At 47.5% G+C, this 274,419-nt stretch overlaps 4 protein-coding genes across 20 annotated transcripts; 2 read left to right on the top strand and 2 right to left on the bottom strand.

Annotated features, from left to right (window-relative positions):
- Window positions 1-32,584: 32,584 nt before the first annotated feature.
- Window positions 32,585-90,115, bottom strand: SYT12 (synaptotagmin 12). Of its 2 annotated transcripts, XM_043549396.1 has the most exons (9): window positions 89,865-90,057; window positions 86,258-86,343; window positions 75,856-75,923; window positions 73,395-73,588; window positions 69,826-70,218; window positions 43,289-43,504; window positions 41,686-41,806; window positions 40,034-40,167; window positions 32,585-36,543 (listed from the first exon to the last, which is right to left on the bottom strand). In XM_043549396.1, exons 3-9 carry the CDS (start codon window positions 75,887-75,889, stop codon window positions 36,370-36,372), a joined length of 1,266 nt encoding a protein of 421 aa, XP_043405331.1. In that variant the 5' UTR covers window positions 75,890-75,923; window positions 86,258-86,343; window positions 89,865-90,057; the 3' UTR covers window positions 32,585-36,369. The 2 variants fall into 2 exon arrangements, with proteins under 2 accessions (XP_043405331.1, XP_037755439.1); XM_037899511.2 differs by lacking the exon at window positions 86,258-86,343 and having other exon boundaries at window positions 89,865-90,115.
- An 18,301-nt stretch (window positions 90,116-108,416) lies between these two features.
- PTDSS2 (phosphatidylserine synthase 2) lies at window positions 108,417-176,395 on the bottom strand. 5 transcript variants are annotated; one of them, XM_037899507.2, is made up of 12 exons: window positions 176,025-176,388; window positions 159,667-159,768; window positions 145,047-145,129; window positions 136,435-136,502; window positions 131,367-131,501; window positions 130,199-130,249; window positions 127,218-127,331; window positions 125,249-125,367; window positions 123,200-123,314; window positions 120,318-120,463; window positions 113,755-113,940; window positions 108,417-110,965 (listed from the first exon to the last, which is right to left on the bottom strand). In XM_037899507.2, exons 1-12 carry the CDS (start codon window positions 176,222-176,224, stop codon window positions 110,821-110,823), a joined length of 1,464 nt encoding a protein of 487 aa, XP_037755435.1. In that variant the 5' UTR covers window positions 176,225-176,388; the 3' UTR covers window positions 108,417-110,820. The 5 variants fall into 5 exon arrangements, 4 of the variants coding, with proteins under 4 accessions (XP_037755435.1, XP_037755438.1, XP_037755436.2 ...); XM_037899510.2 differs by lacking the exon at window positions 176,025-176,388 and adding an exon at window positions 173,414-173,466; XM_037899508.2 differs by lacking the exon at window positions 176,025-176,388 and adding an exon at window positions 161,435-161,454.
- Window positions 176,396-188,472: 12,077 nt separating this feature from the next.
- Window positions 188,473-243,192, top strand: ANO9 (anoctamin 9). Of its 10 annotated transcripts, none has more exons than XM_043549022.1 (26): window positions 188,473-188,525; window positions 198,939-198,989; window positions 199,412-199,528; window positions 203,038-203,174; window positions 203,629-203,678; window positions 204,243-204,287; window positions 205,406-205,464; window positions 205,753-205,835; window positions 207,431-207,565; window positions 208,191-208,287; window positions 208,744-208,804; window positions 209,866-209,948; window positions 212,854-212,958; window positions 214,046-214,210; window positions 214,310-214,346; window positions 215,543-215,654; window positions 216,286-216,343; window positions 216,557-216,654; window positions 217,661-217,824; window positions 218,879-219,031; window positions 219,638-219,785; window positions 221,744-221,863; window positions 222,489-222,582; window positions 224,739-224,848; window positions 225,851-225,910; window positions 243,060-243,192. In XM_043549022.1, coding segments are annotated over exons 1-26 (2,349 nt in total). In that variant the 5' UTR covers window positions 188,473-188,519; the 3' UTR covers window positions 243,061-243,192. The 10 variants fall into 10 exon arrangements, with proteins under 10 accessions (XP_043404957.1, XP_043404954.1, XP_043404956.1 ...); XM_043549019.1 differs by lacking the exon at window positions 243,060-243,192 and adding an exon at window positions 226,294-229,887; XM_043549020.1 differs by lacking the exon at window positions 243,060-243,192 and adding an exon at window positions 226,294-229,887 and having other exon boundaries at window positions 188,505-188,525; window positions 199,418-199,528.
- An 8,461-nt stretch (window positions 243,193-251,653) lies between these two features.
- Window positions 251,654-273,729, top strand: SIGIRR (single Ig and TIR domain containing). 3 transcript variants are annotated; one of them, XM_037899502.2, is made up of 9 exons: window positions 251,654-251,781; window positions 253,260-253,458; window positions 255,605-255,735; window positions 257,835-257,975; window positions 264,915-265,058; window positions 265,712-265,814; window positions 266,777-266,927; window positions 270,654-270,828; window positions 272,423-273,729. In XM_037899502.2, exons 1-9 carry the CDS (start codon window positions 251,775-251,777, stop codon window positions 272,623-272,625), a joined length of 1,254 nt encoding a protein of 417 aa, XP_037755430.1. In that variant the 5' UTR covers window positions 251,654-251,774; the 3' UTR covers window positions 272,626-273,729. The 3 variants fall into 3 exon arrangements, with proteins under 3 accessions (XP_037755430.1, XP_037755429.1, XP_043404962.1); XM_037899501.2 differs by having other exon boundaries at window positions 272,420-273,729; XM_043549027.1 differs by lacking the exon at window positions 253,260-253,458 and having other exon boundaries at window positions 251,660-251,781; window positions 272,420-273,729.
- The last annotated feature ends 690 nt before the right edge of the window (window positions 273,730-274,419 follow it).

Raw genomic sequence — 274,419 nt, 5'->3', positions numbered from 1 at the left:
CAGATGCAACCAGAGAGTAGAAACTAATATCCTCTTTGTCCTAATACGGAGTCATCCCTTCTCCCCCAGAAATATTGAACTTCTTGCTGCCCCCGTGATGTGCCTGCATAAGCTCTGGGTGAAGCAGCATGAAATTGTAGCCCGTTATCAGGAACAACATTCAGAAGCAAACCCAGCCGAAGGGTGGCTCTCTCTGAGTCACGGGGGAGGGCAGCACGAACAGAGTCTTGCATCAGAGAGCACTCATGAATCTGCTAGAAGTTCAGTGAGAATTTGGAGGTGGGCTAAGGATTGGAGACCTGGGCCAAGTCTGTATCTCTAGAAATGACCTGGGTGTCTAGATTCCATAAAGTGTCCAAACAAGCCTAGCCATTGCCGCCTTTGGGGCCTGGGAAGGCCCGCTCCATTTCAGGCATCTGGAAACAGCAAGGCTAATCTCACTTTTCTTTTGAAGTTTCTAGCCAGTGTCCTTGTGGCTGGCCTTTGGAAGCCCTGAGACCAGCTGCCATGACCAATTTGCTGCTGTGTGCTGGCTTGGCTACTGTAATGAGCATTAGGGACACTCCCAGTCATCAACAGTTGCTAGTGTGGCTTCTGGCTATAAGGCGAGATAAGTCAACAGTGCAAGAGGCAGTGTGGTCTAGTGGATGAGGCATGGAGCTGAGAACAAGGGACTCCTGCGTTCTGATCTCGGCTCTGACACTGACGCTCTCTGTGGCTTTAATCAACCTTTCTGCCTCAGTGTCCTCATCTGTGAAATGGGGACAATAACACCCACCTGCCTCACGAGGCCATTGTGATTGCTAATTAGGTAGTGTTGCTAAAGCACTGCTGTATTAAGTGCTAGAGTTCACCAGAATGTGCACCAGGCCCACCAGCAGGTGAGCCCGCTTTCCAGTGAGCCAAACTTTGAGCAAAATTTGCTGCACCACCAGATCTTTCAGGTGAGTTTTCTGCAACCTGACTAGTGATCCTTCTGCACTGAAGCCCCCCTTCCTCGTCCCGCCCGGGAGAAACATTTGTATTGAAAGATGCCAAAATAGAGCTTAAAAGCTGACAACAAGGAGTCAGAGGGGAAATAAAACATCTGGAACTGGATATTATTCGGAGAGAAAGGCACTGAAACACAAATGATTTCCCATGTGGCAATGGTGTCACATGCACTTGGTGCATGTGATGGACAGCAGAATTGCTCCCGACACTTCCACTGAGCCTAGGGAAGGAGCCCTGGCAGGTGGACAGGAACCCTTGGAAAGGAATTTCCCCTTTCAAAAAACATCTGCCTGAAAGATAAGCTCTAACTCAGTCACAAACTACTAGGCTCAAGGCAGCAACTGCTGGGTGAAAATCTATGGCTGGTGCGAGGCAGTGGGGCCGACTACGTGATGGTAATGGTCTATTTGGGCCTTGAAATGTATGAATCTCTGCAAATATATACTGACAGGTTTCAGAGTAGCCGCCCTGTTAGTCTGTATCCGCAAAAAGAAAAGGAGGACTTGTGGCACCTTAGAGACTAACCAATTTATTTTAATAAATTTAATAACAAATAAATTTTAATAAATAAATAAGGCTTATGCTCAAATAAATTGGTTAGTCTCTAAGGTGCCACAAGTCCTCCTTTTCTTTTTGCAGATATATAGAGACTCGGAAAAATAGCTGATGATGCAAATTCTATTTGCCTGGGGTGAGATTTGGTGAAATGTTTTACCTGGAGGGTGGCAGCTCTAGAGTGGGCAGCAGATGGGATCCTCAACCCACTCTTCTGTGTTCAGGTCACAGGCTGCTGCCCTTGTTGGCAAGGACAGAGTTTAAAATGTGACCGCGCCGATTGCACTCAGCACCCTGCTCCCTTCTGTGCCGTCCCACTTTCGGGAGGCGAGGGGAACAGCGCAGCTGAGCGCTGGGATTTGGAGCAGCAGCACGGGCCTTAACAGCCCTCGAATTAGTCCTCTCTAGACCAGTTTGTTCCTGACGGCCTTCGGGCTGGCGCATTGATTTTCCAAATGGTTTGAATTGACCCTGTTTTAGTCTTGGCTGTTTCAAATCATTTGGGGCCAGCCTCTGTAAATCTGGAGTAACCGTGGAGCTGGCCCTCAATCTGGATTTGGTGTTATTGTGTAATAATCCAGCAAGCAGGTGCTACAGCAATAAAATCGTTCTTGTTCCTGTGTCCCAGGGAGGGAAATGTCTTCTCACAATTACGCAGGGCTGAGCGAACAGCCAGACTTGCTACGTGTCGCCTGCACTGCCTGTGGGACCTGTTTATACAGACTCCCATAAAAAATATATAAGGTGTTTGTTGGCGCTGTCGTTCGTATGCAAGGAGTGCTCATTGGAGCCGGAGGCTGCCTTCCAGTCCACGGCCTCAAGTTTGTGGCTTGCGCTAACCTCAGAAAATTACTGGAGAGCGAGCTGCCGGAAGGGTGCAGTGGTGCGTGGCCACCCAGCTGCCTATTAAGCCAGTGCGTCCAGAACTGGGGGGGAGAACTCAAAGCCTTTGGCTGCAGGAACAGAGGCCTCCTCCCAATGAGTTAATTCAATGAGTGGCTCCACCGGTTGGGATCTGATGTGCGCAGCCGCAGGGCTGGCACTTCCATCTTGCAGAGAGGGGAGAGGCACGTGCTGCGGGTGCATGTCGGGGTGAGAATGCTCCTCCACTCTTGCTCTCGCCAGGGTTCTTTGATTTGTCCTGGCCGTGCGAGTTGACGTCTCATCTTAGAATGACCCTTTCAGAGCACAACGCAATTGCGTGCAATAGGTTTCTCACAATAGCCGCGCTAAAGAGAACGGCTCAGCATCATTGCACTGCTGAGAGTAACTCATACAATGATAATTTGTTGTTGTTGTTGTTATTTGTATTATGGCAGCACCTAGAAGCCCAACAGATCAGGGCCCTATTGAGCTAGGCATCATACAAACACACAGCAGGAGACAAATCCTGCCCTGAAGGGCTTACAGTCTCAAATCCATGCTGTATACATGGAGAATAGCCTTTCAGACCACGTGCTCAATGTAAATTCATCGGCGCTCTGCTAGAACAGAGATGGGGCATTCCCATTTCCTAGATTGGAGGGGTTTGTTTCTTTGGCTGGCAAAAAGTTTTGATGTGGTGGATAAATTGTTAAGCAAAGGGACCACCGCATTACACACGTGTGGTTGTTAAAGCTAGGGGAGGCCACTGACCCCAGACCTCAGTTGCAGATTGTGTAAGTGGCCATATTTAATAAAGAAAAACAAGCTTTTGGGGGGCTAAAAGGAAGCCCACCAAGTACCATCACTGGCTGTTGCTTGGCCTTGCATGTCCCGGATATTAACGTCATTTAAGTGAGCAGTTTCCCTGTACTGCCATGCAAGCGACCCACAGTCATTTCCTGCTCCACAGCTCTCCCTCCTAGGGCTAGAGAGGGTGCATGGTTTGGCCCAGCGGCCTCACGGTTAGGGCTTTGTTCTGCCCTGGGGGACTGATGGTCTGATTCCTTGTTTCCCAGTTGGGAGTGCTGCATGAATTGTGGATAATAGATGAACTGTGCGTTCTGTCAGTGGCCTGCAAAACAGGGAACTCCGATCATGACAGAGGGGTGACTGGGTCAAATTTGAGTGAGTGAGGTTGCGACCTGGAGTGTGGGCCCGCCACCCCTTTGTCAAGCCAGCAAGGTAGGGGCTCTGCCATTACACCAGCCAACTCCAGTCCTAAGCCAATGGGGGAGGTGGCTGGGCTTCCTTCATTGTGCCCCTGATGAGTTCATGGCCCCTCTGTTTAAGAAGTGCAGGAGCACAATCCCCTATTTAAAAAGTTGGGGGGAGGGTCAATGGCCCTTTGCTCCCCACCCCCACCTCCAGTGCCCGCGTGTTCTGGCTTGTTCGACCTCTGCGTTCTATTTCTTGACCATCCGCAGTTCAAGCAAAGCCATTCACTTCCTATCATTCAAGAGATCACTTTTTGTCCTGTCTATATGTTATGCCTGGTGGTATTAAGTGATTAGGCTGTGGGGAAGGGTGGGTCACATAGAAGAGTCCAGATCCCTCACCCCGTTACTGGTTTAGAGGCAAACGTCTTTCCAATCACACGCCATTAGCAACAAAAACGTAAAGATTTTTGTGCCCTTGCACATTCCCTGTGTGGCCTTGGCACAATTGAGTGGTACCCACAAATGAAGAAAAGGAGAAGTGGGCGCATGTATAGCTCAGGGAATTAGTAATGGGCTACAGAGCTAGAAGGTGGGGTTAAGGCACTAGCTTCTGGAGTCACGTGCTGAGATCAGAATCTCTTCTTTCCTTGAAAATGTATTCTTAGTCCTCATGGATGCAAAGAACAGCTTGAAACCATTAACCAGGTGTAACTGCTGCCTGCCGGAGTCTACAGCCAGCCTGGAACACTAGCTCCAAGAGATGTGATCTATCCCATTCATCTCAACAATGAAACCTGCTACCACACCGAAGAGGGGCACGGCCATGGCAGGGAAGGGCCATGTTGGCTGTGGCTAGGGCACCAGATGGCTTTAATTCAGCCTTGCAGAGCCAGACTAGATAAGAAGTGAGCAGTAGTGCCAGCCCCGAATGTTTAAAAACCATGCAACAGGCCCCCCAGAATCATGAGATGGAAACAGTACTAAATAATGTCAGGCTCTTTATCTTTAGCTAATATGGTGAACAAGGATGGCTCTGGTTATCTGTGCCAGCCGCTTCTTCATCCTGAGGCCTCATCTGCCAGCCAACCAGGGATGGGGCTGCTCATATAGAGTCCGGTTGGGAGCTGGCAAGTGAAGATGACGAATCTCTTACCTCTACCCGCTGAAAGACTCGCATACAGCACCTGTGCTGCCCATTCCCTTGGGATAGCCCCAGCCATCCCTGTCTCTCTCAAAGGATCTGCAGGGCCTTCTGGTTTACTACCCAAACTCACAGGATGACAGCAGGGCTTGTTGCTGTTCCTAGGACTGGCTGAGAAACGGGAGTTGCCAATGTGCTGCTAAGTAAATTGCACCATTCTTCCTCGCCCCTCACTGCCTCTGATCTGCAATACAGAGAACACGCTGCTCTGGAGGAGATCATTTGATCCAAACTATAGTCCATGCAACCTGGATCTGTTCTGTGCTTCAGAGACACACACTCTCTCCCATCCATGAAGGAGACTTTTCTCTCTTTATATTCTCTATTGTAATCCTTTTGCAACCATTCTCCTCGACTGTCGGCCAGAACTAACCTGTGACAGGCCCATGCAGAGATGTGGCCTCCTTGGTCTCAGTGACGCATTTCAGTCTGAGCGGGCTTCTCCCGCAAACCGGCTGGAGGCTGTGTCTTGGATTGTGCCAACGCTTTGGGGCATCAGAACGGGCTAACGGTCTGTTTTACCAAGGAGCAGCGGGACCCCTGGTTCTCTGACCTCTGTTCCTTTCATCAGTGATGGAAAAGGCTGTTGCCTCTCCCCGTGCTGCTGAATTGCATCATAATTAATGCTGCTATGAGAGATGGGTGAATAGAGATGGGACCGAAGAGCATCCTGACTGTGTTCTGGTTTTACCCTGGCATCCAGGGTGTCTTTATAACCTGCAGAGTTAACACAGGTGAGGATGCAGCACATGGGTTTTGGCCCAACCGGTAAGGTGTTGACAGATGACCCGGTGGACCATGGATGCCAAGTAAACTTGTCCTCAATGCTAGAGTCTGCTGCCCTGGGATTGGGAAGATGTTTCAGCACGTGACCAATGTATGGGTAGAGTTTGGCTTGGATGAGCTCACTCTTGCACCTGTGTCTTGGGCACCATGGGTCGCCATTTACCCCGGGCCACATGGGTGTAAAATGCTACCATTCTGGCTTGGTAACGTTTCCCACCCATCTTGCACAGGTACGCACGACGACAGACAGCCGCGAATCAAGCCCCTTGTCTCTAGGCCTGAAAATCATGGGCCAGGTTCTCAACTGGTATGAAGTGGCTCAGCGCCATTGAAGTCAATGACGCTACAGCAATTTACGCCGGCAGAGGTTCTGGCCCATGAAGGTTCAGCCAAACCCCGGGCATGGGGCTTAGATAGCAAACGCTGACATTGCAGTGCCATGCTAGGGAAGATGGTGCCAGGAGAGGAGGAATAACTGGGCTTGTGACATAGAGGAGGTCACACTAGGTGATCTGATAGTCACTTCTGGCCTTAAACTCTCTGAATCCTCAGGTGAGACCTTTCCAATGCCCTGCTGGTTGTCCAGGTGGGGGTTAAAGATCCCATAACACTTTAGGGGATAGCCCCAATGTTCAGACCAACATTCCTCCTCTCTTTATATCAGGCCTTATATCCCAGGCTCTGCCTGAGGTCATGCTGAGCACATGCTGGCTTCTCTTTCCCTCCTGCACTGCTGTCTATTAGTTAGTAAAGCACTCTGGAATGCTTCAAGAGTGAAGGATGCGATATCACCAGCCCTGCTCCGTTCTCTGAGTACAAAAGAACAGAAGCGAGCCGTGTGACTACAATGCCACACAATAAATCCAAGGAGAACATTAATTCCTTCCACACTGTTACTCTGTAAAGATAAAATATGCCAGCACCAGGAAATGGACAGACTTGCAGCGAAGTGGCTAAGGTTTCCTCTGGGCCTCCTGCCCAGCAGCCAGTTGATCTTAATTCTGTCATTTACATTTCCCTAACAAATAGACAGAGAAGGCGGATCTGAAAAAGTCACCAGCTGCCCCACTAAAACATGTCAACTCTCTGCAGTCACTGCCTAGGCAGAAGGAGTCCTTTCAGATTCCTACTTCTGAGCCAAGGGCCTCTCTCCTTCCAAATCTGCAGCCAGTTCTTATCTCTCATGCATAGTGGCACCTATTGTGCCATGCTGTCCTCTCCATTAAAGGAATTGTGGGGTCAGCAACAACTTGAAGCCACCATAGAGATGGAGGATCCAGTACAGCAAACAGTGGAAGCTGTTTTCTCAGCCTGGAACAGTTCCTGGTTTTCACTATATTGGCAGTAAGCAAATACTTGCCTTTTAGTTTCTCTGGGGTGTTTACCCATCTTTCCCTAAAAGCGTTGGGTGCAATTTTCAAAAGCACCTAAGTCCCTTTTTCAGAAGTGGCAGGCACTTAGGAACCTAAATCCCATGGAATTTAGGCTCCTAAATGCTGAAGTCATTTTTGAAATGGGACTGGGGCACCCAAGTCACATAGGTGCTTTTGAAAACCTTACCACTGGTGTCTCCTCCTTGGTCTACACTGCTCAAAAAGGCATAGAATCCATTTCCCTCCCTCTTAGTTTTGGCTCTGCAGGGCTAGCGGGAGTAAAAAGTAATGAGGGCTTTTTTTGTCACGAAAGCCAGCTGATCTGATTCTGAACACAAACTGGGAGAACGTCGGCTGCATGAGAAAGGGCTATTGGTGCCCAGTCACCTTTCAGAGCGGAACCAACTTTTTAAAATGTGAGAAGTCTGCTGAAGAATTCTAACTCGTAACTTAAGGTCCTGGAGGACTATCCATGTATGGACTAATAACAACTCCAAAAAAGACAAGACTTTCTGCATTTCCCAGCCATATCTGACCTCTACTAGTTCATCCTGACTAATCTAATTGCCTTCTATGACGAGATAACTGCCTCTGTGGATGAGGGGAAAGCAGTGGACATGTTGTTCCTTGACTTTAGCAAAGCTTTTGACAAGGTCTCCCACAGTATTCTTGCCAGCAAGTTAAAGAAGTATGGGCTGGATGAATGGACTATAAGGTGGATAGAAAGCTGGCTAGATTGTTGGGCTCAATGGGTAGTGATCAATGGCTCCATTCTAGTTGGCAGCCGGTATCAAGTGGTGTGCCCCAAGGGTCGGTCCTCGGGCCGGTTTTGTTCAATATCTGCATTAATGATCTGGAGAATGGGGTGGATTGCACCCTCAGCAAGTTTGCAGATGACACTAAACTGGGAAGAGAGATGGATACGCTGGAGGGTAGGGATAGGATACAGAGGGACCTAGATAAATTAGAGGATTGGGCCAAAAGAAATCTAATGAGGTTCAACAAGGACAAGTGCAGAGTCCTGCACTTAAGACAGAAGAATCCCATTCACTGCTACAGACTAGGGACTGAATGGCTCTGCAGCAGTTCCGCAGAAAAGGACCTAGGGGTTACAGTGGATGAGCGGCTGGATATGAGTCAACCAGTGTGCCGTGGTTGCCAAGGCCAATGGCATTTTGGGATGTATAAGTAGGGGCATTGCCAGCAGATCAAGGGACGTGATCGTTCCCCTCTATTCGACATTGGTGAGGCCTTATTTGGAGTTCTGTGTCCAGTTTTGGGCCCCATACTACAAGAAGGATGTGGAAAAATTGGAAAACGTCCAGCGGAGGGCAACAAAAATAATTAGGGGACTGGAACACATGACTTATGAGGAGAGGCTGAGGGAACTGCGATTGTTTAGTCTGCAGAAGAGAAGAATGAGGGGGGGATTTGATAGCTGCTTTCAACTACCTGAAAGGGGGTTCCAAAGAGGATGAATCTAGACTGTTCTCAGTGGTAGCAGATGACAGAATGAGGAGTAATGGTCTCAGGTTGCAGTGTGGGAGGTTTAGGTTGGATATTAGGAAAAACTTTTTCATTATGAGGGTGGTGAAGCACTTGAATGCGTTACCTAGGGAGGTGGTGGAATCTCCTTCCATAGAAGTTTTTAAGGTCAGGCTTGACAAAGCCCTGGCTGGGATGATTTAGTTGGGGATTGGTCCTGCTTTGAGCAGGGGGTTGGACTAGATGACCTCCTGAGGTCCCTTCCAACCCTGAGATTCCTTGATTCTATGATCCTGTTTTCAATGGAGCTGTAAGCCAGACCGAGCATTCCTTTGAGATGGTCAGTCCTACACAACTCAGTTGAGCAGGGTTCCTCTGACTCTCTGGCAGAAACACCCACTTCTTCCGTACACCAGAGATTCATAATGGAAGGTACACACCCAATTGCAGGAGATTGGGCAGTCCATGTTTCAACCAACCAATCACAGCACACAACTAATGGATGGCTCATCATGGCAATAGGAGACTGGCAGGTGACTATCTCAGATTTGTGTACTTTCTGGAGGGGGAGGATCAATTCTCAAAAGGGCTGGATTTGTGTGCAAATGGAGTGTAGTTCAGGTGTCCCATCACGTTACTGCTAACACGTTCATGTCTCCTTTTGAGTTCACCTCTACCATTCCCCACAATGCAGAGCCCCTCAATCATTCCTCTTGGCACAGAATGTTCACCTCCCTAATTCCAAGAGGATCTCTTGTTAACCCATCCAATCAGATTCCTACTACTCCAAGGATTCCATGAGTCCAACTTCCCTGGAACTTTCTGATTGGCAGGTTCCAGCCCTCCTGCTGTTAAAGGGGTGTTACGAGGTGTCAAGATCTTCTCTTCAGGTGATATGATCCATGTGCTAATGACTGGGTGACTCATTCATCTGGGGACAAATTTTCCTCTCAGATCTGCATGGGGAAATCTCACCTCCTATATTCTGCTCTCCCTAGATTTTCAGAACTCTGAGAGACAGTCACCTCAGGAGAGGGGTGTGTGTGCGCGCTGATTTCCTCTGGGATATCACTTAGCAGCAATGAACTCCTCAAAATGGCAGAAGTCAATGAGTTAAAACAGGAGTTACAGTTGATCTTAGTTATGGTATAATCTTGTCTTCTCCTTACCGCATCCTCTTAAAGTATCTTTTTCTTTTTTAACTGACAGACACAAGTTTATTCCTGTTCATGCTGTAATTGCAGTCCAGCCAGAGGAGAACAAGGTGGGTGCTCTTCTGCCTCGTGCATTGTCAGCAATTTTGTCAGTGAGACTCCAGCTGCAGAACCCCAATTAATGACAGAAGCTGGATTTTCAGATCTAGGATGAGTTTGCAGGGCGGGCAATCTGGAGACTCCTGTTTTAACTGGTAATTACCAATAGACCAAATGTACCACGGAGGTAACTAAAAGAGAGTTAAAAATGGAATCTCACAACCTTGGTCTCGGATTGTAATGGCACATTAGCCTCTGCTGTCACGCACAGCATTTATTAGTGAGACAGCACAAACCATGCCAATGTCCAAGTCTCTGCCCAGTGACAGGGAACAAAATACCAGGATTGGAGCTGGGTAAATAATTCACAACAGCTAGTTTACAGGACTAATTTCAGCTTGCTTTCTTTTGTCTCTCTGAGCAGATAGCACAGGGGTGGCCAACCTGGGGCTCCAGAGCCACGTGCGGCTCTTCAGAAGTTAATATGTGGCTCCTTGTCTAGGCACCGACTCCGGGGCTGGAGCTACAGGTGCCAACTTTCCAGTGTGACGGGGGGTGCTCACTGCTCAACCCCTGGCTCTGCCATGGGCCCTGCCCCCACTCCACCCCTTCCCACCCCCTCCCCTGAGCCTGCCATGCCCTCACTCCTCCCCCTCCCTCTGCCCCCCCCCCCCAAGCCTCCTGCATGCCACAAAACAGCTGATCTGGAGGTGCGGGGAGGGAGGGGGAGGTGCTGATCGGCGGGGCTGCTGGTGGGCTGGAGGCACTGGGAGCTGGGGGCAGGGAGCTGATGGGGGGCTGCTGACTTATTACTGTGGCTCTCTGGCAATGTACACTGGTAAATTCTGGCTCCTTCTCAGGCTCAGGCTGGCCACCCCCGAGATAGCAATTTTCTCAAAATGTACTTGAAATTCAAAATTATTCCCACTAAGAATTCTTGATCTGGAACTTTTTGGTGAGCTGCATATATGTTGGTTGGGTGTGGGCCATGTGATGTGTTTCTGTTCTCTGATTGGATGAGCATAACTCTCCGAGTCAGATTTCACTCACCATTGTGCATTTGAAACATGTATTCCATGAATATACTGCAATGGCCACTGCTTCTGCCAGGAGGCGGGTTGGTTAGAACATTCACACCCCCACACAGAGCCAGGGTGCGAAACCCATGGACGTGAACTGGTTTAAACTTGTGACTATTCCTGGTAAACGATTTGTGGCATTTTCCTGGGTCCAGTCAGACCCTCTCTCTTTTTTGTGGGTATTTCGGTCCTGAGGATCCTTTAACCACTCTTTGTATTGCAAAGGAAGGCCTGGATGGATTTGAAAGATCACTGGATAAATGTATGACCATAATTGAACACCAGTAGAGACTATGGACATGTCTACACTGCAATCTACAGCCACCGCCTCTCCACACTGCCCTCCTCCTGTTGTTGGTGCGTGTCCTCACCAGGAGCGCATCCCACTGACTGAAGAGGGGCAGCATAGGGGGCTGAGAGCCAGGGCTCTCAGCTCCATGCAGCTCCCCACCAGAAGCCCAGCTGCTCTCCAGGGCTTCTATCCTCCCCATTCCCAGTCAGGAGTGGTAGGGCAGTTGCCTGGGGCTTCTTGCCTCTGGCAGGGAGATCCATTCCCAGAGTCCTCTGGGCTGCCGTGGCAGGGAGTGGGGAGCCAGGACCCCAGGGGGCAACAGGGCTTCCAGCAGGGAATCTGGGAGGCAGCCCAAGTTGGGAACCTGAGTGGCAGACTGGCTTGGAGCGGAGATGTGGCAGCAGCCTGGCTGGGGAGCCAGGAGCTGGCTTTCTTAAGACAGCCAACAGCTGATTCATAGATATTAAGGTCAGAAGGGACCATTATGATCATCTAGTCTGACCTCCTGCACAATGCAGGCCACAGAATCTCACCCACCCACTCCTGCAATAAACCTCTCACCTATGTCTGAGCTATTGAAGTCCTCAGATCATGCTTTAAAGACTTCAAGGTGCAGAGAATCCTCCAGCAAGTGACCCGTGCCCCATGCTACAGAGGAAGACGAAAAACCTCCAGGGCCTCTTCCAATCTGCCCTGGAGGAAAATTCCTTCCTGACCCCAAATATGGCGATCAGATGAACCCTGAGCACGTGGGCAAGATTCACCAGCCAGATACCCAGGAAAGAATTCTCTGTAGTAACTCAGATCCCACCCCATCTAACATCCCATCACAGGCATTGGGCCTATTTACCATGAATATTAAAGATCAATTAATTGCCAAAATCATGTTATCCCATCATATCTTCTCCTCCATAAACTTATCAGTTTAATCTTGAAGCCAGATAGGTCTTTTGCCCCACTGCTTCCCTTGGAACGCTATTCCAGAACTTCACTCCTCTGATGGTTAGAAACCTTCGTCTAATTTCAAGTCTAAACTTCCCAATGGCCAGTTTATACCCATTTGTTCTTGTGTCCAAATTGGTACTGAGCTTAAATAATTCCTCTCCCTCTCTGGTATTTATGCCTCTGATATATTTATAGAGAGCTATCATATCTCCCCTCAACCTTCTTTTGGTTAGGCTAAACAAGCCAAGCTCCTTGAGTCTTCTTTCATGAGACAGGTTTTCCATTCCTCGGATCATCCTAGTAGCCCTTCTCTGTGCCTGTTCCGGTTTGAATTCATCCTTCTTAAACATGGGAGACCAAAACTGCACACAGTATTCCAGGTGAGGTCTCACCAGTGCCTTTTATAACGGTACTAACGCCTCCTTATCTCTACTGGAAATACCTCTCCTGATGCATCCCAAGACCGCATTAGCTTTTTTCAAGGCCATATCACATTGGTGGCTCATAGTCATCCCGTGGTCAACCAATACTCCAAGATCCTTCTCCTCCTCCGTTACTTCTAATTGATGCATCCCCAGCTTACAACTAAAATTCTTGTTATTAATCCCTAAATGCATGACCTTACACTTCTCACTATTAAATTTCATCCTATTACTATTACTCCAGTTTACAAGGTCATCCAGATCCTCCTGTATGATATCCCGGTCCTTCTCTAAATTGGCAATACCTCCCAGCTTTGTATCATCTGCAAACTTTATTAGCACACTCCCATTTTTTGTGCCGAGGTCAGTAATAAAAAGATTAAATAAGATTGGACACAAAACCGATCCTTGAGGAACTCCACTGGTAACCTCCCTCCAGCCTGACAGTTCACCTTTCAGTAGGACCCGCTGTAGTCTCCCCTTTAACCAATTCCTTATCCACCTTTCAATTTTCATATTTAACTAATAATTCTCCATGTGGCACCATATCAAATGCCTTACTGAAATCTAGGTAAATTAGATCCACTGCATTTCCTTTGTCTAAAAAATCTGTTACTTTCTCAAAGAAGGAGATCAGGTTGGTTTGGCATGATCTACCTTTTGTAAAACCATGCTGTATTTTGTCCCATTTACCATTGACCTCAATGTCCTTAACTACTTTCTCCTTCAAAATTTTTTCCAAGACCTTGCATACTACAGATGTCAAACTAACAGGCCTGTAGGTACCCGGATCACTTTTTTTTCCTTTCTTAAAAATAGGAACTATGTTAGCAATTCTCCAGTCATACGGTACAACCCCTGAGTTTACAGATTCATTAAAAATTCTTGCTAATGGGCTTGCAATTTCATGTGCCAATTCCTTTAATATTCTTGGATGAAGATTATCTGGGCCCCCCGATTTAGTCCCATTAAGCTGTTCGAGTTTTGCTTCTACCTCAGATATGGTAATATCTACCTCCATATCCTCATTCCCATTTGTCATGCTACCATTATCCCTAAGATCCTCTTTAGCCTTATTAAAGACTGAGGCAAAGTATTTGTTTAGATATTGGGCCATGCCTAGATTATCCTTAACCTCCACTCCATCTTTAGTGTTTAGCGGTCCCACTTCTTCTTTCTTTGTTTTCTTCTTATTTATATGGCTATAGAACCTTTTACTATTGATTTTAATTCCCTTTGCAAGGTCCAACCCTACTTGACTTTTAGACTGTCTCACTTTATCCCTACATGTTCTGACCTCAATAAGGCAGCTTTCCTTGCTGATCCCTCCCATCTTCCACTCCCTGTATGCTTTCTGCTTTTTCTTCATCACCTCTCTGAGATGCTTGCTCATCCAGCTTGGTCTACAACTCCTGCCGATGAATTTTTTCCCCTTTCCTGGGATGCAGGCTTCCGATAGCTTCTGCAGCTTTGACTTGAAGTAGTAATCCCAGGCCTCCTCCGCCTTTAGATCCATAAGTTCTTCAGTCCAATCTACTTCCCTAACTAATTTCCTTAATTTTTGAAAGTCAGCCCTTTTGAAATCAAATACCGTAGTCGCAGATTTATTTTTCTTTATACTTCCGTTCAGTTTGAACTGAATTAGCTCATGATCACTTGAACCAAGATTGTCCCCTACAACCATTTCTTCTATGAGGTCCTCACTATTCACCAAAACCAAATCTAAAATGGCATCCCCTCTACTCGGTTCAGCAACTACTTGATGAAGGAATCCGTCAGCTATCACATCTAGGAAAATCTGAGCCCTTTTATCATTACTAGCACTTGTCCTCCAGTCTATATCTGGGAAGTTAAAGTCTCCCATGATCACACAGTTTCCATTAGTATTTACTTCATTAAAAACTTTAAAGAGGGCTCTATCCATATCCAAATTAGACCCCGGAGGTCTATAGCACACCACAAGCACTATCCCAGGTGAGGCTCTAATAGTTTTCTTCCCCATTGTGATTTTTGCCCAGATGGACTCTGTCTTATCCATTCCATCGCTTCTTATTTCTTTACATTCTACCTCATCATTGATATACAATGCTACTCCACCACCTTTACCTTTATTTCGGTCTTTCCTAAACAGCACATACCCTTCAATAGCTGTAGTCCAGTCATGACTACTATTCCACCATGTTTCTGTTATCCCTATAATATCTGGTTTCACTTCCTGCACAAGTAGCTCTAATTCCTCCATTTTTTTACCTAGGCTCCTCGCATTGAATCATAGAATCATAGAATCATAGAATATCAGGGTTGGAAGGGACCCCAGAAGGTCATCTAGTCCAACCCCCTGCTCGAAGCAGGACCAATTCCCAGTTAAATCATCCCAGCCAGGTACAAACATTGGTGTACAAACATCTGAATTTTTGCTGTTTGGCCTCGCTCACATTCTTTACCCAATTAGGTATGGACATTCTACAGCCAGTATGACCTATTAGGCTGGTATCCACGCTGCCCTTCCTCCTTATGTCCATTCTCCTACCCATGGCTGTATCCTTTCTTATTTTGTTTTCTTCCCTCTCAATGCTAAAATCCGGTGTGGAGATTACCTGGACATCTCCCAGCCATCTCCCCCAAATTCCTAGTTTAAAGCTCTCTTAATCAGTTGTGCCAGCCTCCATCCTAGAAGTCTATTTCCTTCCCTACTCAGATGAAGTCCATCCCGAGAGAACTGTCCTCTGTCCATGAATGCCTCCCAGTGGCCATACATCCCAAAGCCCTCCTTATAGCACCACTGCTTGAGCCATCTGTTGATAGTCATAATCTTGTCACACCTTTGTTGCCCTTCTCTAGGAACAGGCAGAATCCCACTGAAGATCACCTGAGCCTCGATTTCCTTAAGCATCTTCCCCAGCCTGTCATAGTCTCCCTTGATACGTTCCAGCGAGAATCTACTGGTATCATTTGTTCCCACATAAAGGATAACCAGTGGATTCTTTCTCGCTCCCTTTAGGATCCTTTTCAACCTCAGGTCTACATCCCGTATCTTAGCACCTGGAAGACAGCACACCCTTCTATTCTCTGGATCAGCTCTGGTTACAGGCCTGTCTATCCTTCTCAGTAAGGAGTCCCTGATCACGTAGACCTGGCTTTTCCTGGTGATGGTGCGATTCTCCGGTCTATCCCCTGTTCCCTCTGGCTGCAAGTTCTTTCCATTCCTTTTCTCCCTTGTAATCTTCTTCAACCCATCCTGTATCCTCCTGGGGCTCATATTTGGTGTAGTCTCCATTGACGCTTCCCCTTTTCCTATAGGACTAGCTGCTCTTCTCTTCTTCCTTGCCCTTCCACCTTCAGTGACCACCTGCTGAGCCCCTTCTTCATTTTCCAACTCTGCAAACCTGTTTTTGACCTCTATTTCTCCTTCACTAGCCCGTCTTTTCCTCTGCCTGGTTCTCTTAGTCACATGCTTCCACTGTAAGGAACACCGCATCTACACAGACCAGTGGTTCTCAACCTGCGATCTGTGGGCTGCTTGTGGCACAATCAGCCCATGTGACATCCTAAGGGCCATACGGGTAGTATTGGATGCAGCCCACAATGGTAAATAGATTGAGAACCACTGACACAGACTCTGTGACGCCCTAACTACATCAACATAAACCCTACACCTCTCATGGAGGTGGAGTTATTCTGTCGGTGTAGTAGGGCACTTACTACAAGGCTGTAGTGTAGACACTGACTTAGTGACATAGACACTGACGTTAGGCAACTTATGTCGACCTAACTCTGGAGTGCAGACAAGCCTGAGATAATGGTAATCAAACCACATGCAGGAAGGCTGAAGCTGACCACTGATGGGACAGCAAGGAATCCACCTGCCTCATGGACAGAAATATGCAGTTGGCTTGCTCTGTGGAAGAGGTTGACTTCTTCTGGGTCATCAGAGATTGAGCACTGCTGGAGGCAGGATATCACACTACTGAGCGAGATGACAGATGGTTGGATCTGGTCTATCAAATGGACAATCGTGAGAGATGCTTGGGTGCCTCTCGCGCCCTCTGAAGTCAATGGGAGTCACAGCCATTCTCAAGAGGTTCCTTTTCCTGCCCCCCTCATATCCTCCTCCAGAAGAAGGCTGGAGCTAATGGTGCTGTGGAGCCAAAAGCCCATGGCGACAACACTGTACTGCGGGTTTCGTTGCTGATTAACCATTTTACTCTAGCCAAAAAAGCAGGGCCTAAGCGAAAAGGAAAGCCACTTCTCACACTGTCATTCCTTAGATTTCTCCTCCTGTTCTCCTATCCTTTCCACCTCACAAGGCAAAGTACTGACTGACATTTCGACAGCGATGTTCTGTGTGAACAAACAGCTCATTCCCCACAACTGTGCAAGGATGTTACAGCACTATGGAACTGGTGCATCCATCACATCAACCAGATGGCATTTCACCTAGTTGGGAGACAGCCTGGTGGATCATCGCAGCAGAGACAAAGGAGGAGCTACACGAATGGTCTCCTAAACACATCAGTTGGATCCAATCATCAGTAACAGGCAGTTTATTGCTGCCTCCTCTTGCCAGTGGTTGACAGTGATACACCAAACGTGGCTGTGATTGACTTCATTTCTCTCTCACTGAGAAACCCGTATTGATTAGGCTCCACTGCTCCAGGGCAGCACCCTTCATTAAACCAGTACCGTTTGGAGCAAATGGAATGAAATCACCAATTCTGCCAGGAAATGAAGAGCTGGCTTTGCATAAAATACAAAGCCAATGTTACCTTTCAAATCCAGGAAGTAATCAGACTCTGAGATAATGGGCTTCAGAAATAGGTTCATATGAGCCAGCTTACTTCAGATGCGGAGTCCAAAATCCTGCAGAGCAGATGATAGAGACATTATGAACACCAACTCCAAAACAAAACAACAGCAGCCATTTCTGTTGCCCAATTTCCTGCCCATGGCATTTTCAGTGGCTGTGAAACCATCCTACTTCAAGCACTGATCTTGCCCAATCACATAACCTACAGATGTAGTCAGTACCTCGCTATGAGAGCTCCACAGATATGAGGCTGGTGACTCAGTAGCTGGTGCTCCTCTCTTTGATTCCTCATTAGTCCCAGCGTGACACCAGTGAACAGAGCGAGCTACCGTAGCACATTCTCATGATACATAAAACCCAGGCACTGCCCCTTTGTAGTTCATTGAAGATCTGATGTCACTTTTTGCAAGAGTAAGCATAGGAACTCCCAGGTGTCCTGGCCAAATTCCACTTCAGGTCATTACATTGCATCTGATGAAGTTCCCTGGGCATTTGACTTGGACTTACTCTTATTCACTTTCTGTCCTGAACACATGTGCAATGTTGCCATGTGCTGTTTAAAGGCTACTGCCTTCCATCTGAAAAGTGGTTGTCAAATGCTTTGGGGTCTAAGATGCTGTGCAAATGTCAGATGCTATTGTGGAATCAGTGTAACCATTTGATTGCACAATGTGTGCTGGTTTAAAGGGTATTGAAATTGTTCCTGTTGCCTATGGAGCACACTGCCCTGGGCTTTTTCACACTGCTTATTCATGGAGTGTAGAGCCCATCCATACGCCAGCCTGTGAGAATGCCTGCTGGATTATGTCCATCATTTTAATCAGCACATAGCCTCTAGCCTTCAACATCACCCCATGGCGATTTTTCCTTCCTTTCCCTTTTGGCTCCATTGATAAAGATCTCTGCTCCTAGATCTCTAACTTATTTATCTCCAGTATTGTCATAAAGTAGCACCTCAGAGTTACGAACACCAGTGTTACGAACTGACCCGTCAACCCCACACCTCATTTAGAACTGAAAGTATGCAATCAGGCAGCAGAGACCAAAAAAAGCAAATACAGTACAGCACAGTACTGTGGTAAACGTAAACTACTAAAAAAAATAAAGGGAGTTTTTTAAAAAAAGATTTGACAAGGGAAGGAAACTCTTTCTGTGCTTGTTTCATTGAAGTTAAGCTGGTTAAAAGCAGCATTTTTCTTCTGCATAGTGAAGTTTCAAAGCTGTTTTATATTAAGTCAATGTTCACATGAAAACTTTTGGAAGAACTGTCGTCATGTTTTGTTCAGGGTTATGAACATATCAATGTTACAAACAACCTCCATCCCCGAGGCGTTCATAACTCTGAGCTTCTACTGTATGTCTTGTTTTCCTTGCACACTGACACTGAAAACATCGCTCTTATCCCTTCTCTGCATTAACATAGTGGGGTCCTTTCCTCCTGCCCCAAAAATGCTGCCTTCCAGCCAGGGATTCAGTTTCTCTTCAGTTCTAAGCCGCCTCGGGTGTCCTTCCATTCCTGCCACCAGTTGGGCGCAGGAGTGTCAATGCGATCCAGTCAGTCCAGAGAGGATTGGTACAATACTGGAGAGGCCACATGTAAAATGCCATGAATGCTTCGGGGCATGTCTGGATCCAAAAGCTGCTAATGACTGGAAGAAATTCAAAGGAGAGCAGCAAAACTTAAGGAATTGGAGTGATTAATTTTGGGGGAGAAAAACTGACCCATGTTAATCACTGAGGGCAATGGAGTTACACCAGGAATGAATTCGGTCTAATGGGCTCAATTCTCATTTACGCTCAGGCTGCTTTACACTCCTCTTTCAGGCTGAAGGAGCCTTAACCTGGGTACAAATTCTCTGTGGCCATTTTGCACCATCTGTGTGAGATGACAAGGCCTTAGTGTAGAGGAGAATCAGGCGCGGTTTGTCTAAACTATGGTAAAAGGTTGTACCTGTCCGAAAGTGTCTGAATGGTGTAAACACCATGTCTACACTACAGCTTACATTGGCAAAATTTATGTTGCTGAGGGGGTTAAATATTCCACCCCCCCGGAGTGACCTAAGTTACACTGACCTAGGTGCAGGTGTGTGCAGTGCTATGTTGGCGGGAGAGTTGCTCCCACCAACATGGCTTGTTCCGCTCACGGAGGTGATATTTTTATGTCGACGGGAGAGCCCGTCAGCACAGAGCTTCTCCACCAGACCACTGCAGTGCTGTTCGTACAGCCATGGCCTGAGGAGAGAAAAGATTTGTACAGACTAGTCCAAGGGGAAATAACTGGAAGGGATGGGATGGAAAATTGCGCAAAGGACCATTTCCTGCTGGAGAGCTCTGCCTAACTATGAAATTAGGCTCCCAAGGGGAGAGGTGGAAATTTTGTTGCTTGAGCCATTTTAAATGTGCGTGGACAAAGCATTAGAATACATACTAAGGGCCCGATCTTGCCCTTATCAGAGCACTGAACTGGCATTTAGGTGTCGGTGATAGTTGGGCATAGAAATGTTTTATGATGAGCTCAGTCTTCCTGTGCAGAAGTTAGCACCAGGTACTCCCGTTAGTAAGTTATGAAATAAAACAGCCTTTTTACTGTATGTTGTTACAAATGGTGTTGCCATAAAGGTATCAGCTGAATCTTCCTAAGATTGTAGGGCAGGGGTTCCCAAACTCTTTGCCAGCCTGTCCCCATTGTAATAAGGTATCTCCTGCCAGGACCCCAGACACCATAGAGGAAGCCATTTTGTAGAGCAAAATGGCATCCTCCACACAGCATGACCTCCCATGCACCATGCTTGCGAGGTCGTGCCACACGGAAGACACCATTTTGCTCCACGAAATGCCATCCTCCACAGGGTGATCTCATACACTGGGTGCATGTCAGGTCTCGCTGAGTGGAGGATGCCATTTTGTAAAGCAAAACCCTGTCCTCTATGCATTGTGACCTCACATGTACCGTACATGCGAGGTTGCACTGGGCTGAGCAAAACGACATTCTCTGCACACTAGGGATTGCCATGGCCCCATCTGCTGAGGGCTCAACCCCATTTGGGTTTGCAACGCACAGTTTAGGGCAAAGATTGCTCTGTGGGTCATGGATCCCATACAGTCCTTAAGGTTGTGTTCAGAATTACCGAGGACCTCAGTATGTGGCCTGCACCCCGGCAGAGAGATTGGAATCTGTATATTGTCAGAGTCTCTCTAAGGGGAAGCATTGGGCTCAACTGACCCAAATCAAATTATGCATTGCATGGAACAGAATGTTTTTGGCAGCAGTTTTAATACTCAGAGTGCTTCACAAAGCAATGTTAGGTCCTGGCAGGGCAAGGACTGTGCAAGCAAAAGAAGCAGATGCAGCAGCTCGTGCACACCCTTGAGCACCAGAGCCAGGTTAGTTGGCAAGGCTCCCATTGACTTCAGTGGGCTTTGGAGCCGGCCCTTATTGAGAGAGAGATTGGATCAGACCTTGAGACCTTTGTTTTTCAGAATGTGCCAAGGCAGCTTCAATGTCCATCTGGACAAGCACCAGGGACCCGAGCTTAGTTTAATGGCTCATCCAAAGGCCAGCACAATACTGCAATCACAGCAGGGGGGAGAAACCCAAGACCGAAATGGGGCTTGAATCCAAGACCACGTGGCCCAGAAGCAAGACTAATGATCAAGTGTCTTGGAAGCCCATACACTAAGATCAGAGCTAGGTAAATAACTCAGAACAAATCATTTCAATCTGTTTATTTCACCTCTTTTTCTATTTGGGAACTGTCCACCAGCACACTACAAAAGCCGCAGTGCGTAACTCTTGGCCTGCAGTCATTGATGAGCCATTCAGCATTCACTCTGTGTCAATTAGTCACATAAAGCATGTAGCTAAGTTTCTTTTCTCTGACTGGACAACTCATGGAACCAACCGCCATCAACATCAACTGGGAATGGCATGTTTGAGTGTAAAACTGACATCCACATGGTGGTCGGGAGGTCATGGCACTTCAGCTTTGCTTTCCAGAATAGTTCAGTGGCTGAGATCCGAAAGAGCTTTTTACAAGTGCCCTGGTGAGTAAGTCTTGTTCCCTAGCATAGCTTCAGAAATTCGGTCTGCCACACTCAGTTCTAGCTAACGTCAATCACATAGATGATCAAGGGTGGCGTTTCAACCAGCACTTTGACAAAGGACTGGGGGGACAGGTCAAGAAGTATTTTCACAGGCGCTGGGGGCACTGTTCATATTGAACAGTTTATTTTGCAGGTAAAAAGAAAGGTGATCATAGAATCATAGAATATCAGGGTTGGAAGGGACCTCAGGAGATCATCTAGTCCAACCCCGGCTCAAAGCAGGGCCAATCCCCAATTTTTGCCCCAGATCCCTAAGTGGTCCCCTCAAGGATTGAACTCACAACCCTGGGTTTAGCAGGCCAAGGCTCAAACCACTGAGCTATCCGTCCCTCCTCCCCCATGTAAGGTGGCTACTACATTTTTTCAATCCGTGCAAGGTATCCCCTGGCGACAGAACCCAAGCTAACCCAGCATGGCTCTCTGTCCCCCTCTAGTGGCTATGTGTGTAGCAACTGATTGTTCAGCGCCAGCTAAGACATCTTCTCCTTTAGTTTATGGAGATTTGTACACGCTTTGGGGCAGAGACTTTTTGTTCTTTGTACAGTACCGAGCAGAATAGGGTTCTGGTCCGTGACTGGGACTCATAGGTGCTACCTCTACACAAATTATTAACAACAGAGGCTCATACTTTCGGGTCCTGAGTTCAGTGCCCATTGCTGACAAGCCATCCACTGTACATTAACATTTTCTTTGGCTTTCTTGTTTAGAGGCAGCCTCTAGGGTGTGCGAGTCTCCTAATTGCTTTCAGTGGGGACACTGGCCCCCAATAGCGTCCCACTCTGGGAGAACCCCTAGGCCAGACTTGACTCTTCAGACGATTGGGTTAATTCAGAATAACTACTGACTCCATTGAAGTGAAAGAAGTTTCTAGCCCTCGTGGTTGTGTCTATCAAGGTACGGCTATGGCCCCCATACCTGTAGTAACTGAGTGCCTCACAGTCTGTCCTGTATTTATCTTCGCAACACCCCTGCGAAGTAGGGGAGTTCATTTATTCCCATTTTACTGATGGGGAAACTGAGGCACAGAGCAACTATGTGGCCACCCAGACAGCCTCTGGCACAGCAAGGAAATTAAGCCTGTCTCCTGAATCCCAGGGTAGTGCCCTAAACCACTGGGCAATCCTTCCTCTTGCTGAGGCACGCAGCAGAATCTGATCCCCCGTGCCTCAGCCTTTCCATTCACTGTACTTGAGAGCCGTGTGTGTGGTAGTGTGTTGTGGGGGAGGGGGGGGGGGAGGAGAGCATACTGTGGTGTTTTCTCTCTCTGGCCGCTCCTGCTTTGCATTTGGTCTCACTTTTGGTCTTAGTGCTGCCCTCAGCTCATTCCACCGAGGGAGGCCCTGGCAGCGGTGCTCTTTGGATGTAGTTCATCTCTCTTTTCCTGGGAGCTGATGCAGCCTTTTTAGTCACTTGCATGGCAGGTAACAGAGGGGCAACCGGCCCTCCTGAGTGTGAAAGACTGGAGTGGAGGAAGGATTTGGGGGTGTGATTTTTGGGGGGGGGGGGGAGATAGAGAGAGAGAGGGTGTGTGTGGAAGAAATGAGAGAAGAAACCATGAAAAATGAAGATTTAATCCTTAAATGAGACTCATATTTAAAACAAACGGACCCAAGCAGAAAGGAAAACGCCATCCATTAAGTATCCATGTCCATAATTATTTTGGCATTATCTGTAATCAAGGATAAATTGATCATTCACACTCTTTGCTCAATTCATTCAAACGATTCAATACCGCAGCCATTAAATTAATCATCTAGCTTCCCAAGTGTCACTTGCTTTCTAGTAAATACACCAAATCCACCCCCACGCTGTCCTGTCAGGCTTCCCAGAATATTTTGCAGACAAAAACAAATCAAAAAAACCCCGCAGCCTGCTCGCTGTCTGAGATAAATGTTCAAAAGAGCTTCATTAAGAGAGAGACACTTCATCACTGACCATCTCCTTCAAATGTAAAACTGACCCTGATCATTTATATAGCAGAAAAGATTTCTTCCCCTCTGGGCAGCCCCACCGTCCTCCATGTTTAAAGGCCATGGCATTCACTTGGCACTGGGGCGAACGAATGCATGGCGTGCAGGGGTGTGGTGAACTGAGCCCAAGGGACCTGATTCTGCTCTCACATCGGTTTCACACCTGTGTAATTCCATTAACTTCAGCAGAGTTGCTCCAGATTTTTTTATTATTAATTGTTTGTATTATTGTACCACTTGGGAGCCCTAGTCATAGCCCAAGGCCCCATTGTGCGAGGCACTGGACAAACACCGAACAAAAAGACAGTCCCTGCCTGTCACAGGGTGCTCTACTCAGCTCAGGAGCACTTCTTTGTGGGCCTGGTTGGGGATTAGCTCTGCCAGTCTGATGCCTTTTCCTGTAGGTGCTCGCTTGGTCTCCCTCTCTCTTGAAACTCAATGGCTCCCACTTCGTGGCTTGGCCCTCCAGCCAGGTTGATGTAGTTTTGCCCTTCCAGGGGTTTGTGTAGCAAAGTCTCTCTCTGCTGATTGTGTCTTCCAATTCACTGCCCCTCCCCGGTGCCACTTCCCCAGTGGTTGGTAGGGGAACCCAGACTTGCCTTCTACCCTGGGTTCCAGCCCAGGGACCCTACAACCACCAGCTAAAGGCTGCACTGCCCTCCCACTTGCTGCTGTTTCCCTGGATTGCTTCCTACATTGCCTTTATCAGGCTTCCCCACTGTCCTCTAGGCCTCAGAGAGAGAGACTGTAGACTTCCTCCCTTGCAGCCCTTTTCTGCCCTCAGCTACCTGGCTTTATACAACCACCCTCCCCTCCGTTCTTGTCCAGGTAAGCATCAACCTTTAATTGGTCCCCATTGCTCCTGGCTCCTCCTCCAGGTGCAGCCTAGGTGGTTAACGGGCCCACCTAACACCTTAACTCCTTCAGAGGCTGGTATGGGGTGAACACTCCCCCCCCCCCCCCCCCAGCTCCAAGGCACTTACAATCAAAGCGTAAAACAAGAGCCAGGCAATGGATACAGACAGATGAGGGAATACAAGGAACCAGTGAGACATGATAGGCAGTGGCCTCTGCCTACCAACAGCCTAGCTGTTAATCGTTACCAAGCTGTCTGTGAGCCTCCTGGCAAAGGATGGTTTGGGAGGAGGGTGATGAGCTAGCTGTGCAGATGTTTATGGGGAGCACTTCCCAAGCGTGCTCCAAAATAGCCCCCCAACCTATAAGTATGACCTACATTCTTGTTTCCTCAACATATGACCTTACGTATGTCTGCATTAAAATGTTGTTCGAGTGAGCCCAGTTGACCATGAGAGCCAAATGACCTTGCAGAATTGATTTGTCCTTATATCATTTACCACACAACTAATTTTTGTGTCATCTGCCAACTCTACAAGTAATTATTTTATGTTTTCTCCTCGCTCATTGATACAGCATGGGAGAAAGAACAAAGGTGCTTCTTTGAAAATGTAGTAAGTGGGAAATGGAGGCTGCCACCATGGCTGAGTGGAGGTGAGCCTCAGCAGGGAACAGCGAAGGAGAGATGATAGGTAGGGTGGGATATGACCATGAAGGGCCTTGAAAGTATGTACAAGCAGCTTATGTTTAATGCAATAGAGAATGGAGAGCCAGTGGAGGAAGTCAAAGAGCGAGGTAACATAGTAAAGCAGCAGGCTAGGAGAATGATCTTTGCATGAGTAAGAACAGAATCAGGTCCCACTGGGCCTGCCATGAAGAGTTTACACTCCACGGGCGTGACTCTGAGCAACAGTAAAAGCTGAGCATGCAAATCGCTATGCGGGAAGTTTGCTAGACCTGTCACATGGAGAGATGGCAGGGAGCCCGGCACAGTGTGAGTTACTCCTTTTGCACAGTAGACCCAATACTACAGATACGAGGGGCAGAAAGAACCCACTTTGAGCCTCTGAACCCAGGCTGTTTGCAGCAATGCCAGTTAGGAAAGCAGGCCAAATGCCCAGGGCTGGTGGAACTGAAGTCAATGCAGGGCTGGTGATATGCTTCTGTGGAGGATCTGGCCCATCAGTGAGCAAATTTGTCACTAAGGGAGAATTGCTATGAAATCCTCATAGTGACATTTTACAGTCACTTTTTCAACTCCCGAGATCCGATTTTGGAGCCGGGGCCAGTGATAGCGCAGCTGCATGCCGGCTGGCAGCCCCGGGTGGTATTCTACAAGCTTGGCTGGCAGCTGCTGTGCTGGGGAGGATACAGTCAGCAGCTTCTGACAACCAGAGGGAAGAGGTGTGGGGGTGGGGGGGGGGGGGCTGACTTGGATGGCGTTCCCTGCGCTGAGTAGGAACGTTTCACTGAACACGGGCCTGGGCTTGTGGAGGCTCCACACATGGCTCAAAATAGCGCAAGGCAAGGTCCCTGATTATTCATGGCCATCTGTGCAGAGGCTGCCAATGGGAAGGGAGGAAATGTCACTTCAGACTAATAGAGGGAGTGGGATGGACCCTAAAATATCACCAACCTATCGCTGGGACTTAGATGCTGCTGCACGGTCAGCAATGGAAGCTGGTGACACCAAAATAGGTGGGCAAAAGTGGCTGGTAAAACACTCAGCTGAGAAGCAGGTAATGCTCAGCCTGTGTTATGCTGGATCATATTAAAGACGTTCTGTATTAAAATCACAAATGAGTTTGACTCCCCATAGTTTAAATTCCAGGGTATTACTACTTAAGAGGTCTCTTGGTTTTTGGTCTCTTATTTTTACTGTTTCTCTCCCTCTCTGTGTGAAACTTGCAAGCTGCTAATTGTGTTAGTACATCCTAAGACAGAGTCTGTTCTCAAAGCAATACTTTGTAACAACAACTACTCACACACAGAGAGACTCAAAGCGATACTTTGTAACAACAGAAACCGCACACAGAGACTCCCCACCCTTCTGTTGTATTCATCTCGCTTTGCTAACAATGGTGATTAAAATAGAGATAGAGGATGTATGTGGATGGATGCTTGGTGTGGATAATAACTGAATGATCAGGGGAGGTGCCAGCCTAAGAATCCAGTGTCCATTGGCTGAAGAAGGAGTCAAGTGGAAACAACCAGAGGACCCCCGGAGGGCAGACTGGAATCCACCCAACAGCCTCAAGGACGGGAGAACCGAAGAACAAGATAACATCTGGCAGCACGGAGGCGTCAGGAATGTGCCATCTGCTGATTGATTCAGCAACAGCATGATGAAGCAATTCCCACAGACTGGCATAGGAAGAAATTCCTATAAAAATGGACGCTAGAAACTGAGAACTTTGGGGTCTGATTCTGCAAACCAACTTCCAGGAGCATCAGATGAGCATCTGACAAGGCCCTGGTCCCTCCTCATGTCCAGACCACCTGGCCAGTGGCTTGGCACGAGCAACTCTAAGGCTGGTAACTATGATAACAACCTTGCAGAACCTGTGTGTGTGTGTGTGTGTATGAATGAACATGTGAATAAATATGAAATTGAATGGAATGTTATAACTAAAACTAACTGCTTACTATGATTCTTTCTGTATTCACAATAAATGTGGCATTTTGCTTTATTCCCTTTAATAAGACCTTGCTGGTTTTTATTTTATTGGTATAACACCTGCATTGACTCAGCACAGGACAGGTTCTGCTGGCTGTGGCCAGGCTGAGAAGTCCTCAGTGGTGCTTGGCCATCTCCGTGCAGTGAACGCTTTCCCTCCCGCCAAACCCCGCTGCTTTCCTTCGTCCTCTCTGCTACCATCACAGCCTATGCTGGCTGGGGGGCGGGACGCCTAGCATGGCGGCACCCTGGCTTCATTCCGATGCCGTAGTGGGCCAGAGCCTCAGCTGGTGTCGACGGACACAGTGCCACTGACTTCTGTGGAGTTGTTCCCATTTACTCCAGCTGAGGATCTGGCCCTGTGAGCCCATTGGCAGCAGAGTGAACCTGCTCTGCCCCCAAGGGGGCGGGTGCAAGTGTTAAAACCTCCTTACATGTTGAGGGGGGCAGCTCCTTCTCCAGAGTACCATATGGGCATCTCGCTGGTTACAAACCTACAGCTGAAGTTGTGGTTGTCGCTGACCTGGGCAATTATACAAGCAAGGAAGCAGGAGACCCTCGATTCTCAGAGCAGGGCGCCTCTCCCTGACAGAGAGGACAGGCAGCTCTTGCAGTCAGAGTGACAAAGGGAGTTGCCTGCACTCCCTACGGGGACACTAGGCCCTACGGGTATGTCCATACAGCAATTAAACACCCGGGGCTGGCCCCAGTCAGCTTCCCGGGGCTCAGGCTGGGGGGCTGTAAAACTGCTGTGTAGCTGTTCAGACTGGGGCTGGAGCCTGAGATCCCACCTCACCCTAGAGGGGAACGACAAGCAGATGACAACTTTACCTGTGCGTGTTGTGCCTCTCCACCTCTCCTCGTAAATCAAGGAAAAGTCACTCCCTGTGGGCCTGCCAACTTAGAATCCTAGAATCTCAGGGTTGGAAGGGACCTCAGGAGGTCATCTAGTGCAACCCCCAGCTCAAAGCAGGGCCAATCCCCAATTTTTGCCCCAGATCCCTAAATGGCCCCCTCAAGGATTGAACTCAGAACCCTGGGTTTAGCAGGCCAGTGCTCAAACCACTGAGCTATGGCTGGGGCAGGCACCATCTGCTCATTCAAACCTGGCGAGGGAGAATGCATGTGCACACTTACCTGACGTTCCATCTCCTGGCTCAGGCTCGTCCTGGTGGGATGGGCTAGACAGCGGTGGCATCTCAGAGAGATTCCTGGCTCGTGGCTCAGCTGGACACGTGACCCTCCTCCTCCACGCTGTTCATGGCGGGGATCTGTGTCTGTGTCGCAGGCTCCTCAGAGGTATCCACCTGTCCTGCTACGTGGCGGTTAGGCATCCACCAAATATGGCATGCAACTTATTGCAAAAGCATCAGGTCTGCGGCTTGGCACCAGAGCAACTGTTGGCTTCCTGGCATTGTGGTGTGCCTGCCGCACTGCTGCTGATCCCTGTCCTACTCTTTGCCTGCATCCTCGGTGCAATCTTGTCGCAGGTGCTGAGGTTTCTAAGACATCGCCGTAGCTGTGCCTGGCCTCCTGGATTTCCTGGCCACGCCTGGCAGCAGTGCGTTGCACACAACAAAGGAGAGCTGCTTGGTGTGCTGACTAAGCTGGGCAACCAGGAAAAGGCATTTCAAAACTACCCAGGGCTTTTAAAGTGCGGGGGTGGGGGGAGAGGAAGGGTGCGGCTTCCGGTCTCCATGACCCTGGGCAGTGGAGTTCACCATTGTGACCAGAGCGGTCTCTGTCCAGCATTGTGGGACAAATGCTGGAGGACTATTAGGCTTGACATAGGTCATGTGGTGGCTACACTCACATTGCGTCGAACACATGACGTTGACCGGGGCTCAGTGCCAGTTGGGAAGGGGGAGTTACTGCAGACCGTAATGGAGCACTTACGTCAAGCAGGCGACAAATAGGAATATTGACACATGCCCAAATAAGCGGACACAAGGCGGCTTATGTCAACCTAACTTTGTAGTGTGGACCAGGCCTAAGCCTACTCTCCTGACAGAATACCACAGTTGTGAAATGTAACAGCCACGACACACTTACAATCTACCGTCTAAACTATACTTGCCCTTACCCACCAGTAACCCCACAGGTGGCTTCGGTCTCCCCCTCATTACTGCCCCGGGTGCCTGACGGCTGAGCCAACCCGCACAATTTTGCACTAAAATGCTGCGGACGAGCTTCTCAGGTACACACGTGCCCCTTTCCTTTCCTCACCTGCAGGGTAGGCACAAACCCTCATCGCCTGATGGCACAGCTCTGTGACACCCCTCAAACTAACCCCCACCTCAGGTCGCAAACACCTCGCACCCTGCCTGCCCCTCCTCCCTAAAACCGTTCAATACAGTTACAATCACGCTGAATGCTGCTGCGGTGCCTGTGAATAATTCCCAGTGGCTATTGCCAGCGTGGGGGGCCAGGAAGGGGGGGGCGGAGTTAAAGTTACATGGGTGTGTAAATTAAACTCTGTGATTCCTGTTTGTTTTTTCCCCCTGTCATTTTAGTTTGGCTGAACTTGACAATCTGGAAAGACACAGGCTGCTGCTGGGAAACCGTAACTTTGCATTAACCATGCTTTTTAATTAAGATGGACTTTATGATGTCTGTTTTCAGTGATCCAGGAAGGCCTCTTACAGCCACTTTCCAGAGCAGTTGCTGCAATGTCTTTGAAAGAGCCCTCTGGACTCCTGAGCGGGGCATTGGCCCAACTGAAGTAATTATTAGTATTTGTGTAACAACTGAGCTTCGGGCCCCATTGTGCTAGGTGCTGTACAAACACACTGTCAAACTTTGAGAGCAGGGCCTGTTACTCACAGTCTAAATAGAGGAGCCTGACAATGGCTGAGAGGAAACAGCTGGCATGGTGTGGCAGTGACCTTCCCAGGGTCAGGCAGCGCACACGGGAGGAGAGGTGGGTCAGTGGTTAGGGCCTGCTCTGCCACAGACTTTGTGTGTGGCCTTGGGTAAGTCACTTAGGGCTAGATTCACACAGGCCCTGAGGCATTGCAATGCCTAACGCCTCCAGCCCGGTAGCAGCCTCGCTCTGCATTAGGTGCTCGGGCTCCCTATATAATGTATTAGTGGGAGGCACCTAAGGAAGGGAGTCTCAGACGCCAGCCAGCTGCCTAAGCTAGCCAGGTGTGCAGAGGAAATGTGGGTGGGGTATCCTCAAAGTTATTACGGTGCCTAACACCTGTTGATCTGGCCTTTAGGTGCCTGCCAGGCCAGAGGGAGATGCCTACCACTAGTTGGGATGCTCAGCTGTGAACCTGGAGTTAGCTGCTTGAGCTAGGCCAACTGTTTTTCATGAAAAACCTGAGGACAAGTATTCAGAATGCACGCTAAGCACATCTGCAAAAGCCAGCCCCATTGGCGAGGTAGGCAGGCGAACACATGGTTCGAGACCCCTGCTTTGTATCTGCTGGGGCTTTGGCTTGTGCTAGGGCTCTGAGCAGCTATTCCCTGTCAGGTGGTGTCCGTGCTTCGGTGGCAGTGTGCATTCCCACCCCGAAACATAGGCACTATGGAGACTTAGGCTCCTATGGGGTTAGGTGGCAGCTAAGCAGTCGTTTTGCTGGTGCTTGAAGAGGCAGTTGGGAACCTAAATACCTTTCTGTACCGCCGCTCTCCAGCTGTTCAACGGGGATGCTGGCCCTACCTCACAGGGGTGCTGTGCACTGCATTAAAGAGTGTGAGGTGATTTGGGGGGTTGGGGGAACAACAGCTAAATTACATTGGTGGCCAGGCATGTAAGTACCTAAGCGGCAGAGCCAGGGTTAGAAACTAGGTCTCCTAAGGCCCAGTTTGGTGCTCTAACCACTAGACCACGCTACTTCCCTACAGACCAGGTTTTACACAAGATGGTGTCTGTGCTGAGACAGGCCAGTTCAGGAGTAATGGGGACAGAAATACAGAGAGGCAGAAGACGTGCCTGCTTAATGGGTTGTCAAAATCTGATCTGTGTGTGTACATTTGCATGGCTGTGTTCGGAGCTCCTGCTGAATCTTTCATTGGCCTCTCACGGGCTCGAGCCATCTGTTCTCAGCATCCAGTCAGAAAGCAGGACTAAATCTCACTGGTGCCCTATTTGCCCATGTCCCTTCTGTGGCCTCTTCCTCAGCTGTTGTGCTTGTATGTCAGGGCAATGCCAGTTTGGGAAGGCTGGTACCATCGCTGCCTGTCACAGCACGTCATTGTAACCCTTTGGACTCACACTAGCCAAAGCCTAAGGGCAGAGAGCGGGAGGCAATGGGACGCAATTCCCAGCAGCAGAGGAACCAGCAAAGCTGGAAGAATTATTTGCTGATTATATGGAAGGGGTTTATAGCCCTCCCTCAGAACGCTGCCATGGCTCAGCTGACTGCAGTGTCTGGAGGCTCCAGGGCTGCTGAACTCTCCCAAGGATATTGGTACAGGGCCCAGTCCACCTGGCAATGCGATGTCTCCTCAGGGCCACAGAGAGCAAATGAGGGAAGGGCCTAGGGTGTTTGCATTAGCGGTGAGAGGTGCTGCTGCTGGCCAGTTAATTAGACCGGGCTGCGTAGCTGAGTGGGAGAGAGCAGGGAAGGAGGAGGGGGTCAGAAGAAAAAGAGGGGATATGTGACAGATAAAAAGAAAGAAGGGAAGGGGAAATGGAGAACAGAGAGAATGAAGAAAAGGGGCTGATGGAAAGAGAGAAGGAGGGGGTAGGGAAGGAGAGAAGAGAGGCAGATAAAGAAGGGCTTCGGAAACAGAGGTCCCACCAGATGGGCAGAGGAAAGGCCAAGGGAGGACCTGAGAGGCCAAGGGAGGACTAGAGTAGCTATACTTACTGGGACAGATTCTGCTGTCACTAACTCCGGTGCAAATCCAGAGACACCCCACTGTCTCTAGCTGCATCGCTCTGGGTTTAGAGAGGCTGTGCAGAGATCAGACTGTGGCCCATCTTCTGTGGCTGCAGGGCATGGTCCTTGGGCCTCCAGACAGCCCCCACGGCCTCACCTGTCTCCGCACCCAGTAACAGACACGCAGCGGCCTTTCTATTTGCTCCTAACTCACGTCTAGCTGGTTTTTAATCAACAGGGATTGCTAATTTTGTATTCTCACCTGGAAGTCACCCCACCCGCGCACCCGAATTCCACATGTTGCCAGCCACGGGTTTGGAACCTTGCCTTCCAATTCCCATTAAATAGCACCGGTGGCTCAGGGAGTGGCTGGGGAGAGATATGGAGCCTTCGCGTCTTCGGCATTGCTCTGTAACTGCCTTGGAGGTGAAATCCTTGAACAACTTGCGGCTCTCTGGTGGCCCATGTAAAGAGTTTTTTTTGGGGGGAGGGAGGGGAAGAGGGGTCTCAAACAAGTGTGTGTCATTGAAACACTGCTCAGTGCGTTGTCTCTGTGTCCCTCCCGTCAGGTGGTCGTTTCACAGGTTCTTCCCATGCTGATGAATCCTACCTTCAGAATGGTTTTAAGGGGGGACATTCAAACCAAGACGAAAACAACAATTAAGACTCTGCTCATCTGCAATGCCTTTTATCCACAGTGTGTTACAGACACTAATGAAGTTGGCCTCACAACCCCTCGTGGGAAGGATTGTCCCCCTTTTAAGGATGGAGAAACTGAGGTCCCCTGCCTATGGTCATCCTCTCACACAACCCCGCACACTTAACAATCATGGTCAGTTTTTCGCTCCAGAGCGCCAAAGAAAACAACTCTGCATGAAGTCATTTGCCAAGTCTCCTTGCTGTTTATTTATCTTTCAGCTGGAATGAAGGGCAGGTGCGATACACCAAGGCTGACAGGTCTTTAATGTGATAACATAACCATTTAAATACATAGCACAGCTATGGCATGATGCTAGATACACTTTTCATAGAACGCCCCCCTCACCGCTGGCATATTGCTCTACTCTGCTATGATGGAATGCTGACAAAACAATGGCGGGGAGAGAGCGGAATATTGAGCATTCCCAGTACCAATTTTAACTACCGCCATTGTTGCTTTTTTATTTTTTGGTCGGTCCCATAAATACCATTAACGTTTTCATTCTTCTTTGGCCGAGCATTATCACAGCCTGCAGCCAAAAGCGTTTCGGCCCTGGCCTTGTGCTCCCAAAGGGATCTGATGCTACGGGAAGGACATTTGCAACAGACACACTTTAAGGCCAGAAGGGAGCATTGTGATCATCTTTTCTGGCCTCCTGTATCACACAGCCCAGGGAATCTCACCCAGCGAGTTCTGCATTAATAACTTGGTGGTTGGACTCCAGCATAGCTCTTAAAAAGACATCCAGTAATGGTGCAGTCTGAGTGATAGCCCAATACCGTGTATACGTCTGTATCAGAGCCAGGGATAAAGCCCCTTCTCCTGTGTCTTGGGCCAGAACCTTAATCATAAGACCATCCTTGCTCTGCTTCCATCATAAAGGGAGCTACAACTGGGACACTAGGTCGTGTAAATAAAAAGGCTTCTAACCTTTGTCTGAATCAAGACAGGGGGAATATTACACCTGAGCCAAAGCCCACTGAAGTTGGCCTTCAATCAGGCCCAGATAGCCAACAAAGTTAAAAGCCAACGTCAATTTTATCCTAACCATTTGTGAAGAACATTTGCAAGCAGGAGGGAGGAGTTTGACACAGGGCCAAGCCCAGAACCCAGTGCTAAGGAACAGGCCTCCCCTCCCCACATGCCCTTTGACTAGCGATGTGGGAAGCCGCTGGAGCTGAAAAGTTAGTTAGTCTCATGTTCCCAAAGCTGCAATTGTTGGATTGACAGACTGCCTCACCGTTTGATTGAGGCATTTGACAAGGGTGATTCACACTGAAAACAAGCACGTTTCTCTAGCAAAGGGGAAGCCCCCCTGCTGGGGAAGTGGCACTGGGTATGCAGCATGCTCTCACCCAGTGCCTGCTGCCCAATGGCACTGTGTGCCCAGGAAGCTTGGGCTTGCCCTCAAGCAAGTAGATGCTGCTGCTGGAATAGAACCCGGGAACCCTGCAGGGCATTTCAGTTGCCTTGCTCCTACACAGGTAAGATGAGGGGAAATAGGGGTTCCCCAGAGCCCACCGATATTTGGGTCTCCCCTCCCAGAAGCAATGAGCATGCTCCAGCCCCAGAGGCTAACCAGGGGGAGCAGGGGGAGCCCTGCTAATAGCTTCATACCTACCAAGACACGGCAGCACCCAGCAGAGCTGCAGTCTGAGAGCCCCCCCACCGTCTTGTCTGAATCCTCACTGACTACAAGTCTTCAAGGCAGCAAAGAAACTACATGCCATTTCTTTGCTCACCTCTCCTTCTACTAGCTTGGGTGTCCCTCCCCAGCAGAGTACAGGGTGCAGCCTGACCACAACTGCTTTAAAGAAACCATCCCTGGCTGCATTCAGCTGTGCCTGCTTTTGATGGTTCTGCCCAGATGCTGAAGCCAACACCCCCCACCCATGCCATTTGGTTGGACAGAGGTAGAATTAAACAGCTGACTGGTTTTATTTCCCCTCTATTAAGTAATCTCTCCCTTCGTTTCCTGGAAAGCCCATCACAACAGAGCACTGATTTCAGATCCCCTTAGGCTTCAATGAGCAACACAGTTTGGTTCTTGACGGCTTTTCCAAGTTCAAAGATGGCAGAAAACGTCTCCTGCAATGGGTTTGCATTCCTCCTTCACAGCTTTCAGCGGCAGCTGGTTCTTCTGAAGAGTCTCCCTCAGTTTTCACACTGCCCTGAAACAAACACCCATTGTCCCCAAAGAGACCGAACTTTCGCCAGTCCCTATATTCAACACTGAGAATCAAGCGCCCACCCCAAAAGTCACGAGATTGGCTGAAATACCATGACATTTTATACAAATAAAAAAAATTGGGGCTCTTTACATTTGCTTGTGGCGTTTGAGCCCTGAGTGCTCGTGTTTTCAAGCTTTTCTCCAATATCACGAGGGCTAGACACTTCATTGTTTGTTGTTTTTGTTTTAAGTGAGGTTAGCAAGTAACTACATGATTCCAAGAGCTGGGGCTTTACAGAAAACACCAACAATCACGAGATTTGCGAGACAACGGTGAGAGCGGGAAACACTGGGTTTATTTTGACTAGGAAGAGTGGCTGAGTTGAGGCTGGGATTAGCTGGCACGTGCTAAACTTGATCGCAACTTGATCTTTAAGTGGCAACTGAGTAAACACTGAGGCCTACCCTGTTGGGTGCCCAGTACGAGACCCTGTGGGCCTGGCTTCCAGAGGTGCTGAGCACCCACAATCCCAGCTGAAGGTCTGCAGAACCTCAGGAGCTCTGGAAATTGGCACCAATGTGTCTCAAGCTGGGCTCTAGAATTGGCTGGAAAACAGGACAGGGAGAAAAGAACTCAGCAGTTTTGTGAGTAGACACTTTCCCCCCTTTTCTGGTTGGCATTTGAAATTCAAAACATTTCACCCTGTTCCATAGTTGGTCAAAAAAACAGGAGCCACCAATGTTATCAAATTCCACCACCATCCCCATTTTTCCCCCGTCAGATTTTGATGACATTTTAATTGAAATTTGAAGAATTTCAGCCAACCTCAAACATGGAGGCCCCCAAAATCCAAGCGTCCAAGGTGCTGAGGGCCCTCAACTTCTACTGACTGCAGAATCGAGCCTTTGAGAGAATGGACTGTGGAAAAGGCTGGTTTCATTGAAATGGTAAAGTGCAGTATGAGTTCTTCCTAAAGGAACTCTCCTTTACGTTCATATTATGCACTGGGAAATAGCTCTCTTTTTTAAAAAAGGCTTCTCCTTTATTAAAAATGTCAGCATTTGTATTCCCTCTGCTCACAGTTTAGCTCAGAATGTCCAGTAATCGGACGGGGAAGATAAGCACCCACTATTTATGAAGCTGCTCACTCTGCCTGAACTCAAGTTTTTAACGGGGAGCCATCCAGAGGAGGAACCAAAGGACCCCCTTTGGAGAGGGCACTATTGTCAGGGCAGCACTGTATTAAAACCATAAATTTCTCTTTGGACCCTGCACTGAAAACACCCAGTGGTTAAATGCCAGCCTGGCCATCACGTAGATGAAAATCCATGTGGCTAAACTCCCCCCAGGCACTGTGTTGACAATAAGTGGGGCTAAGCCCACCTGTGGGTACGAGATCACAAATTTACCCCTAACCCCCTTAAGCCAGTGAACAGACCATGCTCTACTGTGTAACATTCACTGGAAAATAAAATCACAATTAGGGACAATGGGACTCCCAAGCCGGTGTCACTGGAAAGGAAGTGCTAGGAAGGAAGTGTTTGCCCGGAAACTACTTCTGCACATAATCACACGAGTTGCTTCTTCTCTCAGGTTTTAGTCCACTGAAGCTTCCTCAAGGATCTGATTCAGTGACTTCCCCTGCTGCTCCTTCTTACTAAATGGAACTTGTGAAGAACATTTGGAAAAATAGTTTATGTCTCACATACCACTGTCCATTTGCCAAGAATATTTGCTTATGGGAAGTCTAGGCACCATGCAAGATACCCGCAGAGTGTAACTTTGCCCTTACTTTCGTAGAACTGGGTGCCACATGGACACCGGCTTCCTTAAGGTTGCCAACATCTGGTTCCAGTGCGTGATGCCCATGCCGCTGGCCGATGGGCCAATGATGACATGGCCAATGTTTTCAGCTCTCCCATCTTCGCAACACTCTGCCACCGTCACCCGCAGAGACAGATCCTGGAGGGGCACAGGAAACATTACCAATGTCCCATTGCATTTATTTATTTATTTGTACTGAGGTAGTGCCTCGGAGCCCCCGTCACAGGACCTATTGTTCGAGGCACTGTACAAACACAGAACAAAAATAGAGTCCCTGCCCCAAAAAGCCTACTGTAATCTAAGCACAATTTGGTGTCCAATGGCAGCGAAAGGCAAGGGTCAAGTATCATGAGTGAGGTGGTCCTTGAGGTATCCCTGAAAGCACAGAGTCTCCAAAATCTCCTGAGAGTAGGTTCTTATGAGACTTAAGGGGCCAAACTGGTAGAAAAGTCTATTGGATTCTAGGGGAGTACAAGCTGGGGTGTCTGTGCCATCAATTAGACTCACACTTACTTCCCACTTCAGCCCAGACCTGAAGAAGGGCTCTGTGTAAGCTCGAAAGCTTGTCTCTCTCACCAATAGAAGTTGGTCCAATAAAGGATATTACCTCCCCCACCTTGTCTCTGGAATACAGTAAATAATCCTGCCAACAACACACAAGGTGGAATAGTCTCCCATGGGAGTGCTGGCTCTGTGTAAAAAGCCATAAGCCATATTGTTGCCACTCAAGTCAGCAGATCAGAGTCTGGACACACAGAGGAAGCTGATCTGCTGCGGGACTGGGAACCATGTATACACAGAGCCGTTGCAGAGTGAAAGCCCACTTTAATACTAATGGCTAGGATAGCTTTGGTTAATGCCTAAGGGGTCAGCATTATGAATAATTAGCACTGGAGAGTGTAACTCAGACCTCAGCCCAAGGAATATTTGCCTTGTGTACCAAGTACACAGCAGCCCCTTTCTCGCATGAGCTGAGCAACGCAACCGGCTTCGTGTGAGCCTGCATGCAAAGTGGAGATTACTCTGGTTAGTTTAGCGACCCAGCCCTGCTTTTCATTACGTCTCACGCTACTTCCAAAACAGTCACTGATTACAAATGAATTGCAGAGACAAGTGCACGGCACATTCTCTCACACCCCAGCCAGCTGCCGAGAACATACAGGGGACCTGAAGTCAACAGGATTCTTCCCACAGAGTCCCTTGCTGAGTGGGGCTTGGAGAGAAATGACCCTCCCCTTAAACTCAAGATGGAAACAGCAAGCCCAGCTCTTCTTCTTCCTACTTAGGGAGCTCCAGCACAAAGCCAGTGCAGTTCTTTTCATGTAGGGGGCTGGATGGAAGAGAGTTCCAGCTGAATGATATCTGTCAGTGCTGGCTGTCTATTAAATTCCCCTTTGTAGAAATCCTCCTCTAGAGCTACGACTGCTTTTCAACCCGGCCAAACCCTGAGAGCAGCCAAGGACCAGTTCATAGTGCATCACGCTGGCTGATGTCACACAGGGTAGCAGGCACTCAGCACCCTTCAGGATACAGCCGAGAGACTTTCACCCACAAGGAGCCTGATCCTGCTGGGAGGTGCTGAGCATCCTCAGCGCCCGTTGACTTTAATGGGGGCCCTAGAAATGGCCCCAGCAGTTCCTCTCTTTGAAAGCTTTGTCGTTAGAGATGTGTGTGAATGAAATGGCCTGGATATTGAGTTCTGGAGCAGCTTAGATCTGGAACTATGGTGTATGGCTTGGGCCTATCTCTACTTACCATGCAAAGTTAGGCTCTGTCCAACAGCACTAGACAGAGCAAGTCAGAAAACAATGGTGTGTATTATACGAACATTTCAAAAGAAGAAGCATATTTCAGTTTGCTTGAAACTTTCTGTTAATTGGGTTTTATTTTCCCCTGGTTGTGAAGTTTTTGACAACACGTCATTTTGGTAGGAAAAATATAACTTGCTTTCACTTTTTTAAAAGTCTTTTACCCCTTGGGGAAAAAAAGGGGAGGAAAAAGTGGGAGCAAGTGGGTTCCTCCCCCACTGGAAATGTTGGGGGGGGGGGGGGGAAGGTCAATAAACAAAACCTTTAGATCAAAATGTAAGTTTTTCATGAGAACTTCCACTTCGGTTGAAAAAAGCATTTTCCAATGAAAAAAAGTTTTGGTGGGAGATTTCCATCCGGTTCTAATCAGCACATTTCTGATTCATGCCTTGGTATTTAGCCAGGTCCCTGATGTTTCACGGGCACGACACTCAGAGAGGCGGCATTCCCTTTGCTTGCCGAGGCTTCCGCCTGCTGCCTTTGCTCCAGAGCCGTGGCCCGCTGAAGACAATTGCCCCCTCAGTCAGTGAGCTATAGACCCAGCTATTCTGTTTGTTTGGCATGGCCTACGTTCATTCAAAAAGCCCATCTCTCCTAAATGTTCAGCCACAAATTCCCTTGTTACAGGCTGGAATCGTTTACATGGATGGACGTCAGACTAAGCAGAGGGCAATTTCCCTGCATTCCCTTCCCTACACAGAGCTCCAGTCCCAGGTTTGCTTCTTCCCAGTCATCAGGGACTGCATCTCTACCCATCCATCTTAGGTACCTGTATAGCCCCATCACTGCAGTACCTCCCAATCCTTCATGTACTTAACCTTACAGCACCACTGGGTGGTGGGAAGTGCTATTATTGCCATTTTACAGATGGGGCACTGAGATTGCACAGCGAGACTAAGCGACTTGCCCAAGGTCACATAGAAAGTCTGTGGCGGAGCAAGGAACTGCACCTGGATTTCCTGAGTGGCAGCCTAGCCCCCTAACCGCTAATCCACCCTTCCTGTCTCCTGAGTCCTTGGACTTATTGAAGGTGATTTTCTGAGATTTCCTCTCCTGGCTGCTTTGAAAAGGCTCAAGTGTGTTTTATCCGCACCTGTGATTGATACTCTACAGATCTAGCTTTCACTCACTGCCACTCTAGCTGTTATCACTGACACATTCATTTCCCTTCTCTTTGTCCAGTTCTCCCTGATCTCAGTGCTATCACCCTCACGGTGGGAGGAACAGGAGGAGACCCCTGGACACGTTGTTATGGCAACCAACCCTTAATAGGCTCTTTCTTGTTTCCATGCCACTGAAGAAACCTTCCACCTTATTATCTGCCCTTTGAAGGTGTCTCCTTCAGACACATTTATTAGCCGCTAACTCCAGAGCCTCTGACTTGCTAAATGAAATTACTCTCTGCTTCCATGCCGTGCAGTGATCCTGGTTAGATCTCAGCCATCGGCCCTCCTGTTTCAGCTGCAGGATTTAATTTTAATGTCTCTGATTTGCACCAGGGAACTCACTGCCCGAATCTCTTCCCTGATATAAGCAGCAGTCAAACTCCGGGAGATTTCAGAAAAGCTGTAATTGTCAGGCTAAGGAGGAGTGAAGATTTACAGCTCAGTTTCCAGTTCTAGTTACATACCCAGGCCCTGGTGTACTGTCATTTCCTTGATGTGGGGGAGGAGGGAAGGTGCAGTCTTGAATGCACCCTGTTGGGTAGACCCAAGAGGCAGGTTGGGGTGGATCTCATGAACGGTATAAAGTTTTCTGGCTTAAAAAAAAAAAAAAAAAGTCATAACTCTTCAGTCTGCTCTTGACTGAGAAGTTCTCACCTGTAGGACAATTGCGGGCACTGAGAAAATCATGGCCTCGTTAAACACCGGATTTGTCTCGTCTCTCTTCACAGCTGTCTTCTTCTTGCTGATCTTCCTCCCGTCCTGAAGCAAGTACACTTTGACGAAAGGATCTGTTTGGACAATGGGAAGCAAAGTACCATCATTCGCCAACTGTCCTCCACCCATAAGCAGAGACAATGATGAGTGAGCGCAGGGAGCACTGGACCTCAGGGAAAAGGGGTATACGCACAGTAGCTCAGAAATGACGTGTAACTGGTGATGGGGGGGGCCAACAATTTAAAGGTTATGGGGGGACCCATGACTTCTCCATGCATTGCCTCTGCAGGGTGGGGGGAGGGAGTGACTGAGGGGCATGGGAGGGAACAGGGAGGAACGACATGTTCCTGCCCATTTGCCCTGCCCCTCTCTCTGGTACCCTTGGCAAGCCCCTCTCTCTCCCCCCCACCTTTGTGCCCCGTGGCCCCACTGCTCCCAGCCAGCCCCGCAGCGGCTAGCGCGCTGCATCCTGAACCCCACCCCAGCGCCGACCACACGCTGCCTCAAGCGGAGAAACCGCGACCGAGCTTAGGAAAGCGTTGACTTTGCAAAAGCCTGCCCCGGGCCAGTGGGTGGCATTTCAGTGCAGGCGCTGCTGGCCCCTGCCTGGAGGTGCCGCCCCTGTCCCGGTGAGGTGAGGTGAGGTGGGCAGGGGCTGGAGCGAGGGGCACGGGGCGCCACAGAGCAGGTGACAGCGTTGGCCACTACTAACAAGGATGGAGCCCAGCTCTCGAAGCGTGGGGGTTGCTGGACTTGGGATAAGCTGACAAGCGGGGCTTCTGGCTGAGGTGAGTCAGGGGGGGTGGAGCCCCCTATCATGCAGGGCTGGCATCGCTGCTCGCCTCCCTGAACGTTCATCCCTAGGGGGGACACCCCACATTTTGAAAATCTCTGATTAGAAGCTGTTGCTAAATGAAAGGCAGATATCAGGGGGGTGGGGGGAGGGGAAGAACGTGACCCCCCCACACACAAGTTAGCTCTGCATTAGCTCTTTGGGACAGGGACCATCTGTTTGCTCTGTGGTTGGGGGGTCCTGGTCTGTGACTGGGGCTACCAGGCACTACCGCAATAATACATAATGTAACCTGTTAATATGCCTAGGGGTGACTTGAATAAACTCCCCATTCACCAGTGGCAGAACAGGCCCTTCCCATTTAACTACGGGACCCTCGGTGACTATAATGAGGCAACAGAAAAACAGTGCCTGTGAGCAATGCTGCCTCCTAGTGGCTGAGCAGTACAGAGATTAAGTGCAGTGCCTAGTGCAATGGGGCCCTGTCTCTATTCGGGACTATCATACTACAAACAGTAAATAACAACTGCCATCGCTAGCAGCTCTACATGATCTCCTTGGCTCAAGGGCAAGAGGCCTGAGGTTTTGGAGCTCAAGTTCTGGGCTTCTCGTCTGAGCTCCCCAGAGCTACACCTGATTTAACAGGCGCGAAGTGCCTGGACTCACGGCAGCGCTTCCAGCACTAATGCAGCGGAGATGCACCCTGGGCAGCAGTTCGAGCAGGGGAAGCCGCAGGCAGGGCGGAGCTGCATGGAGCTGGCCTCTGGCGGGAGCTGCTCTTTCATGGCCTCGCACTCACCTGCTGTCATTTTGCTGTTGGTCCACACGAGGTTTTTGGCTTTAACCACAACGACCGTCAGCCGCTCCGCTGTGGGTAGGTAACTAAGAGACAGCAGGATCTCTCCCACCGAGTCAACTGCCTGCAGGGCACGTAAGGCACCGTCACCCAACAGCAAACGTCGGCAGAAATGACTCATTCACAGACAAGAGGGGAAGGAGAAATAACTCTCTGGCAGGGAAAGTTTTTCCCTCAATTAGGGCAGAAACTAGGGAGAGTAGTTATAGCCTACAGAGGCTGGCCTAGTGGTTAGAGGCCAGCATTGGGACTCAGGAGACCTGGGTTCAATTCTCTGCTCTGCTCCAAACTGCCTGTGTGACCATGGGAAACTCACAGAGGGTTTGTCCATGCTATGGGGTGGCTGGGTCATTGTAGCCCGCAGTGTAGATGTGCGTGACAATGGGGAAAAGCTGTAGTAACTTTACCTCCCAAGTGACAGTAGCTAGGTTGACAGAAGCAGTCTTCTATCGACCTACACTGGGGACTTAGGGTGGCAGAGCTACAGTGCTCAAGGGGGTGGACTTTTCACCTCCCTGAGAGCCTTAGGTATGTTGACCTAAGCTGTGAGTGTAGACAAGGTCTTAGTCTCTGTGTCGCAATTCTTACAGATGGGGAAAATATCACTTCTCTACCTCACAGGGGTGTGGCATGGATAACTACATGGAAGGTTATGAGGGGCTCAGATAATACAGTGCGGAGGTCCACATAAGTACCTCAGAAAGATAGGTGTCATCTTCATGTGTGACATCCAACTGTCATCAATGGTAGCAGAAGCAGAGGGAAACCCTGATCACTTCCCCCTATTCTCCTTGCTACCTTGCCCCGTACTGGGAGAAACAGGGGTCACACTGATTAAACCAAAAGGCAGAGGGCTGGATTCTCACTGGTGTAAATGCTGACCCACACCAGCTGAGGGTCTGCCAGTGAATCTAGACGCAGAAGGGGAAACACTATTTCAGCCTGTGGAGGTCAATGAGACAAATATTTTCACTGCTTTTAAGAAGTCAAGGACTCTTAATGAATTGAGCTGGGCCTGAGCCAACAGCAGAATCAAACACCTGAACACTTGGAAAATTTGGTTCTGGACCTCAGCTTTGGTGCTCTGGCTCCAAATAGCCAGAACAGCCATCTGAGCTCTGTAAGCTGAGAGAAGGATGCGCATGCTTCGGGGTGTCAGCTGATGGCCTGCAGGGAGGAGGAGGGAATTGCTCCTCCTCGGTGGATCATTACACAATTGGTGAGGTGCATAATGGGGGCAAGGGGCTGGGTTCACCTCACTCCACAGTAGGAAATGTTGGCCAATGCCATGCCACTGCACAGGATGACCAGATCTGGGGTGACATCGTATCCCATTTCCCCCACTGTGCTTCAGCATCAGCTCTGGTTCCAAACCCAGCAGTAAAGATGAAATTCCTTCACACTTCATGCATTGGACGGCTCCCGCTGGGGAGGTAATCAGACCCAGCACTGCCTGTGGCCGACCCAGCGCTTATCTTTCATGCCCCACTAACTCATTTTCAGGGAGCCCAGCTGGCACCCCAGCATGCAGATGACAAGAGCTCACCTTGTTCATGTCCTGCAGATAGAGCCAAGCACTGAATGGGCGGCTGGCCAGATCCAAGTCCAACAGCTTCAGCTCTGCAACCCCGGTGCTGATGTTCCTCTCGTCCTCATCAATGCCAAAGACAGAAAATCTTAAGCTGTTTTCCTCCAGCGCAGACGGGTCCAAGGGGATGGAAAACTTCTCATCAAAGAAGACAGAAAAGGCACTCCTTTGAATCTGCAAAGAGAAAGGAAGGTTCGACGCTATGGCTGCAAGAAACGAATGTGCTACTATGGGGAGTTACTTAGGGGAGGGTGTTTTCCTTTAAAGAGCCGCAGAGACCACCTGGAAAGCTCTGAAAAAAATTCCCTTCAAAGGCAGTAAGTTAGCAGTTTAGTAGATCTCTAAGTGGCCGGAACCACAGGTTCAAATCCTACCGGGATTGACCCAACCCTTTTTGCTTCCAGGGTAGAGACAGATAGAGCTTCATGCAGTTTACCAAGTGGGAGGATCTGCCCACACAAGATCTTAAGAACCAAGGTTCTCCTAGCTGTTGGCAGAAGGTCAGGGCAAAATTTACAAAAGGGTTGTCCACTGATGCTTGTTCTGCCAGCCCCACAGCTATCCCCCCACAACATGCTAGCTATGTGATTACACTGCCATACCAGACATATCTGTGCCCTACTTCACAGGGAGCCATGGAGTTCAGGAAGTTCCTGTGTGTAAAGTGCTTCGATAAAAGGGGCTACAAAAGGTAGGAAAGTCCTTGTGGGAGGTGCAGAATCAAAGCAAGTTACTGCACCTAAAGAATGGCTCCTTGCTCCAGATGGAGGACGGATGAAGGGCAAACATAGTACCTGTCTTTAAAAAGGGGAACAAAAAGGATTCAGGGAATTATCGACCAGCCAGTCGAACCTTGTTACTTGGGAAGATTCTGGAACTAATTATTGAAGAGTCAATTTGTACACACCTAGAGGACAATAGGGTGATAAGTAATAACCAACATGGATTTGTCAGGAATAAATCATGCCAACCCAACCTAGTTTCCTTCTTTGATGGGTTACTGGCCTAGTGGATAGGGGGAAAGCCACAGACATGATTTATCTGGAGAAATGTGGTCTAGATGAAATTACTATAAATTTGCACGACTGGTTGGAAAACCATATTCAAAGAGTAGTTCTCAATGGATTGCAGTCAAACTGGGAGGATGTATCTCGTGGGGTCACACATGGGCCTATTCTGGAGCCAGTACTATTCAATGTTTTCATTAATGACTTGGACAATGGAGTGAAGAGCATGCTTATAAAATGTGCAGATGACACCACGCTGAAGGAGGGGTTGCTAGCACTTCAGAGGGCAGGATTAGAATTCAAAATAATCTTGATAAATTGGAGAATTGGTCTGAAATCGACAAGATGAAAGTCAATAAAGACAAGTGCAAAGTACTACACTTAGGAAGGAAAAATCAAACGCACAGCTACAAAATGGGGAATAACTGGCCAGATGACAGACCTGCAGAAAAGGATGTCGGAGTTATGGTGACTCACAAATTGATTATGAGTCAACAGCGTGATGCAGTTGCAAAAAAGACTAATATCATTCTGGGGTGTATTAACAGGAGTGTTGTATGTAAGACACAGGAGGTAATTGTCCTGCTCTACTCGGCACTGGTAGGACCTCAGCTGGAGTACTGTGTCCAGTTTTGGGCACTACACTTTGAGAGAGATGTGAACAAATTGGAAAGGATCCAGAGGAGAGCAACAAAAATGATAAAAGATTTAGAAAATGTGATCTATGAGGAAAGGTTAAAAAACCTGAGCATGTAGCCCTGAGAAGAGAAGGCTGAGGGGAGAACCCGGTAATAGTCTTCAAATACATTAAGGCCTGTTATAAAGAGACTGGTGATCAATTGTTGTCCATGTCTGCTGAAGGTAGGACAAGAAGGAATGGGCTTAATGTGCAGCAAGGGAGATTTAGGTTAGATATTAGAAAAAGCTTTCTAACTATAAGGATAGTTATCTACTGCAACAGGTTAGTGAGGGAGCTTGTGGAATCCCTGTCATTGAAAATTTTTAAGAACAGGTTAGACAAACACCTGTCAGGGATGGTCTAGGTTTACTTGGTCCCTCCTCAGCACAGGGGGCTGGACTAGATGACCTCTTGAGATCCCTTCCAGCCCTACATTTCTATGAAAAAATTGAGCTGGACTTGTAAGGCAGCTTGTCAGGGTTCCTTCCCCACTCTGAACTCTGGGGTACACATGTGGGGACCCGCATGAAAGCCCCCTAAGCTTATTCTTACCAGCTTAGGTTAAAACTTCCGCAAGGCACAGATTTCTTTCTTGCCTTGAGATCACTGCAACCACCAAGTGATTTAACAAACAATCAGGGAAAGGACCACTTGGAGTCCTATTCCCCCCCCAAATATTCCCCTAAGCCTACACCCCCTTTCCTCAGGAAGGCTTGAGCATATATCCTCACCAACTGGTTACAAAGGGAGTACAGACCCAAATCCCTGGGTCTTAGAACAATGGAAAAGTCAGTCAGGTTCTTAAAAAGAAGGATTTTATTTAAAGAGAAAAAGGTAAAAGAATCACCTCTGTAAACTTAGGCCGGTACTTAACCTTACAGAGTATCAGAAAATTCAAAGAGCACAGAGGAACCCCCTCTAGCTTTAGTTTCAAAGTTACAACAAAACAGGGATAAACCTCCCTCTAGCAAAGGGAAAATTCACAAGTTGAGAAAACAAAGATAAACTAATATGCCTTGCCTGACTGTTACTTACAATTTCTATAATATGAAAGACTGATTCAGAATGGTTTGGAGGACATGGATTGATGTCCGGTCGCTCTTAGTACCAAGAGCGAATGGCCACAGAAACAAAGAACCCAAAACAAAACCTCTCTCTCCTCTTCTGCCCCCCCACCCCATTTGAAAGTATCTTTTGTCCCCATTGGTTCCTTTGGTCAGGTGCCAACCAGGTTACTTGAGCTTCTTAACCCCTTGCAGGTAAGGAAGAATTTTAGGCTACCCTTATGGTTATGACACAGCTAAATAAGCAAATCAAGGTACATTAGGGCAGTGGCTCTCAACCTTTCCAGACCACTCTACCCCTTTCAGATTTGTCTTGTGAACCCCCAAGTTTCACCTCACTTAAAAACGACTTACTTACAAAATCAGACATAAAAATTAAAAAGCGTCACAGCACACTAGAACTGAACAATTGCTTCCTTTCTCATTTTTACCATAGAATTATAAAATAAGTCAACTGGAATATAAACACTGTACTTACATTGTAGCATATAGTATATAGAGCAGTACAACCGAGTCATTATATGAAGTCTTAGTTTGTACAGACTTTGCTAGTGCTTTTTATGTAGCCTGTTGTAAAAGTAGACAAATATCTAGATGAGTTGATGCGCCCCCGGAAGACCTCTGCATACCCCCAAGGGTATGTGTACCCCTGGTTGAGAACCACTGCCTTAGGGGAAAGAGGAGATGGCTGAGACTCTTGGGACATAGCTTTTTTCTTCTGTGACATGCGGCTGCAGTGAGTTTGTTACATTAATGAGCACTAGGTCGTCCCTAAATTCCTCATGTATAAGCATACTATGATTCCACAGGGAAAGAGCAAAATCACCAGCCTGTTCCATAGCAATAGCTGTCCCCACATCAGTGCAGAAATTCCAAAATAGGGCTGAAGGAAGCACTCCAGGGGAGAGCTGCTGACACAGGGAAGGTTCGGGATTGCTGAGCTATCACTATTACACAACTCCTGAAATGAGGCAGGGGGGAATGCGGTGTGAGGAGCACAGGCAGGCTCTGCACCAGCCTTCTCCCTCCCTGCGTGCGTGTGTGTGTGTTATGTGGAAGCTCTAGAGACACTGAGGCTTAAAGGAACCCTGGGAAGGGCAGTCAGAGAACGCCACCAGCTGTGGTATTAACAAGTGACCCCCCCCCCAAGCAGTGGGGCCTCTGGGGTGTTGGATCCCTCCCCTCGTTGCTGGTTCCCTCTCCATGTGACACCGGGGCATGCACCGTGCTAGCTGCCCCCGAGCAGCCAGAGAACAGAGTGGAAGAGAGTTTGCTGACTTACAAGGATATCATCTTGTGAGGTGCTGAGCATCTTCCGCTGAAATCTGGGCGGGTTGTGGGTGCTCAGAAGCGGGCAGGATGCGTGTGTGTGCAAGGAAATGTGGGGCTGTAGGGGCAGGAGGGAGGATAAACGGAGGGGGAATGGGAGGGGAGAAATGGGCCCCTCCCCACGAAAGTGCCATAATAGGATAACCTGTCGTACCAGCTGCAGAGGGTCGGACGTGGCTCCTCAGAGACTCTCAGTGCTATTGGGGAGCAGAAGAATGGGTCCTGTGGCGAGAGCTCCCTCTGCCTCCCCAGTGCTCCCAGGGACACTTAGGGCTGAGCGATGGCTGTGCCTGTGGGAGCATGTGGTGTTCGCCCGAGGCTGCTGCACTGGGCTGGCACCAGTGAAACCTGCCTGACAAAACAAAACCTTGGCCGGTGTTTCCTGCGTCCACTTCCATTCCTTGGGCTGCAGGAGACGTGATCCTGTCTCATGGGGTTCCCCCCACTCCTCTAATTACCCGGATAAGCCATTCCAGGGGGGATTCAGTGGTCAAAAATTTGACCTTTTAATTTTTTCCCTTTTCTCTGCTTCCTGTCCTAAAGCAAGGCCTGATCCGACACACCCTTATCCCCACCCATAATCCTTCACTCATGAGAGTTGGCTTGAGAGACCACCCGTGTGAGTTTGCAGGTTCAGGCCCCTGTTGTGTGGCAGTGCTGTGCACTATTTAGCACCAGCCACCCTCCAGCCCAGAGGTGGCTGCATTTCAGTGGAAGGGAGAGAAATTCCTGGATTAGGGTTGCCAAATTTCTAATTGCACAAAACCAAACACCATAGCCCCACCTCTTCCCCGAAGCCCCTCCTCCTGCTCACTACATTCCCTCTCCCTCTGTGGCTCGCTTTCCCCCATGCTCACTCACTTTCACTGGGATGGGGCAGGGGGTTGCGGTGCGCAAGGGGGTGAGGGTTCTAACTGGGGGTGCAGGCTCTGGGGTGGGGCCAGAAATGAGGGGTTCAGGTTACGGGACGGGGCTCCAGACTGGGGCAGGAGGTTGGGAGGGGATGAGGGCTCCCGCTGGGGGTTTCAGGCTCTGGGTGGGGCCAGGGATGAGGGGTTTGGGGTGCAGGAGGGGGGCTCAGGGCTAGGACAGGGGATTGGGGCACAGGCTTACCTCTGGCGGCTCCCTGTCAGTGGCGCAGCAGGGGTCCTAAGGCAGGCTTCCTGCCAGTCCAGACTCCGTGCTGCGCCCTGGAAGCGGCCAGCAGGTCCAGCTCCTAGGTGGAGGTGCGGCAGGTGGCGGTGCGCGCTGCTCTCGCCTGCAGGTGCCGCCCCCGCAGCTCCCATTGGCCACGGTTCCCAGCCAATGGGATGCAGAGCCAGTGCTCGGGATGGGGGCAGGGCGCAGAGCTGCCGGCTGCGCCTGCCAGCAACCTGCTGGCTGCTCACGGAGCACAGCGCGGAGCCAGGACAGGTAGGGACTAGCCTGCCTTAGCTCCGTAGCACCGCCGACCAGACTTCTAATGGCCGGGTCGGCGGTGCTGACTGGAGCTGCCAGGGTCCCTGTTCGACTGGGTATTCCAGTCAAAAACCAGACATCTGGTCACCCGATCCTGGATGCCTGGGGTTGGCTGTCTGGGATCCTTCTGGAAGAAATCTGCTATAGAACAGAAGATCTATGATGATGTATAAAATTATTTATTACATGAGAAGTTGAGTTGTGCCCAGTGCTGTATTCTCTCGCTTCAGTATCTGCTTGGCTAATGGATTTTAATATCACACGTTAAACTGAAAAGAAAAAGTCATTAGAAGAGGAAGCAAACTCGCAGCCTCTCTCTCTCTGGTGAAGACAAGGGAGTTATTTCCACCAGCTGAGGATCTGGCCCCTGAAAGCCTGTGTCCCTGTGAGCCTCTCCCATGACTTTCTCTGGCGATGCCTCTGGGTTTCCTGTCTCTCCTTGTACTGTTTATTTTCTGACTGCCTGGATATTGCTCCTCAGATCTGCAGTGCCACAGGGTGGCTCCCCAGCTGCAGCCTGCATGCCCCTGAGAGCACTCTGATTCCCTGCCACATGCTCCAGAGAGAATTCCTCCCCGTCCCCACAGGGCAGGTTTACAGGGACCTTACACCTGCCCTCTGGGTAAAATCCATACAATTGGCTACTCCCTTCAGAATAAAGCACTGGGCTCCGTGTGCTGCCTGGAGTGCTCTCTGCACATTTACTCCCCAGAGCTCTGCGCTGACTCCCTTACAAGCCAGCTACTGAAGGAGTAACAGCCTCCAAATTGGTAATGGCCCGGAGGAGTTGATGGCCAGAGGCAGAGTGGTATTACCTCCAGCAGACGCCTGACTCAGAGGTCACTACAGCTCTTATAAACTAGAGCTGGCCCTGACCGAGTTCATGGGGTCTAACCTCCCTGCCCCCAGCTTTGTGGATGTTCGGACCCGGATCAGTGCCCGCTCAGAACTTTGTGACTTATCTCTCGCTCTCTGTTAAGTGGGCCAATCTGCAGTGCTTAAGGCCTGGTTCTGCTCTCACATTAGGTTTACATTCCATTGAGTCCAATGAAACCATCTCTGATTTTACACTAGCGTAAATAAGAAGAGAGGCAGATCTTAACCCTGGCCGCCCCCAGACTGTGGAAGGTTGGGCTCGGATTGGATTCGGCACCCAAACTTAGCTGAAAGGAGGTCGTCCAGCAACCGAACAGAAAAGTTCTTCCCTGCTCCCTGCTGTTGAGTCTGGAGGGCTCTGGGCTGCCATTGACGCAGGCATCACAGCAATGAATGACCGACCTGCTACCCAGCAGGAAAACAGCGCTTCATTCCCAACAGGACAGGCTGTTTCTAACTGATCGCTGCAGCAGCTGCACTGAGAAAGCGTCTCGTTTGAATCAGGACAGTTAGAGCTTTCTGTGAGAACACGAAGCCATAAAGCAAGCCCTTCCTCCTCCATCCCTGCCTGCTTTCGCTCAGTTCCAGGGTGCGTGGGAGGTTTGCGGCATAGAGGAGAAAGCCTGCAGTGCTAAGTCAAGGACGGGTGCACTGTCCCTGAAAGGCAACTGTTGTCCACTCCAGGAAACCCCCTCCCCCACTGGTGGGGAGGAACTCAGCTGAGCTGGATTTGTGTTTCATTGGCTTCTACTTAACAGAGGCAAAAGATGCAGTTCTGGACCCAGCAGCAAGGTCGTTGGTGCAACAGCATCGTTTGTTAGCAGCAGAGCTCTCGCACGCATGGGATTTTGCCAGGTGATCTGCCTTTCAGCTCAATCTGGCTGCCTGTTCCATGCTTCACAGGTGAGACAGACTCCTCTGTTAATAGCCTGTCAGCTAGGGGAAAGTGTACTAAGCCGGGAGCCTGGAAACCGAGGCCATGTCTCCCCTACAGCGGCATGGCTATGGCCGTCGGGCTGTGCTGATGGAGCGCTGTAGCGTGGACACTTCCCACATAGACAGAAGGGGGTTTCCCATCAATGTAGTTAATCCACCTCTCCGAGAAACAGTAGCTAGGTCGACAGAAGAATTCTTCTCTCAATCTAGCCGTGTCTATGCTGGGGGTTAGGTTGACCTAACTGGTGCTTGGGGCACAAAATTTTTCACAGACCTGAGCGATGTAGCTAGGTCAGTCTAATTTTAAAGTGTAGACCAGGCCTGTGAGTTTTGGTCTCACCTCTACCTGCTGTTTACACTTCATGCAGTATAGAGCAAGGCCTCGTTACCTTCCAGAAGGCAGCCAAATAGCATCCCTGCATTTTACAAATCAGTTACATAAGGCTGCATAAGATCTCACCAGACAACGCTTGGAATAGAAACCAGGTCTGTAATACAGCAGATGCTGAGGCTTTTAGCGCCAAAGATCCCAGGTACCAGCCCCATCCCACGGAGCTGTGTTACAACAATTTCTGGAAATGAGGTCACTTTCCTCCTGAGGTGTCAGTTAGATTTGTCAACAGTCACAGGGTCTGGTTTTCCCAAACCTGGCAGCTTAGATGCTTTGCTGTATTCATTCTGAGACAGGAACTAGAACCGAATGGCTGGTTGAAACACAGCTTATAAAAGGAGGACTCATTGCCTGACTGGGTCCCAGTTCTGCAGAGAGTTGATATAGCACAGGGCGGTGGGGGAGCTTCTTAGCCATCTCCCTCCCTGTCCCATATTCTCCCACTGACCCCATTCCAAAGGAGGGCGAGGAAGTCCTGAGGGAAGAGAGGGATGAAAGCAGCTGTCTTAATAAACACTGACAAGTTTCAAGCCATCTGACCCTTGTTGCTGATTCAAGGTGCATGTTTCCCTGACAGCGGCGGGGGCCAGAATGCTGGTTTCATAGGCTCTGCACAGACAGACACACAGCTAGGAAAGTTGGGGTGCTCCTACCAGCGGCTGAGGGCGTTAGGTTCCAGCAGCCCGTGGGGTCTCCAGTGTAGTAATGCACAGAAACTCCATTGAACAGATGGGTGAACCTGAAGGTTCAGGTGAGATCTGGCTAAGCTCCCACAAGCGGAGCTGGGCAAACACCTTGGAACTGAAAAATGGATCTGGAAATCCAGGGGGAAAGGACTTATCCAATCATAGGCTTTTTGTATCTGCTCAGGGCCAGAGGCTCGGCTGCTCCCGCTTCCTGTCCTGGAAGCACCAACAGGCACAAAACCCATAAATTAATTTTTTTTTTTTAAAGTGAAACAAGATTTTTTGAACCCTCAAGATGGTTCAGTTCAAGGTTCAGCCAAAGCTTGAGGGGCTCCTGCTCCTGTCTGATCCAGTCCCCCATCCGTAATGGAAAGGGTTGACACCAGTGACCCTCCAGGTAGTTCAGTGCACCGCTGTGTGAGACCCTGAGTGCTTTTCTATAATTAGCAGCAAAGCAAGGTCCTAGGGAAGGGAGCACTCTGTATTGTTCTCTAGCGACCTCTCTGGCAGACCCTAAACACAGCAATTCCACCGTGGCACACCCCAGACGTGCTGCATCTGCCAGCTAGTTATCATAATGGGCTGTCATCTCTTGCCACGGGACATTTGAAAGGCTATTCCTCCCTCTTCACTCTCCCATCACATCTGGAGCTCAGGGGTCTGCAAGAGTTAGGGCTTGGCTACACTTGTGAGTTACAGCACAATAAAGGAGCCCCAGGTGCCCTAGCTCACTACCCGGCCACACTGGCAAGGCACATAGAGCGCTCTGACTCCACGGCTACAGCACTGCTGGTACTCCACTTCGGTGAGTGGAATAACGTTTGCTGTGCCCTCGCTGGAGCGTTGTGGCGCCAGTGTGAACGAGGTGTTGCTTTACTGCACTCTGATCGGCCTCCGGAAACGTCCCATAATCCCCTTAAGTCAAGTGGCCACTCTTGTCATTGTTTGGAATCGGCTGTAGGAATGCAGAAATGCCCTTGAAAGCTCCGTTTCTGACAGCCCGCTGCTTATCTGCTCCGAGACAAAGCATCCCTTAGTGTGGAATGCTGTTTGAGAGAGAGAGAGAGGTGGGGGGGTCTGCTGCTGTCCGAACTTACAAGACAGCATGCTGTCATGCTCTCAGCCCCCCCAAAACCCACTCTCTCTCCCCCCACATATACACAACACACTCCCTGTCACACTCCACCCCTCCCCCCCATTTGAAAAGCACGTTGCAACCACTTGCATGCTGGGATAGCTGCCCATAATGCACCACTCCCAATGCCGCTGCAAGTGCCGCAAATGTGGCCACGCCAGGGCGCTTGAGCTGTCAGTGTGGACAGACTGCAGCGCTTTCCCTACTGTGATCTACGAGGGCTGGTTTAACTCAAAGCGCTCTACATCTGCAAGTGTAGCCATGCCCTTAGTAACAACGCATGCAACTGGAGCCGTGCGGGGAAATGCTCCCTGCTCTGTCTTTGGGCTTCGCAATGTCATCACCAACAGTTACATTAACTTTCCCCAGCTGACTCCTACATTTGCTCAGCCCCAGTTAGAAAAGCAGTAGGAGCCAGGCCCATTGGGCTGCCCTTGTGTCATGGTGTGAGGGCCTGCATGCAATAGAAATGTAATGTCCAGATCACTCATGATTGTTAAAGAAACCCTGCCTTTTTCACAACCAATGCATAAACCCTGGTGTCCTGGCTAAATTCCAAAGTGTGTAAGTGCTTTGAGATGAACCCCGTAAGCATTCGACGTGCCCTACTGCAGTGAACGGGCCTTGCCTGCTCACCCAGTTCTCAGTACTCACATGCCCCACTGCTGTTAATCTACTGACTCGGGAGAAAAATAGCAGCACAGATGTTTGGGCTCCCCACTCCCCGGGTTTCAGACCCTGGGCTCCCGCCCACGTGGGACACCTGCACTGCTATTTTTATCTGTCTAGCACAAGCCCCCACGAGCCCATGACCTGGGCCTGATGCTCGCGGCCATGGGTTTTTTACCGCAACAATGATGTACCCTATGGGACTTATCCAGGGTCACACATGGAGTCTGTGGCAGGAACTGAACCAGCTCTTTTGTGTCCCATTGCCAAGCCTTGACCACAAAGCTATCCTTGCAGGGATTCAGGGCGAGCATGCAGCGGACTGGCCAATGGGACAGCGAAGCCCAGTGGCTTTTAAATGAACTGGTGCTTCGAAAGGAATCAGTCTCCTCCCCACGCTCCAGCAGACCAGCTATTCCCCAGGGATTGCACGCAATCCCCCTGCTCACTGCAGGGCTCACACTCAGCATCCTCGCTCTGACGTTCTCGAGACAGAGACGCCTCCTTCCCCCTGCTTTCCTGCCCTCTCTCCTCCAAGGAGAGCCTCTAATGAGGGCTCTAGGGTTCAAGCTGTCACTGAAATACTATCACATCTCTCCCTATTCCAGTTCTTTTGATGGTGTGACACAACCCCCCTGGGCACGCCGAAAAGACAGAATTAGGCTGAGAACATGGCAACAGTCTGAACTGAAGTGGGCATTAAAAATTCATCTCAGCAGCAGGCTGCATTTGGAGGGACACCAAGAGGAATTGCGTAGTGCCGGTCCCAGCAGTACCGTGGTGGTGGAGTAGGGACAGCGCGTTCAGTGAGGAGCATAATGGATGCAAATCTTCACCTCACCTTCCAGCTGATTTTGAACCTGTCTGGAGGGGCAGAAAGTATTGACATTAACTTCCTCCTTCCCTCCTGCTGTTCTGTATTTCTTCATTTGGGACACATTAAGAGCACAGTAATACCAAGAAAGCTGCTTTCATACCAAGAAAGCTCACCCAGAGAGAGGCAGGATCAGAACAGGGGTATGGGAATTGGGGAGAACTGGAGAATGCATGAGACCCATAGCTGCGTTGAGTAAAAAGTCAGAGGTGAATGGAGGAAACTTTCCTCTCAACCCCAAGATACCCAGCCCAATTCTACAAAGCCACCAGTTTCCTAGCATCAGCTGGAAGTGCACAAAGAGGCTGAGTTATAGTAGCAGTGTCTACATGCAGAGTTAATGACGCTCTCCCTCATTATAATTGTTTTTAATGGAGATGTTGGGTCCCAACTGTACTGGGGCTGGCACTGTCAGGAAAGACACTTTCTAACACACTGATGGACTATGAGTGAAATGGTATGTTTACTTCAAGTGCACTTCAAGTTCAGCCACTAGAAGTCTCTGTTCACTTTATAGAGTTCCAAACAAGGAACGGCCCCTGGTAAACAAGAGAGACAGAGCTGTAACTCGAGTTGAGTGGAAGCCTGTTTGAGTCTCAGTACTGCCAACCTCAAACATTCAAAAATCATGGTCAGGCCCACCCAAAATAAATAATGAGACGGGCTGAAAACTAATAGTTTTTCTTTGCCTTCTGGTTTCTAAGCTTTAAGATGCAACTCTAGCCACGTTTTCAGTTTTTTTCTCTGCAACTATGAGTGGAAGAAATTTACTTAAAAAAAAAAAAAAAGCAGCGATTCTAAGGTAGTTACAAGACTCCGGAAGCTGGGGCTTTAAGAAAAATATCAAACATCATCAGATTCGTGATAAAATCACAACAGTGGGCAACACTTATATTTGCAGTTGTTTTCTAACTAAACACATCAAAGACTGTGATTCCATGTAGCACAGCAGCGTGGTTATTGACCATAACCAAACACATCCCCCTTCTACTGCAAGCACCCATAGCTCTTGTTGACTTCAGTGGAAGCAGAGAGCTTATCATTTTTTGGGCTTACCATTCATACCTACGTGACAAAACAGGCCTCATCACATCTGCTTTCCTTCCACCTTCCTAGCTGTGCTTGAAAGGAACACAGCCTGAAAGTGAGACTGAGAAATATGTTCAGGGGGATTTCTCTGCTTTGGTTCAGGTTTAGCCGTCTTAGAAACTTGAACCCACAGACAAAACTTTGGGGTTCTTAAAAGCTGATTTTCAGGCTTTTCCTCCTCCCTGTGGGCTTGTTAAGATTTTATTGTTAAGAGAATGTGCAGCTGCCTATTCTCTATGGAGAGGGCTTTAAAATTGCCCAGCTGGGCCAACTGAATGTCCTATCCCCGCTAACTTAGCCGTGATGGAGGGCACAGAACAAACTGAACAGTATCTACCAAATCTGCTGGCATCTAGCCCTGCCCCTTTTATGCACATGGAACTCTCCCATGGCCTGCTTAATAACAACACTATTTGTCACAGTGTGCAGTCCAAGGGTGTTAATTACTTGAATAATGTAACACTACTTCTGTGTCAAGAACACTTAAGCAGTAAACGCAGCAACTGGAATCCAGCCCCACCAGCCATCCAGCAAGGCAAAACCAGCCTCGGCTCTTTCTTCAGATTGTACTTTTCATTGCCATCTTCAGTTTGGGTTTAAAAAGAGTTAAAGTCAAAGTTCCCCCAAGCCAGTGGCTCATCTCATGGATGCAGATCAGGCACGTCAGTTTCATAGCCAATGGTACAAAAGGGAGCGACATGGCCAGCATCACATCTGACTGCCCTAACCTGATGGATCAGGTACGCATTTTGCAGCTGGGTGAATTGGAGGTGGCCTTTCAACGTGAGATCAAGTGAGACTCGAAGCCATGACTATCAGGATTGTAGCGGAGCGTCTTACCCACTCAGCCACCAGACTTTTTAAAAAGAGAGGCCTAGCGTTTTGTGGGCACACAGACTTCTCCCCTGTGCAGGAGGGCTGGGGATTTCATGTAGCGAATGTAAGAACGGCCATACTGGGTCAGACCAAAGGTCCATCTAGCTCAGTATCCTGTCTTCCCACAGTGGCCAATGCCTGGTGCCCCAGAGGGAATGAACAGAGCAGGTAGTCATCGAGTGTTCCATCCCCTGTCGCCCATTCCCAGTTTCTCGCAAAACCGAGGCTAGGGACACCATCTCTGGGAGCACTGGCTTGCTGGCTTATGCCAAGCACACATACCCTTGAAATTCTGGGCCTGATTATTACATGTGAAATCTTTTCATTTCATAATTGGATTTATAATTGTGAAAACCATAATTACATCTCTTGGTGGTAGGACTTAGTCTATAGCTTCAAGCTTTACCAACACTAAGGCATCATCATTATTAGACTATTACACTCACACCATTGTGTTTTATTGCATAATGGAATTGTTCCTGTCACACAGTGCCAGCCAGCATGGAGAGAGGCTTTATTATTATTTACCATTATCTTGCCATATAGTGTCTAGAGACCTCAGCTGCATCAGGAGAAAAAAAAAAACAAAAACAATGTAATGTGTCCTTAAAAATCAGTTTTATCTAGTCTGAGACCACAAACACTAAAATGCCTTAATTGTACAGTTATTGCAGGATATCACTTCAGGGCAGAGTTAAGGTGGTTCGAGCGCCTGAACTGTGCCTGTAATGTTTGATTTTGGGAAAATTATAACTACCTTATGATATTTTTTTTTAACCCAGAGGTTACTGATCCATATTCTCAACCTTAACGCCATCTGAATGCAGTTTTTTTGGTCTGCAAATAGGAAATGACAGTCGCTGCTCCAAAGAGCTTACAATGTAAAAGCCAAGATATCGGAGGTGGAGGAAACCAGTAAGGTTAGGGAACGACCCAGGGTAACAAAAATAGGCAGTTTTAGCACAGACTGATTCATAGCCTCTCAGTAGCTCTAATCTCAGCTCATCACCTGCCTAGCCTCTGCCCTACTGACATTATTGGGCTTGAGATGGGGAAACATGGTGACATACTGATAACTTTTAAAGTCAGAAGGGACCATTACGATCATCGAGTTTGACTTCATATATAACCTGGGCCATAGAATCTCATCCAGTGATTCCTGCATCAGTCCCATTAACTTGGGTAGAACTAGAGCAGAGGATAGTTTTTAGAAAGCCAACCAGTCTTGATGTAAAGACTTCGGATTTAAAGACTCTCCTCCTAACATGGTTTCCCCAGAGGAGCAGAAAGAGTTTTGATGTGTGTGGTGCTTTATAACCCAGAAAGACTAAGGGTTTGTCTATGCTGTCGGGTAATGTGCTCTGCGGGGGTGTGATTTCTAAACCATATTAACATGCTGCACGTTAACTGGGCCATGGAGACCCTGCTGATTTGCACTAAAGGTTCCCTCATGTGCAGAAGTCACACCCCTCTAAAGCACATTACCCTACTATGTAGATAAGCCCCAAGTCAAACTCATTTCATATGGCGGGCCTGACCTGATACCTGCCACTTAGCAGGGGCCACATTCAGCAAAAGCTATTCAAATAGAAATAGCTAAAGATAAACCATGGTGGTGATTACTTACATTCGCCCTCTGACAGATTTTAAATGTCCTATTCTTCGACTTGCCAGGTTGGGGTATCTATTCTCCAGTTGGCAGGTAAGCGCTTTTCCATGCCATTTTCCCCTCACTCAGCCTTGTACCACCTTCTGCCCGACTTATTCCTCTCCAGAGCCTCTTCAATGTGACCATGTGGTTCTACACGTGTATGCAAGCTTTCGCTGCTCCAAAGTCTGGACAACAGGGGTGTGATTTGTAGGACGCACCATGTGGATCTACTGGCGTGAACTAAATGTCCTTAGTGCGCATTGATGTAGTCCTGTTTTTAGTCCAGGACCACAACAATGCACACTAGCAGGGTCTACATGGTGGAGTTAGAACACAACACATTGGTGCACCCTACAAATCACACCCCCTGTAGTGCAGACTCTGGGGTCATGAAACAATCCCAAAGATTCATGAGAAGTCCGTGGGCCAGATGAAACTGTTCTGTGGGCCACACGTTTGATGCTCCTGCCCTAAGCATTACAGGTGTTACATATAAACGAGATATAGCTGACTATATGTGAGTATAGGTAGACCGTTAATATAAAGAGTACTTGTGGCACCTTAGAGACTAACCAATTTATTTGAGCATAAGCTTTCGTGAGCTACAGCTCACTTCATCGGATGCATACTGTGGAAAGTATAGAAGATCTTTTTATACACACAAAGCATGAAAAAATGGGTGTTTACCACTACAAAAGGTTTTCTCTCCCCCCACCCCACTCTCCTGCTGGTAATAGCTTATCTAAAGTGATCACTTTCCTTACAATGTGTATGATAATCAAGGTGGGCATTTCCAGCACAAATCCAGGGTTTAACAAGAACGTCTGAGGGGGAGGGCGGGGTAGGAAAAAACAAGGGGAAATAGGCTTGAATAGAGACTGGGAGTGGCTAAGTCATTATGCAAGGTAACCTATTTCCCCTTGTTTTTTCCTACCCCGCCCCCGACCCCCCCCCCCCCCCCAGGAGTTCTTGTTAAACCCTGGATTTGTGCTGGAAGTGCCCACCTTGATTATCATACACATTGTAAGGAGAGTGATCACTTTAGATAAGCTATTACCAGCAGGAGAGTGGGGTGGGGGGAGAGAAAACCTTTTGTAGTGGTAAACACCCATTTTTTCATGCTTTGTGTGTATAAAAAGATCTTCTATACTTTCCACAGTATGCATCCGATGAAGTGAGCTGTAGCTCACGAAAGCTTATGCTCAAATAAATTGGTTAGTCTCTAAGGTGCCACAAGTACTCCTTTTCTTTTTGCGAATACAGACTAACATGGCTGTTACTCTGAAACCTGTCAATATAAAGAGTGCCATCTACAGGCGCACAAGAATACATGAAGTCGTTCATAAGTTTGTAAAACCCATAAAGTTGTTATTGTGCAGTGCAAATGACTTCCAGATTATACAACTGGTCACTACAGACCCTCTGGAGCTTCCAGTGAGAAATGGCAAGTGACCTTTAAGAGGAGAGACACTGATCTAGTGCCACTGTGGAGTGTAATCTACTCACTACAAATAGCTAAACTGAATGCAGTCCTCATGGCTGAAATTTTGCACACACACACACTGTGAAAACGCTGGTTCCCACAATAACCATAATACTCTGCTTTTGCCATAGATAAACACAACGCTAAAGGAGCATCGGCCTCTTACTGATTATTACTCAACACAATGGGGTGACTGTCACTCTGCAAATAAATGATGCTGTTTCCGGACTGTGGAAAGAAACAAACACGTTGCAGGCTGCGCTATTTTCGCCACCCTTGAGCTTCTGGATAGATTTCTCAGGCATTCAGTATGCCCAGGGCTGCCAGAGAGACAGGCGGCGCGGCGTCACAGCTGGTGACCAGGGATATCCATCAGGGCTGCGTCAGCTGACAACGCTGATGCGACATGGCACTGGATGCCAAAAAAGTGCCATGGCAGACCCTGCCATTGGGGTGAGGGGAGATCACCTCACACACAGTGCAGTCCAGTGGATAAGGCTTCCGCGCCGATTATTGTCACAGAAAGGGACAAGTGGCCAAAGGCTCGTTAATGACCCTGCCTTCCCCTCCCACAAGGACAAAGGGAAAGGTGACCAATGACATGTTGATGGCACACTGATTGTGTGGAACAGAGGATGAATGGGGCCAGAGGCAGGCTCTGGGTGACAAACCACCACACTGCCTGCTGTAATCAGGGGAAGGGCGGAACCACAGAGGCTACATGTCTCCAGTATCATATGAGAGGAGTGTTAGGATACGTTTACACAGTAAAAAAAAAAACAAATCCCACAGCAGTGAGTCTCAGAGCCTGGATCAACTGACTCAGGCTCACGGGGCTTGTACACTGGGGCTAAAAGTAGCAGTGCAGACATTCCTGCTCGGGCTGGAGCCTAGGATCTGAGACCTGGCAAGAGGGGTGGGTCCTCAGGGTATGTCTATACTGTGATAAAAGCAGCATGGCATGGCCGCAGCTAGCCCAGGTCGGCTGACGGGGCTCGGGCTCAGAGAGCTATAAAGCTGCAGTGTAAATGTTCAGCCTCAGCCTGGAGCCCAGCGTCTGAGACTCCGTGTGTTTTTAATCTCAGTGTAGACGTATGCTCAGAGCCCCGGCTCCAGCCTAAGCAGGAACGTCTACACTGCTACGTTAGCCCCGTAGCGCAAGCCCAAGTCAGTTGACCTGGCCAGTGAGACTCACGGCCACAGGGCTGGTTTTGCAGTGTAGATCTACCCTTAAGGCCTGAACATTCCTGTCTGAGTTCTACCATTTGGAGCTCTGTGATCAGATGGTAATAAATCACCTTTGTTTGCATGTCTCCCCGCTCTGCACCCTTCCAGTTCCCACAGTCAGTCCGGGAAGCTGAGATCCTGCACACCATGATACCTACCACCGGACATCTGCCTCTTGTAAAATCCTCCCTGTTGCTTCATTTAGCTGACGTACAGCATGCTCCACTGATCGTCCTGTAGCATCACAGGGCACTGCTGGGCTCTGATCCCCTAAGCATGGGTAGACTCTGGGGGTATATCTACACTGCAACTACAAGCCCATGGCTGGCCTGTGCCAGCTGACTTGGGCTACGCCGTATAGATGTTCCAGCTCAGGCTGCAGCCTGGGCTCTGGGAACTCCCATCTCCAGCCTGAGCTCAAACGCCTACACTGCAATTAAACAGCCCTTGAGCCGGAGCCCTCCGAGCCTGAGTCAGTGGCACGGACACACCCTTGCACACAGACAGAGAACACATGGATTTTGATGGGGCTCTGTGGTATTGCCAACCCCAAGCATTCAAAACTCATGAGATCATTACAAATAAGTAATCTGAGGTTCATTTTCTTTGTCCAGATTCTGAGCCTTTAGGATGCTCTAGACTCACATTTTCCAGCTTTTCTCTGCAATTGTGAGGGCTAGAAACTTCCTGTTTCCTTTAAACGAAAGCTCAGGTTCTCCTCTAACCACATGAATCCGGGAACTGGAGCTCAAAGAAAAACACCAGATATTGAGAGACTTATCTTGAGTTGAGAACACTGGGTCTGCTTCTGCAAAGCCTATTGCAACATTTGGGTCTTAGACAGCTGCTGCCTGCCACCAAATGGCCCTATGCTTCCCCATGGGTTATGAGCAACTCCCACTGAGGTCAATGGGAGATCTGGGCATTCTCTGGGGAAAAGATGGGCTCTCAAAATGGCTCCACTACATCAGTGGTGGAGTGATCCCTGTATAAATTTCTCCAGTTGCTACAGTTTTGGGGGATCTATGAATTGAAAGATGCTATATAAATATTAGTTAATTTTTTTCAAGTGACTACAGAACACTACAGGAAAGAGACTAATGTGTCTTCATTACTTGTCTCAGGCCAGTATGCGTCTATAAATAGTGTTAGTGAATTGTAAATAGAGTCAATAAATAATAACTACAGAGCATAAATTCAGAGAGTCTGGTCTTTGTGCTGAAAATTATTCTTAAAAGGGCACTGCCAAAATATTTTAAAGATAATATTTTATACTTGCTGCAATATTTTACATAGATATCTTTGGAAGCCAAAATTTACTACCTACTAAGATGATTTTTCCCTTCTTCTTTTGTTCATTGAATTTCCAGATAAACAATTTGGTGAGGCCAGAGCTAGAGTCGTAAATAGGCGGCAGTTAGTTCCAAACAACATTATATTTATGCCACTGTAGTTAAAAAAACCTCCCAAACCACCAAATGTTTGAGCGCTTGAAAACTTGGAGATAAGGTTCCACAAAGACAACCTTAACTCTGACTCTGTAATTTAGGGTTGCCAACCCTTCAGGATTGTTCTGGAGTCTCCAGGAATTAAAAATTAATCTTTAATTAAAGATTATGTGATGTGATGAAACTTCCAGGAATATGCCCAATCAAAATTGGCAACCCTACTGTAATCCTGCCCCTGCCCCCCCAATGTGGATACTGGTACATTGTAAATGAAGCTGGTGAGTAAGTGTTGGTGAAAACAAAATGTCAGCAAAAACAATAATTTGTGACAATGTTTGCATTCCTCCCTTCCCTCCCCACTGGTTCTGAGCCTCTCCAATCATAAGTAGCTGGGCCTACAAACTGAAAATGTAACATTCTGCATGTGGACCTTGTGGCGGAATAAGTGGAACTTGAGAAAGAGGATCCCGTTTCTAGAGGGATGAGGGTGGTGAAGGACCAGGGGCTCTGGAAGGCCAGGGGGAGACAAGGCCAGGGGGCCAGGGGGAGGCAGCGGGACAAATGAAGAGATTCAGCATGGGACACTGGTCTCTCACGTTCAGTAAAGTTTGGTTTCCTGCATCTCTGCCTGCTACAAACCAGGCTTCAGTGTGTCCTGGTGTGGTGCTCGGGCATCTGCCGCCAGTTTGTAAAGAGAAGACAGGAAAATGGTGTCCGACGGGAAGGAGGGCTGAGGTGCAGGAGATACATGGGGGTTCTAGTCTGTGTAGACGTAGATTGAGTTCTCCAGCTCAGGCTGTGAGGGGGGTTTGTTTTATAGGCCTGATCCAAAGCTCATTGACAGGAGCGGACAGGTTCCCGGTGACCTTTTATCTGGCTTAAAGGAGACAGGTTGGGGTGTTTTGCCATGAGCTGGACAAATTTTCACCTCTTGGAATCAGTTCATATCTTTAAGCTAGTTTCAATGATAAGAAGACTTCCTTTTTAAGCCAAAGCTTAGCGGGGCATGACCGTCTACAGGGTCAGTCATCAACATATGGCAGGACTGGACAGGACATTCAGGGCGTCCAACTTGGATGGCGAATAACTCCAGAATTAACCATGCAACTTGCCTTAAGTGCTCAAACTCTCCTCACTGAGGACAACTGAATAAGGCAAAGCTGGGGTGTCTAGGCCAGAGACAAAAGCATCACATGCCTTTTCCAAAAATGAACAAACTCTCTCCAACTTCACTGCCTCCAAGATGCCCGGCCCAACTAACCTCAAACTTTGCAACAGAAAGCAGCAAAACACAACCCCCAACCAAAGAAACCGAGCTAGCTAGAGAAGAATCATGAGACATGTTGGGTATTACGGACTTTTTACTGAGGAACTTCGAGGATATGGTCAAAAATCAGGTTTATAATGGAAAGCTCTTTGCCACCTTAACAAGTGGCTTTGCAATGTGGGGCTGAAATTCTCAGAGCAATGGGGTAGGAAGCTGTTCAGTTGTCGGGCCCTAATCCTGCAATAGCTGGAAACCTGCAAATGACTCCATGTGGGTGGTGTCCTGCACTCGTATGGAGCCCCACTGACTTCATCGGCAGGGCCACAGGGGTTCACTTGCATGGAAACCTTTGGGGGATCAGGGCCTTGGTGACTGGTTCAAATCCAGCCCAGAATGACAGTGATCAGTCATTAACTTCTGACCATTGTCCTATGTAGCCTTTGCTGTATGAATTAGTGATTTCAGTTTGGTCTCTGCTGGGCAGGACTCCATGGCACAAAAGCCACTATCTCAACTGGTATTAAATGGCACCCTTGTAGGCCACCTCAGCAGAGAGGCCAGGAATTGAATGATCCTGGGGACTGCAAGGTGTGTCTCCAGGTAAAAGCCAAGGCATGTTGGGATGGGACTGGGGGAGAAGCAAGCAAGCAAGCACGGCTTTCCCTGCTCCATGGCAGAACAAGACTGGAGTGGCTCAAGCTGGCCACCTAGCATCATTTACCAGAAATGGATTTATTTAAAAATTGCCCCCTCAAAAAATTAAAAGGAACAAGAGACTTTATGGGCAAGATTATCAGGAACCCACCACCATAGTGAAAGGATAGTAGTGTGGTTTGGGCCCTGGCCTAAGACTTGGAAGACCTGGGTTCAATTCCCTGCTCTGACACAGATTTTTCTGTGACCTTGGGCAAGTCACTTAGTCTCTCTGTGCCTCAGTTTCCCACCTGTACAACAGCCCCTTGTTAGCTCACAGGGGTGATTTAAAAGATTGTGAAGTGCTTTGAGATGTACTGATGAAAAGTGCTATATAAGAGCTAGGTATCTCTATTAATTGGAGCCAGATTTTGCAAAGAGCTCAGCAGGGAGGGTCTGGTCCCAGTTGTGGGTGCTGAGCGCTTGCAAATCTAGCATTGTGTTTTCCTTATCTCATGCCTAATTAAAAGGAAACTGTGCAGCAGCAAGGAGATTTAGGAAGGGGAAGATTTGAAAAACCATACAGTAGGATCCAAGCTGTCCCTGTCGGACATCATTTTATTTCGTCATTTGTTGAAACAGTCTGAATCTTTTGGCCCTGGCTCCTGCGCATGGAGTTAAATTGGGATGTCGACATATATAAATTGATACATGTCAAGGCAGAGGGATCTGAGCAGAAGGGCATGATTTCCCTGGAGCAAGTGCAAATGTGAAACACGCCTGCATGTTCCTTTGAGCTGCTCAGAGAGACTTGCCTCCTACATGACACACACACACATCACCGGCTGGAGGAACGTCCCATTTACAGAAACTACACGCAACTTCCAGCCCAGTTTCCTCAAACTTTTAATTGTCTTCATGTTTTCCATATCTAGCCTCCCAGGGGCTTCCCCCTCCCTGGCCACACTCAAATTAGCTTGTCCAGAAACCAAGCACAAACACCACACAATGCTGCTGGAAGTGGACAGCCATTTCCAAGAGGACGGAGGTGGACAGGACAGGCAAGAGCAAGCCACATGCAACAGGAGGAGGAATAGAATGGATGGTGGTTGGCACCAATGTTTAGCCTTTACTCTCTGAGCTACCAGGCAGCTGCCCCATCATCACCTATCACTGATGATCCACAGAGTGCCCCAGGCCAGTGGATTTAGGCGGGAGGGTGGCCCTCTGAGTACAAAACTGGGAAACGTGTTAGATTTGCTAGAAATAAATAAGCCACTAGTAATAAAACACAAACCAACCCCTCCATACCTTGACAACAGTTAGGTAGTTGGTGTGCTGAGACAATTGTCTAACATGCTTATCTGTATTATCTCATTGTCTCCTCGTGCTTCCCCACCTGTCGTCTCTTGTCTTACACTTCTGTTGTAAGCTCCTTGGGGCATGGACCCTTTTTTTTTGTTCTGTTTGTATAGCGCCCAGCACAATGAGGTCCTGGTTAAGGACTGGGACTCTGGGGGTAACACACACAAATATAGCAACAACAAATCGCACATACAAAAATCTTATAGAAACTAAAACTTTATATATGATCAAATAATGACTCTCTCTTCTCTCCCTATTCTCCATCTTCAATGCCTCTTTTTTTCAAGTCTTTTCCACATTCTGGATTTTCCCCACCCACGTTTCTCTATCCTTTGGCATCATTTGTTCATGTTTCAGTTTGGCTTTTCCCCTCTGAAATGCCTGGACATAGAAAAACACTTAGGTAGGTGGTTAACTTTAAGCATGTGAGCAATGTGACTTTCAACAGGAAGACTCATATGCTTCAGGCTACATGCTGGGTCCCAACCTAATTACCCCTCTTAGTTTTCTTTTCTGATCTGACCTGTCTCCCACTGTCTCCCTTTCCCTTTAATATTCTTCCTTTCACTCGCCTTCCTCCCCACCATTAGCCATCTCCCCCTCCATTCTGGGCATAGAAATACAACCAGCAGTGAGCAGAGGGATGACCAAAATCAGACCAGCCAACGCTATGGGTTTGCCCCACAGACTATACGCTTATAGACCTCCTTTGGGGAAGTCTGCACCCGATTCACTGCCCTGCCCTATTCCCTTGCCTGCCTCCTGGAAAGGGCAGCAAATCAAAGCAGCTGCATGTGCTGAGGAGCAGGTCAGTCTCCCAATATTTGGAGGTGGGCGTGCTCCTGTCGCAGTCAGTTTTCCCTGGGTACTCCGAGCCAGCTGGAGAGCACCGGCAGGCTCCTGGGGTGGGATACAAGGTCTTGTTCAGTAATAAGGGCTATGAAGTACATGAAACAGAGACAAGATCTGAGGCCATGGTCTCCTCCTCAAAGCATTTTCCCACAGGCTACAGCACATTTGGTGGAAGTCTGTCCCTCCTCCCCTTGCCTGCCTTTGTGATGCAGCCTGATTCAGCCAGAGTGGAATGTCCTGCAAAATCCAGGATGCTTGAGGTGCCCAGACAAGGCTCTCTCCTGCTTTACAGGCATGAGTTAGTACAGTGCCCCTGGGAGGTTGGTCTGTATCACTACCCCTGCTGTAGTGAGTTACAGGGAGGATATGTGCCTTGCCTAAGGCTAGAGAGTAAGTCATTAGCAGAGCTGGGAATGGCACTCAGGAGTCCGGACTCCCCCCTCTATTGCCTTCGCCAGGAGACAGCACCTCCCAGGTCCTCTGCATACTGCTCACAGATCCGCTTCCCAAGAGCTAGAAGGGCATGCCTGCAGCTCATTGACTAGGGAAGCGATTGAAACAAAACTCTCTTTACAGTCCTTTCCATCTCATAGAACAGACTTAATTGCTCCCATTACAGTTAGTAAATTGACAGATGGTATCACAAGCAACTTCCAAGGAAGAAGCTTCTGAATTATAACTGGGTCTGCCCGGAGCTTCCCATGCCCCAGTGGAGGTTTCTTTCGGGATTAACCCATTACTCACCACTGATGCAGCTGGGGAGAAACGGAAGGGCTAGTGCTACGGATTGGGGAGGATAATATTCCACTGGGTCCCAGCCAGCAGCTCACAGCAGACATACCCAGTGCGTTGCATGGTGCTGCATCTACCTCCCAGCTCACTGTGGTATATCGGGGGCCTTATCCAAGCGAAATCAATGGGAGTCTTTCCATTGACTTCAGTGGGCACAGGCTCAGGTGCTGAGTCAGCTACGAAGCAGGGAATGGAGCAGAACAAGCCACTTGGACTGAGGAGTAGTGCCCGGCCATCCACTCCCCTCACACAATTCTGCTGACACTGCCTTTGCAGCCACAGGGCCAAATTCTTTGCTGGCAGAAGCCGGTGTGATGCCACTGACTCGAATGGTGTTTTGCCCGCTAATGCCAGGGCTGAATATGGCCCATGGATGTAGCTGGGCTGCATCCCTACAGCCTGAATCCGCACTCACACTGCATGAGCGCCCCAAGGTGTGAGTGGCCTGGCAAGAACACACACCCAGGAAAATGCTCATCAGGGGGCACCCGGAATAGCCGCTCATCTTCCTGCAGCTGCTCAGCATTCCAGAACTGGACCTGAAATCCGCAGGCACAGACACCTTCAAACGCACGCTGGGAATGGCAAGCGCTGGACTGGTCAGCTCAGCCCAGGAGCATCCGCAGCACGTGACCCTGTCTGCATGGGAAGAGTTCTTGCCTTCAGCAGGCTTTTGAATTAAGGCCCTCGAAAGGTTTCCTCCCTCTGCTGTCAGTTAACAGCCATTTTACCACATTGAGCTGACAGGGAATCACAGGTAATGCCCATCCCTCATTCCTATTAGGGGATCTTGGCCCTCTCAGCCGACAATGCAGGGTTGTTTCCTAAAGATGACGGCTATTGTTTAGATTATGGTAACATTTAGAGGCCCAGCTGAGATCAGAGCCCCACTGTGCTGGGCACTGCGAACACACATAGTAAGAGAGAGTCCCTGCCCTGATGAGTGTATAGTCTAAACAGACAGGACAGACAAAGGAAGCACTATTAACCCCATGCTACATATAGGGAACTAGGCACAGGAATTAAGCCACTTACCCAGCATCACACCAGAAGTCTATGGAAGAATCAGGAACCGAACACAGATTTTCTTTGTTCCAGGTCAGCGCCTCAAGCCACAGGACCATCCTTCATCTCCCAACAGTGATAACACACTTTTCTTATGAACACAGTCTCATGCCTCAAACAAGTGTGACACGAATCATCAATTGTCTACAACAGCCCATGATAGCCCTGAAGTAAACAGACGCACCTCACGCTTGGAAGGACAGACTCCACATCTGAGGAAGGGGCTGGAAAACACTAGTACAAGTGCCCCGGGAACTGACCAATGCCTAGTGCTTGCCTATATCTAAATACGAAGGAAGGAAGCCCATGCTAGAGGAATCATGCAATGTGCGCCCAGCATTTGCTAGATAAAAGCGATCCCCAGAACAAACCGATCATACTCTAAGTTCACAGAGAAGTGCAATCTAGCTTCGCCGTTCAGGGGCACTCACCCAGCTCTAGAAGCAGCCAAGCTACAGCAGAAATGATGTTGATTTGTCGCAAGCAAGCAGGAGTCCTGGAAGCTGTGGCTGTCAATTTCAGCATCAGAGTCTGGATTTGCAAGCGCCGTGATATTTCTGCCTCTGCTTGTTTGGGTGGTGGAACTTCACGTGGTGGAGAGATGGCTGGGACAGCATCAGAGGCTGTGTAATTTATTATAGGAACAGGAGCCTTGGGGATTGTTCCCTTGAGTCAAGCACACTCAGCCCACAGATTGCACGCCCCCCCCCCGCCGCATCCCTAGTTTCAGCACCTATGGTTTTTGATGTCATGGAGACATGACCTCCAGGGTTGTTCATGTTCGGAGGGACATGGAAACATACATGTGATGAGTTAGTTGTGCCCAAGGATACACTGAAAAATGTGGGGTGACCCTTGAACAGCAGGTATTTGGGGTCTCCTATATTGTATAACTTGCTACTAAGCGTACACCCATTTCTGCTCTAGCAGAGGAGATGCAGAATGTCCCACATGGTGCAAACTTGCCCCACTGGCAAATTTTGAAATAAAGAGTCTTTCTACAGTGCACAACCAATGAAGGTCACCAGTGCAGACCTGCAACCTCCTTCCCAGCTGGATAAAGCTGCTCCTTCTCCAACTCAAAATGTACATTTCTTCATTCAAACTAGATTCATTCAGGTTCCATCATGGGCAATTAGGACTGGGACAAGAGTGTGATTCTGCATTTGTGAACTCCTTTGCCTATCGGTTTTATGGCAGGAGTGACCATGCGTTGAGAACCTACCCCAGTTCTTCGAAAAATGAGATTACATTGCATTATATACCGTGAGCTTGGCAGTAATGTTGTAGTCATTCCAAGCACTAGGAGGCCCTAAGTTGCAGTAATCACTCCGCCAACTGCTTCCAGCTATCATACTCCTCCCAAGGCTCCAAGATGTGCTGCTTCTGTGGCCCACTCCTCATCCATCCACCCGGACCCTACTGACTCAGGCTGCCCTATCATCCTCCTGTCAGAAAAGAAGAGCAGCAGGAGATGCATCCTCAGATTTGACCCCTGACTGCTCAGTCAATTTCCTGCAAGGAGGTTGAGATCTAGCTTTTCAGAGGTCGGTATACCATGAACAACGACTAGTCCCATAAACATTTCACTTAACACACACACACCCCCCTCCAAAAATGCTGCAAGAGAAGGTGACACTTACCCTGGAAATGCCAATGATTTGTTCATCTGGGAGCAAGCTGATGCGCACAAAGCAAGACTCAAAGTTGACGTCCTCCTTCTCCAGGAGGTCCTTCCCTTGCAGCAGCGTGACGTGCAGGGTGTTGGAGAACACATCGTACTCCATGTTGACTTCCACCTGGCCCACAGTGAAGTCTTGGCCAAAGTTATTCCCAATGGAGGAGATGGAGCTGAGGGAGTCAGTGGATACAGATCTCTTCAGTAGCCCGAATGGACCCAGATCTAGGTCTTTGCTCATCAACTCTAAGGTACCCAGCTCATTGATGTTCTCAAAGGTGTCATCCATCTTCAGGCGGGGCTTGCGGACAGGGGACGTCCTTTCCGCTGCCTTTCGGAAGTTTGAGGCTCCCCCCCTCTGCAGACATAGAAAAGAATAGAAGAGGCACTCAGGTTGCATTAACCCCTTCTCCTCTGAACTACTTCTTACTATATGTGAAACAAAGCATATGGGGCTCTTAAGTGCTAAGGGGTCTAAATACGCAATTGCCATGGGATATGAAGGTGATTCCTTAACAAGAAGATCTACAGCATTAGGCTGTGGTACAGTCTCCCAGGACAAGTGCTTAGGTCATTTAAGAGAGACTAGATAACGCACTAGAACATATACGGTATATGATATGAAAGCCCTTCCCATCCCTTATTTCTCCCTTTCTCGTTTTGCTGCAGGGTAACTTTTCATTAGTCAACTAGGTGACACCTTAGTTATTTGTAAATATAAATATTCAAAACAAATCATTTTTGAAAACTTTCCATTTTGGAACAAAAAAAAAAAAAAAGATGATGAAAAAGGTACAAAAAATGAAAAATAATTTTAAAAAACCAACCAAAAATTTGAAATTTTTCCACAAATCCGTCCCCCTTCTGTTTTTTTGGCCACCTCGAATACATAACATGTACCACTGCCCCCTACTGGGTGAACTATATTTGCTCAAGTGTCTGATTATGTTACCCAATAGCATTTAGCCCACAAATAAGGAAATTTTACACCATCTCTTAAGTGCCTAAGCAGCTTTGGAGCCTAAGTTCCATTTTCAAAGTGATTTAGGCACTTAGAAGCCTAAATCCCATTGACTTTCAATTAGACTTTGGCTCCTAAGTCACTTAGGTACTACTGAAAAGGTAGTCAGTAGTATTAGGACCTATAGGTAACGAAGAGAGAGTCTCATCTGAAATAGTGTGTGCAGTTCTGATCACCCAGGTTCAAGAAAGATGAATTCACACTGGAACAGGTGCAGAGAAAAGCGACCAGGATGATCCGAGAAGACTAAAAAGAGTGGGACTGAGAAGAGATATGAGTGCTCGCTATGAATCCATCCGGGGGGGTAAACAGCAGGGAGAGAGACAACCTATTTAAACTAAAGGCTGATATTGGCACAAGAACAAATGGGTATAAAACTGGCCATGAATAAACGCAGACTGGAAAGTAGAAGGTTTCTAACCATCAAAGGAGTGAGGTTCTGGGGCAGCCTCCCCATAGGAGTAGTAGGGGCACACAACCTAAGTGGTTCTGTGATGAAGCTTGGTAAGTTCCTTAACAGGATTAGATGACAGAATTGCCTGCAATCTCAGGGGACTGGAAGGGACCTACTGGGTCATATTTTCCTTTAGCTCAGGTCTAGGACAAGTACCTTCCCAACCTTGTCTGTATGAAAGGTGATGCAAAGCAATCATTTTGTGGCTCTGCCACGTAACTGTTCATTGTACCCCACACATGATCCAGCCACCCCACCAATTCTCTTGCAGGTTTCCTGATTCTAATAGATGTAAACAACATTATGTGATTTGTTTTTTTATCTTTGGCTATTAGCTCTTCAAATTTCTTCATCGCCTTCCTAATTTTCTTCTTGCATTTTTCTGCTGTGGTTTATGCTGCTTTCTAGTGACTTCACTGGGGTTGGAGTTTCTGAAGTCTTTGTCTGTTTGAGACCTTGCTGAGGAAATCAAAGGATTGAGCTGATTATGTTCTCCATATTGATCTGTCTTTATAAAAGCTTGATGGCTGGTGGGAATGTTTAGCGACCTATTTCAGAGTAGCAGCTGTGTTAGTCTGTATCCACAAAAAGAACAGGAGTACTTGTGGCACCTTAGAGACTAAAATTTATTTGAGCATAAGCTTTCGTGGGCTACAGCCCACTTCATTGGATGCATAGAATGGAACATATAGTAAGAAGATTATATATATATACATACATATATACACACACATACAGAGAACATGAAAAGGTGGAGTAAGAGGCTAATTAATTAAGAAGAGCTATTATCAGCAGGAGAAAAAAAACTTTTGTAGTGATCATCAAGATGGCCCATTTCAGACAGTTGACAAGAAGGTGTGAGGATACTTAACATGGGGAAATAGATACAATACGTGTAATGACCCAGCCACTCCCAGTCTCTATTCAAACCCAAGTTAATGGTATGTAGTTTGCATATTAATTCAAGCTCAGCAGTTTCTCATTAGAGTCTGTTTTTGAAGCTTTTCTGTTACAAAATGGCCACCTTTAAGTCTGTTACTGAATGACCAGAGTGGTTGAAGTGTTCTCCTACTGGTTTTTGAATGTTATGATTCCTGATGTCAGATTTGTGTCCATTTATTCTTTTGCATAGAGACTGTCCGGTTTGGCCAACGTACACGGCAGAGGGGCATTGCTGGCACATGATGGCAAATATCACATTGGTAGATGTGCAGGTGAACGAGCCCCTGATGGCGTGGCTAATGTGATTAGGTCCTATGATGGTGTCACTTGAATAAATAGGTGGACAGAGTTGGCATCGGGCTTTGTTGCAAGGATAGGTTCCTGGGTTAGGGTTTTTGTTGTGTCGTTGCTGGAGAGTATTTGCTTCAGGTTGTGGTGCTGTCTGTAAGCGAGGAAGATCTGTGAGAGTAAGGGATCATTTTTCAGGATAGGTTGTAGATCTTTGATGATGTGCTGGAGAGGTTTCAGTTGGGGGCTGAAGGTGACGGCTAGTGGCATTCTGTTATTTTCTTTGTTGGGCCTGTCCTGTAGTAGGTGACTTCTGGGTACTCTTCTGGCTCTGTCAATCTGTTTTTTCACTTCAGCAGGGGTATTGTAGTTGTAAGAACGCTTGATAGAGATCTTGTAGGTGTGTCTCTGTCTGAGGGATTGGAGCAAATGCAGTTGCATCTTAGAGCTTGGCTGTAGATAATGGATCATGTGGTGTGTCCTGGATGAAAGCTGGAGGCATGTAGGTAAATATAGAGGTCAGTAGGTTTCCGATATAGGGTGGTGTTTATGTGATCATCGGTTATTAGCACAGTAGTGTCCAGGAAATGGACCGCTAGCGTGGATTGGTCTTTAATTAATTAATTAATTAGCCTCTTACTCCACCTTTTCATGTTCTCTGTACGTGTATATATCTTATCTTCTTACTATATGTTCCATTCTATGCATCCGATGAAGTGGGCTGTAGCCCACAAAAGCTTATGATCAGATAAATTTGTTAGTCTCTAAGGCGCCACAAGTACTCCTGTTCTTTTAGCAACCAAGTCACACTGAACAGAAGGGCTTTTACCTTGTGTTTGATGTCCGAATACGTAGTCCCGTACTTTTGTTCCAGGTATCGGTAGTTGTAATTGGGAAATGGAGACGGTGCTGGATAATTCCCAGACTTCCATAATTTCCACAGGTTTAGTGCAGCGATTCCCAGCAGAACAAGTGCGCCAGTCACATAGATGCCTATTTCCCACCCGTGCGGACTCCTTATAACTAGAAGAGAGGAGAGTTATTGTCAGGAGTGGGGTCCAGGGGCAGAGATATTAAACCTCATGTTTCAGAGCTTAAACCAATCTCTCAGTGATGAGGATGAGAACTAATGTGTGGCAGATTATCCCGCATCTGCCTGCCGCAGGGTTTCTTACACCTTCCTCTGCAGCATCTGGTGCTGGCCACAGTCAGAGCCAGGATACTGGACCAGAAGGACCTTGGGTCTGATCCAGTCTGGCAATTCCTGGACAATCTATCTAGTGATAGCATTTAACTTCAGAGCAATAGTGCCAGGCTTTTACTGGGAAATGCTGCTAAGTAAACTCATAAAGAGGATTAGGTATCATCATTAAGTGAATCACAAGGGTATCTGCAGTTACATTAACCAAGGGCTCTCAATCCTCATGCTTCACAGCATAGACCGATCACCAGCCAGGGCCAGGAAGGAATGCCCATCCCCGAATTATGGGGAAAAAGGGGGACGGAGTTCAGTCTTCTTCTGAAGCATGTGGCATTGGCCTATGTCAGAAACAGGACACCAGACAAGATGGATCACTCATCTGCTCCTGTAAAATGGCAGCTCCTGTGTAATTGTTTCCCACCGAAGAGCTGTGATGGAAATCGCAATCATAATTTCACTCACTATGAACTAATTTGTGCGTGGTTGCTTTCATATATTTCAGCCCCCACACATATACACAAAGTAAGCCAGATCCTCAGCTAGTATAAAGTGTCAGAGCTCCATCAAAGTCAATGGAACTGTGACAATTTACCTCAATAGATGATTTTATACCTATATAAAGTGTACAGAACATACTCTCTGGGTGTATGAAATACATTGTCCTTTCCAGAAGGCCAGTTCCCAATGGGTTGGTGACGCCAAATGAATTTGGGAGAAAGCTTCCTATGCCTATCTGGCTATACAGAGAAAAATCTGCATTCTTCACTGTCAACTTAAGAGAATGCAGGCGCTCCAGCATGGCACATTTCACAATTGTTGCTGCATTGTGCCAGCATCCATCACATAAAATAGTTAAATCTACAGCCATCATTCAGCATGCAACAAGACATGAAATCCTTGTCACGCAAGGCCACCATGAGATCTGTGCCTCCAGCAGTGAAAATAGAAGGCTGGCCTTCTCTCGAATAGCAGACCCTGTTCTTATGACAACATTCTGGTCCATTGGCGTCATTTCTTAAAAACTATACAACCGAGACTTCATCTTAGACTGTGAATATCATATTTGAGCAGAACAACGGTCTACCTACATCCACGCCCTGTCTCTGACAACTGTCAGTGACGGATGTGTCAGAGGAAGCCATAATACCTATAAAATTGATCTAATTGTGATAGAGTGGGGAGAGAAGGAGAGTTTTTCCTGATCATGGCTGGTGATCTACTTGGGCTATGAAGCATGAGGTATGCTGTGGTCACTCCTCTTCACGCTGACCCGTACTCTCTCATCATTACCTTGTACTTCCCTTTGTCTCTTCATTTGTACTTAGACTGTCAACTCTTTGGGACACCCAGGGACCATCTTTTTGTTCTGCTTGTACAGTGCCAAGCTCAATGAGACCCTGATCCCGGTTTGGGGTGCCTAGATTCTACTGCAGTACAAAAATAGATGGATTGATAGATGGATTAGATGAAGATGGAGTGCCCTTTTGATTTTTATCCTAGTGGTGTATTATGTATTATTATTTCTTGTGTAGCACTTGGGAACCCTAATCCTGGACCAAGATGCCATTGTGACAGGTACTATACAAACACAGAACAAAGACAATCCATGCCCCAATTACAATCTAAGTATTGCAAGTTCTATTCTGTATATGGCCCCCATACTTAGAGCATCTCAAAGTATCAATGAATTATTCTCAACACCCCTTAATTCTCTGTTGTGAGGACATGACAGGTGTAAACCCTTAATTCTCCAATTCCTGGCTTACTTCACATTGGAGGGAACACATTCCAAACCACTGGTACGCACCTACAGTCTTAACTTCACATTACTGTTTTTCTGGGGGGGGGAAATAATCCCATTTTGCAAAAGTTTCCAATTTAGTAGCCTCAGGAATGCCCTGCAAAAGTGAGTTCTACAGGTGTATACACTGTGTTAAGAGTACTTCTACGCGGACCTCTCAGAACTGGTCACTGTACCTGTCCCATCTGACACCCAGAAAGGCAGCTGTTCTCTGTTCTCCAGATCGGAGAATTACAGCTCAAATCAATCCCAAACAACATCCCTTAGTGCTTGTTTAGAGGTACTCACCACTGATGCGGTATTCAGCTATATTACTGTCCATGTCCAGCTCTATTACTCTCAGCTAGAGAGACTGCCTGAAACGTACAAACAAAAGTAGTCAGGAGAGGAGAAGCACACAGAGAAGAGAGGTATTTGATCTCTCACTCAAGAGCATTTCCAATCAGTCACTGGATTTAAATTCTGCCCTGTGACAGATGACCACAGTGGAAAACCAGGGCTTCTGCCACAGGGTGTGCACAGGGAAGGGCCTTGGAGAGCATCAGAGAGATGTGCTTGGAAGGGTTACTGAGAAAAGGTTGGCCATTTCTCCCTCTCCTCAGCCACGCAGACTCTCCCTGGCCTGCTGCCCTGCATGTGAGGTGCTGGTTCAGAGACTGGGTGGAGGACAGGGGAAGGAGGGAGACACTGGAATCCTGCCTAAGAGGAAAGGCAGAGGGTCAGCCCATGACAGACCTGGTGATGGAGATATCTGCCCCAGACTACTGTCAGTTTCACAGCTCAGCTGGCTGGCACTTTCTTCAAATGTCCAGCACGCCAGGGGCTTTACCAAAAACAGGGCCAATCCCTGCACACAGGGACTGGCCCTGCCAACAAGGACACTACCTGATTTCAGGGGCATGGCACTCTATATGTGACCAACATAGGGATGGGCTCAAATCAAACCCTGGAGTCAGACATCCCCTTCTCCCCGCAACTTTCTGGGTGGTAGGAATCCAAACCCAGACCTCAGTCTGAACACTGGACTAAACCCAGAATCTGTATATGAAACCTACATGTTCTGGAGCTCCAGCCCTAGACCTCGATTTCTCTTTAATGCAGGAAGGGGGCGAGAGAGCACTAGCATTAGCAGAGAGAGAGTCTGGGCACTGTGGCTCCTTACTCAGAGCCTGCTCAATTGCAGCTGTGGCTGCTGCTGGACTACAAGGCCTGGGTTTGACTTTCGGTCACGCAGCCCAGAGAGGGACTGGAGAGAGCTGCTTTTCACTTGACATTATAAGTGATGCACAATAGATACGTGGGAATATGCCTGTGACTATTTATAGGCCTCACCCACTTCCACGCCCCTCCCCATCCCCGCCAAAAAAAAAAAGGTTTTTTTTCGATGAAAAATTTTTTTTCAACCATAACGAAATGTAATTTTGGTCAACATTTTTTTCTTTTCAATTAAAATAGTTGTCGCTTCTGTTTTGGTGGGGAGAAAAAAAATCCCACTTTGACTCCTCTCCTTCCCTTCCCACAACAATAATTTCCCCTTTTTCACCACTGAGGGGGAAAAAAATATGGGGAGGAGAGGAAAAGAAAGGAATAAACGGAGAAGCTGGGTCCCCCCCCCACCACCAAAATATTAAACAATTTAAATTAAATTTAAAAAATGGTTTCTTTCAATATTTTCCTATGAAATATACTCACCTTTTTTCAATCACCTCTGATTATTTATATAGGGCTAGTACCATCCAGCGCCCCTCTCAGCTCATATATTACCCCTATTACTTCTCCATTCACATGCACACAACTCCAGACAGCCCCACACATCTTGGGAATAACAGGCCGCCTTAGTCAGACCACGAGGCTACATTCCCCCCCTCCTGCTGACCCTGACTGGGGTCTGCACACAGTGCTATATAGTGATATTTGCCACAGCCCATTGTAAGGGCCAAGGGGTAGACACCACCCCAGGGGCATCTGGCCATAGAGAGACACTCTTCCTCCTGAGGGTCCCCTGTTTCACTAGGGAGTGTCATTTGGGTCACTCCTTTATGGGGTGCAGCATAACCCCTCCCCCCATGCCCAGCCAACTCCATTGGCTAATGCATAGCAGGGGCACAGTCTCTGCCCAATCTCTCCCCACCCACGTGGCACGCAGTCCCTGCATTGCTCCAAGCACCTGGAGCTAGTGTTGCGAGGATAAATACCTTAAAGGTACGACGTTTCTCGGGTACTACCATAACAGGAGCCATCTAAATACCCAAGACAGCTAGGATTGGGCTGGAAACGACAGGAGCACAGGGCATCCAACCCTTAGCATGGGTTTTAGCCTGGTGGGAAATTCCATGAGACTAGCGTCCCAGGGGGCATTCCAGACCTTCCCCTCCTGTAGCGCTGCACAATGTGCAGGTGGTCTCCTGGGGAAAGTCTTGATGAAAACCTGCCTCGTGTCTTGGTCAAAGTCCAGCAATAGAGTTCATTGATTGCTCAGTTCAACCTTGCTAAACTACTGCGCTATAAACTGCCAACCGGACTCTGATTTATCAGTCATTGCTGAGGTCTCCTTTCTGTGTGGAAGAAGAATTACAGCTCCCTTCCAGATGATGGATGTTTTGGCAGGATTTGGCCCATTTCTCTAGGATTTGGCCTCCAAATGTCTTTGAGAGGGCAATGGCTCTGCTGCCTTTCACGGGGGATCTCCACACTCCATCATCTTCCCCGCTTTCCCCACCTCTCTGGCTGATGGAAAGGTGACGGGTACATTCACTCTGCTGGCGCTAGGTGTGCTTGTCACGGTTCTCTTCCTGTTGGGAGGCCTAAAATTTAGATCACTCTTCCACAGACAGTCAGGAAGGAGGGACTTGTGCTTAAGTCACTGGACTGGGACCCAAGAGCCCAGCCCTCCTGCAGACTCCCTGGGTGACCTCAGACAAGTGACAATCTCTGGGTCTCAGTGCCTCATCTGTAATGTGGGGATAATAATACTTCCTTTGCCTGTGTCTGTTCAGATTGTAAGCTCTTCGGAGCAGGGGCTGTCTCTGCCTAACTACATATACAGCACCTAACACGGTGAGGCTTTGCTCTGTGGGGCCTCTAAGCACCACCGTAATTCTACTAACAGCCAGCCATTGGGCTGTTTTCACCATGTGAAGAAAGAGCAATTGTTTGGACTTGTTGAACCCAGCTGGTGAAGTGAGCCCTACCCCCTAGTCCTTTTAAATCTCTCTTTGGACGGACTCCTCCAGGTCAGAGCCCACAGGAGGCTTATTTTCCCCAGACTTTTCACCCCACCCCCACCCCTTTTCCACTCTGTTTTTAAGCATACATGCCTGTTGCACTGTTCAGCTTCCTCTCTCACTGCATTTCATATTTCACCATTGTTTGGCTCCTTGCTAAGTCTAGGTGGCTCTGTTTTGGAGAATAGACAGATTGCCAATTCAATAGAGGATCAGTGTTTTTCCTAAATCACTCCAATGTATCGATTCTGCCATACCCAGTCAATCGATTCTTGCAGCAGGGGCTGTTTATTACCTCTGTGGCCTGAAGGTGCCACATGGTGCCTGGCTAATTTGCTGGGCGCATTCTAAATTCATGGCCTCTGCAACATTTAGGTAGAATCTTTGCAAGGCCATATGTTTTTAAGGTGCTTTATCCAACACAGCTATGCAAAAAGACCCTTGCCAATACACTCACAGTACAAGGCCTATTGCAGATCATTAGAAGATGCCAATAGACAAAACCCCAAACTTTTTAGTTTATATGCAGGGAGAACATTCCCTTAAAACCTCTGCATAAGAATGCCGAGTCCATGACCCTCCTCAGGGCAGACTGTGGGCTCCTGAGATAGCTAGCAGGGGTGGATTTGGCCTGGTGTGTTCCCTCTGCCATTGCACAATGCCATTCTACTTGGCAGAGTAAAGTCCCTCTTGCATTGGGGTTGCTAATTAATTGTTAATTTTACATGGGTGCTTGGTTGCTCAGGTAGATTCTTTCCATTGCCAGTGTTCAGCTACAGTGCTCGGGAAAGGCTTGCGGCTTCCAGCACTGGTGTTCTGTTGTGTTATTCGTCTCACTGCATCAGAAAAGATTAAACTAGACAATGAGGAAAATTCACAGAATGATTAGCCTGTCAGACACTATCCACATCCCAGGATGCTTTGCATAGTCATCCTTCTACAGCTGGGCCGGGGGGCTTTCACAGAGTCACATACGCACATTAAACTCTTCCAAGCACAGAGATGTCAGTGCTAGGAAGCACTGCTAGAATATCAAGTGGATAGAATTAAACCTCCAGTTGCACCAGGGTTAAAGTAAAAACTTGTCTGGCATCCCCAGAGGACCATGTCTACAGGTGGGCTGTAAATTCAAAGCTACTCTGAAGAATAAGCAGCCTCTCAAAGGGAAAACATACATGAAGAGCTGGAAAAAAACTGCTGTCACTTGAACACTTGACAAATCTCCCTGCCACCAGTGCCAAGTCATAACGCTATGCACCTTGGATCCATGGGATAAGCAGGAGTCACACTTAGCACGACTCACAGTACAATGCGCCCGTGCAGTAACTAAGACTGACGCAGACTCCTTCTGGGGCCCTGGGCAAACTACTCTGCCTCCGTTTTTTCATCTGTAAAATGGGGATTTAGTTAAGTATTGTAATCCCCATTTTATGAACGGTAAATCTGCAGCAGGGAGAGGGGTAACTGATTGGCCCCAAGTCAGAGAGAGTCAGTGTCAAAGGGGGAGCAGAATTCAGGAGTTTGTGGCTTCCAGTGCTGTGCTCAGACCAAGAGGGATCATGTCTGTCTCAAAATCAATGTTTTGGGTCTGGACTGTCCTCACGTTATGGTAACAGCAGTCACGCTGGAGTGAGTACAACCATTGCGGCTGCAACCTGGAAGCCTCTCCCTAGGCTGCCTGCTGGATATACCTGTGTAACGCCAACAGACCCTGGTTGCCGGCGAGCAGGATTGAACCGGGGACCTCTGGAGCTTAATGCATGAGCCTCTACTGCATAAGCTAAAAGCCACCTGGCTGTTAGCTAAGACCACAGAGCAAACTCATTCATCTCTATCTCTTCTAAGTGGTCTCGGTGCCTCTAGATGGGACAGTACACCACACCCAGGTATGTGGGTTACACCTGCACATCCAATCAGAAAGACAGAAATTCAACAAAACCCCATGGAATGAGTCTCTGACAAAGAAAACATGCTAGCAGGATAAACACCTGGCTCCTCTTTCCAATTAAGATTTCAGCTTGGCAATCAGCTTCCAGCTCAGCAAGTGGCTCCTACAACGGCAAGCTGCCAAGGTGACAGATTCCCGTTGGTAAAAGTCAAGATGAGGCAGAGTCTTTTCCACCCCTACCCTAAAACCTTGGCTGGTTGTTAAAGGGTTTACATTGCAACAGAATCATAAGTGCTAAACAGCAGTGGGAGTGAGGCAAGTCTGGCGGGCGTACACCTGAAGGCGAAATACTGGTAGCACTGTTCCGACGCCCCACCCCGGAGCTCGTCCGGTAGAACTTGGCCCTATGCTGTCCTGGGCAAAGCAGGCTGATCTGTGCGCAGTGGACAGACATGGGCTAGAGACTTCGGTCAGACTGTGCTAAACTCATTTCACTTGTGACCTGATTTGAAACTCAGTCTACTGAGAACGGAGCATAGCATAAGGCTAGGATGCTGGCATACTGTTCTGCTTAGTACAGCCCTTAGCTACAATTCAGAGGGAACATTTTAATGCCACACGTAGCAGGGGTGGAACATTTTCCATTACACTTTTTTTTTTTTTTTAAGCCTTTTTTCCTAAACTAGATTTTTGTGTTCCTCAAAATTTTTCCATGTTTTTAAAGGAAAAATCAGAGTTCTCAGTGAAAATTTCCATCCAAAAACTTGGAAATTCCTGCAACATTTTTTGAAAAACCCCCAAAGTCTTTCCTCTCTTTTGAACTTTTTCACTGAAATTCTCACCCAACCAGCTGTAAGCCTAAGGCTAGAAGTTTAGCAGGTTTCAAATACATCTCCAGATTCACTTTGGAGTTTCATGTAGGAACTGGATTATTTTTGTGTGGTCCTGGCTGCATAAATGTTGGACTTCAATGCATGGGCAAAAGATGCTAAGGGGGAGGGGGGGAGAATTTGTGGGGAACTTGAGCATTTTGTATTAATTACACCCCTTTCCCTTGAGCACTTCACTGAGTCACTTTGTGGCTTTCCAGCTGTCCCCTTCAAATCCCATCCTTTGAGCCCAGGGATTATGGAGGAGAGGAGCCTACAGGGCCAGCTACTTTTCCATGCCCCGCAGTGAATACAGGATTGTCCTTACTGAACAGACAGCCTGGAGATTTAAGGGCCAAACCCTCCAGCTAGCATAAATAGCTCCATCAACTTCAGCTACATTGATTCACTGTGGCGACAGATCCAACCCCCGGGATTTGAATAACTCAGACTCTCCCTTGGGCATTTCAATGAAACGCCCGTTCTGGGGCTCTCAGAGCTGAGTGTGAATTCCTGCTTTCCTTTGGAGCTGGGTGCTGTGGTGCGAGACCTCCCTATTGGCTTTACTGGTGGGGAAGGAGTTATTGTTAAATCTTTCCATCCCTCTCAACCAGCCCCATTATTTCAAACTGACAGTATGTGTCACCAGCAGTTTCAATAAAGCGCCGGCAGAGCCAGCGGAGGCTGGTGACAATCTAATGAAGACAAGGCGGTTGGAGCCGGATCCTTGTTAGTTTTCTTTATGAGCAGCTGCAGACCGGGGAGCAGCGACAGGCATGGGGAGCGGAGCCAGGGAAATCACATTCTACTTGCAACAGAGAAATAAATAGCTTGTGCTTTGCAGGAGGAGGAAAACAGCCCCCTGGGAGACATCCTGGCACTAAGGGGCAGTTAAACATCCCCTTGGGAATGTAGAACATAGACCCCACCAACACGCTTTGACCAGACCAGCTTCCTGAGAACCGTTTTACCCTCAGCGCTGTCCCGCCCATTAGAAGGGGTTTAAACTCTAATACATTGTGCAGGGATATTGTCTTCTTATTATTTGTATTGTGGTAGCACCAAGAAGCCAGTCACAGACCAGGACCCCACTGTGCTAGGCACTGTACAAACACAGGACAGAAAGACAGCCCGTGCCCCACAAGCAAAGATTTTGTGTAATGGGCCCTCACTGAACATTCAATCCACCCCTATCCCATAGATCAATCCCACCAACCCACCATAGCTGCCACCTTGCCCACAGGCCCCCAAAACAGTCCTCTGCATCTACCTCCCAATTACTAAACCTTTCTCCAGTTGCCGTCCCCCAGACACAACCAAGTACTGTGCTCCAGTGGCCTGAGCATGTGGATAAGAATATGGCCCTCCTGCACTGTAATCCCTGCTTTGCCAATAGGTTCTCTCTGCAGTTTTAGGTGAGTCACTTTATTGCTCGTCCTCAGTTTCCCCACCTGTAAAATGGGAATAATGGCACAGGCGTGTTGTGAGGATAAATACATTAAACACTGTGACATGCTTAGATACTATGGTGATGGGCACCCGATAAATACCACAGACAGACACAGAATGCAGGAAATTGCCAGACTGGACTAAAATAACGGTCCCCCTAGTCCATTATCCGGCCTCCAGCAGTGGTCACAGTCACCAGGTGTGCAGAAACCCCCTCCCTGTGCCTGACTATGGGGGAGATATTGGCCTGAGCCCCAGCGGCCGGTTAATTTGTGCCTTTATGGGAATATTTACACACAAAGCTCTCTCCTTTTCAGCCGCTGCCTGATTCATTCAGTCATGCATTCATCTAGTGTTTGTGACCTCGGGAGGGCTTTGGTGGCAGAGAATTGTGGGAAGGAAATCCATGGCACAGAGTGAATCACAGCAGAACAGGAAAGCCTCTAGAGAGGAGGGAACTTCTACTGACACCGAGGGAGCTGAGTACACAAACAGTGAGGTGAAAGCTAGTGGCAGGGTATTGGAAACCAGGGCCGTGTGTGCTACTTGTTCAAGTCTGCCAGAAGGATTCTTTAAATACAAGGGGCCATTCTGCCCTCGCTTGTAGGGATGTAAATGTAGGGTAACTCCACTGATTTCCCCAGCAGGTACTGACTCCCAGCAAGCGCATTCGCTAAAGCCACAAATGTGGATGTATACCTCACTGACTGACAGCCAGGCAGGTGGAGAACGAGTCCCTGACTAATCCCACTTTATTGTGCTCAGGACAGAAAGAAGCTGGCAGCCATAAGTGAGCTGATTCCCACCTGTGTTTACACTTTTAAGAAGTAACTGAATCTTGTCCATGAGTATATTGAGATTTCCTGCTACTCCACATACCCAGTGCATGGTGTAAATAAATAATAGGCTATGAGATTCTCACCCAAAAAGGAATCTACAATCAATGCCTATTGACTGTTCAATATGGACAGGCCTGTTTTTGACTTGCAGAAACCATGCTTATTATTCAAGTGTGGTACAAACTCCTAATAAAGGCTCTGGGAAGGTCTGGAAAGAGAGGATTAGATTCTCAACTGTTGTAAATCAAGTTAATGGAGCTATGATGATTTTTGGTCCACCCTAAGAGCTGTGGGTGTATTTGAACTGTGTGTGTATATACAACAATTGACCAAGGAAAGAAATCCGCAGAGTTCCTCAGAGCACAGCAGGACAGGTCAGCACTGACTGCTAGCTTACTGGGAAATGTGTTTGTTTGTTACATGGCAGTGGTGTATTTGTCCCCGGAATGATCATTATTCCAGGACATACCCACAATGATTTCCAAGATAACGGAGAGGGAAAGAGGCAGGAGTTTCAGCATGTGGATGAGTGGCTAGGCAATGGACAATTCAATGGTAGTCAATGCGCTGGCCTGTTAGTTCTCAATTGATTGGAGCTTCCTATTGATTTCAGATGTAGTGGGGATGGCCCCTGGACGAAAATAGCACGAGAGAGAAAGTGATTAGATGAGGCCAGGCTGAGGTGCAATGTAACAGCAGAACTGAAGGAAATTTAGAGTTGGAGAAGAAACTATGAAAGAACAGCCCACTTCAGAATCCTTCCCCTCTGAGCACTTGCTGCTGGGAAGGCCCATTGTCAGAGGCCTCACAGGGCGACTCTGCTTTGGCACCATTGACAGTTTTCGCTCCCCCAGCGGAGAACGTCCGACCTGACCCAGTCTGCTTGATCAGAACCTTCTGAACGAAACCAGGCAAAACTCAGTGGCTTATTGGTTTGGAACCTGAAACATCCAAAGCCATACCCAGGGTGGGAACCCATGCAAATCTAACCTAATCAATCCAGCTTCCACAACCCCTTGTGAGCCAAAACTCCCAAGTTCCAGCCAGCTCTGGTACTTCTGCAACTCTCTAACAGCTGCAGCCAATGAAGACTGTAAAAGCCTTAATATTTCTGTTCCTAACTGGGATTCTTCTTTAGCTGAGGTGGTGGGGGCCTGGGCTTTTGGAGCCGGAGGGTCTAGATTCTAGCCCAGCTGATGACAATGACCTCTGAGAGGACAGCATTGTTACAAAGCCTTGGAATGGAACAGGAGGGAGCGTCATGGGCCAGAAGCGAGGTGCAGCAACAGGGCAGGGTGAGAGACCATGGGCTGGACTAGCAAGGGGACTGTAAGTCAGGACAGAAATGCACTGGCAGAGTTGGGTGGTACACCCCATGCCCAGCACTACTCACCCATTCCTTTCACATGCGCTAAATTCGCTCCCAAGTTTTCAAAGAAACAAGACTACTTGCAGGCGACTTTGCCCAGAACAGCACATTCCTGAAATCTCTGCCTTTCAGAGCAACAGAATAGTGCCCACACTGTGCCCCAGGAATGGATTTCAACTGAGCAAACCACGGCCATTCTGGGTGTATCACACCAAGTCATTCTATCAGAGCGAGTCACGGAGATCCACCCGCGAGGGCAGCACTGTTCCACTGCTCTCTACAGGAATAGCCAAACACCTACTGGATAAGGACACTGAGTGGTAAGAAATCCCAGCGAGAGGTCTCTTTTTAGTGTTGCTCTGGAAAGTGTTGTACAGTCTTATGTTACTGCCTCAGTAGCACAGGACAGCCAGAAGGGCAGCTGAGATACCAATTTTCTTTAGAGTGATTGTTAGTATTGAAATTATATCCCCATTGTGCTGTACAAACAGAGTGAGAGAGAGGCCCTGTGCCAAAGAGCTCACAGTAATATAACAGTGATGTTACTAAATCTCCGGAAATACCTGGCATCCTCACTGCCTGGCATGCAAGAGGCAATAACTCACCTATGGAGTCCAGAGGATAGGTGGCGCTGAGCCAGGGGTTGGCTGATTCAGGGGCATTCAGGTCCTACCTGAAACTTCAGCCACAAGAGGTATGGCACCTCTCCTGAGGGGCATCCCACTTTCAGAAACGCTGGTTCAGTCCCACGTGCCAGCAAGCTCTCAGGCTCCAGGCAGAGACTGTAGGGCTGAGATGCCACAGCCAGGGCTGCTCCTGGGGGCTCTGCCCCAGCTGGAAGCACTGGAGGGAATCTCATGAGACAGCCTCTTCTCAGGAGATTTCCAGCCCGGATTTGAGGACTCACGGGGCTTGAATATACAGCTGCTAAAAGCAGAGGGGAGTTCCCACCTCATTCTGCTCCCTGGACTGGCTGAGCAGTGCTCCCGCACAGAACCCCCCTCCTTTCCCTGTGAGAGGCAGGGGGTACCCGGAAGCAACCAGACTCTCACCTGTACGTCCCTTCACCCCAGTAAAGAGGGTTCTTCCTGCCTGAAGGGGAGGGGACCACTTGTCTATCCACTCTACTTAAAGGGTCCTGCAATGGGTTGCAGATACAGATCAGCAATAACTTAATCTCATCCCTTCCCTCCTCCTTTCATCCGTCTCCCCCCATCAATGCTGCATGCTCCCCCCATTACCTGCCCCCACCCTCCGATTCTGGGAAGGCCATTCAACTCCCAAACACTACCCCAACCTTGCGTTCATAGTCTCAACAGCTGCCCAGCTCACCCCCCGCAGCCAGTGCCACTGACTGGGATCCACACTCCAGATCTTCACATGATGTTCTATATACAGGTGCTTTCCCTGTAGCACAGTCCTGCTTTCACCAGCTCTCCCGTCTCGATTTCATCCCATACCTCAATTGCTGTTAAAAGACGAGAGCGCAAATGAAAGCAGCAGAATTGGCTAAAGGAGCACTTCCCCATAAGGGGGTATCTGCAAACTAGCAAGTATTTCATGGCTGTACCCTATATTTGTGTACCACCGTCCTGAAAATACTTCCCACATGATTCCTTGAGGAGGCCTTCCTGCAGCCTGGCCCATCATTATCCCCATTTCACTTATGGGGAAACTGAGGCACACGCCGGGCAAGTCACTTGCCCAAGTCACCCAGCGGATCAGTGTCAGAGCCAGGTATCCTAACATCCTAGTCTCCTGCCATAATCACTAGGCAACCACCCCCTTATATAACAGGAATTCCCTCTGGGCAGCTGCCAAAGTCACTGCTTCCCATCTTCCTCTTTGATACAAGTTCAGCCCTTTAAGTTTCTCCTTCCCAGCTCAGCTCCCTTCCCTGCAATGCAGTCACAGCCCCATTTCCACACAGCGAATTCTGTCTGAAACTCAGCACTATGGTTTCACTGCAGGATCAACTAGGAAAGAGAAGCCAGGCTGGGGGGAGGAGGGTGGAGCAAAAAGCCCACGTTAGATTTTCTGATGGGTTTATGGTAGCATAACACAGGCCTTGAGTCTCAGACAAGGCACCAGCTGTGGAGAGTTTGCTGAGTGGGGAAGCTTTGCTATACGAAGTGCTCGCAATGTGGATTGGGTGGGGGCCACTGAAGCCAGGGAAGTGATGTAGCCAGGATGGTGGGGGAAACACCAATTCAATTGCCTCTGTGGCCTGGGTTCTCACAGTGCAAAGCCCCAGCTGCAGATTAAAGGTGGCCTGCCCCCCAGCAGAAACCACCTGCCCACATGTGGGGTGAAACTTCCCCAGTGCCTGGGGCAGCTGGCACCTCCATGCGCTGAAACTAGTGAACGTGGCGGACGTGCATTCGGAAGGGGGAAGAGGAGGAGGCAGAATAGATGAATGGCAAGTGCCCAAGTCTGGAAGGGCTTTGAGAAGGGAGAGTGACCTGGAGGAGGGTTCATGTCACAGCTGTCCCTCCTTGACACTGAGCATCAAACTGGTGGCCGGAAGCAGTGCTTAATTTATAATGAAAGAGGTGCCAGGGCTCAAGCAATTTTTTTTTACTTTCATAAGTGACGTGGCAACCCCAGAGGTGCCAGGGCTGAGCCCTGGCAAGCCCTGGCACAAATTAAGCACTGGCTGGAAGTGCACAGGCAAGCACCCCCTGAGGATAGTCCAACTGTTAACCAGCTCACTAGCCCTACTGTGAGCAACGAGGGGATACTTCCCACTGCCAAAATGGCGTTTCCTTGCCCAAATTCCCTAAGGCAAACACCTGCCACTAGAACTGACCCCCATGTTTTCCTTAGTGGTTCACACCAAAATCTGCATTCCAACATGCACGCAAACAAGATGGCGGTTTCAAGTGTTCCCTCTTGCACAGTGCCCAGGGTTCCATGCATGCAAAGCAGGCCTTGCCCTCTGGGTGCGTTTGCATGCCACCAAGGAAGTTAAATGCAGCAATGTCTGGGAGGGCAATATGGAGGAGCTAACAGGAGAAGCTGTGGAAGAATTTGTCTGGGGAGATTTAGGATTTTCCCTCCTTTAAAAATGGAACCCTGAGACACAAGAGCCAATCAGGTTCAAGAGGAGGCCGGAGGGATTCTCACAGGTGCACAAGGGCTGAAATTCTTACAAAGGTGCAGCCAGCCCTTCTCCGTGCATTTCTGAGCTTGCAGCCATTCCCAAGAGATTCCAAGCCATCACGGTGCAGGCTGGCCTCTTTCATTAGAAAGTCTCTGAAAAATGGATCTGCATTTTTCCTAGCTTCTGCAGGTTGATAGGGCAGTAAAAGGCAGAGAATGTGACCTCCAGGTGCCTGTGTGTAAGACCCAGCCTAGTTCTAGCAGCATGTGTTAGTTACGAACCTAAACCCCCCTTAATCTAGAACACACTGAAACACAGCACATTCAGAGGGTCAAATCTCAGCCCTGATCCAGCCCCTTCATCAGGCTTTGGCAGCTTACAAGGGGCATAAAGTTGGTTTACCTGACCTCCTGGAGATTGCCCCAGCACCAGGGAAATCTTGGCAGTGGAGATCCGATTTATCTCCACCTCCTTTGTGGCTGCCCCAGCTGGTGAACCAACCCCTTGAGGGTCATTGTAGCCAGAGGCAATTTCCTGCAGCCTCAAGGCTACTCTAAACCGTGACAGACTGAACCTGCCCCAGAGGAGGGGGATAAATGTGGTATGAAGCCACCTTCGTCCCCAACTCCACGCAGCTGAGGAACAACCCCTAAGATATTCAGATGTTTCTGAATAGGGAAGAAAGTCACCTCTCCTAGCAGCATCTCTACAGCACTCACCACCAGGGGCCCTGGATTCCCACACACAGATGTGGTCATTCACCGGCCATTCAGCATTTCACACGTCCCAGCTCGCGCCCCGGGACTTCACACACGAAACTGGAGCACCCCGGCTCTCCCCCGGGGAAGAAGCAGCTCAGTGCCAACTGTGAGGGCAAGTATCTAAGCCCCTGATCGCGTTCAACTAGGGAGCGCCACGCTGGAGCGAGCATTGCTCCTCCTCCTCGCCAGAGACCCAGCACCCCGCTACCTCGGGGGTGCACCGACACACAGCACCCGCAGCCCCGTCCCCCAGCCCCGCAGCACACACCCCCCCCCGATCCGCGCTGGGGTGGGCAGCTGGGAGGGGAGCCCCCGCGTGGCAGCCCGGCCTAAACGCCTCCCCTGGCCCCGGGCCGGAGCTTGAAACTTCGCAGGAGCCTGAACCGCCGCGAGAAGCGGGGGCTCTGGCTAGTCACGCCCGGCCCTGGGTCTGCAGGGAAAGCCCGTGGCTGCTGGGCAAGGGACTGCACCTGCCTCGGCGCGGAGCAGGCAGCGCGCGGGGGCCGGAGCGGCCGGGCGCTGCACCAGCCCTTCGCTGCACGCCCAGTCCCCGGGAGCTGCTCTCCCGCCGCAGCTCCTTGCACCGTCCCCGGCTGCTCGCCCCTGGACCCCGCCCCGCTCCCCTCCCTGCATGAGGCGTCCCGGGGAGCCCGCCCCAGCCAAGCCCCGCGCACCGAGCCAGCCAGAGCCGGGAAGCGGGCACCCGCTGGGCCGGCAAAGCCGGCAGGAGGCGGGGGGTCCCCTGGCCGCAGGGAGAAGCCCGCGTGCAGCGCTGCTCCGAGGCCGCCCGCTTACCTCGCCCGGGGCTGCGGCGCAGCGCGGACCGCCTGCGAACTCCGCGGCTGGGCTCGGGCGCCTCACGGAGCCGCCCCCCGCGGCCTGGGCAGCCGCCAGCCCCGCGGCATCCCCCGCCGCCGCCCCCTGCCCGAGGCGCGGGCTGTGAGCGTCCGGGAGCTCGGCTCCGGGCTGAGCAGGCGCCGCGCCCCCTGCTCCGTCCACACACGCGCGCCGCGCCGCTGAGCCTCGGCCGCCGCCGCTCCGTGTGTGGCGCTGCCGGCCCCGCGCTCCTCCCGGCCCGCCTGCCCGCCCCCGGACTGCAGGGGCCCGCCCCCGCGTGGCCGCCGGGCTCCCAGCACCGCCCCGCCCACGCCAGGGCTCAGCGGGGAGGGGAGGCAGCGCGAGCCTCTCGCGCCTTCCCTGCAGTCACCCCCTTCGCTGCGAGCCCGGCCTGGGGCATCCTGGCCGCACCCACGCGCGTGCCCCAAACTCCATGCGGGGCTGGGCATTGGAGCCCCTGCGCTGCCTCTTTTGCCAAGCCGGGTGGGGCTGGAGCTGTCCTGGGCATGGCTCCCTCACCCCTATAAATCCACCTGTGAACCCAGAGCTGCACGGGCAGCCCTGGAAGATGAAGGACTCTTAAGTCACAGAACAGGTGTGACCCAAGGCAGGCTTCCCTCCCAGGCTGCGCAGCTCCCCTTACCCTGGAGGGGTCAGGCCTGGGGCTGACAAGATCCTTCAGCCTCCATGGCTTGGCTTACTCAAGGCTTGGCCTTTTTCAGCTGAGATGCTCAGGTACGAAATGGTGCTGCTGGGTCTTTGCAAGCTGGAGACACTGACTGGGAACCGGGGGGAGCCCTCCAGCACCAGGGTGCAGCTCGGTGGTGCAGGCTGGCGAGCAGAATGTCTTTCAGTCACTAGTGACCTGTGCCGGGTTAGCCCCAGTGGCCTAGCCAGGGGAAGCTCCATTGCCCAGGCTCAGTCACTCTCCAGCCTCTCTCTAATGGCTGGACACTGTTACTCAGGCAAAGCCCTCCAGCCCTTCCCACCATCTGTGGAATATAAAGTCAAAATAAAAATCATAAGAACAGCCGAGCTGGGTCAGACCAATCCTCCATCTAGCCCAATATCCTGAGGCCAGTGCCAGATGCTTCCGAGGGAATGAACAGAACAGAATCCATTCCCTGTTGTCCATGGCTACCTTTGTCAGTCAGAGATTTAGGGACACCCAGAGCAAGGTGTTGCATCCCTGACTATCTTGGCTAATAGCCACTGCAGACCTATCCTCTATGAACGTATCTAATTCTTTGTTGAATCCAGTTATACTTTTGGCCTTCACAACATCCCCTGGCAATGAGTTCCACAGGTTGACTGTGCGTTGTGTGAAGAAGTACTTCCTTAGCTTTGTTTTAAACCTGCTCCATATTCATTTCATTGGGTAACCCCCTCATTCTTGTGTTAGGTGAAGGGGTAACAATATTTCCTTATTCATTTCAAATCACCAGTCCTTAGTTTATAGACCTCGAGCATATCCCCCCTTGGTCGTCTCTTTTCTAAGCTGAGCAGTCCCAGTGTTTTTAGCATCACCTCATACAGAAGCTGTTCTATACCCCTAATCACTTTGGTTGCCCTTCTGTGTACTCTTTCCAATGCTAATATATATCTTTTGATATGGGGTGACCAGCACTGCACGCACTATTCAAGATGTGGGCATAGCATGGATTTACAGAGTGGCATTATGATATTTTCTGTGTTATCTGTCCCCTTCCTAATGGTTCCTAACATTGTTAGCTTTTCTGACTGCCATTGCACATTAAGCAGATGTTTTCAGAGAACTATCCACAATGACTCAGAGATCTTTCTTCAGTGGCAACAGCTAATTTAAACCTCATCCTTTTGTATGTATAACTTGGGATTATGTTTTCCAGTGTTCATTATTTCACACTTACCAAAATGAAATTTCATCTGCCATATTGTTGCTAAGTCACCCAGTTTAGTGAGATCCTTTTGTAACTCTTCACAGTCAGCTTTGGACTTAACTGTCTCGAGTAGTTTTGTATTGTCTTCATATTTTGCCACCTCACTGATTACCCCTTTTTCCAGCTCATTTATTAATGTTGAACAGAACTGGTCCCAGTACAGATCCTTGGTGAAACCCACTATTTACCTCTCTGCACTGTGAAAACTGACCGTTTATTCCTACCCTTTGTTTCCTATCTTTTAACCAGTTATTGATGCATGAGACGACTTTCCCTCTTATCTCATGACTGCTTACTTTGGTTAAGAGCCTTTGGTATGGGACCTTGTCAATTTCATCATGGTAAGTGTGAAGTAATGAAGAGTGGAAAACATAGTACCAACTATACATACAAAAGTGTCCACATGCTAGTTGATCCCCTCAAAGAATTCTAATAGACTGGGGAGGGATGATTTCACTTTACAAAAGCCATGTTGACTCTTCCGCAACATATCATGTTCACCTATGTGTCTGATAAATCCATTCTTTACTCTAGTTTCAACCAATTCACGCACTGGTACTGAAGTTAGGTTTACCAGCCTGTAATTGCCAGGATCGTCTCTAGAGCCCTTTTTAAAAAATCAGTGTTATATTAGCTACACTCCAGTCATCTGGTACAGAGGCTGATTTAAGCCTTAGGTTACATACCACAGTTAAATATCAGACCATGTTAGTCTGTATCCACAAAAACAACAAGGAGTCTGATGGCACCTTAAAGACTAACAGATTTATTTGGGCATAAGCTTTTGTGGGTAAAAAACCCACTTCTTCAGATGTATGGAGTGAAAATTACAGATGCAGGCATTATATAATGGCACACGAAGAGACGGGAGTTACCTCACAAGTGGAGAACCAGTGCTGACAGGGTCAATTCGATCAGGGTGGATGTAGTCCACTCCCAACAATAGATGCGGAGGTGTCAATTCCAGGAGAGGCAAAGCTGCTTCTGTAATGAGCCAGCCACTCCCAGTCCCTACTCAAGCTCAAATTAATGGTGTTAAATTTGCAAATGAATTTTAGTTCTGCTGTTTCTCTTTGAAGTCTGTTTCTGAAGTTTTTTTGTTCAAGTATGGCTACTTTCAAATCTGTTATAGAATGTCCAGGGAGATTGACGTGTGCTCCTACTGGCTTTTGTATGTTACCATTCCTGATGTCCAATTTGTGTCCATTTATTCTTTTATGTAGGGACAGTTTGGCCAATGTACATGGCAGAGGGGCATTGCTGGCACATATCACATTAGTAGACGTGCGGGTGAATGAGCCCCTGATGGTGTGGCTGATGTGGTTGGGTCCTCTGATGGTGTCGCTAGAGTAGATATGGGGACAGAGTAGGTAACGAGGTTTGCTACAGGGATTAGTTCCTGGGCTAGTGTTTCTGTGGTGTGTAGTTGCTGGTATTTTCTTCAGGATGGGGGGCTGTCTGTAAGCGAGGACTGGCCTGCCTCCCAAGGTCTGTGAGAGTGAGGATAGGTTGTAGATCGTTGATAATGTGCTGGAGAGGTTTTAGCTGGCGGCTGTACGTGATGGCCAGTGGTGTTCTGTTATTTTCCTTGTTGGGCCTGTCCTGTACTAAGTGATTTCTGGGTACCTGTCTCGCTCTGTCAATCTGTTTCCTCATGTCCCCAGATGGGTATTATAGTTTTAAGAATGCTTGATAAAGATCTTGAAGGTGTTTGTCTCTGTCTGAGGGACTGGAGCAAATTCAGTTGTACCTTAGGGCTTGGTTGCAGACAATGGATCATGTGATGTGTCCTGGATGGAAGCTAGAGGCATGTAGGTAAGTAGAGCGATCAGTAGGTTTCCGGGATAGGGTGATGTTTATGTGATCATCACTTATTTGCACTGTAGTGTCCAGGAAGTGGCTCTCTTGTGTGGACTGGTCCAGGCTGAGGTTGATGGTGGGGTGGAAATTGTTGAAATCCAGGTGGAATTCTTCAAGGGCCTCCTTCCAATGGGTCTGTATGATGAAGATGTCATCAATGTAGCGCAAGTAGAGGAGGGGCGCTAGGGGATGAGAGCTGAGGAAGAGTTGTTCTAAGCCAGCCATAAAAATGTTGGCACACTGTGGGGCCATGCGGGTACCCATAGCAGTCCCACTGACTTGAAGGTATAAATTGTCCCCAAATCTGAAATGGTTGTGGGTCAGAACAAAGTCACCAAGCTCAGCCATCAGGTGAATACCACAGTTAGTAGTTCTGCAATTTCATATTTGAATTCCTTCAGAACTCTGGGGTGAATACCGTCTGGTCCTGGTGACTTATTACTGTTTAATTTATCAATTTGTTCCAAAACCACCTCTACTGACACTTCAGTCTGGGACAGTTCCTCAGATTTATCACATAAAAAGAATGACTCAAGTAGGGAATCTCCCTCACATCTTCTGCAGTGAAGACCAATACAAAGAATTCATGTAGCTTCTCTGCAATAGCCTTGTCTTCCTTGAGCGCTCCTTTAGCATCCTGATCATCCAGTGACCCCAATGATTTTGTGGAACGTTTCCTGCTTCTGATGTACTTTAAAAAATTGCTGTTAGCTTGTGTGTCTTTTGCTAGCTGCTCTTCGAATTCTTTTTTGGCCTTTTTTATACTTTTGCATTTGACTTGCCAGAGTTCATGCTCCTTTCTATTTTCCTGAGCAGGATTTGACTTCCAATTTTTAAAGGATGCCTTTTTGCCTCTAAGTGCCTCTTTTAATCTGCTGTTTAGCCATGGTGGCATTTTTGGTCCTTTCCCCCCTTTATTTGGGATAGATATGTATATAGTTTGAGCCTCTATTATGGTGGTTTTAAATAGTTTCCATGTCATTTGCAGGCATTTTACCCTTGTGGCTGTTTCTTTTAATTTCTATTTAACTAGTTTCCACATTTTGTGTAGTGACTCACCGAAGGTCACCCAGGGACTTGAATCCAGGACTCCCAAACCCTAAATTAGTGGCTGGACTATTCCTCCTCCGAGACCTGGGTCCAAACTGCTGCTCTGCCCCACTGCACTGAAAACATATAAAAAAGTACATTCCTAAGACTTCCATCCCCTTGCTTACACAAAGCCCATTATTTCACCCAATTAAATGTTTCCTTGCTGATAAGGAAGGCCTGTAAAGTATACTCATAGGGTCTTAAACCTGCATTGAAATGATTTCTAACCTGGATAAAGTATGTGGGGAAACAAACACCCTGATCAGAGCAAAGGCTCTTAAAGCTGTATACATCCAAGATTCAGACTTGGCATGGAGCTAACTCAGAGGCACAATGCGGCAGCCTAATCAATGTTGTCATTGCTGTTCAGTGGCAAACTGCTCCCACAGGGAACACCCAGCCCTCTCTCTCCTCTCCCATCCTCTAGGTTAGAGCTGGGCACGTTCTTTGCAGTGAATCTGAAGCACTGAGTCCTTTTCCCTGTTCCCATGGTACTCACCGCGGCTGGATTTTTTGAAGTTGTATTTTATTTTTACTAATTTGTTCATTTTTCAAAAAGGCTGGGAAAAAACTGGGGTTTATCTGCCAACTGAGTGCTGGCTCTTTGTGCCCTGAGCCTCGTCACATGGGATTGTTTGGGATGCCTGCTTGGATGAGCTTCATGAAACAGGAGGTGTGCCCTTTTCTGTCTGCGATCCATTCACAGTGGGCTTGTCATCATTGGATGAATCTACTGCACTGAAAATAAAGAGCATTTCAAGACTGGTCCAGGGGCACTTCCCTCTCATAAATATGCACCCACATCCATAGTCCCAAAGGTTTTGCTTGGTGTGAGTATTCTCGGGAACAAAAACTCCCTTGGTGTCTGCTCCAAAGCTCACTGAAGCCAAGAGGGGTCTTGCCGTTGATGGGGGTGGGCTTTGTATTTGGCCCTCTTTGTTTACACAGAAGTGGGGCTGCAAGTCCCAGCAAAAAGAAGCTGCAGGTTTTATTCGCTAGAACAGAGGTTCTCAAACTGTGGTCCATGGATAGTTCCCTCTAAGGTGCACACCTGGATGGTGGCACACAAGAGAATGAAGGGCGACCCACCTAATTAGTGGAACCACACAGGCATGGCTCCACTAATTAGGTGCCTGGACCCTGGAGAAGATGCACATGTCAGGTGAGGTGATGGCCTTGGGGGGAATAGGGGGTAGGTGGGAGGGGGCAGTGGGGTGAGAAGAGGGGGTGGGGGGAATTTGGGACATGCAGGGCTGCAGTGGCCAGAGAATGAGACTACTTTCCCCAGCTCCAGGGCTGCGGTTGCCGGGGAGAGATTCCCCCTCCTTCCCAGCCCCAGCTCGGGGGCTGCCGCAGTGGGGGAGACCCTCCCTCCTTCCCAGCCCCAGCTCGGTGGGAGAGAAGGCACATCCATTGCCATTAGAAAAGGTAAGTCTCCTGATATTAAAAGATGAGTTGTGTGCTTTTATTTCTAGAACAAAAAAACATTTATTATTATTAAAGGGTTTTTTTATATAGTGCTTTTATCCAAAGTGCTTTACAATAGTTAGCTAACGGTACAAACAACATTTGGAAAGATCATTAAGTGGTTCGCCAAGACCCTCAGCAATTTTCAAGTGGTCCGCGAAAAAAAAAGTTTGAGGACCACAGCCCTAGAACATTCGTGAATAGCTCTTTTTGCTTGATTCTGCATTTGTCTGGCTCTGTCTCAGGACTTCTCTCACCCCTTGCCCCAGGCCTATATGGGGGAATACAGCTGACCCTTACAACACCATTGGACCATGGTGAACCACCCCCAGGTTCAGCCAGAACAATACGGTTGAACAACAACAACAAAAAGATGCTTTCCCTGGACTTAGCATGTTGCATCAATGAATTCTGGCTGTTTTATACATCTAGCACTGGTCACTGTTGGAGACAGGATACAGGACTAGTACTAGATGGACCACTGGTCTCTCATTGTCCCACTGAAAGGGGGCAAAATTTTCAGCTGAGAAGTGCTCAGTGTTGGTAACATTTTAGAGTTCTGTAACACCACCACACTGCTACAGCACACGTCATCTTCCCTCCAGGGCCCTCAAAGAACTTTATTATCAATAGCCCTGATTAGCAGGAGGAAAAACCAAGGTACATAAAACTTAAAGAACTCACCCAAGGCCACAGAGAAAGTCAGGAAAATAGCCTTCAGCGAGGAGAAGAGTCTGTGTGTTCCAGCCAACGTTGATCCGTTTCCCCCCGGGCCACGAGGGTCTGAAAATCATAGTTCATGCATGGTGAGTAACTTGGTGAAAGGGTGGACCTAGGGTTTAATCCAAACCCCACTGGAATCAATGGGAGTCTCGCAATGTAGCTTGTAGCCTCAGCAGCTCTTCCAGTACTCTCAGCCCAGCCTGTGTGGCACAGAGCATTCAGGGGGGCTCTGGACCAATATTTCAGGATTATGGAATTCATGTTTCCTGTTTTTTAGGAAACTAGGAAATTCCATCCAAAAGCTACTTGACGGGAAGATTAAAGGTTGCCACGTTAAGGACCCAAAAACCAGGAAATAACAATGTTCAGGTTTGCCCACTATAATAAAAGTGGCTTTTGGCCACTACTGGCCCCGTGAGACCCAGGGACATGAAAAGTGCAAGCATCTTGTTAAATGCAGAGATCAAAGAATACAGAGAGGTCTCCTGCCTGTATGTGTCTTCTGCTGCTTATGCCGTGACTGTGTGTAGTGCCGAGTATCACTACTACTAGTATTCATACACTACAGACCTGCCGTGACACTGTGATAGCCAATCTATCACAGCTGTGTCTAATCCCCGTCCATGCCCAGCTTCCTCCAGCCCTTGGAATATGGCTTCTGTTTTCCTGACTAATCAAACTGCCCAGGATGAGAAGCTTCGTCTCTCCTACCGATTCCTCGTAAAACAGCCCAAGAAAACCAAACCAAACGATCACCTAATCCAGAGGCAGCACTCCCTGCACCGCCCCCGTGCGAGTGCTTCTGGCACCAGCTCTAATCTTGGGCCGGCAGAAGATGCAGCCTCTCCCAGGGCAGAAGAAATCAAGACGTTTCAGAGCAACATTCCTCCGGGCACAAGAGCTCCATGGAAATAGCCCACACGCTCTCACTTCGGCAGCATTTTCAAACCCTCTCCAGAGCAGAACGGGTCTGGAATTGGCAAGCTGAAGGGCACGACTCTTTGGGTGCCTCACATGTGCGCAAACACTCGCGCCAGTGCAGCGTTCCAGCCAGAGAGCGCCTTCTCCGAGCCCCTCCCACAGCCAGCCAGCTTGGCACCAGCTGTCACTGCTCACCCACAGACTCCCCAGCCCATCTAGCTCCCACCTGCCTCTTGTCCCCAGGAGCTTCTTCTGATTCCCTCAGCTCTGCTACCAACTGCTACCCCCCAGCTTTCCCCTTTGGCTCCCCATCTCTCCCTTAGTGCTCCCTCATCAGCCGAGAGGCAGCGTAGCCTCGTGGGCAGAGCCCTAGACGGCGACTCAGAAGAGCGGGGTTCTATTCCATGCTGGGTGACCTTGGGTAAGTCACCGCTCTGTACCTCTTTCCCCATCTGGAAAATGTCAAGGGCTAGGAGATCTTCTGACGAACCGTGCTAGACAAGAATGACTTATTGTTATTACTCCAGCCATGCTGCTCATCCTCCACTCTTGCTGGGTGGGGAGGGGTAACACCCTGAGCCACCCGCCAGTTCCCATCGTCCCCTCTCTCACCTGTGACTGACAGAGGAGTAGCTTTACTTTTCTGATCATTTAATGCAGGGCTGTTCCATACTCCGAGTTGCACCCATTTCACCAAATCAAGGTGTGATTTAAAATGGCGTTAGTTAAACCAGTGCAAAAGGCTGGGTGGATCCTCTTAAACGGCTACAAACCCGGCTACTGTCAGCTTAGCTTAAGCTGATTCAACTGCGGGAAGCTGGGACTGGAGGACAGGGGGTGGGTCACTTGAAGTTCCCTGGTTCTGTTCATTCCCTCTGAGGCCTCTGGCCAGTGTCTTCTTCTCAGACAGACAAGAGGCCTCTTGTCAGAGACAGGACACTGGACTGGATGCAGCATAGCTCTGACCCACTATGGCCATTCTTACTCTCTTATGGTTAGAGACACGTTTAAGTTCAGCTGAAACAAGCCACTTTTGCTCTGCTGTCAGTTTCACTGGGGGCTGGTTGAAGTGTGGGAATCGTTCCCCACAAAAGTCTCCAAGTGACACACAACGCTGCATTTCATTTGATTTTTTTCTTGCAGCGTTTCCCTATTTTTCAACAGAATCCAAAGATCATTTTGAGTAGATTCAAACAGAAACCATTTAATTTCCCTCAGATCAAAGGGAACGGAAATGAACATTTTTACCGTGTCCCCCCCAAAACGCAAGTCACCTCAAAGGAGTGCTGGAGAAGCTTTAATGCTGCCCCACTGTGTGCTCACTGGATGACACACACATACCAGGCACACACTCAGTGCTGTAGGGAGTGCAAGACACTTAACGGCATAGCCAGGTCAATCAAATTTGGGCCACCTGAAGAACCACCCAGTTGGCAGTGAGATCTACGATTCACTCCATGGTCTTCCCCCAACTTCTCCTGCCAGGGAGTTTCTGAGGTTCCTGTGTTGAGTTATCCAGAGCAGGGGAGAGAGAGTCCAGAACTGGTGGGTCTGTCTGCAAAGGGAGTTAGGAGAATGGGGCAGCGGGGGTGGCAGAATTCTGCTCTATGCATCAACCAGGCTTCCCACTTACAGTCACCAATAAAGGGAGATGGCTAGGGGTAGCAGCCAGTCAAACAGGGACACGCTGATTTCCCAGGGGGCCCAAGTTATTACTCCCACACAGCTCTCAGGCCATATGAGCTGCCCCGTCTGACAGGCTCCATGGCACTGGAGCAGGAGCAGTAAACATCACCCTGCTGATTTACAGTCCATGATGGTTGGAGCTGAGGGCCTCCTGCAGACACAGGTTTAGCACATTGGCTGTTTGTTGGTCTCATTTTCCCAAACCCTTCTGCCCGTGCAGCCAGCTTGCCTCGGCGCCAAGCGCCCAGCTGCATTGTCCTGGCAGGGAAGGAAAAATCACAGCCGATACAGCACTGGGGAAACTGCCCCTCCGAATATTTGGTCTGGGCATTTCCAAGTGTTGTGGGCTACACCATCACATTCCCCAGCCTGGCGTGGTGGGGGGCTCAGGTTAGCCTACAGCAGAAAGCACATTGGAATACATTGTCTGGGTGTCTCTGGTAGACATTTGCCTCCCCATTCACAATCACTGAGCCCCACCTCGCATCCCAGCTGCAATTGCATAACATCCCTACAGCAAACACTGCAGCTGTCAGTGCGGCACCGAGACCAGCCCTGGGCTGCTTTTAGGATTTTTGGCCAGGATTGCAAGATATTCTACCGCCAAGGCCAAGACTCCCCTCCCCGCCCCCATGCACTCAGCAGGCACCAAAGCAGCCTCTAGAGGTCAGAGGGCACAGTGGCACCCTGTCCTGGGCTGGATGGCGAAGGATGCTGCTGAGATGCAGGCTGGTGCGACAGGGCTGCTGAGTACATGACCCTTGGCAGCCATACTTTTGGGGAGAGGGGGGCAGATGTCAACACCATTCCAGAGGAGGCCTCTGTGTGCGACCGAAGAAGTGTGCAGCAGGCCCACCCCAATAGGTACTCCAGCAGCTGGAATGTATGGGGGAGGAAAGAGAGAAGAGACCCTTTGCTGCCCCCCCGCCCCATCACCACCACTCCAAGTTGGGGGAGAGGGGCAGGGCCAGGGTTTCAAGGAGCCCTGTTTGTGCCTCTAGGCCAGCTGTTCTCAAACTGCGGATTGGGACCCCAAAGTGGGTCACGACCCTGTTTTAATGGGGTCGTCAGGGCTGGTGTTAGACTTGCTGGGGCTTGAGGCCAAAGCCAGAGCCCCACCGCCCAGGGTCGGGGCCAAAGCCCAAGTGCTTCAGCCTTGGTTGGCGTGGCTCAAGTGACTGGCCTCCCACCTGGGGCTTCAGCTTCCCCTCCCCCCAACCCAGAGAGGTGGGTCTCAGGCTTCAGTCCCCCCCTCCTGGGATTGTGTAGTAATTTTTGTTGTCAGAAGGGGGTCGCGTTGCCTTTAGGTTTAAGGCCTAGTACAGGGGTTCTGAGTGTGCTATAGTCCAGTTTTGGGCAGGATGCCTGCGGGGCAAGGCCTGTGTGACCAGAAAGAGAAGCGTAAGGATTTCTAGCATTCCCTACCACTATTTCTCTGCTCCTTTCCCCTAACTCGCCTCATTCCCTGAGAGATTCAGAGAGAGCCCCAGGGAGACTTTGTCAATCCATCCTCCCCATTATAGGAGTTTTGGGCAGCCAGTTCGGGGAGAGGGTACAGAAATGATACTATGTGACCAATCACAACCAATTCCTCACTCCAATCAAACTTAGCTTCACATAGTCACAGCAAACGATTTGCAACCAATCCATGGCCCGAGGGGGTGGGGGGGAGCGGTTCAGAGAAGCGTATCTTAATAAATGGAAGGGAATCACAATATGCTCAGGGACATTGCACAGGCAGGAGGCTAAATTCACCTAATAATTTATTTGAAGCAATTTATCCTCTCCGTTCTCCTAACAGAGCCTGGCTTCAGGGCCGATTTTAGGCTCTGGATTTCAGCAGATCCCAGGCCATGCTCTAAATAAATGAAGCTCCCTAGGACCTACAGGCTAGCTCATGGACCAGACTGTGGAACGGGTCTCATTGTGTACAATTGATTCAAAACCCGATTTGTACAATGGACAGCTCTTACACGAGTGCTTTTTAATTTACAAAAAGAAAAGGAGGACTAGTGGCACCTTAGAGACTAACCAATTTATTTGAGCATAAGCTTTCGTGAGCTACAGTTCACTTACTGAAAAGGTCCTTTACTGTGCTACTCAGAGCCTCTTAACTCCTGTTACGCTAGCACCCTCTTGTGGCTAAGAAGAGCCCTGATCTACAACCACAGCTGGACAGATTTTCACTGCTTCAAGATGGTTTTATAGCCTCCATGCCTCTTAGAAAAGTTACTCCTAAAAATAGCATTTCTAACAGTTGCTCCTCTTCTGATAGTATCCTGTATTTGTATTACTGTAACACCCAGGAGCCCCAGATGTTTATTTGGATTATTGTAATTCCTAGGAGCCCTCCTCACAGACCAGGACCCAACTGTACTGTACAGACAGAACAAAAGATATCACTGAAGATTGTCTCTTTAAAAACAGCGACCAAAGTTGCGTAAGTATGGGGAAGAGGTGTTTCTTAGTTAGGCCCTGTCTACACCCAAAGTTGCACTGGTTTAACGAAAGGTGTTATTTTAAATGGATTTGGTTAAACCAGAGCACTATATAGACACTGCTCTAGGGGGTTTGAACCTGGCTTATAGCCGTTTACCTTGTGTTAGTACATTCACAGATACAAGTTAAATCAATAGAATAGATTTAAACTGATACAAAGGGGTTTGCCCTAGTTTAAAGCCGCTTAGGGAGGCAGTGTTTCCTAGTGGATAGAGCGCTGGACTGGAATTCAGGCGACCAGAATTCTATTCTTGGCTTAGCCTCTTCCCTGTTGGGTGACTTTGGGCAAGGCACTTCTCTCCCTTTATCTCAGTTTCCCCACCTGTAAAATGGGGATAAAGATGCTGAAAATCACTGAGATCAACTGCTGAAGAGGACTATAAAAGCTAGGGATTATAACACAGACTAGTTTCAGAGTAACAGCCGTGTTAGTCTGTGTTCGCAAAAAGAAAAGGAGTACTTGTGGCACCTTAGAGACTAACCAATTTATTTGAGCATAAGCTTTCGTGAGCTACAAAAGCTTATGCTCAAATAAATTGGTTAGTCTCTAAGGTGCCACAAGTACTCCTTTTCTTTTTGCGAACACAGACTAGGTTTAGGCAAGGCCTTGTATCAACCAGAAGCTTCATCATCATGGTTATCTCCCAGAACTAAGCAAAATATTTAATGGAAAAATTAACAGCTGAGCACAGGAGACCTGACATCATCTGGAAAGAGGTTTGGGTGCTGACAAAGGCGGCCTGATTACTAATGCTACCCCCAAGCTCTGACATAGCGCTTTTCATCCATAGCTCCCAAAGCACTTGACAATGGGGATTAGGCTGCATGCCTTATTTGAATGGACACTTGGTGCCAGCCCAGAGCATTTTAGAAAGAAACCTCAGTATTATGCACACTTCAAAACCCCTCAACCCAAAGAGACAACCTCAAGCAGCCCATGCAGACATCAGCGAATGTTTGATTTCCTGTGGTTTTAATTACATTTGGGCAGCACAGCACCAGAGTTGACTTTTAGGTCATTTATGGTCTTGCAGAGCGCCCAGCATGAAGGAAATGTCAACTCTGCTATTCAGCCTGTAACAGTTACAAGGAGAGGCTTTCCGGGCAGATTGGCAATGCGTCCAGAGGACGTCACTAGTTAAACTAATCTTCTGATAGCTGCTCAGTGGCCTAGGGGGCCTCAGGCCAGTTCCCAGTGGACAGATGTCTATACATCAAATACCCCATCCACTGCTACTGGCACCCTGGTTAATCTCACACTACAGAGAATTAGCTTCCCCCTACAAGGTGGCCACTGTAGCTTGACGTAGATGGGGCCACTCTTGGGGGAGGGGGGGGGACAGATTTTGCACAGTTGGTTTCTTTGGTGCAACTGTTCTTTGGCTACTTAAGCAGCTCCGGGCTCCTAGGGCGTCAGTTCTGTTCCTCTCCCAGACACACAGATCACAGGGGAAACAAACAAGAAAGGAAACCAGACTCTGAGTCTGGGCAGTGTTTGTTTAAAGGGCGTGGACTAGAGCTTGTAGGAGCCCAGAGCCCATTCTCAACATACAATGAGAACCGCTGAATGCTGAGCAGTGTTGAAGACCTGGCCCAGTTGGACGTGTTGAGCACTTGAAAAATTGGCAGATGTAGGATCTAGCCAGCAGGCACGTGCAGCAAAGTATCTGCCTGGGCCCGGCTACTTCAGAGGAAATGCTTTGGCTAGCACAGGGAAAAGCAAGCTTAGTTATTCAATAGCAGATCACAGGAATGACAACTCTTAGGGCATGGCTACACTTGCGAGTTAGAGCGCCTTAAAGCAGCCCCGGGCGCCCTAACTCACGACCCATCCACACTGGCAAGGCACTTAAGAGCACCTGGACTCTGCAGCTGGAGGGCTCCTGGTAATCCACCTCCACAAGAAGCATAAAGCTTGCTGCGCCCTGGTTGAAATCCCGGGTGTTCGTATGGACGAGGCGTTGCATTACTGCGCTCTGATCGGCCTCCGGAAACGTCCCATAATCCCCTGAAGTCAAGTGGCCACTCTGGTCATTTTTTGGAATCGGCTGCAGACATGTGGATATCCCCTTTCAAAGCTGCGTTTCTGACAGCCCGCTGCTTATCTGCTCCGGGACAAAGCAACCTATTACTGTGGAATGCTGCTTGAGAGGCGGGAGGCGGGGGGTCTGCTGCTGTCTGAACTTACAAGACCGCATGCTGACATGCTATCAGCCCCCCAAAACCCACTCTCCCCCGCCCACATACACACAACACTCCCTGTCACACCCCACCCTTCCCCCCCATTTGAAAAGCACGTTGCAGCCACTTGCATGCCGGGATAGCTGCCACAATGCACTGCCCCTCTGTGGCCATTGCAAGAGCTGCTAATGTGGCCACGCCAGTGCGCTTGAATCAGACAGTGTGGACAGCCTGCAGAGCTTCCCCTACTGTGCTCTCCGAGGGCTGGTTTAACTCCCAGGGCTCTACATCTGCAAGTGTAGCCATGCCCTTCTAGAAAGCAGAATGGGACTCAAAAAAAAAAAAAAAAAAAAAAAAAAAAAAAAAAAAAGCTGCACCAGCCCAAGGATACAAGGGAAGGAGTTTGGTGTGTGGGGCTGGGAAGGGGAAGAATCACAGCTGGACTGGATGTAGGTAAAATATATCTGCAGTCTGGGCCTGATGACTTGGAGCCCTGTATGATCTCTCCCCTGCATGTTCCAGCTGCCGTAGGACAGCCAGCAGCCTCCTTGCACTCTGAGGAATCATGTTTGCTCTTTAAACAGACCAGAAGGAAAACCGTTGAATGACTGAATGCATCCCTTTCTGCCCTATCACCTTCACCCCACTCCCACCAGTCAAGCAGGTTGGAGAGAGAGACTGAGTGAAAATTGAGCACAGGTCTCCCCCAGACACCCCTCTCTCTTTTAGGAGAGGAGAAGGAAGTTTCTTACCAGAATTAAACCTTGTTTACTCACCTCCTCTAAAGTCCTGGAAGGGAGGGTGCATTATCACTTTCAAGGTCTTCACCCTGAATCCACTCTGCCCCTTGGGAAGCTCATTCCTAGCCCGTTTCCCCTTGACCTATTAAGTAGGGGTCAGATTTGAAAGCTCAAACTGGAGCGGAGTCAGAGTGGATTGTACCTTGGAGGAGGTGCATGGAGGCCAAACTGAAAGGGGTAGGGTGAAGATAGTGCACTTTGCAGAATTCCCTCGTGCAGGAGTTGCCTTCCCTCTTCCTGGATGTCCTCAGCATCTTACAAGATACAACGTTCTAGGACCATCCTAATGGCTAAGAGCAAAAATAAGCCACACACAGTAGTGTCTAATTGGCAACCCTTTGGAATCCTGCCATTAGTAGTTAGAGCTAAGACAGGGCATCTGTTCTCAGTGGGAACTGACTTCGCCTCTCCACGCCTTACTTTACCTCACCCTTCAGGGGCTGGGAGGCAGGTGGATTACTTACCAAGAGCTCTGTGAGATCTTTCCTCCACTCCCTCCAAACAATCCCACTCCTGTGCTGTGGGACTGTTTGATGTTTTTTAGATCCGTGGGGAAAAGCAATTTCTTTCCTCCCCTCACTACGTGGCCAGGATGATCACTCATCTGGATCCAGCTTGACGCACTGTAGACAGGCTTAGGGAATAAACCAAGAGCTTCAGACACAAGCACTCCTCCTGGGCTGAAATTAACCAGAATAGAAGTGCCAAAGCAGCAGGTAGGTTTAAACTAAAAGAACAATGCCTCAAAAAGAGAAGGGAAAGCCTTAGCTCATTTTATACACGGGTTGGTAGCCCTAGGTTCGTAATGTACAAATGAGACAGATGAGGCACGCTATGAAACTTCTTGCCAATTAAGTTCACTAATAGCCCAGGAATGTTGGTGTCAGTTATTTTAATTCCCCAGGCCCCATTAACTCCACATGTCTATCTAGATTGCAAACTCTCTAGGGTACAAACCTGTTTTCCTGCACACCCCTGGCTGGGCACTAAGCTACAAATTAAGCTTTCAGCATAGTGCGTAAACTACAATTAATTTTTCAGAGAGTATATTTTAAATGAGAGCATCACTAAAGCAGGAATTCAGGGGCAAACAGCGTCTATGTCAGTGGCTCTCAAACTTTTTTTTTTTTTTTACTGGTGACCCCTTTCACATAGCAAATCGCTGAGTGCGACCCCCCCCTTTGTAAATTAAAAACACTTTTTTTATATATTTAACACCATTATAAATGCTGGAGGCAAAGCAGGGTTTGGGGTGGAGATTGACAGCTCGACCCCCCATGTAATAACGTTGTGACCCCCTGAGTCCCAACCCCCAGTTTGAGAACCCCTAGTCTATGTGTTATTACCACACATTATCTTGTGTTTACATCGGTATCCTTGGAGGTTTAAGAAGCTTGAAAAGATTAAACTGGTGGCGTATCTATGCCAACCGAAGAATGGCTGGGGCACTAGGAGATGGAGTGGCACTGTATTTAGTGATACATTTATTATTCAAGTTTAATAAGAGATCTTAATCGGAGAAGGGAGCCGGAGAAAGAAGTTACAAAAAAATATTCCATTTATAGGTTTCTGGTGATCAGGCCTCAACTCTGCATTGCCGGGGAGGCAGCGCACACCAATGAACCTCTCAGCTGGTGCCCAACAAGCAGCTATTTACAAGAGCCCATTCAGTCATAAGGCGTCTAGATTAATGTCTCAGCCAGGTGAGAATTTAATAGTTAAGAGTGAAAAGTGGCACCCCAGCCAGGAAGGTTATTAACCAGGGTCCCCCACCCCCACGGCACACTTCCAAGGCAAGAGGGCTGGACAGACAGCGCAAGAGAAGTGGTTTCTTCGTGGTCATGATGTGTCAGACGCAGAGTGAGCTCGTTCTCCTTTCGCCACCAGCAAAATGGGGAGCTGCAACTTGCCGAGAATAAGGAGCAAGTTCAAGGAGTAGATGGTAAAGCCAGAAGGGACCATTTAGGTCTAATCTGGCCTCCTGTACAACAGGCCATGGAATTTCACCTAGTTATGCCTGTATTGCGTGAATAATTTGACTAAAGCATATCTTCCAGAAAGGAACCCACGTCTTGATTTGAAGGATTTGAGAAATGGAGAATCCACCAGTCCCACCGTTAATCATGCTCACCGTTAAAAGCTTCAGGTGCAATGTGAAGGTGTCTATGAGCCTTCTGACAGAATTCAGTGGCTGGAACCCTGGGAAAGAGGGAGATATTGGGCACTGAACCGCTGAGGGGAAACCACAGTGAGAATGGAGGTGTCAAAAGATCTTTAAGAGCTGTGGAGTTCCAACAGCCTCATGTTGAGAAGCCAAAAGCCAGCAATGAGAACGCTGGCAGATGGTCCCTTTAGAGGAAGCTGTCTGGCTATCTGTGAAACATCAAACCTTGCAGAGTCCCACAGGAAGCTAGTCCACATAGATGTGGTCTGGGGGGAGGAGAAGCAGCCCGCATACCTATATTTTTCTAGTTGTGAATAGGAGTCTTGGCAGTACTACCAGGTAGCCACCATCTCCCAAGTAGCACATGACTCAACAACACTAACATGGGCTGAACATGTTTTTCGCACCCACCCAATCTTGCTGTTATTTACGCTGCATTCTTTCCCTTCTGGAGACAGCAGCTCAACCTAGATATCTAATTTCCAGGACAAATCTCAGTGCATTATTAGACCAGGAAAAACGCAGGTTCTCAGAAAGCTAATAGAGTTGTACAAGGGACCATCAGACTAAGGTGAGAAGATATGGGATAAAACAGGGATGTACAAGGCAGAGGAGGTAGATACTTTCCCTTCATATCTCCATAGGGGCAAACAACCTTCCTTATTTCATGTCCCACTTACCTTTAGTGGACTTCTCAGTAGGGCCTAGCAGCTCTCCTTCTCTCCACATACCAGCTCCTTTGAAATCTTGCATGCTTTTAGGGCATAGCCCTTAGACAGTGGTGCATGGAAGCACACATTATAAGGGACTCCTAAAAACAAGTAAGACTTCAATGGCCAGAGCTCACCAGCAATGCAAAATATCCCCACAAGGAAAGCAATGAGAACATGACATAATTTTAGTAAGTTTAGAATAACCCAAGTTGTTTCACTTTATGATTAAAATCTTTTAATTCAGAGCCATTTCATTCAAAGTTTGTTACCTTTTAGGGAAAGGGAGGGGACTGCCACATGGAAATGTGGCCATGAACATCTGGACAAATTTGTTACACTAAGGGCCACTTGTCCAAAATCCCGTTACATGTAGAGGCAATCTAACGGTGCTTTCTGCTCATAGGAATGCACAAGATGTCCTATTAGCCATGCAACTCCATACCTACCATAGGTAGTGTGAAAGTAAACCACAGACAGGTTGTACGCAAGAATACACCAGCAAATATTTTATTTGTTCAGTTATCCTGCCTGTAACTTTAAAAGCTCCATGTTGAAGTGAACGTAGATAGACACAAATTAGTGTTTTGTCTAGTACACCAGCTTTGGAATTAGGAAGTGGGCATTTTCCATAATTCCTTCAAATTTGCATATCAGAGTCCTTGGGGGGGAGGGGGAGGAAGTAAAATGCCAAGTTCTCCCCATTCCACCTGCGAGAATCATGAAACCAAAATGGGAATGTTTACGCAGCCAAAGACAAGTCAGAAAAGGGACAATGGTGTGAACTAGCACAAACAGTGAATGAAAAGATACACATCTGAGTCTTGCTCAGCTGGGACCACATTAGCACACGTACATGAGTACTACCTACTAACAGTCAGTCAACAGTTGATAAGACTGGTATGAATAAATGTGAATGTGTAAAATTAATACTTGGGGGTGGAAAAAGGTTTAAAAATAAATGATTTGCTCAACTCAGCCTCTGTCCATTTAAGGATTTGTTAACATCTAGTTACACAGCCATAGCATTCATCACCACGTTACAGCAGATAAATCCTAAAGCTTAACAGCAGCTGTTTAATGGCTCACGGTAGCACAATCAAGGGAGAAGCCTCATATGACCCCTCAGACTGATCAACCTCCCCTCAATTTACTGATCATCATCATCATCATGAAGGGAAGCCACCATACTCCATCGACTCTGCCTCCTTTGCCCTGAAATTCTGCTTCATTTGAAATTCTGCTTCATTTTTTAGGTGCACTCATACTGTAAAATTTTTAATTAAATTCTACTCTGTTGCACGTTGTTTAAAAGTATCTGTGTCACTATCACCACAAGAGAGACACGGATTTCGCTTACCATTCAAGTATACGCCCAAAATGGGTCAAAGAGTTGTGCTTTGCTGCAGCCAGCAGCTTTGGCTTGTGAGTCTCCAGCTACCGTTGAAAGTTTGGGGTAAAGCGATTTGGAAATTCTGAGCTTCTACTCTGTTTTCGTATTTATATTATTTTCTTCTGTATAAATAAGCTTCTCTCAAAAGTAGTGTATATGATTAATAGCCAGATAAGACCGCTGCATTTTTAGAAAAAGTTAGTTAAAGTTGGTTAAAGTTCTCAGTCTGTTACGTTACAGGGGCCTGCATCTAGGACAACATGGGACAAGTTGATGTTCTACTGCGGCCACTACGTTCTAGGAGCAGTGACATTAGAAATGAACACCAGTTCTCCAATTTTGTTATGAGACACAGAGTCACTGGCAAGAATGCTAGCTAGCCTGGACAGCAGGTTCTCTCTCATTACTCAGGATAGGGCTACAAGTGATCAAGTCAACCCTATTCTTTCATCAGCTAGGACAGCAAAGCGTTTAGTGTCTGTTTATTGTGCAAGTGGCCGGCAGAATGTACATTTTCCAGTTGGTTTACGGTTGCTAAAAGCTGAGACCTAGCACTGGGAGGAATACGACAACTCTGAAGGGTGGCAGAACTTGACCTGCCTTCAAAGCCGAAGCAAAGAATGCAGCTGTCTTGGCAAGCAAGGAAAAATAATGCTGTAAGTATAAGGCAAATAACTTCCAGTTTTCTGTTTCTAATACACTTTTCTCCATTAGGCAATGGAGGTTAACTTTCCGATCTAAACTTCGATTATGTTGAGAGATGACCTGGATAAAAATGAACCAAAAGGAGAGGTTTTCTGAATAATCAGTGCTATGATGTACTATGAAACAGTCATAGGCTGCACCCTGGTAATGTAAATCAGCTTTGAGAAAGGCAGCAAACCCCAGCATTATAGGGGATGTAACAATTGTGTGCTGTATTATATGCTGTGCAAGTTACGCAATTTGTTCACACGCTCCAGTCACATCACTAAGTTTATCTTGCTGCAGTTCTGTCCCTGAACTTCTGCTAATAGGTGGATGAAACCAACATTACATATATTACTTCACAGCTCAAGGTAGTTTCAGCAGAAATACAAAATTGTTCAGTGCCATTTATATTTAGTCCATAAAATGGGTGTTCCTAATGGCCCACCAAACAGTGTCAAAACTGATATATCATGGGTCACTGGAAATAGGGTCACTGGAAATAGGATCACTGGATTCCCTTTGCATTGAAATTTAAAACTCCCCATAATCATTGATTTTGCAAGGAACAGACACATTTATAAAAACACACACACGCAAAGATCCTTTCCTTTTCAGTAGTGTAGGTTCTGACTTCTGTCTATTGTAGTCTTTCTCCAACTTTGACTAGAAGGGGGTCATGGTGACATCTTTTCCCAGGAGATTTTCAGACGTGGGTGAACAATGAAAGTTTTCTAGGTAGAAGAAGGTTGAGAGTCAAACAAGCTGACTTTCATGGGTTGCTCTCTTAGCCCTTAGTCTGTTGCTTGAGTTCAAAGTTTTCTTTCCCTCAGTTTGTTCCCATTTTGTTCATCTGGTACTGGAGAATGTCCATCACCATTGCTTAAGCATTTGTCCTTTTCATATTTGTGCTCTTGCTGTTGTCGTCTTATCTCCTTACACCGCAAGGTAATGTCACTAAAAACAAAACAAGATTGTTAGTACTGACTTCAACAAGCATTTCCGTTTAGATTTACAATAAAAACAATTGGACAAATATATCCTGGTGTCATTATGACAGGGATAATTTGGCTCATTCTGATTAATGCTACAGCACTAAGTTTGTAAGGACTTCCTTTATCCTGTAAGGAAGGGGACGGATTCAGTTGATGAAAAAAGTTTATTTACATTTAGTGCTAGTACTTACAAATAGTTACCACCATGCCCAGAAGTATAATGAATACAGGCTGAATTCTGCACAAGTGTAGCAGGGAAGCTGCCATGCAGGACCTGATCCATAGGCTGGTCTCATTTCTTTGACCACACCCATCGACTGAGTATAGATGAGGAAGGCACATCTTCTATTTCTTCACACAGAGGTGCTGTCTCACTTGAGTAGTGTCCAAACTGAGCATGCATATTTAGATTGTGTGTCAGGAAACTAGGGAAAACTCTCAACCTGGATAACAGCAAAATAGCACACTTCTAAGAACTAAGGGTGCGAGTGTCACAGAAGTCATGGATTCTGTGACCTTCCGTGACCTCCGTGACTTCTGCAGCGACCAGTGCTGGTTCAGGGGCTGTCCAGCTCAGGCAGCCCCTGGGCCAGCAGCAGCACTTTGGGTGTGTGGGAGGGGGCTCAGGGCTGGGGGGGCCCTTAACTTGGGGTGGGGGGCTTCCTGGCTTCCACAGGCATGGCCCTGTAGGCGCCAGGGAGAGGGGCCGTGCGTGGCAGCCTCCATGCCGCCCACGTCCGCAGGCCCCGCCCCCCCAGCTCCCATTGGCTGCAATTCCGGCCAATGGGAGCTGTGGCAGCCAGCACTTGTGGCAGGAGCAGCAGAGCCCCTGCCCTGGCACCTCCGCTGCCTAGGAGCTGCAGGGATGCAGAGCCAGGTAGGAAGCCCCTGCCAGCCCCAGCAGGGGTCCACACCACAGTCTCCCCACCCCACCCCCTGCAGCACCAGCAGGGGTCCCAGGTCAGCATCTGCAGCGCCCCCAGAGCACCTTCAGCCCCCCGCCCATGTTTTAGTCATGGTGGTATTTTTAGCAAAAGCGATGGACAGGTCACAGGCCTGTGAATTTTTGTTTACTGCCCATGACCTGTCCATGACTTTTACTAAAAATACCAGTGACTAAAACATAGCCTTACTTATAACGCACATTTACCTTTGGTCCTCTCACTCGTGGTCTATTTAACTCTTTGACCTTTGTTACCATCTTCATTTCCCCTGACTATAGAGCACTATACCAGGAGGGCAGTTGGACTTATGCACCTTCAGCTGTTTATTTCCCAAGTGACAATACTAGGGCTAGTCCCATGGAGAAAATACATGCCATGCATTTGTCCCCAGACAACATGCAGGAAAACTGTTTGCCAGGCACATACAGTAATGCTTCCTATTTGGCTGCCGGAAGTGCTTGTGAACTAGTGTCTCTTCTGTATTAAGATATTTTAGCAGGGAGAAGAGAATTCCGGCTCCTGTGGTAGATGCTCAGGGAAGTGCACATCACGCTCACAAGCAATTCAGCTTGGGTTACCTTCTGCACTCTAGTGAGCGCGATGTAACCTTTTGAAAGGGGCCCTGCCATCTAGGCAAGTGGCCAAGAGCATATAAAAATCAATAGATCATGTATATGCACCTGCTGTGGTTGTCAAAGATATATGTTTGTCATCTTGGAAATGTTACATCTCCCACCCACCATCTCTACAACAACTACATTCCCACTATGTTACATACAATATATTTTGCAACTGTTGCATTTTTGTACACGCAGTCTGGGTAAATATCTTGGGTATTAACTACTGGAGTTTTTCATCCAGATTGAGACTGTACTTTTAAACTAATCCCCTACTTTCAGTAGTTTATTCAGAAATTTTCTCAAATTATTTTTGGGCTGAAATTTCCAGTGGCTGGTCACCATACAGCATTATTAATTATTATTATGAAGCTGCATAAAAATCATGAGCCATTTTTGCATTTTGACAATGAGAGCCTTATCACTTAGATTTCAGACAATATTTGCACTCTGATCATTCAAATGAGGCTTTGAAAATAATTCCAGTTTGGCATGTATGTAGCCTTAAAAGACATTAGTGTCAGAAAGTAACTTTAGAAACAGAGCTAGATGGTCTAAAAATATAGGCCAGAATTTTCAAAAGTCACCAGTGAATTTGGTGCCCAACTTGAGAAAAGTCTTAATGAGGCCTGATTTTCAGGGAGGGTTACTCAGTACTTTCTGAAAACTGGTCTTCTTTAAAAGGGGTCTCAAACTGGGCACCCAAAATCTCTAATGACTTGACAGCTGTGGCCATGGCATACTGAGCATCTGATGTATACAGTTGGTCTTCCCTTCAAAAGTATACACCACTGTGTGAGGGTCACCAGCTAGCTTTCAGATTTCTGGTTAAGTTCTTTAAAACAAGTAGTTATAAATTGGTTGTCAGGATTCTGGTTACATTTATATTTACTTATATATTATATATACTTATAGTATATTTAATTTTACTAAACAGAGTCAAGCATTGTGGATATTGTGTGTCGAAGACTACCTAATCCAGTCTCCCAAACAGACTTTATATTGTATACCTTCAGTAGGCTGTTGGTGAGATGCGTTTCCCCTGGAAACTCGAAATCCTATAGGGTTTTTAAAAGATACACTTTGAAAGTTTTTTGTTCTACAATAAGCTACTGTTCACATGGGCTGGCTAAGCCTGGCCTTGGCGCACCGGTGCTCATTGGAATCTGAGTTCTATCACCTTTGCTTACCGAATGAAAAAGCGCCATATTGTCCAGGTGAGCACAAGTATGATTCCAAGGATCCAGCACTGGGTAATGTAGAAAGGAAGGGACAGCATTAGGGTGTAAGGGTCGTACTTCACAACAATCAGAAACTCTGTGACTGTGATAGCAGCAACTAGCCAGGCCTGTTGACCCAACTTCTTATTGAATTTCCTGAAACAGAGACATTAAGTGATTAGTATTTTAGTAGCAAATGTACAATGGAAAATACCTTTATAAAGATAAGAGGGAGGATAGGAATACATATTTCATCTTTACCCAATTGCGTGAATGTCTACGCTTAACCATTACTATGGATGTACGGACATACTACAGATTGGCATGCCAAAGTATTTTCCCTCTAACGCTGAATACTTTGTTCTCCCCTACAGCCATTTCAGAGGTTCTGAGAACACGTTACATGAATTAATCCTCCATATCTTTGTAAGGCAGGCAAGTATCTCTATTTCAATAGATCTGTGAACAGGCAAAAAGCAATTACCTGACCAAGTCAAGATTATAGACAGTCGATGGTGAAAGTTGGGTTATAAGAGAGGAACTCTGACTTCCAGATCTTCTATGAACACTAAGCTACAATCCACACTGTGTTACATACAGTACTTAATGCCTTTAAGTAACTACGTGATTTAACTATATTCTGAGCCCTATTATCTTCCAAACAAAAGCTACCCAATTAGTCCTATCTGACCATCTCTTAAGGGACTTAAAAGCAAGATGCTTAATATCAGAAAATAAGACACTGGAAGAGGCAAGGGAGCTGCAATGCTTTTGGTGGCATAACTATCTACAAGCATAAACATTCTCAGTATTTAATCTCCCCTTGAATTAGTCCTTATGAAGTACCAGGAAAGCAAAAGGGGCATTGCAACACTGTGTACGTTTGAAGTAATCAGGGACACTCAAACTAAACCCTACTAAAACTCAAGATTGTAAGCAAACCCTCTGAATACTTACAAGGAGAAGCCAAGGCAATAAGTCTGCTAGGGTATGTCTACAGTGCAATTAAAATCCTGCAGCTGGCCTGTGACTCAGGCTGAAGTAGCTTGGGCTAAGGGGCTGTTTAACTGCGAAGTAGACATTTGGGCTCCGGGGGCAGCCTGAGTTTTGCGACCTCCCACCTCACAGGTTACATGCCCACGAGGAACAAATTTCAGAAAACCTGTTAAAAAATTAGACCTCTAACAATAAAAAGCCATTTGACTCAAATCAAACTATGCCAAGTACCATGCTTTGGAAGGCAGATGCCCACACTTCACCTAACTCAGCCAACAATTCTCTGTATTCACTTTCTACTGTATACATTCTTTCAAAAACAACTGTGGGATTACTATCTATCTGTATTACCATAGAGCCTAGAAGCCCTAGTCAAGGACCAGACCAGGACCCCCACTCTGCTAGGCACCGTACAAATGAAACAAAAAGATTGTCCCTGGTTTATATGACAGCTACAGACACTGCCACTACACTTTTCTAGGCACCCTCCTCTTCCCTCCCACCTCTCACAGCTAATCCTCAAGCCTTCTACCAGCAGCTCCTATCTCTAAATTAAAGTTTGTCGGTTTTCTACAACACAAAATCAAAACAAAAATTTCACTAACCGAAGCATTAATACAGATGACTGAATTTTACTGTTGACACCTTCCCACTCTGTCTCTTTGGTAAAAAGCAAAGGCAAACCATACAAAGAATCTAGCGTTTTTCTTCATTCATCATGAAGAGGAGAGTTGTTTCCTCTGATAGCCTCTCACACTTTTTCTTATTTCTCCTTCATTCTGTGTTCACTCGCCAACATGCTCCCTCCCTTTGCCCAGCCCTCCCCTGGTCTTCCATTCTGAGTGCATCCCAAGCTGCTACGTGAAACACAACTATGGGGAGCAGCGTAGCAGAGACCAGGAACTAGAAAGCTACGTAAGGGTGGGGGAATGAACATGTCAGGGTAACTACGATGCTTCCTTCCCAGTTCTTTCAAAACAATAGATACACCTGCCTTGAGAATTTCTAGCTTGCTCATGACATCTGTGCTAGAGCCTCTAACTTGCTGGGGCTCAGCTAGAGCACGAAACATATGTCAAAAAGGACAAAGTTCAGAGGCCACCCACAGTACTTTGGGACAGTCTCTGCCAGGCTGTGGAAAAGGAGCAGCAGTCACCCATAAATCCCTCACGGGGGCCTCCCCCAGCTCAATGTGTGCAGGGCTGATGTAACTGTCTCCTACACCTCCCTCCTGCAGCTCCTGGTGCAAGTGGTCTGTGACGGGCAGGGGAGTGGCTGGAGGGCAGTGAACTCTTGCTATCTGCAGCTGGGACCATACCCAGCTACGGCAAGCTAGAATACCTCTAGGATGCTCTAACCTGTGCTGGGGCAGAGAACTTGGGAGCCACCATTGGATGTTTATTCTCAGCTTCCCTTTTCCCTTCTCCTGGGCTGCAGGTGGTGGCTGTAAAGGGGAAGGGATCCATCCTTGAACAGCTTACCCCCTTGGCTCAGGTAAATCCCCTCAAAACTATCATGCTCCCTTGGCTCCCACTGCCTGGCAGGCAAGCAGGCAATGAAGCAACCAGAGCTATTCACTTCTCTCCCCTACAATGCAACCAGGGAGCTGCTGAACAGCTACAGCAGGAAATGGACAGAAGTCTCTCAGTGTTACCTGCTCAGAACAGAGCTGCTCCTGGGGCTGCTGTAGAAGCAGCTGGGGAGATGGTGCCTTCTATTGCCTCCCCCATTGCAGAACTGCATGACACAGCCCAGGAACACATCCACTCAATCAAATACACATTTTTCTTAAGCATGTGGTCCTTGAGAGCCACGTGTTTGACACCATCGCTCTATCTCAAGTTAGACAGAATGATCTGGGTATTCTGGGGAAAACAAAATAGGGTACATGGAGCACAAATTGCTGTCTGATGCAGATGGAGTCAGAGAGACATACTCCAAATTAAAAAAGCCTCCTGGCTCTAGAACAAGGGATATTTGGAGCCACAGTACAAAGTATTATTCGATGTGACTAGGATTAAATAAGCTAAAATGGAAATATAGATTGACAAATGGAGAGAGAGAGAAACCAAAAGTATTTCAAAAACCTTGTTTTGACCTACACCTATTGAGGAGAGTAGGCCAGCAAAGCAGAAAGCTGGCTATTTTCAAGTGCCTTGATTATAAAGCCATTCCTTGAGGAACCCTGCTTGTGGGAGAACTAAGGAAGGAGAACTAAGAGTACCAGGTGACCACTGATGAAAGGGCCATACTCAGACTGAGAATGTTGAAGGAACACAAGCTAGTTACGGGCTCTTCGTCTGGGAAAGAATTTTAAAGGGAAGTTGTTAGGATATAGATATTCAGGTCTGTCTGTAAAGGCCTATACTCTAAGAATTTAGATGTATTCTTATCACTTGGCTAGTTATAGAGGTATAAAAGAAAGAATCAAAATCACTGTCTGCCAGTGTAAGGGCCTTCTCTTACTGTGACAGTCTGTGGCCCTGTTCTTAGGCTAAGGCCTTTGGCTAAGCAACAGAGGCAGCCATAAGCTGGGAAGCGAACGGTCACATCCTCACATTCCAAACTAGTCACATTGAAATAAGGTGCTATTGGGCTGTTAGGAATACTGTCCTGTCCTGATAATGCCTATCACCTCCAGAGAAAGGGAAGTGCCTAGAAAATGTAAAAGGAAACTTAGTTTGATAGCATCCTGTCTGGCAAGAACTCACTTATCAATAGCTGGGATGTGAAATCCTCACTTCTGTATTGTTTTGTCATTATAGTTCCCACTTTGCTATTGTTTGTCTGTATAATCTCTGTCTGGTTCTGTGATTGTTTCTATCCGCTGTATAATTAATTTTGCTGGGTGTAAACTAATTAAGGCGGTGGGATGTAATTGGGTACATAATCATGTTACAATATGTTAGGATTGGTTAGTTAAATTTCAGGAACATGAGCAGAACAAGTTTTACTATATAGTCTGCAGTCAATCAGGAAGTAGGGGGGTGGGGGTGGGCATGCGGGTGGGGGAAATGGGAACAGGGAATGGGGCTGGGGAAATTGGAATCATGTTTTGCTAAGGGCAGGAATGGTAACAGGGACACAGGTGTAAGGCTCTGTGGTGTCAGAGCTGGGAAGGAGGATACTAAGGAAGGAAACTGGAATCATGCTTGCTGGAAGTTCACCCCAATAAACATCGAATTGTTTGCACCTTTGGACTTCGGGTATTGTTGCTCTCTGTTCATGCGAGAAGGACCAGGGAAGTGAGTGGGTGAAGGAATAAGCCCCGTAACAGAAGTCACTCTTCCGCTCGAGGCCCAAGTATAAAGCCCATGGCCTTATTGCAGGCTTTCTGAAAAAGGCTCGACACCAGAAACAGGAAGATACAGAGAGAGCGTAACTCCAGATGCCATGCACCTAGTAGTTAAGTCCACTGCACCAGAGGATTCTTTCAGGAAGAATCCTCCTGGATTCAGAGCTTTTCTGCTCTTAACTGTGGGAACACACCAATTTTGATGGGACAAGTGGGATATCAGAATGACAAAAGCCTCACAGCACCAAAACTGTAAGTCTCACGGCCCATTAATGTAAATTTTAGATGCTCTATGAGGACCACCAGAAAGTTCTAACCACTCTGGATCTAAAATGGTTGAAAAGACCACAAATGACCCTGAATCAGGAGAGAAGATGAATGTCTTAGTTTAGAGCTTCATTGCTTCCTATACTGAATACTGTAGGATTACAGAAGCTGGTTAAATCTTTGGCTGGCTCTGCAACAGTTTTATCACCCAGGAATAAGGCATCCTGACTCTGATTCAGGCAACAGGTGGTGAATGGAATACCCTAGGTTTTATCCCTTTTTAAAAAGAGTTGAGAGGCCACAGCAGCTTTCAAATGGAACAGACTGGATGTGTTTCGAGTGTACCTAGGGAGTAAGTATCCAGAACAACCTGCTCTTCACCAATAGCTTCTTCTTACAATTCAAAATTGGAAGAGTCCATCAATACGGTTCTTGACTCAAGGTGATTTGGAGTGGTACAAACACCAAGACAGGTGGTGAAAAAAGGATCAGAATGTCATCCATCTCTCACGTGAGGGTATGGGAAGCATGAAGGAACCACAATCAGACCAAGCAGACAGAGGATATCAATGAGATACCAGTGGCATTAGATTCCACAGCCTTCCATAAAGAACCTACGGAAGTTAGGTCTGCTGATGAATCAGAAAAACTGAATCTCAAATGTGCTGATGGCAGTCACCTTACCTACCAAGAGAAACAAAAAAAGGTAGCTAATGATGGTGGTGGTGACATGGTACTTGGGTTGAGTTTGTCTGCTCACTAGATGAATGTCTCATTTTTGTGACTCAATTTGCTAAAAGAATGCTGATTCAGCGTGTTGCCAATGAGACTAGTGACTGATGATTCTCAAGTCTCAATGTTATGCCATGTGGTTGAACAGAGGGCAAAGGAGTTGCTTTTTCAACCCAAACACAGGGACCAGATGATGGGGTGTGCTGCTAAGGAGAGGAGCTCACCAATAAGAGGTAGAGACCTTCTCTTACCTTCAAAATGGGAGGCATGTCCCAAACCAGTAAATCCAACACCAGAGGGCAGGGGACCACCTGTTACCGCTGAATGTCCTTAAATCCAACTAAATAATCGGGGTTGACCCTTCTTTCCAGTACTGCGAGTCAAAGCCTTGCAACTGAAACTGATCTTCGGAGTGTTGAAACCCTAACTTCTGAACACAGACACTTTTTGTGTTGGTCAGTGACAGACAATGAGCATCCCTTGAAGCCAGAGGTAGGGTCAACCTTAAGAAGCGTGGTCAGCCAGTCTGTGACATTACCACTGTAAATTAACAGAAAAACTGAACTTGAGAACTAAGCAGTCTCAGATCTTACAATCTGCAGAAACAATAAAAGCAGCAAGGACAAATACGATGCTGAAATAGGAGCAATCTGACAGGTAACTAGTACATGCACTGTTGTGGGGGAGGGGGGTCTTTGCCCTAAAATGCATCACTAGAGGGTCCTCTGATTTGCAAGATGATGCCGCAAAAGCTCCAGAGGACCAGAAAAGTGTTGGAAAATAGCTCAAGAAAGAAGCACCTTTAAGAAAAAGGGTTTAGGGCTGGACCATGCAGTCCTTAGAAGCTAAGTCTAAGGACTGTAGCACCAGGCTTGTAAATGTGAAAGTGGAGTTCAGTGCTGCCTCGCACAAACAAAAAAAGTGTTCCAGGTAATTCAAATGTTTATAGAACATTTTCAAAGAATATGGTAACTTTTTGTTCAAGAAAAACTGAAATTTAATACTGCGTATGTAAAATGGTCTGTACGGACACCTGTTATCTACCACACGTAGCCTACAAGAGGGGATATGTTTAACACTCAAGGTAAACAGTGGAAAACAAAAGCATGTGCTCAGAGCTGAAGGCTTCTTTGCCCCAAAACACTGATCCACTTCTACGGTACTTGCACCAAGAAGCAGCAGCAAGGCTAAAAAGAAAGCAATTGAAGCTTGACAGTGCACGAAAAAAAAAGGACTGTCTTACGGGTCATCCATGAAGTCGTAGATCTCCCTCATGCCCACACCTCCAACATTGACAAAGAAGACAAGTCGTAACAGGACCAAGCAGTGTTCGGGTGGCATCCACAGGACAAACTTCAAGTAAAATGTGTTCAGCTCTGCCAATAAAAACTGAGAAAAAAAAAGGACATTTTAATAATTTAATTTAAAAAGCCTGGACCACCCCCACCCCCACATTTATTCCTAAAATAGAGAATTGTACTCAGACTTGTACAGAGAGGGCCCCACAAGGAGCAACTAGAAAACATGCCTATCTGCTTGGCATTATGCAGAGCTACCTTCCAGTCACATCTTGAAGTACTGTTGAAAATGCCAGGCAATGACAGTTATACTTAATATCCAGATTAGGGGTGAAATCCGTGCTCCACTATGGAGGACTATGGCAAAACTCCCATTGACTTCAACAGGACCAGGACATCGCTCTAGAATTTGGGAGCCTATTAAAGCTAATGGGGGTTGTAGGCCCAGATGACCACCCCAAGATTAATATCAAGAAGGGTCTGAGGGAGCAGGGGAACAAGCCTCCTCTTCCTGGGAGTTCTTACATATGGCTCATGCGGGGGATGGGGTGGAGGTTCTGCCAGAAGCAGAGGGACCAAGGAGATGTTCAAGAAGCACTAGCACTTCCTGCCCTCTTCACTCAGCTAACTTCCTGCAGTTCATCATAATCACGCATAGCGCTTCCTTTACCACCTTTTCCTGCGCGCGCTCGCTCTCTCTCTCTCACACACACGCGCACGCGCCCCTGAGGTAATGCCCCACCTGGACCCTTCCGATCTCAGCAGCACTGACTCAGTCAGCAGATCTTTATAGTCTCAGTCCCCATGCCTTCTCTAAAGGGGAGTAAAGGAGTCCAAAGGAAAGCTGGGATACAGGATTCCTCGGCTTCCTTTGCTCTCCCAGTCCATGGACAAGACTTGGTTAAAGCTTGAGCTAACGTTATTGCCACTGGTTCCACAACATCCTACTCCTTGCCAGCGCTCATGCTATGCCCTCCATCAAGATATGAGGATCTGTCACGTGCCATAAGAACATTAAAGGGTTCTGTGGGGGCTGCATGGAAACGATTAGAGTATTTTTAAAAAACGAATGTTCTTGTACAGCACATGGTGAGGCACCAGTGAAGTGTGGCAGTAACTGTAACTCTATTTTTAACCAAGTTTATCTGGTGATTTATATAGTTTTAGAACTATCACTAATGAATCCTAAAAGCATAAATGCTGTTCTTCCAATGGCCACTGAAGAAGCTGATTATAGATGCACATAAAATACCAGGAAACAAAAGCAACAGATCCCGTTTTAGGCACTAATTACACAAGTGTCACTGACAAGGTCTCACTGAGCAGCAGCAGTTAAATATTTACTTAGAGTTTGTAGATGAACTGAAGTTTAAAGTGACAGAAAGAACCCCTACAGGGGGATCCACTTCAGTTATGGTTATTATGGTAGACTGAGTTGAAGGATGTTTCTTGCTTCAAAGATTATATATAATGAAAAATATTAGCAAGTAATGATTAAATCTGAGGTATATCTGCTAGATGAAGCATCACAAATCAGATGCAAACCGTTTGTGTCAACAGAATCACTATGACTTGAGTTTGCCCCAGGCTAACATGAACTCGACAGCTTCTTCAGGTTTAGCAATAGGCACGGCCAACTAATGGTTGGCTCTTTTTATTGTGCATGAAAGTTACTTTCATATTGGGTGCCAGACCTCTTTATAGCTATACAGAATGTTTTATTAATAGTGGCATTTACTTCAACTCCCATAAAAAATTGTATCAATCTGAGCAAATCCATTGTGGCAAATGAATCTAACATACAAAACGAATTTTATATAACAGAAAGTTTGGTGGTCTGAATTTTTATTCAAATTGACTATCATCTATGTGTTTGCAAAGTGCCTAACGTATGTTGTAGGTGCTCCCACAAATTGTTAATTACAGGTAATACATTACTTGCTCCAAAAGGACAGTTTCACAAACCTGCCATTTGTCTTCTCCAATAAAAAAGTGAATTTAGAATACATAAAAATCTCAGATGCCCCACAAAGCAAATTGGATTAGAAAAATTTGCTAGGAAACCCTTAAAATAAAAATGCCATCAGATTTTCACAGCAATCATTCATCCTCTGCTAATTTACAAAGTGATTACGCAGCTGTTAGAACAATCTGCTTATCAAATGTACAGATTATATATATAGTATCATGTAAATAATACAGTCCAATATCTAGAGAAAGCATCAAAAGCATTTCAGTCTGCTACGTTTTTGCATTTCTCCACTTACTCTGGATATGTGACTATTCTGGGATAGCTATATAAATACATTTAAGTCACGCTGGAGAACAGAGCCAGACAAAACAGAGTCCAGTATGAACATCAAATTGTTTAGTTACCTTATCTTTTCTTTGATATTTTAGTCAGATAGGCCTGAGCCAAAACACTGTGCTCTAGATCCATAGTGCCCAGAGCCTGAAGTGCTGAGCTCTAAGGTTCTGGTTTGAAGCTATCTCCAGTTTTAATTTGATAATACTCCCCTGGAAGTGGGGAACAAAAGGGATATTTTCATATGAAGTCTGCATTTTGGGCAGCACACTTTATTAATTTAATTATGCTTAGCATGCATGTTAAACTACTTAGAATTGAAGTATATCACTCAGTAATCAAGATTAAAAATATTTTTGAAAATCAATTTACAGACAGGAATATAGACAGTCCCAATTCCAGGGTGTCACACACAGTATGGCTAGGATTGGCAGAAATAAAAAACAAAATTACCATTAACATATTTATGAGTGCTGCAAACAAGTCATTTTATCAGTTAAGTTTAAAAAGAAGTTTCCTTACTACAAAGATGATGCCACAAACTGCTAGCCATCTGCGCAGGCTGGATGCTGGCTTCCACTCAAATTTGACCCAGCTATAGGGTGTGAACTGGAAAGCAATTCTCTTTATTTTACCTCTGAAAAAAAGTCACCACACATCACTCTTACACCAGTTTTAAGGAACAGAAAATATCCAATCTTTACAAACACATTTTAAAAATTTTTAGATCAGGCATCAGTTCAAGCCACCAAACTTTTCTGCACTGAGCTAGGGGCCCTCTATTTCCCCTGTATTAAACCTACCTTTATATGAAAGCTGCAGTGAGTCAACGTACTCTAATTTAAAAACCTGTTAAACAGCATATCAATTAAATTTTTACAAAACTAACTTTACAGAGACATTGCACTAAGTAGATAGGTCCTATCCTAGGTGTCATCTAGTAAGAGCAGTCTCCACAAACCTAATTCAGAACTAGCAGCACATGGCATTAGAGCATAACTATTATCAAAGGACATTTTTAAAACTTAGGAGTTGAAGAAATAATGGTATAACTCTACTGAAGCTTTGAATGTTCTTGACCTGATCACTCATAAGTAGGTTAGAGTATACCCTTGCTCACAAAATATTTTCTATACAGAGCAGAGGCATTCTACAGTTCCTGTCTGTGTTTATTTTAGATTAATCTATAAACGTGTCTGGTTTCCACACAACTCTGCCATTTCTAGATTTCACAGTCATTGTGGAAGACACCATTACAGGAGGATGTATTTTCAGAAATGCAATCGCTACATGAAACAAAGTTCACATTAATATTTAACTCAGCATCAGTGGTCAGAAAATAACCCACTAGTTATTGCATAGGCTTCAATCTTCACCGAATACGCTTTTCGGTTACAGAACCACAATGTCCTTTAACTGCCCAAATTTCGCAATCATATGTGCACAGATTTTAATGAAATACGAGTCTCAGAACAAGCAGCACGATCTTCCACCACCATTTCAATTCTGGAACTCTTGGTATTACAGGCACTTAAACTTGCTTCTACAGCAGATGGTTATATAGCCAAAAAGGCCAGTTTTACTACCAAACTCTGATCACTGATGAGAAAATGGCACCCTCACACGCGGTCAGAAAAACTGGAAACAAAAAAGATGCTAATATAGTGTCCATTATTTTGTTGCATTTAATAAGTCAGAATTCCTAAATTATCTAGTCCCCACCTCGTGTCTTTTCCATACCCCATACCTGAAACTACAGCTCTCTCCAGCTGTTCATTTACAGATATGATAATCAGAATAATTTCACTTAAGACACCAGGGACATGATGAAAACTCTCCTTTCTCTGTTAACATAGGCTGAAGCTCTGAGACTCACATCTGTGGGGGTGCGATTCAACTTGTCCCCAACGCTGCTTAAAGAGTTCTAAATGCCAGCCTAACTCAAGCAACTGCAAACAAGAAGGTAAGCACAGAGCAGCACCCACCAGTAAGTTTCAAGAATGCTGGCATCAGAGCTCAAGTTACAAGACATCCCTTTTAGAGGCTGAAGATATGCTAAGTTGCCATATAGCTTTTATTGTTGTCTCGAGATAAAGCTGGTTCTTAATAGGAGCCGGAGTCTGATAGTATTTTAACCTGCTGCCTACTCAGGAAAAATCAGATTAAGCAACTGCTGCTCCATTACAAAACCCAAAAGAACAAGTTGGCTCCTTCATGACATAAGTCTGTTTCATCACACAGGCCCTCACATATTTCCAACGTAAGCCTCAATAATGCTAATAAGGCAAATAGAGCAAAAGCTGCCCCTCACACAGAAGTGGACATCTTAAGGAAACCTGCTCCTTTAAAACCCAGAGTGTGTTAGCTTGACAAAGGCATACAAAATTCCCAATATCAGGTTTATTTACAAAATTAAATTACAGATTCTTGTTTTGAGCATACAAATTAAAGCCTTGAATCAAATAAAGCTTCACTTATGATTCAGTATTTTAGTATATTTGAAGTAAAATCCCCAAACTCATTTGAGTTCTGCTACTTTTGGTTACGGAAAATTTTTCTAAAGTGGCATACTTGTACGTAGGAATGTTCCAAAGTCCTTGCCATTTATACGTTTTCAAAGAAAGCCATCCCAAAGTCTTCATTCCACAATAAATCCCAAATCCATTGCATAGGATTACATCCATTATCCACTGAAAAGGAAAAAAAAGGTATTTAAGCAGCAGAACTACAAAACTGAAGCTTAATGGTCTAGTGAAGGCTAGAAAATGGAAATACTATATATTTTTATGTGCAGGTGCATGTTTTCATGCAAAAGGAACTACAGCTAGTTCATCCTATATTAAGATTCTCTGGACACCTGCCTCATACTTCCTGAAAGTCTAGCTGCCCCAATATGCATTTGATGGACACCAGATTTTTAAACAGAGGGACGAGTTTCTTCTTGATATATCAATCCTATTACAGTAAACTGATCTCCCACTGCTCATTATGGTTGTGGCTCCACACACCCCCTGTCTCTGGTGGGAACGTCTTAAAGCACACCAAATAAAGAGTATTACCAGGTTGTGTTGCACTGGGATTTTGCTGTGCCTGGTATTTAAGGTGTTTCTTGATCTTGAGCTTGTCATTCCCTACATATCCAGCTGGATAATTTGTCTCCAGGTTCAGGATGTAAAGTTCATGGGAGACCTGAATTTCTCCCATGCCCTCTATTTACTGTTCAGCATTAATTCCTGAAAAGGGTCTCAGAGCTGGGAATATTGGCTGCTTTTTTAATTCAAAACTTGATAGCATCTCTCAAAGTTGCTCACTTCGTTAGTTCTACTATGACAGCTTCCAATACTGCTATCTATTGATCAAACAGATGTTTTCTTTGCTTTCTTTAGGAATGTGTTTAAAAAGATAAAGCGAACATTAAAAAATGTTACAGCTTTAACAATAAGAAAGTACTTTTTCCTAGAGTTGACATTAAATTTTTTTTGCATAAATTAATTTTTTATGTATAGATAAATAGCATCACGTCTAGGGAAGCTTGTTGCAAACTTTGAACACTTGCGTCTGATGGCATCGTGCAGAAGATGAAGTCACACTTCAAACTGTATGGCCCATGTTGTGAAGGTAGCCAGACTAGATTATAGTAGTGCCGTCTGGCCTTAAAAATCTAAGTGTTAAGTATCCTAAGACATCTAAGGCTACCATAGATACACTAAACTCCAAGATTTTGGTTTTGTCTAACTTGAGACATTGCATGCTCCCATCTGCACGACAAGACCGAACTATTTAAGTGGCATTGTGGATGACTTTCTAAGTTGAACTCCCAACGCAACAGAAGGGACCTAGTTAAGATAGATTTAATTTACTGTACAGTAGCAATGTCTTTAAAAAAGCACCTATGTTTGTTGTCAGATGAACAGAGAAAAATGGGTTTTCATAAAAGATTCAAAATACACCCCCTCCCCAAAAAAAGACGACAGATTGAACACAAGTTGCACATTTGAAACTGATAAAAAACCACACACTACATACAAGGCTGTAATTTTCTCTGTGTTCCTCAATCTTCAAATATTGTGATTTATACTGTCTTCAAAAAGACATATCCAAACATCTGTACACTGAGTATAGATTAGTGTGGAAGGTACAACATATGCAGGAACAGAGAGAAATATGGACGGACATCTAATTGTGTACTATAGGGCTACCATTCCACAGAACAGATGTATGTCAGTAAAGGTATTTATACATCCACTGATAGTTGGGCAATCATAAAACAAGGGAAGGGTTTTGTACTAAGCAACAAATACACATTTTTAATCTGTTAAAAAAAGGGGGAAGTAGGCACTGAGCTAAAACTCAATCACCTCCACGTGCATATACAACTGAACAGATTTACATCTGATAGATAGCACATGAATGCTCATCAGCTACATCAATCCTGTACCATAGCACAGTATCACTACAGTTAGATGTCTATTTGGGCCATAGATAGATCAGATAATCAAGTTGATTTCAGCATTTAAGATATACAGAATGCAGTACATACATGATCCCACCAACATTCACTGAAGTTTGGAAGCTGATGTTCCAGACTATACTCCAGAAATTCAAACATTACACTGATGATCATACACATCCACCAGTCCCGAATCATTAGCGTCTGAAGAAAGAAAGGGAGGGAAATTTATCTTGGAGAATACCTTGCAAAGAATAAAAGCAAACAAGCAGGATACAGTAACAGAAGGAAATACAAGTCAAATGCAGGAGTCTATTACTATGTGCCTCTGCTACCAGGTGAAGGTGGCAGCAGCCAGCAGTGTTTTGGGGCTGCTCAGGAAAGGCTCTTCCAGCTTGCTTAATGCAATTCTCAAAGCAGCCAACTGCCCTCAAATCAGCAATAGAGCTGTGTTCACCCAAACTCACATCACATCTCCAAGTAAGCCTACATAGGAAGCATTAAGTGGAAATTTCCTATAAGATCCAGGTACATATTTTAGGCTAAGCCTCTCAGTGACACTTAACTCTGTGGGTGCTGTTCTGATCCTGCTTCAAACATCTGAACAGCACTCCCACTCCTCACCTATCAGGAGGGGCTGGAAAAGGAAACTGCAGGTATAGATTTTTCATGTGTAAAAAAACCAGCCATCCCAATCAGTGATTTACTCAAAAGGAGCCAACAATACAGAGTGTAGTTGGGATTGGGCAGACACTTGAGTGATCTCTTCCCAAACAGTTCCTTTTAGGATTGAAGATGACTGGCACTGTCTTGCAAGGTGTAGCGGTAAAAATGCAGCAGGTTTGTAAGCAGCATTCTTACAGCATTAGAAATAGCAAGATCAGGAGCATGAGCATGGACAGACGGACTGTACTGCTGTAGCTCCTGGAGAGGAATATTCATACGGATGGGCGGTTGTAAACGTATCATTATTTGGATACCAGGAGGAGTGTAGCATAGGGCTCACCCTCCCAGCAGTCAGAAGGTGAGGATATAAATCTGTCCCCCCCTCCAGCCAAAAGGGGGGAAAGCTGCCTACGTGCAGCAGCGAGGAAAGGAGAAAGAAGTGCCCCTCCTTTACTGCCAGCAGCTAAAGACTGAACTTCTCACATGGCTGGGGTTCCCACAGCTTTCTTTCTACTAGTACAGCACCTCCCCAGCAATAGATTAGAGTTAGACCTGGGACACAGTTTTACTACAGAGAAAAAGGCACAGTCCTGAGGTGGAAGAGTAAGGGCAATCATAGCCAGTCACATTTCTGCTCCCCCCTATTTAAAATATGCTTTCCCCAAACCTGCTACATATGGAAGACTATGAACTATATCCCCTAAATATACACATACCTTTTGTTAGATAACAGCATTTAGAGCTATATTAACATTTAATCTCAGGCAGTTAAGTTGTGCTTTAATTCTATATTTAATGTGATCAGCTACACTGACTGAAATCTGGCAAAGCCAATAAGAAGCAGACATCTTTTAAAGATGTTTATGCTGATAATGTGCAACCAACATCTGTCCTGGGATCACACTGATGATGAAATAAAAGATCCACATAAGTAAAGTACTGACAAGTAAAACCCTTAATTTTTCCGTGTTTTTCATGGGGAGTCAGGGTGCAGAACAGGTCAGAGTTTGTTTTAATTATTCAAGTCACAAGCAAAACTGAAAACAGAATGTGCTCACTTTTGCATTCAAGTAGTATGAAAGATAAAAAGTTAACAAAGTGGCGTAGGAAATGTTTTAATGACTACAGAGGAATACATGAGGGATATTTATTTTGCTATACAGTACACAAATCTCTGCTTTGTTGCACACATAGGTGATCGAATCTGGCTCATCTGTTTTAAGAGACGGGACAAAAACAGTTGGACAGGAAGCACATCATCAAATAAACCTCTCTGTAGAGGACATTCTCCCACATGACCCTGATACAGGCTATACTCTTCTTCGCCTGGAGCAAATCTAATAGCTTGATTTAAGAGAGATCCAAGTCCTGTATCCTACCCCAACTTCCTTTAGTTCCTACAAAAACCTTGTTTTACTATTTGTGCTATGTCTTTTCACCCAGTCCCTCACTCTTCTAGGAAATCATACTCCGCCTAAGTTTTGGTCAAATTTGTTTTTATAGAGAAAATATTACATGAATGCAACAGAATTCTCATTCTGAGAATTGTCTCTCTATATCCAGGAGTATCAGACTAACGGAAGTATTCCTCTGATATCCCACATATGCTTCAGAACAAAGCCTTATATAGGTTAGCAAGCTCTTTTCTATTCAACGTCAAGCCTTGCATTTTTGAATTGGGGAGTGCAAGTAAAATGAAAACAGTGATTTATCTTACAATTCAAGTTTAACGTTCCCTGAATTACGTTGTTCAAGAGAGGACATAGAATAAGAGATCAACAAGGGATGCAAGGTAAAGTAAAACTTGTTAGTAAATTCACTTGAACAGAGGATAGTCACATTTAGACCTAAATGTTCAGTAACTGACATACAGCCCATGTTCTGCTATAGACAAATTCAGCTGGCATTTCTTCCATGATTGGTACATGCATGCTGACAGTTGCAATGACTAAGACATTGCCCCTTTATAGTATTTTTAAGTTAAGTTATGAACTAGAAGCTATCTGGAAAGTGTGAAGTGCTTAGCTTGTAACTTCACCACAGCCTGTACTGCACATTATCTTTTCCACAGTCTATGTTAAGATCACTCAAGCATTTAGGATGCTTGGAAAACAAAGGACTTTGCTTTTGCATATTCTTTGTTTTATCCATCTGACCTTAATATGAATCATCTCTGTGGAAGCAGAAGCTTGTTAGTGGAATGTTATTTAGAAAAGAAATTAAACAACCTACTACGGTCAGAAAAAAAGTTATTATTATGCAAACACTTATTTAAACTAGTTCATGGATGACTGCCTAATATAATTGATTCTGAACACTGGTAACATTGAAACAGAAGCAGTCAAGCTTTGAAAGCAGAAAGGCACTAATGAAAATATCTGAACATAGAGGGGACTGATTCTTACTTTTAGGTACCAGCCAAGGAAGTGAGCAGGAACAAATCCATCCAGTTTGTCCTATAAACCAAGCAGAGATGTTAGGTTATTTGTTATACAGAAGATCAATATTTAATTTTCAAGGCCTGCATTTCTATTTAGGTAATATAGAAGTGGAACTTAATCTTTTCAACTGCCTTAGCTGCTATTTGAAATATATGCAAATTCCATATGCCTCTCTGTACCCATGAAGTATTGCAAACACGCAGGTAATGTGATCTAAAGCAAAATTAGAAACTTCAAGCAGGGACAGGAGGGGGAAAACTGGGACTAAGACAGCTTGTAGAGGTACAGGCAAAAGCCAGGGGTCAGTATGCGGGGAAACCAGCAGAAGAGTCTGTGCTCATCAGAGCATGCTCCCCTCAGGAGCCTGGAACAAAACCCACGTTTCCCAAGCTCACCATTTCTCTGCTGTCAGCAAACAGATATAAAATCCATGGGTAAAAGGGGTCTCTCATCCCCTTCTAGTGTTCGTGCACCTACAGTATAACTTGCTATTGCTATCAGTACTCCATTAGCTCAAGTGGCAGAGGAGCTCAAGCGGATCTAAAGGTTCCAACCTTTTGTCCACTGCACAGCCACCAAAACAGCTTGGAGATCAGTGTACATAACTAACACCAATTCCTATGTTTCAGATTTTATGCCTCAGGCTTGCGGACCTGGGAACAAAATTCATATGGCTTCTTGAATCTCAGGTGAAGATACAAAAGCGTGCAATTTATGGATCACTCAGTAGCATGTAAACAGCATTTAAACTTTTAGCCTTCTGTAAAAAGGAGCTAAATATGCTACTGTTAAGTGTAAACAGAAGCTAACTCTAGTAGGACCAGAGGACTGGGTATGGATTTACATCAATACTTTGAACAAGCAGCTAAATAATTTACCTCTGCTCCAAAAGTAGTTAATTTGGTGACAAAGAGATGCATATCTTGACCTGATTAATACTAAACATCAAGAGAGAAAAGGAAAAAGGAAAACGGTGGGTAAGAGTCTAAAACTAAAGAAAAGGCATAAATGGATTACGGATTCAGCAATGAAACATATATGGAAGACAGCACATTAGAGTGATCAAATAGGCAACATTTCACACAAACATTAAGGCTCACTGGCCAAGAGCTTTTTCATTTCAATTTCTTACCCAGACGTTGTGAAATGGATCCGTCTTATTGCCTGGATCGTAAATAAGGCAGTTCCCACCATAGTCTCTTTCTGGCAAGGCAACTCCTAAATTTGGATCAATGTATTTCATGAACTGTCTGCCATCGTGTACAGTCTGCAGAATTAACACATCCGTCTGTTAGCAGTGGATAGTTAACAGGCAGGAAAATCTGAAGCGTTGCTAACTAGTGATTCCCTATCTTCCATGATTTTTACATTTATGTTGCAGAATACCTCAAACATGTAGTCAAACCTCCTTAAATGAAGGTTGAACGGTTATTAATTTATATTCCTGACTCTCATGACCTCCAGTACTAGGTGCTGAAGCTGATTCAAATGACTAGTCAAGACTGTATTAAGGTACAATCCTACAGTCTAGGCTAGGAAAACTAGAGATAGATTTGACTGAATTTACCAAAGAGCTTCTATGCAGCAATTTAAAAAAAAACAAAACCAAAGCCTATAAGGCTCATAATTGAAGAGTTGAGGCATAACCCGCCCTCTTTCCTTTTCCAATCACCTCAGTGGGGCAATCAACAACCACCAAACCATACCAGTTCATTCTTCAGGGGCTACAATGTCTATTGTCCTCATATCAACTGTTCATTTTGGTTTTGTTTTCCTAGGACAGGAGACATCCAGCAGCATTTCAACCTAGCTACAGCCCATTCATCTGCCAACTAAATGCATGCTAAAAATCAGCAGATTTAAAACACAGCTTAAACAACATACAAAGAGGAGTGGTCATGCATGAATGTTTACTTCAGTTACAGAAAGAGCAGGATCAAACTAAATTCTGTGGTTAGAGTTTACTAAAAGTCCTCATCAAATAAATACAATTTTGTTTTCAAATTAAGATCAGACTAGTATCATGAACAAAAGGAAAGTCTTCAGCAGAAAGATTAATTCATGTATCAAACAACCCCCATCACATGTAACTAATTTGCTGAAGAACAAATATTTCCTAATGGAATCACAAACATTGTCACAGCCAATGCTTTACACTAGCAGCAATATGATAAATGGAGTAGTGTTTGTTATGACAGGCTAATGATCAGACAAGTAGGAATCAAACCAGCAAAGTGTAACAGGGGGGAAAGAAAATCAACTCTGTGTAACCAAAGTCAGTAACGTGTCAAAACAAAGTAGTCAGCTTGCACTAATTTCACATTAACCACAAAGATGTGTTACACAAACGAGTTTGTATCGGCTTTTAGGAGAGTTGGTAATATTGATCTATAGAGAACAGACTAAGTCCAAGAAAAATGTATGTTCAAATATTTACAAGATAAATATTTGGTTTATAATTGAAGGTTTGGTCAATAGCTGGTAAACATGTCTTTTGCCATTAGTGGCTGAGCAGACCTGGAAGATGGCAGGACACAACCAGAGGAAGGAAAAGCAATTATAAACAAACTGCTATCCAAAACAGAAAAACTACAGCAGTATAGCTCAGCATATGAAATCAAACTGAAGCAATCAAATATTGACAGCACGTTGCAACAATGCTGTCTGGAAAATGTAAGATAACCAGCATGGGGACTGACCACTCAGGGATACAAACTACTTAAAAAGGAACAAAAGAAGAAAGGTAAATTTGTCCATCATGTAAAAGGCTCAAGACCCCAACACAAGGGGGCAGACACCTTGTAAGAGAAACGAAAGAATGAATTTAGTTAAGATCTACTAATCAAGTGTCATGTAAACAGGCAGAAACATTAAGCGTGAAACAGTGGACTGGTTCAGTGGGTACTAGTACAAATCTGTTCGGACAAGCCAGTAGAGGTAAGAATTACTGACTGCTCTCTTGCTCCTAAGGCTTCTGCCACTGACTTTTGGGGAGGTAATCAGGCTGAATGAGAGGGAGTGCTATTTGAAGCAGTATGGACCCAGAGGAAACTTCAAATGAACTTCAAAAGTTTCACTAAACATTTAGATCTTGTTTGCAAAGCAGGCATCATGGTCTAATGGAAAGAGAAGATGGGAGCCAAAAACTCCTGAATTCTATGCCCAGTTTTGCCAGTAATTCATTTTGTCACCATGATCAAATCCTTTAACTTTGCCTGATTTTCCCCTCCACTGTGGAAGCCTGTGAAATAGAGCTGTTTATCTACATCATAGAGGTGTTGATAATTAATGTTTTTATATTTTCAAAAGAGTTGTACTTGAGATAAATATTACTAAGATTTCAAGATGACAAAAAGTCTCTAGTTGTGAAGTGCAATTAATTCAGCATTTAATACCCTAATAGCCTGCAAAATAAGAACTGTAGACTAACAGAGTAAGATCGCAAGTAACAGAAAGTGATCAGAATAGAATGGCTTGTCAATCTAACATTCCCCTCTGGGCTGAACTATCATCACGTGCATTTCCAGGGGGGTGGGGTCGGGGGGTGTTCAGTTTTTGGGGGTGGGAGGTGTGACACCACACCCCATATTCATCATAGTGGTATGGTTATAATAGGATTATGACATAATTATCATGCATTTTGCACAAGATATGTCTGGTCAGGTGTCTATGGAAAAGTTATGATTTGCTGAATATGATTACCCTATTCATATGCATGTATCGTTTTTGTACCTGAAGTTATGAATATAGACTACGTATCTGTATTTCAAATCTGCTTACTCTGGAAAACACCCACAGCTAGCCTTTCAGGTACAACAGTGGTGAAGCTAGACAGTGCTAATGGCCCACCAACAAAGACAATGGACCATGGAAGAGCTCAGCCTTCCTGTAAACCTTTCAGCCAGCCCGTAAGTAATGGCTGAACCTTTCAGCCAGCCCGTAAGTAATGACTCAGCAGGATATTCAAGGGCATGTGACCAGACCACATGACACTGAACTCCATTTTGGTAACTGTATTTTTCCACAAACTGGACAGGGAACCGAGTTTGGAACAAAGGGTTCCTGCCATATGGAAAAACTATATAAGGCAGTGAGTGGCATCATCTCATGGCCTCCCTACCCACACAAGAGAACTCCTGGAAACACCTGAGGAACAAAGACTGAACTGGGGGAAGTGCTGGTCCCAGGCTAAAGGAATTTCTAGCCTGTGTATGGAAACTTGACTGCCTGTATCAACAGTCAGGGCGAGACATTACTGATTCAAAGCCTAGTATTTTAGGTTTAGTTTGCGTTTTTTTGTTTAAATTTCCTACGTAACCTGCTTTGATCTGTTTGCTATCACTTATAATTAGTGCAGCGGGGCACAGCGGTTCCCACGACTCCCAGACTGCATCCTAGGGGCAACAACCTATCATGGGGTGGGGGGATGCAAATTGAATAAGACTGAAAAAATAGATATTCATGATATCAAGCTGGGAGGGGTTGCAAGTATTTTGGAGGATAAGATTAAAATTCAAAATGATCTGAACAAACTGGAGAAATGGTCTGAAGTAAACAGGATGAAATTCAACAAGGACAAATGCAAAGTACTCCACTTAGGAAGAAACAATCAGTTGCACACATACAAAATGGGAAATGACTGCCTAGGAAGCAGTATTGCTAAAAACGATCTGGGGGTCATAGTAGATCACAAGTTAAATATGAATCAACAGTGTAATGCTGTTGCAAAAAAAAGCAAACATAATTCTGGGATGTATTAGCAGGAGTGTTGTAAGCAAGACCCAAGAAGTAATTCTGCTCTACTCTGTATTGATTAGGCTCAAATGGAGTATTGCGTCCAGTTCCGGGTGCCACATTTCAGGGAAGATGTGGACAAATTGGAGAAAGTACAGAAAAGAGCAACAAAAATTATTAAAGGTCTAGAAAATGTGACTTATGAGGGAAGACTGAAAAAACTGGGTGTGTTTAGTCTGGAGAAGAGAAAACAGAGGGGACATAACAGTTTTCAAGTACATAAAAGGCTGTTATAAGGAGGCAGGAGAAAAATTGTTCTCCTTATCCTCTGATAAGACAAGAAGCAATGGGCTTAAATTGCAGCAAGGGAAGTTTGGACATTAGGAAAAGTTTCCTAACCATCAGGGTGGTTAAGCACCAGAATAAATTGCCTAGGGAGGTTGTGGAATCTCCATCACTGGAGATTTTTAAGAGGTTAGACAAACACCTGTCAGGGATGGTCTAGATAATACTTAGTCCTGCCATGAGTGCTGGGGACAGGACTAGATGACCTCTCAAGGTCCCTTCCAGACCTATGATTCTATGAGTCATCAGCAAATTAATTACATGTGATGGGGATTGTCTGATGATACATGAATTCCTCTTTCTACTAATGACTTTCCTTTAGTCTCCTTAAGACTTAACCACTCACACCTAATTTGCAGTTGCTCCTTACAACAGTAGATGTACATATTAGGTATTTTTAATGGAAGAAATATTTCCTTAGCAACTTTCACCCAAGATACACAATGTGCTTCACAAATATTAAGCCTTGTGAGGCAGTTAATTTTCTTGTCAATTTTACAGAGGAGTAAACTGAGAACTAAACATGACTTAAGTCTGTGGTAGTGGAAAAAATAAAAGCACGGGTATGTCTACACTGAACACTAAGCCCAGGCTCCAGTTCAGACCTGCTAGAAGGTGGGGTCAGAGCCCAAGTCCAACTGGGAATCAGGTCTTGAGCTGTGCGAACGCAGCTGTGCGAGCTGCAGACCTGAGTTGGGACGTCTGTGCAGTGCAGAATGGCTGTGTTAGCACAGCTGAGAGACCTGGGTCCACAAATTGTAAACCTAGGTTTACAATGCAGCATGCTCAAGCAAGGGCTTGGAAACACTACGTCTGCCGGCCGAGGCCCCACAGACCTTGACTTAAAATGCAGTACAGACATACCCCAAGAGTACTGTCTCCCAGTCATCTGATGCAGCCACCAGAGAACAATGCCTCCCTCCCCACCATCTTTGGCTAAAGGAAGCAGCATCTTAATGAGGCTTTCAGCTAGCCCAGGGTTTGTACTACATGCTATGGAGAAATGGGAAAGGGGTATATTTAAAAATAGTTTTACCACCTTGCCTCCATACCAGCAAAGAACTTTCATATCCAGAGCAAGACCCCAGTTGTTATTAAGAGTCAATTCTTAAGTTCCTTACCTGGAAGAGTATAAAGATGAGGAAGAGCTCATACACAACGCTGACACAGAGCCAAAATCTCCAGTAAGCTACAGAAACAAAGAGGAGGTTAGCAAGGCTTCTGGCAAAATCTCAATTGGCAATTCGTTTATCAGTAGCATGATTAGAAAACACTTTCACACAGAGCACCTGTCATAAATATAAAGGGAAGGGTAACCACCTTTCTGTATACAGTGCTATAAAATCCTTCCTGGCCAGAGGCAAAACCCGTTCACCTGTAAAGGGTTAAGAAGCTAAGATAACATCGCTGGCACCTGACCCAAAATGACCAATGAGGGGACAAGATACTTTCAAATCTGGGAGGGGGGATGACAAAGCGTTGTCTGTCTGTGTGATGCTTTTGCCGGAAACAGATCAGGAATGCAGCCTTACAACTCCTGTTAAATTAGTAAGTAATCTAGCCAGAAATGCATTAGATTTCCTTTTGTTTAATGGCTGGTAAAATAAGCTGTGCTGGATGGAATGTATATTCCTGTTTTTGTGTCTTTTTGTAACTTAAGGTTTTGCCTAGAGGGATTCTCTATGTTTTGAATCTGATTACCCTGTAAGGTATTTACCATCCTGATTTTACAGAGGTGATTCTTTTACCTTTTCTTTAATTAAAATTCTTTTTTTAAGAACCTGATTGCTTTTTCATTGTTCTTAAGATCCAAGGGTTTGGGTCTGTGTTCACCTGTACCAACTGGTGAGGATTCTTATCAAGCCTTCCCCAGGAAAGGGGGTGTAGGGCTTGGGGGGATATTTTGGGGGAAGATGTGTCCAAGTGGGCTCTTTCCCTGTTCTTTGTTTAAAACACTTGGTGGTGGCAGCCTACGGTTCAAGGACAAGGCAAAGTTTGTTCCTTGTGGAAGTTTTTAACCTAAGCTGGTAAGAATAAGCTTAGGAGGTCTTTCACGCAGGTCCCCACATCTGTACCCTAGAGTTCAGAGTGGGGAAGGAACCTTGACAGCATCCCTTCTGCTCCCCCACTAAGAAATACTAATGCACAACAGTGAAGTAAGGAGCTCCACCAATAAGCTTCCCAAATGGTGCAAGTCTATTCAGGCAACATTCAAACAGCCCACTAAATCAATCCACTTGCAAAACTTGTGCGATTCCTATTCAGCTCCCAGAGCCATTGATATGCAAGATAATTCTCTTCTACATATTTTCATAGGGGTCCACAAGAATGCATCAGAATTCAGCAAGCTTTTAACACGCATGTTGAACAGATAAGGCAAAAAAAAAAAAAGCTGAATTACATATCTCTTGCATGACTTTCCCCATGAAAGATTTCTCAAGTTCCCCACTACACTTTATAATGACTCCTTAAAGCAAATCTGTTGCTTATTGAACTAATCCCATCTCCTCCCCCACTGCCTGATGTTACCCGACTCTTCAGCTTTACTTTTTACCCTATGCCTAGTTCAGCTTGGCAGACCTTTTTTTGGATACCAAAAATTGGCATCCCATTGCAGTCCCAATTCTTTAAAGTCACTAAGCAATACTGCTGTTTTCATTTTTAGAAGCCTATCTTCCTTTGTGTGGAATGCTGCGTTATCTTAAAGGTGAGCAGATGGCGTTTTTCAAAGTTTACTATTAAAATGGTATAACAAGGAGGTTAAGAAAAAGAAAAAAAAAGCAAAGGGTTTTACAGTAACTACATGACAAGATCTATAGAGACCACGCAAACTATTGAAAGTTAGCTAACCTGTTTGAGAATGAGGTCTTAACCTCAGACAACACGTTTTTATAAAATATTGTGATGCTGTATGATGGAAGATGTCCATTTGTATCATTGTTGCTACCACTGTTATACAAAGCATATCGTGTAAGGTGTCAATGGAAAGGTTACAATCTGTCAAGTATGATTATCCTTGTTAAATCCATGTATCACCACTCTATCTCAAGTTCTGAATATTGGCTATGTATTTGCATTTTAAATGGGTTCGTTCTTTAAGGTAGTTTACAACTACTCTTGCCAGCCCATTGTGAATGGACTATTCAAGCTTGATGGGCCATTAAGAATCAACTCTCCAGATAGCTCTTCCTGAGGATGCTTCAGACAACAAAGAGCCAATGGCCACCCCTGTGATTCAGCAAAACATGTAAGGGCATGTGATGTGGACATGTGAGCCCTGACTCCATCTTTGTCAGTAACTTTCCGTACACAAGGTCTATAGGCATTGTTTGGGACAGTAACTTTCCATGCACATGGCAGGGGATATAAAAGAAACTTGAGTTATCTCCGTTTTGCCTCATTTCTCCTCCAATTCTCTGGGCTGCCAACTAAAAGGAGTATTTTGAACAATGGGCTGAGGATCTTCCAATCTTTGGACATTACCAGAGACTTTTTACAAGCTAGCAGATTATTCCATCACTGCTACAAAGCTGATTTAAGGACTTTGCAATCATTTGTAAGTATATGATTTAGCTATTTATAGTCCATTCTTTTCTTAATAAATTCTTAGTTAGTTTACTATGGATTGGCTGACAGCATGATATTTGGGTAAGATCTGAAATATATACTGACCTAGGCGTAAGTGTCTGATCCTTGGGGATTGGTAAAACCTGACATATAGTGAATTGGGTTTTCAGTAACCTCTCACTACATTAGACCAGTTTGTCTGGAAGGCAACAAAGTACTGGAATGCCCAAAGGAGACTGCACTTGGCTCCTTGTTAACCGATGTGGTGTTACAGAAGCTCGTTACTAGTTTGATCAATCTAATTATAGAATAAACCACCAGGTTTTGGGATGTGCCTGCCCTGTTTCTTGAAGCCTGCCCTTAGGATGGAACTCTCAGTGTGGTCCATTCTAGGCACCTGGTCACAACTGTTCCTTTGTGTTCCACCCCCCTGGTGTCCCCTCCACCAACAGTCACCTTCCCACAACCAGTATGAGGTTGAGTCCTATCCAAGCAAAAAAGTACACAAATAAAAGACAGGTTTCAGAGTAGCAGCCATGTTAGTCTGTATTCGCAAAAAGAAAAGGAGTACTTGTGGCACCTTAGAGACTAACAAATTTATTTGAGCATAAGCTTTCGTGAGCTACAGCTCACTTCATTGGATGCATTCAGCGGAAAATACAGTGGGGAGATTTATATACATAGAGAACATGAAACAATGGGTGTTATCATACACACTGTAAGGAGAGTGAACACCCATTGTTTCATGTTCTCTATGTATATAAATCTCCCCACAGTATGTTCTGCTGAATGCATCCGATGAAGTGAGCTGCAGCTCACGAAAGCTTATGCTCAAATAAATTTGTTAGTCTCTAAGGTGCCACAAGTACTCCTTTTCTTTTTACAAATAAAAGAGTATCTTTAGCACTTCTGGCTCCCTGCTCTGCCAATCCCACCCCTGACTTCAAATCCTTAACACTCCAACAATAGGTCCTTCTGCCTCCGATGGATCCAACCTTTGTGGGTCTCTGGGCCACCTCTCAGGACTTGGATCCTATCCTAATTCACCCCTCTTTTATCAACATCGACACAAGTGAAATTTAGGAGACAGAAATGGGGCACAAAGAGATTGGGGCCCCAAACTGTTTTTATTACATGTTTGTATAGCACCTAGCACAATGGGATCCTGGTCCATGATTAGGGCTCCTAGGTGGCGTTGCAATACAAATAATAAAATCAAAACCCTGGATTGGAATGTCAACTCCCTCCAATGAGCAGAGCCAGACATCTTGAACCTAAACACTTGGGAGCTTGCAATCTGTATGTGAACTCTCCCATATGTCAAGAGTTTAGATTAGGAGCATTAGAAAGTTCCATGCTGTGAACTATGATCCAGAGTTTTGGCTCAGCCCACCTCTATGGTGAAGCATCCATTAGAGGAGATAAACACCTCAGGGTAAACTCCAAGTAGTATGTGACCAACTCATCTAACCGTGTCCACTGGTTTACATAATGGGGAGCAGTTTAAAGAACTTTTGATTTGGGATCGGATAAGACCCATGTCCTCCAATCAGTAATCATTCCTGGGAGATTTTCTTGATAGCTGTTTATGCAATGTGCCAGCTCTCTCAAGAAGCCTACCTTTCCAGGGCTACACCTGGATATTTGGCCTGACTGGTTCTGGGCAAACAGGACTCTCTACAAGAGAATCAGCATTCAAATGGTCAAGTGGAAAGAATTAGCTGTTGCGTGTCTGAGACATTTCCTCAACTTCCACTAGTTTTTTGCATGGTTAGTCCTTAGTTCTAGTGAAGACAGGTAAACAATATTACAAATCAGACATTAAAAACCCTATGTAAAAAGGAAACCAGGAGGAACTTTGACACACGTACACACATTTTGCATAAGAATTGCTCATCAGTGCTTCACTGGACAATGATTGGAATTTTAGAAGAACACACGCTATTATTTTAAACAGGATTACATATACTTTGCAAATCAATAAGGAAAAAATATCAAATATTAGTCCTGTTTTTTAAGACTGAATTGAGCAAAGAAAATCTATCACAGGGCTAAAAAAAGTCTCTTTTCTAACAGACTGCTCCTAACACCATCTTAAAAATAGCTTCAGATGTGGGAGGTTGTGATCATTTTCAGCAAAACTGCCAAATAAATCTTATCAGGATGGCCTACTTTGCACATTAGGGACAAACAGCAACTCTGATCTGGATAACGGAGTTCAGAGCTTCTACTTTGTAACTTCCAAACTCAGACTGAAGATTAACTTCGGTAGTTTTATTTGCAAGTTTATTAATTTAGAGAGAAAATATGTTCTTGGAATAACCACCTAAGAAAAAAGCACACCACAGAAGTAGTGCATACAGATTACCAAACTACCATTTTAATAACGATCACAGGATTTGTCCAAAATTATTCATGTTGCTCTTTTTCCTCAGTCACGCAACACTATGAGAACAACCTTATTAGAGCATCTTCCCTCAAGGAAAAACACTAACATGCAATGTAACCTGTGCAGTGCAAGTTACTTTGTTCTTGCTTACTATTGCTAGTTCTCCTTCAACAGCTGTCGGTGTCCCGTCACTAGTCTGACATTACCAAACTTGATAGCCCTTGGGAAAGGAATAGAGTACCAGAGGTCTATCAAACTTGTGTTTCTGTGCATTAGTAAGCGAGATCAATTCCAGGATAGTTTTTGTGAGGGCTACGTCAAGAGTTGGCTCCCTTCAATTAATGCCTTCAAATGCTTCCAAGTTAGAAGACTCTCAGATTGAAAGATACCAATTGCAAGTTTTATTCAAAGCACAAAAGCTTTTTGCCTCAAGCACCTAGACTATAAATACCACCCAACCCAATATGGAGTCAATGTTTTGTCAGAAGCTAGATTTGGATTTTGCTAAATGGGGAGTCTAGGGGAGGGAGATGCTAGTGGAACCAGTCAGGTTACTGTTTTTAAGCTATTTGACAGATTTGTGAAGTATTAAAGGAAGCCTCTTACCTCTTTTTTCCTTCAGTTAATATACATATCCTGTGAAGACCAGCATAAACCCCTCATGCCCAAGTCAGAAAGTGAGAAATGTCTGGACTGTGATTACTAAGTATGGTTTCCCTTATGGAGTGTCTGCTTCAAGTCCTCATCATGCCAATTACAGCTAGACAGCTCTTTGTAACATTGGTATACAACTAACTCAAAGCCCATACTCATTAGTTATCAAGTGAGATCCTGCAGGTGTCTGTCCTGGGTCCAGTACTATTCAATATTTTCATTAATGACTTGGATAAAGGAGGGGAGAGCATGCTTATAAAATTTATTGATGACACCGGGAGTGCTACCCACTTTGGAAGACAGGATTAGAATTAAAAATGACCTTGACAAACTGAAGGTCAAGACAAAAATCAACAAGACGAAATTCAGTAAAGACAAGTGCAAAGTACTACACTTAGGAAGGAAAAATCAAATGCACAGCTACTAAATGGGGAATAACGGGCTAGGTGGTAGTACTGCTGAAAAGGATTTGCGGGTTATAGTGGATCACAAATTGAAGATGAGTGAACAATGTGATGTAGCTGCAGGAGAGGCTAATATTCTGGGGCGCATTAACAGGAGTGTCCTATGTAAGACATGGAAGGTAACTGTTCCGCTCCACTCAGCGCTGGTGAGGTCTCAGCTGGAGTAAGTACTGTGTCCCGTTCTAGGAACTTTAAGAAACCGATGGATAAAGTAGAGAGAGAGAGAGAGAGAGTCCAGAGGAGAGCAACAAAAATGATAAATGGTTTAGAAAACCAGACCGATGTGGAAAGGTTAACAAAGGAAAGAGTCACAGCCATCTACCTTTCCCAGACCTGAAGTAGAGTGCTGTGGAGCTCAAAAGCTTGTCGCTCTCACCAATAGAACTTGCTCCAATAAAATATATTACCTCACCCACCTTGTCTCTCTAATATCCTGGGACAGACACGGCTACACCACCACTGCAAACAGAATACTGAAGAGTTTCATCAGTGAGACATTGGGTTACAAGATAGATCGTTTCCCCCAAATCTGGTTATTAGCAAGATTTAAAACCAAACCTATAAAGGAAGCAGTATGTACCAGCACGACATGCTGTAGCTCTATTGGGATAATGAGACACTTCTCCAGGGATAACAGAACCATGAAGTGGGGGTCACTAAAGACTCATTTTCTCACTGACACCCCACCAATAAACTTACCCTTCCACATCCCCCAGTGTATACTCTCTGGTTACAAAGAGCTCCCTGGAGGACGGCAACACCATGCACCTCCATGCCGGCAAGAGCCTCCCCATCCATGAGAAGGCTGGAGGCTAACACGCTCTCCTCCTAAAGGAACACCCAGTTGCCTCCAGCAGGCCCTAGAATTCACGCTCTGCTGGGGAACTAGCCTAGAACAAGATAACCACTCATTCATAAAAGGGTCCTTTTCATCTCCTCTAAGCGCATCAGGAGGCAGCCTATTTTTGAAATCCAGATATGAGTGTAAACATTTAATGCAACTAAGACGTTAACACATTCAGGTTACAATACTATAACATGTTTTTAGACAGACCACTTGGAGAAGGAACATGCATGGAGAAAAGAACGCTCAACAGCTCTAGTAAAACTAGCTCTAGCTGAGAGCATAAAAGCTTTTGTGATATGCAGAGCATAATCTGTGTAAATTATGCTACTCAGGCCTTATCTTGACTTTGAGCATGTGCTCCCTGGGCTGTTGAACAATTAGTCTGGATTTTAATATGACCATTGTTCAAATGATGAAATTCACATAGAAGCTTCCTTAACCACCCTGTTTCATAAATCTTTCACCAGAATCAAAACTACAAGCTTCAGTATAAAACTCTCCCGCTTTCAACAGTCTATAGTTTATAAAAGGTAGAAGACATTTCTAGATGCTTTAGAGCTGAAAACTGTATAGAGCATATGTCCAAGAACATCTCTGAAGTCCTTAAAGGCAACAAGATCTTTCATAAACAGAATAAAAAAAAATAAAGAATTGCCATGTAATAGGCTGCCTAGAAAGTGGGGTTTTAAACTTAAAACAGTTCAAGTTTACTGCTGTATTTCTTCAATTGTCTCTTTGCAGAAGACAACCTTCAACTTTAGATCTCCAAGGTTTCTTTTTAATCTGCCTACCATTTCTTGGAAAAACAGGATTCCCAACATGAAAGGTTAGGGTGAAATGATGAGAAATGCTTCGGTTACAGTTTTCTCTAAGTGTGCACAGAACTCGGGGCCTATACTCAAGTTTAATATGCAAGTCTATATAACGGTCCCCATTCTTATAAACCATCATTACCAAAACGTAAAGATAGCCAGGAAAAAGAATCAGCAGCAAGAAGTTTGATTACTTCTACAGTTCACCAGACTCAACACATAGAAGTTTTATGTTGCTATTTTATAAAGACTCCCTGAAGTCTTACAGCACAAACTTAATCAATGGGGCAGAAATCTTGCACACAAAGTAGAATAAAGGCCCTCTTGTAATTTGTCAGATTACTTGTAACAGCGGTCCCATAACCAAGTGAGTTGTTTACATCTGTGTCAATTAAGGAGCAGAAGTCCAGTCCAGTTACATACCAAAATGGAATTGTATAGGTAAGGTGGAGCTGAGGTTTAAGGGATGATTTGATTAGCTTCTCCAGACTGGGGACCATGTGAGCCTTTTTGCTAGCAATATGAAATGCAGACCAGGGACAGCTGGGTAAATCCCATACAATTAGCTGATTTTAAAAAAGCAGATTGCATGCATAATATGTACTGTTTAGAGTAATTGTTATTCCCCTTGTTTAGGGGGTTGTTTTCAGACAACAGAAAGAGGGAATGTTTAGGGCTGCTATCTGACCAGGATCTCAAATTCCTTTTAGGTGTCCAAATGATAAATAGGGGAAGTAGTCTTGGAAATACCTGTTGGATAAATGAGAGATCTTGCAGTATAAGGCAGAAACTGTGGGATTAAGATTACCGGGTAGTTGTATCACTATGTTAATGAACTTACATTGCATATAAAGGAAGTGTGCTATAACACAAAAGTTATGAATGCTAACATTTACATCCAATTATATAAACTTAGAGGCTATTTATGAAATGGTAAAATTACCTCTACAGAGTTAGCAATTTATAAGACACTTGGAAAAAGTTAAATGATTTAAATTACCTGGATGAGGTCTTGAAAATGGTCCATCTTTAGCTTGAGTGACTCCAAAACATAAGAAAACCAAGATACTGGCAACAATACCTCTGAAAATAAAGAGCAAACTACTCAATATATATTTGCTTCACCAACCCACTCCAAAAAAGAAAATCATGACAAAAAGAATCTGTTTAAATTCTTAAATGTCTAGAACATCTTGTCTCTTTATACTAGTGTAATTTCCATAGATCAGTTATAATTTCCAGTGAGATGCATGTTTCATCTTTTGCAGTTTTTGTTATAGGAGAAACTGGTACGAACCCGTATATTTAGGTTTTCTAACAGTGCATAATACCTTCCATTATAAAAGATTCACGACCTTTTCTGAAAAGCTCTTAAAACCTCCATAGTTTAAAGGTCTTCGAAATTCAGCAGGGAGAAAGTCCCTGGGCTAGAGAATTGTTTTCTTTGTCCCATTAAATTCCATTCAGGTTTTGCTCAGCTATAAATTGTTGAAAATAACCATTTCCCTTCTCACTTGTGTTGTCTAGGAATATGTTAGCCAAAAATCACTGAACATGAATATTCTAAGACCATGCCCACGCAGCAGCCAAATCAGCAACAGACACTGCACTGGAACACCAGGAAACTGCTGGAGCGGCCACACTGGGGGTTGGGGAAGAGAACCAGGCCAGGCTTCCCCTGACTACCCCATAGACCTGGCATCTAGTCTTAGTGCCCCAATCCCACCTCCCAGACACCAGCTTTCTCCTGCTACCAGCTAGTGTTAGTCTTGTAGTTCAGGTGGTAGACATTTGTGCTCCAATGAGAAGGTTCAGTTTCAAACTCTGCTGATTATTTATGATAGGAGATTGTTACAGTTGTAAAGAAGAGAATTTGTTTTTAAAGACTAGGGAACTGCATGCAGGAAGTATTAAAAGGACATTCTTTAGGTTGCAAATGCTTCGAAAGTTAGGAAATACCAGATTTAAGGATGCTTGTGCTTTGAAAAAAAGATGTGAAGATTCACTAAATGGTTAAATTGAGACTCCAGTGTAACCTTTAGTAATGCTTGTATTCTTGCCTATCCAGGCTTCCTAATATATTTCTTCTACAATGTAAATTAAATACAAGCCTGTTTTTTTAATTAAAAAGAATGAATGACTACTATAACACCAGACTCCCTGTCTCACCTACCATCCTTGTAACAGATGGCACACCATGCTGATCCAGTACTCAGATCTCTGAACATGAAGTGACTCATGGGCATGGACAAGGGGTCTGAGGCAAGGCTGTTTGTGAAACTTTCACTAAATTTATTTGAAGACCTGCAAATCTATTACAACTTCAAGATATTGGCATCTGTGGAACTTTAACTTATTCCCAAACTTTCAACTCTTGTACATTTAATATTGTTTGAGTGCAACTTGCGTAAGTTTCACCTCAGGTAGCAGCCTTAACTTAAAATGCTGTTCTCCTCAAAACTATGGAATAATGGCACCTTCTCCCTCTTCACCTGTTGCCCTGAATGGTTAAAAACAAAACACAAAAACAAAAAGCCACCTTAAGAGCTAGAGGTCTGCCCGTTTTGTACTAGAATGCCAATATCCTCAAGAGTTACCATCTGTGCAGGATGGTATATTTATCTGAAGGTATTAGAGAACTTGTTTTTTGAGAGAAAAAATTAGATGTAGTTATCTATTGGCTTGTCACCTTATGTCTGTCTACCTAGGAATATGTCCTGGTGCTGATAACATCAGCAACAGATACAACAGGTATTGAAAGATTTTTAACTACTTTAAAGTAAATGGGAGGAAATAGTTTAATGCCATCACAGAAAGCATGATCAAGACCTGGTGAAAGCACTTTAAATACTCTGTGCACACAACTTGTTACTGAGTTCAGGCAGTTTTTAAAAACAGAAGTAGCTGGGGTAGGCTGAGGTTTATTAATCACATGAACTAAGGATGGAATATTTGCGTAGGCAGAGTTCCAATTTGGGCTGAAGCAGTAGTAAAAGGACTAGAACTGTAAGCTCTAGCACAAGTTGAAAAGGAAGACATTTTATAAAAAGACTTAGAATTGTGCATTTGGACGTTTAGCACAGCTTTGATACATTATAACAACTAATATAATTGCCAGTTTGTGCTTTTGCTCAAGAATTACTGAAAGTTCCACACTACAAAATAAGTACCTTAAAACATCTCTTCAACAGGATAGTCAAAGTTGTGGCTCTGGCTTTTCCCAATATAAAGCCTACAAACAGGCTGGTTTTGTTTGTGGGAGATGGGGAATTATTTGAGGTTGGCCCTACTTCTATATTCAGGCATTTGGTTACCGGCCAGCATCCTGTCCACACGTGATGGAACTCTGTATGAAAACTACATAAATAATGTACTAATAGAGTTTAAAAAGTCAGTATGCATGAGGCAGCCATATTTGGCTGTTTTTCAATAATAAAATATTTTTCAATCATGGCTCCTTCAGAAGAGCAGCTGGGGCCCAAGAATTCGGATTGACTACTAGCAAGCCTTGTCTTAATGTTGATTGTTTTTTTTTAAAAAAGGCAATGTGTTTAAATGGCTAAGGATGGAAGTTTTACCATCAAAAACGAATAATGACAACCACGTTTTAGCAGGATTAATTGACATAGTCTTCAAGGTGTTGATAAATGCATTGACACAACAAGTATATATTAGGGTTACACAGTAAAATTAGCTAATAAATGGAACTATTGACACAGCAGGTAGGTTCCACCAAGCTTTCCAAAAGGTGAAGAAAGCAATTACAATTTGTAGCTATTCTCAAAGAATCTAATTACATTCTTTGTTTATTTGATTTGTTCCCTCCCCCCACCCCCCGCATTTGACATTATGAAGCTGGCATGTACATTCTTAACAGTGCCTACATTTACATCTAAAATGCTCGCTCTATACTTTTTGTATTATGTACCAATACAAATTTCTTAAATTTATCATCATTTTGCTTAGCCCTGAGCTAAGAGCTCCAAGGCATCATCTGAAGTTTCCATCATGTCATATTATTCTGAATCAATCTCCAAGGGAACCTGCAGTTATACACATTTACATCTATACTAAAAAACCTAACAGTAATATCAGCTGGAAATTAATGAAGTAAGTTGAATTTTTGATAATTCCCTTCTGTTTTTAATTAGCTAAAAGGAAGTTATGCAACACCAGCATTTTCCCGAAAACACGCATATGGCAAAACTACCATCATTCTTCCCAGTGGTGAGATTTATTTTTCAGTTGCCACCATGCTTCGGCCTAATGAGGCAGCCTGAAACCTTCATGGATATCCCAAGTTTTCACCCGTCTGCATATTGTCCTTCTGGCTTATCCTGGAATGAACAAAGGGCTTTACGGATCTGTTGCACACTCAGTCCCGTAGTTGGCTTTAAGAGGCATGGCTAATGTATCTATTTTCTTGGACAGGTAGGCTCAGCCAGGCAGGATCCAAGTGTGGAGGGGTTTAGTGTAGGGGAATCCAGGTGTTGGGTGAGAGGGTTGTGTGTGGGACAATCTGGGTGCAGGAGGCTCAGACGGGGGTCCACGTGGGGGTGAGGGAAGAGAATCTGGATGCACGTGGGCTTGTTGGTGGGTTTCAGGTGCAGAGGCAGTGGGTCTCTGTAGAGAGGTCCAGGTGAAGGTAGTTGAGGCTCAGCAGGGGGGTCCTGTGGGGGGGGGGGCTTGGCAGGCAGGTTCAGGGTGCTGAGGGAGTGGGGCTTGGTGGGGTGGGGGGGTCTGGATGCAGTTGGTTGGGGCTCAGTGGGATTGGGGTTCAGTCATGGGGGCCTCATCAGGGTGATCCAGGTGCATAGGGGGTGGGGCTCATCAGGGTGGAAGTTTGACTGCGGGGGGCTTAATGGGGAGAGTCTGGGTGCAGGGGCTTGGTGGGCGGGTCCAGATGCAGGGGGAGGGCCAGTGCAGGGAGCGTTCAGATGCACAGGGGTTGGACATACAGAGGGAGCAGCTCCCAGTATAGTGACCCTTCCCACCCATGCTGAGGATCAATGGAGGCAGGAATCGGGGGGAGGAGAGGGATGTGGAGCTAGGGGAGGTTTCTGGGGGTGGGTCTGACCTGGCCCTGGCCACTCCACGCAAGGGAAGTCTTCTGCGCCTCCTCCCCACCCCCAGCCGGAATTGGCTGCTGAGCCTGGCACAGGTTAGGAGCCACTGGCAGGGACATCCCCAGCCCTGGGGTGTGGGGAGTGGGGTGTAAGGCTTGGCAGGGTGAAGATCAGGTTCTGGATGCAAGGCTCAGAGGTGGAGTCTTGGTACGGGGGCGGGGCCAGATGCACTGGGGTTGGGCGGACGAGGGTGGGTCTGACCCGGCATCGGTCGGGGGCATCCCCAGCCCACCCCTCGCAGCGATTTCTCTCTCCACCGGCTTTTCTGGGCACTCAAAACCAAGCACCTGCACTGCTGAGGAGAGGCATATGACCGCTCTCGCAGGTTCACTTTGCTTACCTGTCAGAAAATCATTTTTCTGCAGGGAAGCAAAGAAATCTGCAGGTGACATGAATTCTGCGTGCGCACAGTGGCGCAGAATGCCCCCAGACTTAATGTCAGTAAGACATTGTCTGCATTATGCGCTTTTCAGGAAAAGTCTCCCCTGCTGGCAACATAAGTGCAGCTCCTCTGGTGATAGCAATGATGGCATGACAAGGCACTAGTTGACGCTGGCATTTTAAGCACCCACTGTGAGTAGAGTTTGAAGAAAAAGTAGTTAAAGTATTAGGGACTATCTATCTGCAACCTTGCTTGTTCTAGCACACCCGCTGTCGCTACAATGGGTGGACCTGCACTTGTACGGGGAGATAGCAGCAAACCAGTAAAGTGCCAGAAACCACTATTCGTATTGTTAAAAGCACCAAGTCAGCAGGCTGTAAGTTGGCCATGCAGCAGCCTCTGCTTGACCAAGGCAGGAGGGGAGGGAGTTTTGGGTGCCACAGAAAGGGCAGCTTGACCCAGTGTCCTTCCTGATAAGAACTCCGTTGAAGTTGCTGATCCTGCTCTTCTAAAAGGCATGTATGTGCCCCTCAGGAATGTCTGTTAGGGCCTCAAGGCTGCACACTCTGGAAAAACCCACACCTGGTTAATCAATAATCAGAAGGAACCTCTTGCTTGACCATTAAAACCGCTTGCTTAACACGTTTTCTTTAAGGGATATGTCATTCTATTATTAATGTATAAATAAGGGGGGAAAGAGTGAGGTAGTTGGACTCTTCTGGACTATCCCTCTGGATACAACTTGCCATCCCCACCGGCAGACTGAAGATTTGGCCACCAGAAGCCTGCCACTCAAGAGCCACACTCAGCTTTGGTAATTATCAAGGGTTGGGGGTGTTTTACTAACCTGTTATGGACGTGTGTATAAGTGCTTGGGATTAAGTAAAAGCACTCTTGTGTTATCCTGTTTGTGCCAGCCATCTATCGGTTGGATGGCTATGTCTCACCTGATTTATTTCCTGACACCACCTCACACAGAGTAAAAGTTACCAAGAGTTTTGGGTTGAAAGAACCGCAGGTAACACATTAGCGTTCATAACAGCAGGATTTTTTACTGGGGAGGGGAGCAGGGAAAGAGGCTAACAGAGTCAAAAAGGGCCAACAGGAACTCCCCCCTCATCGTGAGAAACGTATGTGGTAATTTGTTAGTCAGTCACCTTTTCAGCTTCCAGTCTGAATAAATGTGTTTATAGAAAAGCAAAAATGGACATGGATAGTCCTCAAAGATTCTAATCTATAAATCACACAACTTCCACTATGCCAAAAGTCTGTCCTAGATCTGCAAGCTTTGGAACTGTACCAAGATGTGTCACATTGCAAAACTCAAATAATTCTTCTCTAAAGAGATACTTGTCCTGTCTCGTCTCAACTCCCTCATTAGGCACTCAAAGTGCCCCACTTGTCAAGTGAGATTAATCTGCTGCAGAACTTACATGAATAAAGTGTCCCTCATCACTGATAAGAAATTTCAACACAGTCCTTTGGTTAGCAAGATAATACTTGAAAATTTCCAACATTTGAGATATGATACATGCTATCAGATATTACCTCAGATTATAACACCATAGCTCTGTGCAGGAAGTCTAATGAACAGTGATTGTTTATAAAGCTATGTTTACCCATGAAATGTTTAATAGCCTAAAAGATCTTTTTTTCTTTACTGATCCTTAAGTGTTCCACAGCAGAAACTGGTGTTCAATTGCCAGCAGACAAAGTACACATATAGGACGACTATGTGCTCCGATTGTTGTGTTATGATGGCTATATGCCCTCAGTAGTTGTGGATGGCAAAATGTCTTACCAGCTGGTGGAAACCTGTGCTGACCTGCTGCGCTCATTCATTTACTGGTTGTATTCTGATCACAATTTAAACAAACACAATATCAATCACCAAAAATGCAAGTGATTTATAGCCCAACCTCTATTTCCAGTCTCAGCTCCTCCCACAGGAGCACAGTTGCTAACCAGCACAAAGTGATGTGAAGAGAATGCACTAGATAAAATTTCAGCCATAGCAAAGAGCTCTTTTGGCTGCTTGTTTTGTTTTTGTTCCCTTTTCAAAAAAAACAAAAACAAAACAAACACGGAACTATTATACCGATCACAATAGCACACTGACTGAACAGAGCACTAGAAATTAGGGTTTTAGCTGTGTTGGGCTTATGACTACTAGCAGCCATTCTCTTCATTATTACCTTCTCCACAAAGATTCCTTCATAAGCATTTTCGCTGTACGGATGACGGAGTTCCATTATGCTGATGGTTGCACATGTTTGAAAGAAGGAAACTGCAACATAAACTGAAGGTTGCAATCTAACTTCACCTCTAGTAATAGTGTCCAGATTCTGAAAGTCACTGCTGCAGGTACTGCAAAGTTTCTTATTTGTGTTCTAAGTCACGGAACAGACAGCGCAGAGATGGAGTTCAAGATGTCCCAGCAGAACTCCTGGGTAGGGTGCCCAACATTGTATTTAAAAAGATAAGGGACTGTTTTCTTAGCACCTCCACCCCACAATATTATTAAATATCAATAAAATAATAAATAATAAGCAGCAGGACTCACCTACATTTACCAGTGGCATTTCTTGCTGCTTTTTGCAGCACTCGGCAACTCACGATCTTGTACAGAGATGAAAAAATAAGGTCCGACCCTTGTAATAAGGGACTGATAGCAACCATATTCCTGGGGCACATATGTACTGTTAAGTACCTTCTGCATAGTCAAGCATAAAAAATATATCCACCTCTAGGGTTCACATTTACAGTGCAACTTATTCACTCCATCAGCTATTTCTGCCACCACATGAATGAATGTGGCCTGAGTGACTAGTCTTACCCAGAATGCAACAGCCTGAAGGTTCCTAGCATCTACTGATACAGTTGTCCCCGTATGGACAGCAATGCTATCTTGCAAGGCAATAAAGCAAAGAGTTCTTGGAGTTATAGTTTCACACTGAGTCCCTTAAGGACGACAACAAATCTGGCTGTAAGCAAGTTGAGCCTAAGCTTCATGGCTCTGCCTCTCAATCTCTCCTAGAGCTTCAGCTCCCATTATATCTGAAGCATAAAGACTATTCAGGTCTGAACTCAGAACTTACTAAAATATCTGCAGATTCATTCCTCCACTAAGCTACAGAAAAACCAGGTGTATGAACAAGACGTTTGAGAACTTTTCTACTTAATATTTATACATCTTTAAATCAAAGGCACAAGTGTAATTTACTACAGGTAGTAGACAGTGTTAGTTTAGCAGCCTTTATTTTCTGAAAACTTAAAATACGACAAATTTAACTCACAAGTTAGAGTATTCATCCTAGTTTTCATTTGTGAATAAAAGATAAGAAACTTATTAGCACATGCAACAGTACGGTATGGTGCTGAATCGGCTTAGAACCAAACTAGGAAGTGATTTGCAGGTCAGGATAGAGGTACGTTTGTAAAGTTTAAACAGCACTTGTCCAAAAACAGGCCTCAAATGTACTTTTGAGAACATAAAAGATTATTTCCTTACTTCTCTTAACTTGAGAAAAAGGATGGGACCTCTGTTGGGAGGTGCCAGGTTGACAGCCTTGAAGATTCATGTCTGCTTTTGGGTCAAAAGACAAGTGCAAGTTCTCTGCTACAGCTTATCACACTGGCTCAAAGTTGACTGTTTTGGAGGGCTAAAAGTAGTTCAGAATCAATATTCATTTAGGCTCAGTCCCCTTTCAGAATCTACCTAATGGAGTGCCAGCTGTGATGGTGTTTGTGATGTTAGCTCTCTAAACAGTCATCAGAAAATAACTAATCTTGGCCACTACTGTCTTGGTCTAAGTTTGAGCCAGTGATGTTAAGGTAAATAGCCCTGTACCCACTTATCAATGGCTAGTCATTCAGTTTCCTTTCAGTGCTAAATGATTGGGAAGTGCAAGAAATAAATTCCACACTACATACCTGAAAGCCTTGGTGGAGGTCTTAAAGGGGAGACAGAATGCCATTTGTTGCTTTTAAATAGGGTGTCAACTTAATCTTACTTCACCATCCTAAATTCCTTTTCTAGCTGTACTCCTGCTGTTTCACCAGATTGAGCATTTGGATATGGCTCTTGCCCAGGGTAGATATTTTTATGATGCAAGCGAAGGAGAAATATTAAGGTTGCTCATTTATTTTACTTTTTGCCTGTTTTTACAATCTCACACTTCCCCCAAACTTGCGGCAGGGGAATAGGGAGGAAACATGTCTTGCACTAGCCCTCCCTCTTGTAGCGTTCGTATTCCAATTACCAATTCCATTTCCCATTACTTATTTCCCCCAATATCCATTTCTGGCAACCCTTAAGGAGAGTAAGCCCCGTATGGAAATACAGTAACTCCTCACTTAACGTCACCTTGGTTAACATTGTTTTGTTGTTGCCTCACTGATCAGTTAGAGAACATGCTCATTTAAAGTTGTGCAATGCTGCCTTATAACATTTGGCAACCGCCTGCTTCGCCCACGGCTTGCAGAAAGAGCAGCCCGTTGAAGCTAGTGGTGGGGGCTAGGAACCAGGGTGGACCGGCAGCCCCGCCCCCCTCCATCAGCTCCCCTACGTTCCCTGTGTGGCAGGGGACAGGACAGGACTCAGGAGGTAGGAAGCTTGCTGGCAGCAACTGTTGTCTCAACTTGCTGATCTACTTAAAAAGGCAGTGTACTTAGAGTGGAGTCAACATACTTAAAAGGGGCAATGCACGCGCGCCTCTCTCTTACACTCACAGTCCCATCCCCCCTCCACCCGGCACTTTCAAAAGTGGAGGGAGTGGTGTGCTCCAGGGGGATGCCGAGGGATCATCACATTCAATTTCCGAGGGATCATCACATTCAATTTCCGCAGGGAATGTTTGCAGCCACTGCCATGCGCCTACTGTGTCTCTTCCTTCCATTCATGCTGCCTTGTAGAGTGTGAGGGTATATTAACAACGTGTTAAGTTAACCCTTGAGGGCTCAGCCAAGTGTTAGTTCATCATTTAGCAGCAAGGCATTCCCTGAGAAATATCCAACCCTCTGACTCCACCACCTCAACCAAGCTTCACAATTGTCATTGCTATGTACAGTATTAAATTGTTTGTTTAAAACTTATATACACACACACACACGTCTTATCTGGTGAAAAAAATTTCCCTGGAACCTAACACCCCCCCCCCTTTACATTATTTCTTATGGGGAAATTGGATTCACTTAACATCATTTCACTTAAAGTAGCATTTTTCAGGAACATAACTATAACATTAAGTGAGGAGTTACTGTACCAGTATTGATGGCAACAAGCTTCTCCAGAGGCAAGGTCATCCTGGCCATCTGACTTTTCAGATGACAAATAGGTTTTGTGAAAAGTTTTACTAGCAAAAATAATGTTTCTATCACAGAAAGATAGATCCAGAAGAGCTACTGAAACTTGTGTCACCTAACAGACACACTAGATATCAAAATGACTAGTTATACCAGGGTGATAGGGTTCATAATTATTTATATATTTGAGATGTGGGGCAAAAGAATCTGAAGTATTTCAGACTGGTGGAGATGGTTACAAACAGTAGTTACCTCATATTTACATACAACCTTCTCTAATGGTAGCTGATTTTAGCATGCAGTTGAGAGACTGAGTCCAGGATCAATGGGACAAAAGCCTTAAGATATTCATTGTGAGGAAAAATACACAAACTCAGTCAGCACTGCATTCAATACTGAGAGAATGACTCAGTCTCAAATGCTAGGAAGTTTAAATAGGTAATCTGAGATATAAATGGATGGAGCAGTACTGAGGTCCCCACCAGCACCCCACATCTCCTTGAATCATGCTCTGCAATAGTTACTGCCTTATTCTTAGTTGTTGGTGGCTGAGATAACAGGAAGCCAGACAATAATCCAGTGGTCCCTTCTGGCTTTCAACTGTATGACTATCCTTTTTGAGCTATTATTTCTGCTGCTATCTGTGCTCACACACCTGTACATATGAGTTACTGCTGCAGTCAGCTGCAAAGGGGGCCTTTAGGGGAGTAGGGAGGGAAAGCTGGTTTTCAAGGAACCACCCATCTGCTTTACTCAGTCTTGGGAGCATGTTTGCAATGGGGAGTGAAGCAGTTCTGGTTTCTGTTCCTTGCTCCCAACCATTCTTCTATTCTGCCCTACCCAGCCCCCTTGTACCAGACTAGTTTATCACCCCACAAGTTAACAACATGCAACAAGAGTATGAAAACAAATGATTTCAAAGCATTTGCAATTCTACATTTGTGGGCCCCACATACAGAAAAGAACAGAGCTTTACTGCAATAGACATTTTCATTTCCAAGTACTGAATAATTGCAGTTACAGACACTGTTCATTACACATAGTATGATTACACTATTGATGTTCATTAAGCAGATTAAGTGTTACTGTAGGATTTTCTCATAGTGACAGCCTCAAGCAGACACAGATTTTAGAGTTTAAAGAACAGATGGTAAAGCCACAGAAAGAGCAGAACTAGCCTAAAATAAAGACAGAACTGTAATCCAAGGCAAGACAAAATATTGTAAGTCACCAAGGTATAAAAACCATGCACTCCACTTTTTGGAGGGTTCTGGGGACTAAACACATTTTATATTCTACAAGAAACACTTGCATATGTTTGAAATGTATTGGCTAAAATTACTCTGTGTATACTAAATACAGAATGAGGTACATAACTGCCACACAACCCTAAAGTCAAAGTGGAGGGGCTGATAAAGTAAGCCCAATCATACACAGCAAAACAAGAAAAGCTTCTCTTTGAAAGTTTCTTTCAGCACATCAGAACTATCTAGCAGAGAGACCAAATGTTCTTGAGGGTTTCCTTCAGCACAGCCAAACAGGCTCATCTTTTTATGAAGGTTTGTACTTTGAAACAGCAGATCTCATTCTTCTAGGTGTTATTACACAGACTCTTGTCCCAGGCTGCTTCTTTACACTGTAGCTAGTGTTTGATAAAGATAACGAAGCATTAGCAACAATAGGAATGCAGAGGAAAGGCACCAATATCATACCAAGAAGATTACTTGTGGCACCTTAGAGACTAACCAGTTTATTTGAGCATGAGCTTTCGTGAGCTACAGCTCACTTCATCGGATGCATAGCATATCGTGGAAACTGCAGAAGACATTATATACACACAGAGACCATGAAACAAAACTTCCTCCCACCCCACTCTCCTGCTGGTAACAGCTTATCTAAAGTGATCATCAAGTAGGGCCATTTCCAGCACAAATCCAGGTTTTCTCACCCTCCCCCCCCCACAAACTCACTCTCCTGCTGGTAATAGCCCATCCCTCTTTGAAACCTCTCTTTATAATGCGCATGATAATCAAGGTGGGTCATTTCCAGCACTAATCCAGGTTCTCTCACCCCCCCCCACACACACCCCCCTCCAAATTTCATGGTCTCTGTGTGTATATAATGTCTTCTGCAGTTTCCACGATATGCTATGCATCCGATGAAGTGAGCTGTAGCTCACGAAAGCTCATGCTCAAATAAACTGGTTAGTCTCTAAGGTGCCACAAGTACTCCTTTTCTTTTTACGAATACAGACTAACACGGCTGTTACTCTGAAACATACCAAGAAGATTGAAAACCCACTTATGAAGCTACGGAAGTAACACCTAACAAAACCCAAGTTGCAGCAGGGGTAAGGAGTCTGAAGAAAAGTCGGTTTCTGGTAGCCTTTTGCAAGCCCATGTGCCTGAATAAGTTACCGGGGACTGCAAAGTCTGCTGAAACTTGGCTGCACCATAACTTTGAGACCCCCTCAGGTCACTACACAAGCAACTCTAATTTCCAAGTCAAGATGACACAATAATAAAAGAATAAAGATCTTGCAGCAAACAACCACCTTCAGATTCTTGAGTTACCTGGCTGCCTGGGTATTTTTCTGAGGGAGGTACGACTATAAAAAGTACTTTGCGTTTACTTATGTGACACATTTATATAGCACTTTACAAACAATGAATCCTTAACATACTTCTTTTCACCTCTTCCCTACCTGGAAATTGTAATGATGGGTTCTAGGTCACACGTCAAGCTAATGGCAGAGCTGCAATTAGAACTCAGTTCCACATTGCTGGGGCCCTAATTTCTAGCTACTCAACACTACTATCTAGTCCATTCTAACCACATATCACTGCCACATCCAACCTTGGCACCTCTCCCTACATGATACAAACAAGACATTTTATTTTATCAAATGCCTGGTGTTTTCCAGGTAAAAAACAGAGTGTCTTTAAATCTATGATATGGAGAAAAGTTTCCCTCCGTGGGAGCGGGGTCTGCAAAGAACATGGAGAGAGAAATACATTGAGAACACCTTAGACATGAAGCGGGGATGAAACTGTGGTGACTTTTTCCTTGTGGGCCACAGTATAAAGTAGAGTGAAAGCACCAAGCTCACTCAACCTCTCCGCAGACATAATTGTTATCATGAAGGCCATTTTGATTGATAGATGTTCAAGAGAGACTTGCAAAGAAGGCCCCTCTATCAATTTAGTTAGGAAAAGATTTAGGTCTTGAAAACAGGAACTCCCTAATGATGGGGAAGGAACACACACACATGAGGGTCACTCCCTTATACAAAGTAAGGAGATGTAATCATCTTTGTGTGAGATTGCTCATGCACTGCCAATAGGCACTTCCAGAGCTCAATGCTAGTGGTGCAATATTCCACACAGAGGGCCTCTGCACTCCTAACATTTATTCCCCGTCACTTGATGGGACTCTTTTCTAGTGTGTCTGCACTGAACACAGTTCAATAAGTTAAACAGAATGAAATATTTGATATGGAAATATTTAACAGAAAAATAGTCTGATTAATTTTCTTCCATATCTGTATTATCATGATAATGGTATTAAACTCAGTAACAACATATTCCACTGAGTCACATTATTATGTTAGTGTCTCAGCCTCTAATCCCAACACCTTTGATGTGTCATAACTTCCCCTTCCTTGTGTTTTTTCTCCTCTATTTTAGGTGGCACATTGTTCTATTCTTGAAATTCTCTTCATTGGTTATAGCCAGCACCGAAATGCCATTCGATCACAGGTTCTGAAAGGTTGCACTTCCATTTCCCAGCTCCCCACTGGGTGGGCTGCTGTGATCTGCCACATTTCTCTTCCCACTATTTAGTTCACACCCATGAAAAACACTATCACCAGCTTTGTACAGATATGTATGTGTGAAGTTCACCAAGTACATCTACCATATAACTGATGGAACAATGAACAGAAAACTTGGTTAGAGGCACAGGGGAAACATCTGCCATGACAATGGATGCTAGATACTTACATTCATTTGAAGGACTGTAAAGTGCCCCTTTAATTTATTTTTTATTCTTATGACAGGAAAAAATTTTTACATCAGTGTCATATTCACAAAATCAGACACATGGGGAAAGGAGAGTTTGGTGTTCTTTGGGCAATCTAATTTTGTTTTAATAATTTATGGCAGAAGCACTTAGACCTTTGGATAGGCATTCTTTTTGTATAAACTAATAAAAACTTGAAGTGTAAAGTGAATTAAAGACCGCATTAAAAATCATAGATGAAGTTTTGCATGATTGGGTAAACCATACTTTTTTCCTGCTCCACTTCTATAGAGGAAATGTTTGATTAAGCTTGATCAGTTTGAATATAACATAATTGTAGTGATGGAACACATTCAGGTATGAAATAATTCTAAACTTTATTTTCTGAAAGTTACCATTTTGGGTACAAGTTCTCATGTTTGCTCATAGCCCAAATGTGCATTTCCATTAAAACCTCAACCAAAGCCTTGCATAAACATATAATAAATTAACTTACAGTTCACACAGCCAACTTAGCTTGTTTATATATTGTAAAAGACAGGCCACAACACATCAGCAAAGAGGCAGAATGAGTTGCCACGGGAAACTGAATGCATTAAGAGATTTTATAGTTAGTTATATTTACACATATGCATAGGAGCTCATTACAGTAAGAAACACTACACTGATTAGAGACTAAATTCAAAGACTTTTGTACCAGATGAGCTTATTGGTTGTAGTTTAGTTTTGCTGGTTTCATACTGACAGGACAAATGCCATATCGCAACACTTCTGCAAAGGACAGTTACCTCTTTGTATTGTAGGCTGTATCTTGTGGAGTTTCTTCAAGCAAGGTTACATATCCCAGCGCACATGTGAGGATAAACAGGACTGTTAAGGTGTGAGCTCTCCTGCAGTTCAGAAAAAAGTCAATTAACACTAGATCAGAATGCGGGGCCGGGGGGGGGGGAAGAGGGGGAGGAAGAATCATTACAAAAGACCAGCATATTGGGATATTTTGTTGAAAGCTAGACAGGCGCTTGTAACGCTTAAGGTGCTTTACATTTTCAGTGCATGTTAGAGATTGTATTTCTGTGCACTACGCAGCACAGAACATTGTCGGCACTAAACTTACATCCATGTGTCACAGGCTTATAATTTAAAAAGTTCTCAAGCCTGGTACTTTTATGTTTTCCCTTATAATTCTTCTCCACTGGAGGATTTGTAGAAACACTTGCATAGTGAAGGGCATCAACTTGAAAAATCACCTTGATTTAAGATTACACTTAAGAAAACACTTAAGATTTCAAAAACTGAAATTCTTTCCTGATTTCTCAGTAGGTTTACTTTGTATATTTGAAAGCACTTTGTGTATTGTTATTTTCACTAATTCCCAGTACACAGTTTGTTAGCAACAGAAAAACTGACTAACTGAAGGGACTTATAAACAGAAAATTAAAAACCATCGAAATTCCTTTGAAAACATCAGAACATACTATTTAGAGGTTGTTTTAGGAGATTGTTTTATAGATTAATTAGGGCTCATCTGTTGCTTCATCGTCTTTACTGAGCAGCAATTTTGAGTTTTTCCCTGTCACTAAACCAAGCTGTATAGAACTGTGTCCAGAAACAATTTCAATCTGGAAATAAGGGAGAGTGAATTCTACATTTCTGCAATGTAAAATCTGAACAGTGAGTTCATATTTCACATTTAAAGAGCCCTTTACTTCTTGGTACTCAGAGCCCATTTGCTTAGCACGAAATCCATTGCCACCACAAACTCAACACCACAAGGTCATGCATGTACTTACTGATAACCACAAGATCATATATGGATATTTTGGCATTAAATTTGCCACTAAAATGCCATATTCAATACTTTAGCTATAGGTATAATTGATATGGCAGAGTAGGAGTGACCAGAAGGAAGTCATCATTTACATCACACCTAGTTTTTTAGTAGTATTGTCTACAGTGAGAAAACGTTTATGTCTACTGATCTTAAACCTCAGAAATTAAACCTCAGCACCACCACAGTATAGTCTGAAGTTGACCACTTTTCATTATGAAATCCATATTTTCATTTACTGTCATTACTTTGAGCTTCTCACTCTGGCCTCAGCCATAAAGTGAATTTTTTGGAAAGTTTAATGGAAGTCCAATCATCTGAGACCAAACCATACCATGAAAGTGTTTAACTTTTCAGAAGTCTCTATAGCATTAGTTTGCTACTAGATCTTTAAAAGTAACTTGGGTATAAAACAGTACAGAATTATCCTTAATGAAGGCTAGCACTTGTAACAAGTTTGGTTGTGGCTCAAGTTGTGCTGGTCATACATTTCCATACTGTGCATTCATTTCCCTAACATGCAACTAATGCAACTCGGAGAGCTACAACCAATTCTATAAAAATTCCCTCACCAGCTTGAAAAACTAAAGCAACAAATTAAATTACCTTCTGAAGTAAAGGTAAGTTCTACTCAGAACAACATTTTTCCCAACAATAACTCAAGGTTTCAAAACATAATCAGCACTCAAACAGGTCTATTAATCCCCACAGAAAACATGTAATAATACCTCATAGGCAGGTGCAATCCTCTTCTGCCACTTAAGAAATGTTCAGCATTTAAAACTGTCCTTCCACATAATCCAAACAAAGCACACAGATGAACTCCACAACACATAGCAGTTGTTTAAGAACTAAATTCTTTATGATTTTTGAATATATCAAATCTTATTCACAGGCTTTAGGAAAGCAAACTTCCTGCTAAACAGATGTATCTACATTTTGACCAGAGCCTCTCTCAGAATGCAAGGGGGGGGGCGGGGGGGAATCACAGATGATTCAGACATCATACTTAACATTCATTGGCCAGTCATATGACTCAAAACCTATTTCACACAGCACTATACTAGTTTAAAAACTAGTTACAATCCCTTCCTAAAGGATATTATGCAACAGGATGCTGCGTGAGTTGATCTAATTTACTTATCCTGAACATGGTCTCTTAATTACAGCTAGTCACTGAAACAAGAATGCTGCATCGCTGGAAGAAGCTCCATTCTTTCCCTGAAGTTTTTAATGCTGCATATTAGTTTTCATTTATAAATATTTCATTCTTTGTTTTATTTCTTAAATGTTCCTTTTAAAAAGTAATCCAAGAGGAGGTTACAGTGCAGTCATGACTGCTGTCCTCATCAACTCCTCCATCTACTTTAAGACATGTACCTCACAAAAACAATTTCTTCTCAAAAACATTTTTAGTCCCTCAGAGCTTGCTAAATAAGATGTATTCAGCCTAGAAGCATACCCTCATTTGAATAGATGTAGTAAGTAATCTACAAGAACACACTGATGCTCTAATTTCACTCATCCCTTTATGGAAAGATCATTAAGGTGAAAATTCAATGTTCCTGAATGTTTCATGTGCTCTGGGAACTGTCCCCATAGCTCTGTTTATCTAGGTATCACAGCAATACCTTGAAATTTAAGATACCAGGGTTTCTTGTTTAATATGCACAACAAGAACCTTTACGTTTCTCATCACTTTCCTTTTAACTTTTTATGAGTTTTCATTCTCAAATTGAAATTATAACCTAATGTCTTTGGTACCAAACTTTCAAATAAAATTAGATTCACATAAATACATCAGTGTGACAGAAGTTCATGAATTGGAAATACACAATCAATGGTTTGGGTTTTTCTAGAAAAAGGGGGCTGGAAAATTCACAAATCTGTCCACTGTGGGCGTTCGTGTTGATAAAGTGCCAGCAGGTGTGTGTGTCAAGCACTTAGGAGATATAATACTGAGCATAGCAATACCTAACTTTTAGGTGGCTAGAAAAAAAATAAATCACAGGCTTTGTGAATCAAAGTGTTGTTTCTGAGTTAGGCACCTAGGCTGCCTATGCAATGAATGGGCAGAGACAGATCCCTGAGATGCCAATTCACAAAAGCCAGCATACTAGGCAGGTAGCCAGAGAGAATGACTTTGTAACCTGGTTGTTAGGGCATCCATCTAGGAGGTAGGAGATCCAGGGTCCAGTCCCTCTGTGATGCTGACAGACGAGGTGCCAGTTCTTGCCAAGGCTTTAGGCCTCAGCTGACCACTGACAAATTCATTGCTGAAAACCAGTCTTTCACCTGTCTGTTAGTATGGTTAAGATGGGTACTGGACTTATAACAATTTGTTTAGTCTTTATGAAATGTTTGTAAGTTGCTGCATGCATTAATCTCACTTAAAATTTCTTTATCACCTGCTTTAAGGTAAATATTTAAGTTTTTGCTTTGTAACTTGTAAAAAATGTTTGCTCTGAAACTGTAAGCCCAGTGAGGAGGGATCGTCTTCTGCCCAGCAAGAAGGTCTATCAAAACTAAATGGGCCATTGCTGGACATCACGATACGAAGACTGTTAATTGTCCCCTTTATGCCCAGATGAGACTATCTACAAAAGGGCTCATCCCATCAGTTGGAAGATGGAAATAAAAATACTGTAGCTGGCATATGTTTTCATCTCTCTTTTTGCTTTTTAGACTCTCACAAGGCCTGCATTACAAAACAGAAGCAGAGATCCCCAGTGTCAACCTTGGCTAGCCCTAAAAGACATTCAGAGCTGACAGATACCTGCAACTGTAACCTGAATATTATTGCGATTTTTGGTGTAAAGTGTCCATTTATCATTGAGTCCATCTTGCCTGGGTGGCAAGATAGACCGGAATGCCCAACTGAACTGTCTGAGACTCCACAGTAAGACTAGTTACAGTGCTTTAAGAATTCACACTTGCTACTGGTTTGGGGAAATCTAATTCTAGAGCATAAAACCAGTTTGGGGTCCCTGCCCTGCTCGACAGTCTGCCCTGACTGTGGCACTCACAAGCGTGAGCCACTCAAGATGGCGTGAAACCCCCTTATTCCAATGACTAATTATCCACAGTGGAACAGCTTTCACAGGAAGACTGGGGGGAGCCCTACATCAAATTATCCCAGAGAGATCACTGGTTAGAGCACGCTCCTGATAGATGCGAGATGCCTGGTCAAGACTTTTTTCCTATCTCTATCTGAGGGGGGGGAACCGATCATCCCAAGTGAGTACTCTAACCACTGGGCTAAGTTTAAGGTTGACATAGCAAGCCACAGCATGCAACACCACCATTACCTCCAATCTAATTTTGAATGGGACCCAATCCAGTAGACAGCCTCTAAGCGTGTCTATGGGATCGGACTCCATATGCAAAAGAGGCAGGCAAACACCCACCTTCCCTGGTTCGTGAATCGCTCTTTGGCTTAGGCAAGAAATAGGTGTCTAGATGCCTACAGCAAGGCAGCTGTGCACATACCCAGAGCCAAAAAATTTAGGCACTGAAGGAATTTTACCTTGAAAATTTAGGCTCTGGGTGAGTTTAGGTTTCTAAAGAGCTCAGTGGTATTTTTGTAGATTGCGGATGGTGCCCAAACACCTTTGTGATTCTTGCCTAAAAAGCAGAGCATAAAAACACCATCCCTCAAGAGTAAAGAGTCCCGGGACACCACACGTAGAAAAGAGCCGTAATGGTTATATGATAAAAGACAAACGAGACAGAGCTTGGGTAGTTATAGCAGATGGATATCTGAACACCACGGAAAAAGATTCCGCTCACATATATACCTTGAAATATTGAACAAAGTCAAAATAAGTTATTTTAGAGCTGTATACAGACCAAAGAGGTCACATCTTTTATTTTGTACTCAGTGCTGTATGCTTTAGATTACAAAGACAGAAGCAGCACAGCTAAGAGCAACCACTCCAACACAAGTAGTAAAGGGGAGTATGCAGACAGGCCTATATTTTCCTAGCTTGTTGTAGTCTTAGGAAACAAATGATCTAATTGACGTACACATGATTTGAAAGTGAAGCTAAATACATGCTACAAGAGTTTGATTTATATACCAGAACCATGGAATATGAACAGAAGTTAGGTCCCAAAAAATGTTACTATAAGAATGTACACACGACTATACAGAAGGCAGGGATTCATAACATAAAAGATAAGACAGGGCTCACCAAAACCCTTAAGTAATATTGCAGCCATAACATCTTAGATAAACTAAGATCTTTCTACCCTTTCTGTATTTCATGTTCCCCACCCTCTCATACACTGTCTTGTGTTGTATAAAATACTTGCCTCATTAGCCTAGTTAGATGTTGAATGGCTTATTAGCAATTTAATCACTTCTCCTCACTCTAAATTAAGAGAGCTATGTGGATAATTCCCAGAGAAATATAAAGTGTAGGAAATATACACACTCCAAAATAAGATGTTACCTGTTTTTTTTTAAAACTTTACATTTTTAAACAACAATGTACTTTCCTATCACATTTACAACCATAGGCATTTAAGGAAATGAATGGTGATCATGTAACTTACATTTCCCACAAAGCATTTTTTTTTTTAAATCAAGTACAAAGAAATTCATACCTCATAACCAAAATTCATGACACAGTTAAGATTGTTTCTTTGATTTCAGTATTTAAGTATATTCTTTTATGGGATACTATGAAAAATATCAGTATCTCTATCAGTTGGCAGTAAGCTTTTTGATAAAATACTGTATTTAACAGCAATGGCATCTATTTTACTAGTTTAATTTTACTGATTTAGAATAATGGTGTAGTATATGCATTTGGACCTGATCAATGTGTCACTAATGTGTGCATATGAAACTCAGGCCATTTAGTGTGCTTATATTTTATGATTACAGACAGAGTGTATTTTAGATTACAGTGCAATATAAAATTTACTATGTAACTACCCATTTTTTTGCTTTTAAGTGCTTGAGTTCTGTAAATGATATGATGGTGCACTGTCGATAGCAAACATACATTTTTAAAAATCTGTTTATGCAACTTCCAAGTTTGTTTTAAAAACATGTTCTGTGTAGTTTTCAAATAAATGAAATGGAGGGCATAAGATTATTAGCTTGGCCAGCACCATTTGCTCCTTTAATTTTAACAATTCCACAAATAACTTTGCTGTGAGACTGGCAAAAAAAGGCAAAAAAAAGTATTGTCTGTCCACATTGCATCACCCCAGTGTATTTTTCATGGAAAGAACTTGTTGATAAGGCTGCATTATGTAGAAGTAATGCAGTCATCCCAGTCTCTCTGCCTTTGCTTAATGAAAAAGTTAGTTGATGACAGAGGTTTTAAAATATTCTCTGCCAGCTTTTCCTTGTGACAGTTTCAGTGACTGAATCATGTCTTGCTTTCAAATGGCAGCAATTCCTTTAAATGTTCAATATTTCTGCCCCTGAAAACTTTCTGATGAGCCAATGAAAAATGTACCTAACCTATCTGTACTTACAGATCACTTACTACTGTGGTATATAAGTGCTGTTCGTGAATTTTTTTTTAAAAAGTGAGATTGCCTGGGAACACTCAAAAAATAATAACGTTTGTGATGTAATAAGATTTCATTGGGCTGATTTGGGGGAGGAGGGCATCAAACAGGAAATGCTTCAAAAAGCCATTTCTAAATCTTATTTCTATAAAGGTAGTAGCTACATTTATTCAAAGTTAGAACAAGTTCTAATTAACCAAAAAACCCAGGTCTTCAAGTTTTTAGGGTTGTCTTACTATTGGTCATTTTTCAGAGTTTCAAGGGAGAGTAAAACCTGCTTTATAAAGGAACTGTTGTTACAGTCTTGATGAAGGAGACACTACTATGTCTCTTTTCCTGAAGAATTAGGAGTTGAACCCTTGTTCTGCAGATCCAGTAATACAAAGCTTGTGATTCTTGGAAGTAAAGGAAACTCTCAAGCACCAAGCCTTCAATCACACATGCTTAACTTTAAGCATGTGAGTAGTTCCACTGAAGTCAAAGAGACTACTCACAAGCTTAAAGTTAAGCTTGTGCATAAGAGTTAGGCTCCAATCCTACAATGTTAGCTTCCAACGACACAAGGACATTTATGTACTTTCTTTGCTTTAACCAACCATAGAGGGCAACATGCTCACAGAAACAGGGCCTAATCCTCTTCTTAATGGAGCCAGTGGCAAGACTCCTAGTGAAATACAAGGGAGCGGGATTGGGCCCCTAAAATTATTCAAATGTCAGTAACTTTGCTTAGTTACAAGCCATTTTCTTCAAGTACAGCCAGCACACAATCTTTCAAGGAGATTTTACTACACGTAAAGTTTAAAGTAGAAGCAAACTTTTGAGCTAGAGGGAGACACAGTCAAGCTTTTAAATCCGCAGCAACGGCTAACTCAAAGAGTTGACAGATTTGCATCAGGCTTTGCATAAACATTGTCTTCGAAGTAGGACTGGTGGTTTAAGCTAACCCAGTTTTCCAATCCATAGTTCCCAAGGGACGAAATACAGGGGTTTTAGAGCGAAGGCTGATTGCAGGCAAATAAGGGAAAGCTATTGCTGCTCCATTGTAAAACAGATTTCAGTAAAACTTATATACTTCATTCCTTTACTGCTTTTTCCCTGCTGCTCTATTTCTACTCTTTTTAGGAACATGCAACACAGAACTGTGTCCCTTCCTGATTTATATGCCACCCCACACTTCTCTCCCATATTTGATGCTCTTTTATTGCTTTCTTTCTCATCTACCTAAACCCCAGAAGAATAACTCGGAACAACCACATTGGTCAATACTTTAATACCGCGGCAGTGTCTGACAGGCCTAAGTACATTCAGCACCCGGCTGCGCTTTCTAGACTGCAGGAGATACAGTACCTGCCCCAAAGAGCTTAGAAATCTAGGTTAAAGCCTCAAAATTTAGAGCTTTACAGCTACAAAATACAGCGCAATCAAGAAGTACCTGCTCTTGGGCAAGTAACAAACGTGGAGTACATTTGTAAGGGTACATAATGTTCTTATTACATTTCTGTACACACTGGTGATGCTTGATAAGGACATAAACACCCATTTTTCTTGCCATAACATTTCCCCCCCACTTCAGTGATGTCCAGTGGTATTTTCATGGCAGCACCAGTAGCAGCAATTTGAAGACTAAATTAATTTTTCTGCTGGTGGGAAAAGGTAAACACAGATTCAGACCTTTCTTATACTATGGAGTTCCAGTGATTTACAATAATTCGTTTTAAAACTGATCTAGCTAAAAGTCAAACTCCTAATGCAGACCCATTTTAAACAAGGTTTAACCTTTAGGGTTTTTGCATCACAGGTTCACGAAAGTTTAAATAATTTAAAATCAATTTAGTTAAACTAGTGTTATTCTGTAGTATGATAAGATTAAAAGGGATACAAATAAAAAACTGAAAGAAACACTTGAATTATTTAAAAAACAAACAAAACCCTCAACTAAGGAGAGAGAGAAAGCATGCCAGTGGGCAAAAGTTTGATTAGTCTTCTAGCAGTATGAAACCGATTTCCTCCACCCCACCCGCAAAGTGCTTCCTTCTGACCTCCGGATTCTAAAGCAATTTACCAAACAAGTCAGACGACAAGTCAGGGATCTGAAGCAGGAGGGCTGAAAGAACCCTTCGAGTGCCAATACTTCAGACACAGGGTTCCTGCCACACCAGACCATCGGACAGACATGGCTCCCCTATCCCCCAGCCTCTTCACCCCAAGAGCCCTGCAAAACCCCTAATGCCTCCCAATCACCTCCACCCTCCTGGCCAAGGATTTGCACTAAAGAACTGCAGATATCAGTTTTAATGCTATTTAATACAATCCCCAGGACACATACTCAAGTGCAGGAGTGGTCAAACTTTTTGGCCTGAGGGAAACATCTGGGAATAGAAGTAGTATGGTGAACCATGAACGCTCACAAAACTGGGGTTGGGGTGCGGAAGGGTGTGAGGGCTCTGGTTGGAGGCGCAGGCCAGAAATGAGGAGATCAGGGTGCTGGAGGGGGCTCTAGGCTGGGGTGCAGGAAGGGGTGCAGGCTCCAGCTGGGGGGTGCGGGCTCGGGGGGGGGATGAGAGGTTTGGGGTGCAGGAGGGTGCTCTGGGCTGGGATCGAAGGATTCAGAGGGCGGAAAGGGGAAATATGGGCTGGGGCAGGGGCGTGGGGAGAGGCTCAGAAATGCAGGCTCAAAGTGGCACTTATCTCGAGCGGCTCCTGGAAGCAGCGGCATGCCCCTTCTCCGGCTCCTAAGCGGAATGGGGCCAGGAGGCTCTGCACGCTGCCCCGTCTGCAAGCATTGCTCTTGCAGCTCCCATTGGAGCACGTAGGAGCCAGAGCAGGGCCATGCCGTGCCTTCTGGGAGCCATGTGGAGCAGCCACTGACCCTGTGCCCTGGCTGGAGCACCAGAGTAGGGCCATGCCGCAGCTTCCGGGAGCCATGTGGTCTGGCCCGACCCTGTGCCCCGGCTGGAGCGGGGCCATCCCACGGCTTCTGGTAGCTACGTGGTACGGCCCCTGACCCTGCGCCCCAGCTGGAGCGCTGGAAGCAGGGCCATTCCACGGCTTCTAGGAGCTGCGTAGTGCGCCACCTGATCCTGCAGCCCAGCTGGAGTGCCAGAGCGGGGTAAGCCCCAGACCCTGCTCCCCTGCGGGAGCTCATGGGCCAGCTTCCAACGGTTCACAGCCCATATCCAGCCCACGAGCCACAATTTGCCCACTCCTGCTCAAGTGCATATTATTGTGCCCAGTATACAACTTTTCTCTTCTACTGTTCCAGACATGTACAGGCCCTTTAAAAATGAAGCTATAGTGTAGCACATAATTATGTCTGAAGAAGCTGTATTACCCTGTCTAAGATCTTATGTTCAGACATTTTGGGAAGCAGCAGCAGGGGAGGGGCAAGTGAGGAAGAGATCACAATCAGTTTGACTTGCTCACATATTTTGTTATGGTTCACTGGAAGGTCTCCGGTCACTTGGATACTGTCTAATGCATTCTTCCATACACATGAAGCAGTCCGTTTGCTGAATGCAGCACCAATAACCCTAGGCAAAGTTTCTTTTTTTTAAATTTACATTTTACAAAATATTTAATTTGCCCTGAACAGAAAGCATCAATCACAAGAAATAGAGACGAGATTCAGGTAAAGAGAGTGGAGAATGAGACCTCAATTGGGCTCACCTTAAGAGCTATCAACTCATACAGCATAGCAATATTAAGAGTTTCAAACACAAAGACTGCTCCCTTCTTGAAACGGGTATAGCGTCTACCAATAGAGTATGGAAAAAAACATCCATACAAAGCTTTTCTCAAATCTCCTATTTTATTCCTCCTCTTTACCAGCTGGTTATGCCATTAACCTCTTTCTCCCAAAATCCTCTTGTAAAAGCCTCTTGTCATCAACGTGTAGTTCCTTGTTTGTCTGGGACCAGGAATATGTGCAAGTAAGCACTGACTTGTCAACATTTCATTTGGCGGGCCACTGCACATATTCTCAGAAAAAAAATCCTCTCCTGCAATCCCTCACTGTTTGGTTCTTGAAGCATTTCATTCTGCTGACCATCAGGAGAAGCTCCACCGACCAAAAGACACAACATTAGAAACATCAAAATAGAGGACCTGAGCTATTTACAGACTACAATTTCTGCAGTTCTAATTTCTTTGTCAAGTCCCTAACTTGTCTTTCTCTAAAACAGCCCTGAAAAATTCCTATAAAAACTGTACTAGGACAACAAAATATCAGTTCTAGCCCGCATCCCTCAGTCTCTTCATTATCCACCAGAATTCTGTTCCTGAATCTTGTGTGGAGACTCCATGTTTCATATAAACCATAACTGAAAATGAGATACTTGAGGGCTTTTTAACATGAGAGAGAAAGGCATAACAAGAACCAATGGCTGGAAGTTATAACCAGGCAAATTTAAATTAAAAATAAAAGTACTTTTTCTTTTTTAAAAAAGAGGGTGATTAACCACTGTAACAAACTACCAAGGGAAACAATTGATTCTCCATTATTTTGAGTCTTCAAATAGAGAATGTCTTTCCAGAAGATGTGCTTTAGTCAAAGAAGTTATTGGGCTCAATACGGGGATAACTGTTTGAAATTCTGTATAACACAGGTCACAAGAGGTCAGACTACATGATCCAATGGTCCCTTCTGGCCTTAAAGTCTATGAATGTCAGCCATCATGGGTCGATGTGAGACACTTGAAATCCCTGCACGCAATCCTCTCTGGCTGCTGGAAGGGAGAAGGGAGATTTATTCTTTGTTCCCAAGAGTCCCCCAGCTACCATGAGAATGGGGATTCACAGCACACATCCATAGCCTACTGTAATGAGATGTGTCTCTGCTACACTATTCCTCTCAGCTTTCCTGCTCAAGGAGGTTTTTAGCTGCTGCTCACCCTGTTTTCATGTACTTCCAAGCAAATGCACTCATAGTTATCCCAGGCTGCAGCAGAATGAAACAACCCAATGAAGACTGAGAAAAATGAAAATGGACCACTCTTCTGCAACTTGTAGAAATTGAGCTGTAGCTGTGGCACTGGAGCTATCTGCCTGCAACCTTACAAAGACAGCACTGCATTAGTTATTATTTGTATAGTGGTAGCCCCATGAGACTCAGCCCCATTGTGCTAGGCGTTATACAAACATAACAAAAGCCAGTCCCTGCAACAAAGAAGTCCCTTATTTGCATTTGGAATGCTTTCTTCACAACCATGAGAGCAAGAAACTTTCAAGGAAAGTTTAGAATCTGTGGAAGATGATGGACACTCTTGCCCAGGGTGAGCAGGAAGCTTTGGGTATGTCTACACTACGAAATTAGGTAGATATTTCCAACCCTGCTCTAAAACCCAACAACATGGTTTGCAATCAACACAAGAGGTAAACATTTAGTGTATTTTCAGGGCAAGTGCAAAAGCTGAAGAGAAGGCTATACTGTGTTAACCTAGCTCAACTGTAAGGCTGTCCATAAGGTTTCTTCTCCCCCATCCCTCTTCCCCGTGTATTTGACACATTTCTGCTCCTGAAAAAAATATGCATGACCCCATAAGACAGATTTCACATTTTGCAATTTTCTCTTAGTAACTCAGTTAGGACAAAGAGCACCAGTTTCATTTTCTCATGCCAAAAAATGGTAATTTGCAAAATTTAAGGACATTCATATCTGGGTCTGTTTTAAAGCTCTACAAAAGGTGTTATAGCTAAAGCTAAACGTTAAAGTTTCAAAAGGACCGCATTTATGACAGTGAAGTTACTTATGCAAATTAAGTTGTATTACTTCTAGAAAGGGTTCCTTTTATTGTGTCTACAAATCTGTTAAATACTTTCCATTTCTCACACTGGACAGGCCACACCAGTAACTTAGGTCAGACGTTGGTGGATTTCAAGGGCAGCAGCTTTGGGTCCTATGCAATTCACACAGCCACAAATACTAAAGACCATCATCTTATTTAAGCAGTCAGTGAGGCAAGCCCAACATCCTGCTGGGCAAGAACTAGATTGCCCTATCCCTCAATATTCATTGAAACTCCTATGGACGCTTTCTTTAGAAATTTTGGCCGTCAACGCTTAAATACCATGATGATAGGCACTACAGAAAAAAACATATTATTGCTTATTATGCTAATTCTACAACACTGAAAAGTTACACTGCAGTTGTAGTGTTTGCCCTCACTGTTCTTCCAGTACTTGTGGCACCTTAGAGACTAACAAATTTATTTGAGCATAAGCTTTCGAAAACTTATGCTCAAATAACTTTGTTAGTCGCTAAGGTGCCACAAGCACTCCTTTTCTTTTTGCGAACACAGACTAACACGGCTGCTACTCTGAAACCTGTTCTTCTAGTGACGACCAAGCAATGCATGGGAAATACATTAAAGAAACTTTCTCCATAGGGATAATGGCATATTTGGTCAACCTAACTCTGCTTAGAGTGGCAGTTATGAAAATAACACCATTATTTATTATGGCATTTTTGTTTAATCTGGTATATTCAGATACCAGCTCTAATCACAACAACTAATACAGACTTTTAATGACAAATTCTCTTAAAGACTTCATGTAGAGGAAAGACATATGAAAATGGCAGAACATGCAGCTATTTCCACAAAATATAACCAGGAAATATAGAACAGTATTAGAATTTTTTAACTTTAAACAACTGGCAAAAAATGACATTTAAAAACACAATAAGCAAGTGACAGTTTTACCCATCTTCCATTTACAAGGTGGCACTATCTGCAGACCTCAGCAAGATCCAGTAATAGACCCTGGACGTGGCAAGTTCCCGAAGTGTTCTCTCCCAGATAGTTCCTGCACCCTGAAGATAATGTTCTTTCCTAGTCAGATATACTTTTGGTAAAGCAGGCTCCAAATAATTTCCTAGTGACGATCCTGGGATCTAGCAGCATCTGGATATTTCTTGCTAACTGAGCTTCAAACTAGCAGAAATGTATCACAGGAGCCATCAAGATCAACACATCCCCTTTCATTACTGCCAAAACCAACGGATCCAGAGCCAGGAGCTTCTCACTAATGCAAAGCTCAAGCCAAATCAGATCTTCCTCTGTTCATGTTTTCCCTCTCCTACTTAGCCTCTCCTTTCTAGCGTCAGTTGAGCATGTCCTCTGTTCTGTCTGTAGATTAAGCCAATGAATGCATTTCTTTTCAAAACAAAATTTTAAAGATACCTAGTAATTTGATTTCCTTTTCCAGAAAACGATGGCATGCAGCTCAATGGGAACTTATACACACAGAGAGCCAGATTTCTCAAGAAACTCTAGAATGGAAGAAGATGTTGAAATATTTCCCTCTGAGGTTTTCCAGGGATGCATGAATCTGTCTCAGGTGACAAAATTCAACAAAAACGGAAATGAAGCTCAATTTAATCATTAGCACTAAGATGGACTATTGACACATTTCAGGTGAAAAAATCATGTTTACCACATCTTGTGGAACTGACATGCAGTAAATCCAGATGAAGCAAGTTCCACCAATCAAGTGGACTAAGTAAAATTGGTTTTACCTTTCTGGACCAATAAAGAGGCATTATCTTACGTAAGACAAGCTGTGTGAGGGGGAATCCCTTTACACTCAAACACATACAGCTCTTCTGATAACTGTGTACATGGTGAAGAAAAAATAACACACGGAGATGGAGTATGAAATTCCACTTTCCCAGAAAGCAGTGTGTGAGGCAATTCATTTACAGAGTAACTTGGTGAAGGAGTGGGAGAGAGGTCTTGGTGAAGAGTGAAGCTGCCACTCAGTAGATGCTTTGGACGAACCATTAGACAAATACTGTTACATGGTAAGTTCTACTGCAAGGGAACAAGGAGTGCTTGATTAGCGCAGCAAAGCCCAAGAACCAACACTAGAATACTGTGGGTATTTATCTATGGGAAGAGAGATTATCACTCCCCAGAAGAAAACTAAAGGGAACAGAAAGAAATTATATAAATTAGAAATGTTAAAAAACTAGAGCGAGTCATCTTGTTTGTCTTTCCTCTTCCCCCTGCAAATACTGGACAGAATGCATTCACTACTGCTCCATCCCAAGAACCAGTCTAAACACGTCTGCACCACTTAAAATAAATGAATTAAAGCAATTTAGTTGAATTGTCCACACAGAGACTTGCACCGTTCTTATTTTGAAATAAAAATGGTGACAGTTTATTTAGCTAGATCAACATTAGCCATTTTTATTCCAAAATAAGAGTGTCTACACATTTGGACTGCAATAACTAAATCTGTTAATTCACACTGAAATAAAGTCTGTATGTAGCTCATCCTTAAGTGATCCAAGCAACATGGCTTATGCATCCAAATCTTAGAAGACTAACAGCCAAATATTTCTCAATGTCAGAATATGTGTCTTGATCCTCTGCCTAAAGTTCCTTTTGTTGAGTTTTATGCAATTACTCTTAGTTATACCCCTTTGGTGCAATTCTCTCATTCCCTAGTATTATGTAATATCAAACTGGGAGACTAGCAAAACAAAATACAGCAAGAAGATTCTGGTTACAGAGACCACACCCCACTCTATTGTGTCATAATTCTTGACCTTTACTATAAGGCACTGGTTTTCAATCTGTGGTCTGCAGACCCCTGGGGGTCCACAGACTATGTCTAAAGGGTCCACAAAAGATTGTTACCATAGAACAGTGGTTTTCAACCTGTGGTCCACAGACTACGTCTAAGATTTCCAAATGGGTCCATGCCACAATCTGAAATTTTTTTTAGGGATCCACAAATGAAAAAAGATTGAAAACCACTGCTGTAAGGGATCACAGATCTGATGGCCTGTTTGTTTGACAACAGTAAAGAGCTGTGCAGGAGCTACACAAGTTATATTTAAAAGTAGGTGTGACTGGGAGGTTAAAGGACTAAGGCTATGTCTACACAAGGGAGAGACTCTCCCGTCAACATAATTAATCTGCCCCCAACTAGCAGCATTCTCCCACCGACAGCACTGTGCACACGACTGCTTACGCCAGCATAATTTATGTCACTCGGGGTGGAATATACACGTCCCTGAGTGACATAAATTTTGTCTAAGTGGTAGTGTAGACACAGACATTCATCAGGCTGTGTTGGAGAAGAGCTGATTAGATCTATCGGCTTGGGAGCTGGGTGTAACATTCACCAGAAAAAGGAGAGGATAAGAGCAGTAGGTGGAGAGGGTATTGGCAGGAAAGCAGATGGTATTGGCATCACTCACTAGAAAACACTGGAGTGTCTTCGGGGTTGTGTCAGATACCCCCGTTCTCCACATACCCCAACCCTATACCCCCCATGCCTTCTGGAAGTAGGTGACGGAGGCAGAAAAGGTGGTTTAATGGCTATGTCAGATTAACCAACCAGGTGCGGAACAGCTTGAATGAAGACGGGGTGTTAGCGGGGGCATGTACAGGCTGCGTTAGTCAGTAACTAGAGAAAGGATGGGGGTAGGGGCCCTGGCCACTCCCTGGGGGAAGAGCTGGAGGTGGCACCGGGACCCAGGGCTCAAGCTGCTGGCCAGCACTGGGGTGAAAGGCTCCCTGGGAGGGAGGAAGGGGAGTCGGGGCTCTGCTGGCAGCTGGGGTCGGAGTGCACAGGGGATCCGGGAGTCCCGGGGCAGGGCCTCTATCAGCCGCCGGAGCTGGCCGGGGGGGGAGGCAGCACAAGGTCAGTGAGTCCACGGGGACTGGCCGAGGAGAGCCAAGGGGCCGGGCTCGCTCGGGCTCGGGGGGCGAGGCGCCGGGCCGGGCTCGCTCGGGCTCGGGGGGCGAGGCGCCGGGCCGGGCTCGCTCGGGCTCTCACCAGAAGAAGGTGTTGGTGCCGTCGTCGTACACCTCGGACTCGGTGCTGCGGCGGAGGCCGGGGGCGGCGCTGCCGGGGGCCGCGGGCGGCGAGTCCCCGCGGGAGCCCGGGGGCGCCTCCATCACCCCGCCGCCGGGCTGCTCCTCCAGGGCGGCCTTGCTCAGGGCCCCGGCGTGGCTCCTCCTCTCGCCGCGCCGCATGGCGTCGCCCCGGCTGGCGGGGCTCAGGCGGCTCCGCGCTCGCCCCGGGAGAGCTCGGCCGGCCCCATCGCCCCGCACCACCTCACAAGGGGCAGCCCCGCGCGACCCTGCGCACGTAGGTCACCACCGCCTCTACGTGCGTCGTGCACCAGCCCCGCCTCCCGCGCAGCGACTGCTCTCACTGCGCATGCGCACTCTGGGCGGGGGGGTGGGGGCTGGGTCCTGGGTCGCCAATTGGGGCCCGCGCGCCTCCGTTTTCTCTCCTGGTTGGAGGCCACCGCGGGGCCGCCTGCGCACGCGGCTCTGACTGAGCCCTCTGCTGATTGGGTGTTTGGTGGGGGGCGGGGCGCAGCGTCCCGGGGCGGGGCTCTGGTGGGGGCGGGCCGGCGGGATCTGAGCCCCGGGGGCAGCGGGGGGCTGCACTGTGTGCCAGGGCCCGGCAGGGGGTGCTCCGCTCCATGGCTGGCTGCCGTCTAGCTTCCCCCTAGGCCTCTCCGCTGTCAACCCCATCCGCCCCCCGGGCCCTGCCTGGCTCACCTGTGCGGGGTGGCTCTGGCCCGTCCTGTCCCAGCCCTGGTGCGTGCACCGCACGTACCGCCTGGGCCCACGGCCCGAGACCGATTCAGGCTGGAGATGTAAAAAGCTGGGGGAGTTCCTCCTCCCTTCCCGATTCATGGTTCTGATGCCAGTTATTTGCAATGACAAAAGGGAGGAGGCACCAAATCAGTGGTGTGGAGGCAGCCGTTCAGGACAGGAGGAGGAGAAAAGCGTAGCTAATTGAAATGCAGGAGGACTTTTTACTGGACTTGAATACAATTACTCAAGATTGTAATTTGGCCAGGTCACTAGAGTTAACATCCCTGTGCTGTCAAACAGGCCATTAGCTCTTCGGGGAATACAAGTTTAGCTTGTAAAATCAGAGAAGATCTCAAGCTGCAGGCCGGTGTTTGCCAGATAACATGTCGAAGGAGAAATGCAGGAAGACAAAATTGTCATTTTCATTCTATCCATGGAGATGGGGAAGAGAGAAAAAGAAAACTGGGGAAAGAGGAATTGGGAGACTGTTCCTTTAATAAATTCTGGGAATGTGGGAGAGTGGTGATACACTGTGGTCCAAGTTGCGTATCTGTTGTGAGGGATGAAATGATGCATGTATTTCAGACAGAAGAGTCTGTACTCTGAAGCATTAATGAGGGCTATTGTGTATTCTGGTTTATAAAAACAACAAAAAGCAGCTGTGATGGTATTTTGTTCAGTTACCAGCGCAGCGGTTTTAATTGGCACATGAGACAGCCTAATCGGTACTAGGACAACACAGCTGCTTTAGTGACACCATTTTGGGCGTACACCAGTTAAAGTATCTAGAGATGGGGCAATGTGGCCCTGTCTGCCCCAAAGTCATTGTTCTGCATCCTGCAATGTTTTTAATACATCCCCACTTCCTTCAGGGGAGCTGTACATTGTGACCATCTCAGGAGTTTCCTAATCATTGTTTGGTGTGTTGCTCTCACTCAGGATCTGATCCAAAGTCAACTGAAATCAATAGAAAGACTCATCAAATTCAGTGAGCTTTGCATCAGGCCCTCAAAGCTCTGCAAGTACAAATACGGGACTAATGTACAGTTTCTCAACATTAGGGGTCGTGACCTTCATGCAGGGCATGAACAGGTGGGTTGCCACCATTCTGTCTTCATGCTTGGGGGGAGGGAAGTCCTGAAACAACTTCCTTTCTTTATGGTTACATGGGAGGGGGTCCTTAAACTTTTTTCATGTACCATGTCATTGGATCATAATATGGAAGAGATTAGACTAATGGAAGTCATGCAAAAAGAAGGGAAATATATCTGTGGCATTAAATGAATGAAATGGCCACACGACGGCAGCACATGATAAGCAAGGAGAAAGGACTGCAGCAGTTTTTAACAAGTGCTGAAACTTTGTGACACAACAAGCTGCATTTGTGACAGGCTCTGGGGCTGCAGTTTGAATGACGCTGCTTTAAAACCACAGACCCCAAGTAGTGTTTTAAATCATTCACTTATATGTAAAATGAACTCCAACATGGTCAGCGTAACCACAGTTTCTTTGCTTTCTTTATTAGCAAAGTCCATGAAATTATATGTATTGTGTCTTTTGAATAAAGTGTTACAATATAACCTTCCACATACAGTAAGTGGATGATACATTAATGCTCATTGTTGATCCAGAAAAATCAATCCCACTTACGCATAATATGGCAATTCTGAATACTGCATAACCCCCCCAAAAATATGAAATACTGCCCTTTTCCTGGTTATCCCTAAAGTAATAAGGTTTCAAGTAGCTTTCACTTGGCACAAGAAGTGCCACTGACAGAAATTACAATGTATGAGAACCACCACAATTCTGAAAAAAGAAGCAGAGGTCCTAAAAGCACCCTGAGTCATTTTTTCCCACTGAGTGCCGCTGAATGCAACAGGAACTTTATTAATTAAAGCTTAGTTACTACATTGTTATCTGAGGGTAATTACTGGAGTCTGTTTATTTTATGCAAAATATTTTTCACAGCTTGTCAAGGGTGTGGAGAGCTTTTGTGTAGTGGTGTAAATTTGGAGTAAGTCTATTGATTTAAATGGATTTACTCTGAATTTACATTGTTGTAATTGCAAATAGCATTTGGGCTAGGACGGGGCAGTGCAAGGATTCTTTCTTCTTCCTCTGGGAATTGTTTAATCCTCCAACTGCCCAGCACTGTGTAATATACACCCTTCACAGGCTAGTCTAGATTCTCGGCTGGTGTAAATAATCAGCATAGCCCCATTGACTTTAGTAGAGCTAAATCAATATACCCCAAAGTGAGTATTAAGCCCTCTGTGTTTATGTCAAGAGGCAGGGCCTATTCCCACTTCCATTAAAATCAACAGAAATGGTCATTGGCCTCAGTGAGCAGAATCATGCCCTTAATGAATACATTAACAAAAGAAAGGAAAAGAAAGATTCCTGCTTCTCTGAAACAGAACAGCTCCTGTTGCATTGGAGCACACTAGATGGCGATGTATGACAGTCCCTTATATTGGGGCTAACACTTTTTGTTGTCAGGGTTTAAGTTTGTGGCTAAGTTCCTCATTCACACTTCTCTAATAGGATTTTCGCTAACTGCTAAGAAACACATTTGACAACCAATCTTTAAGAATAACATGCCCAAGAATTATTAGACTCATAGCAGTAGTTTGACATCAAGTGAAGTTGCTTCTCCTGTTCCACCCACTTTGTGCCACTCAGACAGGAGAAAGTGGCAGAATCTGGCCCTGTTAGGCTAGCTGACAATTCTTCCCATGTAGGAGAGCTCTCAGCTGGCATAAAGTGGTGTAGCTGGCTTCTATACCAACTGCCCCAATGCACACACACACACACACGGGCAGAAGGGGGTGGAGGAGGCCATGCCTGCACTACACCTGTTCCCATGGGGTATAAGCTGCTAGACAGACCTTAGCCAGTTGGTGTGAACTAGAGTAGCCCCCACAATGTCTCTAACTTATTACTCGTGGGGGAATTCTGTGCCACTGTGCATGCACAGAATTTATGTTCCCCGCAGATTTCTTTGTTTCCCCGCAGAAAAATGATTTTCTGACAGGGAAGCAAAGGGAAGCCACAAAAGCAGTCATGCGACTCTCCCCTCAGTATGTTTCCGGTGCCCAGGGCAGCCAGCAGAGAAGACTGGGGAAGACACGACTGGTGGCTCCTACCCTGCGCCAGGCTCAGCTGCTAGTCCTGGCTGGGCTGGGGAGGACAGGACTTCTTCTTCCCCTGCATGGCATCTGGGGCTGGGTCAGACACCCCCCACACCAGATTTCTCCCCCCAGCTGTAGGAAGCTCTGCAAACTCCTCCCCTCCACCCCCGCTCTTCCTTCACCCATCACTCCTCAGCTGCAGTGGGTGGGAAGAAATCACTGTACAGTGAGCTGCTCCCACATCCATCCAACCCCTGTGCATCCAGACCCCCTCATACCCAGACCCTCCAGCCAAGCCTCATTCCCTCCTCCCCCCGCACCCAGACCCCATCCCCGATGAGCCCCACTCCCCCTGTACCTGGACCACCCCGATGAGCCACTCACACCCGGATCCCCCGCTACCAAGCCCCAACCAGCTGCACCTGGATCCCAACCCCACTGAGCCCCATTCCCCCAGCATCTGGACCCCCCACTGAGCCTACCACACCCAGACACCCCTGCTAAGCCCCAACCACTTTCACCTGGACCCCCCTGCAAAGTCACATTACTGTTGCACCCAGAAACCACACACACACACACACAAGCCCCTATGCATCCAGATCCCCCCTGCACCCGGATCCCGCACTGAGCCATCCGCACCCAGATTGCCCCACACAGAACCCTCTTAACCCACAACTGGATTCCCCCCACACTAAGCCCCTCCACACTTGGATCCTGCCTTGCTGAGCCTGCCTGCCCACACCTGGTGCACCTGGCGCAGAGGGGCAGGGCTCTGGGGTGTTTCTGGGGCAGGGCCGGTCCTTGCGCTGTGGCAGGGTTGGGTGCAGCCTCACCGTTGAGTCCGTGTCCTGGACAGGGGGAGCTGCCCAGTGATCTCCCACCTCTGGGCAGCCAGGGGCCTCTGTCCCCCAGTTCCAGGCTGGAGCCTCCACATTTTTTTGACAAATAAAATTTGCAGGGTTTTAAAAGACTGTGTGCAGAATTTTCAAAAATGTCGGTGCAGCATTTGTAAATGTTTGGTGCAGAATGCCCTCAGGATTAACTCTGTGCGCTGTGAGACTCAGGGAGGTGTAATTAGGGATCCCAGCAACCCAAGGGCCCTCTCTTCCACCAGGAAACCATTTGGGCTATAGTAGCTCTCAGTCCCCTTTTCCATGGGCTAATCTTCCCCTCTTGACACTCAGACCATCTATGCAGGAAGGGGTGTTCCTTTAATTACTTTCCTGTGAACTTCCTGTGGATTGAGTGCAGCTCATTAAATATTTCAGTGCCATCCTCAGTCCACGATGCAGGCGTGTGCAGTGCAGCCTTCTTTCATTAGAACCCTGGGAGATCACCGGTGGAGAGCCTTGTTCATCCAACGCTTCCATGCCTGTCTGAACTATGGCTCCAGAACACTCAGCCAGATCAAACCCAGATCTTCACCAAGACACTGAAAGATCCTTCTCCTCCCGAAGGTCTATCTCCCGGTTGAACTGTGTCTTCCGACCACCGCCATCTTCTGCACTAGACTGTGGGTGTGATGAGCAGGGAATCCAGCAGACTGAGTGTTGTGGATAATGCAGGTGGCAGTTTATGCCTGGCACGTTGGACTTGAAAGAAGAGCACCATTCATTTTAATTTGTCCCGTTGACTGCAGGAGTAGCGGGGAAAAGAAAGAAACCTGCCTGTTCAGCTCCAAATTCCCCCAGACTTGAAGAAAAAATGTTTATCTTCTCACGCTGCTATGAGAGATATTGCTTCCAGTAACAGCTCCAAAAACTCAGAAGCTATATGGACCAGTTGGGAAGAGATGGCATCACCCCGCTTCACCTCCATCTGACAACGATGGTGCACCAAGACAGCTTAAAGGCTTTTCAGACACACCTGGACTTTGTTCTTCTGATGTAGGGGAAACATGATCCTTCTTATCAAGTGCAACTTCTGTACCCTTCTTTATCAGCTGTCCGAAACTGTGCAAACACACACACACACACCTTCATCCTATAACCCTGCTGCTATTCTGTGGCTACACACAGTAAAGCTTTCACTCCCGCCAATCCCCGCAGATAGCTTCCTGGAAGATAAGCTCCCACTCTAACTGACTATACGCATAGCAGGATATCTGGAACTCTTCTCTTTTCAGACTTGCGGGCCTGATCCTGTTAAAGGCATTTGGCAAAGTTATTGAACTAAATTGACTTTATTGAGTGTAGAGTCAGGCTCTGTAAGTCCTGGCTGTCTCACAAGCCAGAGTTCATCTAGAAATCCCCAACATTGCTTAGGCCTGGTCTACACTAAAAAAAGTTAGATCGACCTAGCTACAGCACTCAAGGGTGCGAAACTTTTGTGCACTGCTCACCATAGTTAGCTTGACCTAACCCCTGGTGTAGACACAGCTAGTTCAATGGAAGAATTCTTCTGTAGAGCTTGCTACCACTTCTCAGAGAGCGGGATTAATTACATTAAGAGAAAACCCTTCTGTAAATGTAGGAATCATCTACATAACAGCACTGCAGCTGTGCCATCAATAATGGCACAACCCCCCCAATAATCATCAGTGACAAAGAGCTCCTCCGGCCTTGGGGCCGCAATGGTGGGGGACGTGGGAGAGCGAGTGCCTCCTGACCCCGGGGCTGTTGGGAAGGAAGAGTGAGCTCCTGCTGGGCCATGGCAGGAGGAAGAGAGAGCTCCTCCCGGGGCCAGGACAGGGGAAGGGCACAGAACATGCCCTCGCAAAAGGGGTCAATGTTACATTTCTGTGCACGCCCCCTGTGTGCCAGTATCACACCTGTAGTGTACATAGACCTTAAGAGTGTCACTTCGCCCAGGTCTACACTACACACTTAAGTATCAGAGGGGTAGCCGTGTTAGTCTGGATCGGTAAAACAGCAAAGAGTCCTGTGGCACCTTATAGACTAGCATAAGCATAAGCTTTTGTGGGTGAATATCCACTTCTTCAGATGCATATAGTGGCACTACACACTTACTGCGCTATAACTATGTCGCTCAGGGGTGTCGAGTTTTACCAACCTTAACCCCCCATGTAGACAGCACTAAGTCAGCGGGAGGGCTTCTCCCACTGATATAGCTACCACCCCTGGCCAACGGGAGAGATCTCTCCTGACAGTGTCTGGTGCAGCTGCACCAATGCGAGTGTAGACCTGCCGCTTGTGTAGCTTTTGGAACAACATACGGGAATCCAGATAGGAGGATATTGAGGAGGCTGAAACCTCGTGCTGTAGCTGGGTAGAGCAGGGCTTTGTTCTTGCTCTGTAAAAAATAAAATTAAAACTCAGAAAACACTTACACATGGTGAGAGGTATGAGAGAGTTGTCTCATCCCTGGTGTGTGCATTTCAAAGCTACTCATTCTTCTTAACCCATTCCACCCTGCTCCAAACACAGCATGCAAACATGCCCCTTCCTGGTCTTTGCCTTTCTTGCTAACTTAAATAAAAAATAACATCCAGCTCAGGCTAAGCTTCCTCTTGGGCTTGGCTGGTCCTGGGGCTATCCTAGCAGTCCTCACCCTTTTGTTCTCTGCATCAGAGATGGGCTTCAGACTCTTTTGGCTTGGAACTACAGTAATAGGGTTCACCTGCTCTGGCAGCCAGGCTGAGTCAGTAGAATAGTTTTGCATCTCTGACATGGTGCTAACCACAAGAGCTATAACCCAAGGATCAGGTTGAACAGATATCCAGTATAATATTTCCACCCCTGTATACGTGGATGTGCAGGTGGGAATGAGAATTATGTGAACTAGTAGGTGGCCAGAGTGAGATAAGTCTTCCAAAAACTACCCTGTAAAAGAAACTCAGTATTGCTAATGCCAAGCATTGAAAAATCATGACTCAGCCCCCCAAAACCATGAGATTGGCTTTAAAAAAATCAAGAGATTTTTAAAAATAAGAAATGTGGGTTCTTTGTCTTTGCTTTTGGGGTTTTTGAGCCCTGGAGATACACTCAAGTCACATTTTCAACTTTATTCTGCAGCCACGGGGGCTAGATGTTCACTTTTTAAAAAAACTGAAAATTGCGATTTTCATGTAATCAAATGACTCCAGGAGGTGGGACTTTAAGAAATACACCAAATATCACGAGACTCACGATAAAATCATGAGAGCTGGCAGCCCTGCAAAAGCAAAGGCTGGTTTATTTAATCAGAAACTTTCTTTAAAAGACCCACTGTAATTCTTCAGATGCTCAGATTCTGGTATATTTTTCCACCCTTTGGAAAGACGGTGCTTCTTGTGCACTGAGGCTTCCCCGTTACCTAGGCAATACAATATCAATTCACACAGGAGCTCATCCAAAGCCTCTTTTAGTGAGCTTTTGATCAGGCCCATATTGAATGTGACCAGTTGAGTGCAGTCCGAATGCTGGCTCTTGCTGGAATTTGGATACTGGACTATTGCCATCCTTATAAAGGAGTAATATGCAGTGGAACTAGAAGTCAAGAGTTTGGCGATCCACGCTGAGGAGCGGAAAGTTATTGTTAGTGCACCCTCTTTTAACTAGTACTCACATTCAGCCGGTTTGTAAACATCCCACTCTTTTGGTAATTAATGCTCACCTACAAGGGGAAAACATCAAACGATTCTACAGTGAGGGGCGCCAATGTAAGATGGATGGACTTGAATGGGGTTTGTTATTATTTTGTTTTTCTTGAAACAACCTGACACCTGTTGAGTTTTATGAACATCCACCATTTGCATTCTTGAATAATGGCCAGGGCAGGACATGCAGTGCAGTAGACCAAGTATCTGGGGGCAAAATTGAGAGGGCTGTGTCCATGCAGAGCAAGGAAGTGACTGGCAGCTCCCTTGCAATGGAATATACACTCATTTTTGTCCTTTGACCCAGTACCGTGCTGGAGGGGACTTGCTGGAGTCCCTTATTAAAATTCTGCTATTAAACTGCAGGGAGGAGTTGGAATGATTCCCTGCCTCTGATGGGTCACCTTCTCTCTGGATACTGGTAAACTAACCCCACTAGAGACCGGTGTGCCCTTGGCTTGCAGTTCATAAAAATACTTCTGAAGGGGAAATGTGTTGCCTTTGAATGCACTAGACTGCAGCAAGCTATTTCAAAAGTAAGACATTTTCCCAGGCAAGACATCCCCTGACTCCCCGGACCCCTAAAAGGCTCTCAGGCCCTCTCTGCCACCCAGTCACCACCCCGTATTTCAGATGGCACACCTTGGACACGGTGCCATACACTCTAAACACTCAAAATATTTTTTTTCGGGAATGCAGGCAGAACATTTCCAGGGAAATGCACTTAATATTAAGTCTGTACAGCTCGTGGGTGACGTCTCCTTCCATGGGGATGAGAAAGTGCTTTGTTCCTTCCTTCCTCTCGGAAATCTCACACCACCGCCCTTCCACAATGTATGGGGTTTGTCAGCAGGAATGGATAAAGCCAGGTCTGGGCCTTATGCTGGGAGGGGGCCAATGGACCAATAAAGTTGGGTTACAAGGATCAATGGGGGTAGGGGCAGCTGTTGGTACAGAGAGGGGAGCAGGAGGCAGGATTGGCAGGAGAGGGAATCAGGAGTGCCAGAAACATCTCAGCAGGTGTGGGGTAGCTTTGATTTGACGGCAGCCTTCTGATTGGTTTTGATCTGCGTTCCATTTAAACTTAAACCATACCTACTTTTCACAGGCTAGAGGGGGAAAGTTTTGTGGGAGCCCCTGATTAAAATATTGGCAGCGTGTCACTGTTCAGATGTGACTAAAGTCACTGATAACTATTGCTTTAAAAGGTCCCATATAGCATATCAAATAAAATCTGAAATAATAAGGCAGGAAGCAGCCAGATTGTTAGCCTGGCCATGTGAGGGTGATCAGAGCTTCAGTCAGAGACATGGGGGACAGCAGGAGATTTCCACAGCTTTTAAATTCTGTAATTTTTCACATTACACAAAAAGTCCATTAAAAAAAAAATACAAAGCCAGATTCTCAATTGGCATCAATCAGCAAAAGTCCACTGCGTTCAATGGGGACCACACCGATTTAAACCAGCTGAGGATTGGGCCCACCCAACACACTTAACAAGAGCTGTGGAAGTCTGCTGCTGTTCCCAGTCTCCCTAGCTGCAGCTCTGATTTTTCTGGCCTGATGCATGCCAACAGACTGCAGCCCTGGGATTTGCCCTGCTGCCCCGTCCCACTGATGGAGTGTCCGAACCATTTTTGACATGTTGCTTTATTGTTTCCTTCTTTTCCCGACTCAGTAAACTTGTCTGCAATCATCAGACAGGAATAAAAATCACTGCAGTTTTCCTTTAAGCAGGAGAAATTTGAAGCCAGTTCAAATCCTCCAATTACTGCTTATCCCTTTCCCTTCTTTCCTCCAGGGCCTGGCCCACCATTCCTTCCCCTCCGTGGCTCCTGGAGAATGAGAGGAAGCTTTCTGAGGCTTTGTTGGAGCAGCTCAGACCTCCTCATGTAACTCCCCTGCTGGCTGGAGCAGTGGAATGGAGAAAGGGACAGTGGGGGGCCCAGAGAGAATCAGGACCAAAGGTGGTCTTTGCAACCTACCTTCATGGGAGGTCCCCAAAGCATCCCATTTGCAGGGAAGTCCCAAGTTTAACATGGGACCATAGGTCCTGCTGCTGTCCAAGTCTGCTAACGAAGGAAGAGAGGGGAAGGAAAAGCCAGGAGGACCGAATCCCTCCAAGGATAACTCAGAGAGCGGGAGGGTAAGCGAGAGTGTTTGGTGGAGTCGGGAGGAGGGTAGCAAGAATGATAAGAGTGTGGGGCCAGAAGAGGGAATGATGGGTGTGTGGGTGGGAAGAAGTGGAAGGTGAATGATGGCTGGGGAGGATGGAGAGTGAGCGAGGGGACAGGTTAGAAGAGAGACTGAATGAGGAATTGATGGGGTGAGAAAGGGAGAGAGGAATGGGACGGATGAGCGCGTGTGGGAAGGGAAGAGAGACTGGAGAGGAGAAGAGACAGAGGGTCCAACCCAATTCCCTCTAAGGATAATGGAAAGACTCCCATTGGGAGCTGGATCAGGCCTTCAAAGAGCATGGGTGAAAATGGGGAAGACCCATAGACTGTGAGCTCTTTGGGGCAAGGACCTTCCTTTAGTTCTGTGTTTGTGCAGCGCCTGGCACAATGGAGTCCTGCTCCATGACGGGCTCAGGGGTGACACTGCAGTACAAATACATAACAAAATACCAGTACGAATACAGAATCTACTGCAGGCACAGAAAGAAAGGCCAGAGTAAGGGGTGAGATGGAGGGGAAGAACAGGGAAGGCCAAACCATTATTACATGTTAGAGAAACACGTGAGTCTGGAGAAGAGAAGACTGAGGGGGGACATGCTAACAGTTTTCAAGTACAGAAAAGGTTGTTACAAGGAGGAGGGAGAAGAATTGTTCTTAACCTCTGAGGACAGGACAAGAAGCAATGGGCTTAACTTGCAGCAAGGGAGGTTTAGGTTGGACTTTAGGAAAAGCTTCCTGTCAGGGTGGTTAAGCACTGAAATAAATTGCCTAGGGAGGTGGCGCAATCTCCATCACTGGAGGTTTTTAAGAACAAGTTAGACAACCACCTGTCAGGGACGGTCTTTCTAGGTAATACTAGTCCTGCCTTGAGTGCTGGGGACTGGACTAGATGATCTGTTGAGGTCCCTTCCAGTCCTACACTTCTCTGATTCTCTGAACGAGGGGAAACAGACACTGAAAATCCAGAGGAAGAGCTACAGCAAGGCCTAGGGGGGCAGGGAGGGACAGAAAAAAGCACGGGAAGAGCCCAGGGTGGGAGATGGAGGAAAGGAGGAAGGACTGGGGGCTAGGAGGCTTAGGGCAGAGAGGAACAAAACGGGGCAGGCTGGAATGGAGGGGAGGAGGGCCGCGCCCCTCTGGCCAGTGCCTGCTCCCCTTCATGACAGCAGGGCCAACCTTCAGCAAACCTGGCTGCTGGCTGTGGGTGCTAGGGTGACCAGATGTCCCGATTTTATAGGGACTGTCCCGATATTTGGGGCTTTCTCTTATATAGGCTCCTATTACCCCCCACCCCCTGTCCCGGTTTTTCACACTTGCTACCTGGTCACCCTAGTGGGTGCCCAACTTGAGAGGCCTGGGTGAAATCCTGGCCCCATGGAAATCCGTGACCTCCGTGGGGCTCTCCCAAGGGCTGGGCCCCCCGCCAGCTGCCGCTGAAGGCAGGGGGGTGGGGGGAGCTCAGCGCCCAGGGGAATCAGCCCCGCCCCAAGACACGAGGCTCCCCCGCTGGAAGTGGTGGGTGGGGCGGTGAGCACCCGTCCCCCTCGGGCAGCCACAGGCAGCTGGCAAGCGGGGCCGGGGCCTTGCCACTCCCCAGCCGCACGCCCCGGGCAGGTGCGGGAGAGGACAGCTCCCTTCCTGCCTCCGAGCTCGCCGCGCCGCGGGAGGCTGCTTCCCCGCCCGGCCGGAGGCAGAGCCTGGCGCCGCAGCGGGAACCGGCTGAGAGCGGGGACGGGGAACCGAGCAGCGCCCGCTGCCCCCTGCCGCAGCCCGGGCTCCGCCACCTGCCTCGGGATCCGCGCCGCCCCGGTCCCGATCCCGATCCCGATCCCGGCAGAGAGCGAGATTGGTTCCGCTCCGGGCTCCCCACCATGTCGGTAAGACGGAGAAACCGCTCAGCGCCTCTTGCGCAAAGTCCCTGGACCTTTGAAACCAGGCACCTTTGTAAAGTCCGATCCGATTCTCAGTCCAGCCTCAGGCCCGCTCCGAGCAAGGCGAGCCGCGCCGGGAACGCACCCGGCAAACGGAGTTCCCCTTCCTGGCGCCTTCGCCCTGCCAAACTGGCGCAACCGAGTCACTCCGTGTCATGCTCGTTTCACGGTTTCCCGGGGCCTCTGCCCGCCGCCGCTAGGAGATCTCGCTCCCCACCGGTGCCGAGCCGTTTTGCTTCCAGGCTCCGTTTATGATCAGATGATGTGGCCTTCGGTTAGCTGCGGGGGAGGGGGGATCAAAAGGAAAGGAGGGGTGGGAAGCAACCATTGGCTTCAAGAGAAATACATTTGATTGAAACTTGGGCTCAGGTCTTCAGTGTGGGGCTCTGCTGACTTCTGTGGAGAATCACCCATTTACATCAGCTGAGGGTCCCGTCCCTTGAGCTTTTATGAACCTGGTGAAACACACTAAGGTGAAGGGGAAAGGCCCACTTAGCTAAAAGGGGAAGATAGATGTTTTGTTTCTGTAAACAGAAAGAGAAAGAAAGAAAGAAAGAAAGAAAGAAAGAAAGAAAGAAAGAAAGAAAGATCAGGCATTTTCCTTAGTCCAAAAAGACTCTTGGAGTCTCCCGAGAAGACGGGAACGAATGGGAAGTATACAAATGGATTATGTGTCAATTCAGTTGGAGTTTCCTCAGAGTCTGGGATTTCTTTAGGTTGAGTAGAAAGAACGAGGAGTCCTTGTGGCACCTTAGAGACTAACACATTTATCTGAGCATAAGCTTTCGCGGGCTATGGCCCCCTTCATCGGATGCATGCGGTGGAAAATAAGTTGAGTGGAGGTGGTGTGGTGATAAGCTGTTTGGTGCAAATGATTCTTAAAGAGCAGAGACATAAATTTTCATTGTGGGATTCAGGTACCAAAACAACTGCAAACTATCCTGAATTTAAAGATAAAAATAAATGGGACCTAATAATCCTAGAGACTTCACTCACGTGAATGGCCCTTATCGGTGTAGTGTGAACAGTCCCCGGGGCCTGTGCTCAGGAGCTCGGTGGCCTACACAGCAAGGTGATGGAGCCTGCTGAGCGTCCTCTGAAGGCCAGTGGGAGATGTGCTAGAGATAATGTAGACCTGGTACGTATGAAAGGAGGATACCTGCTTGCCCAAGTGTGAGGGTTCAGCCTTGGAGGAGAATGATATTTCAGATTCTGTGGATGGGGCTTGGGCAGGTGAAAGCTGACAGTGAGGTAGCGGGATTACATATTTCCTCACCTTCTCCCATGTGGTGGAGCTGATTAGCTGCTCTTCCAATATGGGTTGGGCCTTCCCACATTCAGGGTTCATTTTGGTCAATTTCACAGTCCTAGGATTTTAAAAATCGTAAATTTCACGATTTCAGCTTTTTAAATCTGAAATATCACAGTGTTGTAATTGTAGGGTGACCAGCTAGCAAGTCTAAAAAAGCAGGACAGGGGGTGGGGTGGGGGTGATATACCCCCAAAATCGGGACTGTTCCTATAAAATCGGGACATCTGGTCACCCTATGTAATTGTAGGGGTCCTGACCCAAAAAGGAGTGTGTGTTTGTGTGTGTGTGTGGGGTGTGTGTGTGGGGTCGCAAGATTATTGTGGGGGGGGGGTGCAGTACTGCTACCCTTACTTCTGTGCTCCTGCTGGCGGAGGTGCCTGCCTTCACAGCTGGGCGCCCGGCCAACAGCCGCTGCTCTCCAGCCACCCAGCTCTGAAGGCAGCGCAGAGGTAAGGGTGGCAATACTGCGACCCCCCTAAAATAACCTTGTGACTCCCCTGCAACTCCCTTTTGGGTCAGGACCCCCAATTTGAGAAACGCTGTGAAATCCATATAGTGTATGGTAAAAGCACACAAAAGGCCAGATTTCATGGGAGGAGAGCAGATTTCACGGTCCGTGATGCGTTTTTCATGGCTGTGAATTTCTTAGGGCCCTAAATATGGGGCAGGGAAGAGACACAACAACTTCTGTTAAAGGCAAGAATTAAAGATGACATTTTACACAGATCATAGCCAATTCAGAGTTATGATGGCCACAGATTTCAGAGTAACAGCCGTGTTAGTCTGTATTCGCAAAAAGAAAAGGAGTACTTGTGGCACCTTAGAGACTAACCAATTTATTTGAGCATCACAGGGCCTAATAACATCAGCCACACTATCAGAGGCTCGTTCACCTGCACATCCACCAATGTGATATATGCCATCATGTGCCAGCAATGCCCCTCTGCCATGTACGTTGGTCAAACTGGACAGCCTCTACGTAAAAGAGTAAATGGACACAAATCAGATGTCAAGAATTATAACATTCATAAACCAGTCGGAGAACACTTCAATCTCTCTGGTTACGCTATTACAGACATGAAAGTCGCTATTTTACAACAAAAAAACTTCAAATCCAGACTCCAGCGAGAAACTGCTGAATTGGAATTCATTTGCAAATTGGATACAATTAACTTAGGCTTGAATAGAGACTGGGAGTGGCTTAGTCATTATGCAAGGTAGCCTATTTCCCCTTGTTTTTTCCTCCCCCCTCCCCCCCCCCCCAGATGTTCTTGTTAAACCCTGGATTTGTGCTGGAAATGGCCCACCTTGATTACCATACACAATGTAAAGAGAGTGGTCACTTTGGATAAGCTATTACCAGCAGGAGAGTGAGTTTGTGTGTGTGTGTGGGGGGGGGGGGGGTGAGAAAACCTGGATTTGTGTTGGAAATGGCCCAACTTGATTATCATACACATTGTAAGGAGAGTGATCACTTTAGATAAGCTATTACCAGCAGGAGAGTGGGGTGGGAGGAGGTATTTTTTCATGCTTTGTGTGTATATAATAAGATCTTCTACACTTTCCACAGCATGCATCCGATGAAGTGAGCTGTAGCTCACGAAAGCTCATGCTCAAATAAATTGGTTAGTCTCTAAGGTGCCACAAGTCCTCCTTTTCTTTTTATGATGGCCACAGCCACCCTAATCCAGCCTCCTCAACTGCACATAGGGCCAAATCCTTGGTCCCTCTCTGGTTGCCTTGTCCTGTTCCAGCTGCACAAAGCACCCTAGAGTTAGTTTAACTGACTCCTTGAGGATTCCCCTGTGCAAAGAGTATACTTGGTGGTGTGGTAGCTTGTCCTGGTTCTGGTCCCCCGGTGTGGGAGGTGGTGTCCAGGGAAAGAATTATAATGGCCCCTTAGCCAACCAGGGCAAGCTAGAGCAACTTGAAGGCTGCTCTGACTTGTGCTGGAGATCCAGGCTGGTGCAGGAGAGCCCCAAAGCCATCTTTGTATTTGCCCTGGTCTTGTGCTAAACACAACTTGGCTGGGACGGGAGGAGCTGGGAAGAAGTTTTTCCTACTGATCAGCCAGTTCCAGAGAGGATCAGGTACAGTATTAGTGGATTGTTTTCAGCAATCTGGGATCCATTGATTTGTGAATACATTTTTGTCATTATTCAACCAGCTCTGCTTGATATGGAGTTATCTGTAATGCCAGCTGAATATGCCTAGGTGCAATGTGAGCAAAGTATTGTTGCTGTGGAAACCATAATGAACACGCCCCATACAGCAACATGCAGAAAGTGTGTGTCAAATGGAGGAGGGCCTGGACAGACTTGGGGAGGGCAAGATCTGTCAAAGGGAGGATTGTTGAGTCCTCTCCACCCTGGAGGGGACGTGTTGGAGACAAGGTACACTGCACCAACCATTAGGGTTGGAGCTGTGGAATAGCTCCACCCCCTAGGACATTCCTCCCACAGCCCTCCATATCTCGGCATTCCCAGCCCATCTATTCCGGTTGGCAATAGGGCACATAGTATTTTATCTGCTATTTATTGATTATTTCTAGACTGACTAACTTTAGCAGGAGACTGATGCCTGGGGCATTTCCCACTCTAACCTGCGTGTGAGGCCTGGGAAACATGGGTCTGCCCTAACCAGGAGTGTAAATCATAGAATACCAGGGTTGGAAGGGACCTCAGGAGATCATCTAGTCCAACCCCCTGCTCAAAGCAGGACCAGTCCCCAATTTTTGCCCCAGAGAAATGGCCCCCTCAAGGATTGAACTCACAAACCTGGGTTTAGAAGGCCAATGCTCAAACCATTGAGCTATCCCTCCCCCCAAATGACTTGGAGAAGTTCTCTGGTGTAGTTCTGTTAATGTAAAACTGTTCTCTGAGCCATGGGATGCCGCGATTCAGGTCTGACTCCAGAAAAGCAGATGTACAGCAGCTGATTAGCGTGGTGCTAGCAGGAACCAGGGGTGCAGGGATGGATTAGGCTGTTCCACTGAAATAGCCTTTAGGCAGCTCGGGAGAGGGCCGGTGGAAGAAAGGCAGCCAGAAGGAGGGCGGGGGCAAGAGGGAATCAGAAAGGGAAGCCCAAGCAAAGGAAGTGAGACAGAGGGGCGGCTACACTAGCCTTTTTCCACTTAACATTGCTCACCATTCCTGTCCCTGCTAGAGCTGCACCAGTGGCAGAAATGAAGAGCACCACTGTAGACAGGCCACAGGTGTTTTCACCACTTTATCATCTAACCTGCTCAGAGCATATCTAGACACATGGTGGCCAGCACACCTGTAGCAACCAGCCCCTTGTCTCTGCACCCACTGATGCAGCGGAAACGCTGGTCCCCGTGGTGGGGTATCTTAGCAGAATATGTCTCGCAGAGATAAGGCAGAGAGGAAAGGGCTGGGAGGGAACCAGAGAGGGTGAGCCTTAGAGAGGCAGCAGGCCAGATGCATCAGGGCACCTTCAGACGGTGTGAAGACACCGTAGTGCTCCTATGCTACCCTTCTCCCTTGTCTGGGGCAAGGGTCATGGCTGAGTAAAGAGGCACGTTGCTAGGGCCCTGGCAATTCCAATGGCCACTGACAGCCAGTGCAAGCTGGAGCAGCCTTCAGGCTGCTATAACTTGCACCAGGAGCACCAGACTGGTGCAGAGCAACCAGAGGATCAGGGAGGCCCAAAGAGGGCTTAAAGCCCCTCTCACCCCTCGCCTGCATTTTCTAGGGGTTAAAGCTGAGGTTTGGATGCCAGCTACTCCTGACCTCTGTTCCCAGCTGTGCCACTAATTCACTGTGTGGCCTAAGGGAGGGCTGTAGTGGCAATTTCAGAGCTCCAAGAGCTCCCTGCCAGCACTGTGGGAAGGCAGGAGGAGGTGGGGGCAGGGAGGTCTGGGCTTTGAAGCCAGTAAACACTGGGGCACACGCACTTGTAGTCAAAGTCAGGTAGTGCCCTCTTGTCCAGTCCCCAAACACCAGAGCGTCAGCTGTGTTACAGGGCACAGCCTCAGGTGGGCATGGTGAGCAGACGAGTTCTTCCGGTTCTAGCACACCGGCTGGGTGCTGCTTATGCAAGTTGTGAAGTAAGATTCCAGTCACTGCGTGGAGGACCAGGAAGTTAGAGAATATTAACAAGGAAGGAACTGAAAGTCTCATGTGGAATAAAGGGAGGAACTCCAATGCTTGTATCGCTGAAACCTCCCTCACATTCAGTTGAGCAGCGTGGTTTCAGTTTTAAATAGTTCTGTAATCCCAGGTTGCTCATCCCAGGTCATTCACTGGCAACTTGAGTTGTTTGCACACGGATCCCGACTGAGAGTCACAAAATGCAGAAGGCAAATCTGCTGGCCAATATTCATCGTGAGAGCACATATACAGATCGGTAGTTAGTCCAGCAGAAGCCCCTGAATCTGAGCTTCGTTAATTTGCTGGATGTGTCACAAGCCATCCCAGTTTATCGACTGCGGACAGTGATGGCGAGCAGCTGCCTATGACTGATGCTCTCCGCTGCTGAGTCGGCAGTCACTGTGACTGGACCATTCCGAATGGCTCCCTCAGCCCGTCAAGCCTTGTTTCTGGCGGCTCTTTCGTCGCCTCAGCAAACCTGACGTTGTGACAAACGAGCAACTCAGCGTAAAGAAGAGATGTAAGCACAGGCTAGGCACTGCTCCACTGACATCAATGGTGTTGCGCTTGCTCACACCACATCCGGATGTGGAAGTATTTCGGAACGTATTAATAGTATTACATTGGTGCGATCACATGGAGGCCAATGGGATTGCAGTGGTGCAAGTGAGAGCAGCATTAGACCCGCAGTGTCAAACACAGCTGTAAGGCCCATCGGAAAGAGTGTAGGGCAGGGTAAACTCAAATTACCAGGAGGGCCACATGAAGACTAGTACATTAGCCCGAGGGCTGCCCCCAGCCCTGCCCCCACTCCACCCCTTCCATGAGGGCCCGCCCCTGCCCCGCCTCTTCCCTCCCCCATTCCAACCCCTTCCCCACAGTCCCCATCCCAACTCCACCCCCTCCCTGCCCCTGTTCCAGCCCCTTCCCCAAATCCCCACGCCTTCTCCGCCTCCTTCCCTGAGCATGCAGCTCTCCGCTCCTCCCCCTCCCTCCTGGAAACTGCTAAGGCACCACCAAACAGCTGTTTGGTGGCAGGAAGCGCCTAGAGGTAGGTAGAAGAGTGGAGATGCAGTGCACTGGGGGGGCGGCAGGGGAGGGGAGCTTGGCGGCTGCAGGAAATAACTGTGGGGGGAGCGCACGGGGAGCTTGGCGGGCCGCAGCAAATAGCTTCGCAGGCCGCGTGTTTGAGACCCCTGGTGTAGGGCCTCCAAGATGGGATTTTGGTTCAGACCTAAGTCCTGACCTTTCTGGGGGAAGTTCTGAATCCAGCTCTTAATTTCACAAGTGGCTCCTGTCTTTATACACATTGGAACCAAAACCCTAGATCTAAACCCTGCTGAACCTTGAAACGCAGATTTCAATTTTGCCATTTGAGCCCCTTGCTGGTTTTAAGAGCCCCTTGGCCATATCCCTATCAAACAAGGTATGGTTTGCTGCAGAGGTGGTATGTGTACAGTAAAGAACATCTGCGCCACAGAGCTGTGAGAAACTGGCCAGGCATTATGTACTGAACATGCAGCCAGTCTAGGCTGATCTGCTCCTCTTCTATTTCCTGCACACTTCCAGAAGTGACACTGCTTTTGAGGAGATTGAGTATAAATTGAATGCACTTTGTCTCTGAAGGCACGAAGGTGATGGATTTAGTTTACCTCTGAACTGATTCATCCCCTGCTATCCCTAATTAGGGCTTTGAATGGTGACACCCAGGTATGCCTGAATCATTCTGCAGAGGACTCTGAGCAACTGCCTGTTTTCCTGCCAAGCATAATGTTAGTGCTGTCCCTTGTCAGTACTTCACAGTGTCTTTCGGAATGTGGAGATGCTCATGTGGACACTGACAAATGGCAGTCGCGCTAGGCGATCTCCCTGTTCTGCTAGATCTCTGGATAGTGCGGCTACCCCTGCTTATCACTTTCACAATTTAAAATAAACACCAAAGACTGTCTTGCTGCTCAGGGCTGTGGACTCGTCCGTGAGAAGAAAGCATTAACTGCCACTGCGCTCAGGACTTTGTTTGCAGATTTCCTTCTGCACGTCCCGGACAAGGCGTCCAATCACTTCTTTAGCCCTGTATCTTGAATGCAGGCCAATCCCAGTCTTCTCCTTCTGTGAGAAACTGGCCAGGGATTATGTACTGAACATGCAGCCAGTCTAGGCTGATCTGCTCCTCTTCTATTTCCTGCACACTTCCAGAAGTGACACTGCACAGATCCATGAAGCTTTGCTTAGTTACAGTAGCTGAGGATTTGGCCTTGCTTCTTACCACCACTCCTATTTTCAAGTTCCCATACGTCAAAAGGATCCATAAGCTTTGCTTAAATAACCAGATGTTAGATAAATCTGGGATACAGAGGGCAAAATCCTCCTCTCAGACCTGTGTGGCAGCGCTCAGCCTGGGCGTGCTGCTCTCTGTATGGGCCTGATCCAAAGAGGTAATGAGACTCTTTCCTTTAACTTTCATGGGTTCTGACCCGGGCTGCACATATCACCGAGAGGCCCACTTTGAATTTCCTCTCTCCCCATACTGCAGCCAGCGGTAGAGGCGCACGTCAGGAGCTCAGCCTGCAGAAGCCCAGAAATCTGAGAGGAGAATTTTGCCCCGCCTCTTCAGAACAAGTGATCACAGATATTCCCCAAGGTTAGCCCTGTCCTCTTATCAGAAGGGAGCCACGTGAGCCTTAGATTGTGCTTCACTCGGTTCTTTCATAAAGGTTTACAAGGGCCTTCCCGACATGACTGACAACAAATGCCAGTCTCTGGCCACACGCTCTCCTTCTTCCTTCCAGGTACGAAGAGCAGCACCACGCAAACACACGTTGCAGCCAAGTTTCCCGTTGCCACAGGCAAACCAAGGTTGGCCTCTCTGTTTCCACCCTCACATCTAAGCTGTCTGCCTACCTTGAAACACAGTCACAACGACCATGCTGAGGCTGTGCTGGAAAACACACGTGGTGCACTACAAGACACTGACTGGTGCAGGGACCCACATGCTGTTAGAAGACTTCTGGGGCCTGATCCTCAGCTGGCATAACTTAGCATAGTTCAGTTGAAGTTAACAGAACTTGCTGATTTACACCAGCCAAGGAGCTGGAGGTTCCTTTCCTGATTTTCCCAGGTTGCCCCAGGAGGGGCTGCATCTCTGGACCCCTGCTGGCCTTTTCAAGGTTATTAAAGGCTTTGATAATGATCTGTCGGGGTTTTCTCTTTCCCTGCTAGGTAGGCTCACAAACGTCTCAGGCCACAAGAAGCAAGAGCCCCTGGCAGCTTCTGAACAGCGTGTGCTCATCATCACACTATTGACCAGGCGTCGCTGAAGCTGGTTATATTTTCCCTAGAGATGCTGTACGCTTGCAGTCCTTAAGGAAGGTTACAAATGTAAAGTCTACGGGACAGAGCACAGTGTGAGTGACTCGGTCTCTAGCACGGGTCACCTTGCCCTGAAGCTAAGTCTCCCCCCCATGGCATTATAGTAGACTACTTCGCCCCTGTGCAGTGCTTTGCACTTCAGAAGCTCTGTGCAACCACTAACTCATCCTCAGAGCACTCCCGTGATGGGGGAAAATATTACTGTCACGGCAGCTGGGATGAAAATGTGCAGTGACTTTCTCAAGGCCAGATGACAGTCAGTGGCAGAGAGCTAGAATTCAGGGGTCTCTATCTCCCAACCTGTGCTCAGTACTCCCCACCCCCATTGCTTCCTCTCCCCACTACCACACATGCTGCAGGCCAATTAAAGCCAAGCCTTTAAGGTCAATTATCTCCTCAATCACACCTGTACAACCTGATTGTCTTCAGATTCTGCCCCCAGTGACACCTGTCCAGCCCCCTGGCCTCCAAGGGGTTTTCTTGCACATGTGGAAAGTGGCAAGCAATTCTCTTGATGATACCAAGCAGGAAGAGAAGCCAGCTCACTCCTCTCTCTTAGCTTTGTCAGCTGCGCAGGGCAAACTGAAGGAAGATGCAGTAACAACTAAAGCCAGCAGTATGAATGAAATGCATGGAGAAAGCAGATCTGCTGACCTTTCTGACACAAACAGTTTCAGAGGAGAAGTGAACTTTAAGCAGGGTGAATAATCATTTGAAAATGCATGCACAAAGGTGAACCTTAATACACTTCTGCCAGCTTAAACAATCTGTAACTCCGGCCTGCATCCCTTGTCCCTGCTTTCTCTTCTCCAGGTCAGCCAATGAATAATCAGAAGCAAAGCCAGGAACATTTAAATAGATCGTTTCCCTCCCTCTCTGCTTTCTTCCTATGTAGTTTAATTGGATCCCATGTGTTCAGATTGCACCTCTGTGCAATCAGCTCCTCAATCTCTCCTCCTGATATTTTTTTCCTGCAGTTCAATCTCACTTTTCTGCCTGTCTCTCAGACGTGGCTTCCTGTCACCTCACTTATACTTCCTGCCATATCCCTGAAATACTTCTCAGCTAGAATTTCCTCTAGAGCTGCAGTTTGGATGCATTATTTGTCTTTCATTTTCTGTCCTAAGTTAGTGTGTAGTGGTGCTGGATGATCTGAAACAGCTTCTCTCTTCCACCTTCTGCAGTGGCTGCTTTTCAGAAGCAGTTAGGGGTAAACTCTTTGTGTAGTCTGCAGAATCCTTGGGGATGAAAGACTCTGTACCTTGGTAAGATTTATTATTGTTTCTGTACTTAACAGAAAAGGAGGACCTCTCTAAGCTATAATATGGCATGAAATCCTGGGCACCTGCTCTTCCCAACTGGAACTGGTTCAACTGCTCATTTAAGAGCTTTCCCCCATTACTTAAAGCAGGAGGATGCAGGTTCTGACCCAGGAGACCTTGGTTATGGGCACATTTCCTGCATTCCCAGAGTGTGGGTTAGGATGCTAGGTATGTGTGTGTGATGATGCCACCCCATGGAATGCTCTGTGCCCCCTCCTTTTTCATTCTCTCCCTCTCACCGCAGGATGAAATTCAGCTGACTCCCTGGAGAGAACACTCGGAGCCCTTGGTCACGGTGAGTTATGATCCTCCTGTCCAGTGCTGCAGCAGCTTTTCCATTCAAGCTATGGTGTGAGCTCGCCACAGCCCCATGTGCCATCAGATTGCAGATCCACACCACAGTCTGACTGCTTCTCCCTCCCTGCTCAATTAGTGCTAAGAAAACCCTCAGGGCATTCTCTCCAGCCCACTGGGAGACAGTCCCCATCCTGATCTCCCCTCTCTGACTTTGCGGACAGAGCGTCACCAGTACTCCCAGCGGCAGTGGGAGCCTCCCCACAAGCCGTCACCCTTTTCCTACTGGGAAAGAATCCCAGGGGCCCTCCAGACTGGCCTGATGAGATAGAGTCTGGCCTCTGCACACAGGGAGGAAGCTATAAGAATATCCCTTGCAATGCCACCGCTAGCTGATTTCATTGGGCTGTTTTCTCTGGCCAGAACCAGATGAAGTGGGACTTCGTCCTAGTATGTGACAAACACAAGCCTGGCAGCAAGAAAAAAGCTAAGAGGAAGAAATTCCTGGAAGAGTTGGAAAAGAAAGGATTTATCATCAAGGTGAGATTATCCCGGGACCTGCCCTCCCCTAGTTACACAGGATCACAGGCTGAGCTGGATGACTCAGCTCTTAGTGCTCTGAGCGTTTGTGTCACAGAACCTGGACGAGATCGATGAGATCATCCAGTGCAGGATTGTTCCTTACGGCGTATTCTCCTGTACTGTGGCCAGTCTAGGTGTCTGAGACCCAAGCACTGGGGCGTCCACTGCTTCCCTTGGGGAGATGTTTCTGCGGACGGAGCTCGTTGTGAATGTTGAGCCCACTGTACGTTTTTCCCCTTTTCTTATTTTCATCCCATTGCTCTTGGCTTAGCTGGTCCTGGGCTGTCCATGTAACCTTCACAGAGCATATGCCAGTTCCCAGTGCCACAGTGCAGCTGTGAGGTAGCGCACACAGAGGGATTTGGGGGAGTTGGCTCTGTGAGCTCAGGGGAAATAGCCGGCATGAAAGACACACAAAGGCTTTCCCTCCCCTCTTGCCCTCGGGCCGGCCTGCTCATGGTTCCTCCCCAACCCCTCTTTTTAAGAAATCAGAGGAAAGCCCATCCTGATATCACAGTCCAAGATACTGACTGTTTGTGTCACGAAACATAATCAGCCTGTTCAGAGCAGCAGGTGCAGATGTTAGGCACCACCTAAAACGATTTCCAGACAGATGTTGTGCAACTTTAGTGTGATCACCTCTCCCTAGAAGCCTAGACCCACCTTCCCCTGGAAGCTGAGTCACCTTCTTGGTTTATAGCTTTATACAGTGATGAGCTGCCAAAATCTTAACAACCGGTTCCCTCTTCACCCCACGAGGGGGTTGTGGCCCACCCCCGCCTCCCGGGACTCCTGCCCCATCCACCCCCTTCCCCTGTCCCCTGACTGCCCCCAGAACCAGGCAGGAGGGTCTTGTGGGCCACCGTAGTGGGTGCCCACCCTGCCCCTAAGAGCCAGAGGGACCTGCCAGGGGGCAAGGTGGGGAGTCCTCTCGGTGCTTACCTGGGGAATTCCCAAGAAGCGTCTGGCAGGTCCCTCTGGCTCCTAGGGGCAGGGGAGTGTAGCTAGGGGGGGAGCAGGGGGAGCAGCCACTCCCCCACTGATCACATCAAAAGTGGCGCCTTTAGGCACCGACTCTGTGGGTGCTCTGGGGCTGGAGCACCCACGGGAAAAATTTGGTGCGTGCTTGGCAGCTCCCCTCCCCGCCCCGCGTGCGGCCCCAGCTCACCTCCGCTCCGCCTCCTCCCCTGAATGCGCCGTCCTGATCCCCCCGGTTTCCTGCAAATCAGCTGTTTACGTGGGAGGGCTGAGAAGCAAGCGGCGGCTTCGCGCTCAGGCCCATGGAGGCGGAGGTGAGCTGGAGCGGGGAGCAGTTTCCCTGTGCCCCTGGGTTACCTCCTGCGGCGTGGGCGGCCCTCCTCGCACCCCCCTGCCTCAGCTCACCTCCGCCTCCCTGGGCCTGAGCGCGAAGCCGCCGCCTGCTTCTCATCCCTCCCAGGCTTCCTGCGTAAATAGCTGATTCGCAGGAAACCGGGGGGTGGAGAAGCAGAGCAGGGCAGCGCGTTCAAGGGAGGAGGCAGAGCGGAGGTGAGCTGGGGCGGGGGGCGGGGTGGGGAGTTGCTGGTGGGTGCTCTGCACCCACCAAATTTTCCCTGTGGGTGCTCCAGCCCCGGAGCACCCACGGAGTCTGTGCCTAAGGTGCCACTTTTGGCCGGTTGTTAAATTTAGAAGCCCTTTTAGAACCGGTTGTCCCTCACAGGACAACTCGTTCTAAAAGGGCTTCTAAATTTAACAACCGGTTCCAGCGAACCGGCTCTAGCTCACCGCTGGCTTTATCGACGGAAGGCCAGAGCTTCAGCTAATGTAAGTCGCCACAGTTCGGCTGTAATCAACGGAGTTCCATTGACTTACACAAGCTGAGGATCTGGCCTGTAGTCAGGCAGTTCCAGGGTTCCTCACCATCCAGACCATGGCGCACCACTAGATGTCTTCTCCTAGGAATGACAATTCAGGGTTTCTTCTCCACTGCTCTAAGGTGTTTGGGTGCTCATTCCCATCAAACGTACGTGGGGCTTGGTTCTTTATACAAAGCAAGACCTTGCTTTTGTGCTCTTTAGTGCATGAGCCCATTCTCCACCTCCTCCATATCAGGAGGGCTAGTTGAGGGCAGAAGGAAGGTCAAAAACAGTTGTAAAGAATTCTGTACCTGGTGTTCTCAGCCACTTGAAGCCTCCCTGCTCATTCAAGACTGAGCTTTTCCTCCAGTGAATTCTAATGCTGCCCTGGAGGGACCACCTTCCCCAGGGATGAGGGCAATCCAGCCCCCTTGATCAATCCAGCCTCCTTCAGTTCTGGGCTTTCCCCCGCCCCCAAACCTTTTTCACCAGTGGACCCTCTGACCCTGTTCTGGATGGACCCCTCTCTCCTGGAGTGAGAAGGGTTACTGATGAGCTGTGTTTATATGCGAGGTCAGACTAGATGATTTAGTGAGCCCTACTGGCCTTAAAATCTATTTGTCCAAGCGACAGATCTCTTCCTCTCCTCAGAGGCAACATCAACCCTTTCCTGGCTGTATTACTTCCTTGTCTGGTCCTATCAAGATACCTTGTCCCTTTGTCTACACCAGCGGCTCTCAAACTGTGGACTTTCTGGGGCCCAGGGCTGAAGCCAAAGTCCGGGACCAAGCTGAAGCCCAAGCCCCACTGACTGGGCCAAAGCCCACTGCCTGGGACTGAAGCCCTCAGGCTCAGACTTCAGTCCCCCCTCCTGGGGTCATGTCGTAATTTTTGTTGCTGTGCAGTGAAGTTTGAGAACCCCTTAAAAGGCTACAGCTGTGTTACTGTAGTACTTCAGTGCAGACACGCCAGAGCGGTGGGAGGGGTCTCCTATCACACTAGTTAATCCAGCTCCCCGAGAGACTGTAGCTAGGTCGATGGAAGAAGTCTTCCCTTGACCTGGTGCTGTCTACACCAGGGTTAGGTTGGTATAACCACGTCCCTCAGGTGGGTAGTTTTTTCGCACACCTGAAAGACATAGCAATGCTGATGTAACTTTTCCGTGTAGCCCAGGCCTAGGGAATTACTGGTGATGAGAACGGGGCAGGAAGCGCTCTGGGAAGGAGAGAGAGGGTGTTGAAGAGGGGCTGGAAGGTGCAGAGTGCAAGCACTGCTAGCTGGTGAGGAAGAGAGAACCTTCTCGCCCAGGGGAAGGGAAGCGTGGTAGGAGGAGAGCAGCCAACAGCGGGAGGGAAAGAGGAACCAAGTCGGGGAGAGGAGTTAATGGAGCAGAATGACAGGGCCCTGAAGAGGATGAGACTTTCCGCACGATTCTCTGGACGTGGCTGCACTGCTGCCTCTTGGTTCTCCGCTTTGCAGTGGTTTGCCCCGTGGCTGAGTGTTCTCCAGAGCTCCTGCCATCCTGTCTGCGGAGCAGCTCTTCGCCAACGTTCCAGTCCCATTTCATACCTCCCAGGGCTTGCTTCATCGGCATGTCTCTCTAATCGCCCTGCTCTCTGATCCTACACCCAGAAAATTGAGGACAAGAAACTATTCTATGGGGTCCATGCCCCGAGTGAAATCTTCCGAAAATACCAATTTCTGCTGAGGAATCCAGACGGTGGGTTGCAGAATCACCACACGCAGGAGGATGTGCCCATCACCACCAGGTGAGCGTATCCTTGATCTCAAAGACATCAGGGTGCAGGGTTCTTCGTGCTAATGACTGTGATGGATCATGCACCCTAGGGTAAGACGCGCCTGTTAGCTGGATCACAGGCCCCCTTCCCTGGTTCCCCATGGGGAATTGCTTTGCTGTGCTTGGTATCCTTACAAGAAAACCATGTAAAATCAGAGAGTGATGCTGAGCTCCTATCCTCGCGCATCTTCCCCTCTGGCCTGGTCTCCACCAATTCCCCACAACTGAACCTTATCCCCATTCCCTCTTCCTGCCCTGCTCCTTGCTCCCCTACCTGTCCAGATCTCTTAACCCATTCCTTAATCTCTGGATCCTGGGTGTAGCCTTTATCTCCCATTGCCATGGTAATCCCAGGCCATTATTCTGGCCCATACTCACCCTTCAGTGTTTAATTCTTCCTAATCCCTGATTATTTGGGGTTTCAGGATACGTATCGTCAACTTTATCCTGCAGAACACGGAGATTTCTTGTGAGGGTAAGGAAACGTTTCCTCCCTTCTAGCTCGCTCTTGCCGTTCCCATGTGCACAGTCACAAATACACATCCCAAGCAGAGGCGGATTTACAATGAAACACACAGTGCCCTGGCATGGGGGGCCCCCAACTCCAGGGGGTCCCAGGGCCGGGCAGCCAAACGCCATCCAGCACTCCCTGCGGGGGGACCGCTGTGGGGGCAGAAGCTGTGGGGGAGGGCAGGGAGGGAGCCATTTAAGAGCCGTGCTGGAGGCGCGGTGTGCGGTGCGCTCTCCTAGCCGGTGAGCCGGGCTCCTGCTTCCTCCCGGGGCTCCTGCCGCAGGCTGGCGCTGGCGGCCCCGTGTGCCACAGCAGGCAGCCAGGTGAGGCAGGCAGGTGAGGGGCCGGCTGGGGGCGCGCTGTAGGGGAGGCGGGCGCGCTCCCCTGGTGGGGAGGCCGCCCGTGCCTGCCCTGCTCCGGGCAGTGCAGGTGCAGTCCCTGGTGTGCACCGCTGCTGGCGGCCCCTGGGAAAAGGCCAGGGGAAGGGAGCGGCAGGCCAGGGGGTCTCACGTGCTGCTGCCTCCACAGCTCCCTTTGGCAGCGAACAGGAGCAGCGGCGGGGCAGCAACCCAGGTAAAGTAACCCAGCGGCCGCGACTGGGACTGCCCCAGCCCTGAGTCCCACCCCCCACCCTCCCCGTGCACTGCCCCCCCCCAACACACCAGGCCCACCCACACCCCCTACTCTGACTCCTGCACCCCTCGCACCAAACAGAAGCTGCCCCAGGTAAGCGCTCCACACCCCAACCCCCCGCCCCAGCCCTGAGCCCCCTTCCACACCCTAACTCCTGGCCAGACCCTGCACCCCAACCCCCAGCTCGCTCCAGCCCCCTAACTCTCACCCAGACCCCACACCCCAACCCTGAGCCTCCTCCCACATCCTAACTCCTGGCCAGACCCCACACCCCAATGTTTTTTAATGTTGTTTTCTTTTAATAAAGTGCTCTTATCTAAAGGACTTTACAATAGTTAGTTAACAATACAAACAATATTTGGAAAGCTCTTTAAATGGTCCGCTGAGACCCTTAGCAATTTTCAAGTGGTCTGTGGGGGGGAAAAAAAGTTAGACTACAAAAACACTCAAGGTACCTCCCTTTATTTTCATTTACTTCCTATTACTTATTATATAGGAGGAGGATGAAGAAAAAAAAGAATGAAAAATGGGGATGGGGGAGATCAGAGAGAATGTTCTTTTTCTTGACTGGGTCCCGAGGGGGGCCCCCAAAAATGAAGCTGAGCCCAGGGCCCCACTAACGCTAAATCCGCCACTGATCCCAAGTGCCACTCACACGAGCACCTGCATTCCTAGCCTTGCGCATGGGCACGCTCCCACTCGCGCACAGCCTCGTGCGTACCCCCGCGTGACAGGCGCTGTACAGAAACCGCGGGAGACTCGTGGGTGCAGCAGGACCAGCGCCTCTGCTGAGGTTGCCAGCAGCGTCGCTCTGTGCGCTGACTGTTGGGGGATTTTCTCCGTGCTGTCTGTCTGCAGTGAGGAGAGTCTGCCTGTTGCCAATTCCTTTTCAACACCGAAGCAGAGCTCTGAACTCCAGTTCTGTTCAGGTGTCCCCTACAGCCTTTTCTCTTAATGGGGGGTTTGGGTCGTAGGGTCAGCCTGGGTTCTACTGGGTGCCAGGGGGGAATTGTGCCTGCCTGTCGGTGCTAACTCTCCTGTTCCTGGTTTGCTGCTAGAGACGCTCCAAAGGCTGATAAAGGCGAAGGTCTTTGAGGCAGCATTCCCACTGCATGAGGTGAGGAATCGGAGGGTGCCTGGGTGCTGAGAGCGTACGTGTGCGCAGGAGACAATGTGGGTGGACTGCAGATGCAGGAGAGGAAGTGGGTTAGTAGGGGAGGAGTGGCTGGGAAGACAGAGGAATAGGTCATGGTCCTGTACATCCTTTGGGTGAGGGTGTGGTGGTATGTGTCTGGAAAAAGCCCTAATTAACATCTTAGTAGGAGTGTATGGGATGTGTGGGGGGTGGGGTTGGCAGGTTGCATATATCTCTGTCTGTGCCTGTTCTGAATGCTGTTTTTTCCAGCAAGGAGAGCTGAGAATATTACTGAAGAGGAATTGGGCCCAATGGAGAAAGATACTGAAGGAACAGCCAATTGAGGCTATCAGGTAACCCATGCCAAGGGTATGCACAATGGGACAGCACACGGCCACCGTGTAAAATACCCATTCAGAATAACTTCACTGCACGTTTCAGAGTAGCAGCCGTGTTAGTCTGTATTCGCAAAAAGAAAAGGAGGACTTGTGGCACCTTAGAGGCTAACCAATTTATTTGAGCATAAGCTTTCGTGAGCTACACGTGACTCTGAGCACCCAGCTCCCTGTGTGGGGGAGTTCTACCTGGTCCTCCATATGACTCCAAGTTCAAACCGGAGCTGGACAAACCAAGTTTGTCCAACTGTGAACCCACTTGACTGCTGTGGGTTTAGGAGCGTAGGATTGTTATACTAGATCAAACTCGTGGTCCGTCTAGTCTAGTATCCTGTCTCTGACAGCCACCGGGGGAAGACGCAGCAATTCTGCAGTAGGCAATTATGGGATAACCTTTCCCCAGGGAATGGGCCTTTTAATCCTCCACACCCTTCCCCTAGACAGAGGTTGGCTCATACCGTGAACAAAGGGGGGCTATATCCCTTTCAAAACCCCTGGAATTTTTAATCCTTACAATTTGTAACTCTGGATATTCTCATCATCCATAGAAATGTCCAGCCCTTTTCTGAATCCTGCTAAGCTCCTGGCCTCGGCTGTATCAGTGGCAATGTGTGTCTCATGCTAACTCTGCATTGTTTAAAAAAGCATTTCCTTTAACCATGTTTTAAGTTACCATATTGCACTTTGAGTAGCCCCTTATTCTTGTATTGTGAGAGCAATTCCTGACCTACCTTCTTTAGGCCATTCAAGTGTACAAAATAATGATTGTCCCATTTTATTCGTCTCCTTTCTAAAATAAAGAATCCCAGTCTTTTCAGTTTCTCCAGCAGAGGTTATTTTTTCCCCCATGCCCCTAAATCATTCTCCCTAACCATCTCTGAACCCCTCTGAATCTGCTCTCTCTCTCTGGAGATGGGGTGCCCAGTACCGAACACAGCGCTCCAGATGGAGCTGCACCATTAGCTTTATATATAGGCATTCTCCTTTCTGTGTTAGTCTCAGGTTTGTTTACTCTGGCTACAGCTGCACCTCACACAGCTCTTCTTTGAGCTTTCCACGGTGATGCCTGGATCTCTTTCCTGTGTTACAGACTTATTGAGAACCCATAAATGAGCAGCTCAAATCAGTCCCTCCAGCGTGCCAATACTATATTTAATCATCTGCCATCAGCTTGCTCATTCGCTTTGCTTGGTTACATCCTCTGACTTTCCCACGTTCTTCTCTGGCCCTGACTAACCTGAGCGTTCAGCGTGGTGTTCGCAGGAGACATTTGCCACCTCACTGTTCACCCCTTCTCTCCCAGATCATTAACACCTATATCCTCAAGGCAGGGGCGGGTCATGCAGTGACCTAAGGAGAAGCAAGAGGACGGGGCTGACAGATATTTGGGGACAGCATCCCTCATCCTGAGGTCCTGGGGGAAATTCACAAGGGATTCCGAGTGCGGAGAACACTGCCTAAGGGCATTTGGCTGACATTGGATATTGTCACTGCAAATTTGGGGCTAGATGGGATCTTTGGTGAGTGGTTTCAGCACCTGCCTTGTCTTTCAGGAGTTATTTTGGGGAGAAGGTGGCCCTGTATTTTGCCTGGCTAGGCTGGTACACCTGCATCCTGTTCCCAGCTGCTGTGCTGGGCCTGCTTGTTTTCCTGTATGGGAGCTTTCATTTTGATTCCAGTCAGGTCAGGTAAGAGCATCGAGGGGACACTGTGCGTGCATGTCATGTCACGTGTCCAAATGTATGCATGAATGTGTGAATACGGGTGATGGCATCTCCTATACATGGCATCCAATTCTGGGGCCTGATCCTATGAGTTCTTTCTATGGAACTACCTCTGACTTCTATGGGAGCTCTGCATGGGCTTGCAGGGCCATTGACTTCCAGCGACAGCTCCACTTCATGGCTCACGTTCTACAGTCACGTGACTCCTGTGGACTTTCTTGGGATGTGCACTGGCCCTTGTAAGGAAAGGCATGTCTGCTTTGGAGAATGGGGACGTATTGCAGGCAGGGGGCAACAGATTGTCAAGTGTGTCCAGACTGCTAGCTACACCCCTGCATCTGGGTGTGACCAGCGGAGTGTGTATGAATATGCACCTGCGAGGAAGCTTGGCAAGGAGGAGACCTCACCTGGCACCACCAGGGCACTAATATCTGGTAGCTGCAATGTAGAGCTTTATTCCGTCCATTAGCAGTGAGTACCTGCTCTGCCTCTCCCTTGGCTGTTGACTGAGTGTGATGGCTGGAATGAGCACACGGCTGATGGGCTAGCAAAGCAATCCTCGTACTCCTTACTTTCTTTCCTGCTCCAGCAAAGAGATCTGTGAAGCCAACACCACCATCATGTGCCCACTCTGCGACCAGAACTGCCCATTCTGGCAGCTGTCGGATACTTGCACCTATGCCAAGGTAAATCAATGCTCTCCAGAGAAACCTTCCGTTTTTCCACTGGGCCCTTGTTTCCAATAGCTGCTGTGCCTAGGCTGCCTCACGATACCCCCAGCAGCACGCGTCCAGTATTCTCCCCCCACCCACCCCCGCCCCGGAAACGAGTCAGCTGCTGAAGGTGGCCGCAGGGAGATCCGGCACATAAGACGGCAGAGAATTATGTCCAGCTCCGTTGTCCTGCCCGTGGGGTGGAGGCGTCCCAGGCTTTGGGTTGAGTCTTAAGAACTCCTGGTTTCTCCTCTTCTGCCTCCCACGATGTCCTGAGGGCCATGGAAGCACTGCTCTCCCAGGTGGGACTGGACACCATGCCGCTGCCACAGTCCCCGCAGCTCCCTGGTGCCTCCTGCGTCCTCTCCAGCCAGACTCCTCCCCTGTGCTCCTTTGTAATCCCTTCTTTCTCGGTCTCTCCTTTTCCAGGTCACTCACCTGTTTGACAACGAGGGGACGATTCTCTTTGCAGTGCTCATGGCTCTCTGGGGTAGGTTTCTGGCTCCCTGTGCATAGCCCGAGGCTTTGAAGTGGGAATGGCTGCCAGCTGTAGACTGATGTGGGTCTGGTGACAAACCGGGTTCCCACACTGTTTATTCAGAACCTGCCAACATCCTCTCCGCCTGGCAGAGAGGTGTAACTTTACCAGGGGAAGGAGTGGGGTTGGGCAGTGTGTGAAGGGGAAGGGATAGGCACTGGTGAAGTTACGTGCGTTTGGGGATGGGTTTTGTACTCTAACTTTAGATCACTGGTTCCAATCCAGTTCTGGACATTCCCCTCGGGAGTCTGGTCAGGGGCCTGTGTGAAATGAGTTTGGTGGCCCATCTGTCTGTGGGTTTTCTCTGTACCCGCCATAGTAGCATCTGTGCATCTAATCTGGTTCCATTTCAGCTCTGAGGTTACCAACATATGCATTCCAAAAGCATTACCACAGCTAGCACTAACTGGTATCCTCAAGACCTGACTTGGTTGTGGACACTGGAGAGGTGGAAGCTGCCCTAAGTCAGAGCAGTCCCTGGGGCTACTCCAAGCTATGGAGGGGCCCTCTTGGCCTCCAGAGCAGCCCAGAATTCCAGTATAAAACCACTCCTGTATCTCCATTCCTTCCCTCTCTCCTGCAAAGAACAGCACAGGATCTGGCCCATAATGTTTTGCAAGCAGCTTGTGTAGCAGAGAAACGAGAAACTTGCCCCAGAACAGAGGTGAGGGGTAAACCACCCAGATGGATGGGAGTCTGTCAACACTGGCTAGAAAATATACTATAGACTGGCCACCATGTCCTGGAAGTGCATTCAGACCCAGCTGTGATCCTTCTCCTGGTTTGACCCCGTGGCTCCCAGCAGTAAACACCCCCTGTCTGGAGGGCTTTTCTGCAGAGGGCTCCAGGCTGCTTCCCTCCACGTTGGAGAACCTGGATGCTTAGCAGCGCCTCTCCTACCTGGCCTGCAGGAAAGGCATGTGCTCCTGTGACTGCTTCGTTAAGTCAATGTCTCCATGGGGCAGAGGAGTTTCTGCTGCTCTGACCACACTGTTCTGTGGTTTCACCTACAGCCACCGTGTTCCTGGAGCTGTGGAAGAGGAAAAGGGCTGAGGTGGTCAGTGACTGGGAACTGTACTGGTGGGATGAAGATGAGGTGAGAATAAGTCTCTCCTTTGCACTGTCTTCCTCTTTATAGACTTAAAGGCCAGAAAGGACCATCATGATCATCTAGTCCGATCTCCTGCACATCGAGCCACAGAACCTCACCCACCCACTCCTGTCATAGACCCCTAACCTCTGGCTGGGTTACTGACATCCTCAAATAATGGTTTAAAGACTTCAAGTTACAGAGAATCCACCGTTTACACTAGTTTAAACCTGCAAGTGATCCATGCCCCATACTGCAGAGGAAGGTGAAAACCCCCCTACAGTCTCTGGCAATCTGACCTTGGGGAGAATTCTTTCCTGGTCCCATATATGGTGATCAGTTAGACCCTGAGTATGTGGGCAAGACCCACCAGTCAGACACCTGGGAAAGAATTCCCTGTAGTAACTCAGAGCCCTCCCCATCTAGTGTCCCATCAACGGCCATCGGAGATGTTTGCTGCTAGCAGTTGCAGATTGATTACAATGGCACGTAGTCAATCTCATCATACCATCCCCTCCATAAATTTATCAAGCTCAGTCTTGAAGCCAGTTAGGTATTTTGCCCCCACTGCTTCCCTTGGGAGGCTGCTCCTGAGCTTCACTCCTCTGATGGTTAGAAACCTTTGTCTAATTTCAAGCCTAAACTTGTTGATGGCCAGTTTACCTCCACTGTGACAGGTTAGATCTCCTTGGGTTGCCACCTGATGTACTGGTTTTTCGCTGAGGCCCTCCTCCTGCTCCACCAGCCTGGATTTCCTCTCCCTGTTTTGCTGAATTAGGCTCTCCGGCCTCTTGCAGCACACACAGAGGTAGGGCCACACTCTGCTGCAGACACAGACTGAAGTCAGCTCTGTGTGAGGGGATTCACCCAGTGTTCATGTGCACACCCAAAATAATACTGTCTTGCGCTGTATAGAACGAGCTTCACAGTGCAAACTCGTAAAAATTCCCCCTCTCCCTCAATGTAAAGAGAGAGATGCATAACTTCTTTTCCCCCCAGTTAGGAATTGCACAAACTGGGTTTAATAATAAACAAAACAAATTTATTAACTATAAAAGGCCGATTTTAAGTGAATATAAGAGATTATTGAGCAAAGAAAACAAAATCTGCAAGTTAAGCTTAATACGCTCAAGAAACAGGTTACAAAATGACAGGTTTCAGAGTAGCAGCCATGTTAGTCTGTATTCGCAAAAAGAAAAGGAGTCCTTGTGGCACCTTAGAGACTAACCAATTTATTTGAGCATAAGCTTTTGTGAGCTACAGCTAATGCATCCGATGAAGTGAGCTGTAGCTCACGAAAGCTTATGCTCAAATAAATTGTTTAGTTTCTAAGGTGCCACTAGTACTCTTCAGGTTACAAAATGTAATTTCTTATCCTAAATGTTGTTTTAGGCAGGTTGCAAAGTTTCTGTAGCTTAGAGTTCCAGACTGGACCCCTATCTCAGTCTGGACTCCCCCGTTGCCTTCCCTTCAGGTGTCTTTCGCAGTCTTTCTTCTTGGACAGGCAGCCAACGGAGTAAAGTCCCATTTGCCTTCCTCACCACCCTTAAATAAGATTTACATAAGGCGGGAATCTTTTTGTTTCCCAGACTTGTAATTTTCCACTAAAAGGAGAGGGGGGTGGGTCAAGAAGTCCAAGATAATGATTAAGTGTCAGGTGACAGGACCACCTGACCTAGTCCTGTCACAGCTACAGGAAGGAGAGATTAGTATCTTCATAGTCTTGTTGTTTCTTCCTAATGGCCCATCAAGTCTGATGGCCTGTTGTCCGGTGGGTGTCTCCCAAATGCACTCCCAGTTGTAATTGTTACATAGTCCATATTCCTAACTTTAGATTCAGAGCTGATACATGCATACAAATTGGAGAATCACATTCAGTAAATCAGAACCTTTCCAATGATCTCTCACATGACCCATCTTGCATAAAACATCTTAGTTATGCCATATTCCTATCATAACAATATTTCTGTGAAGAATATGGGGTGTAACGTCACATCCACGTTGACACTTTAACTTAAATAACTCCTCTCCCTCCCTGGTACTTACCCCTCTGATGTGTTTATAGAGAGCAATCCTATCTCCCCTCAGCCTTCTTTTGGTTAGACTAAACAAGCCAAGCTCTTTGAGTCTCCTCTCATAAGGTGGGTTTTCCATTCCTCAGATCATCCTAGCCCTTCTCTGCAACTGTTCCAGTTTGAATTCATCTTTCTTAAACATGGGAGACCAGACCTGCACACAGTAAACTTCACTCCCTCCCTGTGCCATTGTCTCTCTTGCCAGTAGGCAGGTGAATGCTGGGCTGTGTACAGGCATATGGAAAATTTCTGTTCCAACTGCTGCTAGTAAAGGCAATGCTGGGAGGACACTCACCACTGCGATCCCAGCTGGTACTGCAGAGGGGGACCCTCACGCTGCAGGAATCTGAACTGGGATTATTGAGGCACTGCTGTAGGAGAGGTGCCCCCAGATCTTCCTGTCTTTATTAGGAAAGGAGCGCAGGGCCCCTGAAGTCCTTTCACTGAAAGGGTTTTAGATGCAGGCTATGCATTAGGGCACAGCACAGGAACTACTGTCGCTCCTGTTTATAAAGACTGGGGTCAATCAGATCAGTCTGAAACATGCCTGTATGCATGATATAACCCACAGCCATTTCTAGGAATGTCCAATCCAGGCCAAGTTATGGAGACCCTGTGCCAGCCAGGCTGGGAGATTTCAGGCTTTGACATGCAGGCTACGTGAAGAAACTACCTTAGGATCTGCTACAAGTCCTGTCCCTCTTCTGCCCTGCCAGAACATGTCCTGTTCATCGCATGCTTCCATCTCATTGACACATGCGAGGCGCTACACTGCCCCTGGCTTGCTTTTCCCTAGTGTATGGCTCTGATGCATATTCTTTTCCCCCCATCCCCAGGAGGAGCTGGCCTTGCAGCTGATCAATAACCCAGAGCATACCCTCAAGGAGTACCAGCACTCTTATATCCGCAGCACTATCCTGCTTCTCTTAGTCCTGCTCATGGTACGTGCTGTTGGCTCGGACACCTCCACGGGCTTGGGGATTTCGACAGCACTGAGCTATAGGCGTGAATGACACGGAAAGGCGTTTGAAGGGGGACAGGACCCTGAATAGCTTCGGGGGCTGGGGATGGGCTGCAGAGCCTTTCAGCTCTAAGATGCCGAGTGGCTTCTGGCCCAGGGTGGTGGAGATTTCAAGTCGTCGCCGTTGTATGGCTGCTTGGCGGCCTGTGTAGTGATCTCAGTCTGGTTCCTAAAACCCGCCCCCCAGATGAGTCCGCATTAACTGGCCCAGTCTCGGAGCGGGCATGGATTGAGTGGGCCTGCAGATCGTGCGTTCCTAGCCCGCTACTAGAGAGGAGTGAAGCCCATCTGCGGGGCAGTCACTCTGTGGAAAACGTGAAATGCGGCTGCATGTCCTCTGCCTGGTTTTTGGATGGGCGGGGGCACATTCAGTCTGTAGGGCTGTCACTTGGGCACTAAACTCACACGGGGATGGCAGGGAGGCCGCCATTTGCACGGAAAAGGCCAGTTTGTTTCCTGTGAGCTCACTGACACGTGCCAGCTGCCTGCCATTCTGCCGTGCTGCGGCAGAGAGAGTCCCAGCACCCATCCCTTCCTACGTGCTGTGCTACAGGGGAAATGGTGTAGGGAAAACCTATCCAAACTGTACACCTGGGGCAGGGGGTCAGCGGGGGCAGAAACAGGATGGGTGACTATTACGCTACTCACGATGGGGGGGGGGGGCAGAGTCCACAATGGGAATGCCAGCAACGTCAGACCATACATGCACGCACTTGCTCCTCCACCTCCACGGCTGGTCAATGTCCTCTGTATTTAATCCCTTCACCCCTCCCAGAAACTGTGCCGGGCACAGGCATTCCACCCTGCAGGCTGGGCGTGGGCACTAAGGGCCTGGATCTTGACCTGCAGCTGTTAAGCGCACAGAACCCATCCTCTAGCTGCATTTAAGTCTGTCGCCCCCATGCACCCAGTTTGCTCAGTTTCCCCATCCACCTTCATTACCTGCCTCCCCTGCTCCTCCCATCTCTAATCCCCGCAAGAGCTCTGACGACATGCTGCCCTCCCAGATCACCGTGCTCATTGGCATCGCCCACGGTCTCGTCATCTACCGGGTGGTGGCGACTGTCGTCTTCACCCAAAGCAACTTCGAGTTCATCCGAGAACGGGCCAGCACCGTGGCGGTGATGACGGGGGCCGTACTGCATTACATCACCATCATCGTCATGACCAAGGTAGGGAGCGCTGCGTGGCGGGAGCCCTCCTCGTTCTCCCGCAATCAAACACCCTGCCCGTCCCTTCTCCCCTTTCACCCTCCCTCTCCTGTGTTGCAGGTTAACAGGCGGGTGGCGCTCTTTCTCTGTGGCCTGGGTAAGGCAAAGCGCATGCTGTGTTCACCCTGCATCTAGCAGCCTCCAGCGCAGCTGGCTGGATTCATCCTGAACGTTGTTGGTGGAGCTCTAAAAGGGGCCATATTTCCATTGATATCAATGGGCTTTTACGCTCTGGCCCTTGCAGCTGCTCGTACACAACATCTTGAAATATGCTAACGCCACCTAGCTCCGCGACGGCCGAGGTTCTCAACCTTTTTCTTTCTGAGGCCCCCCCAACATGCTATAAAAACTCCACAGCCCACCTGGGCCGCAATAGCTGGTTTTCTGCACATAAAAGCCAGGGCCAGCGTTAGGGGGTTGCAAGCAGGGCAATTGCCTGGGGCCCCACGCCACAGGGCCCCCCGCGAAGCTACATGGCTCATGCTTCACCTTTAGCACTGGGTGGCGGGGCTCAGGGGCCTGGGCTTCCGCCCCAAGTGGTGGGGCTTTGGCTTTCTGCCCTGGGCCCCAGCGAGTCGAAGGCTGGCCCTGCTTGGCCCCTGAAACCTGTTGGAGGCCCTCTGGGGGGTCCTGGACCCCTGGTTGAGAACCGCTGCTGTACTGCCCAGCAAAGAGAGGGGAATTGCCACCGCCGCCACCTCTGTCCCCTAGGCAAATGAAGTGAGCCCTGGCCAGAGCTCTAATGAGCACAGCAGGCCGGGAGCAAGTCCAGGGACAAGGGTTTTCCGTTGGGAGGCCACTAGCCTCGGATAGTTAAATAGAGGGACTCTCTGCTCCAGCCCCCATTCTGATCTCCGCTGCTACCAAGCCTCATGTAAAGAGAGGTGAGTCTGGCAGAGAGCCAAGAGCAGGGCTTCAGAGAGCCAAGGCAGCATGTCGGATTGCACCCCGACGTTAACGGGAAGCCAGGGCAGCTGCTGGAGAGCTGGTGAAATCGGTGCCTGCCCAGCTCTAGTTTGAGTGTAGCCCCGGCACAGCCGATCGCCGTAACAGAAGCCACAAGTACATGGATCGCTGTGTCAAAGTCCTGGGATTGCTGAGGTTTACTAGAACTTGGGCTACAAATCCAGGGGATCAGGTTCAGGTCCGGGGGAGTCTGGGTCACTAAAAGGCCCAAGTGCTTTGGAATGAAAGCACGACGGGCTGAAGGTGCCTGTCCAAGAAGTTTGGGGGTAGGGGGCGGCGGGCTCCTGCTGCTGTGACTGACCCACCCACCTGCACTCCCGTTTCCAGAGACTCCGCGGACATTCTCAGAGCGTGAGAACATCTTCACTGTGAAAATCTTCACCTTCCAGTTCTTCACCTACTTCTCCTCGCTGATCTACATCGCCTTCTTCCTGGGAAGGTGAGCCCTGGCCAGGTCCCCAGCTGGGGTCACTCGGCACAGAAGGAGCTGTACCCATTCACCCCTGGCGGAGGTCTGCATTAGTACTGTAACACACAGCCAGGGCCAATCACCCTAGGGAGGCCCATAAACCCAGTCAGGTTTGCCTGGTGCTTCTAACCATTGGTTGCAGGGGGAGGGGATTGGCTGCTCGGGTGGCAGGAATAAAGAAGGCTGGCGCTGCTAGTGAGTGAGTGAGAGAGGGCTCCTGCAGCCTGACTTCCTGGATGTTGATTCTGTGGGTGAAATCTTGGCCCCCTGGAGGTCACTGGGAATTTTGCCATTGATTTCAATGGGGCCAGGATTTCACCCTTGTTTTTTGGGCGGGGGGTGTAGTTCTCTACCTCTCTCGGCTCGTCTTTCTCTCGGTTTCTGTCTGTCCCTCTCTTGCTGGGCTGGTGCGCTTGACTCCGCCTGTGTTTATCTCCCACCCCCTCTCTCTTTCAGTCTCTGTACCTGCCTCTCTCTCTCCCCTTTGGTGCCTCGGTGTCTGTCCCAGGGGGAGTCATTACCGTCCCAGCTCCCTGCTTACAGAGGGAGGTGCTAGGAGCACTAGCGTCAGGCCTATTTAACTCTGCACTCTCCTGGTCAGGATTAACGGCCGTCCTGGGAACTACGTGCGCGTAGCTGGCAAGTGGAGGCTGGAGGAGGTGAGTAAATTGTCCATAGTGCTCTAATGCCCTCTCTGCCCCTTCCCCAACCACAACCCTGGCACTGTCTCTGTTAAAACCATTGCTTCCTTCTACCCAGTACAACCCTTCCAATCACTCCAGGTTCTTCTTGGCTCATGTATCTAGCACCCAGCCCTTTGTCCCAAAGCCAGCCCATCTGATCCGCACAGTATAACTCTCTTCTCTTTGCAGTGCCACCCCAGTGGCTGCATCACTGATCTCTTTATCCAGATGGCCATCATAATGACCCTCAAGCAGACCCTGAGTAACTTGGTGGAGTACCTCACCCCGTAAGTCTGCACACCCTAGGCACTCAGGCCAGTAGGATGCACTCACATGTCTGAACTGTATGTTTCTGCTTGCAGAAGCACTCTGCTCTGATTACAAACTTTAACTGGGATTCCCCCAGGCAGTGTCTGGGGAAAGCGAGTGTGAGGCCAGTTGCTGAGATAAGTTCAGTCAGCAAATTCTCTTCATGAGAATGAAATCTGTCTCTGGAGAAAGAAGTTGTAGTCTCTGAAGTAGATCCGGTCAGGGGACAGGAACAATACCATGTGACAGTGTGCCTAATCACAGAGCCAGAACAGTGCATTCCGAATACAGACCAATGGACTGGAAGGTCCATACGCAGAGTTCAGCTCGGACCTCGTCACAAAAACGATTTGAGAAAAGAACAAATAAATCAAATGGGGCTTTGCGCCTGGACAAGTCAGACAGAAAAAGGGCTGAAATCGCTGAATAAATTATTCCCCATGAACAGCTTGGCCTAGCTCTAACTGGCACCTTGACCCGACACTAAATATTCACTCCATTTTTCTTTTAAAACTAATTTTCTTTGACATTTGGAATGGCCCTCCAAGCTATTTAGTATGTTTGCCACTTCCTGAATTTTTAGGCCCCAACTTTACTTGTCTTGGGGAGCAGTTACACCAAAATAGCCCTGTTGCTTTTAGTGAGATTAGTCTCATGAGTACGTGCTCATCGATGTTGGAACGGGATTCACAGTCAGGCCATAGGTAAACTACAGCTATTGGGCCATCTTATAGATGGAAACTGCCTTCTGCTATCAGTAAGAATTCCCTCAATCACACCAGCAGAAGGTGTTTGAGAGAGAGGAAAGGGGAGAGTGTGTGTGTGAGACCTTACCACAGAACCAACCCACTGCTCAAGTCTCCATGTTGGTGTTCCAGAGGGGTTACCGTTGGCCCAGTGCAGGGAGCTGCTCTGGTAGCCCCCACACTTGGCTCTTTAGCATATATCCCTCACCCCTCTGCCCTTGTGTTACTGTCCCTGCAGCTGGCTAAAATTAAGGTTCCTAAAGTCACTTGCCAACCCAACGAACAAAGACAAAGTTCACACGGAGAAAGGACCCCAGGACTCCTGCAAGGAGCAGTGGCTCAAGAACTACCAACTCAGCGAGGTCAATGTCTTCAGTTTGTTCGACGAGTTCTTGGAAATGAGTATGTGGCGCTCTGGGGTCACAGGTGTAACTAGTGGGCAGCAGGGAATGCCTGGTTCTCAGGTGCTGTGTTCTGGGCACACGCCTGCCCATTCCCATTGCCTCTTCTCTTGGGGTCAGTTTTTCTCCAGGGGCAGCAGGTTTTAGCTGCTTGACCAACCCAGGTTTCCTTGCACCCAGTACACAAAGGGTGTTCTGAATGCCCTGGAGCTGGGCGTGACCATGCTTCCTGCTTCAGGGGTCCAGTTCCTGATGTTGGGGCTAAGGGGGTGTCATACCCTTGCAGCTAGCTGGACTGGGGCTCCTGTGAGAGAAACTGGCCACCCCTGTGACAGAGCAGTAATACCAAACGCCCATTCACATCCCTGGGAGTGGGGGCAGGTCCTAGGTCTCCGTTTGTGGAACGCAGTCACCATTGAGGGGAAGGTGCAAGGGAACCAGCCCTGCAGCTCACCCAGTCTGTAGCCCATCCCTGTGCTAAGACTGCAGAGCCCAGGGAGAAATGGGCACAGACTGGGCAGATTCACCCACACACCTGCTAGGGGTCACTCACACACATCTTGCCCCAAGCAAGATCTGGCAGGTAACACTGCAGCCTGGGAAGGATTTGTGCCTCAGGGACGGCCAATTCCTTTCCTGCCCTGTCCCGCCCTTGTTTCTGGTAGCATTTGGGTACTGGCTGTGACCACTAGCTACTACTCTCCCCTCTCCTCCCCCCCCCATCCCTGTTCAGCTGAGGAGCCTGCACTTTGGGGAATGGGGGCAGAGTCCAGGTCTCACCCCTCTGGGATCACTCCTGCATGGATGGTATTGGAGAAAGTAGAACTGGGCATGCAGCTCCTGATTCTCTCCCCCGCCCGCCCCGCCCTTCTATGGCTACAGCCATGAAGTGAGCAGATCACACGGAGGGCTAGAGGGGGAGTCTCTCTCATCCTCTCACATTGCCATGCCAACATCCGGCTCTGAGGCATCAATACAGGAAGTACGTGGACCTGTGGTCTAGCTGGATGTCCCCACAGCTCCCTCACGGTACCTGTGCTTTGTCCTGTTCTCAGTGATCCAGTACAGCTTCACCACCATCTTTGTGGCTGCCTTCCCCCTCGCCCCGCTAATGGCCTTCTTCAATAACCTCTTTGAGATCCGGCTGGATGCCATCAAGATGGTGAAGCTGCAGAGGCGCATAGTGCCTAGGAAAGCCAAAGACATCGGTGAGCAGGGGTCAAGGGGAGGGGCTCTCCATGAAGAGCATGGGCCCAATAAAGAAGGCACTATGGGGGTGGGGGGGAAGGCTAATCTTACCCCAGGACTTAACAATGGCACTAACTACTGCAACCGACTCTTTCCCTAAGTCATGGTGCCAGAACATTTGTCTGCTCCCGTTTCTGCTGTTCCAGGGGACAGTTAGAGGGTGCATTTGAAGAGCTGGGGGGAAGGGGCAGGACTGGAACAGCAGGGGGGCTGTAAGTCAGGACTGAGGCGCATTGGTAGAGGCATGGGTAGAATCTAGATACACTTTGATTGGCCAAGAACGCATTGCTAGTTCCTCACGCTCATACGCAGCCCGTCCGCCCGCCTCAGTGGGTGGGTACGGTACTGGGTAAGGCTCATCATTGTAGTGCTCTTGCTGATGCATGGCTGCTGTGCTGGGCCACCACGCTGTGCCCCACAGAGCACAACTCCAGAGATCAGCCTGGTCAAGCCCAATCCTCCTCCCATTCGTGGCAATGGCAAAGCTCGCAGAGCAGTGTCCTGGCCACCAACGCAGCTTCGGGCGTGCCTAGCTGGGCATGTCTCTGACTTCTGTTCTCTTGCAGGCATCTGGCTGCAGGTTCTGGAGGCCATTGGTATTTTGGCCGTCATTGGCAACGGCCTGGTGATCGCCATCACCTCAGACTTCATCCCCATGCAGGTCTACAAATACACGTACAGCCCGTGCAAGCTGCAGAACCGCACTGATATCAAGTAAGTGTCACCCCACAACTGCCACAGCCTTTCCAGACCCGCGGCCACCTTGCTTGCTTTCTGTGTCTGAGTGAGCCTGTCCCTGCTGCGCGGGGAAAGCCATCTCTCCCTGCACCACTGGGCGGCAAAGCCCAGCCAGGACAGCGGGAGCTCTGCTGCTACCCTATGTTCCCTCTCGCTCCTTGTGGCTCTTGGGATGGTCCCCACGAGTTCCCCGGGAGCTGCAGCTGCTCCCAGGGTTGAGCGTTCCCTGTAGGATGTGAGGCTGCATGGTCTTCCCAGCAGTCCTTGCTCTAAGACGCACAGTAGGCTATTGGGAAGCCTGCAGAGGGATAAAGAACCAGCCAGATTTGGCACAGGTGAGGTAGCGACCTCTAGAGGGACGAGCAAGAACTGCAGCCAAAGTTATTTTCCACTCCCATTTCCACAGGGCAGAGCAGATCTGTTGACAAGTTGGTATCTGCTTTGTACACTAATAATGCAAACACCTGCTAATTGTGCTCAGATGACTACCAAAAAGATATCCATTCACTGGCTGCTGGCCGTTCTGGCTATTCAGACTAATTAATGCCTACTTGACACTAAAGTAATCCACACAGAAATCCATAGGGAAGCTCTTACATTTTGTGTAAAAACAGCTGTTAACTGCAGCTGTTAGCACTGCAAGAGTGCACTTGGTTGTGTTTTTCACACTGGGCTACCCGCTTCCTACAATGTGATCTAATTCTCTACATGTGGAGTCAATAATTGATTGTTTTAATTGTGTGGTTTGGTCAAGCAGTAAAAGAGTGGATTAGTCCCAGCCTGGAACAGTCTCTCAGTCCCTCTCTAAGAAGCACCCTCTCTCTCTCTCCTTCCACTCCTCCCCCCACTACAGAAAGGATGTGGACAAATTGGAGAGAGTCCAGCGGAGGGCAATGAAAATGATTAGGGGGCTGGGGCACATGACTTATGAGGAGAGGCTGAGGGAACTGGGCTTATTTAGTCAGCAGTAGAGAAGGAGAAGGGGATTTGATAGCAGCCTTCAACTACCTGAAGGGGGGTTCCAAAGAGGATGGAACTAGGCTGTTCTCAGTGGTGGCAGATGACAGAACAAGGAGCAATGGTCTCAAGTTGCAGTGGGGGAGGTCTAGGTTGGATATTAGGAAACACTATTTCACTAGGAGGTTGGTGAAGCACTGGAATGGGTTACCTAGGGAGGTGGTGATGGAATCTCCATCCTTAGAGGTCTTTAAGGCCTGGCTTGACAAAGCCCTGGCTGGGATGCTTTAGTTGGGGTTGGTCCTGCTTTGAGCAGGGGGTTGGACTAGATGACCTCCTGAGATTCTATGATTCTAAATCCCACCCCCTTAAATTGCACTGCTCCAAAAATCCATCCCTTCTCCCTTTTCACCAACAATCTCTCCTCCCTGTGCATTCCATGCCTTGTCTTGTCTCTGAGTTGGATCCTGCACAAGGTAGTGTGTCCTCCATTCCCTTGACTTCACTGGGAACTCGGGGTGCTGGGCAACATCCAGAATCAGCCCTTTACATTGCTCTCTGGGATGGGGAATGTTTCTTGAGCTACAGGCCCATTCATGCCGGGGCCTGAGCACGTCCTGGGAGTTAATAAGAGCCCTCGGCCCCCACGGGAGTTGAAGGTGCTCAGCACTTTGCAGAGAGAGTTCTTATGCTTAGGAAACATTGTGTAATTTTATGATTTTTTATGATTTAAAATTATATATTTATGATAAGCAGCTTTGAGGCCTTGTTCTTGCACCATTAAAGTCAATGGGGCTTTTGCCATTAATTTCAATAAGAGCAGGATCAGGATTTAGATTCCCACCCTGAAAAGAACTGCCTGGAAGCGAGCTAAAGATGCCCATCTCTTCTAATCCTCACCTGGGTATCCTTGCCTGGATGACCCCATTGGGGCACTATTAAGCCACCGTCTAGTGCCATGTTTTCTCCCTATGCAGCTGTTTGACAGGTTACATCAACTACAGCCTCTCGGTGTTCCGTGTCCAGGACTTTGAGTGGCAGATGAAGCTGCCCGAAAAGCTTCCAGATTTTATGAGGAGTGAGATCACAGAATGCAGGTAAAAGGGGACAATAGCATGGATCCATCATCCAGTCACACATGTCCATAGGTGCTGGAAGTAGGGATGCTGGAGGTGCTGCTGCACCCCCTGGCTTGAAGTGGTTTCCATTATATACATAGTGTACAGTTTGGGTCAATGGCTCTCAGCACCCCCACTATACAAATTGTTCCAGCACCCCTGTACACATCCTCACAATAATACCCTCCCTCCCATCCCCAACAAATATTGCAAATATCGTCTACAAAAAATATCTTGAATGTTTTAAGGTAACATTGGCATGCCTCCCTTCAGCTCCCACACTTACTGGGAGAGTGAAAGACAAGATCTGTAGCTGGTGTAAATCAGTTTGGATCCCCTGAAATCAATGGATCTATGCTGCTTTACGCCAGCTGGGGATCTGTGAGTGGACAACGGGAAGGTCAGCTGGAGGAAGCCGTATTGCCTCAGCCGTCTATACCTGAACTGAACAAGGCTGCCCTGGGGCCAAGCAGGAAAGGGAGTAAATGAACCAGTAGGCCTCTCCTGTGACTCACAGTTGCGGGGGCGGAGAGATGGACTGTGACCAGTGGGGGATGGGATTTGATGGGCAGTGTACACAGAGCTGATGGGTGTTGTCCTGTAGGTACCGGGATTACAGGAACTCCGATGACTACAACTACTCTGTTCAGTTCTGGCACGTTTTCGCAGCCCGGCTCGCCTTCCTTATTTTATTTGAGGTGGGTGCTGTGGACGGTGGTTCTGGAGTCGGCGTGGGGGAAAGAGAGTCACACGTTCTTCCCTGGGGAGTGATTGGGCAGTGGAGAGTGTGAGCATGCTTGGCTGGGCACTCTGAGGGTGCTGCTTCCGCACTGGCTTCCTTCTCTTGTCCCCAGCCTGACCTCTTCAGTGAGGCAATTAGCTCCTTTATTTTGGCACTGTCCCTTTGCTCAGACCCTCCCCCCTGTTCTCCTGCACTCACCCACACTGTCATAATGTTATACCAATTAATAAGATCCTGATGGTTTTTATTTTAAGGGGATAAGGCAAAATGCCACGTTTATTGTGAATACAGAAAGAATCATAGTAAGCAGTCAGTTATACCTATAACATTCCTTTCAATTTCACATTCATTCACACGGTCATTTATATACACACAGGTTCTGCAAGGATGTTATCATAGTTACCAGCCTTAGAGTTGCTCGTGCCAAGCCACTGGCCAGGTGGCCTGGACACGAAGAGGGAGCAGGGCCTTATCAGATGCGCATCTGATGCTCCTAGAAGTTCGTTTGCAGAATCAGACCCAAAGTCCTGAGTCTTCAGGGTCTGTTCTTACAGGGATCCATCCTCATGTATTTGCCTCGTCATGCTGTTCTCATGTTTGAAGTGGTAATCAATGACTGCTCTCATGCAGATGACACAGCAATGACGGAATGACAGTATGTTCTTTGTTCTTCGGCCCTCCTGTTCTTGGGGCAAGTATGCCCTTAGGTTTCAGAGTAACAGCCGTGTTAGTCTGTATTCGTAAAAAGAAAAGGAGTACTTGTGGCACCTTAGAGACTAACCAGTTTATTTGAGCATGAGCTTTCGTGAGCTACAGCTCACTGAGCTGTAGCTCACGAAAGCTCATGCTCAAATAAACTGGTTAGTCTCTAAGGTGCCACAAGTACTCCTTTTCTTTTTATGCCCTTAGGGTTATCAGGCTATCTTGTCCATTGTATTTTTCAGCCAGATGGTCCTATTTTAAGGCTGGCACCTCAACCTTTAATCTTTTGTTCCTCATTCAATCATACATACAATCACACTCCAACGTATATCTTGTCACATCTGCATTCTATCACCTACTCATCCTTTAACATAACCATTCTAAAATCAGTGGGACATGGTAGACTTCAATAAGTCTATTCATCCCACTTGTTATATCTAAAAGGAAACTAACAAGATAAGCATGCAAGAGTGGGGGGTTCACACATCTTATTCCAGAGTTCAGGAAAACAAAGTTGTACCAGCCATAAAGGACAGCTGTTATCTTCTTGCTTTTAGAACAATCTCTTTGTCTCTGGATGTGCTTCTACAATTAAAACTGATCTTGTAAAACTAACAGGCGATTTCAATCAACAGACTCAGCAGGGTGGCTGAGAAACATATTTCTTTCTAATGGTCAGGCCAAATTCTGGGGTCTGCTGTGGAATCACTTTTCTTAAATTTCCTATATCAGAAATATACCAGTTATCGATCTAGTCCAACAATCGCTTTCCCTCTCCCCTACCCCTGTGCCCCTGCTGACAATCACTCACTCCAGCTGTTAGTCCCTTGCTCACTTGCCAGTTGCCCTTTAGTCACCAGGACATGACATTGCCTAGCAGGAAAAACAGCCACTGCCCTTGGCTGGAGCAAATTAGGGCAGCTTCAAGTCAGCTGTGCTGGCAGTGGTACCATTGCAAAGCTGGCATTTCAAAAGGGAGTGTGGGGTGCAGCCAGAGTCAGACATAAAGCTAAGAGAAACCAGGGACTGTGGGTCCTCATGGCTTGATCTGCCACCCTCTCTGGCCCAGGTTTCCCAGGACTGGAATGAGGGGGGGTTTGATGTTTTGGGGGGGTCCCGTAGTAGCCTGTATTTGGGGCCCTAATGGGAGGCATTACCCCATAAATCATCCCTGGATGCAGCACTCTGTGTGTGTGTGTGTATTTTGACTCCGATCGAACTCCCACTGAAGTCAATGGGAGTTGGATTGGGCACTGGATTGGCTCGCGTACTTGGTATATGCCAATGTAGCAATTGAGCATAGCCATGGAGCTATTAGTCCTTGCTAATCATTGCTGGGTCACTGATCACAGCTTGTCTCCCCTGAGAACGGGTTCTGACTGCATGGTGGGCTCTGCTTGCTCATTTCAGCACGTGGCTCTGTGCATCAAGTTGATTGCAGCCTGGTATGTACCCGACATCCCCCAATCGGTTAAGAATAAGCACCTGAAGAAAAAATATGAAAATCTACAGAGAGAACTCAGGTTGGTATATTGTCCTAGGAATAGCTGTGAAGGGTCCTGGAAGGCAGTGTGATCTAAAGCAGGAGACCTGGCTTCTTGTCCTGATTGGCTGTGTGACCTTGGGGTTAGTCACTGCACCTCCTCTGCACAGATTCCATTAATAGTAGCTGCTCTCCCTCAACCACCGCTCCACTCAAAGGGCTACTCTGAATAGGAGTGGGCAGAGCAGAAAGGTGGAACAGAATGGTCTCTGGTGGGGCTTGACAACAGCTTACATTCTGCCTAGGCTGGAATCAGTTTAAGGGATGATAAATGGTCTGTGTTGGCCAGGTGTCCTCTTTACTCCACTGGCAAAGCCTAGGCATCCTAGGGTCTTAACTACCAATTCTACCACAGGTCAACCTCCTGACATCTAACCTGCCTGTTCAGTAGAGGAGGTGTGAGATGGAGGCTGGTGGCATCTGACCTCTTAGAAGAGAGTCATGCAAGCATTGGTTAGCCTCCCAAAGGAAGCAGTGGAAGCACTATCCTGGGTTTCACTTAAAACTAGACTGGGGAATAGAATGTGCAATCCATCCTTGGCCCCGGGAGGCTGGATTAGCCCAGTGATTCTCCAGTTTTTTCATTCTGGAAACGGCCTCATACAAGAGACAGAGTGCACCTCTGAGGGATCTGCCTGCCCTCCCAATCCCCCCATGCTTGGATAGCCACATTCCTCATTCTGCAGAGCATGAGGGAGGGCTCCACAGCCCTTTACTAATCCATAGACCACAGTTTGAGAACCCCTGGATTAGATGACTCAAAACTAAAGATGGTCAGAAAATTTGGGATTTTGGGGAGGGGACTTCCCCCTCCAGAAAACTTCCACAGAAATGAAAATTTCTCAACTTTCCATGGAAAAATCTTGACTTTTTTGGTGAAAAGTCAAAATTTAAATATATCAGCTGAAAACTGAAGAAATGCTGCTGTAATGCCAATGGGAGCTGTAGTTCAGATGCGTCATGCTGCCATTCTCCTTTGCCGGTTGGACTGTATTTCACATGGAGCACCACAGACTCCCTCTATTAACAAAGGGAAGTGGTAAGTCATGGGAGTCCCAGATCCTGTTGCATTATGGGAGATGTAGCCCAGCTAGGAAACCCAGCCCGCAGAGGAGAATGCAGACGTGGGGGAACAGAACTACAAGTTCCAGGAGACACTGTGATGGTATATCCAAATCAAAATATGTTAGCTTTCCGCAGTTTGGGTTTTTTTCCAATATAATCTAAATTTGCTGAGACTAGCAGACTCTTTCCACAAAAAGCCTTTTAATTGAAACCCTGCTTGCCACAATAAAATAGCTTTGCTAGAATACTTTCGACCAGCCTTTCTCACTGGTTCTTACTCATCTCAATTTTGATTTTTCTGTTCAGTAACTCTGCTGGTGTCACTGGAACAACCTGGATTGTTTCTGATTCTTCCAGTATAATGGATCGCTCTACAGAAGTGTAGCAAGTCACTGCGCACACGGTAAGGGGCAGAAGCAGAGACTGCAGACCCAGTATCCAGCAGGACAGTGCTGTGGGCTTTGGAGGCACTATACAGGCACCTCCCACAAACCTTGCAACTGCAGTTCATTCTCTCCTGTTGTTTTGGACTTTGCCTCTTAACTGTGGGGGAAAGAATGCAATGGTAAACTTGCATGAGCAGATCCTTTAGAATCTCACTGTGGCAGGGAAGAAGAGGGTATCTTTAAGAAATGCTGCATTTCAAAGATGTCTCAGAGCTGGGCGGAAACCTTTGCAGTGTTGGCCAAACATAACACTTTGTCTGATTTTTTCAAAGAAGCCTAAAAAGGGCTAGACTTTTTTGCTGAATTTGTCATGCTTTTTCACCATCGGGGCAGACACGATTTTACCCCTGCACCCACCTCCCGCATTGCTAAGAGGAAATACCATACAAGGCCCAAGTCTATGGGGATGGGTGGGGTTACCCTGTCTGCTGTACCAACATTGTCCCCAGTTTAGAGGGACAGTCTCTGTCCCAGCTGACTCTCCTTCCTATCCTATGTCTAAGACCTATTTCTTGATTAGATAGAATTGATCTTGAGAGACCAGATTCCTGACTGCTGATCCCTGGTTCTTACAGTATTGATGTGTGACCTTGTGCAAATTAACCTCTTAGGTGCCTCAGTTGATGTAATGGGGCAGACACCTATCTACCTCACCTGGATACTGTGCAGCTTAAATAATTAATATCTAAAGCACTTTGAGGCCTTGTCTACATTGAGAATTTGCCCTCATTCCATTGCTCGGTGACCAGCCACTGCAAACTCCAAGTACACACAAGGAAATACTGTGTTTGGCAAGGGTGGAGCTCACCTCGGTTTCAAACAGCAGTTAGTTCCACTGAAGCAGAGTGAGGCTCTTCTTAGCTGTATGTGGGATTTGCTCTGGCGCAGCAAGCGACACCAATTGCTGGCCAATGTAAACCAGCCCTTGGATCCTTTCAGAGATCCTGTGTTAGCATTTCATTGAGTCAGGCTAATCTACAGCAGGCAACCTGGCTTTATCTTCAGTAGTTCATTTTAATCCTTCACTTGTCATTGGGCTCACTGGCTGGGCTGTGGAGTAGATTGCTTACTTTCTCTATCCCCTTTGTATTTCATATGTCTCACCAGTCCTCCTCCTTCCAGTGGAGACTCTCAGTGCTCCAGTACACCTCCATCACCCAGAAAGCTGCTCTTCTCTCTTTTACTAAAGTGATCACAGCAGCCGCCTAGCCAGGGGGAGTGATCTTAAAAAAAAAAAAGGGGCCTCCCGCTGTGGCGCTTTTACTCACCCAGCAGCGCTCTGGGGGCGGGCCCTCACTCGCTCCGGGTGTCTTTGGCGGCACAGAAGGTCCCGCCCCTGGAGTACCGCTGATGACCCAGAGCGCCGCTGGGTGAGTAAAAGCGTTGCAGCGGGAAAATTTAAAAGGCGCCAAGACATTGACAAGGCGCCACTTGTGCTTAGTGCGGGAGCGGCCACTGCCCTGCTCCCCCCCTAGCTACACCACTGGATCACAGTAGTTCCTCCTATGGGTAAGGGTGCAGAGCAGGGCCTTACCCTAAATCTCCTACGTCCCAAGCAAGTACCCTAACCACTGGACAGTAATGGGGTAGGGTGGCTCCCTCTCTTAAACCCTGCGCTTGTTGGCACTTCACTCCAGGCTAGTTTAGGCCACTCCCCGCTAAGCTGACTGGCTTCAGAAGATCCCTTCCATGGGCACCTAACTCTCCCCATGCCCTTGTATGGGGAGCCTGAGCACCTGGCTCAGGGTGATGATTCCACGAGGTGGCAGGCTGCCTGAGAGCTAGGCATTACGATGCTTAGGTACCTTTGTGGATCGGGGCCCTTGTCAGCCTTCAATGAGGACTGACAGCTAGGTTGGAAAAATGTTAGTGTCAGAGTCACAGAGCTAAAGCTCAGTTGGAACACGCCCAGTGGAAAACTCCTAAATCTGCAAATGCACAGGTAGATTCCCAGTACTGCAGTGAATCCTGTGTGGGAAGATCCCTTCACACTAAGTGCCAGGGAAAGCTGGGGTCCACCGACTTGGAGCCTGTTATAGGATCGGGGCCTTTTAACGGGGCCAAGCTAAACCTAAGTGAGAGAGACTTAAACTCCTGCAACAAAGTTTCAGTAGTTTAGCTAAATTGGTTTAATTCATATATAGGGCTTGTCCACATGCGGGGGTTTAAAATCACATTAACGTTAGCTAGTGAGCACTCAAATGACCTTCCCTGCTCACACATGCTGCAGTTCTTCCAAGTGGACTAACTGGCCCAGAAATACTTATTCTCCAATCCACTTTGAAAGTTCCTTGCATATTGAGGCAGTGCAGACTAACGCTGACATTCACGCACGCCTCATTTCACGCTAGGTTGGCAGTATGCCAGCTTCTATCCGACTGTACTTTGCCAGGACCAGCCTGTCTGTTTACCTGTGTGCCCTCCACTGCTCTGGGGTCATGTTGCCCAGATGTCCCCTCCCTGTTCAAATGCTGGCAGGAGGCCAGGAACAGTCCATTTGTTCCTGGAGTACAGCCCTCAAGCCTTCCAGCGGTGCAATTACTGCCATCTAATGCCTTATGCAGCAGCATGGAAACCTGCGGAGATCTTTGATTGCCTTGCCATCTGGGGAGACGCAAGGGTGCAGGCAGCACTTTCCAAAAAAAAAAAAAAAAAAAATATCACCAGAATAACGCAGTCTATGAAGACGTCTCTAAAGAGATGGCCCCAAAGGGTCACAGTAGGACCCTATTCAATGCCACAGCACGAGCAAAGCACTGAAAAGCCACTACAAGAAAACGAGGGACAAAAGATGGACCTCTAGCAATGTGTGACCTGTCTTTACTATGAGACTTTTCTGCTGGGATGCCATTATTGGTGCAAATTCTGTATTTAGACAAGTCTTCAATGTGTAGTTTAAGGATTGTCTAGTTTTCTTAAATGATCAAGCCAATTAAATGCAAATCCACTACCAGCCCTACCACATTAAAGCTGAGCAACAAAGCACTCGGAGACAGGACGTTCCAGACATTGATTCTTGCTGTCGTCATTCCTGTTTTCCTTGTTCAATATCAGCTCTAAAAACGTATGTATTTAATCTATGCCAGAAAGTATACGGCCTGAGCACAGTGACTGAATGAGTCTTGCAGGCAAAAAAATCTTAGCTTTTCTAAGATCCTGATTTGTGAATTTTTGATTTGTCAGCCTTGTGCTAATGCTAGGTTCTACATTCGTTATTCACATATAAGTGACTAGATTGTGAAACACGGCGGGGGAATCAAGCCCTGATTCAGCCTAGCATGCAGGCATGTGTGTAACTTCAAGCATGTGACTAGTCCACTGAAGTCCAATGTGGCCACTCCAGGGCCCCCCCATTCGACTTCAGTGGACTAGTCACATGCTTAAAGTTACACATGTGCTTGTGTGCCACGCTGAATCAGGTCATTAATGCAGCCATTGCCAGACTGATGTGGCATTTAAAATATTTTCCTGGCCTCCCTTATTTTGGATGCCAGGTATGTTGTCCATATTTTAAAATGCTCAGTAATGGTTGCTTGAAATATTGTGCACTGATATTGTAATTTTTTTAATAAAGACAGTTTTATACAATAAACTTTGTTTTTAAAAGATGTTGCTTCAGTTTATTAAGCAAAGAGTTGGGCTGGGTTTGGATGGTAAAGAATTAAAATGTGAAGGCCATTTTAAATATTGGCTTGAGGGCAGGACCGTGAACTTGTTAGAGTTGTTAGTCATTAAGGTATTGGCATGGGACGCAGGCCATCTGGGTCAGTTTCCAGCTTTGACACAAACTTCCTGTATGACTGGGGATGAGTCACTTCAGCAGAGATTTTCAAAGCTGCCCCAGGCATTTGGAGGTGCGGTGTCCAAATCTCTTAGCCAACTTTGGAAAGCTCAGCCTTTAATCCTGGTGTCAGTTTACCCATCTGTAAAATGGGGATAATACTTCCCATACTGCTTAGGAGAGTTGTGAAAATACATGTGTTAGTGTCTGGGAAGGGCTCAGATGATACAGTATGGGGTGGAAAATACATACATTGTGCTAGGCATTTACAAACTTATTAGGGTAACATTTTCAAAGCACTTGTGACGTAAGCGTGATTTACACACAGGTTTTGTAACAATTATTTCAATGATTTGTTTGTTTTTAAATCTGAAATAGTTAGAACAGTACAATCCAGTGCTAAAAGGTGCTTATATCGGTATGGCTTTTTCCATATGGGAAAGGGAACAAGTTTTCTCTGTATGAAATGCTTTTATATCAATATAACTGTGCCCACATTAGGGCTGTTGCAACTGCTTTTTTATGTACGCTTGCACACTAGATCCTACTGTAGTGATATTTTTGGATTTGAAAGGGATCCCTGACACATTTTGCCCAGAGCGTTGAAATGCTCTTTCTGGCATTGGTGAAAGCTATTGTAAGTAGTTTTACTGAATTGGCTTAATACCATAAAATGCATTATGTTGGCTATGAATACTAACCTCACATTTATATAGCAACTTTCATCCCAAAGCACCTTCACACAATCAATCCTTCATGCATCACTGAAATGCAGCCACCTCTGAATTGCAACACTGTGAGCTGTACACAGTAATGCTACAAGCTTAGCACAGAAAGTAAGGAAGAATTGAGTAGCAAATTGAGATGGCAGGGAGAATCTGAGCAGGAGGATGCAATTAGTCAGACTCCTGTCTCTTTAGAGATGGCACCTCTAACAGCACACTGGCCACAAATCAGTACTGAGTGAGAGAGAAGAGTAATATGCAGAGAGTTATGACCACCACTTTTTGCCGTGCTGGGTTTTCCTTGGAGGTATCCCTTTAATGTAAAGATCAGCCTAAGCCTGTTTAACTTGTAAAATCTGACAAACCCGCAGCCCAACCTGGTACAGCTGCAGGTCATACCCAACAATAAAAATAAAAAGTTATTTACTGCACTGTCTCAGTGATCACAGCTTCTGGTTTGGCTTCTCCATCTAAAAGCCATGAAGCAGTGAGAATGGCAAGGCAGGGTAATAAATAGAAACAACTCCTAAGTACATAACAATTGCACGAGTGCACAGCTGGCTTATCTGAGCTTCAAAATACATTGCTCTGAGTCCACAGTGGTGCTTTTATTGTCGTTACTGGGAGTTGCATGTACAAATCAAGGGCTGTATCTGATCCTGAGGTTCATACTCTACTCAGGGCCAGATTCTCAGCTGCTGTAAATCAATGTAGCTTTACTGAAGTCAACAGAGTTACTGATTTACATGAGTGAATATCACCCCTATCATCATCATGCAACCTTGGGGCTTTCAGTGGAATTGCATAGGAGAGCAAAATTTGTCCCTAAAAGCTTTTTTCTTTTCATTAGTCTAAGCTGCTGGAAAGGACTTTAGTATCTCATTCCCACCTTTAAGGAACATTGTGATGCAGGGTGAGATGCTGGCACCAAGCTCTTTAGAGGAGTCCATCATTTGGAGTGGGAAGGGAAGGGGGTGGATCTAACATTAATCGCCCGCATTCTTTGCCTTTCCACGCTTATGGATAGAAATACCTCCTCCTGGCTGAATTCCACTCTCCTAATTAGGCGACAGGGAGAATACAGCAGCTATTAAAGAACCCATCTAACACAGCTAGAATTTTAGTTGATCCAATTCAGCAGGGATCAACTCAGAAACACATGCTGCTTTGTGTCCTCTAATGTTCTCTGCTGTGCTGACAACTTCGCAATAAGAGTGGTTGATTCTGGAAGACAAGGCTTTCACTCTGGCAGTGAATTGTCTCTGCGCACAGGATGGGTTTAGTTATCATGCTCAGGAGAATGGAGCACTGAAAGGAAAGTTACACAGACCCAGGATGCTGGTTCAGAACTGTGTCTCCTGTCATCTGGCCCTTCCTTTCCTGCCTTAATTCAGCCCAACTGGGTTCCCATGTTCATTTCGCCCCCTGCAGATCAGTGCCTCTTGGGAGCGGGGAGGCTCAATTTAAATCAGGCAGGTACCGCTAAACAGTTAAATGCTGATGGTTTTTCCTCACCACACAATGCAAGGCTGATGCCGACCATTATTTAAGGGCATCTTTTTAAGCAAAAAAATGGGGGTCCTGCTCCAGCACCCCCTGAATTCAGTGGCCCGAGTCCTGGCTCCTGCAGCCCGGGGGCTCATCCGTCCTACGTAGCTAGGTTTTTAGACCATGCCCATCCCCGTGGCCTCTGGGACCGAGGCCGGAGACCCCTGACCCGCCCTGCTGCCAGGGGGTCCCAAGGCTGAGCGGAGGGGGGGGACGTCGGTCACAGGCAGCCCCGGGGGGGGGAGTGGATGAGGCTCCTCCCACCTGCAGGCTCCCTAATCCCCTCCGCCAGGGCCCCGCCCCCCCCCGCTGCAGGCTGAGCCCAGCCAGGCACCTGCCGCCCCGCCCCGCCAGGTGAGCGCGGCCTGCGCCATAGGCTGGGCGGTGTCTGGGCGGGGCCACGGCTGAACCCCGCCCGGTGCATGCCGGGAGCTGTAGTCCTCTCCCCCTGGGAATCTCCGCCCCGGGGCTCCGCGGGACTAGCACCCCAGAGTGCCCCGCGCGGGGCGGTGGCTGCTGGGAGGCGAGGAACCGCCCCTCCGCCTCCCTGGGCGCGGGTTCCCATGGCAACTGGGCGGTGCCTGGGTGCAGGTGCCAAGAAGCCTCCCCACCCCCACCCACCGCACAGGCTGCCCCCGGGGTGGGGGCCCCTGGACGGAGATAGGTAGGAGTCATCCCGGATACTGCCCTGTCCCCCGCCAGCGCAGCTCCCCAACAAGCCCTTAGTCACCCCAGCTGCCCACAGACTCCAGTACCACCTGCAGCCCCCCAAGGCCACTCCCAGCCAGCCCAGCCCCCAATATCACCCCCAGCCAGATCAGCCCCCAACACCCCACCACAGCCAACCCAGCTCCCCACAGCCCCTCCCCGTGCCACCTGCAGCCACCCCAGCGTCATCTGCAGCCCCCCCAGCTCCCCAAGGCCACCCACAGCCAGCCCAGCCCCCCAATATCACCCCCAGCCCCCAACACCCCACCACAGCCAACCCAGCTCCCCACAGCCCCTCCCCGTGCCACCTGCAGCCACCCCAGCGTCATCTGCAGCCCCCCAGCTCCCCAAGGCCACCCACAGCCCGCCCAGCCCCCCAGTATCACCCACAGCCCCCAACACCCCACCACAGCCAACCCAACTCCCCACAGCCCCTCCCCGTGCCACCTACAGCCACCCCAGCGTCATCTGCAGCCCCCCAGCTCCCCAAGGCCACCCACAGCCCGCCCAGCCCCCCAGTATCACCCACAGCCCCCAACACCCCACCACAGCCAACCCAACTCCCCACAGCCCCTCCCCGTGCCACCTACAGCCACCCCAGTGTCATCTGCAGCCCCCCAGCTCCCCAAGGCCACCCACAGCCAGCCCAGCCCCCCAATATCACCCCAGCCAGATCAGCCCCCAACATCCCACCACAGCTAACCCAGCTCCCCACAGACCCCCCTGTGCCACCTGCAGCCACCTCAGTGTCATCTGCAGCCCCCCAGCTCTCCAAGGCCACCCACAGCCAGCCCAGCCCCCCCATCCCTAAGCCACCCCAATATCACCCATAGCCAGCTCAGCCCCCTAATATCACCCCCAGCCAGATCAGCCCCCAACACCCCACCACAGCCAACCCAGCTCCCCACAGCCCCCCCGTGCCACCTGCAGCCATCTCAGTGTCATCTGCAGCCCCCCAGCTCCCCAAAGCCACCCACATTCAGCCCAACCCCCCAATATCACCCACAGCCAGATCAGCCCCCAACACCCCACCACAGCCAACCCAGCTCCCCACAGCCCGTCCCGTGCCATCTGCAGCCCCCCAGCTCCCCAAGGCCACCCACAGCCATCCCAGCCCCCCCACCCCCAAGCCACCCCAATATCACCCACAGCCAGACCAGCCCCCCAATGCTCTCTACAGCCAGATCAGCCCCCCAACACCCTGCCACAGCCAGACCACCTCCCCACAGCCCCCCCGTGCCACCTGCAGACACCCCAGTGTCATCTGTAGCCAGCCGAGCTCCTAAAGGCCAGCCGCAGCCAGCCCAGCCTCCTGCCGCAGGCCCCTAACACCCCCCACAGCCAGCCCAACTCCCCACAGCCCCCCCTTCCCCACCCCTGCCACCTGCAGCCACCCCAGGTCCCTCACCACCAGTGCCACGCCACAGCCAGCCTGAGGGCTCTGCTGGGCCCCATAATGGCTAGGATTCCCTGCTTGCTTCTCCCCACTGGTTTCCTTGCCTGATCCCATCCCCCAGATTCACTGCCTTCTGCCATTCATACCCTGCCCGCTCCATGGGCATCCCTGCCCACTCCTCTACCAACATTGTGCCCACCCAAGGAGTTCTCCACTGCTCCTTCCATTTTCCAGCACCACACCCACCCATGGAGTTCCCTGCTGCTGTTCCTTCCCCAGCCCCCAGTGTTCCCTACCACAGCATGCTGTCCTGCCTGTTTGATCCTTGTACTAGGAAGTCCTCGCTTTGCACTGGATCATCACCCCTTTGATGGCATTTTGTAGGCACCTCAACCTGGGAAGGAATCACTCTGCAGGGATGCCTTATTAATATTGGGATATATCCAGATATACTGAGACCAGTTTTCAGAGTAGCAGCCGTGTTAGTCTGTATCCGCAAAAAGAAAAGGAGTCCTTGTGGCACCTTAGAGACTAACCAATTTATCTGAGCATAAGCTTTCGTGAGCTACAGCTTGGCAACCCTGCGATGCTGGTCCCAACATGCTATGCTCCACTAGCTGCTGATCAAGGTGGAGCATAGCATGCTAGAAGGTGATGGCGGCACAATCTATGTTCTATGGTTTGGAGCAGCTCTGGTGTTCCTGGCAATGTTTGGTGATTAAAAGTATAAATAGTAATTAGAGATGAGCCTGATCCAAAACTCACCCTTCAAATGGTCCAGGTGTTGGGAAAATTTGGACTTGGATCCAGACATTACATCTGGATCCAATATGTTTCTGTAATGGGTGGAGCCAAAACCCTGGATCAGAATACCCTCAAACATGGAAATAGCTAGGACTAAAGTGACATCCACTCTTTCAACTTAGTTTAATTTCTAATCGTGGAAGCTGAGAGCTCATATCCTGGCATTAGTGTTTTAAATAGAAAGCTGATGAGCAAGTGGCTCTATAGTGGAGAATGAACAGGCTATACAGCGAGATGGGAAGGACTGAGGTTCGCCTTTCATATTGTGCTTTGAAAAAAAATTGAAAGATTTAAAAAAGTTTCATTATTTTTCTTCGTTAAAGGGGAAAAGTTACTGACAGAGTACTAAAAAATTCTCTGGAAAAAATCACCCACTGAAACTAGAGTGTCAGTGTATTACTATACACTTGGTATTAAATGCTTCATGCTGACATTTTATGTGGAAACTGGTTTCTTTTAAATTGAATTTCAGTGTAAGTTTCTATAAAATGAAAGATCGGAAATGAAAATGCTTTGAGGAGGATTGGTCAGTGAGGAAACTGCAGAATTGAAATGCAGCTAAATTGCAAGAGGGCAGGCTAGTGTCGTCAAGTTTCTTAGAAAATGGGTTTGCCTGGTGGCTAGCCAACATGGTGAGCTTTGCGAGTGAATCCACCATGCATACAGACGAAGTGCACAATCAGGCATGAGGATGCCACCCACCATTTTTAAATGCTGTGTGTTGCTAAAAGCAACGTTTGTCAGGGAGCTTTAGAGGAGCAAAGAGCAGTTCTTTAAAAATCCAGCCTTTGAAAAGCTAAGTGTGTACTCACCACCCATTCCTGCCACACCAGATATTTTAGCCTCTGAAATTCCCTAAGATTTACTCTCTTGAGTTTCTCCGTGTTTCGTTCTTTAGAGATTCATTTGTGTTTTTAAAAAACAGAAATACTGGTTAAAGAGACACAGTGAACTCAGATTTTTGTAAAAACTTGTTTTACAATTTTTTGCTAATTCAAAGCCAACAAAAATGCACTGCTTGGACACTGTGGCGATTGGCAAGCCCTATATGTAGCTGCCAGGTTTTATGCAGTTCCACAGGTGACATTTTACGAAATGTAATGAGCTAATTAGCATATTTACAAACAGTTTGCATATGACTCTAACTTATGATCAATACATCCTGCCCCAAGCAGTGGAGCTGAACAACACTTGACAACTATGAGAGCTGACATAAGGACTCTATGCTAGCCACTTGTAGCCTCCTGCTTAGTGGTCATGTCAAGGAGGGAGGGGTTTGGCCAGGTAGAGGACATGGCTTGAGTGCAGCATGCAACAGATATAGGGGATATGGGAAGCTGAGCTCTCTAGTTTTCATCATACTTAGATCCCCAGATGCTCTAGAGCAGGGGTCGGCAACCTTTTAGAAGTGGTGTGCCAAGTCTTCGTTTATTCACTTTAAGGTTTCGTGTGCCAATAATACATTTTAACATTTTTTAGAAGGTCTCTCTCTGTAAGTCTATATATTATATAACTAAACTATTGTCGTATGTAAACAAGGTTTTCAAAATGTTTAAGAAGCTTCATTTAAAATTAAATTAAAATGCTTATCTTACACCACCAGCCCGCTGCCAGCCTGGGGTTCCATTCACCTAGGCCGGCAGCGGGCTGAGCAGGGCCTGCGGCCGGGACCCCGGCTGGCAAGGGGCCGGCAGCCAGAACCCCAGACCGGCAGTGGGCTGAGTGGGGCCGGCGGCCAGGACCCTAGACCGGCAGTGCTCTGAGGTCTCAGCCCGCTGCCGGTCTGGGGGTCCATCCACCGGCTCCTGCCAGCCAGGGTCCTGGCTGCCGGCCCCGCTGCCGGTCTGGGGTCCCAGCCCTGCCCACATAGAGTAGGTACCTACCTTCTCCCTGGTTCTAGACATTCTCTTCCTCTCTCTGCACTGAGATGAGGGTGGGAGTGCACTGACCACAGGGCTGGGGGTGAAGGAGCAGGCTGGGGGTTGGGGTGCAGGGTCTGACCAGGAGCTAGAATGAGGGAGGGGGCTCAGGGTTGGGGCAGGAGGTTTGGGTGTGGAGCGCTTACCTGGGCAGCTCCCATTTGGTGCAAGGGGTGCAGGTGGGAATGTAGGTGTGTGTGTGCGTGCAGGAGCTCCCGTTTGGTGCTCAGAGTGGTGGGGATGTGGTGGGTGTAAGAGTCAGTGCATGGGGTGTGGGGGAGCTGGGTATGTGTGGGGGGTGCAGGAGTCAGGGGGCTGGGGGTGTTTGAGGAGGGTGCAGGAGTCAGGGCGGGGGGCTGGGTATGTGGGGGGGTTCCGGACTCAGGGCTGGGGTTGTGGGGGCGGGGTGCAGGGGTCAGGGCACGGGGCTAAGGTGTGTGTGGGGTACAGGGGTGAGGGCGGAGGGCTGGGGGGTGTGGGGGGGGGTGCAGGAGTCAGGGCAGAGGGCTGACGGTGTGGGCTGGGGTCGTGGGAGTGCTCCCAGCCCCCTGCCCTGAGCGTCTCACAGCAGGGGGCTGGAGGGGATATGCCCTGATTCCACCTCCCTTCTCCAAGGTCCCCGGAGCAGAGAGCACGAGCATGCTGCGGCTCCGCTTTTCCCCTCTGTAGCAAGAGCCGCCAGCTGATCTGCTGCAGGGAGGGAGAGAAGGAGGGGCAGGAACCCAGCACGCTGGGGGAAGAGGTGGGGGGAGGGGGAAGCTTGCCTGCCCTGCAAGGAGAGAGCAGTGGGCCGGGCCGGACAGGATTTTTAATGGCACATCCCCGGCAGACAGCAGCGTGCCATTAAAAATTGGCTCACGTGCCATCTTTGGCACACATGCCATAGGTTGCCGACCCCTGCTCTAGAGTATGAGGAGCACAAGTGTGATTTAAAACCTTTGCTCCCTGTTCCTGCCCCAACGACAGAAACAAAGTAACTGAAAATTGGGCCCATTGTCTTCAGAGCTCTCTGCAAAGTACTTAGCACACTCTTGGTGCTATCCAACTAAATAATATGAACAAAAGCAAAGTCGACCTCGAGTGTCATTGTCCTAGGTAATAGAAGTGCAGAGAACAAACATAGAAATAAATAAGTCACAGGAATAGTGGGAAGATTTTTAACATTATTCCAGTTTTAATAATCTACAATCCACCACATTCCTTTACCTGCATTACTAAGTGGACACTGACAGTAAATACATTAATTGATCATAGAATCATAGAGTATCAGGGTTGGAAGGGACCTCAGGAGGTCATCTAGTCCAACCCCCTGCTCAAAGCAGGACCAATCCCCAATCAAATCATCCCAGCCAAGGCTTTGATCATGCTTTCATATGGGAATGAGGCAATACACACTGCTCCCTCCCACTGCCAATGGCGTGTGGGGTTAGAGGGAGAGTCCTGACTTTGAATGAGATGTAAAGCTAAATGCCTCATCGTTGGTCATTAACAAATATCCAAGGGCACTTTTTTGCAAGAGTAGGGGTGTTACCCTGGTGTATTGACAAAGTTCAAATTGGAATAGTTACAATCTGCCTTCATGAATCCCCTTAGTTTCACTTGGACACGGTATCTTCCTTACTTCCTGACCTTAACTATTGGGTAGGGTTGCTGTGTGCTGTTAAAAACCTGCTGTTTTTAACCCCAGTGATGGCTGCATTTCAATAGTGAATGGAAGACATGTAAGTAGGGCATGATCCTGCAAGATGCTGAGCACCTCCACTCAGTTCCCATTGTCTTCACTGAGAGATGAGTATTCAGCTCTTTGCAGGATTGGGCCCAACAGTTTGTAAAGTGCATCGGGATGAAAGACACTGTGTACAAATTTAGATCTAGGGCTACCTGTTCTGTTGGTATAACTCCATTGAAGTCAACAGAGTTACACCAGAGAATCTGGCCCCTCATTTTAAAATTTATTTTAACCACTTACAGTTTCTTCAGAAGTTCCCTTCCCCAAGGATCAGAGACTTAGGGAAAGGACATCCAGTTTTGTGGTTGGAGAGAAAAGCTGGCATGTAGCATTGCTGAAGCAATCAGCTGAAGCCATGCTGTGCCATCCCATACTTCTGAGAGAAGACACAATGTAGGCTGCAAACAGAAAAGAACAGTAGGTGTGACATGTCTGACCCTGAGGCTCAGAGCTCTGCAAAAAGCCAATCACAAAGTTGCCTTTGAAAAGGCTGGTAAAGGCATGAGAGCTGCACTGTCATCTTTAATCCTTTTCTATTGGATTATTTTTGACAGGTGTGTAACTCACCCGCTTATTGTTTAACAAATCCCATCACGTTTTGTACAGTGATGCAGGATATAGCCGCATGCGCATGCCCAGGGCTGCTTGTGGAGATCACGGGCTGTCTACATACATATCAGTGTTCCAGAATAAGAGATAGGACAGAAGAAATTTCACTCAGGTTAGACCCCAGGCAGTGGGGAAGGGTACACAGTATTAAAGCCACCAGCATGATTGGCCTTAATTGGCCCCCTCAGCAGAGTGCAGTGACTACTGAGCCATGGACACTCAACTTCCCTCCCACTCTAGAAGTGGACCCTACATATGAGGGTTGAGGCCCAGTGTGCAGGAAGCTTGCACTGCTGCTGCCCTGGCCAAACAAGACATCAGTCTCCTGAGCTGTCAGTCTGGCAGCATTCACCAACACTAAATTCACAAGGACAAAATCTTTTGACCAGGAGTGGAATTCATCCCCTACCAGCTGCTCTCCACTTCCCTTACTTCCCTGTCATGTTGCCTTCCAGAGCATAACAAAGGGTCAAACTGACAGACCGCCTCTCCCCACTATGACAGGACCTACCTCCTTCTTCACTCCTTGCTTACACCCAGATTTGTGCTCATTCAATGTGCCTCTGTTTTAAAGTACCCAACTTAACACCTAGGGCCCAGTTTCCAGAGATGCCACAGATCCCGTTAACTTCAGATCAGCTCTAGGTGACACCAGGTTAACACCACTAGTGGCTGGTCTCTGTTTGCATTCCTGCCAGTGGGAGGCCAAGACATGCTTCTAGAGGACAGTGCTTATCTGGCTGTAGTGACATTTTCTGAATGCCAAAGTCATCCAACTTTTTTTTTAAAAAGAAAAATGATTTTGCACCATTAGTGTCATTCCATAACCCTGCATATTAAAAGATTCATGGATTTAGCTAACCCCAATCTGTATTTCTTGCTTCCCAATAGAGCTGTAATATCTGTGACACACTTTGTAGTCAAGTGGGATGGAAAAAATATCCCCTTAATAACCAGTTTTATTGCTTAGCCATAAGTGCTTTGTCTCTGCATGGGTAGGGAGTTGGAGTCCAGGGAATAGATTATTTTCTCATTATTAAATTCACAGTGTTGAATAACTGAGAATAGCAAATACAGATGTGGGAGAGAGAGTAACACATTTTGCAAGCCAAGGAGCACAGTGCAATGAAGCAGAAGCTTCTGTTATAGAAGCTAAAATACCATACATACAAGACACACACATCTGTGACTAAAGCCTGGTAGGCCATTGGAATGCAAAGACACTATGTAGGCTACTATTTGTTATCAGATACATTGAAAGCAGGGGTCAGCTGAACCGGTTTGCTGCAGGTGGGAAAGATAACATATTTCACTGGTGGCTTCTGTCTTGTGCTTCAAAATCCAACCAATAGGTTTTGGGTTTTTTTAAATTAAAAGGGCGGGATTTTCGAGATTTTTTTTCAGTATTGGCCCAACTGTTCCCACTGAAGTTTTACCAAAGACTGCATTTAGACCAATGATGGGCATTTTTGAAAATTCCATCCTTAATCTCCGTTTGCAGTGTTGTTGTAGCCGTGTTGGTCCCAGGATATTAGAGAGACAAGGTGGCTGAGGTAATATCTTTTATTGGACCAGCTTCTGTTGGTGAAAGAGAGACAAGCTTTCAGGCTCACACAGACTTGAAGAATTGCTCAGTGTAAACTCAGAAGCTTGTCTCTTTCACCAACAGAAATTGGTCCAATAAAAGATATTATCTCACCCACCTTGTATCGTTAATTTCTATCAGCTTTTAGGGTTGCAAAGATAACCTTTAAAATATGATCTACTTGTAACTGGCACAGTAGTGTCTGCCTGAGTCTGCAGAGAATCTGAAGCGATAACTCAGAGAAGTGTGATCTTAGTTGATTCTGAAGTGTAAAGATGCTATGTAATATGCCAGCATTGTTAACTATTTCACTGTTTGTCAAATCTTGCAAGAAAGACAGATGATCATTTAATGCACAATCCTGCACCAGTTAAGGTCATTGTGAATTTTACCATTGGCTTCAATGGGAGCAGATTTGGGCCTTTAATGAAGATCTCTCAATCAGCTGTGAGTGAAGTTTAACTTTGATGTGACAAATGGACAGAACTGAGATTATGAGAAGAGTTTAGGCAAATGCTGCCACTAGTATCATTTAAGCTCATCCCTGACTGAAAGGTTGCATGCTTCCAGCATCAAGAGTTGCCATCCTTACAGCATAGCACATGCCCTAGGGACTGTTAATAACACTTTTAATAACTATGGTCTACTGTGTGCTGTTTATCAGCTATTGTGGTTCACCTCAGAGGTGGCTGCATTTCACTGCTGAATATAGATATACAAACTGTCAGTTTAAAAATTGTAAAATGCTTTTAAATCATTGAGGGAAAAAGATATAAATTTAAGATATTCGTGTAATAAAAGCTACGTTGGATCAGGCACTCTGTAAAGATATCTACTAATAAAGATCTTACATTGTTCCAGTTCAGTCCTTTCCCAGAATATTTCTGTAATTGGCCTTAATGATACATGATGTGGTGGGGGTATACTGCATTTGAACCTGTGCTGTTGTGCCCTACAAGCCAAGCTATAAACAGTTGGGACCCAGAGCTAAAAGCATCAGTAAGTCCCGATGACTTCAGTGGAGCTGTAGATACTCAGCGCCACTCTCAGAATCAGACTAATCGCAAGTTTTGGCACGGTGTGTATGTGCAAATGATGCAGTGACTCACTGAATATATAGTTTAGTGTGTGGAATATGAAAAGGAAAAAGAAAGCTTATGTGAATGGCCAGCTCTCTACCTGCAGCACTGGGCTTAGGAGATAATGTTACCGATCACATCACGTGCTGTATACAGGTTTAGTCTTGTCTCACTATCTCCATTTACTGCTTCTGCATTGGAAAGCAGCAGGGCTCCTTGGGGTATTTTTTCTTCTTCCCCAGTGGTGGCAGCTTGACGTTAGCGAGTGCTGGAGTATCATGCGAGTCTGGGATAACTGGCTGAGCTCCACAAAGCAGCTGTATTCCCGCAGTGCCAGAACTGTTGGAGAAAGTTCTTGTGCAACCTGCCTCCTCGGTTTGCACGCAGAAAATTCCTAGTCATCTATTTTTCTGCCAACAGGTTGGGTGGGTTTTGTTTTATTCAGTGTGTGTAGGTTTCCTTTTCCCCATACCGTTCAGGTGGAAAGGTAGGAGGAGCAATAGTGGCAGGTGGGAGGGAACTGGCTGTCCCTAGTGCAAGCCTGGAGGCTTGTGATTGGGGGGGAGAGTGGAACGAGCCCTTCAAGCACAAAATGCAGGGCATGGGTTGAACAATGAAAAAATTACTTAACTGGCAGGGCCAGCCTATTGGATGGTCACATGAGCAAGGTGGCTGGGATCAGGGAGTGTGCAGCATGTGCAGTGCCCCTGGTTCGGTCTGGAGACCTCTGCCTTAAGCTGGGAGAGGGTTGCTCCGAAAGGTAATCCTTCCCCCTGTGCTTATCTTCTTTGCAGAGTACTGCATGAGAGGGAGCCAAGGTGGAGGGGAGACTGGCCTCTGTTCTGTCTGTAACAGCTGTGTTGTCAGCCCTCTGCCTTCCCAAGGCTGCCGCAGGGAGTGAGCAGGAAAGGACCACAGCCCCACCAGGTGAGGATCAAATAGAGGTGACGTGGAGCAAAGTGGGAGCTTGGGGCTGGGGGTCGCTGTGTATGGTGCTTGGTAATAAAGGCAGACTCTGCTCCCTTAGAAAAGGAAACAGGGACTGCTGGATCCACAGACTCTCCCCCTTCCCCTGGGTTCCCCAGCCCCACTGGTCCCTGCTGCTCTCCTTTAACCTGCTTGGCCCTGTGGTTTCTCTTCCATCCCTGCTGTGAAAACCCACAGGTTCTTCTGTTACTGCTGTTATACCCGTGAGCTCTGTTCTAGCACCAATCTCGATTGTTTGACCTTGGGGTCCTTACCCACTCCCTGCCGTTTGATCCTTTCTATCGTTTTTCTCTGTGTTTCCCACTGCTTGATCTTGTGGGCTCTCAGTCTGTGATCCCCACTGGATGATACTGCAGGCCTCTGTTATTCCCCTGACTTACAGGCTTCCCATCAATTCCCTGCTTCTTGACACCCTGGCTCCCCTCCTGTGTGACTTCCTGAACCCCTCCTCCTTGCGCTGTCCCTGTCAACTGCCTTTCTCCCTGCTTCCTGCCTCTCGGAAGTGGCAGCTCACCATTGTAATAAATGACAGGTTTCAGTGTAGCAGCCGTGTTAGTCTGTAGTCTCTAAGGTGCCACAAGTACTCCTTTTCTCATTGTAGTAAATGGCACTATCTTTCCAAACTTCAGCAGTGCCACCTTAATTGTAACGTGCAATACTGGATTTAACTCATCTCAACAGAGTATAAAACTATAGCATAGCTCAATAAAATTGCTGTTCCACCACTGACTTCCCAAGAACTCTGGCCCTTGAAACTATGGAGAGGAAAGCAGAGGCTGAGCTATAATTCTGGGGAACTCACTGAGATACCCCCTTGTCTGGCTTATGCAGCTTTTGGCCAGAGTCAGCAGCAGCAAAGTGATTCTCTTGGGGCTACCTTCTCTCCCCAGATTGAGGAGGTAGGGGCCTTGCTGCCTGCCTAGCAGCAGATTGCTATGTTATAAAAATATATAACACCAACATGTGTGTTCTCGCTCCAGAAAAATCCAGCTGTCGCCATCTGCACCTTGGACTTTGCCTCTTTGTAGGTTCCTACTACATGAGCTGATCTGACTGTCCTAAACTCTTGCCTAGTGCCCTGCTTGTTCCCCATTGAACATTGTGGGGGGCACTTTGTGCCTTTGTTAGCTCAGGATCACATGTTGTATCTGTCCCATTTCTTGTATGACAAGAGTGGCACCTCTAGAAAGCCAAGGCTGCTACTAGCTTGACATTATTCGTCTCCAGCAAAACTGAGCTGCGAGCATTTCTGATTGGGATGGAGGGGGCAGAGGGAAGGGTTCTGACTGGCTTACGAGGGGGCAGCATCTGCTGAAGGTTGGAGTACGTTGCCCAAGTCTAGCAGGTCTTTAGCCTATCAGCTCTGGGTTCCCGCACAGGGCAGGGTGGTGGTTGGTAGGAGTTATAAGGAGAGATATTCACAAGGCAGGGACTGGTCTCCTCCTCTTAAACATCCTTCAGCTTGGACTTTGTGCCAGCAATATTTCATGCTCATTGTGGGATAGGAGCAAGAGGGCCCTGGTAGTGACTCTGAGGGATGGGGCCTGGGGGGATAGAAGGACCCTCCTCCACCAAGTGTGAGTGATCGAAGACCGGCTTTTAGGAAGAGTCTGAGCTCTCAGAAGAGGCTGCAACTTTCATAGACTTCCTCATTCTGGCCCACTGGAACAAAACAGTGTTAGCCATCAACTCCTCTACCAGACATGACTGGACTGAGTCTGAACATCCGCAGCTGTTTAGAAAAAGGGTTCCGAACCTTGGATTTACCCTTCATCAGCAGTGCACGCTCCCAACACATGCCCCTTCCATGCCCCCTCCTAGTTACAGCCAATTAAGTTCCTGTTTCAGCACTTTCCTTCCTGCTGTCTTGCTATCCCAAAGGCCCCTCACCCAATCACAATGGATTTGTGAAGAGATTTGTTACAGGGACACCTGGCTCTGTCCTGTCTGCTGTGAACAGGTGGAAGAGGAGTGTGATTAACTTATTTTCGGAATTTACTTTTTGGTTGATAAAGCTGCACCTATTATAAGTGTGTTTTGGGTGTATCTTGACCCATAATCTGGTCCCCTTTGGAGAGCCCTGCAGAGGGAGCTGTAGCTGCTGTTTCAGCCAGATGAAAGCCTGAGGCCCCCAGACCTTGACCTCCATAAACAACAGATCCTTTCACTTCCCATCTCATAAGAAAGGGAAAATGTTTCTTCAGGGAAAGGTTCAACTTCAAGCAGCTTTGTTGAGAAGTTTGTGAGCCCAGATACAGTTCAGTACTGGGAAACCTACACTATCTAGGAGCCATCACAGTCCCAAGCTGTAACTTCAGAAGCAGTTTGCATCAAGAGTGTCAAGGAGTGGGGCCCATTCGAGAGAAACTAAGATAAGGGTTATCTCTCTGCCCCTCCCTGCTATGCAGGATGTGTTTATGGTGGTATTGGCCCTGGGAAAATCATTGATAATGTTAACACCGTTTATTTGTTGGTCCAATATTACTCTGTAATCTACAAGCTTTTGCATTAAGAAGGTTCTTCAGGTATATCAGTGCAGATCAACTATCCCACCTTGCCTAGACTGGTTTCACAGAAACTGTTCACACTTTGCAGACCATTTGGGCCTGAAACTGTGTATATGTTGACTAATTTGTTGATCCAATAAGAAGTGTCAATGCCTCTCTTGCCCACCTTTAGTGTAGTGACAGGTTTCAGAGTAGCAGCCGTGTTAGTCTGTAACTGCAAAAAGAAAAGGAGTATTTGTGGCACCTTAGAGACTAGCCAATTTATTTGAGCATAAGCTTTCGTGAGCTACAGCTCACTTCATCGGATGCATTCAGTGGAAAATACAGTGGGGAGATTTATATACACAGAGAACATGAAACAATGGGTGTTACCATACACACCGTAAGGAGAGTGGTCAGGTAAGGTGAGCTATTACCAGCAAGAGAGCGGGGGGGATTTCCCCTGCTGGTAATAGCTCACCTTACCTGACCACTCTCCTATCCTTGCAACAAAGCCTGTTGCCAGCTGTGCCCACATATCTATTCAGGGGACACCATCAAAGGGCCTAATAACATCAGCCACACTATCAGAGGCTCGTTCACCTGTACATCCACCAATGTGATATATGCCATCATGTGCCAGCAATGCCCCTCTGCCATGTACATTGGTCAAACTGGACAGTCTCTACGTAAAAGAATAAATGGACACAAATCAGATGTCAAGAATTATAACATTCATAAACCAGTCAGAGAACACTTCAGTCTCTCTGGTCACGCAATCACAGACATGAAGGTCGCTATCTTACAACAAAAAAACTTCAAATCCAGACTCCAGCAAGAAACTGCTGAATTGGAATTCATTTGCAAATTGGATACTATTAATTTAGGCTTAAATAGAGACTGGGAGTGGCTAAGTCATTATGCAAGGTAGCCTATTTCCCCTTGTTTTTTCCTACCCCGTCCCGCCTCAGACGTTCTGGTTAAACTTGGATTTATGCTGGAAATGGCCCACCTTGATTATCATGCACATTGTAAGGAGAGTGGTCAGTTTGGATGAGCTGTTGCCAGCAGGAGAGTGAGTTTGTGTGTGTGGGGGGGGGGGGGGGGGGGGGGGGGCGAGAAAACCTGGATTTGTGCTGGAAATGGCCCACCTTGATTATCATGCACATTGTAGGGAGAGTGGTCACTTTGGATGAGCTATTACCAGCAGGAGAGTGAGTTTGTGTGTGTATGGGGGTGGGGGGGTGAGAAAACCTGGATTTGTGCTGGAAATGGCCCACCTTGATTATCATGCACATTGTAAGGAGAGTGGTCACTTTGGATAAGCTATTACCAGCAGGAGAGTGAGTTTGTGTGTGTGGTTTTTGGAGGGGGGTGGGGGGGGTGAGAAAACCTGGATTTGTGCTGGAAATGGCCCACCTTGATTATCATACACATTGTAAAGAGAATGGTCACTTTGGATGGGCTATTACCAGCAGGAGAGTGAGTTTGTGTGTGTATGGGGGTGGGGGGGTGAGAAAACCTGGATTTGTGCTGGAAATGGCCCACCTTGATTATCATGCACATTGTAAGGAGAGTGGTCACTTTGGATAAGCTATTACCAGCAGGAGAGTGAGTTTGTGTGTGTGGTTTTTGGAGGGGGGTGGGGGGGTGAGAAAACCTGGATTTGTGCTGGAAATGGCCCACCTTGATTATCATACACATTGTAAAGAGAATGGTCACTTTGGATGGGCTATTACCAGCAGGAGAGTGAGTTTGTGGGGGGGAGGGGGGGGCGGAGGGTGAGAAAACCTGGATTTGTGCTGGAAATGGCCCAACTTGATGATCACTTTAGATAAGCTATTACCAGCAGGAGAGTGGGGTGGGAGGAGGTATTGTTTCATGGTCTCTGTGTATATAATATCTTCTGCAGTTTCCACAGTATGCATCCGATGAAGTGAGCTGTAGCTCACGAAAGCTCATGCTCAGATAAATTGGTTAGTCTCTAAGGTGCCACAAGTACTCCTTTTCTTTTTGCGAATACAGACTAACACGGCTGTTACTCTGAAACCTCTCCTTACAGTGTGTATGGTAACACCCATTGTTTCATGTTCTCTGTGTATATAAATCTCCCCACTGTATTTTCCACTGAATGCATCCGATGAAGTGAGCTGTAGCTCACAAAGGCTTATACTCAAATAAATTTGTTAGTCTCTAAGGTGCCACAAGTACTCCTTTTCTTTAGTGTAGTGTGACTTCCCCCTTCATTCACACATGAGGATCAGCTCACTGACTTAATGGAGCTGGGTTGATTTTCACCATCTAAAGATCTGTTCCAGTGGTTTTTGGAACACATCCCTCTTTGCTGTTTGCTCCTTTGCATGTCCACTCTCACACCTCTTTCCTCTACAGCCTGGCTGTAAGTTAGCATGCGGATGCGCACACACACCCACCCAGTCTCTTTGCTTGAAAGGAAAGCTGCACCCACTTTACTTTGCTCAACCGTATGAAAGGTCACCAGGTATGCAGCATTTGTTACTATAAATAAACTGCACACTGTTTAATTAACGACTTCAATTACAAATGGCAAGTCAAAGCGCCGTGCTGGAGGCAGTTGTCTGGCTGGAAAGTGCTGTCCTTTGTGACGCTGGAAGCGCCAACAGGGCAGCTGTCAACCACTTTACTTTAAGGCTGATCTAGCCATCAGAAGGAACTCTGGTCAGCTCGACACTAAAATGTTAAGTCAACCCAGCTATGTTGTCCAGGGGTGTGGAAAATCCACCCACTTGAGCAACGTAGTTAACCCGACCTAACCCCTGATGAGGGCAGTGCTAATTCTTCCACTGACCTAACTACAGCCTCTTGGGGAGGTGGATTAACTACGGGAGACTCTCCCATCACTTTACTGAGTGTCTTCACTGAAGCGCTCCAGCAGCTATAGCATTTTAAGTGTAGACACAGCCTGCGTATGGTTTACTAGTGAAGCATTTTGTGTCAAGATTAGTGATCCGAGATTATGAGGGTGGGACAATAATATGGATAATTATGATTCTCTGCTGGGCACCATTAGCTGGTGAAGTGACAGTGCTTTGTGCTGTAACCACATTTTAAACCATGACCATTCCAGTTGGTTATCGTCATCCACCTGCTAACTTATTGAAAAGGAAAGGAGGGTAAGATTTCGTGTGCTAAAGGAGGGGTGTGCATCCCTAGCAGTTCTCCCTCTGTGCTGGCTTGAAGTGGTTTCCATCATATACAGCAGTGTTCTCAAACTTTTGTACTGGTGACCCCTTTCACATGGCAAGCCTCTGAGTGCGACCCCCCCTTATAAATTAAAAACACTTTTAAATATATTTAACACCATTATCAATGCAGGAGGCAAAGCGGGGTTTGGGGTGGAGGCTGACAGCTCGCGACCCCCCATGTAGTAACCTCACCACCCCCTGAGGCGTCCCAGCCTCCAGTTTGAGGACCCCTGCTATACAGGGTTTACAGTGTGGTTCAGTGGCTCCCAGCACCCCTGCCCTCTTCTTGTCTTCGCACCTGGTGGCCAATCCTTTGAGCTGGCGGTTGCAGAAGAGATGCAGGAGGAAAGACCTGTGATGAACTGTTTGGGTGTGTATAGCATCACCTGCAGGGGAGGAGGGTTTGCAGCATCTGGGTTTAATACCACACACTCTTCTCTCCTGCAAGCAGTGATGATACTGTACGTAGGAGTCAGCAACATAGGACTGGCTGGTGAAATTTCAGGGCAGCAGGGGGCTTGTCCCAAGCTATGAGGAAGAGTTAGAGCTTGCTTAGATCAGCTGAAAGGGAAGGCTTCCGCCTCATCTCCTCTCCTGCACTACTGATGGGATGTGGAGGGCCATAGCCGATGATTAGCTGCACAGCCCTCTCATCTCACACATTTTGGACAGTGATGAGAGAGAGAGGGAGAGAGAGAGAGAACCTGAATGTGCAGCTGTTACCCACAAATGCAGTGAGCTGATAGTTCTCCCATCTGTTGTAATCCGAGCACACACAGGGATTCCCCTCAGTTTCATTAAGTGGGGGGTAGTAGTGATTAAAATACTTAAAGGGCTGAAAAAAACGATTTATGCAAGAAGATGGCGAACTAGGGAGATTTGATTGGATTACAGTGAGAACTCATGCTGGCTGGATAGGGGGCAGTCTGTTAGGATCTGAAGGGTACAAAGGCCCAGGGGGAAGTGAAACGGTTTTGGGTGGTCTGGGAGGGAGGGGTGTAGAAGTAATAGTGATGAGCTGGAACTGAACAAAGGAAAGTTTCAGCTGAAGGGCAGCCAGGATGTCCTTCCACTGAGATCCATTTGAGCCTGGTGCAGCCTGCTAGGAGGGGGAGTGGTGAAAGCCTCATTGTTTGAGTTATTAAAAGTGGCTTGGCCAGAGCCCTGGAGAAGACATCTCAGGGGATGACTCCATGTTTGCCTCCAGGGCAGTGGGATTTGTTCCTCACCCTCATCTGATTTCTAGGATTGATCAGTCCCCAGAATCTTGGGCAGCTGAAGCACTACAGCTGAGCTTGGCCTAGGTTAAATGAGGAATGAGAGGTCTGGGCAGGAAACCCATGGGGAAAAGAAACTCCTTTTGGGGACACTCCTGCATTGAATTCAGTGTCTGTGTGGCTGAAATCCACGTGGCTGTACGGTAAAAGGAGGAGAGGGGGTCCTCAGCCCTGCCCTGCAGCAGCAGCAGGACGACGCAAAACCTGGTCTGCTTTAGTTTGCTCTCCCTCCACCTCTAGGCAGGCTGGGTGTGCGCTCAGCCCCTTTGGGGGAGTAGCAACACTTTCTCCTGCAGGCTCTAGGTAGATTCTGGCTCCACAGTGTTTGCACAGCAAGCAAAGCTAGCAGGTTTTGATGTTTACATACCAGCAGGTACCCAGCCCTGCCTCGGAAACCTGCCCCAGCTAGTGCTGCTTTGGAAGTGTGGTGGGGGTTTTACTACAGAGGGAGACAAGGCAGAGGGCTTGAAGGTCAGCTAGAAGATATGGGTCTGACAAAACTTCCATAGAATAAACCTGGCCGTGCTAGAGACTGGGTTAGTAATGGCATTAAGAGCTATTGTGTAACATCCTGTGTCTTGGAGAAGTCAGTAGGTCTAGGATTAGAAGCATCCCATTAGCAATTTTACTTGCAGAGCCTTTATCTGCCAGCCATGCCCTTGATTCCTTCTCATGGCACCTGCCTGATCACCTGCCAGGTGAAGATTTGTTCTCCACTCTCTGCGGTGCTGATGTCAGCCAGTCCACGCTTATTCCAGGGAGGAATTAAGTCCCTGGATGGGAACTCAGGAGAGGTAGGCTCTGTTCCCTGTTCTGCCACAGGCTTCCTGCATGAACTTGGGCAAGTCACTTAGTGCCTGAGGCTCAGTTTCCCCATCTGTAAAATGGGGATAATAACCCTTCCTTTGTCCGGCTTATCTGTTAGGAATCTATGCTCTCTGCGGCGGGTCTGTCTCTTCCTGTATGTATAGCACCTAACACAGTCTTGCTTGGGACCTCTAGGTACTACTATAATACAACACAAATAATACAGGACTAGTTATAATACAAATAACTAGTTTCTTTCAGCCGGCCCAGCAGATATTTGTCATTTCTGCAGTATGCCTGGTAGTGGGGAACATTGATTGCCTACCCCTCCTCCACAGTGTGTGTAGAGCATGCTACTAACTGTGCAAGCTGTTACATTTTAACCCAGTGTATTTCATTTCTAACTTATTCCTGTGTCATTCCCACCAGCCTTGGATCTGTCCTGCCAGGACCTCGACCGCTTTTATGATCACAATGTGTAGAGGCAGCAGGAGCCTGGTAATCATTTGTTCTGTCCACTGGACGAGCTGAGCCTCTAGCTCCTCCGGTCCAGCTCAGACTTTAACCTCCTGTGGAGCAAAGACTGCAACCTGCTGCAGCCCTCCGCACAGAGCCACCTGCGCAGCACGCTGCACGCCACCTTCCAGTGTCTGCAGGCTGCCGGGAACTATACCTGCACACTCTACCTGAACGGCCACAGAAACGCCTCCTGCACCATCCGGCTGACCATGGAAGGTAGGGCTGGGGGAAGTCACCCACAAATATAGCTGCAGAGCCAAGATTAAATACCTGGCTTGAAACACTGATGCCTCCTGCTGGCTGTTGCAGGGAGTAATATTGCTGTGCTTCAGAAGAGGCCGCTTGACTGCTTATGTTACTTCTGGCTTGTTAGACACACACACAGAGCGTCCTATTCTGCGCCTCTGACGCTCAGCAAGCAAACCTCCATGAGTGTAGGAGGGGGGAATTGCAGGAATAAGTGCCCTTGCATAGGTAGCTTTGCTTTGACAGGAAATATTAAAACAATACTTATAGTGTAATATAATCCACCTCCCCCAGTAAATACTCACCCATTTCTGAGCATCTGTTCACTGAATTTAAAAAGAAACCAGGGCAGCAGCAGGGACCAAAATAAATCCTAAATGGAGGCGATAAAGAGCAAGTATACACAGTCCCCTGACTACTCACTAGTATGGAAACATAACTGAGGAGGAAGCAAAGGCTGCGAGCCTCACGAGCTGTGCTTTGACAGAATGAAATAGCGAATGAGCAACACAGGAGAGGGGGACAGGGGAGTAAAGTGGTTTGCAACATAGATTTGACGAGGTGGAGAGGTACAGGGAAGCCATTACAGATGGTGCAAAGTGCAGAGGAAAAGGCTCTTGCACCAGCTGTAAAGGGTCAAACGCCTCAATTCCCATTGAAATATTACTCTTGACTGCAGTGGGAGTTGAGTCAGGCATGGAGAGGAGGCTGCTGCTTCGAAGAGGAAAAGCAGCAGCCATGAGGAGATAGGGCATGATGCTGCCCGCCCACTGCTCAACTCCCAAGACATTGCCTCTTTTAGAGGGCAAGTAGCTCTTTGCCATGGTCTGCACTAATCCTTAGAGCTGGAGAGGAAATGGCAAAAAGGGGTGCAAATGTGAGTGAAAGTCACTTGCTCTGTATGTATCGTTGTCATTTCAGAAGTGACACATTTTAACCAACTTTCACTAACAAAAGGTGTAACACACTGCACATGTGCACAACACAGCCTAGACACCTTAGTTGTCTGTGGAGAAACCTTCAACACAATTCCCTACGCCTTGTGCTATAGGAGGCATTTTGTTAGCAAGTAGGAGGCTGTTATAGTCATTGGGAACCAGGTGCTGGGGGGGAAAAACATGGCCACACACCCTACACCAGTGTGTTACAAACAGACTGTATGGCTGGGCAGTTGGGGCATTTTGCATGTCTGTATTATCGGCAGTGTGGATCTGCTACTCATTTTACTAACCATGTGACCAATTTCTTCATTGCGGGTGCAGAACTGACTGACTTTAGAGAGTGCTGTCAGAGGCACAAAGGAAGACAGGAGAAAACAGATGTTGTTCTACTATAAAGGAAAGGATTTAATATTAGGTGTAAACTGAAGAGATGTGAGACTTATTTTTAAATGGATGCTGTCCCTTTAAAGAGTCTCTCTCTCAGCATTTCCTTCCCCTCCCGTGTAGATCTGTGCAGTGTGCCTCCAGAAGTCCTCTTCCCATCCAGCAACCAGACTTTGGAGCCTGCCTTGGGAAGCCAGATAACACTGAACTGTACTGTGCAGCTGCCCTTTCAGCAGCACTGCAACCCCGTCCTGCAATGGATGAAAGATGGCCACTGGCTAGGCAAAGAGAGCAGCCAATACACCAGCGAGGAAAAAGACTGGTAAGGAGTCTGACCTGTCTATAAATAGAAAGAGGCACTGAGGTGGCTACTGACAGGCAGGGCAAATTGCTTCAATCATTGCTTAAAATAGCATTCATGCATCCAGTGAGCCACCGTTCAGTGGGAGTTCTGGACCCACAATCAATAACAGAGTCTCCACTGAGCAGTTTCCTACTGATAAGGTCAACTTCACATGAGTCCTGGACCCCAGGGTATCATTGCTCAAACCTCGAGCAAGACATCCTCTTAGCCAAAGTGCCGATCCAAGCCACGTCCCTTTCTAGCCCTGGCTTCCCCACACAGCTCTGCTAGTGCACCTCAGACCTTATCTGCAGCACCTCTGTTCTTCTAGGCCCACCCACAGCTCTGCCAGGGCACTTGAGTCCTGACCTAGAACACCCCGTTAGTCTTGTCCACAGCTCAGACAATGCACCTGAGGGCAAGTCTACACCACAGCGCTACATCGGCACAGCTGCAGCACATCTGGCGAAGACGCACTATGCCGACGGGAGAGCACTCTTCTGTCTGCATAATTACTCTTCCTTGGCGAGAAGCGGAAGTGCTGGTGTGGACAGTGCAAAACTTGCATTGCTTGGGGTGGGAGGGGGGGCAGAGCTATTTCACACCCCTGAGTTGATCAGTCTTGATCTGCAGCACCCTTGCTATTCCAGTCCTGGCCTTCCCTCTACGTCTGAGGGCACTTCAGTCCTGACTCACACTTCCCATCTTGGGCCTCTTGAGGAAATATGCCGGTGATGTCAGCTTTTTAGGTGGAGGTTGGGTACAACTGAGAAGTGGCCAAGATCACCCAACATCTATTAATTTGTGACTGACACAAGATTTGAACTCATGTCTCTGGAGTACAAGCACACTGTTCTATTTATCCTCTTTCTCTAAGGTATGTTCTAAAAATTGTAATTCCATAGACACAGATAAACAGTGAAGCACAGTGTAGAAAAAAAACAAACCAAGCCCCACAAAGCATGTAGGCCAGCTGATGTTTCTGCCCATTTTATATTATGGCTCAGTGAATTAAACACAAGACTCTCTGCAGCACAAAGTGTGGGGTCCGAGGGCTGCTACATGCTCTGGCTCAGATTCTGATGTCAGTGCCACCAGAATAAAGCCACTGTGATCGGCGAAGCTCCACTGAGTAGGACACTAGAGTCACTGGGAGCAGAATCTGGCCCTGTGTATTTTTCCCTCAGTTACAGAGGCACATCTACTAGCTAACTTTTTGCTGCTCCACTGTGAAAGCCATAGAGCTTTCAACAGCTCCCAACAGGTCTCCTTACTTAACAGTAGTTAGCCTGAGCTTTGTGGTGTTTCACTTGCGAAAACTCTTTTCTACCGGAGCATGTTCCCTGCTCCCAGAGGGGCATACTGGTTTGAGAGAGCTAAAGACACAAGGCTAGTAGCACGTTGAACCCTGGGCCACTTCTACACTGCAGCCAAATACATTATCCCTGTTGCCAGCAGGAGTTGCAGCTATGAGGGGTGTGATGATGGCCAAGCATGAATGGAAAGTAGGGCCAGCAGCTTAACCCATCTTAGGCAAGTCATCTGAAGTTCTTCCTTGTTGGAGGTTATTGTTAGCGGGGAGGGGGTGTGCGCGCGCACACACACACACACACTTATCCATCTCCTTTGTTGGCCAGGCAATGGGAAGTCCAGCAAAGCAATTCCTACCTTTTTGAAGGCTTTCCTGCCACTGAAAGTTAGATTCGAATTATAGATTTAGGATGACTATTAGGATGCTGACTTTAGGATGCTATTTTTGAAAATCTTGGCTTTGGTCTCTAAGTGCAAGGTGGATTCCTGCTGAACTGGACCCTGGCTAATGATTTATTGTGTAAAGGAACAAAAGGCTCACTCTAAAGTAAAGACATTCAAGAAGATCACAGAATCCTATCAGAGCTTAGAGGTGGACAGCACTATCCTTCTATCCAGTCCTTCTCCCTTTCCAGGCTGGATTGTTCCCTACAGTATAGCAGAATGACAAAACCAAGTTCCTGTAGGCTACGTGTAGAACTCTAACTGGAAGCTCCTTCTTGTTCTCTTCAGTCTCCTAGTTAAAATAGGAAACCATTTCCATGAAAGTGTACCCTGTAGCACTGCACTGATGCTAGCCTCTTTTGTCCCTCAGGATCGGTGATAACGGAACAGAGAAGTTCATGTCCAGCCTTCTGGGGGTGAACGTGACAAGCGACGAGGACTACGGCGTGTTTGCCTGCTGGGTTAGGAATACCACAGCCACTTTCACACTACAGAGATCAGGTAGCTCTTTGGGCATTTACAGCACGCTGATAATGGTGCAAGGAAGGGGTTACTATACCATTTGCGGTGGTGTCTATTGGATAAGGCCTTTCAACAAGGTTTGCCAGTCTATGGCGGCTCTCCTGGTGGAAAGAGAATGCTACAGGTATTTTCAAGATGAGTTGGGAGTAACTTGAATATCCTGACTAACACTTTCACAGTAACTAGCCCTAATATTGCAGACTGAGTGGGAGATGCTGAGTGCCTCACAGGCTGTCCAGAGTAAAAAATGCCCCCCATAAAAATAAATTCCAATGGAATCTAGAGAGATCTTGACCTCAGACACACAGTGGACCTCAGTGGACCTCAGACACACATAATTAGGGCTCCAGATTTGTCACAGTGGGAAGAACCTCTTGGATACTGTGATTTTCCTGTTTGTCTCGGATTTCTCTTTCTGTCCGTGATTTTAATAAACTCACCCTGCAGCGGTAGCTGCTGCGGCTGGGCCCTGCTCCACATCCTGGACATTGCAACCTGGCACATAGGGTCACAGTACTGCCCAGGTTTGGCCCGGCTGCCCCTCCATCATGCCAGGGGGCATCCAGATCACATCTGATTGAGTGGCATTGTAACTTGACAGGAGCGAGGGGGTCACAGAGCCCAGAGCCAGGCCCAGCTCTGAAGGACATGAGCCGCTGTTGTAGGGTTAGTGTGGCTGGCTCACGCTCCAGCTCCCCCCTCATTTGTTGCAGCATTTTTTACCCAAGTCACAAGCCCCATGACTTTTACTAAATTTACCATGCCTGCTCCATGATTTTTTATTTAAAATCTGTTACGACAAGTCTGCAGCCCTAATCAGAGTCCATGAACCCACTGTTGTGTCGCACTCACACCATACCTGTTAAACAGGGAAGGACGGCCCTGGGATTGCTGCAGGGCTGAGGCTGACTAGTCCTCGGGCAGCCCGGCTGTAGAGTGAAGAGGATGTTGTCTTGGCAGTAATGAAATAACCAGAGCATGAAGTCAGTTTAGCAGTGAGACTTTCATGGTGGGCTTGTCAAGACTGCCTTGGATCTCTGCTCTGTGAGCAAGAGGATACTTTGGAACCCCCCTTCTGGAGCAGTCCTGCTTGCCATGCTGCATACACTGAGTAGTAACACAGCCACTGTGTGTGTGGAATTGCCCAGCCAGGACACTGAGTGGCAGGACCTACTTTGATTAGCTCTTGGGTTTAAAGGAACATGCAGTGCGCGTTAACCCTTTCAGGGACCTGCTGCGGCAAGTCCTGAACTTACTGCCAAATTTTCTCAGCTGTTGCTCTTTTGAAAGTAAACCCTCCAGCAATGAGACACTATTGGCATGGGGTGGGGGGGGGGAAGCAAAGGGGCCTTTATTATGTAAAGATGCTCTCTTTCAATATGCTGACAGAATATGGTGCCATATGATGGCACTGTAACCTGAAGCCCTGGAGATGGGGCTGCCTCCAGGAGGCTAGTCTCTTAGGTCAAGACTTCTTTGTTTTAAAGAACCGTGAGAAGGAGTTGATGATGGGGAATCTCTGGATTCAGCCCAACTGAACATAGTCTCTCCAGATTTGTGGTGCGTGCATGCGTGCAGGCATGGATGCCCTAGTCAAGGGATTCATTAGTCCCATTCTGAAGGAGGAGAATTCAACTCTGACACTGTGGCTGACTGTAGCCAGGAAGCACCAAATATCCTGGACCCCAAACCCTCTCATCTGTTTCTAGGCTGCTGTCACAGTATTTGGGGGCCCCTTTAGATCACGGAGCCTGTATCACTGATCTGTGTGATCCTTCTTTAAGCTGAGGCAGCTGAGCCACTCTTCACGCTGGTGGCTAGAGCTGTAAAAAACCCTTTAGATGAGAGTCCATCCCATGTACGTGCAGGGCAGCATCCACAGGCAGACGCTGCAACTGTTTTACTAGATTGTAATCTGACAACACGTGGTTTTAGCTAAGAGCTTTGAGGCCAGTAACCTCTGTTCAGTTCTTCCCTCTGCAGACCATAACCTACCCCAAACTCCTCATTCACCAAGGTATAAATTCCTTTAGTTCAAATGCTAAATGTACTGAAAATGCCCTTCCCTGTAATTGCAGAAGCTGCTGGACATGTGAGTGCAGTGCTGGCAGCCCTCCTCGTCCTGGGGCTGCTGCTGCTCATGGCTGTGATCTATGTGAAGTGCCGCTTGAATATGCTGCTCTGGTACAGGAACCGTTATGGGGAGCTGGAGATCAATGGTAACCCTTAGGACTTTTGTGAATCTGGCTTTCAGTGCCATTTGCATTTTGGGTTTGAGGGAGACGGGGAAAGACTCAATGATCCAGACATTCCGGGATTCTGTTGCTTCTCTAAAGGCTTCATGAGAAAAGGATTGGAAAGCAGACGTGAACTAGAATTGCCCCAGACCCAGGGGATTTTCCAGCCTCCACTTGTCCACAGGGTGACTCCCACCCAAGGGCCAGCCTGCCTCCTCCTAGCTTGCCCAGAGTGCTCCATATAGCAGAGACTTTTTTTTTTAAGATAATCCCTAATGTGTCTGGATTGTGACTCCTTCTTCCTCTAATAGAGTCTCTCTCCTCTTGGTTCAGTACGTTGTGAACGGAGGCTACTCCATATGTCGAGTTAAGGTTGAAGCTAGCTTCCTCTTAAAAGCATAATTTGTCAATCCACTCCACCAAAGCCAAACCAATCAACTTGAAAATTCCTATACCACATCTCATCTGGAGGCTCAGTTCTTCAAAAAAGTTTTCAGCAAATCACTCAGGGAGTTTCAGGAATGACATTCTTCTTCGAGTGCTTGTTCACGTCGATTCCAGTCAGGTGTGCGCATGCTGCATGCACAGTCATTGTAAACTTTTTCCCCTTAGCAGCTCCCATTGGGTCGGCTAGGGAGCCCCATGGAATGGTGCCCTCATGGTGCTCAATATATAACCCTGCTGACCTGACCCCACTTCAGTTCCTTCTTACTGTCTGTGGCAGCATTGGAAGTGCGTTTCGCTTTCTTGCAGGTGTTCCCTTAGCCTATTACTTAGTCCTACCCAGTTTCTTGTTTTAGTAGTTAGTATAGAAATTGGAGAGTGGGATCAGCACCCAAGGCTAAGGAGGCCAAATGTATGGACGTCTTTGGCAGGAAAGTATATGCTGCGGGGGGCCTACAGCTGAGGATAGCCAACCAGCAGGCTATCCTCAGCAGGTATAACTTTAACTCTTGGGACTCTATGTCCAGGTACAGAGAGTTGCTCCCCGCAGAGTCAAAAGCGGATTTCTCAGCTCTGGTTGAAGAGGGGAAGGGAGCGGCCAGGACATCCCTACAGGCCTCCCTTGACTTGGCAGACTTGATGGCATGTACCATCTCCTCTGGGGTGGTCATGAGGAGAACCACATGGCTCCAAGCTTCTGGGCTTTCCCCGGAAGTTCAACAGACCCTGCAGGACCTTCCCTTTGAGGGTGCAGGGCTGTTTTCAGACCAGACAGACCCAAGGCTTCACAGCCTAAAAGACTCGAGGGCAACGATGAAATCTCTGGGGATGCACACGCCTGCTACCCAGAGAAAGCCTTTCAAGCCTCAACCTCAGCGGCAACAGAGGCAACACCAGCCCCGCCCGAGGCAGGATACATACCACCGTAGGGGCAGGAACAATAGGCGTAGACCTTCTAACCCTCCCTCAGGCCAGGGGCAGGGCTTGACCAAGCCATTGTCGGGATCCAAACAAGGGTTTTGAAGGGACACCTGAGGACAGCGCACCCGCCCCTATCCCGGATCCTTCCCCCACTTTCTGAACTGTCTGTCCCACTTCTACCATGCGTGATCCCATATAGCATTGGACCGCTGGGTTCTTTGCATGGTAGAAGTGGGATATTCGCTCTAATTCTGCTCCTCCCCATCCCTCCCACCCCCTTCCCCGTCCCTCTTCAGGGACCCTTCTCACGAACAACTCCTTAGCTAGGAGGTGCAATCGCTCCTCACCATAGGGACAGTGGAGGAGGTTCCTCAAGAGCTAAAGGACAAGGGATTCTACTCTCACTATTTCCTAATCCCCAAGGCAAAGGGGGGGTCTCAGACCCATCTTAGACCCACGAGGACTCAACCAGTTCATGGTACAGTTGAAGTTCTGAATGGTCTCCCTGAGCACGATTATCACTTCCCTGGATCCAGGGGAATGGTACACCACCCTCGACATGAAAGACACGTACTTTCATATAGCCATTTGGCTGGCCCACAGATGTTTCCTGAGGTTTGTTGTTGACCGCATACACTATCAGTTCACGGTGCTCCTATTCGGTTTATCGACAGCCTTTCAGGTGTTCACCAAGTGCATGTTGGTGGTCGCAGCTTTTCTCTGCAAGAGATAGATACAGATGTATCCCTACTTTGACGACTGGCTTCTGCGGGGGCGCTCCAGGGAGCAGGTGGAGTCCTAGGTCTGGTTAGTCAGAGAGACCTTCCAGAGACTAGGTCTCCTCCTCAACGTGGACAAGTCAACGCTGTCACCGACCCAATGAATAGAATTCATTTGGGGCATTGCTGGACTCGGTTCAGGCAAGAGCCATACTACCAGAGTCCAGATTTCAGGGGCTGACAGGCATCATTCAGACTCTCAGGCGATACCTCACCACAACCGCGAGGACATGCCTCAGTCTCCTGGGGACACATGGCGGCATGCACCTATGTGGTCAGGCATGCCAGGCTGAGGCTCAGACCACTCCAGGTGTGGCTCGCCTCAGCTTATCACCCAGGTTGAGACAATTTGGATTCAGTAGTAATGGTGCCAGAGTGAGTCTTAGATGTCCTATGCTGGTGGCTGGACCCTCGCATGGGACTCCTTCGCAGACCATTCAGCACCCCTCAACTGTCCATGACCTTAGTAACGGGTTGGGAGACCCAGCTAGGAGACCTACAGACTCAGGGCAGGTGGTCGCAGTCCAAGATCCCACTCCACATCATTATAAAGGATCTCAGAGCAGTGAGACTAGCCTGCCAGACCTTTCATACCAGAATACAGGGTCAATGCATGGCAGTGCTGACTGACACCACCGCCATGTTTTACATAAACAAGCAGGGCGGGAGGTTGTCCAGCTGTGGGATTTTGGTATAGCCCACTCCATTCACGGAATGCATGGAATCGGTGAGGGAGGTGCTGCTGGAGGTGTCCTATCTCCCTGGAGTACGGAACGAGCTTGCAGACCACCTCAGCAGGTTGTTTCGCAACCATGAGTGGTCCATCTGGCCAGATGTCATACATTCCATCTTCCAAAGGTGCAGGTTTCCCCAGGTACACTTATTCGCCACCAGGAGCAACAGGAAGTGTCCAACATTTTGCTCTTTCCAAAAGCACAGTCCGGGCTTTATCTCGGACGCGTTCACATTACCTTGGGGGACCATCTAATGTATGCTTTCCCGCCGATACCACTCGTCCACAAGGTACTGCTCAAGATCTGCAGAGACAAGGCGGAGGTAATTCTGCTGACTCCGGTGTGGCCATGCCAACATTGGTACACCACACTCCTGGAGCGGTCAGTGAACATCCCAATCACACTGCCGCCCCCAATCTGATCACACCAGACCACGGTCGCCTCCTTCACCCGGACCTCCAGTCCTTCCATCTTGTGGCTCAGAAGCTTCATAGTTAAACCCAATGGAGCTCCAATGCACAGAATTGGTGAGGGAGGTGCTTCTTGGTAGCAGGAAACTTTCCACGAGGGCCACTTACCTATCTAAGTGGAAAAGGTTCTCATGCTGGTGTGAGCGCAGTCGCCTACCTCCACTTCGGGCATGTATACCATTCATCCTGGAGCATCTACTGCATCTGAAGCAGCAAGGTTTGGCCGGATCATCCATCAGAGTACATCTTGCGGCCATCTTGGCGTTCCATCCAGGAGAGTTGGGGCGCTTGGTATTTGCCAACCTTATGGTGGGCCATTTCCTGAAAGGCATGGAAAGGCTATGTCCACAGTCCCGACCACTGGTACCTGCTTGGGATCTCACTCTGGTCCTCACTAGGCTAATGGGGCCCCATTCAAACCACTGGCTACATGCTCCCTTCTGTATCTCTCGTGGAAGGTGGCATTCCTAGTTGCTATCACATCAGCCAGGAGGGTGTCAGAGTTAAAAGCGTTGGCCTCCAACCCCCGCTACACAGTCTTCCATAAGGACAAAGTACAACTCAGGCTGCATCCGGCCTTCCTGCCCAAGGTGGTATCCCAATTCCACATTGGCCAAGACATTTTTCTACCAGTCTTCTATCCCAAGCCACATGCTACTGCACAGGAGCAGAGGCTTCACTCGCTAGCTATACGGAGAGCGCTAGCATTCTAGATTGGGCGCACAAAGCCTTTCAGGAAGTCAAATCAGCTGTTTGCAGCAGTGGCAGACTGAATGAAGGGGCCTCCGGTCTCCTCACAATGCATTTCTTCCTGGATCAGGGACTGCATCCGTACCTGCTACGACCTCGCCAAGGTCCCAGCCCGCGCTATTACAGCCCACTCAACACGAGCTCAAGCCTCGTCTGCCACGTTCCTGGCCCAGCTGCCCATCCAGGAGATCTGCAGAGCGGCAACCTGGTCCTCGGTGCACACGTTTACCACCCACTATGCCATCACCCAGCATGCTAGAGAGGATGCAGGGTGGTTCTCCAATCAATGATTCCTTAACTCTGAGTCGTCGCCCCCCCGGGGAGAGCTTGGGAGTCACCTGATTGGAATCGACGTGAACAAACACTCGAAGAAGAAAAGACGGTTACTCACCTTCTTGTAACTGTTGTTCTTCGAGATGTGTTGTTCACTTCCATTCCAATAGCCACCCTCCTTCCCCTCTGTCGGAATAGCCGGCAAGAAGGGACTAAAGGGGGGTCGGGTTGGCAGGGCCCTATATTGAATGCCATGAGGGCGCCACTCCAGGAGGCTCCCTAGCTGACCCGAGGGGAGCTGCTGAGGGAAAAAGTTTCTGACAACCATGCATGCGACGCACGCACACCTGATTGGAATGGACATGAACAACACATCTGGAAGAACAACAGTTACAAGAAGTTGGGTAACTGTCTTTTTTCCCCTGTGATTTCTTTAAAAAGATACACGTGTGAACTTAAGATGCTATGTTCCTAAAAAGATACAATGGCATTCACTTTACAGAGTTTCTGTATTCTTATGAAAACCGGTACCATTTCTTTAACTCTTATGAAAGACACTTTTCACTGTTAGGCCTTGTCTACACACATCTGCACCAGTTTATGTAAACCAGTTCAAACACTTCTGTAGATACTTACTTCAGTTTAAAAATGGCTGTTCTAGCACATCCTTACCTGAGTGCCCCCTTCGAGCATTGTGCAGTGCAGCCTCAGTTTCCCAGCGGTTCTTCCACTGCTCCGCCCAGCCTCCAGCACTTTCTGGGGGCAAAGACTTAGCCCTCTGGCTAGGTTACTTGCAGTTCTACCCCTTCCAGGGCACTCAAAATCCAAAATAAGCCTAAAGCAATATAAAATTAACCTCTTCTCCGTTCCAGGAGATCTGCTAGACATCAGTCTTCCCCAGTCTCTGGCCTTAGCCAGCCTTCTCTCCCACAGTGAGAGCCTAGCATCTGGGCTCTCTGTCTGCTCCCCCAAGGGCCCAGGCCTCTTCCTGTTAAACCCCTCCCTGGAAGCCTGCTTCCTGCTCCAGGTGTCTCCAGTTGGGCTGATTTAGCCTTTCATAGCCAATTTACCCTCTTCCTGTCTTGCATACCCCATTATAGGTCCAGTTGTGATTTAGATTGAATCTGTTCCCATTCAACTTTTGCTCCAGTTGAACTAAATTGGTTTAAGTAACACCTTAAGTTAAATCAGTGCAACCCATCTTGAAGACAAGACCTTTAGGATTATTGTCAAAGTGAAGCTGGTAAGTGATTCTGTAGCAGAAGGTATTACACAGGTTAGAAATCCTAGGAATTCCACTCTACAGAAACACCTAAACATTGGAAAGTTGGCAAATACATAAGTCACCTAGACATCCTTAACTCTTCCCCATTGTGCCATCAGCACACAGATAATCTTTGCAGTCCGTCACAAAAGTTCAGTATGATTTTTTTTGCAGTCATTAATGAGATGTCCCTGAGTAATGGACGGATAAAGTGTTCTCCAGGTTTCTGGTTGTTGGCGTGGTGGGGCAGAGTTAAGATTGTTTGGGTGAACTTAATTCTTTATTATCCACTGTCTTGGCTAAATTTTTATTTGGGACTTTTTGTTGTCATTTCTTTAAAATTGCAATACTCTTAAGGATTTTTCGCTCAAAATATATCATGGATTCTTTCAACATTAACTCAAATTATGGTTGTTTGCAAGGTTGCCATAGCCATATTTGGTCCCAGGATATGAGAGGTAGGTGAGATGATGTCTTTTATTGGACCATCTTCTGTTGGTGAAAGGTACAAGCTTGTACCTTCCACCAACAGAAGTTGGTCCATAAAAGATATTACCTCACTTACCTTGTCTCTCTAATTATGGTGTCTTTTTAGAATCTGGGAATACTAGGAGTATGTGCATGTGTATTTTATCTCCTATTTCTGCGTATTAAAAAATACATCAGTATAGAGATGGTGAGAACTGTTGAAGACAGATACTTGGGACCATTGCCAGGGTTGCTGTGGGATTTGTATTACTTGTATTACAGAGCACCCACCATCTGCTTGGCGCTCTTCAAAGCATCTACGAAGAGATAGTTCTTGTCCCAAAAAAAAACATGTGGTCTGCTAGCACAAACCAGTGGTAATAACAAGTATAGTCCTCTTTGGGGAAAGAATTTGGATGATGTCACCAGGACACTGGGATGTAAGATCAGGTCCCGCTCCAGTTCCTGCCTTGCTCCTCTCAGGAGGACAGGGACATTTTAAAGTCCACCCCTGCAGCTTTCTGGTCCATGTGGCTGGGATGTTGGGTTTCCTATATGGTGAGTTTTTCAGTGTCGTTAAAAATCCTGGAAGTAGCACCATCTAGTGACACAGCAATTCGTATGCAAGTTAACACAGGTGCCCTGCCCCAAAGAGATTCCAGCCTGAGGTGTCTTAGCAATGCTTTCCCCAGTTGGGAAGCTTATAGGAAACTGGCTGTCCGTGCTGACAAACTGAGCTCTGTATCTGCCACACTGTAATGTTAAATGTGTCTTTTGCCACCCCCATTCTCCCTTGCCCTGCTGGGCACTTTTCACAGATGGGAAGCTGTATGATGCGTATGTGTCTTATGCAAACTCCCCGGACGACAGGAAGTTTGTAAACTTCATTATGAAGCCGCAGCTGGAGAACCGTCACGGCTACAAGCTCTTCCTGGATGATAAGACCATCCTACCCAACTCAGGTATGGACCATCCCAGACGCTGCCAGGCCACAGGTTAGATGGGAGGCAAATGGACATACTCCCACTGCTGGGAAGTCAGCCTGGACCTTAGGTTAATGAACCTGCCCTTTAGGACCCAGGAAGCGTCACCCTGCATAGCAGATTTGCTCTCTGGTATGCCACTTCCCTTTGCTCTCCCACACACCTTGCTGTCAAAGATTACAAACACAAACTGATTCAGAATGCTGTGATGTCAATAGCCGAGTGTTTTAGAGATGGGAAAAGAGAGGCACTGAAAGGTCAAGTGTTCCCTCCAACGTCATATAACAATTCCGTGAGAGAGTTGGGGATGGAACCCAGGAGTCCTGACACTTGGTCCCCTGCTGTAATCACTGGGAAACACTTTCTTCAGATCCGGCAGTGTAACCTGAGTCTGGGAGAGGAGCACTTTACTCTCTAAGACAGGTTGTGTTATGAATTCAACTGTTTGAGAGACTGTGGGCCTCTTCGTGAGGACACCCTGTTGCCCTCAGTTTGGGTTCGGATGCTAAGGCAGGCCATTCCTGGAGGAGGAGGAGGAGGAGGAATAGTGAAGTGCTGGTGGCCCATTCTGGCTCTGCTTAGTCTTTGCCATGGCTGTGACTCTGAATCTCATTCCTATCCTACTCCCGTAGAGCCTTCAGCAGACCTGATTATGAACGTGAGCCGGTGCCGGCGCCTCATTGTGGTTCTCTCGTATGCATACCTGGAGCAAGACTGGTGCATCAACAACTTCAGGTAACTGGCTGGTCACTGAGCAGGGTTCTGGGCTGCTGCTTTGCTCTCCTAGAAGCACAGAGGTAGTTCTCACTAGATTGTCAGAATGACTGCATGGCAGACTGCACCCTGTTCTTCTCCCCCCTCTGCAATCCAGTCATGTTATTCCTCCTCTTCCTTCTCCACACTGCTGGGGTGCCCAGCAGTGGAGTCACTGAGAGCACAGGAGAGAGTCTCCCCGCTCTCAGTTCCTATGTCTGGTGCCACAGCAGCCTGTGGTGGCTGTGAGGAGCAACTGCAAGTAAGTCCTGCTCGGTGACCTAGAGCATGCTCAGTGCAGACAGAATCTTCAGAGTGTTTAGCAACCAAACTCTAACAAGTCTCTACTGAGCACGTGCAAACTGCAATTTTTCCCAGGCCAGGTTCGGGTGTATTTTCCTAGGAGCAGCAAAAGGCACATCCTGGGCACCATGGTGACCTCCTCCCAATCCCACCAAATTTCAAGTCTCTTGTTCCAAAGCCAGAGCTTCTGAATGAAACTATTGTAAGATTTTTTTTTTTAAAGAAAGGTGAAAAAAAAATTCTTCCCTAATCTTGTTCTCTGAAATGGTTCAACTTTTTAGCTCAAACTTTCTAAAACATTTGCTAGACATGTGACATGGAAAATTCCAGTCCAAACTGTGAAAGTTTGCCAAAGTTATAAGCAAATTAATGCAATCTTATCATAGACAGTATTGGGCAATCTTAACAAAAGGCATCTCTTCCAGCTCCACCTATAATGCGGTTACAAGCCCTAAAAACCTTGCCTCTATTGTCCTTACTCCAGCTTCCAAAGCAGTTAGCTCCCAAGCCAACGCTCACTGAAGTCAATGGGAGCCTTTCCATTGCTTTGCAGTTGGTCAGGGCAATGAAGAGATGGGTAAGCTGAACAGGCGTGATTCATTGCACTCCTAACTCCCTGAAATGGTTGCCTTGTATTGCAGGGACGGCCTGTTGAGGCTGTTGGAACTGTCCCAAAGACCCATCTTTGTCGCCTTTGAAAGCCAGTATCGGGAGATAGAGCATATGGCCATTAACGTGCTGAAGCAGCACAAGAATGCTCTGACCTTACTGCTCTGGCGGGCCAGCTCAATGGTAAGCTGTGAGTGGGGTGGGAGCGGAAGGCTCTGGTCAGTGAGGTTTCTCACAGTACTGATGAAAGGCTCTGGGTACCACTCTCCTTGACAAAGCAGCATTTCAAAATTTACAAGAAGCACTGACACGCAAACGTGGTTCTCTGTGGTGGAGGGCCTGAGACGTTCCCTCTGCTCACTGACCTCACAATGGTGTGTGCCAAGGCCACTCTGCTACTCCAGAGCTTGAAAAATAGAGCGAGATAGGCTGAGTGGGGTCTTCAGGATTTTCCCCGCTGAACTCTGCTGGGACACTTCACTGTCCTGCCCCTATACATCCCTCCTCTTGGCATCTGCTATGGTTACTCTAGCCCTTTGACTGGGAAGGCAAGCCAACTCCAATGAGTTGTCAGTTCCTGGCCACTGAGAGATGCTGCAGCCTCCTGTTCTGAAGGCAGTGAGCGCCACTTCAACCCTGCTGAGGTAACAGAGAAACCAGAGATTCTCCCAAACCCACACAGACTGTATCCTACTGCAAGGAGAGGTGCTGAACTGTCAGGCCAAGCCTATTGCTACCCAGGGCTAGTCTACGTTAGAAGCGCTACAGCGTTGCAGCTGCGCCGATGCAGCACATCTGGAGACGATGCTCTACGCTGACGGGCGAGAGCTCTCCTGTCGGTCTAATAAAACCACCTCCGTGAGAGGCAGTAGCTCTGTCAACAGAAGAAGCTCTCCCGACGACATAGCATTGTCCACGCCAGTGTAACTTACGTCGTTCAACAGGGTGGCTGTTCACACCCTGGGCGATCTAAGTTATACCGACTTAAGTGGTAGTGTGTACAAGCCCTTAGGCAGTCTTGCTGGAAGTGTCCTGCAATACCAGAATTAGAGCGCCATGGCCTTTGAACAGCCTGCACTGCAGCTCTCCCCAGCAGGCCTCTTGGCTGCTGCCCTGGGCTCCCTGCACTGCAGCTCTCCTTGAGAAGCCCTCTGGCCACTGACACATTACCCACATTAATTGCTGGCTGGGGTTTTTCACAAAGAACAGTAAATCCTGTAATCCACATAATCCTCCCTTGCCTGGAAGCTCAGAGGCAAAGGAGCATGGAGTTTCGTAGAAGTGCTGTAGCTCCAGGTAGTGACCCAGATGGCCACGTGGTGGCACCATAACCTGAGAGACGGCAATGGGCAGTAGATTAAGAGATGTCTCCGCATGCTACAATGCTGGGGAAGGATCATCATCTCCAAACAGACACAGAGGCTACGGGACAGATTTTCAGAAGAGCTTATCTCCCATTAAGAACAACGAGAGCTGCTGGGTGCTGAGGACTTTGAAACTCGGGCTGTAAATGACTTGCCCAGAGACACACATCAAATCAGTGGCAGAGCTGGAACAGAGCCCCAGTCTCCTGTCTGTGCGCAGGAATGACCACACTTACCCAGGCTGCCTTTGCAGATGTGGTAATGGGATGGAAAAGTTAGATACACAATTGTGCAGGAGATTGGATGTCTAACAGTGTAAAGAGTGAGGCCCACAGTGACAGTAGAGCATTTTTAAACCACTCCCTACAATTAATAATGTTCCCTCTTCAGTCATGTTATCGAAAGCTACATTCCCAGCGGTGCTACTCTTCAGAGATCAGCATGGACTCCCCTGGTGCCACTCACTTGGCTGTAGACTCCTCTCCAGTTCTCGGAGAGAGGTTGGGTGTACACTGTTAGCGTTTGGGCTCTCTCATTAGACTAGCCGTGTTCCCCTGTGTACCTGACACAGGATGACTCAGGATGGAGCCAACCATTTAAACCCTTTGGCTCATTACGTTCATGGGAACACACTGCCTTTCTCACATGGCTTTGACATGTGCATCCAAAGCCAAGTTTAATCTTTGGCTTTCACTACCAAGAGCAATTTAGGGCTGGCTTGTCCCTGGCCCTTGTGCGCCCCACTTATGGGACAGGAACAGCTAATCCCCGCATTTGGGGAAAATGCTGAAACTACTTTCTCTGCACTACTGGGGGCACAGCTTGAAGGTGTGGGGGCAAAGAGCGGTAGCACCATGTCCTCACCTACCTCTCCTACTTCCCCACTATGCATGCTCCCTGGAGCTCTGGGTGGATTTTGTCTCTAATTTCAGACCAGAAGTGCTCAGTTCACAAGTCAAATGTGAATTCTAACAGCCAACCCCAAACTCACACTGGGCTCTTTCCCTCCCTGCACCATCACTAGCAATAGGGGCCCTGCAGGCCTAACTCTGCCCTCAGTGCAACTGGTGTAACCCCCGTCTTCCTCTCCTCGGCTATGCCGGTGCAAGCCACGGAAGGCTAATGGGTTTGCACAGACGTAAGCAGGGAAGGCATCATGCAGAATCATTATTCCTGGTGACGATGCAGAAGAAGGAAAGACTCCACTGTCAAATCCCAGAGCCCAGGATCTGGCAGTTACAAGAGCCAGGACCTTGGCTTTGAACTCAGCGACACACACTGGAGCTGGAGCCCCGTTCTGTCCAAGGGAGACCTGCACTTTAACCCTCTCCAGAGCAGCGTGTTTGGGACTAGAAAGCTAGCTTGGAAAACTGGACAGAAGCTTTCTCTTGGGCCTAAAATGAAGTCCTGCTGCTTCTCACAGCTGTTTCTTTTTGAAACCCAAGCCTAGACCTGCAGCTTCTAGCCTCCATACAGTCTCAGCAGTTCTGCCAGGATCTCCACCCAGGTTCTGCTTGTTTTTCCTGATCCCAGCTTGGCGAGAGGCCATCTTCTGAATACAGCCTTTGCCAGAGAGAGCTCTGTTGCTGGGGCTTCAGACATGTGCAGGGACACGCCCTTGCTGACACTAGGGAGCTGTACTGCTGGAGCAGCCCTGCCAGAGTGAAGCAGCACTGAACAAATGCAAGGCCCCCTCCAGCTTCAAGAAGAAAGCATTGCACACGCCAGACGGCCAGTGTCCGAGACGGCAGGCCCCATCCACACTTGCCCCTGACTGAAGGGGTTTGGAAGCTTCTTGGAGCTGGATTGGTCAGATCTCAGGCACTTCTGTACAGCATTTACTCCTCCAGAATTGATCCTGGCACTGCAGATAAGGTAGCACCGAATCCTTCTTGGTTCCGATAATGTGCAGTTCCCAGTGAAGAGACAGGATTACACCGTTCCCCTGCTCTCTGTGGGACCCAGGAGTGTGGGGAATGCCCAGAAGGGGCAGAAGTTTGTGGGAGGAAGATGCTCTGGTGGATAGAACAGAGGACATCTAGTCAGGGGACCTGGGTTCTATTCCCTGCTCTCAGTTGCACCGCTGACCTGCTGGGTACCTTCTCTGGGGAAGGGACTTCCCCTCTGTGCCTCATTTCCCCTTCCACCCTTTGGCTGCCTTGTGTGTCTAGACTATGCTTGGTGGGGTAAGGACTGTCCCTTCCTGCAGCTACAGACAGGGCTAACACAATGGGGTCTTGGGCACGGCTGGGGCCTCTAGGCTTGACAGAATACAAATTTTAAAAAAGTTCCATTTTCCTCTGATTTTTTGGCTGAGTTTCCAGCTCCCACTGCCGAAAAAGAAGTTCTGTCTCCATAAACTTTTCAGGAGCCAGACCTGCTGCATGTGTCACAGCTCACATGCCCCAAGAATGTGCTCAGCAAGTAGGTGCTGAAACTTGTCCAGAGACGTGTCAGGGGTTGCGGGGCTTTGCACTCGGCGAAGGATATGGCTCGAACAGAGCTTGGAGGGGAATGTAACCAGGTTTCTCCCTCTTCCTTACAGACCCCGTCGTCAGATTTCTGGAAGGAGCTGTGCCTGGCTCTGCCACGGAAGGTGTCCTACCAGGGGATCATGGCGGACCCTCAGATCCAGCTCGAGGAGGACAAGGACCCCATGCTGATTCTCCACAGCAGCTACCTGGAGTACCGAGGAGACCCCCATCCTGAGGGAGACCTGGGTACCGTAACCATCTGTCTGTTTCTTATATGGCTCCCATTGCCATAGTTTCTGAGCCCCATTCTATAAAGGGGGTGTCACAACACGCTGGCTGGGCTGCAGCCACTTATTCCATGAACACCTAGTGTCTAGGAACCTGCACCCATAGGGCCAGACTTCCCTGGGGTATGTGCCCCTCCCGCTGGTGTTCCGCACATGGAGCTGGGCTCGAGTAGGAGCAAAGTTCACCCCTCAGAGCAGCATTTCCAACCTCACGTCTGAGGTTACAGCCAGGATTAGTGGGCTGAGCAATGACAAAGGGCCACTGATAGCCATCTCAACAGTTCCTCCTTCTCCATCTCTCTGCATCTGCCTGCTGGAGCCTTGCACTCTGACCTGCCCCCCATAGAGGTGGCTGTGAGTTTCCTTCCCATGCCCCCAGGGCTGTCCTTGCCATGGACTTTGGATTGGGTTTGATGTGCTCAAATCCTGATCGGCTACCCGTTTCTAACACAAGATATTCATGCCTGGGACTAACTAAATCACCCTGGACGGCCACCAACCCCAGCTCCTCCCCTTTACCCCCAACATGCACACGTGCCACCTACTCTTCTCTTTCGGCCTCTTGGGGAGAGCCCCGCAGTTTACTAGGGCTCTGAGAAACGCAGAGGAATTGGAGGCCCCATCCCTTTCCCTGTGCAGGCTGAAGCAGTCTAATACCCTCCAAGTCACCATGTCAAAGAGAGCACGGGCTAAAGAGAAGGGAAAGATTGTACCAGTGGCCATTCGCTTCCTTCCCAGGCCGAAAAGAGAGTGATGCTTGCTGGGCCTTGTCTCTTCCCAAGCCTCTGGAAGAGCTGCTGCTGGCTGGAGTAGTGGGAGGGAGGTACGCTTACCGGTATCTGCCCCAAAGGTCTTGGAGAGGCAGTCCAGGGTTTGTTAACACATGCTGAGTTGCCGGGAAATATATTTTAATTTTAGTCACAGGATTCAAGTAAGTCCTGTGCTTATAAAAGATTTACAAACAGCTGGCAACGCAGAGCTCAGCTTGTTTGCGCCCAGGGATTGTCTTGTTAGGAGGAGAGTGGAGAAATGATGGGCTTGGCACAGCTGGCTGGAGTTCAGACAGGAGCACTGCGGTTATTCTGCCAGGTGCTCTTTGCCGCCTGACAGCAAGTTGTCAGGCCTCAGGCACCCAAGTGTCAGGAACAGGAGTTACTGGTTGTGTGCTGCATCCCCACACAAGGCATGGAAAAGCTCCCCTTCTTCGGCTAGTGCAGCAGTGTGCTGGGATTCTGGGGCAGCCTTGTTCTCTAGCTTGGCAGGGCACTGGCAAGGAGATTGGGAAGACTGTGACCGGAAGATGTGGCAACAGCTCTTCACTAGGAGGAACAGTTAGTTCCTGGGTTTTTTAACTTCCTGTTCTTCGCCGTTGGCTGGTATGGATTGACCCTAGAATTGCTGTTCTGTGGTAGGAAAGCCCTGTAGTCTCTATCCAAAATCCCCGTTCCACCCTCAAAGCAAGCCAGAACTCCTGGGATTCCCACAGAGTAGGAGCGGCTGGGGGTCCTGTCCCCCATCCCCCACCGATCTGTACTCTCTCTCCATCCCAGCAGGTGTCCGTGGGTCCATTTTAAGGGGCCCTCCGCCCCCTCGAATGACTAGCCCTGACGGACCACCAGCATTAGCAGCTGGCATCATGGAAGAAGTGCAGCTGGAAGAGGGCCAGAGGAGCGAAATAGACATCTCTGACCTCGGCTCACGCAACTACGGAGCAAGGACAGACTTCTACTGCCTCGTGACAGAAGACGACCTCTGAGAGGGAGAGCAGAGACGGTGGGATTATTGCTCCCATGGGACTGGCCATCTTGATGTCCCTTTAGCAGGAAATGCTGCTCAGCTAGTTTCTTTAACCCAGAGGCCTGGGCAGGTCTTCAGCAATCCCATTCCGGGGTGTTCTCTATGGGGCAGTCAAGGCAGGGGAAAGGGCTGACTTTCTACCCACCCACTGAAGCCTTACAGTCCCATCTAAATGCTGGGGATCTTAGTTTTTGCAACTGTTCAGGACCAAGGGAAATCGTTAGGAACGAAGAATTCAGCCTGGAATGGGCTGAAAGAGACTGGGGGGGTGGTGAGGGAAAAGCCCAGGGAAAGCTGGTGCGCTGAGGTGGGCCATGGCATTGCAGATGGTGAGGGCTGTCTCTGTGATCGCTAGAACCATGAGGGGGGCATTGCAGTAACTGATGCCAAGGAGGTGCTGGATTTTGTTGTGGCCATTGGGTACCGAGATACTGCGTCATGTGGTACCTGGCAAGCACGGAGTTCCTGGCTGTCCCACGGCACTGGGTCTAGCGGTGACTGGGTTGGGGGGGACACCACCAGCAGGGCTAAGGATGGGGTCACCTTGAAAGGGGACTGGGATTTGTAATGAGAAATGTAGAGCCATAGGACAGCGTAGCACTGTTGCAGCAAATGCACATGGAGGCCTCAGCCAGCAGCTGGAGCTAGTGTGTGGATAAGAGGCCAGACAGCGCAAAGGTCTGATGGGAGTTGGGGGGACCTAACTCAGCCTCAGGACTGAAGGACAGTGACAGCCAGGGGCGTTAAAGCAGCTTGAGGGCAGACACCAGAAAAACCCAGGGGACTGAAAGCAGAGGCTGATCCTCCCCTGCTGCACGGTTGGTTACTCAGGGGTTCTTGTACCACCAGCACTTCAGCAGGGGCCATTTCCTGTGAAGGAGCAAGAGCAGGGACGTGTCGCTCTCTCCAGGAAGTGCCCTGTAACAGCATCGCTCACCGGCAGGCTTTACAGCGCTGCTCCTTAGGGACCGACAGGACGGCTTTGGAAAGGGTTTCGTTGATTCACAGAGCCGCTTTGCTCTTTCTTCTTTTTGAAATACAATTAAAATAACTGTTGTTTTAAGCTGCTCTTGGCCTTTTCCCTCCACCAGCAGTTTTAGGAGAGGATGGAAGTTGTGAGCTCTTTGTGTAAGGAGGGCTGGGATCTCACGTTCTTCCCTCTTTGGGCAGTGACATGCAGCCCCAGGGAGAGCTACTCCTAGGCCAAGGGCTTGTAGTAGCAGGAAACGGGGCAGAGCCTAGTGGGGACTCAGGACTGGAATAGCAGGGGGGCTGCAGGTCAGGACTGAGGTGTGTTGGCAAAGGCCTCTGACCTTGATTGCAAACTGCACAGCCCCGCTCCCTCCCACGGGGGGACGCTAGTATTTACCACAGCCCCGGCCCCAGACAGTACTTCTCCCCGGGTACCTGTTCTGAGACACGGAAGTGAGCAAGGGGCCAGTGTGGGACACAGAGACAGCACAGACAGTGGGGACTAGCAGGAGACGCCCCCCCTCCCCCCCATTCATTTTCAGTTAGGACATTAGCATTCACGAGCGCTGACCCTAGCTACGGTCCTATGGTCCCACACTACCCCCTGTGTTCTGACAATGACTGCTGCCACTGTCAAATCGGGTTAGAGACAGGTCAAGCCAGCCAAGAGATGGGGGGGCGGGCCTGGCTCCAGCTTCCAGAGGACTCTAGATCCTCAGAACTGCTCACTCCAGCTCCATCCTCCAAAGGGAAAGTTACAGCATAGACTTAAGACAAAGCA

Source organism: Chelonia mydas, chromosome 6, assembly GCF_015237465.2.
Source record: "Chelonia mydas isolate rCheMyd1 chromosome 6, rCheMyd1.pri.v2, whole genome shotgun sequence".
Lineage (NCBI taxonomy): Eukaryota > Metazoa > Chordata > Testudines > Cheloniidae > Chelonia > Chelonia mydas.
This window is presented reverse-complemented; position numbering and strand designations above follow the sequence as displayed.

Excerpts from the sequence above, each read along its gene's own strand:
- SYT12 (XM_037899511.2), bottom strand. The coding sequence starts at position 75,889 with ATGGACAGTAATATAGCTGAATACCGCATCAGTG. Across the intron at positions 43,505-69,825 it reads AAATCATTGGCATTTCCAGG|ATTCAAAGGAGTGCCTTTTC; the intron begins GTAAGTGTCACC and ends TTCTCTTTGCAG. Across the intron at positions 41,807-43,288 it reads ATCTGCAGGACATGAACAAG|GCAGTTGACTCGGTGGGAGA; the intron begins GTGAGCTCTTGT and ends CGTGCCCTGCAG.
- PTDSS2 (XM_037899507.2), bottom strand. The coding sequence starts at position 176,224 with ATGCGGCGCGGCGAGAGGAGGAGCCACGCCGGGGCCCTGAGCAAGGCC. Across the intron at positions 136,503-145,046 it reads ATTTTCAAGACCTCATCCAG|CTTACTGGAGATTTTGGCTC; the intron begins GTAATTTAAATC and ends TTGTTTCTGTAG. Across the intron at positions 131,502-136,434 it reads TCATCTTTATACTCTTCCAG|ACTGTACACGATGGCAGACA; the intron begins GTAAGGAACTTA and ends TTAATTCTGCAG.
- ANO9 (XM_043549019.1), top strand. Across the intron at positions 217,825-218,878 it reads CGACGAGTTCTTGGAAATGA|TGATCCAGTACAGCTTCACC; the intron begins GTATGTGGCGCT and ends TCCTGTTCTCAG. Across the intron at positions 222,583-224,738 it reads CCTTCCTTATTTTATTTGAG|CACGTGGCTCTGTGCATCAA; the intron begins GTGGGTGCTGTG and ends TGCTCATTTCAG.
- SIGIRR (XM_037899501.2), top strand. Across the intron at positions 266,928-270,653 it reads TCTGGCGGGCCAGCTCAATG|ACCCCGTCGTCAGATTTCTG; the intron begins GTAAGCTGTGAG and ends TCTTCCTTACAG. Across the intron at positions 270,829-272,419 it reads CCATCCTGAGGGAGACCTGG|CAGGTGTCCGTGGGTCCATT; the intron begins GTACCGTAACCA and ends TCTCCATCCCAG.